Here is a 288358-nt window from a genome sequence, read left to right as displayed (position 1 = left end):
GGTCTTTTGTTTTTCCATACAAAATTGATTATTGTTCTTTCAAGGTCTGTGAAGAATTGTGCTGGGATTTTAATGGGGATTGCATTGAATCTGTAGATTGCTTTTGGCAGGATTGCCATTTTTACTACATTGATCCTACCTATCCAAGAGCATGGGAGATCTTTCCATTTTCTGAGGGCTTCTTTAATTTCTTTCTTTAAAGATTCAAAGTTCTTACAATACAGGTCTTTCACTTGTTTGGTTAGCATTACCCCAAGTTATTTTATGTTGTTCGTGGCAATTGTAAAGGGTGATGTTTCTCTGATTTCTCTTTCAGCCCTTTTATCATCTGTATATAGTAGGGCTACTGATTTTCTTGAGTTGATCTTGTAGCCTGCCACTTTGCTGAAGGTGATAATCAGGTGTAAGAGTTCCCTGGTAGAGTTCTTTGGGTCATTGATGTAAACTATCATATCGTCTGCAAACAGTGAAAGTTTGACCTCTTCCTTCCCAATTTGTATCCCCTTGATCCCCCTTTGTTGTCGTATGACAATAGCTAGAACTTCAAGTGCCATGTTGAAAAGGTATGGAGAGAGTGGACAGCCTTGTTTTGTTCCTGATTTTAGAGGAATTGTGTTGAGTTTCTGTCCATTTAGTTTGATGTTGGCTGTTGGTTTGCTGTATATAGTTTTATTATGTTTAAGTATGTCCCTGTTATCCCAGATCTCTCCAAGACCTTTATCATGAAGGGGTGTTGGATTTTGTCAAAGGCTTTTTCAGCATCTAGTGAGATGATCATGTGATTTTTGTTTTTCAGCTTGTTTATATGGTGGATTACGTTGATGGATTTTCGTATGTTGAACCATCCCTGCATTCCTGGGATGAAACCTACTTGATCGTGGTGAATGATTGTTTTGATGTGTTCTTGGATCCGATTTGCCAGTATTTTATTGAGTATTTTTGCATCAATGTTCATGAGGGATATTGGTCTGAAGTTCTCTTTCTTAGTTGTATCTTTGTGTGGCTTGGGGATCAAGGTTATTGAAGCCTCATAGAAAGAGTTTGGCAAAGACCCTTCTGCTTCTATTGTGTGGAACACTTTGAGAAGAATTGGTATAAGCTATTCTTTGAATTTCTGGTAGAATTCTGCAGTGAGGCCATCTGGACCTGGGCTTTTTTTGGTTGGGAGACTTTTGATGACAGCTTCTATTTCCATAGGGGTTATAGGTCTATTTAAATTGCTTATCTGCTCTTGATTTAATTTTGGCAATTGATAGCTGTCCAGGAAGTCATCCATTTCCTTTAAATTTTCGAATTTTGTGGAGTACAGGTTTTCAAAGTATGACCTAATGATTCTCTGGATTTCCTCAGAGTCTGTTGTTATGTCCCCCTTTTCATTTCTAATTTTGTTCAAAGTATGACCTAATGATTCTCTGGATTTCCTCAGAGTCTGTTGTTATGTCCCCCTTTTCATTTCTAATTTTGTTAATTTGCGTGTTCACTCTCTGCTGTTTGGTAAGTTTGGACAAAGGTTTGTCTATCTTGTTGATTTTCTCAAAGAACCAACTCTTCGTTGCATTGATTCTTTGTATTGTTTTCCTGGTTTCTACTTTATTGATTTCAGCCCTCAATTTGATTATTTCCTGGCGTCTACTCCTCCTGGGGGAGTGTGCTTCTTTGTGTTCTAGAGCTTTCAGCTGTGATGTTAATTCTCTGGTATAACTGTTCTCCTGTTTCTTCATGTGAGCACTTAGCGCTATGAACTTCCCCCGTAGCACTGTTTTCAAAGTGTCCCATAGGTTTGGGTATGTTGTGTCTTCATTCTCATTGAATTCAAGGAAGTCTTTAATTTCTTTTTTATTTCCTCTTTGACCCAGGGATGGTGCAGTTGAGCATTATTCAATTTCCATGAGTTTGTAGGTTTTCTACAATTTGTGTTGTTGTTGAATTCTAATTTTAAAGCATGGTGGTCTGATAAGATGCATGGAGTTATTCCAATTTTTTTGTAGCTGCTGAGGTTTGATATGTTGCCAAGTATGTGGTCGATTTTTGAGAAGGTTCCATGTGGTGGTGAGAAGAAGGTATATTCTTTTTTATGTGGATGAAATGTTCTATAGATGTCTGTTAATCCCAGTTGGGTCATTACTTCTATTAGACCTTTTGCTTCTTTGTTGAGTTTCTGTTTGGTATTCCTGTCTAGTGGTGAGAGTGGTGTGTTGAAATCTCCCACTATAACTGTGTGGGGCTTTAGATGAGATTTAAGTTCTAATAATGTTTCTTTAACGAATGTGGATGCCTTTGTATTTGGGGCATAGATGTTCAGGATAGACACTTCATCTTGGTGGGTTTCACCTGTGATGAGTATGTAATGACCTCCTTCATCTCTTTTGATTGATTTTATTTTAAAGTCTAGTTTGTTAGATATTAGGATTGCTACCCCTGCTTGTTTCTTGGGTCCATTTGATTGAAAAATTTTTTCCCAACCTTTAACTCTCAGGTAATGTCTGTCTTTAAGGGTGAGGTGTGTTTCTTGTATGCAGCAGAAGGAAGGGTTCTGTCTTCGAATCCAATCTGCCAGTCTGTGTCTTTTTATGGGTGAGTTAAGGCCATTAACATTGAGGGATATTAATGACCAATGTTTGCTCATCCTTCTTCGATTTGCAATGGTTGTTGTTGGTGGAATTATGTGTGGAATTTCACCCCTTTGTTCTTTTGGCTGTTGGTAGAGAGGGATTCTCTAATGCTTATGTTTTTCTGGTTGTAGTTAGCTTCCTTGGGTTGGAGTTTTCCTTCCAAAATTTTCTGTAGGGCTGGGTTAGTGGACACATATTGCTTGAATCTAGTTTTGTCATGGAATATCTTGTTTTCTCTGTCTATAGTGATTGAGAGCTTTGCCGGGTATAGTAGTCTGGGCTGGCATCCATGGTCTCTTAGTGTAGGTAGAATATCTATCCAGGACCTTCTGGCTTTCAGCGTTTCCATGGAGAAATCAGGTGTAATTCTGATAGGTCTGCCTTTATATGTTACTTGACCTTTTTCCTTAGCTGCTCTTAATATTCTTTCTTTATTCTGTATGTTTGGGGTCTTGATTATTATGTGGCAAGGGGATTTTTTTGTGGTCCACTCTATTTGGTGTTCTGTAGGCTTCTTGTACCTTCATTGGCATGTCTTTCTTAAGGTTGGGGAAGTTTTCTTCTATGATTTTGTTGAATATGCCTTCTGCCCCTTTGAGGTGGATTTCTTCTCCTTCTTCTATACCTATTATTCTTAGGTTTGGTCTTTTCATGGTGTCCCATATTTCCTGGATGTTTTGTGTTAAGGATTTGTTGGATTTAAGGTTTTCTTTGGTTGATAAATCCATTTCTCCTAGCGTATCTTCAACACTTGAGATTCTCTCTTCCATCTCTTCTATTCTGTTGGTAATGCTTGTATTGGTAGTGCCTGACTGTTTGTCCAGCTTTTCTATTTTCTGCCTTTCTTCAGATTGTGTTTTTTTAATGACTCTATTTCAGTTTTCAACCCTTGCAGTGTTTGCATTGCTTCTTGCAATTTTCTGTTTATCTGTTCATCCATTTGTTGCCTTTTATGAATTTTTTGGTTTGTTCTTTCTTCCATTTCTTGCATTTTTTGGTTTGCTTTTTGTTCCATTTCTCGCATTTTGTGCTTTGTTTCTTCTTCCATTTCCTGCCTTTTTTGGTTGGTTTCTTCTTCCATTTTTTTCATTTTTTGCTTTGTTTTTTCTTCCATTTCTTGCATTTTTTGCTTCATTTCTTCTTCCATTTCCTGCCTTTTTTGGTTTGTTTTTTCTTCCAATTCTTGCATTTTTTGGTTTGTTTTTTCTTCCATTTCTTGCATTTTTTGGTTTGCTTTTTCTTCCATTTCTTTGAGGGATTTTCCAATATCCTCTTTTAGGGCCTCTATCATTTTCATGAAAGTGCTTTTAAGGTCGTTCTCTTCAGCTTCGTTCGCATTGGAATGTTGGGATCTTGCTGGTGTGGAGTCTCTAGAATCTGGCGGTGTCATATTTGTTTTTCAGTTGCTGACTGTGTTTTTGTATTGTCTCTTTCCCATCTCTTCTTCTAGTGGGTGCAGAAAGAGCCCCTTACTGGTCTGGGGACCAGAGTTCCCTTTTGGTGGGTGCTAGCAAGTCCAATAATCTGGTGGTTCTTCTATTCCTTGTCCGAATGCTGGTCCCGTGGGTGGAGAAGAAGAACAGGAATCTGGGGTGCTTATCCTCTTACCTGGTCCCCTGGACCCTATGCTGGGTCCTGTTATACTTGATCCAGAACAGCTACTCCCCTGGTCTCCCTGGGTCCTCTGGTTTCCTGGTCTCGTTGGTGGGAGAGAAGACTTGGGGTCTGGGTGCTTGCCTCCCGCTGGGATTGGGAGCTCTGTGCAGGTCCCAGGCGATCTGCAGGCACTGGAGCACAGGCCGGGAAGCCGGCCTGTTTACCTGATGCTGCCCGAGGAACAGCTGCTTCCCTGGACTCCCAGCCTCCTCTCCTTTCCTGGTCTCATTGGTGGGAGCGAAGATCCGGAGTCTGGGGTGCTTGGCTCCTGCCGGGATTGGGAGCTCTGTGCAGGTCCCAGGCGATCTGCAGGCACTGGAGCACAGGCCGGGAAGCTGGCCTGTTTACCTGATGCTGCCCGAGGAACAGCTGCTTCCGTGGACTCCCAGCCTCCTCTCCTTTCCTAGTCTCGTTGGTGGGAGCGAAGATCCGGAGTCTGGGGTGCTTGGCTCCTGCCGGGATTGGGAGCTCTGTGCAGGTCCCAGGCGATCTGCAGGCACTGGAGCACAGGCCGGGAAGCCGGCCTGTTTACCTGATGCTGCCCGAGGAACAGCTGCTTCCCTGGACTCCCAGCCTCCTCTCCTTTTCCTCACACTTCTTTATAGAGCCTTTTCTTCTTCGTCTTAGCCACTTAATGTAGGCACACCTGTTAGTCCATGCCTTGGGCAACATCATTCTTTTATCTGTACCTCATCTGGTGTAAATACTTGATGATAAACTTTAACTCAAACGTCTCTCCCAAGCTCAGTTCTTATTTCTCTATCGACATGGATGAGAGCTTCACATCTCCTCCCCAAGGCTTGGATGTGCTCTTTCTGCCCATTTGACCTGAGAGTAGAGATGCGGTTTGTTTCTCAGCTTGGTAGCATCTTTCATGCTAGGCAGGAATCCGAGGGACTCTCCGATGAGGGCACATTCACATCATTCTGGCACTCCTGAAGCTTGTGCTTATTCTCAAGAAGTCAGACCATCTCTGTTTTAACAGTTTCCAACATCTTCATGTGTTCCCAATGCACATGGCAGAACCTCCTCAGCTACCTAGGGTCTGTCCCTGGTTTGCAGCATGATGTAGGTGCTTCCTTTAGAAAATGATCTGGGTGTTGACAATGTGCTCATTGCACCATTTTAAGCAGAGTCTTCCATATACCAGGAAAGATGATGCCTTAGCTGGAGTATTTCTGGGTGCTTGCTTTTTGACTTACTTCACATACACAGTCTCCAAAATATGGGTACGTATGAAGTTTCTCTTTGGCCTAGATCACCATACAAACCATGTCAAACATTAGGACAGCCCAAAACCTATGTTGATAGGTGTCGCGACCGCCTCAACCAGCAAGGAAGACGCAATGCTCGGACTCTTCTTTAAGCAGTTTATTCAGGAACCTTGAACAATCTTCTTCTTCCGGGGAGCGCCAACCCACAGCTTAAAAGCCCTTTGGGAGCCAACCCCAGTATGCCACGTGGAACATGCAGATAGGTCCACATATGCGGAAGCAAGCCTGATATCCGGCCTTGACCAAATAAGGAGTTGTTTATCACAGAGAGCACTTGCTGACGGGCTAGCAGAAGGCGGAAGCCAGTGCCATCTTAAGGGTGCAGCACTTCGCAGCTCTCTACAGATAGGGAAAAAATTCACAGGTGTGGAAGTCTGAGTTTAAAAAAAAGACCCAAATTCCCCAACTGGGGCATTTATAAAGCCACTCCAAAGCTCATGGAACATCCTGGAAGAAGGCCTGGAAAGATTGCAAAAGAATGCAGAGGAAGGAGTGGAGAGTTGTGGACCACTCTCTTCCGGGCACGACCCAGCCATTGTACTCTGGATCTCTCAGCAGCTGTTGTGTCAGGGAGAGGCCATAGAGTCACAAGAGAAGCAAGATGTGAGGCAACAAAGTCTTGAGACTCACGGTAAAATATGGAATAATAGGAAATGGGTTAATTCAATTGTGAGAGGTCGTTAGTAATATGCCCGAGCCATTGGCCAAACAATTATAATTATATTAAAGCCTCTGAGTGTTTATTCAGGAACTGGCAAGAGGGAGAGAAACCTCCATTTATGTATGGCACCCAATGCGGGCCATGAACCCATGACCCTGAGATAAAGAATCTTGTGTTCTACCATCTGATGCACACCACACACACTTGGGCTAGCACACGCATGCACACACAAACACACACACACATACAATTTTCTTTGTTGTTGTGGCCACTAGTGATTTATCAATACTCTTATAAATAACCAGGCTTCTTCGAGGAACTCTGACGAATTCATTCGTGTACATACACACAGACATACATAACACCTAAAAGCAGAATGGGGATTAGTAAAATGAAGGAGGGTCATGGGGAATTGGAAGGGACAAGAAAGGGTATACGGGAACCAATACAATCAAACTTACAAGAAGACTACTGTCCATGATACCACTGTCAAAATAAAAAGGTGCACATGTGTCCAGATGTTCTCCTGGGCTTCTAGAAGCATATCATAGAAAAGATCATGCCATCTGAATAAGATGCACAATAAACTTCCTCGTGCCTTCCCTATTGAGTTCCTCTTTATTAAAAAATGTTTACTCAACAAAGATAGTTTTTCTATCAATGACATCACCACACCTGTAATTAGCAGCTGCTCATTGTTACCCTTCTTCAGAGCCTCCTGGGAAGTAAACACTACATTTAGATTTTGCTCCTAAAGTTTACTAACTAAAGTTAAGTCAGACAGATGTCACCCACAGAAAAGACCATGCTTTGGTATACACTGTCACTCTCTTTGTTCTTTAGAGCAGTGACTAAAATGACTAGTGTCATCATGATACTGCCTCCCATGTTTTTGTGTCTAGTGATGGTGTCAATATGGCGGTCACCACAGCATTCTTTCTTGTCTCAGATGACATCTTATCCAAGTATGGACCAATGTATGTTAAAGTAAACACCACCTTTTCTATAGCTTTTTTTGTTTGTTTTAATGATTGGAATTGCATTGAAGAACCCTAGGAAAATAGGTTGAGTGTCTTGTATTTGCTTTGTCTTCATTGGCTCCACTTACCAGACTCAGAGACTATCTTCTCAGGGGACGCCAAATTCTTCTGTCTCAGGATGCTCTGTTAAGTTGTTTTGAAAGAGGAACCACCATGTCTACAATCCATTCTCCAGACTAGTCTCAGAAGTGGCAGTCAGCAAAGAATGAAGGAACCAGAGATGAGAGAGACCTGCCTGGCAGTGATACCCAGAGAGGGGAAAACCAACAAATCCTATTTTCAAAAGAAAGGCTAGCACCAGGAAATGAATGAAGACATGTGTTTGTAAATAATCAGCTTCTAACAGTGGAGAGAAAACAGTTTCCTCTCAGTTTCTAGAGCCAATATGTGGGAACACCAGACCTTGAGCAGAGACCCACTTCCCCTTCTGCCTGGGAGTAGGCAGCTGCAAGACAATGTTTAGTAAAAACATGTTTACTAAAAACGATACAATAAGTTCCTGGAAAAGGCCTTCCCATGGAAACCGCCCTGACCTCGACCTTGTCAAAAGACTAACCGCACCTTCAAACCCACACACATCCACCTCTGGTGTCAGAGCAGAACCAGCCAGGGTAGAGGAGAGAACAGAAGCTTCTTTGGTGGGAGCTTTTCTTAGGAGGTTTTCTTGAACCTTTTTGGAGCCTGTTTAAAGTTTTCTTTATATCGTTGAACGAGTCTCTGTGTTGTCAATCCCCGACACCCTCCGCACGTTCTCGGACACAGGCCGAGAAGCAGACGTGACACCGATAGACACAATATGTAACCACAGAGTCAACATTGTAGAACAATATGAAAAGATTTGAATTGTGTGTGCTTAATATAATTTTGGAAGAAAGGAGACATTTATTTACATAATAATGGGGAAATTTGGAGGAGAGCTGGAATCTCTTATTAAAAACCTCTTATCACAGCAAATATAAATTTATCTGGCACTTGACAAAACTAATATTTTGAGCACAACCAACAAGATGACTCTAGAACAATGATTCCCAACCTATGAATCACACCCTTTGGAGGTCAGATGAAGGGGGTTTCATATCAGAGAACTCATATCAGATATTCGCATCATTATTTATAATAGCAAAATTATAGTTATGAAGTAGCAATGGAAATAATTTTATGGCTGGGGGTCACCACAACAACTGCATTAAAGGGTTGCAGTGTTAGAAAGGTCGAGAACCACTGCTTGTCATCACCACAACAACTTCATTAAAGGGTTATGGCATTAGAAAGTTTGAGAATCACTGCTATAGAACCACACAGTTCTGTAGTTGTGAAATCTGCACTTGGACCTTTTTTCCCCAAGATTGTATACTAGCCTGAGTTTTCTACTAACCATAAACTTAGCATATGAAAACTTGTAAACATTTACAACATGATTTAGTGACTTGGTAATAAACCCCTCTATTAGCATAGCATGCTTGATCAAAACTGACAGTAGACAGTGATGAGATAAATATCAGGATTCAGGAGCTGGTTCAAATCCCAATTGACATAATCCCTCCCGTATTTAATTTTCCTTACGATAAAAGTTCACAGGGTATTCTAAAGTTCATTGTTTCTTAAATCAAAAGTGCTTGGGGCGGTAGCTGAAACACAGTCAAAACTACAGCGGTTTTGTTAATGAATTTGTCTACTTTTTTTTCCTACTGCAAAGCAAACTTCAATAAAATGTACTATAGTTCCATTACTATACTGCCCTTTTCTTATTTCTTGAAGTACCTTAGAGTAAAGAAAACAATTAATCAGACTCAAAACACATTAGTAACACATATTACAGAATTACCCTGTCAAAAATGTTATAGGAGCTTGCACGACCACCATTCACCAGTACAAATGGCTATTTCCTATACTCTGGTTAACTTAGAATATCATCAGATTCAATCTACAGCCAGCTTGATGCTGGAGAAATTGTGTCTCTCTGGCATTTATTTCAGGGATTTAAAGTAATGTATTTTTTTAACTTTTCAAAATCATTTTAGGAATTTGACTTTGTATGAAGTATCAATTTGTATTTTTCTTCTACTGACTTTCCATCATTACTAGCCTCATTTAAAAAGAAACTCCAGAACAATGTATATTCTAGCTCTATTCTTTGCAGTCATTGATCACTATTTTTCTTCTTAGAGCTTTAATTTTGTTATTTTTTCTGAGATAAGGTAAATTTCCTGATCTAATATTTCATCTCTTTCACATCTCCTATCTAAAACATTAAAACTTCTGTTTGTGGTTTCTACTGCAATATCCTGATTTTTTATTTATTTTAGTGGGTCCTGTATTCACTGGGTCAGCAATCAAGTATTACACAAATCCTCTCATCAGACTTCTCCCAGAAGATGAGGTAGACGTGTTATCCCCTTCCTCCCACTGAATACAACCAAACCCTTGCATGTTACACACAGGAAGCCACAAAAAGGTGTTGAAGGGTGTCGAGAATAAGGCACTCACTAAGGGACTGGGGGATGATGGACCCAAGGATGACATGCTGGTAACCTCTCTAGGTTTCCAACCCAAGGCATGGCGTGCTGGTGAGCTCTCTGGGTTTCCTTTGTGCCATAAGTAACACAGACTTGAACTTAGAGAAATCGGAAACACTGAAAGGCCAAGCACCACAAATGCCTGGAGAAATACTGCTATTTTTAGCAGAACTGTGGAAAGGGCAAGCTAGAGAGACAAAACTTTCAGACAAAAATTGCTCTTCTCAAGATAAACACACCACAGGAAAAGGTCTTACCGCCACCCACGCCAGGAAGCCCAACTGTTGGAACCCTGCACATCTCCCTCACCAGGCTGTAAAGAGGGGCTCAGACTCTCCACAGGGCGGGGCGAGCGTCAGTAAAGTTCAGAGGCGCAGGCTTCCCTCCCTCACGCCTGGGAGCTCAACGTGTGGAGAAGAAATAATCCAGGCAGCTGTATTATAAGTAGGGAAGGCTAAAGGAACCACAAAACATCGTTTCTACACACACGCACACACACACACACACACACACACACACACACACACACACACACCACCATTAACAAAGCAACACACAGAGTAAACCTATATACACTACCTATAAGTCAAAATAGAATTCTAAATGATGCTCAGGTAACCCACAGGGAGTCAGAAAAAGGAGAAAATGAAGAGAATAAACAGCAGGCAACAAAGGGCAGGTTTGAGTCCCAAATTAGCAATACTTACATTAAGTTAAATGTAGTTACATCGGAATTTCACAGGCTTGAAAGGGTGGACAGTTCATGATAAAAAGAGAACGCTGCACTTGCCTCACCGGCGAGCCAGGGCCTCACTGACTGACCATCTCAGTACATTTCTGTAAGAAGGGAAACAGATGGCCTCCTGCTAACAACACAGACAACCAAAACACAGGCGTGAGCCATACCCCTAAGAGGCTAGAGACTGCTTCCCCACCTCTGCTACCCAGGGTGCTGTCACTGGCAGTCAGGACTGCCGGTCTTACAGAAGGTGAGTTTTCTGTTGCTGGGGTCAGGGACATAGGAGTGTGCGTCTTAACTGCCATTTGCCAGTGCCAACCTTTCTTTCATCTCCTCTCTCCTTGAAACCACGTAGCAACTTTTGCTGCCGCATGTTTTGAGACAGGATGTGACTATGTGACCCAGGATGGCCTAGGACTTGAATACAGATCAACCCGTCCTAGAACTTGCAATGCCTCTATCCTCTCTCCACTCCCAAGTGCTGGGATTACGGGGATGCACCAACAGGCTTGGGCAGCTGTTAACTTTCTCTTTCTCCTCCTCCTCCTTCCTCTCTCTCTTCTCTCTTTCTCCCTTGTGGTGTTTGTGAGAGCACACGTCTATGTGTGTGTGTGCATGAGTATGCCAGAGGTTGGCATAGGGTATCTCCCTCAATCACTCTCTTCCTCATTTTTGAGATGGCATCTCTCAGTGAACCTGAAGCTCACTGACTAAGGTAATCTGGCAGATCTCCGGGGATCCACCTGCCTTCACACACCACATGCATGCACTTCAGTGGCTATCTTTTTTTTTTAACCTGGGTTCTATGGATCCAAATTCCGGTTCTCACACTTATGGAACGAGCACCTTACCACCTGAGCCATCACCTCCAGCCCAGAGCCATTAACTTTGACTCATCCTTTTGGCCAGTAGCACTGATGAGCTACTAAATGCTAGACACTGTCATGGATCCCAGGAATGCTTTAGTACAAAGATAGAAACACAAGTTGATAGTGTTTCAATTCTAAAGGAATATATATATATATATATATATATATATATATATATATACACACAGAGACATCAAGGGCCATTGCAAACAGTATATCTCACAAGTTAGTGCATATTCCATCTGCTCACACACATTTAATAATCACACTACTGCAAGATGCCATGGGCTGTCAATATTCCATCTACCTGAGAGGTGATCCACCATCAGAATCCCATCCTAAGAGGACACTAATGAGGACTGCTCCCGGGGCACCTCAGAAGCCACAGCTAAGCTGAGGATTCCTATGAAAGTAATTGAGGTGGTGCTCTGGGGACATTCATGAGAGGGAGGGAGAAGGAGCTAGGTGGCATAGGCTGTCAACTGTCCCCCTCCAGGAGCTCTAGAGTGTGGCTTGTATCCTGGAGAATAGCCTTCCCCAGATGATGGAGACAGATAGTTATACCCCTGCTTTGTTGCAGGGAGTCACCCCAGGTGGTTCAGGAAAGGCTGTGGAGGAAGGGTCATGTATTAAATATCTCCATATAAGGCTGCTCCTACCATTCCATAGGAATTTGCTGGAGAGAGGTGTTGCTGTGAAGTGTAGTAGTCCAAAAACCTAAGGTAGCCAAAGATGAACTTCTAGACCTGGGAACGCTGGAGGGAGTCCCACTACCCTCTTCAGCCATTGACATTCTGAGTTAAAGGATTCTGCAGAATTCTGCTGTGTCAATTTCCCATATGCTCTCCAGACAGCTCTCTCCTGTGTGTCCAAACCCGGATTCACCTACTATCTTGCTGAAAGATCCTCAAATCTTCTGACATCTTCATGTCACCTTCCTCTAGCTTCCATTGCTGAGACAGGTCCTCTCCTAACAGGTGCCTTGCTGTACACCCTTGGATCTTAGAACAGGGGTAAGTGGGCTGAAACCACCCACCATCTTGGATTCAAAATCTTGAGTTTCTTGATTTCCAGACTTTTCAAATTTTCCTTCTGTCTCATTTTGATAGACACAAGGTCACCTTATTAAAGAACAGTGGCACAGTGGCCGGATGTGGTGACACATGCCTGTCATCCTAACATTTCAGTGGCTGAGGCAAGATGTAATAGGAGTTTAAGACCTGCCTGGAGGATGAGGGGGTGGGAATTGTACACTGAAGACCTCCTTCTTAACATAATGCATGCGCTTGTGTAGTAAAGCTGAGTGATTTGGGGTGGCTCAGGACCCCACCTTCCCTTCTTATTAAGGAAGCGACTGAACTTCAAAAGAAATGTGCTGCTTGGAAGTGAAGCTCACTGAACAGGCAGCTAGTCTCTAGGAAAGGCTTGAGATTTTTTGACCTGGCCCTACTTGTCAACTGTCTCTGCTTTCTGACTGCTGACCCAGTGTGATCAGGCACCTCAGGGTCCGGCCACCGTGTTTTCCCCAACAGGATGGATTTTATCTACTCCAACTGTAAAACCAAGACAAACAAACCCTTGCCCCCTTTAGTTGCCTCTTGACGAGTATTTGTTCACAACTCACTAATCCAGGAAGAAGCAAAGTTTGTAAAGTTTTGGCAACAAAATGAATGGGAAATCATCTTCCCATTTTACCTTCTTTCTGTGCAACAATGGTTCTACAATGTCAATCCCATAAGTCATTACTGCAGGAAATCTATTGCTGGTCACTAGCGGTGGGACGGGTGCATGTCTCCTTGGTGTCCTGAAAGTGTCACATATGCTCTTAGCAGACAAAGGAAGAAAATGGCAGAGGACAAAGGGGGTGGGGGTGATGAGTCGAGCAATCTATCCCCTCCCATGTTTACATAATATAGGCCGGCTCTCTTGATTGCACAGTCTGGGTTCTCAGAATTGAAGAAGAAATTGATGCTTTTCACCAGCTCGGAGGAAGAACATTCCTGGAGGGTTATGTCTCTGTGTGCTGGAAATGACAAAAGGGAAGTTATCCCAGCCCCACCCCCCCACCCCACCCCGGTTTGGTGAACCATAATTCTTTCTGCTGTCAAGCACAGAACACGTTCGCTCACACTTGGGAATGTTCTCCAACCAGATCCAAGAACACTTCACAAACAAACAACAACAAAAAAACCACAAAAGGAATTGTTCAGCAAAGAAAATGCCAAACTTGGCACTAACTGCTGCCAGTGAGTCTCACTTAGTATAAAGAGTCCACTGCAGAGAACAGCACCAAGTTCAGGACCTGAGCAAAAGGGACCCTAACGTGGACTCTGGGATAAGATAAGTATCTGTGTCCTTCATGTGTTGGACAGACCTGAGGACGGAAAAGGGAATGAGAAGGACCAGAGTCCACAGCTCCGCCCTTACACATCATATTCCAGCAAAGCACACTAAAGATCACAGAGCCCGAGACATCCGTACATATCACTCTCCTCGCCATGACCAAAGAGCTGACAAGAAGCAACTTAGATGAAGAAAGATTTCTCCTAAGCAAGAATTTCACCGAGGCGGGAAACACGGGATGGTGAGTGAGGCTCTACCTGTGGTAGCAGGAGCTTGCACTATATTTTTGTTACAGCTCTGTAGATCAGGGAGCAAAGAGGGGACAGCAAGCAGATCCAGCCTCAAAGCCCGGACCTAGCAGACCATTTCCTCCAGCTGCATTTTTCCCCCTAAACTTCCCACAGTCTCCCAAACAGCACCACCAGCTGGGGACCAAGGTTAGACGTGTGAGCCTGTGTTATGCCAGGTTCTCGCATATACATATGTGTGTGTCGCTCACTCTCATATACACACATATATGTATATGTTCAGTTTTACCACAACCTTATAGGATATATACTTCTTCTAGGGAGTTAGGTGACCCACATTGAGTCCATGCAATAAGGTTCCAAAGCCCACATCATTTTACCATCCATCTATGATTTTACACATCCTTGGAGAAATCTGGAATGCACCCGAGTCTTCTGTGGAGTCAGTGTTTTAAAAATTAGCATTTGGTTGGAGAAAAGTAGCAATAAACTTGCTTAGTTGTTAACGAAGATGCTAGTGAACAGTTTATGTGCTGCAAGAACATGTAGTGAAGGGAACTCAACTCTAAGCAATGGGGGATGGGAAGGGCTTCCTGAGGCAGAGGAGCCTTCAATGAAGTCTTAAAAGGACAGGGCAGTGAAAAGAGAAGGGACATTGACCCCAGCTTCTCACAGCAGAAGAAACAAAACCAGATGGAGGCAGGACCCTGACCTGTGAGTATCTCTCCGCAGACATGGGGAAGATTCAAGGTTGAAGAAAGAGACTGTGATGTCTCTAAGCTTCTGGAGTTTATTCTAAAAAACCTCCTTAAGATGTATCTGAAGGCAACATATGCCAGCCCTCTGCAGGGTTATATATTTTTGAATATTCTAAGACAGGCTTACAGGAATGCATAATCTTACTTTATGAGCAAGAAAACTGACTATAAAAGTGACAGGATCAGCAGTTGGCAAATAAATACATGATCTCTTGACTCAAAGCAGAAATGCGTTTCTGTTCTTGGTCATGTCTTAGGCCTTTGGGGAAAGACCCCGAGAGCTTATGCATGGCAGTGTTTGGGAAGGACAGCCCAGGATTTGGCTTACTCTGGCCACCACTGACATACTGTTACTCCAATCCACGGAATCACTTAAATTGGAGAGCTCAGCCACCTTCCTATGACACACATGAGCTTTTAAATTAGTACCTAGTCTAGGAACTTGGGTACCTAAAGCCCATCTCTTGAGCATCCAGTATCCCCAGGAGTTCTTCTGTTTCAATGGGGATACCCAGAGAGCAAGCGCCTCTCACCACCCGACCCCAGAGATCTCTGTTCTCTTGTCACCCAGGAGAGTCCTCTCCAATTTCCAATGCTGTCTCAATACACAACTCCACAAGAGATATTTACCTTGCTCTCCTCTCTGCTGTGAGTGGTCACTATAATCTCTCCAATTGGCTTTCTGGATTTTTTTTCTCCATGTGGATCAGTGAATCCATCCTCTGCCCTTCAGGATGGGGCCTAGACAAGTGGCAAAAGGATCTTGTGACCTTGCAATAGCAGGGAAACGGCATCTGGGCATCCACTGGATCTCGAAGCTTATCTGGATATACCCTGGATTTTGACCACAGAGGCAGAACTGCTCATATATCGTAGGTTACTCAGCTTTAGACAGCAAAGTTTCTACATCTGTTGTAGTCAAATAATATGACAGTTCAACTTAAATCAAGCAGCTTAGCTGGAAAGAACACAAACATTGAGAAGTACTTAGGACACGGGAGCAGCCACTGTAGGATGTGACTCTGAACACCCAATGGGCTTCACACAGGCTCTTTACTTTTAAAAGGTACTGACTAGTTGAAGTTAATAATTCCAAAATAGTGCCAGTTGCTTTTTGAGATCTAGGGGCTACACACCTTTCATGATTCAGCAAACGAAATTCCAACCAGTGGTAAGCTTTCCATTATCCTGAATGTGCTAAGAGCCAACAATGACACTGTGTACAGGGTCTAGAATTGGTTTTCAATGCTCCAAACCAGGACAGAGCAAGAAACCTCCCGCCGAACCTTGAAGACAAAGGGCTAAAACAATCATTCAGTTGCCCTAAATCTTAAGCTCAGACATGGAGACAATTAATGAAGAGCTTTGGGCCTTAGGCTTTGGAGAGTTAGTGGCTGTGGACCAGCCATGTGGGGTGGGCCTTTGCCTGAAACAGTTGTGAGATCTTTAAGGCCAGACCATTCGTTTGGGAAGAGCTTACCTCCAGGACATTTCTTCTCTAGGAATGGAGTAGAAGAGAGCTTATCTTGAGAACAGGATACTGTCTGGAGATTATTTAAGATGAGACCTTTCAGAAGAACCTCCCCTTATATCTAAACATGTGTTTCCCAAAGTGATCATGGAAACAGCGGGCTACAACAGGATTAAGGGTAAGTGTAGCCATTCAATGTTAAGTCCATCGATGCTAGGAGCAATTTGCTTCTAGACTTGGTAACACTAGCAGCTGGTCCCTAATGGATTTGATGAGTGTGTACCCTTTTAAAGGAGATAATTTTAAACTGACACTCTTTTTCTTTGTTTTTTTTTTTTTTTGGTTCTTGTCATTTTACTACAAAGGAAAAAGTGAATAAGAGACTACAAGTGCAGCGGTATTGACAGTGTTAAATATAAGTGAAGTTACTTCTATTCCTGGACTTGAGGATTTCATGTTCGGTTGACTTCTTTGTGGGTGGCAGTAGCAGCGGATGGAGGGAGTAATTGTGGGGTTTTGAGTTTAAACTTTTAAATCACTTCCAGTCCAAGACAGAAAGAGGAAGAAATATTTGCGCTTATCTCCTCACGGGAGCTTCGGCTGGCCATCAATTCAGAAGATGGCAAGTGGGAGGGGTCCTGCTGGTAGATAACATAGTAGAAAATAAACAAGCAAAGGGTGTAATGTAAATGGGAGCTGTTTTTTTTTCCTGGCTGAACCTTGGGTTGAGTTCTGCCCAGACAGAAGCAGTTGAAGAATGGAAGGCAATGGTGAATCAGGGATCTCCCTCACAGCTGGCTTCTTCTAGCCAATCACTCCATTCCTGAGGCCTGGCCTGATGAGTGGCTCCAACTAATTTAACCACAGATCAGACGTAGCGTCTATTGCCTGAAATATCACATGGTTTACCTGGACCGGTCATAACTGGGCTAGTGCATACCGGTACCTGCAGGTGAAACACTCCTCATGTTGGTATTTGTCTAAGCAGTCATTGCTTTTACTGTGCGAACTAACCCCTGTCAAGTAAGTCAAGGCTGCCATCATTAGCACCCCAATTCAAGTGAGGCCATTTTGGAGGGCAAAGCTCACAGCAGCACTCGACATCGGTCAACCCAGACCTTCGCAAATGGAAGAGACCTCAACACAGAAGGTATCTGAAATGAGCCACAGCACCAAGAGGGGGCAGATAAACAGGCAGTAGCAGCAACAGTAAGAATGCATTCAAGGAAAGCAGCACTTTCTGAAGATGTGAGGTCTACAAGGCTCTAATCCTTTTTCTCTGAGAAGACTGAGAAGATAGTGTACAGAAGAGCCAAGGAAAACCTACTGTAGAAAGGGAAAGGAAGGAAAATGAGCCTTAAAAAGATTTTACTATTTTAATAAAAACAAACAATAGAAAACAGTTGAAGGGTGTGGTTGGTTGACTGCACGGATGATGCCCTTCCTCCATCCCTCACTTTGTCCAGGTCCTTTCTGTCTCACTCTATGGCACCTCTTTTCTCCGCCCCAGGTCTGTCCATGTGATTTGCTTTAGTCAGCATCACAGCAGAACCTGGGAAGGTCCCGTTCCTTCTCCTTTGCTTCGGTAGTCACCACGGAGATACACTTCTAGATAGAGGTGGAATGTAGAGAGCCAGGGGGCATCCTAATGACTTGTGGATACATTATCAGATGTGACAGACACTAGATTACCATCCAAGTCTCTGGGAAATGTCCTTCCTTTGGGACACCTCCTTAATGCCATAGCACACCCCATCTCTCTTGATCTTGTCTTCTGTCTCTTTCCCTCCCTCCTATCTGTCTGTCTGTCTATCTATCTATCTATCTGTCTGTCTCTTGTTCTCTCTCTCCATCCCATCCCTCTATCTATCTATCTATCTATCATCTCTTGTTCTCTCTCTCCCTCCCATCTATCTGTCTCTCTGTCTATATATCCATCCATCCATCTATCCATCCATCCATCCACCTGTCTATCTACATATCTATCTACATTAGCTTGTATATTGATAAGGTCTTGCTATATAGTTTACCTTAAACTTGTATTCCACCTGCCTCAGCTTCCTGAGTAGTAGTATTACCAGTATGTTCCATCATGCCTAACTCATAGCAGCCCATGATTAAAGAAATCATCTTGTTCACATTTGTTCCTGAACACTGCTAGTTCCACTAGAAGGAAATGGACCTTGACTTATTAATGAATGTGCTTCTGGCGCCTGCAACAGTGCCTTTTGTTAGGCAGTTGAGCAGTATTTGTTGATTGGATGAATATAAAAAGAGTTAATACCTTGGTTTAGGGCATGGTTGTAAATAGGATTTTAGTAGGACTGATGACCAAAATAGTAACAATTATGAAATATCAGTAAACTCTGAAGAATGTTTAAGATGCTCCACATCTTGCAGTGGCAGATATTCAACCATCATTTAACCATTATTTAAAAATAAACTAGCCTATCCAACTCATTAATGAAAGTTGCTTTCATTTTTTAATAAATGCTAAAATTAGATGCATAGCAAAGAATTGCTTTAAAGTCAATATATCAGGAAATGTTTGATGTATATGCCTATTTTATAGACCAACATACCCAAGTGGCACAAAAATTCTTTGGGCTGGGCTGGCAAGAAGGCTCAGGAAGTAAATACGCTCACCACCAAGCCTGGTGACCTGAGTTTGACCACCGGAATAAACAAGGTGGAAGGAGACACCTCCTGAAGGTTTTCTTCTTACCTCTACATGTGAGCCGTGATACACACACACACACACACACACGCACACACACACACACACACACACGCTCTAAAAAGTTATTATATAGTGAAAAGTCAAGGAGGCCTGGTCTATAACACCTGTTAGATAGCTCCCAATTGCTATTTTTGGGTCTCGGGCATTCTCAAGGCTGTGTTGGAAGAGGACTGGTCGGCTTGAGCTTCAGGCTCTCAGACACGGTTCTTTGCCTTATGGGGCTGAAGTCACCTAAGGAAAGGAGTGAGATCACTTCTACAGCTCAGAGTCGGAGGCTCTCCAAGCTCCCCACCGCTCCCACCCACATCTCTCTGAAGTCCGCCAGGCACCACTTCTGCTTGGCAGCAGAGAAGCTGCCTCTCTGGTTTCCCGATGTCCCTCCTTCTTTGCCAAGACAATCTTTCCCAGACAGGGATATTCAGGAGGAATAGAAGTCTCCAGAAATGGGGAGGTGTGTATGAGGTGGGGCGAGGGGGTGGTGGAAATCACACAGAAAAGGCCCTGGCAGCACTCAGTTGGATGACTCAGTGCTTGGCTAGAGACCAGCAGCTGAAAGGCATGTGAGAGGGTCACCAGCTTGCGAGTTGAGTAGTTGGCCCGCCACGAAACAGAAGTGGACGTTTTCAGGCTTATGGGGAAGAACTCCCCCCTTGAAAGAATAAAACAATCAATCTTTCCTACAAGAATCTGTTAACCACAACCAGCTAGTCCTCTCTTCAAAGTCACCAGTGCTGCAAAACTTCCCTCACTTGGTGAGAAAGGGAGGAAGGCTACTAGTCAGAGCTGGTCTTGAAAGAGGAGGGTGGTTTGCTCCTCTAAAGACTGTTTAAGACAAAGAGTTCTATTATCTATCAACGGTCTCCAGAAAACTTCAGTATCACTAAGAACAACCCCCCCGTGTGTGTGTGTGTGTGTGTGTGTGTGTGTGTGTGTGTAGTGTGTAGGGGGTATGTAAGAACCCCCCATGTGTGGGCGTGTGTGGTGTGTGTGGATGTGTGTGTGTGTAGTGTGTAGGGGGTATGTAAGAACCCCCCATGTGTGGGAGTGTGTGGTGTGTGTGGGTGTATGTAGTCTGTAGGGGGTATGTAAGAACCCCCCATGTGTGGGCGTGTGTGTGTGTGTGTGTGTGTGTGTGTGTGTGTGTGTGTAGTGTGTAGGGGGTATGTAAGAACCCCCCATGTGTGGGCGTGTGTGGTGTGTGTGGGTGTATGTAGTCTGTAGGGGGTATGTAAGAACCCCCCCATGTGTGGGCGTGTATGGTGTGCATGGGTGTGTGTAGTGTGTAGGGGGTACACTATATTCACACAGAGGGCAGACACAGACTCAGGCATTGTTCCTCAGGGACCACCCATCTTTTCTTCTTGAACTCTCACACTGGCCTGAACTCTCCAGCACTAAGCTGGTTAACTAGTAGCATGCTTCAGGGATCTACCCGTCCCTGCCTGCCAAGCCCTAGGATTAAAAACTGTGCAAACACACCCGGCTTTTTGAACATCGATCCTGAGTATTGAACCCACGTCTTTGCATTTGTAAGGAAAGCACTTGGCTGACTAAGCTACCTCCCAAGCCTAGAGATACTTTCTGAGTGAGGTCGCCTTCAGTGACGTCCAGCATGGTGATGAGTGGATGGTCACCACCGTATTAGCTTTAAACAGGCATTGACCACTGGGAAGGGATTTTCTGAGCAAGGGCAGCAACTCTTTCAAGAAACATCCACCTCACCAAACACCCCTTTCCCTGCCCAAAGCGGGGAGGTTTCTAAACTCTCTTCTAGCACAGCCTCCACATGTGTCTTCCCAAAACTTCTCCTAACCATTAAAATGTCATAACAGACGGAAAAACAACCTTTTCTCCATTTTATAGAGAGCAGAAATACTCCCGTAGGAGCCAGGAAAGTAGAATGTGGTGATGCTACCGTAAGGTGAAAACAAAATATATCTTGAAGACTCAGCCTGACCTCTTACAAACGGGTGCTGGCGCTAACCAGTGGCCTCATAACAACCACAGATAACGAACAATAGATCTGTGTATAGACAGTGTGGGAGGCGCCCAGGATGACTAAGCTTATTAAATGTTAAGTGCTACACCTCATTCCGCCATACAGTGTTGACTCACTGCAGTTGGAAGCCAAGAAGAAAGCTGAAGTGGGAATGCCGGCTAGCCTTCATCTGCACTGTCCTGTGATGGGGGAATGACGCCCCCAAATCCGAACGAACAGGCCGACTCCACACAAAAGGACAGTCTGTGCTTCCCATTGTCACAGTTACCCTAGATACGGGGGGGGCATAAATTGTGCAGAGAAACAATTCACAATATAAAAAAAAGTTTGGAAAGCCATTTGCCTTCCTAACAAAGCAGTTTCACATACCTTATTTTGTGATTTTATGAAAAAAATGTCAGATGTGGCCCTATTTGCAAAGTGCCGAGTAAGATCAGATACCTGGAAAAATAAGGAGAAGAGGGGAGACAGACAGACAGACAGACAGACAGACAGACAGACTATAAATACTGAGCGGAAAATGAGGAAATGCCAAAGCAAAAACTCAGGAGAACAGAACAACAAACAGCCATCAAAGGTGCCTACACAACTCAGGAGGAACTCGGGAGTGCAAAGCAGTAGAATTTGAAAGAGCAAATGCTAAATACTGGGAACCACTTATCATTCTTAACCTTAAAAGAACCACAGAAGACAAAGCAAAGTACAGATAAAAGGAGGTATCCGAGGAGCCACGAGCTCAAGAACCCTCGACACACCTCTCTTATCCTTTCCTGACACCTTTTAAGGCCCAGCACATACTCTGCCCTTAGGCTGCCTTAGTATCTCCCTTCCATCGTAGTATAAACCTCAACCGGTTTTCTTTATATGAATTCAAGTTGCCTCCTGTTACTTGTACCACAGGATGTGTATTAGCATGTCATAATATGCATAGATATGCATAGTATACAGGTGCTGCAGCATGTTGCCAGCTTGTTCTTAAGAAGGAGCGTAGCTACCTTTAGCCAAAAGTAGGAGAGCTTTTTTTTCTCTACTCTTGGAATATCGACGCTAGACATTTCCATTCCTTTGAGTCTTATAAACTCTCAGGTACCCAATGGCTGGTAGTATTGAAATGTAGCTTTCATACGCTATGGGTTAATACACACAACAAACAACAACAACAGCAGAAGGATTAAATACCAAGAAGAGATTTAGACACAGAGAACGGAGGCTCCTATGGATAAATTTTGTTTGCCTCCACTGGGAAAATGGTGAGACCAATTTGGCTAAATATGGATAAAAGATCACAGCAAGTGATCGAACCTCTGAGGGCATGAACAGAGGATGGGTGGGCATGTGGTGCACCACAGTCAAAGAGGAACAGAAGGTGGTGAACACACCTGGGTACAGAAGGATTTCCTCTTCTCAAGTTCCTACTGATAAACTCGTTGACGCAGCAAAAGGAGGCCCGGTCAACTGTTCTACAGTAATTACAACTTCAGAACTCGTGACACAGCAAGAGGAGGCCTGCTCAACTGTTCTACAGTAATTACAACTTCACTCAGCAAGATGGGTGTAACCTCAGTGGAGAAGATGCTCATTTAAAATGTTTAATTATTAGCTTTAATTTTATGTGCATAGGTGTTTTCCCTGCATATATGTCTAGGTACCACATGAGGCCAGAAGAGAGCACCAGATCCCCTGGAACTGGATCTACAGATGGTTGTGAGCCACCATGTGAGTTAATTACAAATTAAATACAAATCTTCTGGAAAATCAGCCAGTGCTCTTAACCACTGACCCCCAGAAGTGATCAGTTCACAGATTAAACTTACCCCTTTGGTAACCCAGGAGAAATTGGAAATCATAAAACTCATGAAAGCATTATGGTGTTTTACAAATAAACATGGTAAGTCCTCAATGACACTAATTGAAAGGTATCACTTGAAAAGTATAAATCTTGGAAATGGCATGCAAATCATGTGTAAAACATGTATGAAATGCAGCAAGAACAAAACCATGAATCATAATTATGGAATGATTGCTTAAATGAAGAGGTATGTTTGGAGGTGAACCAATTAATACTCATGTTATTTCCTGAGTTTTAAAACTCAACCAATGTTTACAATATTATAGCACAGGTGTTCATCTCATAGAAAAGCCCATTGGTTCTAGGAAAATTTTAGGTGAATTAATTGGGAGGATGGCATTTACCCAAACACATATTAAAAATTACCACAAAACTACAGTAGTTAAAAATGGTGTGGTATTACATGGGAATAGGAAGACATGGTGTTAGGAAGGAGAGTTCCAGGTTGGGATGGGGAGTTGACAGAGGAGAACAGGACATGAATATGATCAAAATACAGTGTGTGCATGCAAGGAATTGTCAAAAATGAATAAAAATCAATCCCAAAAGTGAAAATATTATTGTCATATCAAAAATAGAACAAATAAGAAATTGGTTTAACAGTTTTAAATATATAAGGATTTGACATGTGGTAAAAATCACATTTTAAATCAGCAGTTAGCTGATAGATCAGCTAGTAGATTTTATTTTGGAAAATTAAAGTTATTGCCATTTTGTATCTGTCACATTCAGTTACAAAACCCCAGTGTCTTTATTAGCAAGTTTAAGCAGAAAGGAATTTATTGCATGGAGCTAAGTGGCTTACAGAACCATAAGAGGGCATGGGAGCAGGGAGCAGAAGGATTACAACAGTGTCACTACTTGTGACACCCAAAGCAATGGGGCAAGTCCAGGCGAGCAGGCTTGATGCTGAATTGGTAGGCTACTCCTGTACTCAATGCCCTTGCCAGTTTCTGCTTTCATAGATGGACGCCTCTCACTTTCTGTGTCTGCTTTGCAAAACTCCCACAACATATGCTCAATCACCAAAACTGAAATAACCTCTCAATTAGGGGAGAGAGAGAGAGAGAGAGAGAGAGAGAGAGAGAGAGAGAGAGAGAGAGAGAGAGAGAGAGAGAGAGAGAGAGCGCTTTGGAAGAGGGAGAATAACCTTCCAACAATTCACACTCAAGACCTTAATGGGAGACAGCAAGATGGCTCAGCCGGTTAAGGTACCTGCTTCCAAGCCTGTTGACTTGAGTTTGATTCCAGAACAGATATGGTGGAAGGAGAGAACCAGACATTGTCCTCAGATGCAGCCAGGACCTAGATGGCACCATGGCCCCCGGGTGGCATCACCCTCAGGCCAGCATCACCCTTGCTTCTGGGTGGCTCAGCCCCCAACACTGCTCCAGGTGGGTGCTCAGATTCTGGTCACCCACATGAGCCCTGAGGGTGACAGGCACCAGGGACACAGACTCTGACCATGGTATTGGCCCCCTGTTGAGGTCCACGTCTGAGTCCATGGTCCTACGGCAGCCAAGGTCTATGTTGGTATCTGTGGCTCCTGGTGCCACCAAGGACCATGCTGATGTCAGGGGCCTGGACCATGTTGCATCTCCATGACTCAGGGCAATAACAGGATGTCTGAGGGAAGTTTAAGTGAGGGGTCCGGTGACAATGGTGTGACAGAGGCCTTGAGCCAGACCGGTGTCTCGTTGCAATGAATACTGTGTGTATGCGGATCACTGGACAAGAGGGTATACTGCATGGCACACCATTCACTAAGGTGAATGAAGAAGTGTTGGAACGACAGAGGAACGAGGTGGTTATTTTGTTTTGTTTTGAATAGATTTGAGAGGATTATTTTGGGGGGATATGCTGCAGGGGTAAGGGGAGCATATGGAAGGACTAGGGGGTGAGTGGGACTGTGGTGGTGCATTATGTGAAAGTCCCAAAGAATCAATAAAGAATTATTGCATATATATATGTATGTATACATACATACAGACAGACAGACATACAGACAGACATACAGACAGACAGATAGATAGATGCATCTACCAAAAGCTACATAACTTGCCTCACATCACATTACTAGTCAGTGTGACCTAGACAAGGCAACCCTTAAAGAATTCATCACAGCATTAAATACCATTATAGAAACTAATACAATATTTTTAATGTTGTATAGAAGTGAATTATTTGCCAAGATACCATTGGCGGCAACATACAGTGCCATCATTTATTTGAAGCAGACGGTCCAATGGGCTCTCAGCACATTTTCACAGAAGGGAACACTAGAAAATCTAAGTAAAGAAACCTGTTCCCCTCAGCCATCCTCTGTCTCCAGTTACCCTAGACCTCCTACTAGTATTTCCTTTGTGTGATCTGTCCTGCTGCAACTGCCTTTCATTGTAAGAGGTGCTCTCCCCGCCATACAGATGAGGTACAGAGAGTATGAGGGACTTGTCGGTGTTTAAGCATCTAGAAAGCAGTGAATTGGAAGCTGGGCACAAACAGCCTGTTGTTGGAACACCTTCTCTGGACAAAAATGGAGACTCACAAACACCTACGAATTATCCCAGAATGTAAAGATGGTTCAATGAAAAAAAAATTAGTAGTGTTACTTATTGTAGGTAGACTTTTCTGCCCACCAGTTCCCAAATAACTGACACAGACACTTAACATTAATTATACATGCCAGCCAATAGCTCAGGCTTGTTACTAGCTAACTCTCACAACTTAATTTAACCCATTTGTATTCATCTATAATTCTGTCACATGGTGCTACCTCTCTTTCATTTTGCACCTCCTCTTCCCTTTCTGTGTCTCCCTGGCAACTCCTTTGACTACACTCTCCTTCTTCCCAGTGTCCTTAGTCTGGTTCTCCCCCCTAACCTTATCTTGTCCAGCTATTCACCAGTCAGATTCTTTAGTAAAATTTATAATTATTTATAGAATGAATCGATGTGGCGTATTCCCTTACACCACGTGAATATATGTCGCTCTGATTGGCTAGCACCCGGTATCTACTCCTAAGAGGAAAAGAAATTGACTGAAAAAAAATCCTGCTAGTAAGTAAGAACAATAATATTCAATACTAGTAGCAATAATCCTCAGTTGTGACACAGGAGGACAGGCAAAGGTAGTTAAGAATGATGCAAATCTGCCCTCGTTATCTTGCTTGAGTTTTGATCAATGTATCAAATTAGTAAAAAAAAATGAGGTTGATATTAAAATGAAAATTCAAAATAATTGTTTCTAGGTAGCAAGTTGTATAACCAGAAAAGTCAGCTATTAATCAATTTTTTGAGAGTTCAGAAGGTCAATAATCCAAGAAATTAAACTGAAAAAAAAAACAACAACAAGATGGGGCTAGAGAAATGGCTTAGCAGACAACAGCTCTGGCTGCTCTTCCAGAGGTCCTATGTTCAAATCTCGGCACTCAATGGACGGGCTGTGCAACTCCAGTTACAGGGAATCCAACACCCTTTTCTGGCCTCCAAAGACACTACATGTACCTGATATAAGACATACACACAGGCAAAACAGTCAAACACATAAAATTAAAAATTTAAAAACAAAGGAGATGGATTTGTATATAGTCAGAAGTGGTAATATAGAGGCAGGAGGTCTGGGGGTTAAAACACAAATCTATCTTTCAGGCCGAATGGTGCCCATAAACTTGGAATCAGTAAGTCTTGTTTCATCTCCCAAGAACGCGTACCAGTTAAAATTCTTTACATTCCATTCCCCTGCCTATTATGCCTGGAAAAATACTTGAAACCACAATGCAAGATGGGGAAATTATTTTTGTGCGTCAATATGCCAGTATTTTCGCTGGAAGGGAGGGGGAGATGGTTTTCATAGGTCCGCATGTGATGGTGATTTGACAGTTTTACTTACAGGATTTATGGCTAATGCAGAAAAAGGGAAATCTTTCTGCAAAAGAAGAGCTGCTAAACTAGGCCAGTTTTATGCATTCCTCTCTTCCTTGACCTGCTAGTCAAAACTTCCTGTTTTGCGAAGTAAACAGAAAATACCCCAGAGTGCTTTGAAGTCTGTGGCTTTGAGGAAATGACAGAGTACAGAATATCCCTGTCATAGAACATCTTACGGGACACTGGAGTCGCTGGGGACCTGTTCTCGAGGGAATCTTAAGCTTTGCCCAGCTGGGAGCCCAAATGCCTCTGTTCACCTAGGGTTTATCAGCATCCCCAGAACCTGGGCCTAACACACTTACTGATCATTTGATCTGCTTGTGTGTCATCACTGGCCTCCCTCACACTGAGGCTTTCGTGGCTAAGATGTCAGCATATTGATTGATCTTTAGAACTAGACAAGCTTCTGGGGTTCCTCATAAAAATAGACTGAGAGTCAGAAACCTTGGTCTGAGCCTCCCAATTACCCACATAGGCATCAGTGTGTGATCTCGGCTGAGCCAATTACCCCGTTAAGCCTCTACAGTCAACCTCGTCCATGTTCCTCATCAGCTGCTGGTTATCAAGTCTAATGGTCTTTTCTATTACAGCCTTATTTGACTGATCTCTGCACTTTTCCTCCTTAACCTTCATTCATGATGTACCTTTGTGTTTTCCTACCACCCATCAGCAGGTTATTATGACAGCTTCATGCATCTATATAACGTATTCTGATCATGTACAACCTATTACATTTTCGCGAACCCCACCCCTCACTGAACTCTTTCCCTAAAGTTCCCCTCCCACTTTCATGGCTTTGCTTTTCTTTTGTCATCTGACCTTTAACCATATCCACTAGTCCAAATCTATAGCATTTGGTATTTGCATCGAGAACTCAAGTTATTCAGATTTAAAGTCACTTTCCCTACATAGCGTCACCCAAGGTGACACACTCAAGTCCCAGGAATTCATCCTTTGATTCAGACTACAGGCTTCATATTCCCATCCAGCAAAAGCCCAGAAATGCAAGCCCGGGCTCAAGGGCTATCACATCTTCTCACACTTCCCAGACTAGGAAATTATACTAACTTCTTGAGTAAAGCTAATGTTACTGATTTATGGTTGACGGTTTAGGTAGTAACTTTGAGAAGTGAGGATTCTTCTCGTAACTTCTAACAACGGATCAGGTCACGTGGGTTCTACCTTATTTAATTTCTTCATTCTTTATCATCCTTGTCTCCATTTCACCAATTCAAGACTGCTGAACCCTTCTTCCCTTACCCCCTACCCTCCGAACTGATCCCTTCATACCTTGCTTGATCCACAATCTTCTCTTATGCAATCCTACAGAGGCCTTTCGCCAACCAAGTCTGAGAGTCTTACATGGCTCCCCATGTCTATAAGGTTATTTAATGTCTTCTGCTGTATCCAAGACTCTTTATGACACAGCCTTGTCCTACCTCTACACTCTCATAGCCAGGCATCTTCCCACGTCTCTTACTCGCTGATTAAGTCTTTTATTTTCCCAAAACACGACACGTTGACCCATGTATCCTTCTGATGGAATGCCATTCTAAACCCCAATATGGTTTTTCCGTCTGTTCATTTGCTCATCCTCCTAGGATCAAGTTCACAGGTCCTTCTCGAAAGTCATCCCTTACCCCACTAGTGACCATATCCATTCACAGCTCTCTGTGTTTACACTTCTTTAAGATTTATTTTTAATTACGCGCATTTGTGCGGGCATGGGGCTACATGTGTAGGTGAGTACAAATGCCAGAGGGTCTTGCGCTTCAGCAGAGGCCACAAGAGGTTGTCAGAGCACCTGGAGCTAGAGCTACAGGTGCTTGTGAGATGAGCAGCGTGGGTGTTGGGAAGCAAACTCAGACCCTCTGAATGAGCCATTTTTTCCCAGCCCTTGCAATTACGTTTTCGCTGTGGCCTCACCACTACAAAGTGTACTTCCCTATACCTTCACTTTGCCATTGGCTAGTGCCTTGCTTCATTGAAACCTGGAAGCAGGGGTGATAATATACCACTTCCAAGTCCCTTTAAACAAACTGCTAACGTTGCTACAAAAAGAATGGATCCGAGTTCATGCCAGAAAAAGAAAGAGATATACCTGGACCAGAGTTTCTCCAATGAGTTGATCAATCTATTGATCTTCTGGTATGAACCATCACTTATTATATGAAATTGAGAGAGATGATTATGCAGTTTATTGTAGCCATAGCTTAGCTGATCTCTGAGTTAGGGTTTCTATTGCTGTGATGTAACACCACTACCAAAAGCAACTTAGGGAGGAAAGCGTTTATTTGACTTACTATCCTGAATCACGGTCCCTTGAGGGAAGTCAGAGCAGGAACTCAAACCCAGTGGAAAGCCAGATGCAGGAGCTGATGCAGAGGCTATGGTGGGGTGTTGCTTAGTGGCTTGCTTCTCATGGCTTTCTCAGACTGCTTTCTTCCAGAACCCAGGACTACTGACTGGTTCAGCTATGCTCCCTTCCACTAGACTGGCTCTCCCCCATCAATCACTAATTTTAAAAATGCCCATAGGCCTGCTTTACCACTGCCTTGTCTTACAGAGGCATTAAGAAAATTAAGAAAACAATGCCAGCACCTTGATCTCCTGCCATTCCTATGTAGCAATCTCCAACTGCCAGCAGTGAACTGAATTCTTCATGCTAAGGTCATTCTCTAAAGGGAAAATCTGAGGCTGGAGATAGGGCTCGAGGGAGGGAGCACTTGCAACACAGGTGTTAGCAGCTGAGTTCTAATCCTCAGCACCCACTTGCCAACCCAGTGCTGTGGCTCCTGGGGTCAGGGCTTGCTGCCTTCGAGGCAAGTTCAAGTTCAATGAGAGTCTGTTTCAAGGCAGGGCACCCAGTGCCCTCCTCTGGTCATAAGGCTGTGTATATGCCAGAGAGAGAGAGGGAAGAGAGAGACAGAGACTGAGACAGAGAGATAGAGACAGAGAGACAGACACATACACACAGAGACAGAGACAGGCAGACAAGACAAACACAGAGAGAGAGAGAGAGAGAGACAGAGACAGAGACAGAGACAGAGACAGAGAACCATCCTGCCTTGATGGGGGAAGTCCTTCTGTGTATATGTTTGTCTTATTGGTTGGTAAATAAAGCACTGTTGGCCAATAGGAAAGCAAGATAGGTGAGACTAGGAGTCAAGGAGGATTCTGGGAAATGTAGTCAAGAGCAGAGAGTCGCCATGTGATCCCAGGAAGAGAGGACACAAGAGTCAGGCATCCTCGGTTATGGAAATAAATACATTAGTGTCATGAGTTAATACTTAAGACAGAACTAGCCAATGAGAAGCCCTGGACATTGGCTGAAAGTATTGTAACTAATAGAGTCTCTGTGTGTTATTTGGGGCCGACGATCGTTACACTGCCTGACATATAATACTTTCCTCAGATACCTGGAAGCTTCAGCTCTTTCCCTTAAAGAGAAAATTCTCTAACCCAAACAGTTCTACCCTTTATGTTTTTGAGTATGATGCCTACGCATCTTTTATTTACAGATATAAAAATCATAGGAACAAACACCTGATTGTCTAACTAATTTTAACTTTGGTTAGTCACCAAGATCATCAGCCTTTTTGGATCAGGAATAACTTGAAAATGCTTTGCAAGTAAAAGTCCATTAGTTTCTCAATGCTTTTGTTCAAGTGTCTGATTACCACAAGCAAAGATTTGAAAATTACTCTATCAAAGGTTCAGTTTTCCAGAATATTATGTCTTGCAAAAGTGATGGTAGGTCAGGACTTTGTCAGTAAGAGAGGAAATCTGAAAGGCATGGTTTTGGGAAGATGCCAAAGTCAAAAGACTGTTTCACATTCCATACTCACTGCCAAACCCAAAGGAACACACAGTGGAGGAGCTTGTGGGAGTCCAGAGATGGGCAACTTGGGTAGCCAATTCTCACATTCAGGAAAAGCTTTGCTATCCTTGTTTACAGTCATCCAACCTGGAGTTCCTTTGTTTACAGTTGTCCAACCTTGAGTTCAGGTAAGGGTCAGTCATACTGGTAAGATTTAGACAATCTCTGTCATAAAACTTTTCACATTGTGATGGAAGAATTTTGTATTTAATTCCCTTGTGTTTTATAGACAAGTGGCAATCTTTGTGGTGTGACGGGGCACTAAGAGTGATGACTGTGGTCATGATAAAGCTCTCCGGGGGACATGCTTATCCTGTAATAGTCTATGACACCTCCAAATATAAACTATTTATACATTATTACCATATATTTATATAAAATACATACCCAAAGTAATTGTTATGTAAATGAAATCAACTTTTTAAAATTTTTTTCTACTTACCATAACCTTCCCAGTGCCATGATGGACTGAGTATGGCCAAGAGACCCACACACAGGCCTGTCTCCAGGCTTTGAGAAGGAAATACAGGCCCTGTTGTGGCGAGTAAATGCACGGTGTATTATGAGAGAGGAAAAGAGAGACAGAATGGTTCACTTCATGGGAACAGAGGCGTGTCTGAAGAGTTGACAGTGGTGGGGAGCAGACTGAAAAGGGTAGTTTGATTGCCAACCAGGGCCGTGACTATGTCTAGGCCTGGGCTACTGCCGGAGCCCATGGCTAGGTTCATGGTCCTGATGCAGCCACAGTCTGTGTTGATGTCCGCGTCTCCTGATACCACCAAAGGCAGAGAAGATATGGCTACAGAGTTGGCCCCACCTATCACTGGCCGCAACACTAGGGATAAATGATCCCGCCCCCATCGGCTGAAGCACTCAGGAGAGAGGGTCCTACACCTCACCCGGGGCAGCAGAATGGAGCTGACCCCGTTCACAGGGGACATGTGCAAGCGGGCCCCAAGGGCGTGAGAAGGGGAGAGCAGGTCACTACGACCCTCTCATCTGTCACATGGGGGCATGGGTGAGGGAGACGTGCCCTCCTCCCCTCACCCCTGGACACCTGCAGCTGGTGGAGGTCATAACCCAACCCTTCACCAACTACAGCACTGGGGAGAACCGGATCCCGTTCCTCACCTGGACAGCATAATAGGGCTGAACCGGTGGCAGAGGAGCAGGTCAGCTGGCCCCGAGGGTGTGAGAGTGGGATAGTTGGCCATACCCGACTCTTCTGCCGTGGGGTGATGAGGACAAGGGAAAGGTTTCCTAGCTTACACACACACACACACACACACACACACACACACACACACACACTTGACCCTGTCACCCGTGGTGGTCGAGGGAGCTCACCCTCTCCCCCTTATCAGCTGCAGCACTCTAAAAAGGAGACCCTGCACCTGGTTTGGTCTGGGGGTGCAAGTGAACCCACCACAAAAAATGTGAGCATGGAAGATATGCTCCCACTCCCCATCTGCCAAATGGTGGTGAGGGCAGGGGAGAGACGCCCCAGTCCTGCCCCTTGCCGCCTAGAGCAGGTGGGAGAACTGGCCTTGAGGTCATAGAGCAGGATAACTGCCCCTGCCCCTCATCAGCTGCAGAACTCGGGAGAGCAGAGAGCGGCTCCTACACCTCTCCTGGGCGACACAGTAGAGCTGGCCCTGAAGGTGTAGGTGTGGGAGAACTGGCCCCGCCCATGCTCATCACAGCGAGGGGTGAACTAGCCAGGGCTATACTGGAGAGCGCCCCCTGGTGATGGGGATGGGAGCGAGCTGGCGGGTTGACCAACCCTGCAACTACCGAGGCCCAGAACTAGGGTTATGTGTTGGCCCACGCAAACGTCCCCCCCATCTGTGATCTGCTGGAGCACGTTAAGGGGCCAGTTCTGCAGACCCAAAGCCGCAGGGTCCCCATGACACAGGGCAACAGAATTTCCAAGAGGCATCCCAGTGAGGACCCATCATTGACAGTGCTGCAGAAATCAGAGGCCTCGAGCCAGACCAATGACTCTTTCCCACGAACACTTACACTTATAAGCATATGGATAAAAGCGTTTTCTGCATGACTCACTGTCACAGTATGGCTTCCGTGACGAGATTTTTTTCCTGTTTTTCTTTCTATTATTTTCTCTTAAATTTGATTTAAGTTTATTTTGGCCGGGGGAAGGTTGCAAGAGCAGAGGCCAAATATGAAGGGATGGGGAAATGAATGGGATCGAGGTGTGTGATGTGAAGGACAAAGAATAAAGAAGACCAAAGTTTTTAAAAATGTAAATATGATTGCATTATTCCCCTATATCACCCCCCTCCCTTCTCTTTCCTCTCTCCAACCCTTTCCGTACACCCCTAACTCCACCTCAAATGCATGGCCTCTTTTTCTTTAGTTGTTATTATATATATATATATATATATATATATATATATATATATATATGTATATATGCATATATAAATGCATATATATTAATAAATATATAAATATAGCCTGCTGAGTCCATTTAGTATCACTTGTATTATATGATTTCAGGGCTGACCACTTGGTATTGGACAACCAATTACATTTCTATTTTTTTAGCACATGTATCATATAAAATTATAACTCTACTATAAAAACATTAACTATCTCATACAAAACAATATCCTCACATAAAAGCTGGAAATTAATAATGAATGCTTTCTCATGGAGCAATGAACCCAAACCAAACAGTGGAGAAAAACCAACCAACCAAACAAACAAACAAACAAACAGAAACCTTACCGGACACTTCCAGTGGGGAGTAACCACCCCTTCCAGGCAGTCGTGGCCTCCTCTCCAAGCTGGGTTGGAGATGAATGAATCTCTCCCTCTCTGGCTCCCGATCTCTAAACTCCATGGAGACTAGTGCCCTTCCGATGCAAGTCCGTTTAAAAGCTTGCTATTTCCTCCAGCTATATTCCAGAAATGTGTTTCCAACCTATTTCCTCAACTAAACAAGAGGGTATATATCACATGCAATCTTTTGCTGAAGAATTTGAAATACTTCGTCAGCAAATGCACCTTATTTTAACTTTGTCTTACTATTACTTTTTCATCTATGTGCCTGTGAGTCTTTGTGAGTATATATGCATCATGTATGTACAGGAGCCCACACAGGCTCACCCAGCTCCTCTGGAACTGGGGTAACAGGGTAACAGGTAGACACAAACCACCATGTGGGAGCTGGAAACCAAACACCGATCCTCAGCAACAACAGCAGCAAATAAAACCTGGTTCAAAGTCCTTGTCTTCCTCCTGAGTTGTCGTGGAGATTGACTTCATATGGACCCCTGACTCCCATTATCCCAAAACAAATGAGAAAAACAACAACAAACTTCTCTTGGGAGAGAGGCAGTTAAACATTTATATAGATTAATAAGGCTTTTTGCTAAGTTTCTCTTCTTCTCTAGTCAGAATTAAACCCCACCACACAGCAATACACACACACACACACACACACACACACACACACACACACACACACAAATCTTAGATAAGTAGGGAGCCCAGAAACTCATTCACAGTCTCATTTCCTGCTATATCGGATCTTCTATATCGGAGACTTGTTACTGCCTCTGTGGCTCTGCCTCCAGATAACTTCAAAGGAGGCAACCACAATTCCTCCTCCCCAAACTTGAGGCTGACGGATGACCAAATTCCTGAGAAACAATTTAATATTTAATAGGCTGTCACTTCAGGAGGCCTCAGATTTGGAGCACTGAAGTTGTGTTCCTAAGAGTCCTCCTGATTGCAAACTTCCACTAGATGTCCCTCTTCCCCTCAACCCTAACCATGAATGAGCCTCTATACCTCCCAGGCTCTGCCACTAACAAGGCAAGTAAACACCAGAGTGGACAGAAGCCATCCTTGAGCAATAAGCTGTTTGGATCTTAGCTGGCACATGGCAGCCTTGGAGAAGCCCACCAGTATCTTGCTGGCTTCTGAAGCATGAACATTTTCCTACGCATTCTACCCCAACATTGAGCCCATCATTTCATCAGGGCAGTAAATCCTGTAACCAGAAAGCTTTGCTAGTGGACATTTTTCCTTACTTAACTCTCTTTTTCTTCCCCCATGGACTTAGAGAATCTCCAGAGCCAACCAAATCCTGAACATAAGTCTTTCCACCTTCAATTTTTACTCAGTAGCTTTTTGGAGCATGGCCTCCACAACAAAAACAGATGCCAGATCAATATTGTAAGCGACTGTATATTAGCCTGAGACCAGTCACTTCCCATGTAGGTAGAAGGCACAGAAAAGTCTGTCACGTCTGCTTCTCGGCCTGTGTCCGAGAACGTGCTGAGGGTGTCGGGTATTGAAAACACAGAGACTCATTCAATGATATAAAGAAAACTTTAAACAGGCTCCAAAAAGGTTCAAGAAAAACTTCCTAAGAAAGGCTCCCACCAGAGAAGCTTCTGCTCTCTCCTCTACCTTGGCTGGTTCTGCTCTGACACCAGAGGTGGATGTGTGTGGGTTTCTGAAGGTGCGGTTAGTCTCTGGACAAGGTCGAGGTCAGGGCGGTTTCCGTGGGAAGGCCTTTCCCAGGAACTTATTGTATCGTTTTTAGTAAACATGTTTTTACTAAACATTGTCTTACAGCTGCCTACTCCCAGGCAGAAGGGGAAGTGGCCAGGAACTTATTGTATCGTTTTTAGTAAACGTGTTTTTACTAAACATTGTCTTACAGCTGCCTACTCCCAGGCAGAAGAGGAAGTGGGTCTCTGCTCAAGGTCTGGTGTTCCCACAATTCACCCCTTTTTATTTTCAAATGAGGCACTCCTGGCTTAGGTCAAGTAGGGTCACCCTCCCTTTCCCGTCTTTGGGGGACCTTGAACCCCTGTTTTAGGTGGGAGGGGTCTTCCCCACAGGTTGCCCGTCATCGGAGATACCCCAACCTTAAATCATCTGTAACCAACCTTTATGGCTATCGGGATTGCCATGGGCTAAGCTAAGCAATACTTGGTTACGGATCTCTTGTCTCTGGAACAAGGCACGTTTGAGCTCGGCATAAAGCCAGAATGTCTACCGCCACTGTCACCATTTCCAGGACCCCCATTGACATAGCACCTCTCCATTACCATACCCATCACCAGATCTGGGCCATAACATTCTACCAGCCTTCGTCTGTTACAAGGGTAACACGCATGTGATTTACATTTACAATTTGATAAAGTTTCCAATCGTTTCAAGATCTGCTCAGGAAAGCATTTAGAAAGTGCACTTGCACAGATACATTGGGCACAATCATTGATGTTACACATGTAGCATTATGAAAAATATGAACAATAGTTGTCACATTAGGACAAGTTGCATTTCTCCAGAAAAATACACTGGCCTAGTCGTGATTTCAGAAATAGGAACCATTAAGTTTGATATTTTAAGTGACCATGTCCTGTTCAATTACTGAAAAGAGGCTTTTGTCACTCATCATAGTCCATACCAATGTCCAAATGCTTTAAATGGGTCCTTTTTTTCTCTGTTGGCTTTACGATGAAAACTCATGGGTCTGGAAGGTTGATACAGTAGGTCTGTTGAGAAACTGGAAATCTCGAACCGACTGTTTTCTTTCTTTCTTGGGCTCTAGATTCGATGACATCAAGGGTCAAGAACACTGATTTAGGAGATCTCACTCAAACTGGCTTAGGTAGGCTCCCATGGTCTCAGGTCCAGTTTTTCTCTGCTCCATGCATCTCACTAATTGGTCTGACAGCTGCCGAAGCTTTATTCTTTTCCTACAAGAAAACACAAACATGCCATCGACCCCAAATTAGGGTCTTCTCCACTGTCTAGTTCATGGATGTCTCCATTTGACCTGAGCAATGGTTGCTCAAGTTCCATCATGCCAGAATCTGACTGAAGCTCACTGGCATTCACATTATAAAATTTTTAAATGAGGAGTGTATTATTTGATGAGTCATGTGGGGACTGGGGGCATTATTCCCCCTTTTTTATTTTCTAAAAAAAGTTTTTTGAACTGTTGAAGCTGGACCATAACAGTAGAAGGATTTGTCTACCCTCCTTGGTTGACTATCTAGGTAAATTGGGATTACTACTTAGATTATTTGTAGATGCCCATTAAAAAGGACATATCCATTAAATATTTCCCAAAAACTTCTGAAAATCACTCAAAGATTGTAAACTATACTGTGTCCAAATAACTTTTGAAAATTATTTGAAGTCTGTGAGCAGTCTTTCCCAATCTAACCTGTAGAGCTCTCACTAGCTGACAAGGACTCATTTGCATCTTAAATTGTTTTGTTAAAACATTAACAGACTGGCTGGATGTTCCTTTTGGCTATATTTAAAGCAATCTAGGTAGCTTCTTAATTATTTTTAAAGGGATTTAAGTATCCTTTTAATCATATAAGCAGTTCACACTCATGCATTCACAATCACATTTCATACATACCGGTGTGGCCACACCATACATTCAGAACATACATGCATCTTTCAGTCATCCTTTTTCCCTAGGTCATGATTAGTCTGTTGCAAAGAAGCTTCCTTAATTGAAATCTATGTAAAAGAACAACTCCAGCCAATCCTTGAACTAAAAGGGTTAAAAAGTCCTGTATGTTCTTTATCATTCCTCCATTTGAGCTACAGTCATGGGGTACAGCCGTACCTACTCCTTGTAACTCTGTAGATGCAAGGTGGAGAGGCCAGGCTTTTGGCCAAAAGTTTTTAGAGATGACTCACAAAATAGAACTTAAATGTAAAGAAAAATTTTCATTCCATATACCTTCGTCCTTTTCTTTTTCTTTACTTAATACCAGTACCTCTTTATTAACTGTTACCAATTTTCAATTTACTCACTTTTAATCCATCCTCCAACTGAGGGTGATCTCTCAGGTTCCCCTTTCTTTCCTGACCTTGGTGTCAGGCGAAGGCCTGGAGATTTAATCCAGTACCCCTAGCTTGGTACCCCTTTTTAACACATCCGCATAGCCTTACTGGCCAGCCTTTTAGATCTCTCAGTTTCCCTCAAAAATGACCAAAACCCTTCCTATCCCCTGGGGCCCTGGTCTCCAAAGGGAGGGATGCCACAGGGCAAACCTCTCCCTGTTCTAGTTTACCTAGTTCCCTCCCCGGGCTCCAGCCCCTCCCTTGCATCATCTGGGGGCCCCTGCTTTTGGACTTGGGTGCCTGGGTGGTGAGGACCACTCCCATTTCTTGCATGAGGTCCCGTCCCCAGAGGTTAATAGGGAGGCCAGGCAAAACATATGGCTGGAAAAGCCCTGTGTGGCCCTCAGAGTCTTGCCACTTTAGGATTCTGAGGCTTTTTTGGGGCACAGCCTGTCCTATTCCCTGGAGGGTCACTGTCCCTTCCTCTTTCGGCCAGGCGGGGGGCCAGAATTTATCTGAGAGGACAGAAAAATCTGACCCAGAATCTAAGACGCCCCTAAAGGACTTGCCTTCTATCTTTAATGTAAGCTGGGGGCGGTTCTCCATAGTGGCTACCCAAAATGCTGCCGGGCCGGTACTTCCAAAACCTTGGTTGCCCCTTTTCTCTTTAATTTTTCTAGCCTCACAAGGAGCTGTAGGGAGGAGGAGTATCTGAGCAATCCGTTCTCCTGCAGGGATGGCAACAACCCCACTGCCCACTGATGTCATTATTTTAATCTCCCCCTCACTATCCTGGTCTATAACACCTGGGTGTACCTGGATGCCTCGAAGAATAGTACTGGACCGTCCCAAGAGTAGTCCGACCGTGCCTGGGGGCAATGGCCCATGCACCCCAGTAGGGAGGGCCTGGATCCCCATTTCCGGTGTTAGGATTGCCCGGGCAGAGGGAGCGAGGTCCAATCCTGCACTCCCGAGGTGGCTCTAAGGAGGTCTGAGATATGAAGGGGTTGCTCTGGGGGAGAAAATGAGTCCTGCCACTGCCCAGAGCAGGGGTCATTGCCCCGTACACATTGGTTTTGGGGCCCTGGGGCGGGGCCCTCCTCCCATTTCCCTGATTATTATTAGCAGAAAGGAAATTTCCCTCCCTGTCAGTTTTAGAGTAGCAGTTATTGGCCCAATGATATCTCCTTCGACAACGGGGGCATAAACCAGGTCTCTTGAGACCCGTAGTACTATTTTGAGGGCACTCTCTACGGAAGTGTCCCTCCCTACCGCAGCTAAAACATGTTTTTCTCCCTCCCAGAGTAGGTCTTTCTTTCCCCACTTGGGGCGGAATAGCAGCAGCTAACACTTGGCCCTGGATGAAGTTCCCATCAATGTCCCTACAGATCCGGATATAGTCATTTAGATTTTTATTGCGATAGGGGCGAAGGGCTTCCTTACAATACGTATTTGCGTTTTCAAATGCCATCTGCTTGATGACTGGCATCGCAGGCCCAATGCCCCCAAATATTCTTTCTGCTACCTGACTGAGACGGTCTACGAAGTCTTGAAAAGGTTCGGAAGGTCCTTGAAGGACTTTGGACAGATGATCCCCTCCTCCCTTGGAAGGCAATGCTTTCCAAGCCCCTTGGGCCGCTGCTGCCACTTGGGCATAGACTGCGATGTCATATTGTATTTGTTGCTGAATGGTGGCGTATTGACCACTCCCGGTAAGCATCTCCACATTTCTCTGGGGCTGTCCGGCCTGTGCATTTCTTTGGGCTGTCTGGCTGCATCTTTCCTGAAACTCACCTCTCCAAATCAAATAATCTCCCCCCGACAGAGCTGCTCTGCAAAGCTGCTGCCAATCGCCAGGTGTCAAATTAAGAGACGCAAAAGATTCCATTAAGGAAAGTGTAAAGGGAGCCTGTGCTCCATAATTTAAAGTTGCCTCTTTAAGTTGTTTTATATCCTTAAAATTTAAAGGGTTATGACACCTAATGACCTGTCCAGAATTGTTCAGATCTGGAACTTCCATTACTGGGGCCACCACCGGGCAGCATTGGACCCCTCCTCTGGGTCTTCCCTCCAGGTCCGAGAAGGACTGGGTTATCTCATAGGAGAAGTCCCTTTTTTTAGAGTATGGGGAAGGATTTCTCTCCCTGTCCTGCCTTTCCTTAATTCGAATCTTTTTTAGTTCTTTTTTAAGGGCCGCGATCTCAGCAAGTAACCGTTCCTTTTCAGACTGTGACGAGTCTGAGTCTGAGCTACTTCCATTTTCTAGGTCTGATAGAGAAGGATATAACCGATTCTGACCGGAGTCCTTCTTTTTGGGTCGTGCCCGGAGATCTCTACCCATTTTTTTGTTGTTACTAAGAGACTCCCCTCATCCTCACTAACAATGGAGCCTCTAGTTTCAGTCACGGTCTCTTCCTCACTCTCTTCCCCTGAACTCAAGGAGGCTTGAGCCTCAGTCTCTTGTAACTCTAAAAAAGCCTCTTTTGTGTCCTGAACTACCTGGCGGTGACGAACCTTATCTGTCAAAAGTGCTCCCCTCACTAATCTCCATAAGGAGAATGTCGTAGGGGGCAAGGACTCAGATCCCTCTTTTCGTAAAAGTCTATGAAGATCACGGCGAACCTCCTCCCAATCTGGAATATTTAAGCTTCCCCCAGTAATGAACCATGGACTGGCTCATTCGATCGATTTTAGAAAGCCTTCTAGGGTTTTAGACTTGACTGCAGTCCCATGTTCTTTAAGTAACTTTTTTAGTTGATACTGTAATGATTCTAGCTTCCCGGAACTATTCCCCATAGTTTCTTAACCCCGTCCACTTACCTCGCTTTCACGATCTCGGTGGGACCTCCAATTGTCACGTCTGCTTCTCGGCCTGTGTCCGAAAACGTGCTGAGGGTGTCGGGTATTGAAAACACAGAGACTCGTTCAATGATATAAAGAAAACTTTAAACAGGCTCCAAAAAGGTTCAAGAAAAACTTCCTAAGAAAGGCTCCCACCAGAGAAGCTTCTGCTCTCTCCTCTACCCTGGCTGGTTCTGCTCTGACACCAGAGGTGGATGTGTGTGGGTTTCTGAAGGTGCGGTTAGTCTCTGGACAAGGTCGAGGTCAGGGCGGTTTCCGTGGGAAGGCCTTTCCCAGGAACTTATTGTATCGTTTTTAGTAAACATGTTTTTACTAAACATTGTCTTACAGCTGCCTACTCCCAGGCAGAAGGGGAAGTGGCCAGGAACTTATTGTATCGTTTTTAGTAAACATGTTTTTACTAAACATTGTCTTACAGCTGCCTACTCCCAGGCAGAAGGGGAAGTGGGTCTCTGCTCAAGGTCTGGTGTTCCCACAAAGTCAGCCATGACTGTTTCCATGGTAAATTCTACATAGAAACCCACCATATCTTCTTTACATATGACCTTGAACCTATGACCTTAGCTTTCCTTATTCATTTCTGTGGTATATGCTAACCTCAATGCTCCATCCTGTGAGGTTATTAATGGTTATACCCAAAACCGTGGTGGTGATTGGTCAGTATCAATAGATTCACAATCTGATGAATTACACACTCATGTATGAGTATCAGAGATGGGGAAGTTAAATACAACTAACTCTTCTGGACAAGGGCAGACTAAAATCTTAAACTAGCCAATGCAGGACAAAACTCAACTCACACTGGCTGAAAAAAACCCTTTCACAGAAGAAATTTTATATCCCCTCCATGTTCCAAGAATGTAAACTACCATGATTACCAAATTTAAAAGATAATGAAGATAGTAATGACAGATAGTTCCAAAAACCTTGAAGTGAAACACTCAGAAAGCCACATAGGAAAAAAAATGTAAGCATGGTTCCCTAAGACATCTCTGAGTATGACTTTCACTATCTCCTCCAACTTCAGCATAACCTGGAAATTAAGGGAGAGGACATTGTATCTCTTGGGTTTTTGGATGAATCAAGGGGGCTTATTTTGTCAGATGCAGCAAAAGAAAGCAAAGATATAAAGTTTATGTGAGAGCAGCCTAACCATGAAGAATCGGGCTGAGGACTTTCCTGTGGGTTAAAGGAAAGCGGTAGACATTCCAGATTAGTGGTGAAATCCAGTGATGGTTGGCTTGAATCGTCCTACATAGTTGAAATGGGGCACAGGGCTTTGAAGAAATGGAAGGGGTATTTTCACTGTAATTTGTTTGAGCTCACAAAGGTTTTCATCAAAAGGACTAGCTGAGTCCTCAGCAGAAATTATCCAAAGAAAATAAGTTACTAATAATTTAAAATTTTAAGGTGTTTTAATTTAAAGGGTATTCTTCTTATTTTATTTATTTTTGGTTTTTCAAGACATGGTTTCTCTGTGTAGTCCTGGCTGTCCTAGCCCTTGCTCTGTAGACCAGGCTGGCCTTGAACTCACAGAGATCCACCTGCCTCTGACTCCTGAGTGCTGGGATTAAAGGCGTGCACCACTACCAGCCGACTAAATGGTATTTTTAAATATAGTGCCGTTATTATCACTCTGTTGCTGTGCTGAAACACCATGTGTGACAGCGTAGATGTGATTGGCCCCCATAAGCTCTGTTGCTGTGCTGAAACACCATGTGTGACAGTGTGGATGTGATTGGCCCCCATGAGCTCATAGAAGTGGCGCTATTGGGAGTTGTGGCTTTGTTGGAGGAAGCGCGTCACTGTGGAGTCTCTTTTGCTTAAACTGTGCTCACGTCACAGTTGACTTCCTGTTGCCTGCGGCATGTAGGGTTCTCAGCTACTTCTCCAGTACCGTGTCTGCCACCATGCTCCCCACCATGGTGATAATGGACTGGACCTGTGAGACTGTAGGGGAGCCCCCCCCAGTTAAAGGTTTTCCTTGTAAGAGTTGCCGTGGTCGTGGTGTCTTTCCACAGCAATAGAAAACCCTAAGACACCATGGTCAAGGCAACTTTTAAAATAAAGCATTTAACTGGGGCCTTAGAGGGTTAGTCCGTGACCACCGCGGCAGGGAGGTGGGAGACAGGAAGGCATGGGGCAGCAGCTGGGAGCAGTAGCTGATCTGCACGTTGCAGGCAGAAAAGGAGTAAAATTGGACTTTTTGTGGGCTTTTGAAACATCAAAGCTCACCCTCAGTAACGCATCTTCTTCAACAAGGTCACACCTACTCCAGTAAGGCCACACTTCCTAATTCTCTCAAAGAGCTCCACTAGCAGAGGACCAAGCATTGAAACATACTGAGGACCCTTCTCATCCAAACCACCAGACAAAATCTCATCCAGGAATGGGAGCATAGGCACGAAATCCCACTCCCAGCTGAGGAATCGTTGGCAGTTAGTAGATGCTGTGAGAGGGAGAGTCCATTTTCTTTAAAAGTGTGTACCTAGCAGGAGTTTGGCCATGCTCTAGTGGATGAACACACACTCAGGACTATCTGAGCAATATAAATTTGACTTGATAGGTTTAAACAAACAAACAAAAGACAAGGACGTAAATTTGATCTGGTAGGGAAGGGAGTAACAGATCTGGGAGGAGTTGGAGGCTAGAAGAGAATAAGATTAAAATGCGTTGTATAAAATCTCAAAGAACTGCAAAGAGAAAGATAGTGACATCAAATTAAACTAACTAGAAAGAATATTTTAAACATGAGCATTCCCAATGAAATAAAATATATAATGCATAAATCCAGGAACACCCCCCCCCCGACCCCGAAGGAAACAATGCGCTGTCAAAAGCAGGAGAACTCACTCTGCCTTTCTCAGTCAATGGCAAGAAAGGCAAGAGAGCAGCTGGGATTTTAAGACATAATCAACACGGTCAACCTAACTAAAATGCAGATTTTTACACTTGACTCTGGAAGGACGCTAGCTTTATCCAACCATGTAGCTACACTGAAAAGATGGATATCAATACGGAGTCTTGGTTTCTGAAATCCAGGATAAAGCTGAAGTACGCTAAGGGGCCAGGTTACCATTCTTTATCAACCTTAACTACATAGGCTGGAAGTGACTAATCCATGTCTTAACATTTCTGAAGAAAAATACTGTGCTCATAACTACAGAAGGAAGATGACACAGGTGTCACACATCTAAACAGTCACAAAAAGTCTATTTTCTTGGGTTGGTGGTAGAGATATTTAGGGGAACCAAATAATGTTAATGATGGTGATTCTAACTAAAGATGAAAAGGAAAGAGAGAAGAAGATTTGAGTCTTTTTAAACAAACAAACAAACACAAACCATGCCCACACCACCGACCAGCAGTAAAGTTTTTTTTAGGGCTCATTGGCAGATGTTAACAAAAACCCTTCAAAGCAAAATTAAACTGGAAAATAAGGATTGGGGGATAAATTGGCAAATTATTGTAATGAATGAAGAATGCTGGAGAGAGGGGTAGGAAGGAAGTAAATTGGTGAATCAGTAGCTAATTATTGAATTCAAGAAAGGGAAACACATGGATCCACATCGACACATGTTACAATGTTTCTGAAAGTCATCTTTTAAATGTGCAAAACTTCAAAGTAACTGAACAAATAATTTCAAGATGGCAAATTAGAATGAAGAAAGGAAGGCACACATGCATAATAAGGAGAAATAAAGAGAGTCAATTAAATAACCCTAATATATATACAAAGCTTCATCAAAGGAAGGGTAAGAGAAAACAAAAATTTCTACTGTTTGTAAGACACATCCCCCATGTAACAAGAAATTAGAAATGAGCTAAGGAGTGAGCAGGAGCCTTAGAAATGATGATGTTTAAAGAAATGTGAGTTCAAGCAAATAAGCAAAAAAAAAAAAGGTTGAATAAAGACATATTCAATCATTCACAATAGCTAAGAAAGAATTAAAACGTTGATAAATAAATTCTTCAAATTAAAAAAACACAAGCAACTTATAAAAATAGACAAAGGCTACATAAAAGAAAAAGTAATTTATGAGAAATTATCAGTATTGCACATGAGCAAAATAAATTAAAATTAAGAGTGAGAAATAAGTATATGCCAACTGGGCAAAATCAAAGAATTGTTTCCTAACTGGTGCTGATGAAGAGAGTGGACTTTCTCAGAACTGGAAATCCTGGACAGCCAGAAGTAGGAAGGGCTAATGCGTGTACTGAACTGGCCGTTTGCTTCCTGAATCTTACCTGAGGGAAGCTATTATGAAGATGAGAGAATATGATGAGGCTGGACAAGCCGGCTCGGTGCTCAAGAGCCCAGAGAGCACAGACTGCTCTTCCAGAGGACGAAGTCCTCTTCCTAGCACCCACGGGGGCCAGCTCTCAACTTCTTCCAACACCAGCACCAGGGGGACCCGACGCCCTCTTCTGACCTCCCAACAGGTGATTTGGAAACTGTTTCGCAGCAACTTAGTTTATTGAACACTGCCATGGCACTTCCGCTCCAACACACTGCTATGAATTAACGCAGTAAGCCAGTGGTGTACTCTAGCGACCATTATTCCTCCCCGCCCTGCCCCCAAACTAATATCTGCTCGCTCACTTTGCCCACGCGCTTCTGTGTAGGTAAAGAAACCAAAGAACGTGAGCCACGTGAACAGAAGCAGAGGCGTCGCTGTCATTTGCAGACCTCGTGGTTCTCCACTTGAAAATTCTGAGTCGCAGACATTTGATGTTACTTTCTTGTTTCTGAATTATCACTTAGTTGTTGTTTACACAATTACCGTTTCTTCTGACACAGACTCCTATCCCTGCCGTGCCCTTCTCTGATTCCCTGCCATCCAGGCACTGTGATGTGACCTAAAACTTGTCTTAATGGAATCCAAATCTTGACCAAAAATTATGAGAACTCATTCACTTCAGCTGAGCCCCAGATGGTTTCTGTTAGGGGAGAATTCCTGTAATTCCTACTTCCGAGCCCAGTGCCTGTTGACTCCCAAACTCAATTTCTTAACAGTCTAATTAATTTTCATAAAACTCTAAATTTCTTTTCGGCTAATTTCTCCTTTAATTTTGCCAAGGTAGAATTTGCCACAACAACAGCAACAACAACAAAACCCAACAAACAAAAGCAAACAAACTAAAAGCTCTAACCAATGTTCTAAGATGACAGATTACAAAGTTTATTGAAAGGTTTTTATTTTTTAAAATTATGTGTGTGGGGGAAGGGGGGGTTGCACATAAGTGCAGTGCCAGAAAATGATAAAAGAAGATATCAGATTCCCTGGAGCTTCAGTGGTTGTGAGCTGCTGAGAACTGAATTATGGTCTTTTGTGTGCCCTTAACAACTGAGCCAGCTCTCCAACTTCTTCCTTCCTTCCTTCTTTCCTTCCTTCCTTCCTCTCTGTCTTCCTTCCTTCCTTCCTTCCTTTCCATTGTTAGTGGTCTTTCATTATAAACGGACATACAGAAATATCCATCTGGGCCGGGTTCCCCATGATCCATCCATCTCTGCTTTCTGTCCAGTTGCGGTTTTCTGTAATGGTCTCCATTTGTTCTAGAGAGAAGCTCCTTTGATGTGGGGGGTGGTAGCTACACCCCGTATTTTGTGTTACAGGAATAACATTTTGGAATTACGCTGGTCTACCAAAGTGGCAGCAGCAGATCTAAGTAGATTCTAAGATGCATGGACTTGTTAGCCCTGGATAGTTCTCAGGTTTCTAGCACCTGGCGAGAATTCCTTCCTTGGAATGGGCCATAAGTCCAGTTAGACAAATGTTAGTTGCCATCAACATATGAGTACCACTTATTGTACCTTTGCTTTATCTTGCTGGTCATTGCTGTGGTGCATAAATGTCATAGCTGGGTGGCACTACTCATTGCTTCCTTCCCACAGTAGCTGTTAATAAAATAAAAAGTCCATAGATATAAACATGTGAAAAATAGATGTCATTAAAGACCCTACAATGTAACAAGACTTAAAAGTTGTAAAGACAGAAATATTCCAAGTGTTTGGATGTTAACTCTCTTTAAAGTATTCCTCTACAGATTCTGATTCATAGATTTGCCTTTAAACTTTTTTATTCGCATAAATGTTGGCATTTCTCCAGGTATGTCCTCTACAGATGTGTCCCCATGCTGACCAATATGCATGCTTCCTTGAGCAACTGGAAACAGTCATTTTTTTCTAGAGGCATCTGTTTGCCAGTGAATTGCTGGCCAACATCTCTGACATCGCTTTCCAAGCAGTCCAAGCAGGAGCAGCATCCGATGATAAGACTGCTCTTTCTGAACATTCCAGAGGTAAATACTATCTAAATCTCCATGTGAGCGTCTGTTCTCCCCCTACTCTGAAATTTCCCATCTCAGTAAATGACCTCAGGTGGTTAAGCCAGGACAAAGTGGTTTCCTCATCCTCTCCTTTTCCTGTGTCACCCACAGCCCACTCACCGCTCTTCTTGGCTTTGTCTTACCTCTTGTATCTAAAACATGACCACACCTTGACTTCCACCCCTTCAGCACCATTGTCTAAGCCCATTTCTTCCCTCAGACATGTCAGTGGCATTCTGTCGCTAACCCTTATCCACCTCTTATCCCCATTTATGTGATGACACAGTCAGCCATCTTAGAAACTTCATAGCTCATCATTTCCTTCCCAGTCTTCAAGCCCTTCAGCAGCCTGTTCCTCAGAATGAAGAGAATTTTCTTTTGCATAAATTACAGGGTTTGTCTTAATGCAGCGCCTGACAATGACCCCAATGCTTTTCATGTTCCATGTATGTAATCTTGCAGGTTTTTTAAGTGTAAGCATTTAAATCTTACACATGATATTCCATGTGATATTCAGCTTTCCTGCATCCCCACATTCACCTACATCATTTCTGAATAGTAGTCAGCTACAACATTTAAAGTCATTTCTCAGAAAAAGCCTTGTTCACACACAAACACTCTTGGAAAAATGCCTCACACAAAAATTCCTCTGCTGACGTCTGTCTTCCATAGCTCTGTAAAGAAGGTGCTGAATGTGTTTACTTTCGTTCTCAACTATGTTCCAGGTGCTTAAAACACTCTCCACCAGCAGCCACAAAAATTGAAAAGAGACCATTCCTGCCACTGAATCCTGCAGAGAGACCTGGAGTAAGTCCAAAGCATCCGGCATCAGCCACCATTCCTGCCTTCTCCCTTCTCCTTTCACCCTCCAAGAGAGGGTGAAGGGCACCAGGGGCTCCTCCAGCCAACCTCTCCCTCTTTGAGTCCCCTGACCTGCAGAGGCTGCCAGACCGCTCTGGCCACCAAATCCTGCAGAGGGACATGGGGGCGGGTCAAAGCAGTCAGCATCACCAGCCATTACCCTTCATCCTCCAATAGAGTGAGCAAGCCTAGAGTGAGCACATCCAGGAAAGAGGAGAGGATAGACTCTTGAACCCATACCCACCAGAAGAGAGAGAGACCCCCACTATGCCCACTGAAAGAAGAGATGGGAAGACAACAGTATAAGAACACATCCAACAACAGAATGTCTTATATGACACCACCAGAGTCTAGGGACTCTACACCACCAAGACATGAACATCCCAATGCAGATGAAACAGAAGATAATGACCTTATAAACAACCTCATGAAAATGATAGAGGCCCTAAAGAGGATATGAGAAAATCCCTTAAAGAAATGGAAGAAAAAACAAACGAAAAAATGCAAGAAATAAACAAATCTCTTAAAGAAAGTCAAGAAAAAGCAAACAAATGAAGGAAACAATTCAAACAGTTTAAGATCTGAAATAGAGACAATAAAGAAAACACAAACTGAGGGAATGCTGGAAATAGATCAGAACTACAGATGCAAACATAGCCAACAGAATACAAGAGATGGAAGAGAGAATCTCAGGCCCTGAAGATAAACTAGAGAAAACAGATTCGCCAACCAAAGGAAATCTTAAATCCAACAAATCATTAACACTAAATATCCAGGAAATATGGGTCACTGTGAAAAGACCAAATCTAAGAATAATAGGTATAGAAGAAGAGGAAGAAACCCAGCTCAAAGGTACAGAAAACACAAAATCATATAAAAAAAACTTTCCCAACTTGAAGAAGGACATGCCTATGAAAGTGCAAGAATCTTCCAGAACACCAAATAGACTGGACCAAAAGAAAAAAGAAAAAAATCCCCTCACCACATAATAATCAAAATGTCAAACACACAGAATAAAGAAAGAATATTAAGAGCAGCAAAGGAAAAAGGCCAAGTAACATATAAAGGCAGACCTATAAGAATTATATCCGACTTCTCCATGGAAACCCTGAAAGTCAGAGGTCCTGGATAGATGTTCTACAAACACAAAGAGACCACGGATGCCAGCCCAGACTACTATACCCAGAAAAACTCTCAATCACTATAGATGGAAAACACAAGATATTCCATGACAAAACCATATTTACACAATACATATCCACGAATCCAGCCCTACAGAAAGTTCTGGAAGGAAAACTCCAACCCAAGGAACTCAACAACACTCAGAAAAACATAGGCAATAGATAATCTCATTTTACCAAAAGCCAGAAATGGGGAAAAACTCACACACAATACCACCACCAAAAACGAATAAAAAACAAACAAGAATCAAAAATCAATGGTCATTAATAACCCTCAATATCAATGGTCTTAACTCACCTATGAAAAGAAACAGGCTAACAGAATGGATACAAAGACAGAATCAATCCTTCTGCTGCATACAAGAAACACAGCTCACCTTCAAAAACAGACATTACCTCAAAGTCGAGGGTTGAGAAATTTTTTTCCAATCGAATGGCCCTAAGAAGCAAGCTGGCGTAGCTATCCTAATATCTAACACATTAGATTTCAAACTAAAATTAACAAAAAGAGATGAAGAAGGTCATTTCATATTCATCACAGGAAATATCCATCAGGAAGAAGTCTCAATTCTGAACATCTATGCACCAGATACAAAGACACCCATATTCGTAAAGAAAATATTACTAAAACTCAAATTACACATTAAACACCATGCACTTATAGTGGGAGACTTAAACACCCCACTCTCACCACTAGACATAAACTTAACAAAGAAACAAAGGAACTAGCAGAAGTTATAACCCAATTGGGATTAACAGACATCTATAGAACATTCCATCCAAACACAAAAGAATATACCTTCTTCTCAGCACCACATGAAACCTTCTATAAAATCAAACACATATTTAGCAACATAACAAACCTTAAAACATACAAAATCGAAATAACCCCCTGAATCCTATTCAATCACCATGGTTTAAAGTTAGAATACAACAATACAAATTGCAGAAACCCTACAAACTCATGAAAATTGAATGATGCACAATTGCACCATTCCTGGGTCAAGGAAGAAATAAAAAAAGAAATTAAAGACTTCCTAGAATTCAACCAGAGCAAAGACACAACATACCCAAACTTATGGGACACTTTGAAAGCAGTGCTAAGAGGAAAGTTCACAAGCGGAAGTCAGGTCTCTTTTTCGTAGTGCCTCCTGGGCGATCGGCTGTGTCAAGATAAAGCTGAATATATCCTTCCCCGCAACCGGCTGCCAGAAACTCATCGAAGTGGATGATGAGCACAAGCTTCGGACGTTCTACGAGAAGCGCATGGCCACAGAAGTAGCCGCCAATGCTCTGGGTGAAGAGTGGAAGGGTTATGTGGTCCGAATCAGTGGCGGGAATGACAAACAAGGTTTTCCCATGAAGCAAGGCATTTTGACCCATGGCAGAGTGCGCCTGCTGTTGAGTAAGGGGCATTCTTGCTATAGACCAAGGAGAACTGGAGAGAGGAAGCGCAAGTCTGTTCGAGGATGCATTGTGGATGCCAATCTGAGTGTGCTCAACTTGGTTATTGTAAAAAAAAAAAAAGGAGAGAAGAATATTCCTGGACTGGCAGATACTACTGTTCCTCGTCGGTTGGGACCTAAAAGAGCTAGCAGAATCCGAAAGCTTTTTTATCTCTCTAAAGAAGATGATGTCCGCCAATATGTTGTGAGAAAGCCTTTAAACAAAGAAGGTAAGAAGCCCAGGACCAAAGTGCCCAAAATTCAGCGTCTTGTTACTCCACATGTCCTGCAACATAAATGCCATCATATTGCTCTGAAGAAACAACGAACAAAGAAAAACAAGGAGGAGGCTGCAGAATATGCTAAACTTTTGGCCAAGAGAATGAAGGAAGCCAAAGAAAAGCGCCAGGAACAGATCGCCAAGAGACATAGGCTGTCCTCGCTGAGAGCTTCTACTTCTAAGTCTGAGTCCAGTCAAAAATAAGTCTTTAAGGGTAACAAATAAATAATCATACATTGAAAAAAAAAGAGGAAAGTTCACAGCAGCAGGCGCCGTCATGAAGAAACTGGAGAATAGTCACTCTAGAGAATTAACAACACAACTGAAAGCTCTAGAACAAAAAGAAGCAAACTCCCCCCGGAGGAGTAGATGCCAGGAAAAAATCAAATTGAGGGCTGAAAACAATACAAAGAATCAATGAAACACAGACTTTGTTATTTGGGAAAATCAGCAAGATAAACAAATCTTTATCCAAACTAATCAAAAGGCAGCAAGAGAGAGCATGCTAATTAACAAAATCAGACATGAAAAGAGGGACATAACAACAGACACTGAGGAAATCCAGAAAATCACCAGGTCATACTTTGAAAACCTGTACTCCATAAAATTAGAAAATTTAAAAGAAATGGACAATTTCCTGGATATATATCACTTACCAAAATTTAATAAAGAACAGATAAGCAATTTAAATAGACCTATAACCCCTCATGAAATAGAAGCAGTCATCAAAAGTCTCCCAACCAAAAAAGGCCAGAGCCAAATGGTTTCAGTGCAGAATTCTACCAGAAATTCAAAGAAGAGCTAATATCAGTATTCCTCAAACTGTTCCACACAATAGAAGCAAAAGGGTCATTGTCAAACTCTTTTTTTTTCTGAGGCTACAATTACTTTAATGTAGGGAGAGATCTTATGTACCCATAGTGCTGACCTTCCTATTTGGGCGTGGTCATGAGTACGTAGAACGTATGGAGGATAAAAGAGTTGGGGGGAAGGAGACACTCTCTTTGTGTTCCAGTTATATCCTGGAGAGCAGCATACAGACCTTTGATTCTCGACTTCCTTGGCTTCTCACGTAAGTGATTTCTCCCTCAATAAAATATCATAGGACATCCCTATTTTGTGTACCTTAATGTTTCCATATTACCTTGATACCCAAGCCACACAAAGGCACAACTAAGAAAGAGAAATATAGACCAATATCACTAGTGAACATTGATGTAAAAATACTCAATAAAATACTGACAAATTGAATCCAAGAACATATCAGAGAAATCATCTACCATGATCAAGTAGGCTTCATCCCAGGGATCCAGGGATGGTTCAACATATGAAAATCTATCAATGTAATTCACCAAATAAACAAACTGCAAAAGAAAAACCACAAGATCATCTCACTAGATGCTGAAAAAGTCTTTGACAAAATCCAACACCTCTTCATGCTAAAGGTCCTGGAGACATCAGGAATAACAGGAACATACCTGAACATAATAAAAGCAATATGCAGTAAACCAAAAGCCAACATCAAACTAAATGGAGAGAGACTCAACATGATTTCTCTAAAATCAGGAACAAGACAAGGCTGTCCACTCTCTCCATATCTCTTCAATATTGTACTTGAAGTTCTAGCTAAAGCAATAAGGCAACAAAAGATCAAGGGGATACAAATTGGAAAGGGAGAAGTCAAACTTTTACTGTTTGCAGATGATATGATAGCTTACATAAGCGACCTGAAAAACTCTACCAGGAACTCCTACAGCTGATAAACACCTTCAGCAAAGTGGCAGGATACAAGATTAACTCAAAAAAAAAATGAGTAGCCCAACTATATACAGACGATAAATGGACTGAGAAAGAAATCAGAGAAACATCACCCTTTACAATAGCCACAAACAACATAAAATATCTTGAGATAACACTAACCAAACAAGTGAAAGACCTGTATAGCAGAAACTTTGAGCCTTCAAAGAAAAATATTAAAGAAGATACCAGAAAATGAAAATATTTCCCATGCTCTTGGAGAAGTAGGATCAACATAGTAAAAATGGCAGTCTTGCCAAAAGGAATCTACAGATTCAATGCAATCCCCATCAAACTTCCGGAAAAAAATCTTCACAGACCTTGAAAGAGCAATAATAACCTTTATATGGAAAAACAAAAGACCCAGGATAGCCAAAACAACCTTGTACAATAAAGGAACTTCGAGAGGCTCACCATCCCTGGCTTCAAGCTCTATTATAGAACTATAGTCCTAAAAACAGTTTGGCTTTGGCACAAAAACATACAGGCAGGTCAATGGAATCGAATTGAAAACCTGATATTAACCCACATACCTATGAACACCTGATTTTTTACAAAGAAGCTAAAAGTACACAATGAAAAAAAAAGCATCTTCAACAATTGTTGCTGGCATAACTGGATGCTGACATGTAGAAGACTGCAGATACATCCATAACTATCACCATGTACAAAACTTAAGTCCAAATGGATCAAAGACCTAGCATAAATCCTGTCACACTGAACCTCTTAGAAGAGAAAGTGGGTGGTACCTTTGAATGAATTGGTACAGGAGACTGCTTCCTGAACATAACACCAGTAGCACATATACTGAGATCAACAATTAATTAATGGGACCTCATGAAACTGAGAAGCTTCTGTAAGGCAAAGGACACAGCCCACCAATTGGGAAAAGATATTTACCAACTCTACATCTGACAGAGGGCTGATCTCCAGAATTTACAAAAAACTCAAGAAGCTAGTCTCTAAAACACCAAATAACCCAATTAAAAAGTGTGGGGGGGTAGAACTAAATAGAGAATTCTAAATAGATGAATCTAAAATGACCAATAGACACGTAAGAAAGTGCTCTCCATCCTTAGGCATCAGGGAAATTCAAATCAAAACAACTCTGAGACACCATCTTACTCCTGTCAGAATGGCTAAAATTAAAAATACCAATGATAGTTTATGTTGGAAAGGTTGTGGAGAAAGGGGAAATACTCTTCTACTGCTGGTGAGAGTACCAACTTGTACAGTCACTTTGGAAATCAGTATGGAGATTCCTTAGGAAAATGGGAATTGGTCTACCACAAGATCTAGCAATTCCACTCTTAGGCATATTCCCAAAAGATGCACATTCATACAATAAGGACATCTGTTCAACTACGTTCATAGCAGCATTATTTGTAATACCTAGAAACTGTAAGCAACCTAGATGCCCCTCAACTGAAGAGTGGATAAAGAAAATGTGGTACATTTACACAATGGAGTCCTACTCAGCAGAAAAAAAAAATGGAATTTTGAAATTCACAGGCAAATGGATGGCACTGGAAGAAACCCAGTCTGAAGAAGACAAAAATGGTATGTACTCAATCATATATGGATTTGAGACATGGAGCAGGGCATTGCCAGCCTACAATCCACACCGCCATAGAGGCTGGTTAACAGTGAGGACCCTGAGAGAGACTGCATGCTATCTCGGAGAAGGGGAAGCGGACAGGATCTCCTGAGAGGATTGGGAGCATGGAGAGAGGGGAGAGAAAGCTGGAAGAGAGGGGAAGAAGAGGAGGGGAGAGGAGCAAATAGGGGAGCAGGAAGATTGAGTTGGGGGAAAATAGGGTGAACAGGATGAGAGATACCATAATAGAAAGAACCATTATAGGTTTGAGGAGAGATCTGGCACTAGTGAGATTTCCAGAGATCTACAAGGATGACACCAACTAACAATCTAAGAAATAGTAGTAGCCCTTCCCCTATAAACTGATGAAACCTTATATGCCATCCTAGAGTCTTCATCCTGTGGCTGATGGAAGCAGAGGCAGACACCCACAGCTAAACACTATGCTGAGCTCCTGGAACCCAGTTGCAGAGAGGGAGGACAGATGAACAAGGGGTCAAGACTGGGCTGGTGAAACCCACAGAAACAGCTAGCCTGAACAAGGGGGAGCTCATGGACCCCAGATTGATGGTTGAGAGGCCAGCATGGGACTGACCCAGACCCCTTGAGCGTGGTTGTCAGTAAGGAGGCCTCAGCAATCTATGGATCCTCGGGTAGTAGATCAGTATTTATCCCTGTCATCTGAATGGACTTTGGGAGCCCATTCCACATGGAGGGGTGCTCTCTCAGCCTGAACACATGGGGGAGGGCCTAGGGCCAGCCCCAGATGGTGTGACAGATTTTGGGGATCCCCCATTGAGGGCCTCAACCTCCCTGGGGAATGGAGAGGGGATGGGTGGGAGGCTGGGGAAGTTGGAGGGGTGAAGGTGTGGGGAGGGATAGGGAGCTGGGATTGACATGTGAGACAGGCTTGTTAAATTTAAAAGATGAAAAATTTAGAAAAGAAAGGTGTAAATTTATTTTTGAAATCGGAGTAAAAACAGATATGGTCTAACAAACGTATAAATAGAAAGGTACTCAGCTGTGATTAATGGAAGCACATAGAAGTTCTTAATCAAGCTGGGCGGTGGTGGCACTCACCTTTAATACCAGCACTTAGGAGGAAGAGGCAGGTGGAGCTCAGTGATGTCGAGATCAATCTGGTCTACAGAGCTACACAGAGAAACCCTGTCTCGAACTTGAAAAACCAAAGAAGAAAGAGGAGGAGGAGGAGGAAAGAAGAAGAAAAAGAAGTTCTTAATTGAAGAATTGGAGTGGGGGGGCGCCAGTCACTGAGGTGGAGATGAATTTATTTTTGCAGGATTTAAAAATTATTTATCATTTTTATGAGCTTTTCCCCTGCATGCAGGAGTGTACACCATGTTTGTGCAGTGCCCACAGAGACCTATGTGTTGGGTATCACCACCGAGGTCAAGATACATTTATTTCTGCAGTTTCTAAAATTTATTTATTTATTATTTTCATGTTTATGGGTGTTTTCCCTGCATGCACGAGTGTGCATTATTTATTTATGTATTATTTTATGTTTCTGAAGATGTTTTCCCTGCATGCAGGAGTGTGCACCATGCTTGCGTAGATGATGGATCTCCTGGACCTGAAGTTAAAGGTGGTGGTGAGCTACCATATGGGTGCTGGGAACTCTGGGTCCTCCGAGAAGCAACAAGTTCTCTTAACTACTCGGCCAAGAGCAACAAATTCTCTTAACTACTAGGCCATCTCTCCAGCCTCCAAGAGAGACTTCTTGAGGCACGCGGTAGTTCCTTCTCTGCCTTATCCGACTGCTGAGCTCCAGGCCACGACCTACGACCTGCATATGTGTTCAGTGACTAATAATCAAGAAGAGCTCAGCAGAGAATCCAGAAGTGCTGCAAGGAAAAACAAAAGGACGAATGACGGGCAGAGGAAGAATTGTCAGAATCTCGGAAGCTGTGGGTGACGCCCATAGCCTGAGGACAGAGACGGGGGGGGGCTCAGAGGAGAAATCGGACAACAAAGTGATGAATCATGGACCATCAGGAGAAGTGGAGAACCAAAACATCACAAAGGTCCTACTGACAACAGAATAGAGGTCCATATGAAAGCTAAGCAGCATCAGGGAAGAGACAGCACATTTCGTGGTTCATCCTTTTTACAGGAGTGGTTTGCGAAACTGAGAAAGCGAGTGCGCGGACTTCTCAGAGCCTGGCCACGTGCATGGATTCCCATACCGCTGACATCCTGAGCTTCTCATACTCAGTGAACCAGCATTGGTACCTGCCTACAGCTCACTTCTGGGAACTGCACATGCTATCAGTTTGGAGAAGTGCATCCAGTGTGTGTTCACAGCATCAAACAGTTTACCGTGATATCTTCCCCGCCAGCTGACTGGGTCCCGCCGCTGTCTCAGCCTCCAAGTAACACACGAGACCCTATATTAATTATGAAGCTCCTGGCTGTTGACTATGGCTTCTCAGTGGCTAGCTCCGACTTAATTATTAACCCGTAATTGTTAGCATGTGTATTTTTATAAGGTCTCATCTTACCTAGGATGCAGCCTCATGCGTCCTCTTTTCCCGGGTCACGTGGCGACTTCCCACTCTGGACTACATCTCCCAGGATCCTCCTCGACTCCCAGTCCCACCTATTTTGCTTCCCTATTGGCCATCAGTGCTGTATTTATCAACCAATAAGACAACATATGCGCAGAAGGGCTTCTGCCACCAACACAGACTTCCTTGAGTCAGTGTGGGTGAAAGATACTGAAAGCTGATAGTCCCAACAGCAGGCCTGCATGTGCTCCTCGCTGACTTCCCTATTCTGTCAAGGTACCCTTCTCTCCTCTCTACACCTTGGTTAGCACTGATCTTTTCACTGCCTCCACAGTCCTGCGCTTCCAGAACGTCTCATGTTTGGAATTCATCAGTATGCAGTCTTTTCAGCCCAGTCTCTTACTTAGAAGCATGACGTTGAGGCTTCTTGATGAGTCTTTCTGGACTAGTGGCTCATGTCTTCTGAATGCTAAACAGTGTTCCTAGGCCGAGCAGTGCCACGATTTATTTATACATTCACCTGCTGAAGATCGTGTTAGCTGCTCCCAAGTCTGGGCATCTGTAAATAAAACTGCCATAAGCATTCATGCGCAGGCCTTTTTTTTTTTTTTTTTTTGTGGCAATAGCATTTCAAACAGTTTGGGTAAATACCAAAGGTTGTGACATCTGGACCACATTTAGCATACTTTTATATGGGATTGCCAAACTGTCGTCCAAAGTGACGGCACCACTGTGTGTCTCTATCGGCAATGAATGAGACTTTCCCTGGCTTCACAACCTCACCAGCATTCAGTATTATCAGTATTTCGGGATTTTTGCTCCTGTCTGCTACTTCTTTATGTGAGAAACTTAATTGTCAACTTGACATAATTCAGAATCACCTAGGAAGAGCTTGCCCCTGAAGGACTGTCCAGATCAGGTTGGCCTGTGGGCATGTCTGTGGGGGGACTGTCCTCACACTGGTGTTAACTGATATGGGACAACGCAGCCGCCTAGTATGGGTGGCACCATTCCCTGCGCTTTGGTCCTGGGCTCTATGGGAATGATAAGGTGAGTCGGGCTTTGTCATGCATGCACCTACTTCCCTCTGCTCTCGACAGCAGGTGTGATGATGTAGCTAGCTCTTTAAGTTCCTGCTACCTTAACTTTCTTACTGTAACGGAGATAACCTAGGAGTGTTAGCTAAAACAAACGCTTTCCCTTCCATGTTGCTTTGTGACAGGGTATTGTTGATATGATAGAAAAGAAACCAAGATAATGACAGTCATAGTAACTAGCTATAGGAGGGGTTTTCTTTATCAGTTCCTTTAGATTTTCTATGTGGGTTACCGTACTGTATACAGATAAGTATAGTTTTGATTTTAATTTTATGCTGTTTTTACCTTTTCTTCTTGTGCCGTATTAGCTAAGACTTCCATGACCATGTCGATAAGGAGTGATGAGGGGAAATATTTTTGTCTTCTTCCAGACCCTTAAAGGAAAAGCTTGTAGCTCCTGACTTCTCACCGATGAGAGCTTTGTTAGTGAGAAGAGCAGGCTAGCAGGCTCTGTGTTCCTTTTTTTGCTGTATGGGATATTTGTTTTAAGGTCTTGTCACACCTGCAAGTGACTCAATTTTACGAAGCAACGATTTTGATCTGAGTTAATCTACTTTGAATATAAGCAAGTGCTGAGAAAGAATGGCTCTCATCTGTTTACCCAAGTAAATAAGCCCATCTGCATACCAGAGGAGGCTGATTTATTTGTGTCAGGAGATAGCACCTTGGAAGTATACCCATCATATAAGAAAGAACAACCTGAGATTATTATCACACCAGTCATATTCCCTGACCTGGGATTATAAGGGGTACTCCAAGACCCAAAATGTTGCAGGCTCTCTGACTAGCTACCCAATCACTCATCACAAACTCCATCCAGGAAAACTGGCACAATAATTGGGGGGTACTGCTTCCATCCCCAGGTATCAGCACAAACACAACTGTCTTCTGCCCGTGACAGTCAGCCCTCTTCACCCGACTCCCAGGTGGACCCCATCTGGATCTGCATCTGACAGCCCTGTGCCTGCAGAGTTCCCCACCTGTGAGCCTTAGGGCTTCTGGTCTGGCCCACTACAGTCCATATCCATTCTGTCTGAACTTCTGTGAACCACAACCATTTAAATATAGTTTCATAGCTGTTCTGTAATCTGCATGTTTGCGTATTGTGGTGTGATCTGTAAGGAATGAGATTTAGAAGAAAAAGAACCTTTGATTGCCAATGGCCAGCTCCCAAGGAAAATCAGAAACATTTGGAAAAACCGCAGTCAGAGACCAGTGTAGTCTTCAGGCTTCCTGGGTGTTGGATAGATTCTAACTCTCTGGAAAGATACAAATGTGTCCATATGTGTTTCGGGCGTAACAAGCTCATGACGGTTACCTGTAAGGTTTGTTAGAGCTGTTATTGATCATGCTGAGAAAATTCTTCCTCCATATTTTGCTGAGAGATGACATGAATGAGTGAGTGCCAGGTTGGCATTCCTGTATTGCAGGCTATTTGGTCATTCTGTATAATTTTTTAATAGATTTTTTAACTCTGTTAGTATTTTGTTGAAGATTTTTGCATCACTGATAAAAATACTGTACTTTTCTTTTTGTATAAGATATTATATTTCAGTACTGTGGCTCCAAAGGACACTGTAACGATAATCGACACAATTACTGAAAGTAAAACTAAGTATTTATTGTAGAAATTACTCACAAGATACCAAACAAGTAACCCAGATGAGCCAAGTAGTTTTCCGCTGCCGAACCGGAAGCCAAACTCCGGGGGAAAAAAGACTGAGACTTCCTGTGTGCTGTCTTTTATGCCTTCCCCCGTAACGCCCCCTAGCCATGCCAAAAGTGGGCCTGGCTAGTGACATAGTTCACCGCCTACGTACGTATACGTCTTTATTTCTGGCCGTATACGTCTTTAGTCATGCCTAAAGTGGGTGTGGTTAGTGGTGTGGTAAACCGCCCTTTTATTACCTCATCTGTATGCGCCTCTAGTAAGTCACATGGTTAATGGCGGCATACAGACTTCCTCCTACACAGTACAGAGTAATATTAGTTTCATAGGATAAAAAGTATTCACTCTCCTAATTAAAAAAATACATCATAGAGAATTGACACACAGTTTTCTATTTCTGGAAACAATGGGGGGGTTGCTATGTTTTCTGTTTTGGAAAATTATTGATTATTTTGTTCAGTGTTTTTAACAGACAGAAGCATGCCAAGACTGTCTGTTTCTTCTTATCTTGGTTTTGCGGAGTGTCTTTTGAGAAATTAAACCATTGAAACTCGGTTATCAAACTTGTGGACAAAATTGCTAATTATACTGTTATTACTCTTTTCATGCCTGTGTGATCCATAGCAATGCCTCCTTTTCCTTTCCTGATACTAACCATTTTTACCTTTATTTGCTTAGCTGGCTAGGTGTTCTTTCATTTTATTGATTCCCCCCCCCACAAAGAACCAATTTTCAGTTTAATCGATTTCCCCCATTGATGTCCTAGTATCAATTCTATTGATTTATACTTGCTTTGGATTTGTTTTTAAGTTTTCTAGTCTCTTAAGACAGACGATAAAGTGTTGACTCGTGAAAATTCAATACGTGATCTCGCTGCTGTGAGTTTCCTTCCTAGCTCTGCACTCGTAATCACACACACACACACACACACACACACACACACTTTGCTAAATGGTGTTCTGATCTCATAAAATTCTGATAAGGTTTCTTCTCTGACTTGGGTTATTTGGAAATGTGGCTGTTTGTTAGGTAATGCACGGCAATTGTGGCCTGGCTTCCATGCTGCGAGGGAGAAGTTTTACTTTATTCGGCTCTGTGTCTCTGTGCGTATAAATACACATATATCTGATTGTATGTTTGTGCAGCCTCCCTCTGGGCTACGTGTAATCTGTTGTAGAGCCTATTTGTTATTTCTACATGTTTATGACAGATCTTACATAACCTAACCCTAGGAAGGCATCAGTTCAACATGCTGAAGTCATTGCTGCACATAAGTACTGTGAGCATCTACATGAAAGCATTGTTTAAATGTAAATGAGTAATCACAGATGCTAGATGTCAGGATGGTAAGGTAGAGGGGGGTGTCACTGCAACCTGCAACAGGAGAGACTCTGTGGGACTTTTGTATCTCTGGATTACATCTCTGTCCACATTCTGATTGAAATGCCCTGTTGCGATTTGAAAGCCGACATCGTTCAAAGGAACCAAGTAGAGGGCACAGAGAATCTTTTCATATTCATTTTCTCCTTTCTTTTGTTTTTGAGGAGAGTTGAGTCAGTGTCCCACATAGCCCAAGCTGGAACTGAGTTCCTGATATCCCTGCCTCTGCCTTCTTGGATTACAGGTGTGTGCCCCAACCCTGGCCTCATATGATCTTTAAGCTGCATGTGAATCTATAAACCCTTTAAAGGAGAGATATCACATGAGAAATGATAGCAATGCTATCAGCTGTCGTATGTAAAAGGAAGGCCTCATATTATCTTTAAGCTGCATGTGAATCTATAAACCCTTTAAAGGAGAGATATCACATGAGAAATGATAGCAATGCTATCAGCTGTCGTATGTAAAAGGAAGGCCTCATATTATCTTTAAGCTGCATGTGAATCTATAAACCCTTTAAAGGAGAAATATCACATGAGAAATGATAGCAATGCTATCAGCTGTCGTATGTAAAAGGAAGGCCTCATATTATCTTTAAGCTGCATGTGAATCTATAAACCCTTTAAAGGAGAAATATCACATGAGAAATGATAGCAATGCTATCAGCTGTCGTATGTAAAAGGAAGCCATGAATCTATAGTAGTAAAACTAAATGAGTATCTGGGAGAAGAAAGACCTTTTATTCTCTCATAGAGACTTACTAAGAAATGAAGATAATTAAAACTTCATTACTTTCTAGTTGAACATTTCCAAGCCCTTTAATCATTAGAAAAACTCAGAAATTTATGGAATTTGTCGCCATGAAATTCTCAGAGTTCAACAGAACTGAGCCATTGGTAATGGCTTCATCCATGAAAATGAGTGATGAAATCAGAAAACTGAAATTCAATGAAAAGGGAGTCGGGTAAGAGACTCAGAGGGCCGGTATGAAGACCTGAGTTTGGATCCCCAGCATCCACATACAAGCTGGGCATGGTGGCATGTAGCATGAGTTCTAATTGGTCTTAATAATAAAAACCCAGGGCCAGACATTAGGGGGTGAAAGCTGAAAGATCAGAGAAGCAAAGCAGCCAGCCACTAGAGCTCTTACCTCTACAAGATCCTCAGGCTGAAAAATCGCTGAGCTCCCATCTCTACAAATTCTCACACTGAACGGGCAAAGAGATCCTGCCTCCATCTACCTTATATTCCTGTCTCCACCTCCCAAGTACTGGGATCAAAGGCGTGAGATCCCAAGAGCTGGGATTAAAGGTATGAGCCACCACTGCCCGGCCTCCGTGGTTAACTAGTGGCTAGTTCCACACAGACAAGCTTTCTTTGTCAGAGCACAAACAAAATAATGCCACAGTGGCATATGTCTGTAATACCTATTTTGTGGGTAGGAGGGTGGGAATAGATGGATACCAGAGCTTGGTGGTCAACTGATGTAGCCAATCGGTGAGCTTTGGGCTCAGTGAGAGACCTTGTCTCAAAAACTAAGGTGGATGAAGATACCCAACACCAACCCCTGGCTTCCACACGCATGTGCATACATACAAAGCAGTAACTCAGTATACTGCATAAAATGGATACACATTTTTTAAATGAAAGACAGTGTTTACATAGTCTTAACGAACCTCTCTATAGAATGCTAGTTAAGAAGAGGAAGCGGTGAATACTCTCCACAGCAAGGAAGCCTGACAGACACCACCTCAACCATAGTGTCATGGCTAACGTCATCACCGACTGTTCAAGAACCAACTGAGCATCTGCTGTTCTGTGGAGTGCAACAAGGACCATAGCAGGACCTCTGCATTGTCTTTCCAAAGATAAATAATGTGAATGTAACTTAGCTTGGCAGAAGTTTTACAAGATGACCTGTGATCGTCAAGTGCCAGACCACAGCAGGGTAGGATTCAGGAAAAGATGAAGGCGAGGTTCAAAATGGAAGGAAACTCAGGGAAGTTGGCAACTGAATATAAGCTGGGGCCCCGGAATTGATTCTTTTGCTTTGATGGACGTCCCTAGACTTGGTAAAACTCAGATTTGGCCTGCGGATTAGATGGCAGATTCTGTGTCCACATCCATTTCCTGGTGGCGATGCTTGTATTGGGATTAAGAGGCATCTATCATGACTGTAGAAATTCCAGAATATTTAGGGATGTCTGGACATAATGTTGGTAACTTACCAAGAGCTCAGAAAATCTGAACTTTTTAAAGAGTTTATAGTTACAAATTCTATATATTTGGTAAGTTTTTTTTTCTAGTCACTGGTGAGATTTCAAAATAAAAAAAATGATCTTTAATGCAAAGTTTCAACTGAAGATTGTCTATGTGGACATAGTGTGTGAAACTGGCCCATCATCTTTCAGTGAATTCTCATAGTCCATTTGGGATGGGATGACTGAAAATGGAATCTTCTGGAATTAAGTGACAGTTGTTGTTTTGTTTCATTTTCTAGGTTTCTTTTCTTTCTTTTTTAATAATTTTTTTTGTGATAGGTCTATGGTGGTTCTTCTCAACTGTCAACTCGGTGGACTCCAGAGCCACCCAAAATGTGGGCCTCTGGGTGTGCCTGTGAGGAGTTATCGTGATTAGGTGACTAGGACTGGAAAGACTTACTCACTGTGGGGACCATGCACTGGACTGGAATCTTGTGCTATGAAAAAGGAGAAAGCAATCTGAGCATAGGTCTTCATCGCTCCCTGCTTCTTGACACCCACCCAACAAAGCCAAGACCAGATAACCAGGACCCAGCATCACAATATTCCCAAACCCAGATGTGTAGGTGCCAGTGTAAAAACAAATCAAAACAGCCAGGACCATATGTCTCCACTAGAGCCCAGAAATCTTACCAAGGCAGGCCCTCAGTATTGCAACATATCTGAAACATAAGAATTTAAGGTAGCCTGTATGGCTATGGTAGTGGTCCTTTTAAAGGAAATGAATAAATCCCTTAAAGAAATCTACGAAAACACAAACAGTGGAAGGGAATGCATAAAACAGTTCTAGACCTGAAAGTGGAGCTAGAATTAGTAAAGAAATCCCAAATTGAGGGAAATCAGAAATGAAAAATTAAGGAACTTGAGCAGTTCAGAGACAAGCTTCACCATCAGAATACAAGAGACTGCGGAGAGAATCTCAGGCACAGAAGACAAGATAGAAGAAACGCATACTTCAATGAAAGAAAATGTTAAATCTTAATCTCTCCTGGTACAAAACATCCAGGAAATATGAGACATTATGAAAAGATCAAACCTAAGAATAATAGAAATAGAGGAAAGAGAAGAAGAAACCCAGGTCAAAGGCACAGAAAATATTTTCAACAAAATCATAGAAGAAAATATCCCTAACCTAAAGAAAGAGATGCCTATTAAGGCACAAGATACTTCAGAACACCAAATAGATTAAACCAGAAAAGAAAGACCACTTGGGACATAATAATCAAAACACTAAGTGTACAGAAGAAAGAATAATAAAAGCTGCAAGGGAAAAAGACCAAGTAATATATAAAGGGAGACAGAATAACACATGACTACTCAATGGACACTCTAAAAGCCAGAAGGATCTGAACAGATGTCTGTAGATCCTAAAAAATGACAGAAGCCAGCCCAGACTACTATACCCAGCAAAAGTTTCATTCACAAAATTGGTAAAGAAAATAAGACATTTCCATGATAAAACCAAATTTAAGCAGTATCTGTCTACAAATTCAGCCATGCAGAAGGCTCTAGAAGGAAAACTCAAAGATATTAACTACACCCAAGAAAAACATAAGGAATAAATAATCCCAGACCATCAAATTACAAGAGGGGAAACACACACACACACACACACACACACACACACACACACACACAATCAATCAATCATCACCAGCACCACCAGCATCACAGCAAATAACAGGAGTCAACAAACACTGCTCATTGATATCTCTCAACATCAATGGTCTCAATTTCCCCAATAAAAAGACTCAAACTAACAGGATGGATTTGAAAACAGAATCCATCTTTATGCTATGTCAAGGACCCAAGGATCCATACCTTCAAATCAAGGATGAATCACCCCAGGGTAAAAGGATAGAAAAAGAATATTCCAAACAAATGGGTCTATGAAGCAAGCTGGCATAGCTATTTTAATATCTGTCAAAATAGACTTCAAACCAAAACTAGTCAGAAGAGGTAGGGAAGGGCACTAGATACTTATCAAAGAAAAAAAAATCCACCAAGAGGACGTTACAATTCTTACCATGTATGCATCAAACACAAGGACACCTAAGCTCATAAAAGAAACATTGCAGCACTTTAAATCACATATTGACCTTCACACTCTGGGAATGGGAGACTTTAGTTCCCCACTCTTGCCAATAGGCAGGTCATCTAGACAAAAACTACACAAAGAAATGTTGGAGCTAACTGTTGTCAAAAAACAAAATGGACCAAACGTATTACAGACTATTTCATCCAAACATAAAACAATATACCTTGTTCCCTGTACCTCATGGAACTTTTTCCAAAATTGACCATGCCCAAAAGGAGTAGATGGAACGAAATAATCAAACTCGGGGTTGAAATAAATAAAATAGAAACAAGCAAACAACAACAAAAGAATACAAAAATCAATAAAATGAGCTGGTTCTTTGAGAAAAGCAATAAGATTGACAAACCTTTATCTAAATTAACTAAAAGGCAAAGAGAGAATATCCAAATTAACAAACTTAGAAATGAAAGTAGGACATAACAACAGATACCAAAGAAATCAAGCAAAGGACATTTAAAAGCCTTCACTCCATCAAATTGAAAAATGTAAAAGAAATGGATAATTTTCTTGATATATACCACTTACCAAAGTTAAATTAATATCATATAAGCAATTTTAAAAAACCTATAGCCCCTAACAAAATAGAAGTAGTAATTAAAAGTCTCCCAACTAACAAAAGACCATGGCCAGATGGTTTTATCACAGAACTTTTAAAGAAGAGTTGATGCCTATATTATTCCACAAAATGAAAACAGAAGCAACATTGTCCAATTCATTTTATGAGGCCACAGTTACCCTGACACCCAAACCACCTAAAGGCCCAATAAAGAAAGAATTACAGAACAATTTCCTTTATAAACATACATGCAAAGATTCTCAATAAAGTACTTGCAGACATAATCCAAGAACACATAAAGAAAAGATCATCTGCCATGATGGAATAGACTTCATCCCAGACATGCAGGGGTGGTTCAACAAACACATCAATAAATGTAATCCACCATATTAAAAAAAAACCCTGAAAGACAAAACCTGCATGATCACTTCATTAGATACTCAAAAGGCCTTTGACAGAATCCAACACCCCTTTGTGATAAATGGGATACAAGGACCATACCTCAGCATGCTAAAGGTAGGTTACTGCAAGCCCATGGGCAACATCAACTTAAATGGATAGAAACTCAAAGCAATTCCACTAAAATCCAGGAACAAGACAAGGTTATACACTTTACCTATCTTTTTAATGTTGTCCTTGATATCTTAGCTAGCAGAAGAAGACAAGTAAAGGAGACCATGGGGTTGCAAATTGGAAGGGAAGAAATCAAAGAATCTTTATTTGCAGATGATATGATAGTATGCATAAGAGAACCTAAGAGTTCTACTGGGAAACTCCTACAGTTGATAAATAATTTTAGCAAAGAAACTGGATACAAAATTCATTAACAAAAATCAGTAGCTCTCATATAAAAATGACAAATGGACTGAGAAAGAGATCTTGGAAATAACACCTTTCACAATAGCATCAAATAATATCAAATAGCTTAAGGTACTTCTACCAAGCAAATAAAGACTTGTATAATAAAAACTTTAACACACTTAGAGAGAGAGAGAGAGAGAGAGAGAGAGAGAGAGAGAGAGAGAGAGAGAGAGAGAGAGAGAGAGAGAGAGAGAAACTGAAAAAGATTTCAGAAAATCAAGAGAGATCTCATGCTTATGGAAAAAATGGCCATCCCACCAAAAACAGTCTACAGACTGGGTGCAGTCCCCATCAGCAATCCAACACAATTCTTCACAGATTTTGAAATGGTAGTTTTCAGCTTCATATGGAAATATAACAAGCCCAGGATCACTAAGACATTCTTGAATAATAAAAGAACTATTAGAGGTATTACCATCCCTGATTTCCAGTTGTACTTCAGAGCTATAGTTATAAAAGCAGAATGGCACTGGAACTAAAACAGAAATGTTGATCAATGAAATCAAACTGAAGACCCAGACATATATCCACACAGGTATGTACACCTGAGTTTTGATTAAAAAAAAAAAGACCAGAAATATACAGTGAAAAAAAAAGGACAACATCTTTAACAAATGGTGCCAGACAAACTTGATGTCAGCATATAGAAGAATCCAAGTAGACCCAAGCTTATCACCCTGCAAAAAACTCAACTCCAAGTGGATCAAAGACCCCAACATAAAACCAGATACACTGAGCCTGGCAGAAGAGAAAGTGTGGGAAAAGCCTTCAACTCACTGGCACAGAAGACGACTCCCTGAACAGAGCACCATTATTAGCACAGGCACTAAGATCAACCATTAATAAATGGGACCTCATGAGACTGAGGAGCTTCTGCACAGCAAAGGATACTGTCACTCAGACAAAGTGGCAGCCTAAGAAGGGGGAAAGATTTTTCAAACTGCATGTCTGATATAGGGCCAATATCGATTCAGGGAATCCTGCAGAAGAGGAGGCAGAAAGAGTGTGAGAGTCAGAAGGGATGGAAGACACCAAGAAAACAAGGCCCTCTAAATCAATACGATCAAAGCCCATATGAACTCACAGAGGCTAGAGCAGACCACACAGGACCTGCATCCCAGTATAGTGTTTGTATGGGATTCCTGCATGTGCAGACAAATGGGTCTTGGTTTCCTGTGCTTTCTCTTGGGCTCTTTTCCTCCTGGTTCATTATTTTGTCCAATTCCTCTGTGTTAGTTTTTCTTGTTTTATCTTTCCATATTGTATTTGTTTTACTAAAATAAATAAATAATGAAAATTCTCTTGAAAACACCTCGCTCTGGCTGTTGAAGTAACACATCTTTCATGAATCTCATGGAACAGGAACCAGTCTCTGGGCTGGAGGAACCATTGTTGCTTCACCTCAGGTTGTTAAGTTAAGGAAGGTCAGAGAGGGAAGATATCACAGTACAAGCTAGAAGCTTCTCAAACAACAGAAAACAGCACTGACAAGAACCACACATCACCCAACACTGATTGAGAATGATTTATTAAGGTCTAATTAGTATGCTTTTCAATTCAAATTGTCCCTTTCTCCCCCCCCCATAAAAAAACGGCATCAACAAAAGTCCAAGTTCATTTCACTCATTTCCAGTATAAATTTTCTGCATTTTTGTGTAAACTCTGAGCGAAATCTTTTTCCTGCTAACTGGCTCTCCACCTACTTTTTCTTTGGGTGTCCAATGGGTACACTTCATGTGCCTTCCTTCTGTGCAGACAAAGGCCACAGGCCACCTTCCTCCTTCCCAGAATGCCACTCTTCTCAGGACTTCCTTCTCTAGACATCCTCCTGACCTTCCCACACCTGCTTCAGGGCTGTATTTCTTTCTTGTTGCTCCTTACAGCACACCAATAGAGCCACTAGTCACCCAGACCATGTACCAGGCATCTCAACACAAGCATCTATTGGGCAATTGCTGGAGACCACACAGCAGCCAGTTGCTAACATACCCCACCCAGGCTACTTAGTACGGCAATGGTGGACTCGCTTCTAACATTTGATTTCTTTACATTTTCCTCAATTCTATATGACAGCCATGGTTGCCAAGAAGGGGATCACCATTCCCTCAAAAAAAAAAAAAAAGTGAAATTGCTAGTTACTTTAGGGCATCTTGGTTATTGAGAAACATCTTGTTAGGAAGTCATTCTCAGCTAGTGTAACCACGGTGCTTCTTTTGTAAGAAGGTAATTTTGAGGGCTTTCAGCACTGCCACCCTGCAGTTTGAAAGTAGGATGTCCCTTTTTATAAAGTGAAAATACATAAGGACGTTTCACATTTTAAAAAGTAGGTCCTTCATGGGAATAGGTCCTAAGTAAATAATCAACGATACTGGCAAAGTTTTATGTACATAATATTCTTCCAATATTATAATAATGAAAATTAAAAAAAAACTAGTCAACAATACAGGAATGGTTAAATAAACTGAGCTGCATCCATTAAATGGAATATTATATCACCACTAACACTGTTTTTGAAAAAAAATTAATGCCATAGGAAAAACCTGGCAATTCTGAAAGAAAAAGTTGCAAAACATTTTACAGTATCATCCCAATTATGTAAAAAAAAAAGAACTGTATAATAAATGTCTATAGGCATACATGCATGAGCTGGTAAAGATGGTTACTTCTGGGTGTAGTATCAGTAATCTTTCTTTTTTTAAAATTCTTTTTCACACAGTTCTGCAATTTTCAAGTTTTCTGTAGAAAATGCATATTGTTTTATAACTTGGAAAACCACAGGCTTAAAAAAAAAGTATCCGCTGATGTCCTAGCGCTAAGAATGCACGTGGGCATCTTAACGATATAGGGACGATACTGCTGAGTGTCCTCTTCTGTCGTGTTTTCAGGGTACATGCTCTTTTGGGGCGACAGACTCACACTCCCTGCCTTCCATGTATGTTTCAATACCATCGTTAAGAGGGAATGTGACGAGGATATTGCTTCCTCCATGGTCTAAATGAATACTGATTTTTTTTTTTACTAGATTCTTCTATCCCCTAGAAGATTTAAGACAGAATCCTTTTGTCCTTGAAGAAGAGCATACTGTATACACACAGCCCATGCCTGCTTTCTAAACAAACACAAAATCATTCTAGTTTACAGTTTTCCTCCAGAGTGGAAGAAATCCTCCTATGTCAATTCAACAGTCTTTTCAGTCACAAACGTGCTGACAGGAATAAGCACACTTATTAAATCAGAGGCATCCTCCACAGACTTTTGCTCTGCTCTGTTTTGTATTTTAAAGGGGAAGCCTGTATGAAGCCGTGTGCACTCTGTTTGGAAGATTTTTTTTTTCTTTTTGGCGTAGGCCAAACCACATAAAATCTTTTAAGTCCAGTTAGTGAAGGCTGCATGGTCACCCCGGAGTCTGTTCCTGAATTCCACTGCAAGACACATACTTTCTATTTCCCGAAGGAGGAGATGGGGGCTGCCACACAGGTTCATCCTCAGGCTATGTCAAGTCTCTTGGGTCTAGGGACAAATACTGCCATTGGTTAGTGTTTTAAGTACAGGAGCGTCTTCCTCTCCTCTGGCTCCCCACTTTACCCTGGCGATGGGGTGTGGGGGTTCACAGCTGCCCAGAGGCTGGCTGGCTTCCTTCTAAACCACAGAGTGGTCATTGCTGTGAACTCCAGCCAGAATGGTGTGGTTGAGGGAGGAGGCTGAGCGGTCAGAGCCTTCTGTGGGGCCGTTGGGGTTCTCATTGCGCTGGCAGCACAGGATCTGCCTGAAGGTGGCACTCATCTCTTTGTCGCGGTAGGAGTAGATGATGGGGTTCATGGCAGAGTTGAACTCAGCGAGGAGGAGGAAGAACTTCTCATAGGCCAGGACGTCGCACTGCGGGCAGCACACATCCAGCAGTAACAAGACCAGTCCAGGAGTCCAGCAGACAATGAAGGCACCTACGGCGACAGGGGAGGGATCAGGTATCAGAAGGAGAATAAGGAGCACCATTATGAAATGCACAACCAAACACGTAACATGGTATCTCAGGTCTGTGTGAAAGCCCTGAGACCAGAGCCACCAATCGTGGAGACAAACAAAATGTTTGCTTCTGAAATAGAAGAAATGATCGCCTTAATAATATGCCGTTGACTCAAGTCCTGCTTAGACCTTAGGATCATATGAGATGCTAATAATTTTTAACAGACCACAGAGTTTGATAAACAGCTGCTCCGTGAGAAAATGCACTAGGAATACTCACTACTACATAAGTTCTTAAAAAAAATAAAATCTCATAAAGGCGTGGTTGTGGGGGCAAAAGACAGACATTAAGGACACATGTTTAGCAGAGATGCAGTTTCTGTTTTCTGTTCACCAGTGCACAAATCATTGCTTTGCCTTTTGAGGAACTAGGTGGCTTAAGAAAATTGAATTTTTGTCTTATTTTTCTCATCTGAAAAACGGGCATGTTCCAGTTACCTCCTGGGGTAAATTGTAATTGTAATGTAATTGTAAATGAATGCTAAAAAAAAAAAAAAAGAACCAACCGGTGTACATTAACAACCCCAATAACAATGTTATTATTCCAGGCTTTGTGGCATGTAAATAGCAGCTCCCGGTGATGGATGTCTTAGCTTCTAATGCAGCAACCAAGGTGCTTGCATACACTTTACAAATGATGACACATCCTACCTGCACATACAGCAGGCAAACCAAAACCTCACTGTACAAGCAGACTCTGAGACCCAGCAAGTTTAAATGCCTTGCTTAAAAGACCTCCGCACTGGGAAGGGGGTGAACAGGAGGCAAACCCCAGATTTACACCCTTGGAGCCTGGCTCTGGATCCACATTCCTGAAAGCACTGCATCATCCCTCCACTGTTTGCAACTAAATATTCGTAGCCGAATTTTACGTTTCAGCTGTGCCCTACCGTAGATACATTCTCTGCTTTCTCCCCCACAACTACTCTGCATTATATTAAGATTATCCTATAATCACAAGTGGTTTGGAAATTCGGATGGGAAAAAGATATCCCATCTTATTTAGCTTCTGAGATCACTTTCCATTTGGATCTGAGAGAGAGTGTAAGTCACTAAGTGATTAATTAGCCTGGATGGCTATGTTATCTTGGCATGTGCTGGGGGTCTTCTACTGATGGGATGATAGCCATTATGGCTCAGCTAAGAGACCCCGTGTGTCGCATAAACAGTCATCTCGTGAACAGAGGGTGAGCTGGGGGAACCCTCATGTCCATTTGAATCTTTATATTCACCGATACACATGGCGGTGCTAGCCTCGGTGGATGTGAATTTAGGTTGGGTGTACTCAGCTTGGATCGGTCTCAAGGAAGGAGTTTCATAAAAAGTAAACAAATGTGATTTGGTTTCCAAACAGCCCAGCCTTGCATATGAGCTTACTTCCTTTCTTTATTTATTTCTTTCTCTCTTTCTTTCTTTCTTTCTCTCTTTCTTTCTTTCTTTCTTCCTTCCTTTCTTTCTTTCTTCCTTCCTTCCTTCCTTTCTTTCTTTCTTCCTTTCTTTCTCTCTTTCCTACCTTACCCTCTCTCCTTCTTTCTTTTTCTCTCTCTCTTTTCTCAGAGCCTTTTCAGCAGGGAAATACAAATAAAGCAAGAAGAAAAGTCCCCCATAAAGCTCTCTGCTCTGTAACACTAATGTGTATTGGTTTTAAACCGCTGTTCACTTTGAAGACCATCCAAGGTGCTTCATTTTTCTTAAATAAATACAATACTCTCGACTCTCCTCAGAGAGGGAAAATAATATTCCAAATATCAGTAGATAATAGCCAGACCACTATCTGAACCTCAATAAAAGTGCTAGCAGAGCCTTCATTCCAAGTCCTTGAATTTCCTCCTTTATTGAAAAATCACTCAGAAAGCTAAACATGAGGGCAAATCAAAGGAATGCCTCCTGGGTTTCAGAAATAATGCCTTATTCATTGAGAAGCCAGGAAAGAAATTATTCTCAGGGTGGAAAATGCTTGGATGGAAAATGCACGGTCCCATTATTCATCTCCTTGGAACACTCACACACACACACACACACACACACACACACACACACACACACACACACCCATGAATGGGAAACAGATCCTAAAAGTTCCCTTTCCCCTTTCCTTTATCAAAGCTCTAATTGAGCTCAAGTTTGGAGCTTGGCTGGCCACAAGCACAGGCAGATATAGTTTTAAATAAAACAACCTCTTTTCCCAGTTGGCAACAGAAAGGAAAAGCCCTTATTCTCATACAGTTGCTCAGTCTGCTTGACTTTGACCAGAAAAGAATCCAAGTACAGCCATGTGTTGTTTATGATTTCTTCCAATGCTAAAAGTCAGGAAGAGTGCAGTCTTTTTAGGAAAGGGATGGCTCTAAAAATGAGACTTTGCACTTCTCTTTTAGACAAAAAAAAAAAAAAAGCGCGGGGGGGTGTCAGGCGGGCAGTGGTACACACCTTTAATCTTGGGAGGCAGAGGTAGGCAGATTTCTGTGAGTTCAAGGTCAGCCTGGTCTCCAGGACAGACAAGACTGAACAGAGAGACACTGTCTTGAAAAAAAAAAAAATCCAAAAAACCCAACCAACCAAGGAAACAAACAAACAAAGCGCCCTGCTAGATTTGGCCAAGGGAAGCTGGGAAATGCCACAGCCTGACAGGAGCCAGCCTATGTGAACACGTCGTTAAGAAACTCCAAGTCTGGGCTGGAGAGATGGCTCAGAGGTTAAGAGCACTGACTGCTCTTCCAGAGGTCCTGAGTCCAATTCCCAGCAACCACATGGTGGCTCACAACCATCTGTAATGAGATCTGGTGCCCTCTGCTGGCATGTACAGACACACATGGAGGCAGGATGTTGTATTCATAATAAATAAATCTTAAAAAAAAAACAAAAAAGAAAGAAACTCCTAGTCTTCTCTCTTCTACTTCATCTGAAGGGATTGGTTTCAGAACTGTGACTGGTCCCGGCCACACTGTCTCAGAATCTTCAAGACTCAATCAAATGTCTTGATGCAAGGTTGACAACCTCAGAAATCCACATTGAAAACCAATCCCATGGACTTATCCCCTTCCTTCTCTTTCTCGGGGGTATCTTGGATCAAACCAACCCAAAGACAACAGTGTTACCATAGGAGGGGAACAGGGGTCCTAGAAAAGCCCAAGATGATTGGGGTCCTCAATCATAGTGAACGCACAGTCTGAAGTCAAACTTGTTTCGAATTTCCCTCTGAGCTTCTAAGAACAAAAGTCTCTATTTTTGATTTTAAATAAGTAGTCACCTCTAACTGAGTTGGGTCATACAACTCCATGTGTGTACGGTGGACCACATCCAGTCTGCAGAGAGTTGCACATGCACACACACACACATACACACACTAATGTTTAGAGACGTGGATGATGAGTTGAGCAAAGCCCCCATTTCATTATCCATAAGCAGAAGCAGCTCTTTCCCAAAGCCACAGGGCATGAGGAGCAATTTTCAGACACTCATGCCCCCAGTGCCATCACGAGTGTCACAGCTGAGAGGGAGCTTTGTGCACGGAGCTCTGGGGTAGGTCTTGGGCACAGAAGAGCGTGCAAGCATGAGATGTGCCATGAAGACTTGGTATCTACAGAGCTACACAGATTGCCAGACAGCACTCCCCCCAACCCCGGACTCACCGTTAGGCATGAGACGGAAACCAAGAAGGAAGAGGGCTGCGGGGGGGGAAGCATGAAGAAGCAACACGGCCTCAGGTGGCCCTGTAGGTTTCCAGCTCCACGTTTCACAAGATGGAAAACAGAAACAATACAGAATGCCAGTGGGAAGACGTTCACTTGGCGTATTTCTGAGGGCGGGGTCTCTGCAGACCAAGGCACGAAACCAAAGGATGGCATCCAACAGTATGAAAGAGAGGAAGTACAAATGGTTTGTGGTTACATAGTGTAAAGCCAGAAGTGGCAGAAGAGAGGATATCCAAGGCCAGGAAAACCTTATGTACCTCGCTAAGGCATTCGCTTTCCAGCCTAGCACTGGTTCTCCACCTAAGTCACGTGTAGTAATAATGCAGATGGATGGATCGTAAGGAATAATGACCTTCATTTTAATCTCACTGGCCTAAACTGTCAGATTTTCATTGAAGATACAGAGTAGGGATTGTGGAAGAAGAAAATGACCAAGGTAAGTAGAATATGTGTGCGCATTATATATATATATGTGTGTGTGTGTGTGTGTATACATATATATGTGTGTGTGTGTATATATATATATATATATTCAGTTATTTCTAAAACAGGAATAAGCAGAACCCGAATCAGGGCAGGAACACAGGGAAGGAAGTATAGAAGACAGGGCAAGAATTTATGAGGCTGTCCTGATGGTAAGAAAGATGGAGAAGCCTGCGATGATTTCTAGGTTTTCAACTTGAATGAAGCATAGGTCATGCCCTTTGCTGAGGGAGGAAACAGGAGATTTGTTGCTGGAGGCAGGGATCAACAGTTGACAGCCTCGGTAGTCATGTGTGTTTGGTCTGAGGTGCCTGAAGAATATCATATAGGGACACCGTTAAGCCACCCTACCAGGTTCCTGGAAAGCCGAGTCTGGGGAGCCTCGTCCCTCACTGTACAGAAAGTTTCCCCTAACTTGTCTCAGTCACAAGGAAGATGGGGCCGAAGGCTACTGCAAACATGTCTGAGGGCTGCCTTTCCTTGCACAAGCTGCAATTCTTTCTTACGCATCCATCAAAGCAATCTTGGAGGGTCAGCTGCCTACATAAACGGAAGGAGAGGTGTTGGAATGTTGGTGCAAGAGGCAGGGAGAAAGGGGGCAGCTTCGGAACGAAGGGTCATAGCTGCAGACCACGTCATATAACCACACCATCCCTCCTGCTAACCAGCCCACCAGCAGCATGATGCTCACCGACCACACAACCCATCAGCTGTACAATGCTCACCGACTACACAACCCACCAGCTGTACAATGCTCACCGACCACACAACCCTTCAGCTGTACAATGCTCACCGACTACACAACCCATCAGCTGTACAATGCTCACCGACCACACAACCCATCAGCTGTACAACGCTCACCCACTACACAACCTACCGGCAGCACCTGCTCTCCCCTTTTTTTGAGGGGGGGGAATGGCTCTTTCTTAACCAGATGATCTTTGCATCCTCTCTTTCTTAGGGAACACAAAAACCAAAGCTAAAGAAAAAATAGCCAGAGAAAACCCCCTAGGAAGAGAGCCCAAGATTTCAGATGAGCAAAGCAAACAGTATTTTCAGTCTGGGCTGGCATAATTGTGCTTTCTCAAAGAATTCAGCAGTTCCACAGATTTGGAACAAGTTAAGGCAAATCAGTTCTACACCAGCTGCACACCCAAGTTAACCTTTCCATGGCCTGGTTCTTTTTATTTCTCTAATGAGGATTTCAGAACACACACACACACACACACCCCGCAGTGCCATTGAATTTGTGTATTCCCTCAGGGCAGTTGTATCCCAGAATCCATTCAAATTTCAGTCCTTCTCTTAAGGACCATTGTGATTGTGCTGAAACAGCTCTTGTCTAACATATCTTAAAGGAATCTCAGGTAGGTAGCTGATGTGGGATATTTTGTTGGCACACTGACACTCCCAAAACTGCCAATAAAGTTTACTTTGAATCAGAGGGTGGAGCTAGCTACTAGCTGACCAAAATTAGCCCTTTGAATTGAGGAAGGAGAGAGAGAGAGGAGGTCACTGGTCACTTCTCTGCCACTTCTCAAATCAGTCAGGTTTTTACCCTGATTTGACTCCCGAGTTTTGTCTGATAAAGGATAATTAGTAAAACACTTCAGGTAGTAGCTTATTCCTCTGTCCAGTAGCTAAGGGGTCATTATGATGAAATTATAATAAGGGGTGTTTGTAGGCAGTAATGGGGACCACACCAGAACCTCAGGCATGTCAAACAAAAGCTTTACGCTGGGGTATATTCCCAATGTCTTTCAGCATTGGTAAGAGAGACTCTTACCAAGTTGCCCAGGGGGTCCTTGAACTTGCAATCTTCCTACCCCAGCCTCCCAAGCAGTTGGGACTCCTGGTTTGTGCCACCAATTCTAGTCTTTGTGATGGCCTTCGAGGTGAAAGCCTTTTTCCAGAAGAACCAAATTAACCTGGATTATCATAAATTGATTTCCCTGCCCATTGAAAAGAATTGATTTAAGGGAGAGACCTAGGTACCTGTGTCGCTGACCAAGCCGATTTCGGGCGTGGCTACAGGTGCATACGGGCATGTGGAATAAAGGGTGGGGGCATTGCTCTCTTTTTGGGGTTCTATCGGATCTCGGGGTGCGGCTGAGACTGGATTTCTCGGAGCTCCAAGCTGGCTGTCAGTTTCTCTTGCGAATGGTTTTCTTTAATAAACTGACCATCGATATTTATACCCCATGTACGGTTATATTCCTTAACAACTGATTCATATGTTTTATGTATTTTTTAGAAAGTCATTTCTTGCCTGTGTGTATGTGTCTGTGCGTGGGTCCATGTGTGTATCCGCGTGTGTCCGTGTGTGCGCATGTATATGTGTCTGTGCATGGATCCATGTGTGTATCCGTGTGTGTGTGAGCGTGCGCGTGTGTCCGTGTGTGCGCGTGTGTCCGTGTGTGTGTGTGTGAGCGTGTGCATGGATCCATGGGTGTTTCCGTGTGTGTGAGTGTGTGAGCGCGCGCGTGTGTCCGTGTGTGCGCCCGCGCGCGCGTGTGTCGTGTTCTTATGTGTGAATGTGCTTGCAGATATGCCACAGTGTGTGTGTGGAAGTCAGAGGACAATCTCGGGTGTTGGTCCCAACCTTCCACCTTGTTTGAGGCAGAGTCTCCCTTGTTTGCGTTCACACAGCTAGCTGTCACACAAGCTTGCTGTCCCCGGGGGCCACATGTCCCCTTCTTTGAGTCATGATGAACGGCATACACTTACAGCTTACAATTTCATTCATTGTGTGGCGTTTCTCCGATGTGTCCATCACTCACTCCTAAGAGCAACACTTAATGTATAGAGAGGAGCGTTAACAGCCCACTGACCTCTACAGCAGGCAGAACAGTCAGTCCATTTCTCTTTGACATTCCTGCGTCAGAGTCTCAGTCCTCCAGTTCTACCCTGACCTGGCGCTCTGTTCTGGAGAGTTCAACACCCTTCCCTCTGACAACGCTGTGTGCTCTTCCTAGCATTCAGGAGTACTTTACACACGTGTTCTCTGGACGCTACTGCGGGCTTAAGCCTTAATCCTGCAACTGTATACTGGAAAGTACACGCTAAGATGATTTGTATGCCAGTGTCCTCTGTTGTGGAAGAGAACTCTACGCTCAACAGCCAGTAGAAACCACTTCCCACTGCCAACACCCCAGCTAAGAGAGTAATGCTTCATGTAACAGACTCCTAACCACACCAATGCCTCTTCCTCCATAATCCTTCCCTACGGTTCACCTGGTACACAAAGGCCAGAATGACCTCTTAGAAACAAGACAACTCACAATGTCACTTCCCTACTTGAAATGCTCAGAGCCTTCTTACTTGAAGTCACTACTCTGGGCCTTAGCGCCTTACACATCATTGCCTCCTGCCATTCTCTCGACTTCCACTCATTTCAACTCATCTCTCGTTTCCTAGGCTCTACCCACACAGCTTGACTCTTCATGTCCCCTTAGTATTAGATGCCATTTCCCCTCTAAAAGGTTGCCCTCGGCTGTCCGAGCAGCCCATCATCTTTCAGAGAAGAACACTGATAACACATGGAACTCTGAAACAGGAGAGTCATTACGTTCCCACTGCCATGACCACATCACCCCACCTTGCTGACCTCATGTCCAAAATTATCTTATCTTTTGGCTTATGTTTCAGCAGCTGTGTGGCGGCTTATGATCATCTGTAATTCCAGTTCCAGGCAAACCAACGACCTCTTCTGGCTTCTACCAGGTATGCATGTGACACAGACATATACGCAGGCAAGCTATCACACACAACACATAAAATTACAAAAAAAAATGTGTAAGCCTTTTACAATGCTTTGTCTAGAAGCCTTTGAAGGGATGCCACAGGGCACAAGGTGGACCTCTCACGCAAACATCTTATTATAAATGCATCCATTCTCCCAGCACACACGAACCTGCCTTGACGAGTGCTGACAGGCGTATCTACAGTGTCTAAGGACAGTGTGTCAGAAGCTCAGGAAGGCACAGCCCAGCCATGCTCCTGCTGTCTGAACGGTATAATAGATGATGCTGTCCCCCAACAAGCACTCTCTAAGTTGGAACGTTGCTGTTAGTAGATGTCTAGCTGCGGAATGCTAGAGTCTAGATCTGGGCTGTCTCCCAAAGGCCCACGTGGTAAAGGCTTAGCCACCAGCCCACGGCATTAGGGAGCCTTTGTCTTCTCCCTCCCGTGTTTGCAAGAGTCTATGTGACCTTATTCTTTCTCGAAAGTTTGCATAGGCTGCAAATCGCTTTCTCTCAGAGCACTGTGCTCAAGAATGGAGGGCTGCAGATACGACGCTGTTGCGGGGTTCCCGCCTGGGTCCCCTCACCGCTTCAGCCCCCCAAAAACACACGAGACGCTATATTAATTATGAAGCCATTGGCTGTTTGCTATGGTTTCTTAATGGATGGCTCTGACTTAATTGTTAACCCATAACTACTAATATATATATTTTATAAGGTCTTCTCTTACCGAGAACACCAGACTTGCACCCTCTCCTCCCTGGATCACATGGCAGCTCTCCACTCTTGACTACATTTCCCAGAATCCTCCTCGACTCCTAGTCGCACCTATCTTGCTTCCCTATTGGCCAACAGTGCTTTATTTATCAACTAATGAGACAACATATACACAGAAGGACTTCCCCATTGTGCCACCTAATGGCACGTCCACTCCATCTGCTGATATTTGGGTCTGTTTCACTTCTGAGCCTTCACATGGCACCGACTTCCTGCCTCCTAGTGACTACTGGTGCGCCACTGCCCGCCCCACTGCCAAGTATCCTTCCCCTACCTCAATCTCACTCCCCCCCCCCCCCCGCCTGTTCTTAGCCTGTAATTTCTTTCAGGGAGCCTTCCACAAGGACGTCAAAAGCCCTCTCCTAAGTTCTCAGCACTGCGGAACCCTCAGTGGTGAAGCCATTTACTGTGATTTACAGGATCACTACAGGTTACAATCTCTCTCTGTCACTAGGCTATTTCTGCTCGCCACCGGATCCGCAATATCCGGTAAGGGTTTGCTGAATGAGTTTTGTCCTAAAATAAGTGAATGAAAGGACACACATCGTCCCACAAGGGAGTCTGTTTGACACATGCCTATGTGAAATGTCGGTGCATTTACTTTTATCCGGGAGATCACTAACGCTACTAGGGTGTATCTACTCAGACACATTGTCTTTGCTAAAAGTTGTTGATTGGCCTTTACTGGGCAGTTTTATTAAGAAGTATTCCTTTTTTTTTTATTTATTCCAGTGGCTTTCTCTCTATTCTTTTTGTTCCTTGGGGGACTACTTTTTATCATAGATATTGGATATTTTTAGAATCTACATTCAAGTGTGACTGATTCTTTAGTTTTCTTTTGTATTTTCAGTATCCTGCTTTTTACTTGGCAACAAGGAAGGCATGCCGAACTGCCTTTCCAGGTTCAACGTTGGGGCTTTAGGTGTTGTTTGTTCATCCTGATGCTGGATAATTCACGCTTTTTTGTCAGTGATGGGGAAAGGAAAGCTGGCAAACAAATTCCTTTATTTTCTATTTCCAGGGATGCTTTCTTTTTTTCCCAGTATATTTTTACAAAGCAATGCATCCTAACCTAGTGATAAAATGCTGTCCTCCATTTAAGACACTGCTAACTGGAACCCATTAGAAGCCATTAGGCTTCTTAGACTATCACGGCTTCCATGTAAGTTGTCAGGTTACCTTCAACTGTACTGGAGGGCATTGTGCTTTAGGGAGTGACTTCCCACTGGAAAAAAAAAGTCTATATGAGAGAGAGAGACAGAGAGAGAGAGTCAGATGGAAGCAGCATGACCATCTATCTTGTCAGCTCCAGGACATACAGGGCCATGCACCCTTTCAAGCATGTGCACACGACTACCACCAGCCCACCAGCAGCCAAGACACTCAGGAGTATCAGAGCACGGCATTTGGGGTCTCTCTTCTGTGGGCACACAAGACGGGAAATCATTTAATTTACCTTCGACGGAAGAGGTCTAAGCCATATTAAGAAGGGTCGCCACATGTCCCCTCTTCCCTGCATGTGCTCTCTCAAGTATATCCCCCTCTGTCTCAAAGTAAAGATGTAGTCGAGGTTGAGGCTAACTCATTTATCAGAGCCTTATTACCCACCAGTCACCAGACATCAATGACACCTCCAGCCTTAGGAAAGATTTTCTTAAGAGCCCTTAGATCTCCAGGGAAAACAATTGTTGTCACTGATAGACTGACATCAGCTAGCTTCAAAAGTGACACTAAAGTTACAGCGTGACTACAGCCCAGCTGTTACCAAGGTGACTTGAATAATATTTATCCCATTAAAGGGATAAGTGAACTCCCCCTAAATCTTTCCCTTGTAAAAAGTTCAACATGAACAGGAAGTTTATAAATTGGTTTTGCAACATACTTAATTTTTAAGCTATAAATTAAGATTCCTCCAAAATGTTGTGCATCTAAACAAGCCCTGGAATCTGGCTACAGATGCTCACAGATTATATCAAGGACAAAACGCAGCAGATTTTAGTCTCTGTACTTCACGAACTACTTGAACAGACCAACACGATATGTACTACTTGAAGGGAAATTTCAAAGGCACAGAAACATAATGGAAATTTCACTTACTCATCTTTTTACTGCCAAAGGGGGAAAAAAATCAGAATTTGGTCCAAAAGCAAATATTTTATGTGTTTTTTTTTTGCAACCTAAAAATGTTTATTACTTGTGTTCTTTTTCTAGTGTCCAAAATACTTGCAAAGAAGAAGGGCTGAAATTGTCAATGTGATTGTTGTTTTGGAGATCTGTTGAGTCTCCTCTGGCCGCCAGATGTCCTGGGTTGACCTTTCCAGCACAGATTCCTGGCAGGGTGGGAGGGAGGTACTGTCTGTTCTGCTATAATATGATAGCTGTGTGCTGAAGATATCTCCCGTTATCAAAAGCATTTAAATCCTTTTTATAAAAAAAAAAACAGGTTCAAAAATGTAAAAAGAAGGACTTGTGAAAAACAACTATTCAATTGAGAAATGGGTGAGGGGGGTGTTCGTGGTTAAGACTTCCATACCTACACTTATAAGGATTTTTTTTTTCTGCACTGAGTATCAGTTATTTTAATTACAGGTATTGGGTGAAAACCCAACAGGTCATTCTGACAAAAGCAACTTTAAGTGTAGTACAGCAAATTCTTATAGCACAGAAAACCTGAGCAACATCAATCAGTCTTTTCTAAATGCTTTAAAGACTGTAAGAGCTACAGAGGTGGCTCAGGGATTAAGAGCACGAGCTGCTCTTCCAGAGGACCAGGGTTCCATTTCTAGCACCCATATGGTGCCTCCCAAACATCTGTAACTCGAGTGCCAGGGCATCCAATAGCCTCTTCAAGGCCTCTTCCCGAACTAGGCATGAATATGGAACACAGATATACATTCAGGCAAAACATTCACACATATAAAATAAATAAGATTTACAATATAAATTGCAGCGATACCATGTCTGTGAATTTATCCTATAAATGTACCCACCCATTGTACAAATTAAGTACAATGAAGGAATTACTTGCAATACTATTTATTCAAAAAAAATAAGAATAACACACTGCCACGGGGGGGGACAAAACAGATGACACTGTACACAAAAAGTGAACTCACATTCCATTTCTAAGAGTAGGATATTCTGTCTTTACTCCAAAAAAAAATCGAATTAGTTAAAAAGAACACAATGTAAAATATGTATCATTTGCCACCAGCTATGTCTTGACACAAGCAACAACCAAGAATTGCACAACATGGACCTCAACTGAGACGAACAGTCAATTCGTTTTAGAAATGTTTAGAATGTCATAAAGATGATACATTAGACGTGCAACTCAACTTGAAAAGCAAAACTTGTAGTCATTTGCCAATCCTTTGAAACACAGCCCAGATTTTTTTTTTTTATTTGAGCTTGGATTTTTTTTTTTGACTTCCAAGAAAAAGCCATCACAACCCACTTCCAACTTGGTTCCTCCAATCAGCACTTAAGATTCTTTCTTTTCTTCTTCCTCTTTATTTTAAAATGTTTTTTATCACATTTACATTCTTATTTTGCGTGTGTTTATGTGCGTGGCCACAAACATGCCCTGATGTGCACGTGGATGTTAGAAGACAACTTACTGGTTCTCTTCCTCCACTGATGTCGGGGTCAGGAATTGAACTCAGGTCTTGGCAGCAGGAGCCTTTACCCTCTGAACTATCCCACCCACTTATTTTCGTCTTTAAGACACGGTTTTACCCTCTAACTCCAGCTGTGAGCTTGTGATCCACCCTGCCTCCTAAGGGATAAGATTGGGGGTGCGCACCTCCAAGCCTGGCTTAAAATTCTTCCAAAGAAATCTGACTGCAAAGGCCTTGCAGATAGCTTACGTTCCTCCAGTTTTTCTCCAACTATTTTCAAACTTTTCTGGTTTCAATTTGCTTTCACTGAATGTTAGGAATATATTCACCTAATTTACACACACACAAGTTTTCTTTGTTTTCATTTATTATTTATCAGGTAATATAAAATATGTAACATTATTATGGTAGTTTGGCAAAAAGTTTTAGGAACAAAAACAATTGGCTGCTGGTAACTATCAGGGGTTAAATTCCTAGCATTACAGTGATATTATATTAATTTTTCTTTTACTGTTTTTTTTAACTCATGCTAACATGAAAATTTGTTATATGTCAAGTGCTTTTCAAGGTAGTAGGGATACATCAATGAATCAAAGAGGAAAAGAAAAAAATCTCTGCCCTCACTGACTTTAGATTCTAGAAGGGATGAGAGAAGCAGCTAAGAACGTAAGCATGATGCCTTTTAGATGGGGTTGCTATTTGGAGACCCAGAGAGCAAACGGAAACATGAGGAGGAGCCCCTTGAGCAGTGATTCCAGGGGCTACCTCAGTATGATTACAAGCGACGCTGCTACCCTTGAACACGAGAAGGTGACATGACTTTCGGATGAGATTTGAGACAGAAAGAGGAGCGGATACTGAGGACGAGCTTTCAAAAGCAGATTTATCGGCAGGAAGGTCGCTGGTGGCGGCTAAGTGGCGTTAGGAGAACAGAAGTCTCCTTGGGGACAGGTTCAAGAGAGGGAAGAAATGCGCGTGAAGACAAATTGGGCGCGACCTCACTGTAGCGGGAAGAGAAATGGCTGAGGCTTTTCGAACTGTTACATTTCACAGAGTTACAGTTTTGTGTCAAGTTGGTAGAAAGGCGATTAAGAGCAAGCGTGTGGGCTGGGGATGGAGAGGGCTTGCTCAGTGTGAACAAATGCATAGGTTTAGCGCCCCAGCTGCTGCATGAACCGCGCATGATGGACACATGTAAACCAGGCACTCAGGAGGTGGTGGGTGGCAGGAGATATCATCTGTGGCTACATAGTGGGTTTGAGGCCAACCTGAGCTACATGAAACCTTGTCTTCCCTTCTTCCCCTTAAGGAAAGGGTAATAGTGTGAATAACAAGGACATGTATACCCCCCCAATACCTACAAATGCTCATACGCATGGAGGCTATTTTCAGAAAGCTACGTCAGAGATGGTTATTCCTAGGGTTGCCCTGGGAAGAACGCTTCCCCTCTATTTCTCTTTCCTGGCTTATTTATTTATTTATTTGTTTATTTATTTATTTTTTACCATAATCACTATTTAAAAAATTAACTCTGAAAATTATACAGAGCTCATCGCTGCCACCATTAGCATACTTGGTGGCGAGCTGAACATCCAGGAGTTCACTACATCTCGGGTGAAGTTGCGCTAGAATGGGTGTTTTGATAATGAAGCCGTTGCACGACCCAAGCAAGTGACTGTGATATCCAAGGCACATTTCTAAAATGTCAGTCAGCTCACGCAGGTCGAAGCTACCCACAGGCCAGCCTGGATCCTCAAGGCCTGGGCTGGCTGTGGACATACACAGGCCACAAGGCCCTGCGTGGGAGGGTGCAATTGCGTGTGACTGAGAAATGCGAGGGAAAGAGAGGCAATAAAAATGGTTCCGGATGATATGGTGTTGGGGGGATGCGGGAGAGGGGCATATATGTCAATAAAGCACTGTTGGCCAATAGGGACGCAGGATAGGCGGGACTAGGAGTCTAGGAGGATTCTGGGAGATGTAGTGAACAGACTGGCCGCCATGTGTGTGATTCCCAGGAAGAGGGGACTCAAGTCTGCGTTCTCGGAAAGATAAGTCCTTATTAAAAAAAAAAATATATATATATATATATTGGTGATTATGGGTCAATGATTAAGTCAGAGCTAGCCTATAGAAACCATATCAAGCGGCCAACAGCTTATAATTAAGATAGCGTCCTGTGTGTTATTTGGAGGAATCAGACAGCTCGTCAGGACCCAGGTGATGGGCAGGAAGAGTACACGTTACAATATTGGTAGCCTGCTTGCCACCCGGGCTATGGTGACCTCTGGACTATGGGCTGCTGCCCAGGTCCATGTCTGGGTCCGTGGCCCTATTGCGGCTAGGGTCTGTGTTGACATCCATGGCCCATGTTGCCAACAAGGGCTGCACAGATGCCCAGATCTGTGGCCATGTTGGTATCCAAGGGCCTTGCTGTTGTTGGAACCATGTTGATCTGGGTGACCTGTGCTGCCACCTGGAGTCATAGTGACACCTGTACCCGAGCCGCAGCTGAGAGCCATGTCTAGATCTACGGCCTGCTGTGGCCAGTGTCTGTGTTGCTGTCTGTGGCTCCTGTTACCATCGAAGGCCGTGTAGATGCCTGGGGTCTGGGCTGCCACCTGGGGCCATGGTGTTGTCCAGGCCCAGCGGCTGCCAAGGGTCATATCTGGGTCCATGATCCTATAGCATCCGGGGTCTGTGTTGAAGTTCATGGTTCCTGTTACCACCAGGGCCATACTGAGACCTGAGCTGCCACAGGGGTCATGGTGATGCCTGGGCCAAAGCTGTTGTCAAGGGGCCGTGGGTCTGTGGTCCTACTGTAGCTGGGGTCTGTGTTGATGTCTGCAACCCACGCTAATACAGGGGGCCTTAAGAACCATTCAAGATGAAATCCAAGGGCTGGGCTGAGTCCCTTGCTGTACAGTGCAGCATGAGATCTGGCCCCAGCCCTCATGGGAGAGCTGGTCTCCTGCATTTGGGAGAGATGGCCCCAGCCCTCACTATGGGTGTGGGAGAGCTGGTCTCCTGCATTTGGGAGAGATGGCCCCAGCCCTCACTATGGGTGTGGGAGAGCTGGTCCTCATGATGTGGGCTTAGGACATGGGGCTGACCAGCCCAACTACCACCTAGGCCCACATCCAGAGCCTTGGGTTGGCCCACCCTAGCATCTACCCCATCTGCAACATAACTGAAGCATATGAAGGGACTGATCCTGCAGAATGATACCCACAGGATCTCCATGACTTGGGTGGCTATGGGGTATCCAAAAGGAGTTCTGGTGATGATGATACAAGAAACCAGAGGCCTTGAACCAGACCAACGACTCAGTGAGATGAACATTTGCAAGTAAAGCCCATAGGACAAAAAGGTGTATTTCAGTGACACACCTCAGCTCTCAGCGCCCCTAAAAAATGAATGAAAAGGTGTTGCAGAGCCGGGAAAGATGGTGGAACAAAGTTTTTTGTGTTTTATTTTGTTTTGTTTTGTTTTTCTCTGTTTGGTTTGGCTTGGTTTTAGTTTTTCCTTTTTATTTCCTTTGTGGGGAGGGTGTTTCAAGGGTGAAGGGTGAATATGAGGGGGAAACTGGGAAATGAGAATTGGGGTGCATGAAGTGAAAAATTCCCAAGGAATCAATAAAGAAATTATGTTTGTCTAAAAGACTCAGTCAATGGGATACGGAGTGTCTAGGATAGTTCAGAAAGTCCGTAAATTAACTTCCATGATGCCATCAGGCTTGCCTTCAGAGGCTGCCATACTTTCACAAATGAGTGAAGGCAAGTGAAATGACCTGTGCATGTCCACCATAAATATACGAGAGGGCTTCTTCCGAAAGAAAAAAAGCAATTAAAATATAAATGTTGCTCAAAAAGGAATTCTTTAAAAAAAACTTGATAAAGCCAATAAAACTTGATTTTAAATGAACAGAGACAAATTTCTTTTTAAAAAATTTAAGACTTGTTTTTATTTTCACATGTGTGTGCGTGCGTGTGTGCGCATGTGTGCGCATGTGTGTGTGTGTGTGTGTGTGTGTGTGTGTGTGTGTGTGTATGAGAGCATGCCATGTGTATGTAGTACTCACAGGATCCAGAAGAGGGCTTTGGATTCCCTGGAGTGGCCCCAAAGCCTTCCTCTTTAGCAACTTGCCCATCATTTTCATGTTTTGGGTCATGTGTGGGTATCTCAAGTTGCAGAATACTTAGTGACAACACTGACTAAACATAATGTTGGTCCAAACAGTTGAAAGCAAATTCTTCAATCTATTTCCAGGAGCTGCTCTTTTGGGATAAAAGCTGGTGGTTTCTAAAATAGATGGGGGATGGTCCAGCACCCATCCAGTTTCCAGAACCAAAAAGAAAAAAATTTTTTTCACAAGCCTCCTAGGAGATGCAGAGCGCAGAGAAACTTGGGGTCCCTTCCTCTTTTGAGTTTGATGTGTTCGAGATTCCACTAACTGTCCTTCAGAAGCCGGTCTCTCCAGGTTTGAGAAGCAGGGCTTGGCGGGAAAGGAAAAGGAGAAGTGGTGGTCTGGGGACGGGAAGGCTCACTGACTCACTTCGCCGCAGCAAGGGGTGGCAAGCTGAAAATGGGCCATTCATCAGCCTGGCTTCTTCACTCCTGAAGACACGGGACCTCCGCCCAGCCGAAAGCCCACACGGTCCTGATTAATCACAGAGCACGAGAAAGAGCAAAGAGAAGAGCAAGCCAAGTCTGTGACAGTTTCGTTTTACAGAGAGCCAGGAGGGGTGGAGACTCAAAGGCTTAACGCAGGCACACCAACCTTTAGCATGGATGAATGACGCCATATGTATAAAGGGCATGCTTAAGTACCGTGCACTCCCGTCACCGGGAGAGTTCTATAGGGTTTTACATGTCACAGCCTTGTGCCGGGCGGTGTTCATAGCTATCCTTGGCCATAGTGGGAAGCAGCCCATGGGCCGTAGGTTGGACACCCCTGATAGGAGACTTTTTGAGAGAAAAAAAAGCCACTAACCAAATGTATATCTTTCTATTATGTGTAGTCTTAAGACTTTCTGACCCCTAAAGAAAAAAAGTCCCTGGCTCTAGTCTAGACCAGACAGTATAGGCTTTCTCTCTGATCCTCCCAATTACGTGTACATGCAAACCCTGGAAAGAAACACAAGAGGCAAAGAGATTTCTGGAGTACAAAGATGAAGATGAACTGGGGATCCCAGAACCAGAGGAGCACCGTAGTAACAGGGCATCTCACGACCCAGGACACACAAAAGCCCAGGCCCAGAGTTTCTGGATGCCGGCCACAGCAACAGCAGGCCATCGAGGCAGGCTCACTCCTTCCCTCCTCTCCCCCCATACCCTACAGGAATCCTACAAACAACACGAGGGAGCCAGTGCCTCAGCAAAGGGAAGTGTCATAATCCCTCTTCAGTAAGAAGACTGTGACCAGGGAAAGCAGTGTCCCCCACTCGATAGATCTAAAACTCTTTTGTCCCAGTGAGAAAAGCAGGTGACTGGCCTTAAGAGCAAAGGGCTCCATTTGAGGTGTTGCACTGGGTGGGGGAAGGGCATCAGAAGTGCTGGACTGTAGGAAATCTACTTGTCTTTCCCTTCTTACAAAGAAGGCACAAGATAGCCCTACGCAGGGCTAGGTAACACCTAGCAGGGGTCGGGGAAACCTTACTAGATTCAGATACACCTAGAGAACCAAATCAGCACAGGGTCCTAGAAAATCCCGCCATCAACGGAAGCACATCAGATTGGTTAGGAATTGCACGCCAAAACTAACAAGGATGGGAGTTTGCTAAAAGGAAACATTAAGGCCAGGCGTTGGCAACACACGCCTTTATTCCCAGCACTTGGGAGGCAGAGGCAGGCCGATCTCTGTGAGTTCGAGGCCAGCCTGGTCTACAGAGTTGCAGGACAGCCTCCAAAACAATACAGAGAAACCCTGTCTAGAAAAAGAAGAAGAAGAAGAAAGAGAAGGAGAAGGAGAAGGAGAAGGAGAAATGCTCCCGCACTTCAAAGTGATACAAACGCCAGCATTGGCTTGCCATGATGAATACCATCTGTTTGTCTATCTATCTGTAGTAACAGGAGAACAACTTGGAGCTATATAAGCAACTAAAGATTTTGCGTCGGGGGTGGGGGTTGGGGGGGACACCCTAGTCCTCAGTGGCGTAATCACATGTACATTGCTCCCAAGCAAGCTAATAAGGCCTGCCCACACTCGTGAAGATGACTGCAGTTAGATGCTGTGGGTCACAAAAATGTATTTCGAAGACCTGAAAGCAGGAAAGAACCTGGAAAGAGGGGGATTTTGTTGGGGGGCAGGGGGGATAAGAGAGGATAACTATGGGTTGACTTGATCAAAGCACAGTATGTATGTATGTATGTATGTATGTATGTATGTATGAATGTATGTATGTATGTATGAATGAATGTATGTATGTATGTATGTATGTATATGCTGGACTGTAGGAAATCTACTTGTCTTTCCCTCTTACAAAGAAGGCACCAGATATAATATGTATGTATTATACTGTGAAAAAATAAATACAAATTTAAGAGAGCAACCAATGAGAAAACTATGCAAGAAGAAGTACTGAAAACAAATTAAGGTGCAATTCTAAAAGCCCAAATGAATACTCGGGATTCTGCTCATTAGGTGGTTCAGTTTAAACAAAAGCACAAACCTGTCCAAGAGAGAGTGGGGCTCACCCTGGGGAGACAGTTCAGTCAGGAACAAGTGCTTGCCTTGCACAAAGACCTGAGTGAGATCCCTAAAACATACCTTTCAGAACAAAACAAGTATAGCAGCACAAGTTTGTAATCCCACAGACTTGTAATCCCAGCACTAACTGGGAAGGAAGCCTGTGCTACTAGGTCAGCTCTAGGCCAATAAGAGACCTTGTCTCAAAAGAAATAAAAAATAAAAAATACAAAAACAAATTAAGGTGGACCTTAAGCTAACCCCCAAGATTACTTTCTGGTGTCTACATGAGCATGCACACACAAAGGAGGGTCTAAGACTTGGGGCTATGCCACTCTGGGACAAATCCAATTCTAACTAGGAATGCAGGTTACTAGAACGTCCTGGGCTTCAGATGCTACCTTCCAAGGAGGAGCAATTGTGAAGGTAGTCCTGTCAGTTCTTCCAGACCTCTCTTGCACATCCGTCAGACGTTTTCACACATGATATGCATTCCTCTGAAAATGGACTGAAAACCACAGAATCCATCCAGTTCCTGGCGCAAAGATGCTTATATTGCAGGATACGCTCGGTGCTCTCAGGGGCCCCCAAAGAATTGAGGAGAGGTTTGGAGGAAAGTGTAACAGACTCACTGGTGCATGGACCACTTTCACCCAGAAAGATGCTCCTTCCTCACTGGCAGGGGGAAGGCAAATGAGAAGAGAGTTAACTGCCTCCTGCCATTCACTTAGCCGCGCCTTTGGATCCAGCCTGAAACCCACAAGTATAGGAACTAAAAACCAGACTGACTGTGCTACACCTATCCAACACACCTTCAGCTTTCCTTCAGCTCAACTCTTCCACCCTACCATGTCTGCAGAGGTCAAAGATCAGTCACCTTTGGGAAGTCACAGGTCATAGCAGAGCTTTCACACGTTAGACCGAAGAGAGGCATTTGAAACAAAAGCAGGTCATAACTGTGTCGTGTAAGTAAGTACGTAGACCTTGATTTGACTACGGCGTTTTAAGGCTTTTCTTTTCTTATTCACAGTATATAGCATTCAAAAGACTCTTTTTTTCCCCATCCATCTCCATTTTTTCTGTAGCGAAATGGAAGTCTATTTCCTAGATAGAAGCATATGGAGCGTCTCAGGGATGCACTCAGCTTAGCGGTTAAGCCTCAGGCTTTTGTGTCAGATGCGCCTGGGCTAGAATGACCCAGTTTGTGTAATCTATTGGCAGTGTCCTGGCTTACCGCCCTGGGCCTCAGTTTCTTCATTTATAAAAAACACATGACAATCCCCACTTTAAAGGACTGCTAGCAGAATCAAACGGACTTATACATTTAAAGTACTTGGCACGAAAGAGACATTCCACAGTAGCTGCACTAATCCAGGACATGCCTTTTGCAAGAAACCCTGTTATCAGAGGCAGCAGTAGCTTTAGATAAAATTTCAGGAAGTCAGCTCAGTGAGGATCAGGGAACCAAAAGAGGCATCAGCTCTGAAGCCCAAGTTCTCTTGTGCTTATGTTTGGGACTTGGAGGGGTAGGGGGGACTCTCAGATCAAATGCACCGCCACATTCCATGATGGGAGACTGTCAACCCCTCCCACCCATGGTATAATGTGTTCCATTAAACAGGGCAAGCTCCATTGTGTGTGTGTGTGTGTGTGTGTGTGTGTGTGTGTGTGTGTGTGTGTGTTGAAAGTGGGACACAGTTGCTTTCTTCAAAAGCTTATTTGAAGCTGTGCACTCTTTTATTCTTTTCCCAAGTAGGAAACTTCTGGGTAAAGTCATGCAACTGCTAAGAACACCAACATCACCACATTCTAGCCCATGTCGGAGACCCGAGCTTCTTTGTTCTTTGCAAACATCAACTCAACATCCGCCAACATGGCTGCCTCAAAAAATTAAAAGTACACATTCCTATCACTCTGCGGTGTGTTTTTTTTTTTTGTATATTTAAATATTTGTCTTGGACTGACTCTCACGTGAGGAAAATGAAAGCCTTCACAGCAAGCAGCTACTAGAGGAGATAACCTACCATCAAAGCCCCCTGCAAATGCTCTTTCCTCCATGTCTCCTACAGGAAAAACTCTTTGAATGAAAATGCTTTCCTGTATAAAATGTACAAATATCCTCAGAAAAAAAAAAAACCTAAATAGCAAATACGTTATGTGAAATTTGTGAATTGCAAAACAAACAAACAAAAAAACCATACCCTAAATAGCAAATACCTTATGTGAAATTTGTGAATTACATATAGTATCAAAACCCAAAGTTTTGATAGTGACTTTAGATACATTTTTAAAAGTCAACGAAGAGGGTACAGGGAATTTCTAAGGATTGTAATATAAAGGAAGCTTTCATGGATGAACAACAATTTTTTAAAATCTAGAATTAAGAATAAAATCCTATTTATGAATGCCTATGCATTTTCAGGTACTGCCATGTATCCACTTATCACAAAAGTTAATATACTTCTGGAAATGTTAAGAGTTGCACTAATCACGCAGTTTTAACATGGAGAAGGAAGAAATAATAGCTGATCTGAATAAAGCACTAAATTGTAAAGAATTCAATAGCTGATTCCACATTTTAGTTATTATGAATTCTGATGCTGTAAATGCTGGACACACACATGCATGTGCATAAAGGAATACTATCCAGCCACAGAAAAACATGAAATGCTAACAGTTGCAGCAACGTGGAAGGCATTTTGACTGAAATAAGACAGGGATCAGTGAGTCTCACACTTGATCTCACTTACAGAAAGGAAAAAGTTAATCCCGTAAAATAATGGCCTAGAGTAGGAGTCATTAAGGCCTGGGAGGAGTAGGTGCAGGGGACAAAGATTGGAAATAAGTTAAACACTTGGCAGTAACCGCAGAGAAAGGGCGTGTCCTGGTGTTGTTCCATGCACAGCAGGAAAATGCTAGACTACTGACAACAATCTGGCGTATTTCATATAGCTAGGGTATGAACTGAAATAAGTGAATTTTTGAAGATGGATTTGATTATTACATATCATGTATGTGTTGAATCATGCAAGTTACACTTCACATGTATATACAAGATGCCTTGATTTTAAATCAAGAATTTGCTTACTGGAGACAGAGAGACTAACCCAAAGCCAAACCAATAGCTGAGTTTCTCATCCCTTGTTCCTGGGACTGAGAAGTATATTTGTCATCTAAGCACATTTTTGGAACTTTTCTATTTAAACTAGGAATTGAATCACTATTAACTTAAACTATTTATTTAAATATTTGGAAATGGTAAGCTAGTTAAAATATTTTAGCTTTTATAACATTTAAAACACTGACTTAGATAAGTCTGTAAAATATTATTAATCCTTAATGGAATTTTCAATAAACTACTTTTTACATGGCTATGTTACTGAGACAGTATAAATAAACTGTATTATAGTGGTTTTTGACTTTAACTGTTAGAGTATTAAAACATAAATTCTGAGTTGAATTAATGATATCATATCTTTAAAAGAAAGCTAAACAAATTATAAAGTAGAATGATAGCTCAAAAGAATAAATGGGTTTTAGCAAATACATAGAATAAAATACTCTAATCTCTTGGAAAGAGATGCTTTAGGCAGTACAGTTAACTAGACATTATGAAGAAATGCCTTTTTCTCTGTAGACAAAAAAAAAACTCAATATGAGTACAGTTTCCCAGAAGGCCTTGCAAACTCTAAGGGGTCTGCTTCTAGGGGTGCTGGCAAAACCATCTCCAGAAAGAACCGTGCTGAAGGAAAAAGGGAAAGCATGCCTAGTACCGTTGGGTCATGACTGTTCCCGTAGACAGCAGGATGTGCTGAAGACATGTGTTGCTCCCCAGTTGGTGGACACAGTGCTTGAGAGGTGACTGGATCAAGAGGACTCTGACCTTAACTGACAGATTAGCTCACTGATTGATTTAGCTCACTGGGAACAGCAGGAAGAAGGAGGTGGGCAGCGCCTCAGAGAAGCAAGTCAGCAGGGCGTGACTTTGAGAGGTAGATCCTGCCACCGCCTGACCCAAGAGGCCTCCCGTTTCTCTCTGCTTCCTGGATGCCGTGAAGGGAGCAGCTTCTAACACACCCTTCCGTCATAATTTACTTCCTCATCACTGGCCCAGACACACTGAGCCAAACAACAAAGCACTCATTACCTCTGAAATCATTGGCTAAGTTAGACTTTCTACCCTCACGTTTTTTTGCCTCCATGTCTTGTTACAGTGCCAAACAGCTATTTAAATATGTTTAGCATCTTCTGAGAAGAGTTGGTACCCTCACACACATAACAAGGAGACTTTTTAGTTTCCACTTCAGAAAGGACAAGAGAATTACCAATCAAAGAGAGTAAAAGTTCGGATGCTCTTACAACTTCCTACATCTTCCCCCACATTCTCATTATCCTCTGCTTCTCAGTTGAGACCTGAATGAACACTCACAATACACAAAAAGGCTAGGCGTGTGCTCTAAGGAGAGTCTTGAAGACAAAAGGCAGTGGTCTACTGAAAACCTAATGGGCAGGAAGCCTCTAGTGATGAGAAAAAAAAAAAAAAAAGACCGTGGAAGGGAGAAATGAGCCCACAAGAGCAATGCAGAAACAAAGGCATAAATCTCAGCTCTTAAACATTCAATAATAGAAACTGGAAAGAACAACAGAGCTTCTTTCCACGCACACCCAACATCCGACCACCCAGAAGGCCAAGTCGCTGCACCATGACCCTTTTCAGCACAAAAGTAAGCAGAACTACCCATCACAGAACCATGCTGAATCTGGGAGCTCGGGGATTACTAGAACTTTCCGCTCCAAAAGGCTCTTCCCGGATGCAGACATCTCATCCCTGACTCGGAGATAGAACATCAAACTGCGAAAGAAACTCTTGCCTTCTAATAAACACCACACACACACACACACACACACACACACACACACACACACACACACACACACACACACTTAATATATAAAGAGATTTATTGTGGGGTAAAGGCCTTTCGCCAACTACTGAGTTCCCCTTTAATCATTTTTTTCTCTTTTTGGAAACATAAAGGAGAGTTTCCTTTCATCATAAAACCCATCCTTAGACACTGGCTATTCAGAAAGCACTGGAATCTTATAATGGAGTCAGTGTTTGGCTATTCCACCGTGTATTGGACTACAGAAGATGGCATAATCTAAACTGGAACCAACTATTAAAATGCAGCCTCATGTTTCTTAGAGAAGACAGTATCTCAACAACGGGTTTTTTCATGGCTCCACTGTGTGCAGGCAGAAGGACTCGAAGTCCCATTTTTAACGTCGCCAGGACACTCTGTCCTTCCTTGTTCACCCTCCCCCACCCATGAAAAAGTTGACTCTCAGTTCACATGATGCTAAATGGTGCCTCTCTTGGGACAGCCGGGATAGGTGAAAGACATCAGGAAAAAAAAAGAGCAAATGGGAAACCAGGGGAGGTCATATGGTCAGCCTTAGGCAGTTCAGCACAGGAAAGGAGGTAGGGAGGCTATTGGACACCGACTGTGGTTTCCATTGTCATTTACACTTCCACAAAGCAGCTGAAGACGAGACATCTATGCTGTTTCCAAGGTGAAGAATCTAAAACTGAAATACTACAATAAAGCCACTCATCTCCCTACCACGCAAGTAGAAGTCAGTTTAAATACAGAAATTCTGTTATAGTAAATATCGTCTATTTACTAAGTTCCTTCTCTCTATATATTTATCTATCTACATTGCCTGTCTATCTATCACCTATCTGCATATGTATCTATTGCAACTGTGTTACAATCTATTTATCTATCATCTGTCTGCCTATTATAGATCTATCTATCTATCCTACCTGCTAATGCATCAATAGCTCTATAATAGAAGTGCTGAACTGTGTTACAATCTATCTATCTATTTTATCTGCATACCTAACTGTGGCTCTATAATGGGAGTGTTGCGTTATGTTGGATCAAAGGAAATTTAGCATTAGATCACACTCCATGGAAAATACTGACTCTTACTAATAGACCCTGAGAATGAGGGGAGCCATGGTCCTCATCTGTGTACCCACTGATGAACCCACGAGGCTCCCGTGGATAACTTCGATCCCGTGGTCACACAGATGGCCTGGGCAAACCAAGAGGAGCACATATAAAAAGATATGTGCGTGGAAAAGAGATTAGGGAGGAGAGAAAGGAGAGAGATAAGAGGCTCTAACTGCAATCCCCAGCGCCTTCTTCCCATCTCCATGATGTCTTCAGCAATGTGTCCCCCAAGATTCTCACCCCATCCTGTTTTCCTTTTCCCCCAGATGGACAGACAGTCTTATCAAGAGTGACAGACATTGATACCTACAGGGAAAGTAATTTAGAAAGTACTTAAGAAAGGACCCCTCATCTCCTCCCACTCCCTGACTTCCTTAAGACCCAGAATTGGGGAGTGAGGGTGGGGGTGTCTTGCTGAGATGGTACTTCCTGATTTTACTTCTCCCTACAAAGAAATGTTTTGGCTGTCAGGCTAATTCCATCCTTAACAATGAAAACAGAGCCTAGCCACCTGGTTTGCCCAGGAAGTTGAGGGGCATGCAGACCCCACAAACTGAAAAAGAAAACAAAACCAAAAACAGAGCAAAGCCCAGTCTTTGGGAACGGCAAGCATGCCTTTGTTCAAGCTTGCACTGAGTTGTAATATAAAATTCATTAACTGAACAGGTTGGCTTTGGATTCAAAGAGTCCCTAAATTGCACTCTTGAACTGTGGTTATGATTTGATGCTTTTCTTTACCCTTTATGGAAAATATTAGCATAAAAATGAAATACACAAAAATGTATCTATATTACCACCTCTGGAATCTGACCTGTTAACACTTTATGTGAAATGTATACACAATATGAACACACACACATGCACATACACATACAATCACATATATCTTTAAACATATTTTTTCTTAAAACAAAATTTTAAAGGCACAAGGAACAAGGAAGTAAAAAGGATGTGAACAGTTTAAACTCTTTAGACATGTACTTTCTTTCTTTCTTTCTTTCTTTTTTTTTTTTTTTTTTTTTTTTTTTTTTTTTGGTTTTTCAATATGGAGTTTCTTTCTGTGGCTTTGGATCCTGTCCCGGAACTCGCTCTGTAGACCATGCTGGCCTGGAACTCACAGAGATCCGCCTGCCTCTGCCTCCCGAGTGCTGGGATAAAGGCGTGTGCCCCCAATGTCTGGCTATATGTGTATTTTCATTATTATTAGCAATAAAGTAACGGTAACCGACTTTGTTAAACAGGGAAATTGACGCTCGATGAAGCACGATGGCTCAGTGGGTAAGGGTGCGCGCTGTTTAGCCTGACAGTTCAGTCTCTGGGAACAGGCTCTGGCAGGCAGTGGCCCTTTTACAAACTCCGTGTACACACTGTGACGCATGGGCCACCTCCCACAACCAGGAAATAAATGTAACAAAACCTTTAAAGCAAACAAGGAGAGCGTAGCAAGCTCACCTTCTTTTGTTTTTCCCTGCTTATTTTTGAGCATCTGATGTCACAATTTAATAAGTTTTCAAATTGTCAACTTTAAAGTTATGATAAAACAGTACCAGGAGTAAACTGCAAATAGCTGTCTAGAGCAATAGGATTTTCTGATCAGAAGTCAGACTTGAGGTTTAAAATGAAGGAGACTGCCCTGGATGCATCTCTCTGTCTCTGACTCTCTGTCTCTAACACACACACACATACACACACACACACACACACACACACACACACACACACAGACACACACACACACACACACACACACACACACACACACATCCACAGAGGCCTATAGAGAATCATAGGAGACAGGACTCTACTATATAAATAAGAAAATATATATTCTTATTTCTGTATTTCTGCATTTTTAAAAAAGAAATGGCATTGTATATGATTTACTTCATAGCCAGGACTAAGTGAGAGAATAATAAGCAATTACTGCACACAGATTTTGTGACTCACCCATGAGGCCCAGAACTAGGGGACACCCATTATTATGATTTGGTGACCCTTGGCCTGCCCCAGAGTCTCCTCTCCTTTTCTTGTAGTTGAGGTATAGAAGTCCTCTAATGAGGCAGGTGTGTCTTAAGCTCCCAGAGGATTAGGGAATGCCAATTACCCACCCTCTGATTGCAGCGACTTCGAACATTTTACACATATTGAGATACAATTTGTTAAGTCTGTCCAGATCTCAAGAAAGACATTTGGAAAGTACTACTTGGAGGGAAAAAAATTGTAAACACACAAGGCAAACTCAAGATTCCATTCTTTCAAATGGGGTAAAATAAAGATGTGACTTTCTTTCTCTTTGTCATCAGGGATGTTACACACAGGAGGAACCTTCACAGAGCCATTCCTTCTCACGGATGTGCTGGGTAACAGCCTGCCCCAAGAATGTGGGTACCAGAAGAACCAGCTTTGCTTACATTGCATTAAATGCAGGGAAAGATATCACTATCTGACCCCTGTTACTGTATTATATCTATTTTTCATTTCCTTCCTTGGCAATTAAATTAACTATTTGTGTGTGTGTGCGTGTGTGTGTGTGTGTGTGTGTGTGTGTGTGTGTGCATTTCCCTGTGCAGATGCAAGGAGGCTAGATGATGATGTTGGCTACCCTCCTCTAGGAGTCTGTAGTCATTTGAGGTGGTGTCACTGTCTGAATTAGGGGTCCAATTTTTCCTGGAGATATATACATACATACATACATGCATGCATGCATACATACATACATACATATATATAATTTGACGTCCTGAACTCTTGTTATATTAGTTTAGTTTGTGTGTGTGTGTGTGTGTGTGTTTACACTTTCCTGAACTCTTTTGTTATATGAGTTTAGGTATAAACACAGGCCAATCTGTACTCTGCAAATATCTCTAAGGATGTTTATACCATGGTGCCATGTGGACACTAAAAAATCACCTACATAAATGACACCAGAGCCTCTAATACAAACTCTGAAGAGCCCACTTCTGCTCTAGCAGCTCGACTAAGATCCGCCACCCACAGCCCGTGCTGCAGACATGCAGATGACACCGTGGCCCCAGTACCGTGCCCTGCAGGCTAACCTGCATCAGGGTCGCAGCCGCATCACATAGCTTGTCTAGGCACCACCAGCGCCACCGTGCTTGCTGGTGAGGCGAGCAGCAGGCATGCACGACGGGACTTTGAACTGTCCTTGTAGCAGTGAGTGAGTCCCGGGGCTGGAGACGTGGCCTTTCAAACACACGCAAGTGGAGAGTGAAAAGGAAGCACCCGACAAGGCATGATGGGTCCGGAGCTAGGGACTGAGAGAAGCAACGCCTTGGCAGCCAAAAGAAGGGGACGTACCGTACACTGAGACGCAGAGACGCAGAGACGCGCCTTCTTTAAGGAAAGACCTGCGTTCTTGGTGCAGAACATAAAACAACAGCAACAAAGCGCCGAGCAGCACGGGAGGGAGCAGAAGTTTGGGGTGTGAAAAACATCACAGAGGACATGGGTTTAGAAAGCCGTGGTGGTGAGCGGTGCCCTGTGTTCCCAGGTCCTTAGCACCTTGCCTGGCTCGAAATGGTGCACTGATTCAGAGTGGGATGTTGTCCTCTTTGAATTCCTTAAATGAGAAGCATTCAAAGTCTATGATGTACTGGCTGAGTGGGGAAAAAAAAAACCAACAACAACAGAGCATGGATTTAAATAGGTTATATCCCATGCTTCGCCAAGTGAGACGATTCTATTTTGAAATAACACGGCTGAAAAGTTGCTCCCCCCCCCCCACCGCATTCAAACACACTGAGCATCCTAGTGTAAACATTTAAGGTGACCTCCCACCCTGCCTAGCCCCCTGAGTAGACTTTCGACATCAGGTCAGCGCGCATCTGTGGGGTGTGATGATGACAGTGAGGGTGATGATGCTTGGTTTAGTTTTTTTTTTTTTTTCTGGTGGCTTTTGGAAGCCTGGACCTATAATCTCCCACAATGCTTATAATTTACTTCCCACAAATAGAACATCTACAGGCCGTCACCCCCCTTGATTAGACTCTGCTAAGTGGCAGAGATGAAGGTGTTTTTGCAGATGATGTCGCTAAACTCACTTTAAGATGATGACCCATGGGGAGATGAATCCTGGGTCACTGGACCTAATTAGTGAGTCTGCTGGAAGGCAGGTAAAGGTCAGAAACCATAAGCATCAGAGGCGGCGATCCCGTGGCTGACCTTTAAAGACACAGCCGCCACGACCGGTACAGACACAAGGAAGTTAATTCCCCTAAGCAAACTGGAAACGGGCTTCCTGCCGGTCTCCATAAAGAGAGTGTAGCTTAGCCAGTGTGTGGAGTTAGGTTACCAGACCCTGAGTACTAAATCCAGATAGACGAGTCTTTTTTTTTTTTTTTCATTTATTTTGCATACCAACCACAGTATCCCCTCCCTCATCTCCTCCTATCCTCTCCACCATCCACTCCTCAGAAAAGAGCAGGCAGGCTGGAGGTCAGCAAAGCCTGGCACATCAAGTGGAGGCCTGGACCAAGCTTCTCCCCCTGCATCAAGGCTGGGCAAGGCAACCCAGCATGGAAAATGGGTCCCCAGAAGTCAGTTCAAGTGTCAGGGACAGGTGCTGATCCCACTGCTAGGATCCCCACAAGCAGACTAAGCTACACAACTGTCACATACATACAGGGGGTCCCATGCAGGTTCCCTGGCTGTGAGTCCAGAGTCAGTGAGCTCGGGCCACCAGCTAGACACATCTTAACTTCTAACCTATAGGAAACAATTAACAGGTGGCTGTTTTGAAAGCCTGTAGATTTGGAGTGATGTGTTAAACAGCACAGAATACCAATACAACACCTAAAAAGAATGAGGGTCAACTTGCCTAAGAATTGCCTTCTATTAACTAAGAAGGAAAAACAAAAAGCACCTGGGGCCTCAGACTCCCTTCTGGACTTCCCACATCACGCTTAAGTCAAGCTCTCCCACAAAGGGTTCCTGGCATTTAACAGACAGACGTGGCTGCCTCGGTTCCTGAGTTGCTACACTGAAAAACCAGGGTCATCCAGAGAAGATCACTGCTTGCTCATCTAAAGGCACCTGCCTCAATGAGGCAAGCAACGTTGAGCCTGGCCAGTCTGTGGCTTCCCCAGTTTTTTTAAGTCAGTCACATTTTTAGGTGGTGAGTGACTCAGCATAATAATAATCTAAAGCCGCTATTCCAGTAACTCAAGTCAAGGCCTCCCAACCGCGACTGATCTAAAGGTTGGCTCTCCCCATTAGCTCTGTTATTTGGTCATGACAATCACCAGCAGGCACACGACCAGGACCAGAAACTTCCTAACAGACCTGAGTGGAAAGAGGCACTGTTCCATTTTTAACACAGAGACCTAAACACAGTCTACGGCCAAGCTATTCAGCTGAGCCCTTGCTCCGTAATAGCATGTTCTTCTGTGCTCTGCACAAAATTACACCCTGATGATGTCTTTCCATGCGGCCATGCCCAGAAAGCGGTCAGGAAGCAGCAGCACTCGCGTGGGTGACCGATGAGGCATGAGACCATTTGGAGGAAAGGAGACATGGGGAATGGCTAGCCGATTTTTAAGAATCACTTGCCCGCCTATTGGAGATCGAGTGTAGACGTCCTTCTTTTATACTTTCCTGAACTATGAATGTAACACTTTTCATATGCAGTCCAGTTAGGGTCTGCAAAAATTGCTTGTTTCTCATAGAAAACACAGGCATTTTCTTCCAATCGCCTTAATTCTTAAACGCCAGTTAAAATCACAGTAATACTTGAAAGCACCGAACAAAACAGAATAGCAAATTTTTATAGCTTAGAAAAATTAAAGAATAAACGTCCTCTTTTGCCCTTTCTTCCAGCCTTCCTCTTATATTTTTAACTCCTGAAATAGTGAAGCCAGTAACACAGAAAGTTAAAAAGCAATCCACGCAAGCAGACAAAGGCTGAGTTAGGGTTTGTGGTCCAGTAAGTGTGAAATTATCTTTAGCAGTCCATACTGTCTCTCGGGCCCTGAGGACTTTTGCTTGCTTGCTTGTTTTATTTTTTTGTGTGTGTTGTTTAATGTACATGCATGTGCACCGTACATGTACCCTATGTGTGTACTGTCCATGAAGGCCAGAAGAGGGCATCAGTTTCCCTGGAACAGGAGTTGCAAACAGTTTGAGCCACCGTGTGAGCACTGGGAACTGAAACAGGATTCAGTAGTCAATGGGTTATAGGTAAACATGATCAAGAGATTGCCTTAGTCCCTAGTCTCTGCCTGTGTCCTTTGCACACAGTTTCCTGAGCTCTCCTAGGTTCCTTCCCTGCTTCATCTGTACCTCTTCCATAGCAGTTTCGGCAATGCTTGCCTTCCATGCTAATACCTGTCTACTCATAGCTGAAAGGAAGTACGTCCCTGGGGATGGGCTTGTCTGCACTTTCTGCCCCTTCTCTCTCCCTACTCCACTCCCCACCCCCTGCCCCTCAACCCCCCCCCCACCCCTACTGTGCTTCATGAATGCAATGGGATCCTCCAGCTTCTTCCTACCAGGCCTTTCCTGTGCAGCTTGTAGTGTCATCCCTTCTCTGCTGATAAGGATTTATCCCTCTGTAACTATAAGCCAAACCTTCCCTTCCTAAGTTGCTTTTTGTGAGGCTATTTTGTTCTGCATTAGAATAAAAAAAGCAAACAAACAAACAACAAAAACAATTCTACTGCATTCTCTATTAGAAGGGCAACAGAAACTCCAGGAAGATCAGGTGTATTACCTGTCAAAGGGTTAATGGGTCAGTATAATTGGGACTTTAAACCCAAGTACAATGTGGGTCCAGATCTCAAACTCTACACCATGTTGACCCAAGGAAAGGAAAAGGGATTCAGCCTGGGAAAGAGTAAAGTCAATGTCCCCTTCAACAAAAGTCCCCATGCAGACACACACAGCTGTTATTGGACTGATACAAAAACAGGCACTGTGTTCCGTCTCTTCTCCTGGGGGCAATAAAGAGCCTTAGAACAGCATCAGGATCAGGTCTCGTGCCTCTGTGAAATGTGCTTGGAGAGGCTGTGACTGTGTGGGCTTTTCAGTCATCAAACTGCACATGACGCATTTTCCTAGGGCGCTGTAACTAGAGTCGTCATTTCAAATACCTGGAGAACAACCATTTTCATTGATGGGAAGTTCGTCAGGAGTCAAGCATTTTATCTTTGTAGTTTTGGGCTTCATCAAACCTCTTCATTCCTTTCCTTCTCTCTCTCTCCTTACCCTCTCTCACATAAAGCAGATATGCAAACAGATCTGCCTGGGGCTGTCACAAATTCTCAGTATTTAAAATGGAACCATAAAGGTTTTCCTTTTTTTTCACCCAAGTGTGGTGGAAAAGGTGAGAAGCAGAATTTAAAGCTGGACAAAAACAAGTTAAGTAAACGCCAGGTCATTTAAACCGAAGCTGGAGACCGGCGGCACTGTCAGGCTTGGGTGACTGACATTTGGGCCTTGATGCCAACGCTAAGATTCCACTACAGTGGGTCTGGGCAGAGACCCAATACTATTTAACGAGCATCCCAGGTGACTCGCAGAGGTGGTCCTTGGACCACACTTGACAGAACACTGATGTAGTAACCCTGATGTAGGGCAGGCCATCTTGGGGTGGATAGGAGGCTGTCACTAAGGTTAAGTGGATGACCCAACATCACCCCAGCCAGCAAGCGGCTAACCTGGAGCTAGACTAGTTAGAGCTTTTCACGCTGTGGCATGTTTCCTCTCGTGGCATGCCAAACATTTGTAAAATCCTGGGTCACTGCCCTATAAATTGTAAGCTGTATATAAGCAGCTGTGAAAGCATCCACGCATGACACATGGACAGTGCTTCCTGTAAAAAGATCTTTCTTGGCCATTACGCAATGATGTTTAAGAAAGTGTTTCCTGTGTTTGGCAGATGAAGGGACAGAATTTCAAAGACATTTAACATTCTTGCTCAAAACCGGACTGCTAGTTTTGAGGGTATTTTTTTTTTATTGTTGTCTGTTTTGTGTTTTTAATGAAGACACAAAGTTGGGTTAGGTTAAGAAGGAGGTGGACCTGGGAGGAATGGGGAATGGTGAGTGATTGTAATAAAGATACACTACAGGAAATTCTCAGAGAACTAAAATGAAAAGGGCAGGGATTCTCGCTCAAAACCTTACCCACGTGCGGCAAAGCAGGACTCAATGAGCTCTGATAATTAGTGAGCACTTAATGCTGGCCATCATCATCATCATGTGTTTATAGAAACTATGATAAGACTAAAAAATGCTAATCCAGCAAAACTTAGAATTGGTCAGGGGAAAAACTAAAAATAAAACTGAAATCAGCCAAACGCTATGCAACTTAATATGATATACATTGAAAAGCTAAGTGAAAATAAAAACTCATTAATAGCAAGTGATTTGTCAGAATTTATATTTGAAATGGATAAAATTTTTAAAGCTAAGTCTTTTTGTAGCTTATCTGAAGAGATTTAACACTGAAAAAATTTCAGGTAAGTCAAAAAAGTGAAGCAAACTGAAAATATTCTAAGTATGTTTATGAGTTAAACTACTAAAAAGATGGAAGTCGACTAACAATGCACAGTTCAGAAAAAGGCCTCCTCAACAAAATTCAATTACACATGGGTTAGCATTCAAATATCCACAGTTACCGAGATAGGAGAAAAAAAAAACCCTATAATCGGAATCTAATTAAAACAATGGGTTAAATTATTGCACAACACAATTAGCCTCATAGAAACAAGACTATATGCATGGCCACAATAACAGTTATGAGTCAGGGACTGCCAAGGGATAGCTCAGCCACTCTATGACTGCGTCAAGCAGTTAGTTATACGCATGGAAATACATTTTCTGTTCCCATTTCCAACTTTAGTATGTATTGTTTCATGGACAGAAGCATCGCTTCAGAGGTGGTAAAATCCAGGTTAAACTAAACAGAACACTAGGAAATTCTACCAAGGAACTCCATGGGTCTTACTACTCTTAACGTATTGGCCCGGTAATCCACAGCACCGTGGCATTACTGACACAATGTCTCTACTGCATCTGCTCCCATTGTAAGTGACCATCATCAGTTATTAGTGGTTTTAGATACTGTGGGGTATACACATCGAGACTTAGAAAGTGTTTGCAATGAAAACCTCTCCCCTTTTGCTAAATGAGATAAAAATATGGCTTTATCTCCACAACTTTTGTTTGACCATTTAATTACTACACCACATAAACACACACACACACACACACACACACGGGGGGGGGGGGTACATACACCACACACACTCCTTGCAGGATGTCTACTATGGCTTCTCCAATTTTTGTTCAGAAACTCACTGACTGCAGCATGGTTCACAGCATAGCCTTTCCTTTGGAATCATGCCAGCGTATGTAAGCATCATGCTGCACACCACAGGGTCAGCAAAGTCAGCTGGGCAAATCACCTTTCACTACAGAATGGTGACTCATTGGCTACAGCACATTTTGTTCCTGGGTCTCTTTCATGGGTCCTTTAAGGTTAGGCTCCTTTACACCTAATTTCACTCTTCTAAGGAGAAAAAAAAAATAACCCCAGTAAATGAATTCACACTTGCCACACAGAGAAGCTCTCTGAGGCACAGAGATGCCCATTTAGAATGAACTCATGGAAACCCTACTTAAAATGCAGTGCCCTTTGTGTCAACACAAGTCTACTTAGGCAGGATAAATAGGTGAAGCCATGAGTTTCCAGTCTCCTGCTGCCAAATTAAATCCCACTTCTTCAAAAAAGACCCTGTTATTGCTGTGTCACCCTGTGAGAACTTCGTATTTGCTTTGGACCATTATGATATGTCCTCTATTGATGAAGGAGACCCGCCAGGGTTTAAGCAAAGCTGTGACCACACTCAGTCTAGACTCTATCATCTTCAAGCAAATACAGAAATGAAAAGCTTCTCAGAGGCCCCGACTGTAGCTTAGACCACAAAGAAAAAAAAATACCAAAGCTATAATAAACACAAGAAAACAAATCTTTTACTAGCCTGGCATGACAGACCACATGCAGGATCCTGACATAAGGAAGGCTGAAACAGGGGCTGTCATGAGTTCAAGGCCAACCTAGACTACATGGTGAATTCCAAGACACCTTTGAATGGTATAAGACCCTGCCTCAAAACAGTACAAAATGGGTTTTTGCCACATGACAAGGAAATGGAATTAAAATGCTTCCTTTCAAACAGCAGAACAAAGAATGCAATAGAGACGAAACAATTCCGTTTTGACACAGAGGTGTGCACAAACAGGTGCATGCGTAAATTTCTGAAAAGCAACCATACAGTTCTTTAATTAGAAAGGATCTTCTATGTATTTCCAGACAACTCTGCTGTGGAATAATCCTCTTGTACACTATAAAGATTTGCCACTGGAAATGGTTTAATAAAACTCTGATTGGCCAGTAGCCAGGCAGCAACGGCAAAGCTAAGGATGATGGGAAGGAGAAGAGCAGAGTCGAGACTCCAGCGGCCATGGGAGAAGCAAGATGTAAGGTAATAAGCAGGGAGCCTTGTGGTAAAATATATCTAGTAGAAATGGGTTAACTTAAATGTAAGAGCTAGTTAATAATAATCCTGAGCTATTAGTCAAACATTTATAAGTAATATAAGCCCCTGTGTGAAAATTGGGGAAGTGGCTGCTTGGTATTTGGGGCCTAGTGGCCCTGGGACAGGGAACCTCCAATTACACAACTCTAAATAAAAATGAGAGGTAGTAAGCAAGAGTGCTAGTTACTTTTCTGTCACTGGGATAAACCACCACGATGAAAAAGCAACTTATGGAAGAAAGGGTTTATTGTGTCTTATGGTTCCAGAGGGAGAGTCCGTAACGACAGTTGGAGAAAGGAGCCGAGAGCTCACATCCTCCACACAGACTCAACACAGAGCTCACACTCTGTGTAGAGTGAGGATGTGAAATCCGAAAGCCTGTCCCCAGTGACTTACTTTCCTCCAGCAAGATTACACCATTTCACCAAATGGCACAGTAACTAAGGGGCCAAGTGTTCAATACCTGGGCCTATAGGATACGTTTCTCACTGAAACCGCCACAATAAGTTAAGCCCTTCCTGGGCTTAAATTTATTATCAGGATAATATGGGAACACAAAGGAGAAAATGTGCTCAGGAGAATAGGTTGCCTTCTAAAATGTGTTGTTTCCCATGCAAGTCGGGCTTGCTATATAAAACACCCAATTAAATTGCATTCAATTTGACGCCCAATTGAATTTGTACAGATGAATAACAAACGTTGCCTTTTACAGGAGCCATGTGCCAACCGCAGACTTCTCAGAATGCGTCCCCATCACTAAATCACATGCTCGTTACAAGTATATCATATGCAATAATCCTGCTTACTAAATCGGATACACGCCATGTATATGAGCGTGTGTACGTCTGTGCATGCATGTGCGTATGTATCCGAGGCCCATACATATTTAGTCTGTCTGTATCAGAAAAATAAAAAATAATGCTTAGTGCCCCAAAGATCTAGAGTAAGCCTTTGAGAATAGGACTGCACGTCTGTAGACATAAGAGCTTTCCTGAAATTCTCTTGCTGTACTAGTAATAAGGGAAATCAATTACTGACGTACTGAAATCCACAGGCCCACACAGCCATAACAGCTCGTAAGGTGCCACAGTAAACTATGTTCCCATCACGCTTCAGATGTAGATGTCAAGTTTTCATATTAATGACCTTTCAGGTCATTATACACGTCACTATAAAGCCATTCCTATTTTCTGTAGAATATTAACTGGCTCATGTAGAAAGTCATCCCAGGGCTGGAGAGAGGAATCAGCAGTGGAGTACTACTCTGCGGAAAAAACAATGGAATCTTGAAATTTGCCGGCAAATGGATGGCACTAGAAGAAACCATCCTGAGTGAGGTAACCAAGTCACAAAAAGACAAGCATGGTATGTACTCGCTCATTTATAGATTTTAGACATGAATCAGGGGAGTGCCAGCCTACAATCCCACAGCTAGAGAGTGTGGGAAACAGGGAGGACCCTAAGAGAGACATGCATGGTAACCCAGAGAAGGGGAACAAGACAGAATCTTCTGAGGGGTCTGGGAGCAAAGGGGGAGAGGGGAGGAGGCTGGGAGAAAGAGGGGGTGAGGAGGAGGGGAGAGGAGGACATGGGGGCATAGGAAAGTTGAGTCGGGGGAAGAATAGAGGAGAGAAAGATGAGAGATACTATAATTGAAGGAGCCATCATAGGTTTGAGGAGAGATCTGGCACTAGTGAGATTTCCAGAGGCCTACAAGGATGATACTAACTGGAAAATCTAACCAATAGTGTGTGCCATCCTAGAGCCGCCATCCAGGGGCTGAAGGAAGCTGAGGCAGATACCCACAGCTAAACACTGAACTGAACTCCTGGAACCCAGTTGTAGGAGTGATGAGCAGAGGGGTTAAGACTTGGCAGGTAAAACCCAGAGAAACAGCTAAGCTGAACAAGGGTAAGCTCATGGACCCCAGACTGATAACTGAAAGGCCAGCATGGGACTGATCCAGACCCTCTGAACGTGTCAGTGAGGAGACCTCAGCATTTTGGGGGCGCTCAGGCAATAAATCAGCATTTAGCCCTGTCATCCAGATGGACTTTGGGAGCCCATTCCAGGTGGAGGGATGCTGTCTCCACCTGGACACATTGGGGAGGGCCTAGGCCCTGCCCCGGATCATAAGACAGACTTTCAAGATCCCCCATGAAGGGCCCTCACCCTCCTAGGAAAATGAAGTGGGGGTTGGGGGAGGGGTTGGAGGAGGGTTGAAGGAGAGCAGGAGAGGAAAGGAGGGAGAGGGAGCTGGGATTGACATGTGAAGCAAACTTGTTTCTAATTTATATTAATTATAAAAAAAAAGGAAGAAGAAGAAAAAAAAAAAGAGCACTAGCTGCTCTTGCAAAAGACCCAGATTTAGGTTCTTGAACAGAACTGGCAGCTGGAAACCATCCCCAACTCCAGTTCCAGTGGATCCAATGTCCTCTTCTGGTTTCCTTGAACATGGTATATACACATACATACAGGCAAACTCTCATACACATGACATTAAAATTTAAAACCTTGAAAAAAGAAAGCTATTTCATTTCTTCTAGACTAGTAACCATTTAAAGTCCACCCATTTCATAAATATTTGACAGTACTAACTACTTAGAGTCTAATATATATTACATACAGCACAAAATATGATGATTTCAAGATGCTTAGTATCTGTGATAGATATATAGAGAGAATACTTTACACCAGTGTAACATATAGGTAACATGAGAGTAAAGAAATATTGTTTGGCCATTATGGATGATTCAACTTACATCTCCAAGAATTTATACGGAGGTTTGTACCTCTAATAAAGATTACTGTCATATGCAAATGACAAAAATCAGTACATTTTCAGGGAAATGACTGCATTTTTTAAAAATAATATAATTCCTTTACCTACATGTGCTTGGTCAGTCTGTAATAATTCCAACTCCATTCACACCTTGAAGCCTTTGCAGACATGGCCCAGGTGCAGTGTGACATTCCTATAATCCTTGTACATGTTCACATTGTACTGCTTTATTTGCTATATTATTACTGAAATTACTGAATTGGGAGTCCGTGTCGACAGGTCCTATTTTCACTAGTTTTTGCATTCCTGCTCCTCAACAGAGAACCTAGAAGACCTTCAGTTCACTTGTAAAAAATAAGATATTATTAACTGGACCTTAGCCTAACAAATATCCATGGCAGTCAGGCTATGGAATTGTTCTACAAGAACCACCTTCTAACAAATGTCGCTTGAGTAGACAATGGAATAACACTGAGTTTCAGGCTACACAGACCCAGTTCTACAGTAATGAAACTATCTATGCAAATCCCCAGGAGGTAGGTTTGATTTTACCATCCAACAGTTATGGAGGGTTTCAAGTCACGACTTCATTTACCATGCTACCGTCATGAAATGTGCAAAGCCATTCTCAACGGAGATTACCAGGTAGCACTGGGGAGTAGAGGTGCCTAATCCTTTCCTTCCTTGTGAACAGTGACAGAAGCCACATTAAAGGTCCCGTCGGTGATCACACTATGACCTTGGGGGCAGCTGAGGACAGCATGAGGTCTCATGATCCCATCTGCAGGGCTCTGAATGAGAAAGACACCCCAGTGTCTGGGGCATTTGAACCCTTGATCCCCAGTTGGAGGGACTGTTTGGGGAGGGTTACATGCTTCAGGAGGTTTCGGTTTCCCCTTCTGGAAAAAGCCCATCACTGCCCCTGGCCTGGATACATCAACTGACTTTATGGAGCCCATTCCCTGTGGTGGGATAACTTGCTCAGCCTTGATTCAGCAGGGAGGGCCTTGGTCCTGACTCAATTTGGTATGCCAGACTTTGTTGACTCCCCAAGGGAGGCCTTACCCCCTCTGAGAAGTGGATGGGGGCTGGTGGGATGAGGGAAGGTGGAGGGGGCAGGAGAAGGGGAGAGAGGGGAACTGGGATTGGTATGTAAAATGAAAAAGTAAATTAATTAAAAACAAAGTCCTGCATTCCTCCAGTTACTCTCTCTGCTCAGCGCTTGGGATTGCTCAGCTCTCGGCTCCCTGCTCCTGCTCCACCATGACCACCATGCCTCCACTCTGCCATCACACGAGGACTCTTTCCCCTCTGTAACCATAAGCTAAAATAAACTCTCTCCTTGGGTTGTCTTGGCCACCGTGCTTTATCCAGCGCCAGAAAAGTCAGTAATATGCTGCCCATCTTTCAGTTTTCCCTTGTACTCCAGACATGATCTTTTATCACTCGTCAAGAGGAAGGAGAAAGGAGTTCGTTCTGCATGGCTTTGGGCTGCTAGCTGCACCTTTATTTATTTCAGATCCAGCTACAACAGACAAAGGCATTCAAACGGACACTGGCCAAGTGGTCTCTTCACTCCCAAACATTTCTCAATAGCCAGCCCTATTTAAACTCACCTGTGGGGAGTGAGGCAGGTCAAAACTGCCATTTCCTTTGCACGGTAAAGGCAAAGGCATTGACAATGAAATGCACAGCCTACTCTCAGAGCCAGCTGCTGAAACACAATGGTACTTTCACACTGTGTCAGAGAAATGAAACACTACCACTGTGTGACATAGTGGGTTTGGTGTGTGGGTAGTTCTGGACATGAGTCTGTCTGAAAAAAGATGGAGGGACACTTGCTTGTGTGGCTAAGACTTACTAGTCCAGGACACCTTTCTTTGCTATAGTAAGTGTTCTCCGGGAGAGACTGAACAATGTGCTTTTCATAAAGAAATCAGTTCATCTAACCCTAATTCTGAAACAGAGGTTAAGGGAAGTTAAAGTCTTTTTTTCCCCCCTCAGGTTCCAGGAATTTGTGGTGAGAAGCCAAGAATCAAACTGTCCCATCTCACTTCAAATCTAAGCTTATAAGCCCTGGCAACAAGTGATCCCCACCTTGGTCAAAATCACCAACGTAAAGGAACATGAGCACCTTTTATTCAGTATAAGGACAAGAACAAATGACCTTAGCATTCAGTGTCTCAGCTTCAGAGGCCTGAGTCACTCCTGCAGACCTAAAATAAGAAAGACCTTCATGTAGGAGCATCTGTCCACACCGCAAAAGGAGCTCTTTTAGGTGATGTGGTCTGGGGGTTTTGTTTCTGTTTGAATGTTTCTTCGGAATAAAAATATCTGAATGGAGATGGGCAACAAGGAGTACACAGAGCTGCCATAGGAGAGGTGTTTTCTCTGGGGCGTGGGGGCTCAGGGTGTGAGCAGAGAGTGTCTCTCCTGGCCACCACTCACAGGGTCAAGCCAACCCAGGGAGACAGTCAAGGCTCTCATGAATGTTCCCTCAGGCTCTTCTTCAAAGGGGCCTTCACAGGGATGCCACCAGGACCCGAGGACACTTGAGGTAGCTGTAATTCCCTTCCACAGTGCAGCATGTGTATGTAGCACAGTCACCTGCGGCCAGGGAAGAAGAGACTCTGTGTCTTTTCCCTCCTCTGACTGGCAAAACCCAACTGGGAAGCTCTCTCCACTGCCACCCAGGTCTCCGTAAGAAAGTAAAATGTCAAAACTGACTTCTCAGAGATGATTCTCAGCAAAGGGGCCACAGCCTCTAGTGGTCAACAGAGCATCTTAGTATGAATTACTGAGGAAGGAGGCATTTAGTACAGAGAGAACAAACAATCTGTGCTTTTGTTCTGATCTCCTTCCTCTGTTTTCCATTAGAAAGATCTTCAGATTGGTCATCTAATCCTTACAGCCTTGTTCATAAAATAAACAGAGCCTTTGGAAACCAAACTGGCCAACTTATCCTGTGGGCAAAGGTAGAAAGACATTCATTAACACAGAGACCACGAGAGGTGCCCATCATCACCCAGACAATCAATGCAAGCGTAAGGATCTGAGGCAACCAAACCGGTGAATTAAAGTGAGAACACACACACACCTGAATAAAACCATTAATTCCACAGTGTTACTAAGAAAGTCAACACAATTGTAATATATGTCAGAGCTACAAAATATGCAAGCAATTCAGTTTGGGATGTCATGTGTCAAAGTCTTAGGCCGAGACTACCAGCTGGTTACAATGAGACCAAATTCAAAGAGGCCCTTCCCATGGGAGCTTGCTACCTCCACAGTCACAATGTTTATAGCCAGTTCCAGCTAGCTACTCAAATACATGTTGGTGCTCAGAAAGAAGGAAATGACAGAAAGTGTGGATGGGACTGGGGTGCATAAAACATCAGCACATCTATCAGAACCCTGGGCCCTGGTTTGGGTTACAAGCCAACTCAGAAGGAAATGATTCAACGAAAGGGCTTCAGACTCTTCGTTTGAAAGATGACGGAGGTACGTGGAGTGTTTTTTAAGACCCCCAAGCTCTGAAATTCCAAATAAGGAAGACACTTATCTTTAAAAAATAATTCTTCCTATCATTTTCATGTAGTGAGATAAATTGGTGTGCACCTTTACACTTGAAAAGCGAAGAACGGGAACCCAGAAAGTATGCACATGAAAAAAAGAACCACATACCCCTCATCTCCCGAATTGCATGAGTCCGTGTCTGTGGTACCAGCATCCCAAACAACCTTATATGCCTAGTATCCTGAGGATTCACGGGTTCCTGCCTGTGATACCAGCATCCCTACCAGCCAGTGTCTGGTTTTGCTACTACAGGTATCTTTGTTTTGGATCACGTTTGTGTACTGCCCTACCTATAAGACTTGATGCCCATTTTCCTTTGTACTTTAGCATTTCCTCTCACTCACCCTGAAGCCCAGACTCCATAGCATGTTTTTGAAGGATTCCCTCACCTAGTCAACATTCTATTTAGCATCTCTACAGGACGCAAATCATACCTGGCTGCTTTTAGCTTCCCAAGGCCGATGACCATTTTGCTCTCACTACTCCTTGTCCCCCACCAGGCCCTGCCTCCACACTACAGTATGACAAACTGTAGGATCTCTGGCACTCAACGTAAAAGACCCCTGTGTGGTAAATCGCATGACTGTGTTCCCAATGCTGAAGAGGCTGAAGAGGCAGAACTCTGGGGAACCTTGGGCTTGCTGCCCCACAAGTAGAGCTCAATCATAAGCTCTGAGCTTCAGTGAGAAACCCTGTCTCAAAACATAAGGTGAGGAAGCAGTTGAGGGAGATGCATATTGTCAAACTATGGCCTGTGTGTGTACATATGTATACACAGAGAGAGAGACAGAAAGACAGAGAGACAGAGAGACTTACTACGAATCTACTCAATATTGTCTCTTCTAGGAGTCCCGTCCTCCCCTCCCCTTAAGGTCCCTGCCCCATCCCCTCCCTAAACAAGGAGCCAGCTGCTTCACAAATCCTTTCATAACTTTTTCTCCAACATAAACTCTGCAAAGGATTGCCCTGATCGGCCTGTTTACCCCTCTGCACTCATCAGATTCACTGAACTGAACTGGAAGAACTCAAGGTCAGAGCCCTGTGGCGGATGAATTCTGTTTTGCCACTTACAAAGAGAAAGACCTTCCACACGTTACTTGCCATACACAAGCCAAGGTGCTTCAATTTAAAAAATTGGGGGGAAAATGAAATTTTCCCTAATAGACGGTCTAAACAATACTCAAGAGTGGCCGTGAACGTTGACTCTGGCACACAGTACATGGATAACGACGGGTAATTTGTCCTTACTGGTGACCACTGGCCATCGGTAATGGATCAAATTGGACGACAACAACAACAAAAAGTATCCTTTCTGGCAAGAGGGATGACGCCCTTGGATTGTTCTACTTTGTGTGCCTCCCAGAGAAATGATGTCAAAGCCTCCACACCTTCCCCGGAATTCTCCTCCTTTCTGAGTTCCAGCTCTCCTCTTTTCTGATTGTCCTCAGTAGAAGTGCTACCACAAATAAGAGAGCGGGGGAGAAAGGAGAGACCTGACATCCCAAGATAGCCTGTGGTCAAATAAGGAAGAAGGTCTCCCCCCTCCACTGCCTGAGTCACTGGGGGAACCGACTCAAGGAATTCTTGGCAAAATGTCAAGCAGATGGAAGCCTGAGCTGGGGAGGGGCTCTCTAGCTTCACACTGGGTCAAGGAACGGGGAGTCACCTACACCTTGAACACAAACGTTCCCTCAGTGAGAAGCAACTGGTTTATGGATGTTGTGATACCAAACCAGGGGAAATGGTGACTACATGTGAATCCGAAGGAAGAGGAAGAACACACCTCCAAGGCTTTCTTTGCCCCTGGAAACCAAGCAGAGGTGGAGTTTGGAACTATCAAGGAGAAGTATTAGAATTGATACAAAAAGCCTCCTGGCCTGCAAACTCTCCTAGAAGACACGGGATAGTTTTTATTCTTGAGAAACAGCATGTGAAAGCAACACACACACACACACACACACAAACACATACACATCATGGAACCCAAGGCATGAGTTGCATGGAATTCCAGCTCCTACGCTTATGACCTGTGTATCTTCAGGCAAGCTACCTAGAGTCCCCAGACTTCCTTTTATCACCACTCAGGGAAAAGATAGAAAATGGATCATGGTACCCATGTTCTATAGGGTTGTTATTTCCGAATCCAAACCTCCAAGGAAGTCTGAGTGCTGGGTGAACAAATAATGCTGTTCACATTTGAGACAAAATGCTTACTAAGACCCAGCGCTCACTCAAAAGCAGCTATCTTCACGTTCCTGCTTCCCAACTGATGCTGCCATTGTAAAACACCCAAGATGTGCCTTCTCTAGGAACTCAGTTGTTGGCCAATGAATGCTCGTTCAAACATGAACACTGATCAGGTCTCAATGTCATGGACATTCTTATACAGCAAAACACAAGTGATGAACCTTAGCCAGCCCATAATAAATCAAAATAAAATTGGTTTGTTATTCACTGAACATTCACAGTAGCCAGTCATTTTCTAAGTTGTTCTTAGTCTAACAAGAAGTCATGGACTATTAGCCAGTTTTGGTGGGGCATGCCTTTCATTTAAGCATTCAGAAGGATGAGGCAGAAGAATCATGAATTCAAGGCTATCCCGGGCTACGTGGTAAGACCCTAGCTTTATCTTAAACTCCTGGAACATAACAGAAGTACAGGCAGGTGTGTCTCCCTTTACAGCTGACTCAATTGACAGCACAGTGAAATTCACTGGGGTTCTCTCTCTCTGCTCTCCCATCTTGAAAGCTCCGGAAGCTGCTTTTTCCATCACATCCACTCGTTCACTCACGATTGTTTGTTGAGTACCTGACTCGAGCCAGACAGCTGTGAAAGACTACATGGAGGAAAGAGACAAAGAAGTACTCAATACTGCCGGCCATTTCCAGGCTGAAGAATCTTCGTGGATCACAGTTTTCAGATATTACAAAAACCCACTTGTGCAAAAGCCAAAGTCAAAAATCCAAACTATCAATCAATCGGTTTACAATGAGATGGCCATCAGGCCAGTGACAGCACTGGTTTCCACAAGATGAACCCGTGTTTTCCAAACAGCCAGACCCATCACTTCCAACAGGAGAGTGAGTGGCACAAGGGACAAGTGGCATCACTGTGACATAAATCTGACTATTATGGGTTGTGAGCTTCCTATTCTGAGCTTCCCACCCTTCCCCCATACACACCCCACTCATCCCCTCACCCTTACTACTTTTCTCAAAAAAAAAAAAAATATATATATATATATATATGAGGTTGTTATTCACTTATAGAACTCTGTTCCCTAAATCACAATCAAATTCCCATTTTTTTCCCTATGCATCATTTCAACTGCAACTTTCTATGTTCTAAAATTTCTTCCACTTCACAACCACGGGATTATTATTATTGCTGTCTGTTCCAGAGAAAGGCAACTGCGTTCGATCTTTGCAGAGGCTGGCAGTTTGAGCCCCAAATGACACTACTTCCGTTACACACGCATTTGAAATTCGTGGGGTGGGTAGTGGTAGTGCTGCTTATAGTGGAGGGAAAACTACAGACGCTAATTTTACAGGAATCAATTAAGTGTAGTGCATGAGGCGGATATGCTGAATCTTATTCAAAGGTCAAGATTAAAGCAAGAACCTGATGGGTTCATAGCCCAAATGCCAGTCATTTACTGCTCCGTGAACTAAGCAGCGACATTGTAATGCAACGAACGTGTACACACACACACACACACACACACACACACACACACACACCACACCACAGTGTCCATCAACTCTTAGATGCCCAGAAAACAAATGCCTGAGTCGATATGAAAGTGAAATGCCTCAGGTTATACACTTCAGCTCTCACACACATTTTGTCCGTGGGAAACTGAAAAATGTTTTCTTCAAATCGGGTGAAGCTGTCTGGTGGCACAGAGATGCTCAAAGGCACTTCTGTAATTAAACAAGAAAGAAGCTGTTCTTGCGCTTGTTGGACTACGGATGGAATCAGACATCTCATGGGATTCAGGCCGTCTGTTGAGTCTATGGCCTAAGTCTCATTCTCACAGGTCTACAGGTCACACCCAATACAGCCATAGAGGGCCATCATGACGAGCTTGCCCTGACCGCAAAGAACAGGGTGAAGGCTTTTTCAGTTTTGGAGACGTCACATAATCCTAGGTTATTTACCCCACTGCACTTTGCAGAGAGCAGAGGCTTACCTACAGGACCTTTCCACTCAACTTCTGTAGCAAAGATGAAACTGTTTGTTTGTCTGTGTGTTTACACGGCTGGGGATCTAATATGATAATAAACCTGCTAGAAAAAGTCTGCATCTCAACACCAAATGAAAACCCTCAGTACTAGGTAGGAATGGGTTATATCTAATTGAGTTGTTAGCCCCAGGGGCCCCATGGGAACTCCCAAATGGCCTAGGATATTGCCAAGGCTACTGATTGCTCTTCACAAACTGATAGTAAGCCCTACTGCTGAGGACAACATCTACACAGGTCACTCATTGGGGAGAAGTTGAGCTGCAGCTTCCCTGGAGCCTTCATCCCTACTGATCAAAGTCCTGGGCACCATGCTACAGACCCTTCAATCTACAACGATGACCTGCCTGCAAGACACGCTGGTGTAACAGCGACACAAAATCTGTGGGAATAACCAACCACTATTTGACTGGATTTAAGGCTTACTCCATGAGATGGAACCTATGCCCAACAATGCTCAAGTGACCAAGAGAACCCTAGACCAGACAGGCCATGCACCTAGGGGAAAACGAAATACTACTGTTCTGCTAAAGAAGTGCAGCAGTAAAATGACTCCCGGTGACACTCTGATACAATCATAGATCAGCGGCTTGCTCAACCATCATGAGAGAAGCTTCCTCCCACAGTAGATGGGAACAAACAGAGACCCACAACTGAACAGTGTGCAGAGGGTGAGAGACCCTGGAGCACCGAGTCCTAAATGGGCTGTCTCCATTAAATCCCTCCCTTCAGGGAACTTTGTAGATGAGAAGGTGGGAAGGCTGAAGATGGAAGACGCCAAGGAAACAAGGCCTTCTAGACACACATGCCCACGTGAACTCGCAGAGACTATAGCAGCACGCACGGGATCTGTATGGGTCTAAGTCAGATGGGGGTCCCAGGGCTAAGAGGGGAAGTGGACGTAAGCCCCACCCGTCACCCGGAAACTATCTCCAATCGACAGCCATTCACAGAGGAAAAGTTAAAGTTTTCTCTGACAACGTCTCACTGGGCATACAAACCACACCTAAGGGGAGGCCCATGCTCGGAAGTAGACAGCCAACACAAAATTAACTCAATAGTATTTTTGGAGTGCTGTTGTCTCATAATTCTTTATCTGGGATTATTTTTTTAACCTAACAGGTCTTCTGCTTATATACTATGGTTTCCCACTTCGTGTTTTCATGGGATTTCTGTGTGTACATCTGCATCTGTATGTGTGCCTTGTGTTCTTTTTTTTTCTTTGTTTCTTTTTCCTATTCTCTTTTTTTTTTTTTTTTTTGGTTGCCCGTTTACATTCTAATGACAGAGTTAAAAGAAAGGGTGTGGATTTGGGTGGGTGGAGAGGTGGGGAGAGTCTGGGAGGAATTAGAGGAAGGCAAAACATGACCAGAATGTACTAAATGAAAAAATATATATAATTTCAATTTTTAAAAAGTAAAGGAAAAAAAGAAAAGATACTCTACAGCACAGTTATATCCCCCAGCCACTAAAAAAGCTATGGTTTGTTTTTCTTACAGGGATTTTGTTGGCAGCATTGTTTTGTTTATATGGGCATATTTCAAGAATAATAGATGTAATCAAACATTAACCTCAATACAGTCTTTAAAGATGTGATTCAACTAGGTAATTATTTAAACAAACTATCGCCAAGTGAACTTTTTAGTTACTGTATGCTCCAAAAGAAATGTTCTCCAAATGTTCTTTAGGGGTTATATTTCCAGGTGCCATGGAAGTGTCTAGAACATACTAGGCTTTCTAGAACTATTTTGTGAGTATGCAAATGTATACATATATTCACACTGATCACTACCATGAGGATTTTTTTTTAACTAGGAAAACTTAAAGTTGAAGGTAAAAGTTAAGAGTTTAAAACTGCCCTTGGTAATTCATGCCTATAGTCCCAGAACTCAGAAGACTGAAGCAGGAGCCACGAGGTAAGGTCAATCTGGGCTATATTTGGTGAGTTCAAGGTTAGCCTGTCTCAAAAAATGCTGAGAGTGAGAGAAATTGTTTTCTTCAAAGATGAGCTCCATAACTGGTCACAATATGATATATGTACAAGAAACAGTAAAGGGATTGAGCAAGTTATATTAATTAATATATTTAGACATAGATACATAGGGCCGGGCGTTGGTGGCACACGCCTTTAATCCCAGCACTCGGGAGGCAGAGGCAGGCGGATCTCTGTGAGTTCGAGGCCGGGCTGGACCGATAGCCTCCGAAACAATACAGAGAAACCCTGTCTCGAAAAAAACCAAAAAAAAAAAAAAAAAAAAAAGACATAGATACATAGATAGACAGACAGATAGATAGATAGATAGATAGATAGATAGATAGATAGATAGATAGATAGATAGACAATTGATTGACAGACAGACAGGAAGAACATGGGACAGACTGCAGAGAAAACAGGAAGGGAGAAATAATATAATTATATCTTAATTTTTTAAGTCAACAACCAAAAGATTATTTGAGTTTACAGAAGTAATAACATTACAACCTTTATCTTGAATTTGAGTTAATACCTATTAACATGAAGAGATATAGATAGATTACTGCCATAGGTTTCTATAAAGCCTTGGTCTATTTGCCTACAATCTGATAAGAATTATAGAGAGTCTGCCTAGCCTCTGCTACCAACAGGCACTCTCCATCTTGGTCAGAAAAGTTTCTTTTCCCAGTGGACAGCAGTCCACAGAGAGAGACAGAACTGGTCACAGTGCTTGAGAAGGAGATTCCGAGTGCTCGGCCCTAAACAGAACGTCTGTCTCCACCACCAAGGCTGAGGGAACATCACAGAAGAGGAAGCAGACAGAGTGTAAGAGCCGGAGGATGGAGATAGGTGCTGAGAATGCCGCTTCGGTACGTGCCAGGGCTCTCTAAATCGTGACCCCACAGCAGCAGTGGTCACCTGCACAAGGCCTTCACAAGATCAAGACAACCAAAGGATTGACAAGAGCATCCCAGCATAGATGGGTAGGCGATCATCAGGACCCACCCCATACTGAGGAGCTATTGTTCATGGAGCATTGCCAGGGAACAAAGAATCATTGTATATGGAGGTATAGTGGATACTTAGTAGGTTTCCCGTGCCCCATATCCATGCACACTGAACTTAGTGGGGCGTCAAGAAAATTAAACGAACAGCAATGAAATCGAAGACATGAAGTTGGGAGGGGCGTGTTGGGAAGATAGAGGGGGAACTGGACGAGGAGGTGGGGGTGCATATGACCCTATTTCATTGTATACATGGATCAAATTCTCAAAAACAAAATAAAATAATTACAGTATGTAGACTTGGACTAATAAATGGCTATGTAGGAAAGCATAAAGGATGTTCGTATCCTATAAAGTACCATCCATTTGAACATCTGTGAAACAAAGACCTTAGGGTAAAAGTCTTACGGTGTGGACTCTAATAAAATATTTTTAAAGCTAAATTTGAAATCAGTTATTCTGAGGTTTTTGTTTGCCTTGATTTTGGTGCTGAGGGGCCTTGAATGCTAAGGTGTTCTCAATTCTAGGGAGGGAAAATCTTCTATGCTATCTTTTACTTCATCACATACACTACAGCACCGAGGCCAGTATTTAGCTGATTCTATAACTATAAAAAGAATGGTAAGCTGTCATTGCCACAGACATTTAAAATGAAATGTCATTTCTGTTCTCTCATAATGCTGCATATATATATATACAAATATGGTAAATATTCACACTCTTTTACCATTATCATAAATTAGTGCAGTCACATGACAACATTGAGAATCTATTTTACCATTATCATAAATGAAAACACTGAGAATCTATCATGGAGACAACAGTCAAGACAGAACTCACCAAGCACAATGACCACAGTCTTCAGAAGGCTCATCATGGTGTCCCGATTCCTCCTGGGTCCAGAACTATGCCGGGACATTCTCATAGTCCTCTGGCGGACATAGCCAAAGATGTGAGCATAGAGAACCACCATGACCACAAAGGTCACCAGGTTGAAAATGGCCCAGAAGACCAAGTAGGACTCACTGTAGAGAGGTGCCATGTTGGAGCAATGATCGATATCACAGATGCAGTTCCAGCCCACGCTGGGTATGGCACCCATCATGATGGCCATAGTCCAGATGACCACAATCACCACCACCACACGCCTGTTGCTCATCCGCGTGTGGAGCTGCATGCGGAAAACCGTGATGTGCCTCTCGATGGCAATGGCCAGCAGGTTGGCCACAGAGGCCGTCAGGCTGGTGTCGATGAGTCCCTGCCGGAGGAGCCATGTGCTAACAGTCAGTCTCCGGGTATTGGGTCCCGTGTTGAACATCAGGTAGAAGTAGGCCAACCCGGCAAAGAAGTCCGCCGCGGCCAGGTTGGCCATCAAGTAGTAGATAGGAAAATGGAAGCGGCGGTTGACGTAGATGGCCACCATGACCAGTAGGTTGGCCAGCATGATGAACACACAGACGGTGATCCCCAGTCCCATCACCAGTTTGCTCACCGTGTTCCATTCTGTGGCAAGGTACTTCCCGCTCCGGTTGTAGAAGAAGGCGATAGACTCGTTGTAGAAGCACTGCGGCTCATTCATGGCTGCGAACTGAGACAGAAGATGAATTAATTAATTAATTAATGTAAGAAACCACCACAGGTCCGAGCTTAAAAAAATGGACAGACAACACAAGACTCCTATAACATTTGCAAATGAAAAAAAATAAAATAACAGCAAAGAATCTGAGAATCTGACCCAGAATAAGGTCCAACAGCCACACCGGCCACTTAGTACTCGAGATTAAAGATGGTGGGACAAATAAATGACAAGGTCTCTCTGCTTGGTAGTTCTGAGTCATTGAAGGCTTCAAGAAAAACCACATGGTGGGCGCGCGCACATACACAATCTTCCTTAAAATACCCAGTACAGCCAAAAGTCTTGCAGGACTTTGCGATTGAAGTATTTATCCTATCGAAATCTACTCTACCCTGTTATTTAGTAAACAGAGGTAGTTTCTGGATATGGCATCACTGGCCAATTAGACTGCATTTCTCGCCTCACACAGTGTTTTTGACCTACAACAGACATTTTGTAACACAGTCTCCCAGAAGGATCATCAGGCCCAGCATTTTCAAAGGTCACACTATGCATCAAAGATTCTCTAGCCAAAGTCAGCATGTACTGTTCAACATTCCTGTGGTTAGCACAACCCACCCCCAAGACTCTTGATCCCCAGAATAGCATCCATCTACCAATCTGCGGCTCTTGAGAACTTTCTTGCCCCTTGGAAGGCTTAACGTGGGCCGTGAACACCTGACACTGCTCCACAGAAGTAAAATATAATTAGTTGAGAGGACATGTGTGCCTTCCAACACAGTGACGCTGCTTTGCAAGGCATTTGTTTACGACGCTTCGTTTTCTTTTAATCAAACACCAGTTGGAATGTATTTGCATACTACTCACACTTCAGTCCAGAAAGGTTTGAGGTGGCCTAAACAGACTACAGGCCGTCAGTAAATAGCAAAGCAAAGTCAGGAAAGAAAAGATGATAAGGAGTACAATGGGGGAGGAATGAATACCAAGGAGAAAAATGAAAATAAAAAAAATCTCTCTTCCTGAGGCCTTCAGTTCATTGGAAACTTCTAGAATTAGAAATGACTCCCTGAAGACATCTCACATTCTTTTTCCTCTTCTCTTGCTGTGATTCTTTAATCACTAAACGAATATGATAGTGTGTATGTGTGTGAGTGTGCATGTGAGTGTGTGTGTGAGTGTATGAGTGTATGTGTGTGAGTGTGTGAGTGTATGTGTGTGAGTGTATGTGTGAGTGTGCATGTGAGTGAGTATGTGTGTGTGAGAGGGTGTGAGTGTACGTGTGTGAGTATGTGTGAGTGTGTGTGTGAGTGTGTGTGTGACTGTATATGTGTGTAAGTGTGTGGATTAGGGACTGGACCTGGGGCTTTTAATTGGAATCGCAGGCCTGCACAAGCAGGTCCACCTCAATCAATATTTTTAATTAATTGGTCTACTAAATACTCATAAATGTTTACAGAACACTAATCTTTTAAACAGCAATATGAAACACCCGAGTGATTAGTCTTGTGACTTGTAACAACATCTACAGTTTCTTCCCTGATCCCAACATTAAGTTTTAATTCACACTGGTGTTAATTCACACAGTGTGCTGTTTGATTATCTCTTGGTTCCTCTCTTCATTAAAGAGATCACACTTCAGGAAAAGAGTGAGGGCCTTGTCCTACAAACTCTTGGCATCTTCTGCACAGTCCACAGTGTCTCCCTCACTACAAATCAGAGAACTTGGCCCTTAGTGTTCCGGTCCACCCCAAATCTTGCCCTTATTCTAGGCAATTCATTGACGTTTCCTGCCTGTCATTTCCTTGACTTCATCTCTAGTGGCCTATTCCATTACATCCCAGTTGGCCACACCCATGATCACACCTACAAGACTATTTTCAGCCACCCAGAACTGCCTGCTTTTGGAAATACTTGAGACATTCTAATTTCTCCTTTTTCACTTCTTTTCCTGTGATGCTAGCAACTCTGCCTTTTGAAGGTATCCAATTTCTGGATCCCTCTATTTCCCTCCCCACACTGGATTACCCTCCCTATTTTCCATTTTCTCTTTCATCCAACTCAGGTTCCACAGTAATTGATTTAGTCCCTTTATTGTGAACACAGGAACATAGTCTCTTCAGGAAGACATCAAGGTCACCTGAATTTAGAATTTTCTGATTATATTAATAACACAGATGCTATGTTAAATATTTCTCTTGTTACTGTGACAAAATATGTGGCAAAAGTAAGTTGAGGATTCTCAGCTCGTGGTGTGAAGGTGTGGTCCACTCTATCAGGGAGTCCCGCCAGCAGTGTGTGAAGCATCAGCTGCATCTACACCACCTTTGTAGTCCCCTTTGTATTCCCTCCAGGACTCCAGCCTATGGAATGGTGACCCTCTAGGACTCCAGCCTATGGAATGGTGACCCTCCAGGACTCCAGCCTATGGAATGGTGACCCCCTAGGACTCCAGCCTATGGAATGGTGACCCCCAAGACTCCAACCAATGGAATGGTGCCTCCCAAGACTCAAGCCTATGGAATGTTGACTCCCTCCAGGACTCCAGCCTATGGAATGGTACCCCCCTCCAGGACTCCAGTCTATGGAATGATGGCCCCCAGGACTACAGCCTATGGAATGTTGACCAACCAGGACTCCAGTGGTATGTTAGGGCAGATCTTCCCACCTTATTAACTCAGTATAGAAACTCCATCACAGACATGCCCAGACATTTGTGACCATTTCTCAGGTACAAAGGGGTTGTGAGTAGAGAATTTTTAAGAAGCCTGAATCTAAGATCATCTCTTCATTTCAAATCTCTTAAAATCATTTCGGAAAAATTCCTTCTGCCAAGTAAGGCCACTTATTCAGAGGTCCTCTGGGATAAGGAATGGCTATCTTTGGAAACCAAGATTGTACCTATCAGACAGAACACAGTGAAAAGTAATTTCTAAATTTAAAAAAATGAAGTAGAGCTGGGCAGTGGTGATATACAACTTTAATCCCAGCACTTGGGAAGCAGAGGCAGGCAGATCTCTACAGAATGAGTTCCAGGACAACCTGGGCTACACAGAAAAGCCCTATCTAAAAACCAAAAGTCAGCTTGGAACTTCCTGGGTCTGTTCCATGTGTAGTGGACCTGCCCTGGCAGCCCAGATTATCCAGAGTCTACCTGTGTTTCAGTCTTGGGCCCCCTATGCCCTCTGCTTGAGGAGAACACCAGGACAGGCTGGACCATCCAGAGTTGCCCAAATCAAAATCTTGGCCCACTTACACTCACCTGGAAGCAAGAGGAAAGAGAGAGACCCCACCTGCACCCACTGGAAGAAAGGATGGAAAGATGACAGTACAAGAACACATTCAACAACAGAAAGACCAATAGGACACCACCAGAATCTAGGGTCTCTACACCAGCAAGACCCAAACATCTAAACATAGATGAAGCAGAAGAGAAAGACCTTGAAAACAACTTTATGAAGATGTTAGAGAACCTCAAAGAGGAAACAAGAAGAGAAAAAACAAACAAATGGAGGAAAAAACAAACAAAAAAATTCAAGAAATATACAACTCTCATAAAGAAAACAAGGAAAGCCAAGAAAAAACAAACAAGTGAAGGAAACAATTCAAACAGCTCAAGTCTTGAAAGCTGAAATAGAGACAATAAAGAAAACACAAACTGAAGAGATGCTGGAAATAGAAATGCTGGGTAAATAATCAGGAACTACAGATGCAAATATAACCAATAGAAAACAAGAGATGGAAAGGAGAATCACAGGTGTTGAAGACTCACTAGAAGAAATAGAGTCATCGACCAAAGAAAATATCAAGTCCAACAAATCCTTAACACAAAATATCCAGGAAATATGGGACACCTTGAAAAGGCCAAACCTAAGAATAATAAGTATACAAGAAGGCAAAGAAATACAGCACAAGGGTACAGAAAACATATTCAACAAAATCATAGAAGAAAACTTTCCCAACCTAAAGAAGGACATGACTATGGAAGTACAAGAAGCTTATCAAACACCAAATAGACAGGAGCACACACACAAAAAAAAAAACCCTCCCCTCGGCATATAATATTCAAATCACCAAACTTTCAGAAAAAAAGAAAAAATATTAAGAGCAGAAAATGAAAAAGGCCAAGTAGCATATAAAGGCAGGTCTATCAGAATTACACCTGACTTCTCAATGGAAACACTGAAAATCAGAGGTCCTGGATAGATGTTCTACCAACACTAAGAGACCACGAGTGCAAACCCAGACAACTATACCCAGCAAAGCTTTAAATCACTATAGATGGAGAAAACAAGATATTCCATGACAAAACCAGATTTAAAGACTATATATCCACTAATCCAGCTCTACAGAAAGTTCTGGAAGGAAAACTCCAACCCAAGGAAGTTAACTACACTCACAAAAACATGGGCAATAGATAATCCCACTTGATCAAACACCAAAAGAAAAAAGGGGGGAAAGTCACACACAATACAACCACCACCAACAAATCCAAAACAAAAAAGAATTAACAACCAATGGTCATTAATATCCTTCAATGTCAAACATCTTAACTTGTCTATAAAAAGACACAGGCTAACAGAATGGATATGAAGACAGAATACCTCAACTTCAAAAATAGAGGGTACCCTAAACTCAAGGGTTGGGAAAAGATTTTCCAATCAAATGGACCCAAGAAACAAGTAGGTGTAGCAATCCTAATATCTAACAAATTAGACTTTAAGCTCAAATCAAAAGAGATGAAGAAGGTCATTTCATATTCATCACAAAAAAGTCCATCAAGATGAAGTCTCAATTCTGAACACCTACACCCCAAATGCCAAGGCACACACGTTCATAAAAGAAACATTATTAAAACTTAAATCACACATAAAACCCCACAGACTTATAATGGGAGACTTCAACACTCCACTCTCACCACTAGACAGCACCACAAAACAGAAACTTAGCAAAGAAACAAAGGAACTAACAGAAGTTATGACCCAATTGGATTTAACAGGCATTTATAGAACATTCCATCCAAACACAAAAGAATATACCTTCTTCTCAATGCCACATGGAACCTTCTCTAAAATCAAATGCATACTCAGCAACATAACAAACCTCAACAGATACAAAAAAATTGGAATAACTCCCTGTATCCTATCGTATCACCATGGTTTAAAGTTAGAATTTAACAACACTAATGGCAGAAACCCTACAAACTCATGGAAATTGAACAATGCCCAATTGCACCATTCCTGGGTCAAGGAAGAAATAAAAAAAAAAGAAATTAAAGACTTCCTAGAATTCAATGAGAATGAAGATACAATATACCCAAACCTATAGGACACTTTGAAAGCAGTGCTAAGAGGAAAGTTCATAGCACTAACTGCTCACATGAAAAAAACTGGAGAATAGTCACACTAGAGAATTAAGAGCACACTGAAAGCTCGAGAACAAAAAGAAGCAAACTCACCCCAGAGGAGTAGATGCCAGGAAATAATCAAATTGAGGGCTGAAATCAATAAAGTAGTAACAAACAAACAAACAAAAATACAAAGAATCAATGTAACAAACACTTGGTTCTTCCAGAAAATCAACAAGCTAGACAAACCTTTATCCAAACTAACCAAAAGGCAGAGAGAATACAGACAACTAAACAAAATCAGAAATGAAAAGGGGACATAACAACAGACACTGAGGAAATTCAGAGATCTTCAGGTAATACTTTGAAAACCTGCAATCCCCAAAATTGGAAAATTTAAAGGAAATAGACAATTTTCTGGATAAGATATCACTTAACCAAAATTAAAATCAAGAACAGATAAGCAATTTAAATAGACCTATAACCCCTAATGAAATAAAAGCAGTCATTAAAAGTCTCCCAAGCAAAAAAAAAAAAAAAAAAAACAGTGCTAGATGGCTTCAGTGTAGAATTCTACCAGAAATGCAAAGAAGAGCTAATACCAATTTTCCTCAAAGTGTTACACACAATAGAAGCAGAAAGGACATTGTCAAACTCTTTTGACAAGGCTACAATTTCCTTGGTACCCAAGCCTCACAAAGACACAGCTAAGAAAGAGAATTACAAACCAATATCCCTGATGAACATAGATGCAAAAATACTCAATAAAATACTGGCAAATGGAATCCAAGACCACATCAGAACAATCATCCACCATGATCAAGTAGGCTTCATCCCAGGGATGCAGGGATGGTTCAACATATGAAAATCCATCAATGTAATCCACCATATAAACAATCTTAAAGAGAAAACCACATGATCATCTCACTAGATGCTGAAAAAGTCTTTGACAAAATCCAACACCCCTTCATGATGTCCCGGAGACATCAGGGATAGCAGGAACTTTCCATACCTAAGCATAATAAAGGCAATATACAGCAAACCAACAGCCAACATCAAACTAAATGGACAGAAACTCAATGCAATTCCTCTAAAATCAGGGACAAGACAAGGCTGTCACTATCTCCATATCTTTTCAATATCGTACTTGAAGTTCTAGCTAGAACAATAAGACAACAAAAGGAGATCAAGGGGATACAGAAAAGAAGAAGTCAAACTTTCACTATTTGCAGATGATATGATAGTTTACCTAAGTGACTCAAAAAACTCTACCAGGGAACTCCTACAGCAATGGACTGAACCAAGCCCTCTGAATGTGGGTGTCAGCTGGGAGGCCTGGGCAGTCTATGGGACCTCTGACAGTGGAACCAGTATTTATCCCTAGTGCACAAATGAACTTTGGGAGCCCATTCCCCATGGTGGGATACTATTTCAGCCCAGCTACACTGAGGAGAGTCTAGGCCCTCCCCCAAATGATGTGACAGACTTTGATGATCCCCCATGGAAGGCCTCACCATCCTTGAGGAGCCTGTGGGGGTGAGTTGGGGGCATTGGTAGGGGGCATGGGAGGATGGGAGGGTTAGGGTAGTGGGGCGGGAAGATTGATATGTAAAATTGTTGTTTCTAAATAAAAAAAGGGAAAAACAAACAAAAGCCAAAAACAAACAAGGAAGCAAAAACAGAAAGTAAGATCACCTTCCATGCTGCTGAAGAAAAACATGAGCCTTTAGTCTCCAGCTGGTTGTAACTGAAGGAAAGGGCAATAAAGTGAAGACGGAAATTCCCCCAATGCATCTACGTAAGATCGTAAGTGGTTTCCTTCTTACTCTGAGAAAAGAAACCAGTATCTGGAATAATGGGGGACAACACAAACACGTACTCAGACAAAACTCAAGAACTACTTTCAGATGAAAGCTACAGCTCTGCAGTCTAAGTCTTTACAACTAGAAACCCTTGTGGAGCAAGAAGCTGCCTAGAATGCTGCCCTGGAGAGGGAATAAATATGCAGGCCCGATAAAACGTCCCTCGGAGGGAGGCAGAAAGTCTGCATTCATGCCTTTCCCTACCACACTGTATCCCGGAAAAGGAAGCCTGGGGTGGTGGTTGGGACCTCAGTGGTTACACTGCAAAGCAGATGTTCATCTTGGAAATTTCCTCGCCCTATCTGTGATCTCCCAAGCCGTAACCACCCGCCTAGCCTCTGAACTCCAAAGGGTGATGTGATGGAGCTGTCAGAGGCCTCTTTGTCCTTCCCTCACTCGGCTCCACCTCCCCAGGCATTTATGGAATGTCAGGCGGGGATGGAGCTTAACACTATGCCTTCAAAGGGCACCAAAACGGTACACCTGAGTGCCTGCTGAGGCCACTTCCTGTCCATTTGACATGCCTTTCAGTCTCCCACAAGGCAATTATTACACACTCGTTAGCTAAGAGGGAAAAACAAACACCCGGCATAAAGGGCACAAAAAACTAATTAGACCTGTGTGGTTTAGTAGGTGATCCAATAAGAATGCAGACATGTCCTTCACTGGTGTGCTTCAAAGGCATCTTAATCTATGCTGGGGATATCACACATAGACGAAGCCAACTTGCTTTCCACGTCTGTGCATGCACACGTATGTGCATGCAGATCTGTGTGTGCCAGAGGCCAACCCTGGGTATTGTTTTCCATCCACCTTGGCTACAGAGACAGGATCTCCCAGTGGCCTGGGTGTGGCTGAACAGACTAGGCTGGCTGGCCCATATAGGCTCTGAGGAGTCACCTGTCTCCATCTCCTCGGATCACGTGGTCCCATTTCTGTTAACGCAATGGAATGTGCAGGTTTACGCACTTCTCAGGGTTGGTCTCTTCCTACTTCTAAGACACACAAGCCAGCCTGTTCAATAAGGTAGGGGATGGCTCTGAGTCCTAGTTCTCTCGTTCTGAAATGGAAGCGTAAGTGGTCTCTGTGACCTTTTCATTTCTAGTTATGAAATCTAAAACAACCAAACCATCTGCACACTTCTCCCTATTGGAAAAGAGGAAGCGTGGGATTTATGCAAATGCTACTACATTTACCACCAGGAAAATAATGCCCATCTTTCTTAGAGCCTCAAGTTACAAACAAGAAAAATGGCATGGTTTTCATCGGAACTAGAGATCACAAAATAATACCGACATAGACTACAAGACCGCTGCACTCTAGGTCCTTATGGTACTGAAAAACACGCAAAAATTCACCTAAAATAGTGTGGCTCCTCTTATAAAGCAAGGTGCAGGATAATATTATGTTTACATGTGTAAAGAACCAGTGGACAGCAGCAAACCGAGTCAGTGAGAATAAGTCACGAGTGTCTTCTCATGAAGGCTCTTCTCTGCCAGGCGAAGAAAGGGGAACTTCATCACATTGGCAGATTTCCAGAGAATTCTAAGTTGTCCCTAGAGGAGGAATGATAAAAGCCACTAAAAATACCAAAGACTTGCATGATTAAATATAGCAAGCCTTTTAGATGCTTCTCTGAGCCAACTAAGAACTGCAAACCAAAGTTAATGGGTTACACCCACAGTTGATTATCGTGGTCAATGAGGACGAGGTTTTAAGTGCTACCAAGAAGCAGAAACGGCTTTGCCTGAGACAGTGAGTTTGAACTAAAACCTACTAATAGTGCTAGAAAGTCTTAACAATCTCCATATTAGTAAAACAGTGGATCAGAAGAAAATACCAGTTCACACACAGTGCAGGTGACTTCACACTGGGAAGAACAATTAGAGGAATAAGGACTTGCCCAACCAGGAACAGTGGCGTGGACCTGTAATCCCACCACTCAGGAGGCTGAGGCGGAATACCCAAGTTCAACATTAGCACAGACATGCGTGAAAAGCCACTGGAACTGGGCAGGGACACTGACACACACATATAGCAGCTTGATAGGGTGGCGTGGTTTTACCCATCGACTATTCATTCATTTAAAAATATTTCTTTCTTTCTTTTTTTTTTTTTTTTTTTTTTTTTTTTTGGTTTTTCGAGACAGGGTTTCTCTGTGGCTTTGGAGGCTGTCCTGGAACTCGCTCTGTAGACCAGACTGGTCTCGAACTCACAGAGATCCACCTGCCTCTGCCTCCTGAGTGCTGGGATTAAAGGCGTGCGCCACCAACGCCCGGCTAAAAATATTTCTATGTTACACACAGAAACTCACTTCAGGATGTATAAACCACTATCGTACACAGAACCCCATTTGCGGGCAATATGATTATATACATTCACACATATATAATACATATTAGTTTTACTATATTATATATTATTTTACTGTATTTATTATATATATTTTATATGTACATATGTTATTTTCTCTGAAAAATTTGGAAGGAAATTTGAAAATGTATTTATAGCCTGTGAACAGCAGGAAGATCCCTCCAAATGAAACCAAAACATTGACCAAATTGAATCAAAAAAAATTTAAGAATTCAGTACTGTTAAAAATCCATCTAAAAAATGGGTGGGTGGGGAATGCGTCTATGAAGTTTGGCAATTTGTTTATGCTACGATTCTCTTGACAGTGAGGAGCAAAGATATCTTATCGATCAAAAAGAGAAAAACAAAATGACATAACAGAAAAAAAAAAAAAACACAGGAAAAGACATGGAGAGACAACTCCCAGGAGAAGACCAAGGCAGGCAACAGCCACATGGAAATCCTCCTCACGAGGAACCAGATAGGAGCAGCACCCACAGAGAGGTCCAATTGTCTCCACTGCAGAAAAATTAGCACGTCTTAAGCTGTGACAGCCGGTGAGGACAGTCACTTGACAATAGGGAATGGAAACTCAGTGCAACGGCTTTGAAAAACGGTTTCACAAAAAAAAAAAAAAAAAAAAGACTCAAATTCACATATTCAGACACTGGACTCTGAGGGGGTAATCACAAACCTGTCTAAGGAGAGTCGATATTGTATCATTTAAAATTAAGAAGCAACATAAATACTGAACCACCGGAGAAGGAATAAATTACAATTATAGCCAAGAAGTTATACTAAAAAGAAGTTAAACAAAGCCAGCTCACATACACCAACCGTGAAAGCAATCTGTTCAGGTAAACATGGGGCGCATCACTCTTACATTGAAAAAAATTACAGAAACTGATTATAAAATTATTCATATTTTCCTCACAGAGACGTATGCCCCCAAATACATGCAGAGAGAAGAATAAACATCAGTCTGTGATCTGGATGAAGAAATTAACAGCACTGGGAAAGGAGTACAAAGGACTTCAATAATCTTGCTGATTGGTATTCATTTCCTTTATCCATTGAAACACACGAAAGAGTGAGAAAACTGAATCAAAGTGTTTTTACATTTTACGAAGCACAGTAGTAGATACATCCCTTGCACATTTCACCATCGTTCAACACAGTTCATCTTAAAAAAATAAATAACCCAATCCAGGCCATTGAAAGAAAGAGGTAGGGTAGGGACATCATTGCTAAGGCTGTAACGCGCTTGCCACAGAAGCGTGGAGACCTAAGTTCAAATCCCCAGCAACCATGTAAAAAAACACCATGCAGAGTGCACCTGTAATTCCAGTGCTGGGAAGGCAGACAGAAAGAGCCCTGGGGCTTGCTGGTCAGCTACTCTAGCTGAATCTGGGGCCTCCAAGTTAAGTAATTTTTGAGACACTGTCTCAAAAAAATAAGGTGGATGGCAATTGAGGACACCTAGCATCAGTCCCTGACCTCTACCGGTATATGCATGTGTGAAGAGAAGAGAGTATAAATCCTTCATCTGACCACCGAAGAGGAAAACGTCACCTCTTTTGAGGTGGGGGGGTTGGGGACTGGCTATACAATTCTGGCTAGCCTACAACTCCTTATGCAGACTAGACTGCCCCAGCCCCACAGAGAGAGATAGATCCACCTGCCTGTGCCTCCTGAGTCCTGGGATTAAAGGCTGCACCGCCACACTCAGCCTAAACCCACTTTGCTTTAAGGCTGAGTATCAGTTACTCATTTCTATGACATCCCTTCTGCTGACACGTAAATCAAAGCCCACAGGGATTGAGACTCCGCGGACCACAGGACAATGTCTGAAATGCAGTCGTAACTGAACAGAAAGACCAAAAGTGCATACTCGCTGTGCCTTAAGCTTTCTGTGGCGTACCGTACTTACGACTTGTTCTGTTTCAGTTAAAACAAAAGCAGCAAATGCTTACTTCTTCTGGTTTTCACCATCATCGACTACTTTCTGTCATCGTTCCCTTAGTTCCTTAGTTCTGGGAAATGGCTTTTGCTATGAGTAGACTAAGCATTGCAATACAATATTCAGTAAAAGGCAGCTTTTCCTATTTTGCATATCAAGGGAAAATTTTAATAACCTTAAGAGAAAAGAACGGAAAATACTTAAGAGAATTCTGGGGCTGGTGAACTGGTTCAGCAGACAGCGGGGCCTGCAGCCAAGCCCGACCACCTGAGTTCAAGCCCTAGGTGTCACCAAGTGGATGGAGATGATAGACTGTATCAAATTGTCCTCTGACCTCCACACATGTACCATGGCATGTGCATGCATGAGTGCATACACACACACACACACACACACACACACACAGAGCACTAAATGAAGACATAAGGTGACATTTCCTAGTTGTTTCTGAGACAAGGTCTCACTGTGTAGCCCTGGTTGGCCTGAAATACTGTAACATAGACACATTGAACTGGCCTTAAACTCACAGAGATCCACCTGCCTCTGCCTCCTGAGTGCTGGGATTAAAGGCACACACCACCACTGAAGCCAAAAGTAATTTTTTTCCGACCTGGGCCGGTTCACCCCTCCTTAGGTAACCTGGCGCTCCCCCCGCTCCCGGGAGGTTACCATATTGATGCCGAACTTAGTGCGGACACCCGATCGGCATAGCGCACTACAGCCCAGAACTCCTGGACTCAAGGGATCCTCTGTCTCAGCCTCCCGAGTAGCTGGGACTACAGGCGTTTGCCACCGCGCCCGGTGCAAAAGTAATTTTTTTAAAGGAACGAAAAATTCCAACTAAGTCAGCTGTTGTAGCTTATATCATTATCCGGGCACACAAGAGGATGGGGTAAAAGCTGGGCAGTGGTGGCTCATGCCTTTAATCCCAGCACGCGTGCCCAGTGGTGTCCTGGGGCTCCAAGCTACTCATGAAAGTGTGATGCAGCAGGTGACTCCATACGGGCGTGTCTCACAGGGGTGGGACCAAGTGGCCACATAATCTCCACACAGCACAGCTTATCCCTCTGATTTATCCCTGACCTTGCCACTAAGCCACAGAGCTGCAATTCTCCTGGGTCCACGCCTCTAATTTAATTTCTGCCAGGTGACTTTATTGCCTTGACAACCATAGCAAGGGTAGTGAGGACTTAAGCAAAGTTCCGGGGCGAAGTGCTCAGAGTTGGGGCTCATGCATGAATCCAGTGAACAATCTCCAACCTGGGCCTGCACCCAGACTCCAAAATCTCCTTTTGCTGGTTGGCGCGGGCTCTTCTAAAGTTAGTGTGTCAAGATGAGCCTCCGGACGTTCTGACGGTGAAGTCACGCAGCGCTTGTTCACCTTCGGCCATGCACGCCATAGCTCTGCTATAGGCTGCTGGACCACATGGCTCTACTATAGGCTGCTGGACCACATGGCTCTACTATAGGATGCTAGACCACATAGCTCTACTATAGGCTGCTGGACCCCATAGCTCTACTATAGGCTGCTGGACCCCATAGCTCTACTATAGGCTGCTGGACCCCATGGCTCTGCTATAGGCTGCTGGACCCCATAGCTCTACTATAGGCTGCTGGACCCCATGGCTCTACTATAGGCTGCTGGACCACATGGCTCTACTATAGGCTGCTGGACCCCATGGCTCTACTATAGGCTGCTGGACCACATGGCTCTACTATAGGCTGCTGGACCCCATGGCTCTACTATAGGATGCTAGACCACATGGCTCTGCTATAGGCTGCTGGACCCCATGGCTCTGCTATAGGCTGCTGGACCACAAGGCTCTACTATAGGATGCTAGACCACATGGCTCTGCTATAGGCTGCTGGACCCCATAGCTCTGCTATAGGCTGCTGGACCCCATGGCTCTACTATAGGCTGCTGGACCACATGGCTCTACTATAGGATGCTAGACCACATGGCTCTGCTATAGGCTGCTGGACCCCATAGCTCTACTATAGGCTGCTGGACCCCATAGCTCTACTATAGGCTGCTGGACCCCATGGCTCTGCTATAGGCTGCTGGACCCCATAGCTCTGCTATAGGCTGCTGGACCCCATAGCTCTACTATAGGCTGCTGGACCACATGGCTCTACTATAGGCTGCTGGACCCCATGGCTCTACTATAGGATGCTAGACCACATGGCTCTGCTATAGGCTGCTGGACCCCATGGCTCTGCTATAGGCTGCTGGACCACAAGGCTCTACTATAGGATGCTAGACCACATGGCTCTGCTATAGGCTGCTGGACCCCATAGCTCTACTATAGGATGCTAGACCACATGGCTCTGCTATAGGCTGCTGGACCCCATAGCTCTACTATAGGCTGCTGGACCACATGGCTCTACTATAGGATGCTAGACCACATGGCTCTGCTATAGGCTGCTGGACCCCATAGCTCTACTATAGGCTGCTGGACCACATGGCTCTACTATAGGCTGCTGGACCCCATGGCTCTGCTATAGGATGCTAGACCACATGGCTCTGCTATAGGCTGCTGGACCCCATGGCTCTGCTATAGGCTGCTGAACCCCATAGCTCTGCTATAGGCTGCTGGACCCCATGGCTCTACTATAGGATGCTAGACCACATGGCTCTGCTATAGGATGCTAGACCACATGGCTCTGCTATAGGCTGCTGGACCACATGGCTCTGCTATAGGCTGCTGGACCACAAGGCTCTACTATAGGATGCTAGACCACATGGCTCTGCTATAGGCTGCTGGACCCCATAGCTCTACTATAGGCTGCTGGACCACATGGCTCTACTATAGGCTGCTGGACCCCATGGCTCTACTATAGGCTGCTGGACCCCATGGCTCTACTATAGGATGCTAGACCACATGGCTCTGCTATAGGCTGCTGGACCCCATGGCTCTACTATAGGCTGCTGGACCACATGGCTCTACTATAGGCTGCTGGACCCCATAGCTCTACTATAGGCTGCTGGACCACATGGCTCTGCTATAGGATGCTAGACCACATGGCTCTACTATAGGCTGCTGGACCCCATAGCTCTACTATAGGCTGCTGGACCACATGGCTCTGCTATAGGCTGCTGGACCACATGGCTCTGCTATAGGCTGCTGGACCACATGGCTCTGCTATAGGCTGCTGGACCCCATGGCTCTACTACAGGCTGCTGGACCCCATGGCTCTGCTATAGGCTGCTGGACCCCATGGCTCTCCAGGCTGAACACGTCCTTGAAATATGCTCCATGGCCAACCTGGGCTTCAAAAATTCATCTGCACCACAGCCCCAGCCCACACTAAGGAGCACATAGAAGAAACACACCTTTCCCTTCTCAGGCTACCAACGACTGTGATTTTACCCCGGAGCAGTATTTAAGTGACACTCTGCAACGACAGTGTGGCAGGGTCATCACCCAGAAAATTCAAGCTGGTCTCTTTAATGACAGTCTTGTTACAGCAAGGTTCAGAGCTCAAAAGATGGCAGCCCCCGGACCCTATAATTATGGTAAAAATAGGACATCCTGACACTTGGACATATATGCTGACTCTGCAACAAAAGTTCGAGTGTCAGGAGAACCTAGGAGTGTAAAACTGGCACACACCAGGGCGGGTGCGAGGGAGAAAGCCACTTGCTCTTTAAGAACAAAGAAGCAGCTTCACTAACCATCACAGACCGAACCAATTAAAAGGACGCATTAGAAAGGTAAATAAACCAACTCCATAGGTATCTTTTGTGGTTTACTCTAGGCTCCCCACCACCACCCATGTGATTTTATCTTAGGAAAGAAAAATTGAAAATGAACTCTCAGATTCCAAAATAAGATACCCTCTCAAACTTGCTGAGTTTATAAACACAGAGGGGGCACGCATGAATTTAAACGGCAATATAAGAAGAAACTCAACTTCTAATCGAAACAGGGATCGAGATGGAATATGTCAGAAGGCTCAGTGTTTATCTCCACATGCATTTATTCCTGGCATTACACAGGAGTTTTCCATGGTGTGTTTATCTAACTTGCTTTCCTCTGACGGGTCTTCTGGCGTGAGACAAATGCAGATCACATACACAAACCACACGCGGTAACCACTTTCTCCCTGTGAAGAACCTCTCACCGCCACCATGGGGGAAAGGGTGAGGGCTAACATCTGCCTGGTGTGTCTCTTCAAGACTCCACAAAGCACTCAGCAGATGTCTTCCCATTTATACTTTCAAGCACACCACACATTGTTTTAATTCTACAAAATGGAAAAATAAAGCTGAAAGAAAACCCTGTACTCAAAGGCCTCTTAGCCGTGGCATACAACAGCTCAGCCTTGCAAGATCTACGTGGCCCTAAGCCTGTGGACTCTGTCTCTTTCTCAGGCCCATGTATGTAAAGCCAGATCACACTATGCCTTCATTGTGTGGCCCAGGGGACATCACACAGCAATTAATGGTTGATACTAAAAACAGTATTTTTTTTTTTTTTGGTTTTTCGAGACAGGGTTTCTCTGTATTGCTTTGGAGGCTGTCCTGGAACTAGCTCTGGAGACCAGGGTGGCCTCGTTCCATGCTTATTCATGTTTCCGCCTAATAAAAATCATGCATGACTCCTTGGCAATCAGATGTTAAGTGCAACTATTTGTCTCAACTTCCTTACCTGGGACACTGTAGTGTGCATCTCATTTTTGTAGTCTTTGCTGGTCAAACAGTCTAGATATAATTCCCATCCTCTTCAGCAAGTGAAGAGGAGAAACGAAACCGTCTCTTTAAACTATGTAGGTTCATGGGATGGGTTAATAACGGCCTTCCGAAAGACAACACAGTTGAGCATGGGGATGAGATGTCTGCAGTTGCTTTCAGTTCTTGAGTGTGATGATGGAATTGCGGTTATGTAAACCATTTATTTCTGGCAGATGAATAGTGAGATGTGCAGACTGATAAGAGATGGAACAGCCGGGCGGTGGTGGCGCACGCCTTTAATCCCAGCACTCGGGAGGCAGAGGCAGGCAGATCTCTGTGAGTTGGAGGCCAGGCTGGACCGACAGCCTCCAAAACAATACCGGGGGGAGGGAGGGAGGGAGGGAGGGAGGGAGGGAGGGAGGGAGGGAGGGAGGGAGGGAGAGAGAGAGAGAGAGAGAGAGAGAGAGAGAGAGAGAGAGAGAGAGAACAAAGTTGGAGAGTTAGAGCGAAGGGAGTGGACCAAATGTTGGTTAACTGGTGACTCTGGGGCTGTTGTGGAAGGAGCTTATGTTCATGCACGCACACACACACACACACACACACACACACACACAGAAGGGAGAAAGCTAGGGAGGGAGGGAAGGAGAGAGGGAGGGAGGGAGGGAAGGAAGAGGAGAGATTTTTCTGAACTCAGAGTAACATATCTAATGTTGCAATGCAGAACTCAGTTGCTTTCACCCAACTCAAAGTAGAACCTTCTAAGACATAGACTTTGGAATTACAAAGGCTTTTTAAACACTTCAAAACATCAGCTGAGAGCCAGAGGGACCATCTGCTAAGACTGAAAATCAACGCAAACATTCACCTTTAATGAAAACAAACAAAATCACTTAAAGGGATCAAAATCTCTCCATGCCACTAGCATGAACACAAATGATGCCATCTCACACTTGAGAGTCAGGAGGGACCAGTGTCCACAGCACTGAAGGCAAAGGTCCCTTCCTTGCTGGAATCCCAGGGATGGCAGCCAGTCACCTTGTAAGTTCTCAGACACCCAGCTGGGGGGCTCGATCACCAGGACACATCACCAAATGACACTCTCTGGTATTGAGCTACTGACCCTTCTGTTAACCTTGAAAATAAAACTTAAATCCAAATCACCATCCGACTCCCCGGGACCTCATCAACCACAAAGAAATAAATGTTTAGCTGAGTTCTAGAAACAGAAAACAGCAATTCCCCCACTGCCTCAACATCCACAGGACAGGAACGCGTTAACCGAACCCAGTGACTCCTGTCTACAAAGACATCCCTGGGTTCCCTTGGATACGGAATCTTTTATCAACTCCGGACTAGGGTAGCTATAAATCAGTTGAGATGACTTCCTGTGGCTATCAGTCCCAAACATCCTGGCACTCACCTTAGAGATGTCAGGACTAGATGCTGGCCCAGCACAAGGAAGCCAGCCTGCATCTTGGAGACCAGGCAGTAGCAAAGCAGAGAACACAAACTTGTCTCACTTCAAAGCACAAGGTGGATGCCTGGCTGACTAAACAGAGATCCCAGCGGGAGTGACAATGAGCTCTTTCTTCCCTATTGTTATTTGAAACAATCGCAGGCTTATTTGTTCATATTAATTAGTTTATGTCTGGTGTTAGGCAGCCTTCACTTGAAAAGCATCCTTTGTTACCAGATGAATAGAAAAACAAACAAAAAAACCACAGCCTTTTCTTTTTCTTTCCAATTGTTGCCTTTGCCTTGGAAAGGGATTTCCAGGCCTCTCCCATCTGAATGTGAATTTACCTTCACACTGGATAGTCCGTTCACTTTTCAGAAAAATGTAATTTCGCTGACTGGGGAAGAGCTGCTGTGAGAGCCGCTCCCTTGTGTGCTAATAGCTAACAGTAGGGAAGACTTCAGCACAGGCTGAGACACACAGGCAAGCCTGCCTCAAAGGAAATCCTTACTGTGCAAAGCCCCAAGGAAGGCCCATCATGACCTAGAGCAGGGGGACCCAAAGGTCTCTATCTCTCCTGAAAAATAAATCAACTTCTTCTGTGATCTAATCATCCCAGCTTGCTGCTGACTCATCCCAAATGACTCAGTCCCCAAATATCAAAGATTATTACTACGGCCAGTGTGGGGTAAGAATGGAACTTTACTACTGTGTTTGGAGCTGCTATAGAATTTTCCCCCAGGACACTGTTAAATCAGGGTTCAGAATGTAGGTCTAAGACTATACACAGGCGTGGGGGGGGTGTGTGTGACTGCAGATTGAACCCAGGGCCTTCCGTAGGCTAGGCAAGCATTCCACTCCCACAGGCTTCATTATGATATTGTTCAGTTCCTTAATACGGTTTTCAAAGTCCTGAAAAAACCCCTGACTTTATACCCCAACCACTCTAATACTAAGGGCTTGCCAATTTCTGCAGTGCAAATACTACATCATGGCTGATTTCAACCTGCTCACCAAATGCTGGGTTTGACTTGAATTTTAAAGAGATTTATTTTGCACGTGCGTGCACGCGCATGTGTGTGTGTGTGTGGTATGTACGCTCGTGCGTCTGCACACGCGCGTGTTTATACACACACACATGAGTACAGATGCCCTCAGAGGCCGAAAGAGAGCATTGGGTCCTCTGAAGCTTGGATCACAGACTTGTGAGCCTCCTAGTGTGGGTGCGTAAATCAAACTCAGGTCTTCTGCAAGAACAATACAGTCCTCCCTTAACCACTGAGCTTTCTACCTCACCCCTCACGGAATTCTTCAAAAATCCAACAGTCAGACCTTAGGGTCGGGTAAAGGAGGAGCCTCTGGGGTCAGGCCCACGCCCCACTGCACTGTGCTGACTCGGAACTGACCCCAGTGCTGCTCTCTTCTCACCACGGCCCGCCAAACGCTCTTTCCCCTCCCGCCAAACGGGCTCACAGCCATACACGGGCCCCTTGTCTGGTGGTCTTCCTGGGAGAAGCCCACTTGCTGATTCCCAGAACAGCCACACTTCCTGGGTCGCAGCAGTCGGGACACGGGCATTCTAACTTGCCGGTTCCTTATCCGCACCTCCCCAACTGCGTGTCTAAACTCTGTCAAGGCAACAACCTTATTTATCCTCTCATGTATTCTTGCAGGTAGAGAGGCCTGTCCCGTTGCTGAGCGGTAACAATAACACACCACAACACTCATGGAGGGCAGGATCTGAACTCAAGCAGTGTGTGACTACAGGGCCCACGTGCACCCTACCGAAAAGCAGGGTTTTGTGACGTTTTCACTTATTTATTTTTCAGAAATGATCCTCAAGGAGGAATTTTAATTAAATTTAAACTCTCCCTAATGAAAGAAGTCAAATGCTACGAACTACACTTCGTTGGGGTAGGGTTAAGCTTTGGAGGGATTTATCATCTCCCCAGAGCCAATTTGGGCCCTCAGGGGGGCAATAGAATTCTATTGAAGATGTATGTGTTGGCTTTTCCCCTCTGCAGCTCTGTTTATGAGCCATATGTTTGTCCTTAAGAAACACATGGTCTTGTTTTATAGTCTTAATGGTCTCTTCCTGTGAGGATTATTCTATGTCTTGCTTTCTTTTCCCTTTATAAGGTGTCTTATGACAACATAGCCACGTTGAAAAACTCATGTATTAACTGGTATGTGCCATTTAAAACACATCCATATACCTGACTTTATCAATAGCCATGATTGAATATCAGGAAGGTTTGAAGTTCTTGGTGTGACTATCTTTTTACACACTTCCTTGGTCTCGTGTGTTTAGACACCAGTATGACTGCAAAAGGCACCTGGTTTTAATAAATACTGCCTTTAATTAATGCTGAAGATTAATACACAACCCCTTAAGTAGCTGTACTAATTTAACACCACAGAAAGTTTTCAAGAGTATCTGCTTTTCTTTTCAAGAGTATCAATTCCCTAGGCATTTACATTAAATAGGACCCTTTTCTCCTTTGGATAGTGCTGAACATTTTGATGAAATGAGTCACTTAAAAGCATTTATATTACTCACCAACCCATAGTAGTCTATGTAACGGGGAAGATGGTGAGTAAGTCAATATCATTGGAAACGCTGACAAAGACAATGATGAATGCTTGAAGTGCCTGGTCAGGGAATCCTGTGCTAAGTCCTAACTCACGTCACCAAAAAAAGGCCAAGCATAATCACTCTCAGGAACAGCTGCTGCCTTGGGCTTTGCTAACCTAGAGTAACACCAACTAAACCTCTCGCCAAAAAATCTACAGGGGTTAAAAAGAAGCCAGACACCCAAGTAGTCGAGTGTTGAAACTATGATGGACCAGCTAACAAAAGAGAAATGACACCACGGAGATGACACTAAGCATCAGACATCCCTGAAAACACTCCTGGAAGATTTAAAGGACAGCAAGGACTTTATTCATGGTGGGAAACCCCCAAGTTAATCAGTAGCAGCGGTCCTCAGCCTTCCTGTTGCAGAATGCTTGCTTATACTGTGAAGAGTGCCTTTGCCAAGGAGCCTTCTGGTTGGTTTAATAAAGAGCTGAATGGCCGATAGCTAGGTAGGAAGAGGTTAGGCAGGACTTCTGGGGACAGAGAGGACTCTGGGAAAGCAGAGGTGCTAATGAGACACAGGGTGAGTAGGACATACAGAATGAAAGAAGGTAAAAAGCCATATGCTAAAACGTGGATTAGTAGAAGTAGGTTAATTTAAGTGATAAGAGCTGGTGGGACAAGACTAAGCTAAGGCAGAGCTTTTATAATTGGTAATGAGGTGTGTTGTTATTTGGGGATTGGCAATCCAAAGATAGTCCTACAAGAAAGACTTGCTACACCTTCCTAATTTCGTGACGCTTTAGCACAGTTCCTCCTGTTGTGGTGACCCTAACCATAAAATTATTTTCGTTGCTACTTCATGACTGTAATTTTGCTACTGTCCTGAAACATAATGCCAATATCTGTGTTTTATGATGCTCTTAAGTGATCCCAAGGGGTCATGACCTATAGGTTGAGAACTGCTGCTCTACAGGAAATGAAGAATGACCCTTTCTTCTTTCTCCCTCTTTCTTAACTCCAAACAATAAAAAAACCAGATGTCCTTATTTTAAATATGCACAAAATACAATAGCCTTCTAAATGAGGTAGAAAGAAAGGATAAAAAAATGTTCTGCGCCATCAAGATTTAAATTCCAACCAATGTGAATGGTTCTCAGGGAACTCTTACATTATACACTGTATATGTGTGGTGTGCATGTGTGTGTATGTTTGTGTGTGTGGTGTGTGATGTGTATGTGTACGTGTGTGTGTGGGGTGTGTGTGTGTGTGTGTGTGTGTGTGTGTGTGTGGTGTGTGTGTGTGTGAGAGAGACATGGAAGTAAAAACAGAACTGCAAGGGAGGAGACAGTAGTCTTAGGAGAGGAGGGACAACAGGATTGGGTGATGGGGGAAGAAAGACAAAAGACTACAGATTCCCTCATACACAGAAGCTATGGTTAAAAAATACGCCCTTGTGGTGGTTTGAGTAGCCAATCTGGTAGCCGTGTTTGGGAGATTCGGGAGGTGCGGCCTTGCAGGAGGAAGTATGTCCCTGGAAGTGGGCAGGAAGAGTTAAAAACCTCACGTCACTTCCAGAACACTCTCTGCTTCTGCTTGTGTTTCAAGCTGTGAGCTCTGGGTTTGCTGCTCCATTGGCCATGCCTGCTGCTTCCCCATGACAATGATGGACTCTGACATCTTTGGAACCAGATGGCCCAATAAACACTCCACTCTCTATGTTGTTCACGGTGTTCAGAACAGCAACAAAAAAAGTAACAAACATAGTCCATGTACATGACACAGAAGCAGAAGGGGGTGTCTGAGTGGGCACGGTGCAGGGGAGACCAGTAAGAGGGACAGAGGCAGGCCAGAAGGGGAGACACTGCAGAAAATGAGCCAAGTACAATGATACACACCATGAAAATATCATAATGAAGCCCAGTATTTTTTGTGTACTAACTATAAGCATTTAAAATGTCTCTTGCTCAAAGGTACCTACTTTTTCCTTAAACCTTTGCCTAAAAGTGACGGTCATAAATGAGAGGCCACACTGGATAAAGAAGAGTCGCAAGACAGGGAGGGAAGTGGGAAACTACACTGGTTTTGAGTGCTTTGCATACGAGCTACTGTTTTGTCCACCTGAGTGGAGTTTGAAGCTGGGGCGGGGCAGGGAAGCATGGGTCCAAGGCACAAGGAGATGTGTGAGTCCAGGTCTGTCTCCCTACCATGGCAACACACTGCCTCCTGAGGCCAAAGGACAGCATACACACAAAGCGGCAGATTATGCCACCAATCTAAACAAAAAAGATGTCCTTGCAGGATTTCTGCTCCTCGTGTACAGCCAAAGCACTTCACAGGAACTACTGCTCAGAAGTTTCTAGAACTCCATTCTGTTTTCAGATTCCCTGGAATGGGCCAAGGCAAAAATAATAATTACAGGGGAAAGCACAATGTGACAGCCTTGGAAGGCCTGTCACAAGATTAGATCAAACTGAGAAATAATTATTTGTATCACCAGCCTCCCTGCAATAGAGAACAGAAATGAGAGCAGTGGAGTTTACTTCTGACTTTGCTTTGCAGTTTGACGGCAATAGCAATAGTTGGGCAGCCTCATCCTGAGTATGATAAACCCATCCCGCTGTGAACCAAGGACAGTTCGTTCATCCAGATGCTTCCTGAACTACACTATGCAGCCCCTCTCTCTGTGTGTCTCTCTCTGTCTCTCTCTTTCTCTGTGTCTCTGTCTCTGTCTCTCTCTGTCTCTCTCTCTCTCTCTCTGTCCCCAAAGCACCCCATCTAAGCACCCCCCCACCAAGTGACAGTGAGAGACATGTATGATTCCCCAGAGGGGAAAAAAAGGTACACTTCCTTAAAACTCAGCTTAACTTTTGCACAGAGCTAAGATTAACAAAACAACACAGACTAGGCCAAATCACTTACCTGGGGCTGTGAAATCACAGGGCTGGAAGTAGAGGCAGCTGCCATGACGGTGCTGTAGTCTGAAAAGACCCCAGCCCTGCAGTGCCAGGCACAGGAAACAACACGTGGGTTGGCTGATCAGATCTCGGTCATGCTAGGAGGAGCTGTAAGCCTGTGAAAATACAAGGAGGCCCATGATGAGTAGGAGAGGACTGACCTGGGCTAGGGAAGAGTCACCGGCTAGATGAGGCAAAGGAGTCCACTCACAAGAACCAAATACTAGCTGAATGAACCCCAGGGGGGCTGCTGGGGAAGATCTACCGTCAAGAGACATGACTCCTTCGCCATCTTCTCACACTAGATGTTCTGGGGGAGACCGCATCAAGCTGGGGACACAGGAGGACTACACCAAGAGGAGAAGCCACCTTGTCATTCAATAATGCTTTCTTTAAATCTACATTTGAGATCTGATAATCTGTATACATACGAAGGGTGAAGAGAAGAATCCACCAAGCATTAGGGAAGACTGCGGTTCAGCCTCAGCCCTGCCTACCCTTTTGCGGAAACAAAAACAAAGACAAGCCTGAGGCTTGGAGAAGGGAGAGTCTAGAGAATCCTACATTTTCGTGAAGACATAAGAAAGGGATGAGATTCCATTTCTACATCTCTTCAAAGAGCACGGTGTGTATTTTAAAGACGTAAGGCCAAGTACCCCCACCATCACGTGAGTAAGTGGCAGAAGGGATCAGGAACTCAGGGAGGTGGAGGGGGTTCCTTAAATCAGATTTCCTGCCTATAAGTAAGGGAGAGGGAATTTCTAAAACCCTTTGACATTTGATGGGAGATGTCATTCTGTAAATGTCTCTCTTATTGGTTGTTGAATAAAGCATGTTGGCCAATAGGGAAGCAAGATAGGTGGGTCTAGGAGGATTCTGGGAAATGTAGTGAAGGGAGTCGTCAAGATGGGATCCCTGGAGGAGAGGGCGTAAGTCTGGCGTTCTCGGAAAGATAAGTCCTTACAAAAACATATATTGGTGATTATGGGTCAATAATTAAGTCAGAGCTAGACAATGAGAAACAATAGCAAATGGCCAACAGCTTCATAATTAACATAATGTCTGGTGTGTTATTTGGGGGCTGTAACCATGGCAGAGCCCAGGCAACTGGCAGGGCAGACTATATGTTATATTCAAGGAGACAGTGCTAAACAACCACAAAATAAAAAACCATGCTTTTCTCTTTAGTATGTTCCCTAAGAAAATTTGAAAGAAAGCTGAAGTCCGATCAGTAAGTAAGCTAGGACTTTGATTCTGTCCAAAGATTGGCCAGGGGTGGAATCCCACCCCTTTAAGCCCAGTACTCAAGAGGCACAGGCAAGCAGATACGTGTGAGTTCAAGGCCATAACGGTCAACAAAGTGAGTTCCAGGCCAGCTAGAGTTACATACTAAGACCCTGTCTCAAAAATATGGGGGGGGGGTATTTTCCATGATCACATGAGCATAAAGGGAAAAGTTATGAACATCCCCTTCTTCTGAGCAAACGTGTTCCCAGTAGCTTTCATCTCACCTAGAAATTCCTCAAGAGATTTATCAGGGAAGGCAAGTGGCAGTCCAGCTCTCTAACATTAATACTCAGGAGGCAGAAGTAGGGGCAAGATCTGGGCTAGCCTGGGCTGTACAGTAAGGCCCCAGCGTTGAAAAGGTGAAGAGGAGAAAGAGAGACAAGAGACAGGGGAGAGGAAGAGGGAGGAGGAAGAGGAATGGGAGGAGAGGAGAAGACGAGGGCTTGAGAAGGGAAGAAGGGAGAAAAGGAAGAACTTACAGGAGGGAGGGTGGGAGAGGAGACAGGGAGAGGGGAGAAGAAAGGGCAGATGTATTTACTGAGCACCTACAGGACACTAGGAGCACGCAGGACTGAGCCAGCCCCTGCTGCAAATACACTTTCTAGCTTCACCGGGATCCCAGGAAATGCCCGAGTACCGTTCAACTCCCTTGGAGAATGACAGTTTCCTTAATAATAAAAGTCACAAACCCAAGGTCAGAAGAACTGAGCCTTGCGCGGGAGGACACAGTGGAGCTGGACAGTTAATCCCGTCCTTTGATTCCGCCTGGTGCTACCCGCCCCAGGCTGCTGAGCCTCTGTAGAAACGCCCTGGTCACAGGGCAACTCCTAATGGCCTGCAAATTTTCACTTTTTTCTTTATTCGTGCATCAGTATCACGCCTTCACACACCATACTTTGAATCACATCAGGTTGTACTCATGTTAAAGGAAGGATAGTCAACTTATGAGCATTCGCACAGCAAGCACATTTCAGAAGCTGCCTTGGCCCGGCGTCAACACGGGATCCCACAGCCATCCTGAGCCCATGTTGATGTCCTCTCCTCAGCTCTACTTTTTTTAGGAGGAGGAAAAGGGCATTGGCAGTATAAATGAAAGGCCCAGGGGCAAGGGCACTTGGCTTTCTTTACAGGGGCATCTAGAGTGTGGGTTCTACCTCGGGGAAATTATAGGAGCCCACAGTGCGCTGACCATTCTATGCTAACACGTGACCTTGTGCTCCCCCTATTTTCATTTCCTTATGCATTTATAATTCATATCGTCTTTCCATATTCACAAATGAAGACAGAGGGGGTGAGCATGATAACAGCAACCACCAAGCCAAGTAAGTGGGACTCTATTCTAGAAGACTCATGCTGCACATTCAGGTCCATTTCCTTTTAGCTCAAGATAACTTCAGTTGCCAGCAGCACGAAGACTGTCCAGAGGGGAACTCAAGCTCCTAGCCTACAACAATAAAAGGATATAGTCCACCACCCCCAGAACCAAACTGTCATACTATGTCATTGCTAACATGAGAGGAGAGAGAGAGGGGCCAGGAGTTAAGGAAAGCCTTCTGCATGCCAAGCTAAGTAGCAGTTAATTCCACACGGTCTCGGCTGGATGCTGTTACCCCATGTCACAAGGGAGACTTCTGAGACTTCAAAGGGTTACAGGACCCAATCATAGCCACAAAGCCGGGAGAGCTCTAAGACCTGAAGATGCCAGGGCCCCAGATGCTTTCTACAGGCCAATCTTCCACTGAAAGAGTACTGGAGGACTGGGCAGATAGCTCATTTAGTAAAGTGGGTTGCCTTGCAAGCATGAAGAATGAGTTTGAGCTCGAGTACCTACCGACACAAAACTCTTAGGTGTGGTAGCACATGTCTGTAGGCCCAGTCCAATCAGTGACTTCCAGATCAATGAGAGACTCTGTCTCAAAGGAGATAGACATCATTCCAAGATTATCTTCTGGTCTCACATCCATAGGCACATGTACACATACATACATACATACATACATACATACATACATGCATGCATACATACATACACAGAGAGAGAGAGAGAGAGAGAGAGAGAGAGAGAGAGAGAGAGAGAGAGAGAGAGAGAGAGAGAGAGAGAGAGAGAGAGAGAGAGAGAGAGGATTGGGGGAGAAACCCTATGACCCAAGTTCTGGGGAGGAAGAGACAGGAGGGTCCCTAGGCTCACTGTTCAGAGAGTCTAGCTAAATGATTGAGTTTCCTGTGTGAAGAAACTAGGTATTAAGCCATTGAGGAAGACAACCGGCCTCCAGAAGCCAACACAGACAGCAAGTTCCCCTCTAACTACCACATGCATGCACATACATGTGACACACATGAACACATATTCACCTATACACCACACACACACAAAAAAAAGAGTTTTTAATTTAACATAGGAGTCTGTATATAAACAGTAAGGAATGACACAAAAACTGTTTCTGATATGAGAAAGCAAAGTGGAAAACTGTATCTAGACTCTCGCCCAAAGCAAAATTACACAAATTGAAATGGAGTTTCAAGGATCATGAGCAATTAAATAATCATATTCGGGGAAAACTAAAATTTTCCAGTAAGAAATATACACAGGCTCATTCCTTGTGACAGATTGCCAGATTGGTTGATAGTGGCAGAAACACTATGAATCAGCCCTAGAAACCCAGAAACCATTGCTTAAGCGTCCAGAAACATGTTCTGGAGATAATAGGTATGGATGGTCCTCAATGAGCTAAGGCACAACACCCTTCTCGTGAGAAACTGCAAGTTCCAAGTTCATGTACAAAAAATAAGCAAATGAGAATTCAGCAGTAAGAGGGCACCAGGCCTGGGAGAACTGGGGTGCTTTTAAAACACACTTTACTCTTTCAAGAGAGCCTCTGCCTCCAGAAGCCAATAAAGCAATTCAGCACGGCTGCACTTACTCATAATGTACATGACCTACGAAGATTTTACCAGAAAACTGTGAGAAAAGAATGCCACTAGCTGGCCGCTGAGGGGGCCAGCCATGCCAAATGACAATGGCTACGCTAGTTAGCGAATGCCATACCAAATACCTAAAAGAAAATTTCTGGTTGGAAACAGGCTTCCATGTGACGGCTTGAACTGAAGCTGGCTCCCTCCCCAGGCCTCACAGGAAGATAAACCTCTAATTGGCAAATTAATCTACTACAAGCCTAACCTTTTTCCTTATACTGGATTTCGGTCAAGTAGTGACTCATACTCTTGTAGATCTGCAGCAAAGAGAGGGTATGTGTGTGTGTGGGGGGGGGGGGGGAATCCTGAGTAGACACCAATTTCTCCCTCCAAGGATAAGCAACAGAGAAAGGCTCAAATGCACCAGGCCCATGTGATGCACTATTAAGAGGTTCAAGCAAAGGGGTTTCCAGAACAGACCCCACGTTTCCTTGAGCAGGAAGTATACTTCCTAAAGGAGAAATGTCTAGCTCATGTTCGGTAAGATTGCCGAGGAAACTGTGGTGGCATCTTTGAACACAGAGCATGTCGCCATGGTAGAAAAACAAGGTCAGAAGAGTTTGCGTTAACCAAGGGGACAAAAAAAAAAAAAAAAAAAAAAAAGCCAGTCTGGGTTGCGGACATAAACAAAGGCAGTCAAGGAAATAGAGAACAGAAAATAAACAGTAGAGAAGGCAAACCAGATCTTTGAGACAGGGAAAACCTACATTTAAAGACTTTAACCCCAGCACAGGCTAGGCAAACAAAAGTTGTAGCAGAAAGGAAGCTGTAAATGATGCCACATGCATATAATCCCAAACTAGGGAGGTAGAGACTTTAGAAGTTCAAGGCCATCCTCAGCTACATGGCAAGTTTGGTATTAGCCTGGGTTACAAGAGATTCTATATAACTTTTTTTGTTTTACATAAAAGAAAGAAGTTACCACCATCAATGCTGGGATCAGGAAAATATAAAATCATGCCCCAATTTTTAGAAAACTGTTACACAGGTACACACTTGAGATGAAATAGAGGGGGAAAAAAATCCAGACTGTGTATCTGTGTATTGTTCTCCAACAAGCTTGACAGTCTGGCAGGAACTCAGTAGAAAATTTCTGGACCCAAGACCTAGAGCATCAAGGAGATGAGACACAGGCAAGCCAGCTTGTCTTTCTTAGAGTCTGTCCCCATCTGTCTCTCCACCAGAACAAGACAGCATCTGCCACCAGGCTTACCTCCCCTGAAGCAGGAGACAGAAAGGCTCGCCCCCCCCACACACACACCCCAGAATCTCCTGTCAGAGGGAAAAGACCTGATGACTGTAAGTTCCGGAAAGGAACACTGCACTCATCAGAACAAAAACAAAAAACAACAACAACAAAAAACAAACAAACAAACAAAAAAAAAAACGGGATGCTTACAAAGCAATAATTCCAACTTTAAGAGGTTTAGAATGTGAACTTAAGAAAGCTGGCCAGAATTGAAAAAAACAAACAAACAAACACAGAAGTGAGAACAGAGCAAAGGAATAGAGAACTCTAGAGAAGAAACCCCAAGCGGATAAATCAGAAAAGTAAAGGAAGAAGATATGATACAAGCGAGAGCAGCCTGGGCAGCACAAGGAGACCCTGTCTCAAGACAAAAAGAGGAGAGTAGAGGATCTATACCTCCTGGAGGACACATCAGTGTTAGAACACTTGACTAGCGCACACGTGGCCCTAGGCTCAGGAAAGAAAAAAAGGGGGAGGGGTCCCAAACAGTCCCTAGAATGGAAGGTCATTTTTATAGAGTGAAAAGGCCCACAGGAGCCCGCCCGCCTCAGTGGTTTTTCACAGGATCACATTAATCTGGAGGTTTAAAACATCCTGGGAAGGGTGAAAAGGCTGCAGCTTGGCGGTAGAGTTACCAGTACGTGCTGAGCACGTGTGCTACAGGGGCATTGGTGTCTAGCACTACGAAAGCTAACACTGCAACAGCCACAACAGCAACTTGAGTGAAAAGTCCCGAAAGACCTCAGAAAAGGCACAGGGGAACTCATAAACAAATAGGTAGGAAGCGAAGGGCCTTCAGACTCTATTGAATAAGATCCCCTAGATGCAGGGAGACAGTGGAACCATGCAATTAACAGATGGGTCCTTCTGGAAGATGTGATTCTCAAGACTGGCAGGGAACGGGAGGTGAGGACCAGGACAGTAAGTGGGAGCACAGAGAGACCCAAAGGAAGTTAACCGTGAAGAGTAATGCCTGGGTGACACACACAAGGGCTGGTAAGGTGCAGGTTTATAACACTAAGAGAGCATGGTATTAAATGAAGAGTTAATACACAGAAAACTAAGCCAGAGGGCTGGAGAGATGGCTCAGAGGTTAAGATCAGGGGCTGCTCTTCCAAAAAAGATCCTGAGTTCAATTCCCAGCAACCACATGGTGGCTCACAACCACCTGTAATGAAGTTTGATGCCCTCATCTGGCCTGTAGAGATACATGCAGGCAGAATACTGTATACATAGTAAATAAATCTTAAAGAAAAAGAAAACTAAGCCAGCATTGTAAAGGGAAGCCTTGGCCAACAGCTTCGTAATTAATATAGCCTCCTGTGTGTTTATTTGGGACTGATGCGGCTCTGGAACCAGGCTGGCGGGAAGGCTTCTCTCAAGGAAAAGGCTTCCCTTTACACAGCATTAAAGAGATGAACTTGAAACGGACCCAAAAGTTTTCACGTGGCATGGGAATGAATGATAGTAAGGAGGCCCCCATCTTGAAGAACTGAAGGAGGTTCCCATCATGAAGGACTGGAGATACAGCTGAGCCACAGAGCACTTGCCTGGCCTGTGCCAGGTCACAGGTTCGAAGCCTCAAATTCAACCCCCAACACAACAGTAGATAGACATGAATACTAACCCAACTGAGACAAAGACCTAACACACATTGGGACAACAGAGAAGTCGAAAAAAAAAAAAAAAAGAACTCAGTTTCCTTAGCAAGCTTCATGGGGCTAACACTTTACAAACATCTACAACTGATCAAATTTTTAAAAAATGAAATAAAAAAGAACATGACCCCAAATCAAAAAGTTTAGGACTATAGATAAAAGGCAAAGTGTCAATGCAGAAATCCAAGGTGACAACCTGGAAGGCCATTGTGTGTGGGGAGGGGAGGGAAGCACAAGTGTTTGCAGTAGTAGAACGTGTCACGTTTGTTAGAAATTATGGCCCAAATAGTAGAAAGTATTCAAATAAGGATAACCAGCGCACTTGAGGAAAACAACAGGACAGAGTTGATTTATCAGGGGAAGGATGGGCGGAGGAGTAGAGTGACTACTTCCTTAAAGGGCGCGTGTAGGTGGACGGAAAACAGCCAAAGCAAAACTCCCCAGCACTAACTACTAGGAAGATCCAAAGCAAAAACCTAATGAGGGGTCATGTCAAGAAGGAAGTGAGAGATTGGAACCCTTGTACATAGCAGGTAGGAATAAAAAAAAAATGCTGCAGTCGACGCAGAGGCAGTGTGGAGGAGCCTCAGAAAATTCAAAATACGCGCCAGCGATCCCACGTATGAACACACTTCCAAAATAATTAAGATGGGACCCTCAGGAGCTAATTGCACACCCATGTTCATGGAGAAGAGACAGAGTGGCCCAGAAGTAGAAGAAACCCAAGTGTTGAGTAATGGATACACACACACACACACACACACACACACACACACACACACACACACACACACACAGAGATAAACTGATTGGCACACACAGTGAGATATTATTCTGGCTTAAAAAGGAAGTGGTGCCGCCGGGCGGTGGTGACGCACACCTTTAATCCCAGCACTCGGGAGGCAGAGGCAGGTGGATCTCTGTGAGTTCAAGGCCAGGCTGGACCGACAGCCTCCAAAACAATACAGAGAAACCCTGTCTCATAAAAACCAAAAAAAAAAAAAAAAAAAAAAGGAAACGGTGCCTCGGTGACATTTTGCTAAGGGAAATAAAGCTGGCTGCATACTAGTCTTGCCAGACAATCTGAAGAAGACAATGGGCTGGGGGTAACATTTGATGAGCATGGAATTACAATTTCGTAATATGGAATGAGTTCTGGAGACTGACTGCAAGCTATGGTTTAATGTGTGACCTTTAAAAGTTTGTATGGCGCTCGCTTCAGCAGCACACATACTAAAAGTATGTTGGGGCTGGATAGGTTGCTCAGTGATTAAGAGTGTGTGTTGCTCTTGCAAAAAGGTCCCAGGCTTGGTTCCCAGCACCTATACCCACATAGAAGCTCACAACCACCCATAGCTACAGTTTCAGGGGGTCCAATACATCCTCCTAACCTTCCTGGGCACCAGGAACACGTGTGACGCATGGACATACATGCAAGTGAAACACGCATACAAATTAGACAAAATAAGTAAATCTAAAAGAATTCTTTTGAGTTTATAAATTGGAGATTCAATCCCCGTATTCACCATTCAAAACCAGTGGTTCTTGGACGTGGAGCCAGATGATGAGTTGACAGGAGTGGGGTTCCAACGATGATACTAGAATCTTAAAGAAGAGGAAGACAGACCCTTGTAACTTTGGAGGATGAAGTAGAAGGATCACAAGTTAGAGAGAGAGCAGATGACGATGATGATGATGATGATGATGATGGTGTTGCATAAGCTGGCTTACAAACTGAAGAAACACGATTAAAAAAAACTGTATTAATAAACTCATTACCTTGATTAAAAACTGAATAAATAGGCATAAAATTGTCATTCCAGACATGTTCGTGGTGGGAAGAAATGCTGTGGAATACAAAACATAATTATGAAGTGACCCCAAATCCACGGTCACTACAACAGTGAAGGATGTGCTGGCCAAGTGTATAGTCTCAGAGTCAAGCTAGTATGTTTTATCATGCTTGGGAAAATCGGAGAATCGCTGCTTTGGAAGCATTATGATGAAAGAGCCATAACTGTGAATTTCTGAGTTAAGGGAAAATGAACTCAGGTAAGTGTGGTCAGTCATGATAGGACTCAAGAACGATGGGACCTGTGTCTTGAGGACGCATGAAAGGAAAGGAAGGAAGACTGGGAAGATCTTGAAAACTAGGAAAACTAAATTTCTTCTCTGGGTAAAAGACAGATTTAACCAACGCGGTGTCTTCCCATAGTCCAAAGGCACAATGTCCAAACCCTTCAACTTAGTGAGTGTCTGTACATGGACCCAGAATAGTACAGGGAGGGACCTTTAGGGACAGGAGATTGTGGGCATGTTTCCATAGTGGACTGTTAAAAAAGAGAGCCACTGAGCAGGGGTGGTTTCAGTTCAAAGTTTTAAGAGAATGGCAAGCTCCATATGCATACCCTAGGCAAGCTCAAATTCCAACAACAGCTGATGGGTGGGTCATTCCCCCTAAGAACACACATGTACTCCTAACATCAGAGGTAGTTCTCAAATGGTCTAAATTAAGGAATATGAGTATATAAGCAGATTGGAGGAAGGGGGAGGAAGGGCCAAAAGGAAGGAGTAAGGGCAAGCTGGGGAGAGGACAAACAGCCATCATATGGAAGTCTGTGGCTGTGTCAGTGAGAGTGGTTCAGCCTCACAACCCTTTCTCAATTGGGGGGGGGGCAGTCTGTGGGCAGAAGCATTATCCATTATCCAAGATTCAAAGGAGCTGACGTTCAGTCATCTTTGGAAGAATGCATCAAAATCAATTCTGAGTGTTTAGAAAAACAATAACAAAAAACAACAGTGTTTTTTTTTTAAAGTATACTTCAACATAAGAAATTTATGCTTAAGAGGTACTTGTCTGGTGGCTTTGTGAACAATAGCCACTTAAAAATATACCTAGTACAGGTGCGATTGTTAAGGCCCTTTCTGGAATCCATTATAGACAGATGTGTATGCATGGTATAAATCAGACATGTGTATACATGGTTGAACAGTACACAATAGCCACTTTAAAATATACCTAGTGCTGATGCAATTGTTAACCCCCTTTCTGAAATCCATTATGGACAGATGTGTATGCATGGTATAGATCAGAATCCTTGGCACTATTTTGAGTCTGTATTAATTCTACAGCGTACTGGAATGAATATCACATACAAATATTTAGCTCCGAGAATGTTTAACATGAAATCATGACAGAAAAAATAAACTGAAATGATCTTAAACATCCAGTAGTATAGTATTATCAACTGTGTTATTAAAGATATGCTTACATTCAATCCAGTTGTACCTAACCAATATAATAAAACTGTGTTCAAGTATCTTTATCCTACATAGGGAAACACAGACAAATATATAATATTTAAACAGGTTTTGTTCTCCCAGGTGGTGTGTGTACTTAAATTTTCTGCTAAAAACAAATGTACTCATGGGAAGTAACGTGGACCAAATGAAAAAGCTTGTCTAATAACCAACAATAATAGTAATAATTACGGTGATTATGAATAAAAAGAGGAAGATGATGATTAAACAATACAAAGATTGGACACTAGACACGAAGGACAATGATCCCAGCCCCTTCCTGACACAAGGGTCCAAGCGATCTGGGAGAGGGGCTCGAGGGTAGCACACACAATGCCCTGAGTTCAGTCCCTACACCTTTAAAGGAATTTTAAAAGTGCCAAACTTAACATACAAAGAAAATCTAGGTGGAACACAGGGAACTTACTGATTTCAAGAATCAGTAATGACAGCCTGCCCTGACCTTGTCATTTTGTATGCATATATGCATGAGTGTGTGTGTGTGTGTGTGTGTGTGTGTGTGTGTGTCTGTGTGTGCGCGCGCGCGCGGAAGCCAAATACAGGGTGGCAAAGACAGGTAAACAAGAAAAGCCCCATGAGAAGGCAGCCGTGAATACATGCTGGGGCCTGAGGAACAAGAGATGTAGAGTCTGAACATTAATAGCCCCTCCTTGATGGTAAGGTTGATGACTACCTTATATGCCATCCTAGAACCTTCATCCAGTAACTGATGGAAGCAGAGACAGACACCCATAGCTAAACACTGAACTAAACTCCTAGAACCTAGTGACAGAGATGGAGGAGTGATGAGCAAAGGGGTCAAGACCATGATGGTGAAACCTACAAAGACAGCTGACCGGATAAGGCGGAGCTCTTGAACCCCAGACTGATGCCTGAGAGGCCAACAGGGGACTGATCCAGACTCCATGAATGTAGTCAGTGAGGAGGCCACAGAAATCTCTGGGGCCTTGGGTAGTAGTTCAGTGTTACCATGGTGTATGAATGATCGTTAGGAGCCCTTTCCAAATAGAGGGATATTCTCTCAGCCTGGACACATGGAGAAGGTCCTGCTCTGGATGAAGTGACAGACCTTGGAGATGCCCCCAAGGAGGGCCTCACCCTCCCTTGGGAATGATGTGGGGATTGGGTGGGGGGCTGGGGAGAGGCTGGTGGAGGGACAAGGGAGGAGGGGTGGGAGAGGGAGCTGGGATTGACATGTGAAGGATTCATGTTTCTAATTTAAATGAAAAAAATTTAAAAAAAAAAAAGAGGGCTGGAGGGATGGCTCAGAGGTTAAGAGCACTGACTGCTTTTCCAGGGGTCCTGAGTTCAATTCCCAGCAATCACATGGTGGCTCACAACCATCTACAATTCAATTTGGTGCCCTCTTCTGGCATGTAGGCAGAACAGTATATATGTAATAAATAAATAAATCTTAAAAATAAATAAATATACTTTTAAAAAAACTTGATTCAGCCTGACTTTGTTGGTCTGGATTAAACTTAAAAAAAAAAAATTTAAAAGAAGAGATGTAGAGTCTGGTCTTCCAGTATCACTACAAACAAGGGTAGGTGTATTAGGAGAGATAGAAGTGCTGGGGATAAAACTCAAACTCATGCTTACTAAGCAAACGCTCTCCCACTTGGGCTACACCCTCAGGGTAAGTTTAAATGCGTCCTCACAGTGAGAATGCTGGGAGAAGCCATAGGCCAACAACAACAAGCACTCTAAATACTATTCATCCCTAAATACTGTTCTCTACAGAAAAGAAGAACTGTCTTGTTGGGGGAGGGAATAAGCACATGACGCTCAGGCATCATCAACCATCAAAGAAGCCATGCATCTTCGGTCCACCAAGTCTGACTATTGCTCAAGGAGGCAGTTCGGGTGGTCCCGGCTTTGCAGTCAAGCAGAATGTAAGTGTTAGGGGTCATGGAGGTTTTCACCTTACAGAGGAAGGCCCTGAGAGGATAGATGAGATGAAGCAAGACTGAAATTACCATGCGCAGCCCATGAGCAGTCCGTATACGAGAGACTAAGCAGAGTTGGGGCAGGTATAGACACAGCGCAAGGTTATGAACTGAACCCTTCGTTGCCAAGGTTGTAGTTGCGGTGTTGTAGGGATAACAAAACAAAACAAAAAACGTGAATGGGGTGTGAAAAACCAGAAGGCAGTACAATCTTGATTGACTTGGATATCTGTTTTGTGACTGTGTAGGAGAATGTCATCACTTGTGAGAATCACATTGCAAAGCCGCTGGAAGCTCAGTGTTGGATATAAATATAGGCAGTTCACCCTCAAGCAGCTGCTGAGATCAAGATTCTTCATACCTCCGCGCTGTGCTTAGAACTTTCCTATAGGCTCCGGAAAGAAATGGAATCGAGAGTGGGAAAGAAAGACCAGGGGAGGTCCTTTTATTACAGAAACATCTGTGACCCCCCCAAAAAAATGTTTGTAAATGGAAGTATTCATATTCTGTTATACCATCCATAAGAATAGACAAGGCCAAAAAATAACTCAATTTTGCAGTTTTCGAACCGGGCAGAAGTTAACCGTTAAAAATTACATTATCGTCCCAGATGAGACACATGTGCCTGACTGGTCTTAGAGAAGACAAGAAAAGACGTCTCAGACAAACCAAAACTTAAGAGCATGCTGCCAAAACACAAATAGGACTCCCGGAAAAGGAGAAGCCTAGACTCAGAGGACAGTGCAGGCAACCCTAGACCACCGCAGTTGGCTCTGGTTTCAGAAGACACAGAAATCTTTAGTGCTAGATGCATTTATGTCTGAAACACATCAGAGAGGAGATGATCTGGCAACACGACCCTCAGGACTTCCGTTTCAAGGCCCTAGGAGAAATGTGACAAGGTGCCGTGTTCTTTGAAGACAGTAGATTACAAAATTTCTTTTTCCTACCAGAAGAATAACCTTTTCCAGATGTCGTTCAGCCCACGGTGTGCAACCCAAAAAACTTGAAAGCTGTGTTTATTCTCAAAGTTCTAGAGCCAAATGAGAAACCTAGCTTCTCTGAATAACCTCCAACCAAGCTGGAGATAAAGGTAGCCTTAAAGAACACCGGAATGCAACCTACATCTGACATACACAGACGCCAAAAGTTTAATTAAAAAAAAAAAAACAGACTAAAGCCTGGTATCTACTTCAGCACTAGAAAAATAATGAGGCACCTCATGTCATTTCATTTCCTGCTCCCAGGATGCACCACTCCACATCAGTGAACTCCCTTTACAAGTACTGAGGAGAAACTAATAAAACCCAGCTTTGTGCTGGAGGGCAATGATTCCCAGCTGGATGTAACATATACACGAATATTCCCGTTTCCTGAGGGTTCACATACATGATTTTGCCAACTTGAAGCATCAGGAATGACAGCCTGCCCTGACCTGGTCATTTTGTATGCATGTGTGTGTGTGAGTGTGGTGTGAGTGTGTGTGAGGGTATGTGAGTGTGTGTGTGAGAGAGTGTCTGTGTGTGAGTGTGTGCATGCGTGCATGTGGTGTGTGTGGTGTGAGTGAATGTGTGTGTACATGCATGTGGTGTTGTGTGTGGTGTGAGTGTGTGTGAGTGTGTGTGTGTGTGTGTGTCTGTGTGTGTGTGTGTGTGTAGGAGCACACGTATGCATGTGGAAGCTGGAGGACAACCTCAGCCATCTTTCCTCAGACACTGTCCATATTGTTTATTGAGACAGGTCCTCTCCTGGGCCTGGAATGTGTCTACTAGACTAGGCTGGCTGGTCAGCACACCTCAGAGACCTGCCCTTCTCCACATCCACAGACCTGAGCTATAAGTACACGACACACCTGGCTTCTTTATGTGGATTCCAGGCAGCCTCGAATTCAAGTATTACAAGGCAAGTGCTTTAAAGGTCTGACGTGTTTTTTTTTTCCAGACAGCAATCCTATAAACTGTGTTTCAACCACACCAATCTATCGAAGAAACAAGGGACCGGTGGCTACAAAGAAAATTAAGTGGCTCTTACATTTGCGAGAACAAATTAAAAAAAAAAAAAGTGGGGCTTAACTCACAGAATAGCACCCTATCTCCCACTGCCCTCTGAAGGATAGCTCTATCAGATCTAAAGGTGATAACTTCTAAGATAACTGTTAAAGCTCTCTATCATGAAAGCCTCAGAAAAAAATGCTAAAGAAGACCCTCCCCTCCTTTATCTAAATAAACTGTGAAGAGATTAGTTAAAAACCCCTAAGAAATCACGCCACAAGCCTCCACCCACAGCATCATCTGAAAACCAAATGGAGACCTAAACTCTGAAAGGTTTCAAACCACCTCATCCTTAGTCAGAAAGATAGCATCCTGCCTGGCCAGAAAGCCCAGGAGGCTATTGCAAACACACAGTAACCGAACCTTCTAACGGGGGGGGGGGGCATGCAGAGGGAGCTGGTGGCCTTTGGGAGAAGGGCAATTGCACTGCCACAGTAGAATGCATTTGGCTGGGGGGGAGGGGGTGCTGTTGGGGGGGCAGGGGGAGCTTCAGCTGCTCAGGGAGTGGTAAAGCCTTTGCCTAACTGCGAGGCCCTGGGGTCAATCCCTAGTTGTGTGAGGGAAGAAGGGAGAGCTGTTATCTTGGGAAGAAAAAACAACCCCAAAGGCCTTTTCTTCCTGACCAACACCTTCCTGAGGTCCCAGAAGTAAGTGGTGTGTCACATGGTGAGCATACCTGCTGCTTGAAGCCAAGTGAGGAGAGATTTAAAAAAAAAAAATGAAGCAGAAGCAAAGCTGAAAATACCTTGTATCCCAGAGTCCTCTGTTTCATAGGTACAGGTGCAGTGTGTTAGGTGTCCTGGGGCTGAGAAAGGGTGGTTTGTTTGGTTTTGTTTGTTTGCATGTTTTTGTTTTGTTTTCTTTCTTTAAAAAAAAAAAAAGGCCACCTCTTCAAAAAAGGCTCTTCAGTTTTCTTTGGGTTGGTGGTGACTAGCCTGACAAGCAAGGGTCTGTGCTCCTGCTGGGGCCTAATGATTTCTAGATGAAGCCTGCCCTTAAATCCATGATACATGAACTCCGCTCGGCTGGAGTTCGTAGCACCACGCTGGTTTCTTTTGGCTCCCAGCCCTCACTGCAGCTGTTGGTACTTACTTGAGGTATGGTTTATTTTGAAACAGAGTGAACCAGATTTTCCCCACTGCCTATGTCTTCACCTGGTGTTGGGAAACATTAACCCTTTCATAGCCAGGCCACCAGTGGGCTCTCTCTCTCTCTCTCTCTCTCTCTCTCTCTCTCTCTCTCTCTCTCTCTCTCTCTCTCTCTCTCTCTCTCTCTCTCTCTCTCTCTCACACACACACACACACACACACACACACACACACACCACAAATTAGAGGCTGGAGAGATGGCTCAGCAGTTAAGAACACTTGCTGCTCTTGAAGAGGACCAGGATTTAGCTCCCAGAACTCATTTCAGGGAGCTTACAACCATCTGAAACTCCAGCTATAGGGCATCCAATGGCCTCTTCTGGCTTCCTGCACGCATGTGGTATACATACACCCACATAGGAATGCATATACATATAATTTTTTGTAAAAAGTTAGATTTTACTCTGAGATCTCTGGGGACTAAACCAAAAGAAGAAAGTAGCTGCATATTACTAAGAAAGAGGAAAGCTCTGGAGAGGCTATTTTCTCTTATTAATTTTGGTAAGAGTCGTCCCATAATACAAATTACATAAAGATATTAACATGGTAACATCTTTTAGCAACCTTCAATAAATGCTAAAGAAAAAAAAAACATGATTTTTTCAGATGGTATACCACCTTAACAAAACTGAAACACTACACAAAGCAGATTTAGCCATAACTTAACGAGGGGTTTTAGTTTAGTAGAGCCTAGATATTCTTAGATGCCACATTTCTGAAATCTCCTTAAGTGATTCTTATGGAAACCTTAGATTATTTGTAACCTGGAACCTTTAAATATACCTAATAGGAACAAGTTGTTTTAGTACACACCAACAGCTACTCAGTATCAAATGGGATAAAGGGAGAAATGGAGTAATCTCTTCCATCAAATATAAAACATTAATGCCTGGACCCTGCCAAGTCCTCCTGACTCCCCTTCTGAGGGCAGGACCAAGAGTCCATATATTAACAAGCTCCCAAAGTAAGTTTACCCCAAAAGCCAAATGTGCATTCAACCAGTTCTCAAACCACAGGTGATCCCGAGTGTTCACCAGGAAGCTGTTCAGAGGTAGGTAACAGGCCTTAAGCCACTGAGTTTCTGACTCAGTAGGTATAGGCTGGGCCAATGAACCTGAATTTACCAACAAGTTCCCAGGCCATGTTGGTGCTAGTGGCCCTACTCACAGGGCACTACTTATGACACTGTACATTTCACAGAGCAAAACCTCCACGTGGCCCTGCACAGAACTGAAACTAGGTAACTCAAGACCGTGAGCTGAAAACAGTGGTACATGTTTTTAATACCCAGCTTAAGAGACCAAATGGGTATTTTCTCTTAAAAAACTAAAACAGCGTGGATTTTTAATCCGAGCCGAGGGCCATTTCACGTGTTCACTGATAAAGAGCGGCAAAAAAAAAATGTATCTTCTGACTCATTCAGCACAACTTTAGTTGAAATCCTGTGGACCAGAGAGGCTGCTCTGAGCATAGGTGTTGCCATTTCTTGCTCTTGGACACAAAAACACTCAGCCAAGAGCCTAAGAACATACTGCTTTTCAATAGCACTTAATCAGAAGAGCACAGCCCCACATCATCACCAGGTTGGCCTGGTGACTGCTGAGCATCTTACTGGGAGAGGCTGCTGCCTTTGGCAGCAGCTTTGGTTCAGACAGAGTCAATAGCAAGCTCTTCCTGCACTAAATGAGCTGGCCAAGAGGTCTGAGAGCTCCTAAATTCATATCCTGTTCACCAGCCTGCGATCATATCACAGCTCAACTGGAAAGGCAATTCTAATTTACACAAAGCCCCCCTCCCCTTTTTTTTCTAAGTTATTAGATTGTAATACTAAAAGAAGACAGAAGAATGCGGACATGGGCAGCTTTTTTTTTTTTTTTGTCATTTGCAGATGAAATGTGATCCATCGAAAGATAGCTTGCTATGCACCGGATTCTTCCTGGAGCGGCTGCACCTATGCTTGAGAAACATCTTTCACACCAACTCGACTCACAGATAGCTCATTAGCATCAACAGCTGCAGCTAATCAATAGGGCCTGAAAATTATCATAAGATAACTTCTGAGTAAAGACAACATCACCCCCAATTTGCCACAGGGCACACACCCAGTTTCCAGTGAAAACACAGATACCCACAAACAAAAAGACCAAAAACCTCCCGAAGGTCTTGGAGGCCAAAAGCAGAGGTTGAGAGGAACCTGGGAGGACCTCTAACTGCAACGCCACAAGAGCTGAGCTAACAGACGCGATGGGAGCGATGCTTGCTGAAAAGAAAGAAGAGCTGGAATTAGAAGGGTCAGACCTCCTCCGCTCCACCTCGCCCGGCCAGAACACAAGTCCCAAAGCGGGCCAGCACTGTGGGGTCCCACCTCCTGCAGCCACTGACAGCTAACTTCCATTTAGTGCATTCAAACTGCCCCGGCCATCCCTGTTGCCTGAGTGGCCTCCACGACAAACGTGTGTTCCTCGTTGTTCAGAGGATCCGAGGTCTGAGATCTGTGCCCCCGGCAGATCTGGGCACTGGCGAGAGACCTCCATTAGGTAAAAGACAGCCATCCTCTCACTGTAGTCTCATAAGGTGGACAAAGGGACCGCCTCTCTTTAAAGTCACCACCACTCGTGAAGGTTCTACTATCCTGCATTAATCACTCCCAAAGATCCCTACCACCACCACCTCCCTCAGGTTATTGACCCTGGGAATTAGGATCTCAACATATGAATTAAGGGGATGTGGGAGGCACAAACCTTAGCCCTTGGTACCACTACTCCCCCTTCTCCGACCATTTCAGACTGTTCATTCATAAATCACAACAAATAACCCACTGGTTGTCCCAAAGCCTCCTGAACACGGTAGGCTGTATACAGGAAGAAGTCTCTCAGTGAAGGCTTGTAACTCCAGGACAATGGGACCCACTTTGATTAGAGGCCATTTTAGGGAAACAGGATCAGGGTTCTCTCCTGGTTTAGTAGTCAGGCTACAGAGCCTGCAAGGACATCACCTTTGCCGGTGGTGCGAGCTGCTCACTATACAAGGCCACCAGCGTAAGTGTGAGAGGCAGGGTGGGCATCACTCCCATAGGGAACTCTACTGCCAGCAATGAAACACGGCTTTAGCTTCAAACTCTAAAGCAACAATGCCCACGGTGATGGCCACTCACCTCAGAAGAATGCAAAAACACTAGAAAAGTTGCCCCCCCTCAAAAATGTGAAGTGATAGAAAGCTTTGTGACTTCTCAGGGTGAAAGTGAACTTAATTCCCCCAAGAAAAGCAGTCTGGAGAGTGCTATCATTTCAGAATCAAAATCATTCCCAGCTTAAATGTATCAAAGGATAATGTGATCATAAAGCGGTTTCCTTCGGTTGGTTCATAATTAACCCTTTTGAGTGTTTTTGCTATTTTTCTAACAGTTAAAACCAAACATGTGGTCATGGACCATTCTGAATAATTCCCGTTAAAAATGAATAGATTTGTCAACAGAGGCCGTTTTGTTAATAACAAAAGAAAAACAAAACAGGAAGCCCATTATAGTACTTACAATTCAACATAGCTCTTGACAGTATAGTTGATTCGTTCAACAAGAACACAGTTGGCTTACAAGGAGTAGAAAAGTCAAACCATCCTTTGCAACCAAAATGATTACTTATATTCAAACTCTAGGAGAGTCTATGACAAATCCAGTCTGACTTTCCATGGAAATTCTCAGATTATCCATGGAGGCTGATGTCGACTGTAGACGCCACAGGATCTAGGATCACTAGGAGACACACCTCCCTGCATGTCTGAAGGAGTTTCTAGATCGGATTAAATGGAGAGGGCAATGTCATCCCAGGGGCTGAGGTCCTAGACGGAGAAAACTAGTTGACCCCCCCATTCCTCCCTTTCTGCTTCCCCACTATAGAAATGATTCAGCCAGCTCCTGTCAGCACGGTGGACAGTGGCCTCAAGTGTGACCCCAACCAAGGGAACCCTTCCCCCCTTATATCATCGGGTATTCTGACAAAGCAACCAGAAAAAGGTAACTGATTTACTATCTAAGACAAATTAAGAGAGCAGAGAGACCTGACCTGAGAGTAAACCTCTATATACAAAGCTTTGCAATAAAGATGATACGACACATGCTTAGAACTAGACACACACAAGAACATGGAGTATCCAGATGTGCATAAGGGCATAAAGAGACTAGACTAAGATGTTTCTTGGGGGGGTGTGGGGGGGTGTGTATACATCCTAGGATGGTTACTCTCTGTTGTCAACTTGACCGAACTGAGAAATGTCTAGGATTAGTGAAGACCCCGGGTGTGCCCATTGTGTATTTCCGGAAAGGACTGATATGTGGGACAGTCCCTGAGGAGGGAAGCTCTCCTGAATGCATTCTATAGCATCCATTGGGATGGGAGTATAGAAGAGAAGGAGGGGGGGCGGGGAGGAAGAAGGAGCCAGCTCATGTCATGGTGCGAGTTCCATTCCAGCTGAACAAGCCCACCTAGCTCTGCTGCCACCAGGCAAGGACATAAGACAACAGTTTCTTCCGCCTTTCACGTGCAAATGACTCTCCCGGGGAGTTTGCAAATCTTCGTCACTGGACAAGGCCTCAGAGTTTATATGCATACATACAGGATTTATATACATATACACGCATGTTCTGTTCCTCAGAGAACAGGACACAGGCAGACCCCAAGATCACATCACACGCAGAACTAACATCCCGTCGGTTGACAGCCTTCAGCACGACTGACTGACCTAGAAAAAACCCACCAAGGCCACGCTTAACATGCTCACATTTTCCTTCCCTTTAGCTTCAAAGCCTCTTTATTCTGTTCTCTCTTCTGGAGGAGAAGCAGTAATAGAGATTGAATGTAGGGCCTTGGGGCGTGTTAGACAAGCACTGTGTTACTGGACCGCCCCAGCTCTGCTTCATTCCTGAGCCCTCGTACTGCCCATCTGCGCTAAGACTCATGGGGGAGAAGCCGTAGCTTTCAGGAAATAGGACAGAGACGGAAATTTCAAAACGCAATTGCACTGGGAGGTCTTTTTGACCCTAAGAACTACTCGCTACCTCCCCTCCACACCAAGGAAAGTCATGGAAGTTCCTGTTTCAGGCAACATGTTTTTAAAAGCCCACTTAGAATCCAGCTTCAAAAATAAACTTTATAGCTTCTCAAAGCATGTATGAATAATTAAAACTCACAGGATATAAATGCCCACACGAGAATTCATAAGGACACCATTAGCGGTAGAGTAAGATTTAATATTTTATGCATGTTCATCCTGTCTCAAAATTAAATATCTTACATGGAAATAACTGGGTTTTTTTTCTATCTTAGAATATCCTTTATTCTAGGTTAGCAGCCGTCTTTACTGATATCATATTGTTATTTCAGCTGACTAAAAACAGCAACAAACCACTGTAAGGGCACTCACTTAGAGCCCTTTAACTGAAGTTGACAATAAAGTGGCGGCTATTCCAATAAAGCTCTTTGCTTTCTTATTTTAAAAGTAACCTGGTTTTAACTTCATACTAATCTCCCTCCTTGCAAAATTATCTTCTATGAGAAACCAATTGGATCCACACCTTAATCTGTCTGCTAACTGAATCACAGCAACACATCTACATGGGGAACAAAATAATCATTTTATTTTACCAAACATTACTCATGACATGCCAAGTTCATCTCAAAAACCCAGAAGTATGACCTGATATGGCAAAAAAAAAAAAAAAACTTATGAAAGAACTTTTTGGAAATGGGGACTGTCCCACAGTGTAACTAACAGAGAGAATGAGCACGCAACAGTTTCCATTGCTTTTTGAGAGCAGACGGAGGGTCTAAATCTTGAGTGAAGTTAAGATAAACCAGGAACCTAATATCACAAGTAGAGATAGGATTTTTCCTGCTAAGACTAATAGAACAAAGCAATGTAATTTTTCCATAAATAGATGCAATTTCCTGAAAGAAGTGTTCACCCAAAGTCTAAAGCACTATAGTGTGACTTCTCTTGAAAATAAGAAATGCTGGATACCAGAGACCTAATTTGCATACTCGGATGAGTCGCTCTGTGAATCAGGGCAGAACATAGCATTCCATGCAAAATGGCAACCTCTGTCTTGGAGGGTCAATTGGAAAGTCAACCACAGAGATTGAGGCTTAGTAAAGCAAAGATTATGACTAATCCAATCCCTGGAGCTTAGTAGACAAACCAGAACTTCCCAATATAAGAACCCAGCACAGTTCACGGACGCACATACCCATCTCACACAAAGGGTGGCAGGAGAATAATCCTAGAACCCACCGCCTGGGAATATGCCATGTAATTCACCAACAGAAGGAACCACAAGCCAAAAGAGAAAGGGCTGTCTGATGCTAATCGATCTATAAACACACAAGTGTCTCTGAGGATGCCTCCGGAGTTTTGCTAGCTGAAAAGAAAAATCTCCTTCCTTTAGGAAGAAAAGCGGGATGTGGTGGCTTGGAAGAGACACGTCCCTAATAGTCCCATGGATTGGAACACTAGTCCCAGGTGTGTGGGACTAGGGAGGTGATGGCACCTTAGAAGATGCAGCCCTATTGAAGGAAGTTACGTCACTGGGGGCAAGCTTTGAGGGTTTATAGCCTCATCCCTACTTTGTATAGTTTGCATATGCTCCCTCCATCCCCCGTCCCCCTCCCCCTTCCCATGTCTGAGGAAAAAATATGACCCGCCAGTTTCCTGCTCTAACCACCTCCTGCCATGCCTCCCCCCCCCCCAATTAGGTCTCTTCCCTCTGTAGAACTCGCAGGCAACATTGTTTCATATTGTTTCCGTCACAGCGTTTTAAACCAGCACCAGAAAAGGAACCAATTACAGAGGGTAAGTAAAAGTTAACCAACCTTTTTTTTTTTGGATTCAGAGACTGAAAACGGTGGCAGCCACAGAATGGGCCATGTGACCCAAGGTCCGATGCAGTGCAGTTTTGGTAGGGCTTCCCTTCCCTAGCTCAAAGACACAAAATGTGAGGGAAACAAGGACCACGCTTAGAAGTGACACTGCGACAGTAGCACCTTCTTTACATTAATTCTGACCATTGTTCCAAGTGATGTGCAGTTGTCATATAGTGTTAGGACTGGGGTCACTTTAATTAATTTATTGATGTGGTCCTAGCAATTCAGACTTGGGAGGACACATCCAACAAGCTGTTCCACAGAGATGGCGTCAAGGCCCTAGCATCCACACCAGGCAGACAGCAGCCGTTGCTCCCTACGTCATAAACAACTGTTAAATGCTTGCCTCACAAACCCAGACAGACCTTCCCAGGACAGAGTCACCGCTTTTGGCCAACATTGACTTCACAAGATGCTTTTCCCATCGATCCTTGCTTCCAGTTACCCATGTTTCTATTTCGTCTTATTTCATGTCATTCTCTCTTGTGACTTCAAACCTTATTTTCTCCTCAGCCCAGAACACAAACACGCCAAAAAAAAAATTCTATTAAAAAAGGAAAGAAAAGAAAAAAAATGCTCTCTTGGCCTCAACTTCTTTGTCTTCCCCTCTTCCAACCCTCTCCCCAACCCCCATTTCGAAGCCACTAAAGAAACTGGATTTGTTGCTTGTGTGTCCCTGCATATGCACTGTAGTATACCCCACCCCCACCCCCAAAACCTTTGCGAAAAGACCACTGGCTTTTTAAAAAAAGGACATTTTCCTGTCTCTATCTTGTTTGACCCTTTGATAACACTGTGCACTGTTAATCATTCTCCTTTCAAACCTGCCCTCCTCGTAACACCGTGTTCCCTTGGTCCATCCCTATCCAGCTCTCAGATGCTCTCTCAGCGTCTTTGCAAGGACCAGAAAAACTGGGCCATTCCTAGTTTCTTACTTACCTTTCCCTAGACTCTTTCTATCCACTCTCTCTCTGTCCATCCTATGTATACCAATGAATTCCACTTCTAGACAAGTTTAGGATGATGACTCTTAAATATGCATGCCCATGCCAGGACAGTCTCTACTTTTTTTTTTTTTTTTTGGTTTTTCGAGACAGGGTTTCTCTGTGGCTTTGGAGGCTGTCCTGGAACTCGCTCTGTAGACCAGGCTGGCCTCGAACTCACAGAGACCTGCCTGCCTCTGCCTCCCGAGTGCTGGGATTAAAGGCGTGCCTCACCAACGCCTGACTCAGTCTCTACTATTTCAACTGACCTCTCACTTAAAATATTCAAATATAAAAATTCTTCAAATCTAACTTGGTGTTTTCTAGTACCAATTGCATCATTTGACCTTGTCATTCCTATTCCTCCGTAGATTTAAATCCTGCCCCCTTTCTCCTTTGTAGCATTCACTTTCACTTAATCCAAGTCATCTTACTTTGCTTCTCTGCCCCTCTCTAGTTTAGCTCCCATGATCTCATGTAAAGTCATGGAAATCTTTTCTATTGTCAAGGATCTGAAGGGAGGAGGCCAGCAAGATGCTCCCTGATTTGGACTCTGCCTCATCCGCTGGTCAGTCTTCCGTTGTTGACCAACAAAACTAGGGTTTCTAGAAAATGCCAGGCTAGTTCATGCCTTTTCCTGTCCTGTTTTCTCTGATGAGAATAGCCCTTTCCATTTCCTAGCCACAAAGTGAACTCTTTTTATCTCCCTGTCTTCCATTGCTGGCCAAAGTCTCACAAGTCTCCTCCTCCTTCCTCATTCCCACACACGCCCATCACCCTTGGGCATTGAGTTGGTCGTACCCTACTGTCGGACATCACCTCTGCACCTTGTACATAACAGTGGTAATCACACTAACCTCTATCATCCAGGTATCAACACTTGGACCTTGAACATCTTAAAGATGGAGAGATTACCATAATTAACCTTTTTGTTCAGACACGGTGGCTAACTAAGAAGAGTACCTAGGCAAGCAACTTAAAACCTGCAATGTCAGGTAAACCTGTAACATCACATAAACAAATGTTCCATACACTAGAGCTAGATACGTTTTTTTTTAAAAGAGTCTTAAATGATCTAAACAAAAATCAAATGTTTATAACATCTTAGAATGGGAGGAGTGTATGTTACCATAATACAAAACCTTTAAAAAGAAAAGGTAATAAAGGAAACCACACAGCCAGATGAAGCTACTTTCTATCTAAAGGGAATGATGGAGGGAAAGGAACACATGACTGGGAACATGCTTTCTATCTTAGGCAAATTCCTAATATTTTGGAAGTTGTGAAAACAAGAGCTGTATTATTAAATATACAAGCTAAACAAAAACAAACTGTAAAAGATAATCCTAATGGAAAAATTGATAGGGAATGATGGAGGGAAAGGAACACATGACTGGGAACATGCTTTCTATCTTAGGCAAACTCCTAATATTTTGGAAGTTGTGAAAACAAGAGCTGTATTATTAAATATACAAGCTAGAGGCAGGCGGATCTCTGTGAGTTCGAGGCCAGCCTGGTCTACAAGAGCTAGTTCTAGGACAGCCTCCAAAGCCATAGAGAAACCCTGTCTCAAAAAAAAAAAAAAAACAAGCTAAACAAAAACAAACTGTAAAAGATAATCCTAGTAGAAAAATTGATAAGCACAAACAAGAAATACATAAATGTGTGGAGTACAAAATGGTCAATAAAACCAGAAAAAAATGTGCTTTTTGATTGATCAACAGAATATAAATCTAAATCTGAAGTGCAATGTCTCCCAACTGATCGATTTTTTTTAATGAATTCATCCAATAATGTGAGGACAGTTTCCGTGAGGTGTGGCTCTTTCATTCCTTCAGGCTAATTCTGACACTGTCTACCAGGAGTCAGCCCGGCACACCCTTTGACCCTCCAATTCTGCTTCAGGACATTTGCTATGGGGAGGTAATCAGCAGTCTACACTGGCGTATCTATATTAAGGGCATCATTGCGAAACCGACAGTGAAACCAAAAGCCACATGACAGTCCAAAGAGTAGGATTATTTGGTAAATAAAAATATATTCCAGGCACTAGAGAGACAACTCAGTAGTTACACATACTCACTGCTCCTATATAGGACCTAGATTCGGTTCCCAGCACCCACATGGAGTTTCAAAACTATAACTCCAGTCCCAGGGGATCTGATACCCTCTTCTGACCTGCAAGGCTCCTGTACGCACACAATGAGTATAAACTCACGCAGCCATCATCAGCACACATAAAAATAAATAGAACTTTATATAAACACAGCGGACAAAATATGTCTCCGTTATTCTAAGAAAGTTACACTGTAGATGTCTTTCCAGGAGTACTAAGAGCCAAGTACCCTGAAAATCCTTCTAGCACTGAAGCATCTGAACTTGCTGTGTGCATATATGACTACAAAAACCCACAAGCACCTACCTGGGCAGTTTTCAGCCAAGTTGGCAAAAGCAGCATGTCCCCGAGGAAGCGGAAATATGTCAACAAAACAGCTGAAGTAAAAGAAGGCTGAAGGTGGCCAACGTTAAGACCCAGATCCCAGTTAACTGTTAGTTCTGGTGTTTACAGGCAGACACCAGGGCGGCAGAATCAAATCAAAGATCCCTGCAGCAAGCCGGATGTCAACAGGTGAAGCAGAGACATGAACACAGATGTGTGTCACAAGGGATGGGACCCAGAAGTGTGACTGCCTCGGGACTTAGGCGAAAGTTGCAAAGGACTCTCTGAGAACTTAAAGCCAGTCATCTGCAATTAATTAATTGGAGACTGAAATTAATCCCATTCGTCTGGCCAGCAAAAAAAACTCAAAGTGAAAATTGAAACTGTAGTGCCCATGGGTTGAAGCGAAAGCAAAGGCATAGTCTTTCCAAACTGATTTTAACTTAAGTTCTCAATTGCCCAGAGTGGGGGAAAAAAAACACATAAGCTTATATACAGGCATGGGATGGTGTCAGAGGCAGGAGGAAGGGGTTCGGGCTAGAGTAGTACAAGACATTTGGAAACAAGCCAGCACATACTGAAGTCATCAAAGTCAATAAATGCAAAGTCTATACGTACTGGAGCTGTCAAAAAGTGGTTTATAAAAGGATAATGTAAAATACGGTAATGTTTTAATAATCACTAATAAAATGGTAGGTTTTAAATTATTCCGTTTGAAAACGGGGCCATCAAGATGGCTCCGAGACATAAAGGTGCTCGCTTAGCCTGGCGATGTGAGTTTGATCACCTGAGCCAACTTGGCGGAAGGAGAGAGCCAACTCCAGACTCCAGCATGTTGTCCTCTGACCTCCAAAAGCATGTGTGGCCATCCCTCTCACACAAATAAGTCAATAAATGTTAGAAAATTGAAAATGAGTCAGAGTTCCCAAATACGGAAGATATTCATATTTGTGTGAAGAAACTCAATTAGAGAATTATACGTACAACCAAGAGCAGGTGAAGAGAGAATTAGCACTCTGGAGTTTTTTTGAGAAGAAATTATACAGAGCAGCGAACAGTGGCAGAGGAAAAAATCTGAAGGTGTGATTTAGAGGCAGGAAGTATCCGCCACCTCAGAAACACCTAAGCAGAGACCCAACCTACAGAAGCAACAAGAGCAAAGAAGTTAATTTTTAAAAAATACCAGAGAGCATGCATGGATCATGCCTGTAATCCCAGCACTAGGGAGGCTGAAGCAGAAAGATTTCCATGAGTTTGAGGCCGGTCAGGAATACACAGAGGTCAAGGCTAGCCTGGGATACAAGATGAGATGTGTCATAAATAATCAAATAAATAAACAAATCCCAGAATTGGAAAAAGACATATGTCCTCAGAACCAGAAAATACAAACACTAAAATAGTGCTGGAAAACCCCCAGAATTTTCTAGACCACTGGTTAACACAGTACATCTGCTATGCTGGTCTGTGAGTGTGAACACTGTCAATCCCAGAACAACATGCTTGCAGGTCTCACAGATGGCCTGCTGCCATTGTTAACCGTGGCTGTCTCTGGCGTCTGAGAGTCCTTCTTGCATTGGTATCTGGGGAGCGGGAAGGGGATTGGGAGAACAAGAAAGCCACTTTGGGATTCTTAATGTTGACACACATCTGGCATCAATTTTGACTCTTGGAAACCCAAGCAGAGGAAGTACAGAGACCGGAAAACGAGGTAGGAGTTGAGACCACCTGTCCTGCAGCACATTCAAATTTATAATTCCCAGCAATCATAGAGGCAAAGTCAACGTTTTCCAAAGCCTTTCAAGACAGGGCAGAAGAACGAGAAAAGGGCAGAGCCGAGAACATTTGCCTGCCGGTTCTCTTTTTAATGACATCAAAACTGCATCAGATATAAAACTGTTTGCTGTGATATCCTTGAACTTTCTGGAGGCCACGGATCTTAATCTCCCATTTAGTCAGGAGTAAAAACACAGACCACAGGGAGTGCACTTTCATGTGACCTTCAATACATATGATTATCTAATGATAGAAAGCCTCTCTGCCTACTTGAGCTCACACAAAATATCATGACTTCCCTCTCTTCTTCTAGAAGCAGACCTCTGAAGGTTGATTCCCAGCCAAAGAACAAGAACACCAAAATTCAGAAGAAAAGTTAAATGTTTTCTATCCAGCCTTTGTCTGGTCTTTAAAGGAGTGACTTTGGGGTTCTGTTCAAATTGAAGAGGGCATAAGAGGAAACGGCCAGGTCATCAGAGACAGTTGGAAAGCACTTCATTCCTAGAAACACTACAACCTGGCAAATTGTAAACTTCAAAGGCAATACAGAGCTCTCCTGGAATTTGTCATGAGGGCATAAGTGGATGATGGGTGTGTCTGTTTGCTTTTAACGATCAATCCACAGACTGGAGTAAACTAGTCTTACTTTCAGCTTAAGTTTCTCACAGAGTGTTCTCAGTGTAGTGTGTGCATGGTGTTTGCTATAATATTTAATGTGTCATCTCTCACAACTGGAAAGAAACTTCTAGAGTTCTTTAGCTCCACCTCTCACCCAGCGTTTTAACTGAACAGAAGTATCTGCTGTGGCGCCTCTGCTGAACTCTTCAGTTACAAGGAGATCACTGCCTTCCAAGGCCAGCAGGGAAATCACTGGGCAAGCCACACAGTACAAATTCTCTCCTGAGCATAGTTCAAGCCATGGTGCCTTAAAAAAAACCCATCAAGATGGAGAGGGGATGTAGCTCAGTGGTATGGTACTTGCCTATAATATACTACAAGGCTCTGGGTTCAATCCCCACTACCACAAAAATATAACAAATACTGATGGGGGAAGTCCTTCTGTGTATATGTTGTCTTATTGGTTGATAAATAAAGCACTGTTGGCCAATAGGAAAACAAGGAAGGTGGGACTAGGAGTCGAGGAGGATTCTGGGAAAGGTAGTCAAGAGTAGAAGGTCGCCATGTGATCCTGGCATTCTCAGTAAGACAAGACCTTATAAAAATATATATTAGTAATTATGGGTTAATAATTAAGTCAGAGCTAGCCACTAAGAAGCCATAGCAAACGACTATAGCTTTATAATTAATACAGTGTCCTGTGTATTCATTTGAAACTGATGTGGCTCTGGAACCAGGCTGACAGAAAGAATATATTAAAAGCCCACCAGAGGCAGCTAGCTACTTTCCAAACTGGATCCATCAAACACTCCAGGCTTATCAAGTGATGAAATCAAAGATGATCTCCTCGCCTCTTACAGTCCCTCCTGCTGCTTTACAGATGTTTTCCAACTCCTTCCCACTGTCACGGCATATAAAATTATTTCTTCAACAAGTATCCGTATCTGTGTACTCCAACACACAGCCTCCTAAGCCCACAAAAGCCGACATAAAGTGACCGGGAGTGTCCTGTGGTTGTAGCTGATTGGATGACTGAGAACAGAATGGAGCCCTCATCAATCTCCCTTCCAGTCCAAAGCTGTCATCTAAAACAGAGTTCCTAAGCTTTTCCACTTGTGATCCCAGAGACACAGGTGCATAACGCAAGTATACAAATCAAATGCTTCACGAATAACAAACCATAAAGAATATAGTTGTCAACATGAGAGTGCCTTTTTAAACAAAGACATAGTACAAAACATAAATGCATTGTTTAGGGTCATTTCAGAAATTACAGGAGAGTCTGTCTTGGTTTCAAACCAAAATTCACTGGGTCATTTTGGAAGGCATTCAAGTTAGCAATTCAAACAGTAGCTTTAAAAATCCAACACTCTGAAACAACAGGATCCAAAGACATATTAACAATAGTTACAGGCTGGGGATTGACATGCGGAAAACTCTTAAGGTTTACTCTTCATGAATAAGCCACTATGATTCCACAAAAGAAAAGAAAAAAAGCCTACTGCCATCCATAACATACCATAGTCTCAAATCCGAGTTGAGGTGTTTAGGGCAGCTTTGGTGGCCCAGGCACTGCAAGTCGTGTGTTTATAGAGCCATGGCTGCAGTGGAGACTGTGATGCCTTCAATTATCTGATCCCATGGAGGGTGGTGACCCACTGTCTTAAAAGTTGGGTAAAGAAGACAGTATCTGATAGGAGGAAGGATGGGGGCAGGTTGGCGAATTCCACGGGGCCGAATTCCTAGGAATAAAACCACCTAACATGAGTATTCTCTCACGCTTGATCATCTCACTCTGTGACTAAAAACACAAGCACGAAGAACTCTTTCAAGAGAGAGAGAAAGAAAGGAAAGAGAGGGCAGGGAAAAAAAGACAGGAAACTCCAACCACAGAACAAGGGATTCCTCCCACTGCACCAGACGGCCAGTAGATTTGGCCTGCAGCCTTTATGAGGTCTAGAATGTCATCATTTCAAGCTCAGCGTCACAATGTTTCCTGTTTCAGCTTCGTGTGGTTAACTACAGCAATCTTCCCAAATAAGCGAGCTCAGACTCAAAGTAGTTGATGGTTGCAACAACAACAACAATAATAATAATAATAAATCCTAAGCCAGGCGTTGGTGGTGCACGCCTTTAATCCCAGCACTCGGGAGGCAGAGGCAGGCGGATCCTGGTCTACAGAGCGAGTTCCAGGACAGCCTCCAGAACAATACAGAGAAACCCTGTCTCGAAAAACCAAAAAAAAAAAAAAATCCTAAAAGGTCATTTTTCTATGTCCCAGGATGAGTACTAGATTCCCTTCTTCAAATATCAACACAGTACTCAAATATCAAATACAGAATGCATTTATATAATCTTTTCTGTTACTTGGGGTCCTACTTTTCAAACCTACACCCTACTTGAGCTCCAAATGCAGACAGAGAAACTTCGGACAAAACATCCAACCACAGAACTCATTCCGAAAACGTTCAGGCACATCTACTCCACAAGCAAGAGGTGAAATGCCAAACCTCACAACATCAAATGTAATAACCATGGCCCTGGCCATGTGGTAAAAGATGGATTCAATTCATGTTACCTTAAAAATAACTTGGGCGACTCTTTGCTTTCCGGTCCTAATCGCCCATAATGGGACATCAGAAGCCAGCCTGTGGCGGGAAACAGAGAAAACAACAACACTTTCTGACCACTGAACTCCTTGACCTTGGGTGAACCCAGTGAAACCTGCATTAATGAAACCTAAGGCCTTTACAGAGGCCATAATCTGTCAAACATTTACAATTACAAGGGGATCAATAAAAATGGGATTGCCAAACAGTTCTTTCCCAGTTTGCTCAGGTTTTGCGATTTTAAAAAAGTATTTAAGGGAGGGGAAAGCAGTGGCCTCCAATAAATGAAATTCAATGAAAAAAAATTCTAAGACTGCAAGGGACATTTCAGTGTTGTCCTTCTCTTCTCCAGATATGTCAGTCATCGGGGGCACTGTCAAGGGCAACTTCAACAAAGCCAACACCTCCTCACAACTTCCTTGAGTGACCGACTATAGAGCTCAGTCCCTTGTCACCAGGAATGTCCCCATTTCTAACTGGACCTGGCCATCTAACAGCTGCGTGCACCCAAATGCACTGCCTCTGCCCTTGGAACACCAGACTTACCCAGCTCCCTGATCCCTCTACGGTCCTCACCTTTGTCCAGCCTCAGATCTCCCCCTGTCCAGGCTAGAAGCGTGCTCGGCCCTTGAGCTCCCTACGGAGAGCCTGCTACCTCCCACAGTCCTTTCAGCCAATCTGCCCTGTGATGCTACCAGCCCGGCTAAAATCCACACTGCTGCTCTGTTCTCATTCACAATCACCAGAGACCTCGTGGAGCAAACCAGAGATAAGATAAGGCTGTCGCTATGAATCAACGCACTCTAATCCAAGTTGAGCCCTAAAGCGGTCATTTCCCTCTGCTGCTCTCCATTCCTTGCACAGCCTCCTCCCTCAGAGAAAGCCCACAGTCCGCAGGTCCATCATGGAGGAAGGCAGTGGATATTACTCAAGACGCCGCACCGCGACTCTGCTCTCACCCCTCCCTCTCCCTGCTACCTCCCACCTCATGAACGGTGCAGGCTGTTCTAGCTTTCCGTGCCACACTCGCCCTCGCCCCCTTAGACACACAGCACTGCCTCAGCCTCTATCCCGCCAAGCGGTCTGAAATGAGGATCTCATACACGTTATTTTTCCGAAGCTTCGCCACCGTGTGATGTACAAAGTGACGGATAGTTGGCTACCACTGGCCGGGGACAGCCGTACCGCTCCTATAACGTGATCCTCCTGCCTCTGACTCTTCCGCATACCCTACCGTGGTCACAGGCTGACCATCACTGACAACGTCCTCAGTGGAATCCATGCTGGAAGCGCACAGATCCACACAGAACCTGACTACCAGGAAAGGGTGCAGCGTTGGATTGGGTAAGCTTGAGCTTGCTTACATTCAGCAACTATCAAACGTATGATTTTTTTTTTTGTGCAAAGCAGTTTTCATAAGCAATATCCTGAAAGCTGCCAGCCCATCATTCCACAAGGAATGCGGAATATGCAGCATCTCCCTCGGAGGAAGGCAGCAGAGCTACTTGTCTGAACTGTTTCCCTTTGGCTCACAATTGCTTTCCTAAGATAAGCGCTGGCACTATGCCACAGACCTGTATTAAATGCGGCTTTTTCAAAACTGTACTGTTGGACTCACTGTAAAGACAGTGTTTGGGGCTGGGCCGTGGTGTCGCATGCCTTTATTCCCAGCACTCGGGAGGCAGAGGCAGGCGGATCTCTGTGAGTTCGAGGCGGGGCTGGACCGACAGCCTCCAAAACAAGAATTAGTGGCAAGTGCCTGTAATCTCAGTGCTAGGGAGGCAGAGGTACAAGCGGGCAGATCCCTGGGGCTCACAGTCAAGCCTAACCTGATTGGTGAGCTCCTGGCCAGTGTGAGACCCTGTCTCAAAATAAAGGTGTGAGGTACCTAAGAAACAAGACCCAAGGTTCTGGCACTGGCCTCCACATATGTACGCATGAACACACCACACGTGCACACACACACACACACACACACACACACACACACACAGGAAGCCACCTGAAAAATAGAAAAAAAAATCGCATATTTAAGTGTTCCCTGCAGGAATGAACATTCACCGGGTCGAAGTAAGGTCCCTTCTGCTCAGGGGATGGAAAACATGCCTAGAAAAGATTTGAACCAGAGAAACATTAGAAGAAAGCATCCCATAAACTTGACAACGGCTGTCTTTCAATACAAAGGATTATGGCTTCCTTTTTCTCGTTATAGTTTTTATGTTTATACAGTGGGTTAAAAAAAAGTTCAAGGATATGTTTGTCTGTCCTTGAAAGCCAAATACTATGGTTCTCAAATTGGTGACTCCAGTTGTATATAGCGTAAGGAAATTGCTCGAAAAGCTTCAGGGGAAACTTTTTTTTTAAGATGGTAAAGAAACGGAAAAAAAAAATACAACTCTTTTCCAAAAGTAAGAAAATGGCTGTCTGAGGGTCACTGTTGCTGGGATGAGACACCATGGCCAAAGCAACTTGGGGAGGAAAGGGTTTCTTCGACTTAGGCGTCCACATCACAGTGCATCATCAGAGGAAGAAGCCAGGCCAGAAACTCAAAACCGCCAGGACCCTGAAGGCAGGAGCTGACGCAGAGGCCGTGGAGGAGAGCTGCTTTCTGACTTGCTCCCCATGGCTTGCTCAGTCTGCTTTCTTACAGATATCAGGACTTCCTGGCACCAACGATGAGCTGGCCCTCCCATATCAGTCACCAATTAGGAAAATGCCCTACAGGCTTGCCTACAGCCTGATCTTACGGAGACACTTTCTTGACTGAGGCTCCACCCTCTCCGATGACTCTAGCTTGTGTTGAGTTGACACAAAACTAGACAGCACAATGTTTAAATGAATTATTGAACAACTTGATGGCATATTATCAAGCTATTGGATTTCGACTCCAAATGTGTGGTACAGAGGTTTAAAAACATGGCCTGTTAGGAGCCAAAAAACACACTCACTACTTTTAAAAAGAAGCAGATCTTAAAATAAGTCATAATGGGAAAAGGTCGTAGGAGAAAAAGAAAGGATTAAATGATAATTCTACTCATTATGAAACTGCAGATAATGATTGGGTTTGTTATTTATATATAATTTTTTTGTTTTGGTTTTGGTTTTTCAAGACAGGGTGTCTCTGTATTGTTTTGGAGGCTGTCCTGGAACTCACTTTGTAGACCAGGCTGGCCTCGAACTCACGGAGATCCGCCTGCCTCTGCCTCCCGAGTGCTGGGATTAAAGGCATGAGCCACCAATGCCCGGCTATATATTGTTTTATAGCTTCAAAATGTTTTCGTATTTTGAGCAGTATTTCATGCAGAAACAATTTTGAAGGAGAGGCAATGTTTTTACATATTTGACATGTGTTTAGTGAAAAATTTTACCCGCTGGGTTATTTTGTCGTTAAAATTGGATGAAAAGAAGAGAAAAGGAGAGGCAGAGAAGCAATGTGCATTCTTTGTGTGTGAGAACAAACTCAAGCCAGCCACCAGCATCCACCAGGACAACTACTGGACAGAATTAATAACTTCTTCCCAGTCAAAATCAATGGAGGATATGTCAGTCAGCTTGGCCTGCTGTTGCAGAATATCTGTGTACCCTGTAAAGATGTATCTATACCTAAAGTGCCTTCTGGTTGGTTTAATAAGGAACTGAGTGGCCTATAGCTAGGCAGGAGAGGATAGGTAGATTTCTGGGTAGAGGAGGAAGAGGAAGAGGAAGAGGAATCCAGGTGTGTGATTTTGCCAGCAGACTGGGAGCGAGACAGATGTACTACACCAGGCCACATGGCAGAATGTAGATTTAAATAAACCAAAATGGGCTAATTAAGTTAGAAGAACTAGTTGAGAAAAAGTCTAAGCTAAGGCCAAACTCTCATAAGTAACAAAGTCTCCGGGTCATCGTTGATGAGTCCAAAGACAGCCCAACAAGAAAGCTTGCTACAGCCTGCCGTAGCATATTGTCACTGATTCTGGGGCTTGAGGGGCAGACGGAGATCTAGTGCCTGGAAGTTGGAGATGAGAGTGGAGCATGGCTGACTGTGCTGCTGGCTGTCATGTGGGCTTGGACGGCACCTTCTTGCACACACGGTCTCTCCTCCGTGCACCTGCACATAGAGAGCGCCCTCCTCTTAAAAGCCTGCCGATTCCATCAGTTTGAAGCTCCCCTCATACGACCTCTCTTCATGCCAGCTAGCCCCTAAAGGTCTATCCCCAAACATCGGTATGTCGGGGGTTCGAGCGCCAATCCTACTGGTGGAGGAGGGGGCTCTGCCCATACCAAAGATTGAATACATTTTACTATGCATGTCTCTTGCAGTAGTAAATGCGTTGAAGCATGAAAGCACCAATTCCCCATTCCTGAGAAACGTTACTCACTCAGATGAGGATTTGAGGTCCGTGGCCCTCTCCTTGGAAACAGCCAACTGCTTAAGTAGCGGGCACTTCCTTAAGTATCCATTGCCTAGCATGTGCCTCCACAAGGCATTCACCTGTTGCTTTCGGATTCTAAAAATGACTTTTTTTTGTTACAAGGAAGCTTTAGTCTGCCGTCTATAATGTTTTCCTCCCAGGCCGCCACAGTAGGTCTTCCTAGGAGTCTTCACAGTACCTGGGAGTGCTTTGTACTCTTCCTGGCTCTGCCGTAAGTCTGAACTAACCACATGACTATCCCTTCCTGGACCAACCTATCTCTGGTATTAGCCTGAGGCATCACCCATGCCTATTACCTGCCTGGACCAACGCCTCCTCTGATCCCAAACACTGTCTGTACCTGTGCTTCAGGATCGAGAGCCTAGAGACCCGTCTGGTTTCCATGTCTCAACCACACTAAGCAGAAGGAACTCAACAGCAAACGGGAATGTAAGCAGATGAATCAGCCCCCAAACACCCGCATTAGAGAGCCTCAGTTGCCTGGACTGCCAGGATAAATATTGATTATACATGAAGAATTAGGTAGAGTTTAATAACAAAAGGTTTGTGCCTTATTTCCTCCCTCAATTTCTAAACAACGAAAGAGAACTATAATAAAATAGCCATATCTAAATATGTGAATATGGAAACTGAATGGTTTGAATGACAAAAATGATGCTTAGACATATTTGAAATCATTTGATTTAATACATGTTAGGAAAAGTGGGGAGGATGGGAAAATGGTGGCCAGGAGCTACCAAGTATTGGCTGTGAGATGGCTAAGTTCTGCAGGCATAATGGGCAACATAGTGACCGTAGCTAATACTATCTTATAAGTGGGCATGGTATTCAGCACTTGGGAGGTACAGACAGGAAAATCAGGAGTTCAATGTCCTCCTCACCTGAATAGTGAGCTCAAGACTAGCCTGGGCTGTATATGAGACCCTGCCTCAAAATAATAAAAATAATATAGTCTTAAATACTTCAAATTTGCTAAAAAGTGGGCCATAGGTGTTTTAACCCCTCCCCCCACAAAAGAAATATGCATATTAATGAGCAGGTAAATGTTGGATATGTTAACTAGCTTGACAGATTGGAGTGATGTGACCATTCCACATCAAGCTATCAAGTGGTACTCTTTAAACATGATGATTGATACTACAATATAGTTGTCAATTTCAACACCATAAAGCTGATTAGGGAAAAGGAAAAAACCAATTTGTCAGACACCTTTTATCTGCCTCTAAACATCGTTCATCCCTCTGAAACATTACTAAAACTTGGGCTAGCGCCAGGCGGTGGTGGCGCACGCCTTTAATCCCAGCACTCGGGAGGCAGAGGCAGGTGGATCTCTGTGAGTTCGAGGCCAGACTGGACCGGCAGCCTCCAAAACAATACAGAGAAACCCTGTCTCGTAAAAACAAAAACAAAACAAAAAAAAAAAAAACCTTGGGCTAGCCATTAAACCTGGAAGCACTCCTCCCAATGCCTTAGCTTTCATGCTTCTCTAGGAAGTGACGCCACCCACTCTTTGATGGGCTTTACAGAATGTCAATAATTCACCGTTTATATACTTTATATTTTTCTAAAGCAAGCATCAACAGATAAAGCCAAGATAATCATTCTTTTCCATCCTTGCTGAACCTCAGCATTTAAAAGAAAACAGCTTTTTTAATTCAGTGACCAAGCTAAAGTCACTGGAGAATTAACCTTCCCAAACACAGAAGGATAAAAATATACAGAAGTCTCTCCCAACTTTAGACAGAGCTTCTTGGATGAGATTACCTAAATGGTACAGAGCCAAGTCTTTAAAATTTAGTCATAAGAACAAAATAAAATCGCAGAGTCAACAAACAATAAACCTGAGGGATGGATTCGTTCAAATGAGAGTAGCATCCTCTGTTTAAGTTGAGATGGACAAGGCCTTGAAAGGCTGGAGCACGGCTGTGTGGGCAGCAGTGGAACCTGGAACGTGGGTCTTGATTTCCCATCTCTCGGTTCCAAATTTTCTCTCTAATATATAACATTTTAATTCTTGACACAGCTTTTTTTTTTAGTAGTAAAAATCTGACCATGGCAAAACAATGCAAATACAAAACGGACAGCCTAGCAGAACAATAATTCTTGGCACAATGGAAATCACTGAGAAGCTATACAATGGCCAACTATCTGGTCTTCCCTAAGCAAAACGTTCACTTGGTGTTCTAATTTCTTACAGACTATGGAAAATTATTAAATTGGTAACTACTCTACCCAGCAGTGTTTTTTAGCCCAGGATTACTTTGTACCACATGGCTATGCCAAGCTTTGTCCAGATGGCTATTGGTTAGCAGTATGCTAAAGGGCCATCATGCAAAAACTGCTTCAACAAACAGTTACATGCATCTCTGATGGGGGATGTCCTTCCATATGCTATGAATGCATGTTTGTCTTATTGGTTGATGAATAAAGCTGTTTTGGCCAATGGACAGGCAGGATTTAGCCAGGTGGGAAATCCAGAGATAGAGAAAGGTAGTAGGCATAGTCAAAGGCACGACACATAGCTGCCAGGGAAGCGAGAGACGCAAGCACCACTGCTAAACCAAGACCAAGTGGAAACTCACAGATTAGTAGAAAGGAGTTAATAATTAAGAGAAAGCTAGCCAATGAGAAGCCTGAGCCATCAGCCAAACAGTTTATAAGTGATATAAGCCTCTGTGTGTTTATTTGGGACTAAATGGCTTTGGGACTAGGCAGGACAGAAACTTCTGTCTACACATCTAAAAAAAAAACCAAACAAACAAACAAAAAAAGTCATTCCTATTCCTATTCGAAATTTTCTAAGGGAGAGAGGGAGAGTTACAAACAGGAATTTCACCAATTAGCACCAAAATAAAATAAAATAAAACAAAGGACAACTCATCAAGCAAAAGACTGCCTTTCCCCCGTCACTAACTCCCGTTTTCCTTCCCTCGTTCTTCTCTTCCATGCCTGGGCGATCCCATGCACATGAAGCTGCTTTGCACTTTGCAGAGTCAACCCATCTCGTTCTGCAGACATTGCACATCCCCCCAGGAACTCCCTAACCACTCTCCTGTCAAATAGGTCCCCCATGCAACCTCTTCTGTGCTTGTCATCACGGCACTGACGGCATCTTCACCCATGCATTGTGGGCAGGTGGCCGACACTCTTCTTCCCGCCGGACTCTAGGCTTCATGACTCCAGGGAGAATGACCTCTTTCCTCAACACCCCCGCCACAACCAATGACGGGGATACACACAAAACTGCTGTACACCATGACAAAACGGAATAAGGAAACCTCATGTTCACCTAGGCAGCTCACCAATCATGACCAAAAAAAAAAAAAAAAAAACCACTCAGGGAGGAACAGAAGACTCTCAAATGAATATGTACAAACATTTTTTCTTCCTTATTAGTGCTGTCAAAGCAATGCAATATATCAAGTATTTTATACGGAATTGATTTATATAGACTACCGGGTCATTTAAGAAGTCTAAGGTTGGTTTAAAGTATGCAGCGAGATGAACCTGGGTTAGTATGTCAGGACCACACCATTTTACATAAGAAACTTGAACACTCTTGCATTTTAGCATCCTACAAGGAGGAGGAGGCTCCTGGGACTCCTATTCCCAATACAAAAGCATGGCCAAACTTAAAACTCATGGCAACATGAAGCCCAATAAAAATCTTCTTTGGAAAAAGTAACAAGAACAAGCAAGCAAACAAACAAACAGGAGTTATAAAGTGAAAATGTAAATAAAAGAAGAATGGAAATAGAAGAAGAGGAGGAGGAGGAGGAGGAGGAGGAGGAAGAAGAAGAAGAAGAAGAAGAAGAAGAAGAAGAAGAAGAAGAAGAAGAAGAAGAAGAAGAAGAAGAAGAAGAAGAAGAGAGGAAAACTATTGAACTATTGAAACTTACTATTTGAACACTTGGAAACAGAAACTTATGGGCCTATTTGTTAAACAGGCAGTAACCAGCAAAACTCAAGACTAGATGCATCCACCTCACCGGTGCTGCAGACGTACAGAACAAAACATGGGGAAATACAGAAACAAAAGGAAGGAAAGGCCAATAAAAACATTAAGAGAAACCATATGAAACTGCCTTTTTTACAGGTTAAGATCAAGCACAGGCCATTTTATGTGATCTAACCCATGGATAATGGCAACCGTAATGGTGACTAACACTCTAAAAGGTCAATTCCTTTATTTGGCCACTTCCTTATGTCTAACTCATCCCTGAGGCTGATCACCAAGGTCCAACTGTCAAAACACCAACGTCCAACAATCAAAATTCATTATTTGGTTACAATGGCTAACGTGTCCAATCAAGACTTTACCAACTCATACCTAACAAAGACTTCACCCTTTCCCCTTAAAAACCACTCCTGCAGAGAGACACCTGCTGCTGTCTTTGTCACATCCAGAAGCAGTCCCCACCCCCATTGTCCCCTTTGTGCTGAGAAACTTGGTGTCTGAGTGTGTTCTGTGCCAACTCCGAGGCCCCTTCATCCATTATAACAATAAACATAAAGGTAGTGTTCCCTTATTAAGTGGTATCTCAGAACAAAATCCAGTTCTGTCTTGGTTACGGGCAAACATTTGAAAAAATAGCATGCAAAGTTTATAATTGGAGCTGTAAATGAAGCCATTTCAGATACAAACAACAAAAAGAATTAGCGACATTAACTTGAGCAAACAGAAAGCTAACACAGAGGGTTGCTTGATGCTATATCTCACATTATATATTTAACACAGAAATTGTCAGAAAGTAGTTGACATTAGAGAGAGAGAGAGAGAGAGAGAGAGAGAGAGAGAGAGAGAGAGAGAGAGAGACAGGGAGCCACTTGTAGAGACATGCTAAGGGGGCACTGTTAGTCTGTAACAGCTCAAGTAGGCTAACAGAATCTAGAGTTTATGAATATTAGTACTGTGGCTGATCTAATAAACGCATATTGTACTTATCACCCAGGGAAAACAAGGTTCCTTTTTAAGTATTCTGGAAACAGAGACCCTAATCCACAAGAAATAAGAACTATAAAATCCACATTCACTGACAAAAATCAACAGAACTGCTCACGGGGAAATCCACACACATGCATCATCATCTACAATAAAGCAATCTTCAGATGCATCCTGCTGATGAGCTGGAGACAAGGCTCAGTGGCTAAGATGCATCCTGCTGGGTCTCCCAAAAGAATCTCTATGAAGACAAGTGCCAAGGAGAACATTCCTCCTCTCGGTACTGTTTTCCATTTTACAGGAAATAGCATTAAGCATAGAACGAAGAGTTTAGGCTTAGAGTCCACAGAGCAATCGCCAACCAGACATATCATGTAAGCCGCTTCCATGGGCTTAAATGGAAAACCCTACTCCCTCAAGAACGAGCAGAAGTTTTAAACAAGAATACTGCTGATGAGGTCAGAGTCTTCAGAGGGAGCTCTGCCCATCAAAAACACTCATACTTGTGACAAATGCCTGCCCTTTCATGATGTCATCATTTAAAAACAAATGACCTCGTTTCAACTCGGGACACAAAAACCTGAGTCCCGTTTTCTTCTCCAGGTACCAACTTTTCCTTGTCTTCGCCAACCTATCCCACGCCCACAATCTCACCTCAGTTCATTTAGCTCACCCTTCAAGTCGCAGACGCGCTTCCCTCCACCTCAGAAACAATCTCAGAAACAATGTCAGCCTTGCCCCTTCCGCTAGTCTCCTAGAGCTGTGCAGCTCTCCCCAAAGGCCATCTCCGCCCTCACTGGATTGTAAACGTCGCGAAGCAGAGACTACATCGCATTCATTCTAGCACGCTCAACAACCACAAATGCATGCCTTTGCTTACTCAGCCATCTATCGTAATGAAACTCATTCATTCAGTATTTTTTATTAAAAAAAAAATGTCTCTGCCGTGTGCCGTGTATTGTACTAAGCACTGAGGAAACCCTTTTAAAAAATGAGAATTTTTTTAAGTGTTTTTCCTCATCTAAGAAGTCAGAGATACAATAAAGAAGGACTATGGGGCTGGACACACAGGAAAAGATCACTCAGTTTTACAGGCAGGAGCTAGAGGGGGCCTCTCGATGACCTTTGAGTGAAGACTTGGGGAGAGCAAGCATTTAGATACCTGGGGAGAAGAACTAGGGAGAAAACAGTCAGCAGAAATCCCTGGAAGTCACAGTCCTTGTGCAGGTAAGCTCAGGCCTAGATTGTTTAAGAGGAGGGATAAGGAAGTCATTATCCTGTAACAATAGGCCGAGAAGCCCAACTGCTGGAGAGACTGGAAAAAGGCAAAAGGAGATAAGAGGTGATAATTAAACATAGAGTGTATCACCCGCAGTGACTATTACCCCTCCCCCCCGGGTCAGTAGAAACTGAATATGAAATATTGTAGTGGACCTCACAGACAGTGTAGCTACAAAGCCAAAATGCTATGAAATATTCAATAGGCCCTAGTAGTTTAAGAACTACAGGAAGTTATTCCAAAGTGCAACCGAGGAGTTTGGTTCTTGATTTGGGTGTTGAAGACGGGGTCTCATTCAGCCAGACTGGGCTCAGATTTGCTATACAGCTGCAGATGACCTTGAGCTCCTGAGGCCCCTGCCTCCGCCTCTCACACGTCAGGACTACAGGGGTGAGCCTATGTCCAGCCAGCATCAGGAAGGCATTACTGAGGGGTGAGACCACAGATGAATCTCCCGTCCGACCCGAATACTCCAAAGCATACGTACCCTTTTCACTACAAAGCGAGATGAGCATGGCCTTAAAGGATCATAGCACCTTATAAAAAACAAACGAGAATTCATCTCAGCCCCTCTATCAAGTATCGTAGAAGACGTGACAAAGCAATCTTCTAAAGTAGAAATAGAATCTTAATCGGGAAAAGTTGTTTTTTGTTGTTGTTGTTTTTTAATCCAGGTTAAGAAATACAACTGGCCCAAGTCCTACTGTTTACCTCAATCAAGCAATTCACTAAATTTTCCTAGCCCCTCCATACTTGCCTGCTGGAGTTTCTCAGAATGCTCTTTAGGCTCCTGGAATTTCCAAGTTCCTCTGAGGATTCAGTTTGCCCCTTATTAGTCATGATAACAATGTGAGTCCCACAGCAAGTTCTACTGCTAATTAAAACTGTCTTTGTTTCCTCCTCTGGTCCCCCAAATCACCCCTAATCTCCCCCACAATTTTAAGAATTGTTTTTTTCAGACAACCCTAACTGGAAAGAACTGTTGGGGGTGGAGTGGGGGTTCTGTTCACCACAGAGTATCATGCCCAAATCCACACCATTTCCTGTTTGGGGTTTGGTTTTGGTTGGTTTGGGCGGCGCCTAGGAAAGGACTGACATTAGAGAGAGTCTCGCACGGCAAGCTACACCCTGGTCCTCTTTTACCTTTTTTCTTTTTTTTGTTTTTGTTTTTGTTTTTGTTTTTGTTTTTGTTTTTCCGAGACAGGGTTTCTCTGTACTATTTTGGAGGCTGTCCTGGAACTCGCTCTGTAGACCAGGCTGTCCTGGAACTCACAGAGATCCATCTGCCTCTGCCTCCCGAGTGCTGGGATTAAAGGCGTGCGCCACCAAGTCTCTGTCGTAGATGCCTAGGCTAGCTTTGAACTCACTCCACTATTTGAACTTTATTCCATCACTAGAAATTTAATGTGAAACATTTTATTTTCAGGGCCTAGGCAGGCCCTGGACTTGTGATCCTCCTGCTTCAGCCTCCCAAGCAGCTGGGATTACAAGCCTACGCCACCAACCCAGAACCAGACCATCAAGAGAGAAGCCATAATGGATTCTCAAGGAATGCCTGGTGGAGTCCAGTTCTCTGCTAGAGGGAAAAACACTAAAGACCAAAGTCTTGTCCCTGTTAAATCACTACTGTAGATTTGCTTTTTCCAGACAGAAACTCATGTAGGCAAGGCTGACCTTGAACTCTCAGGAATTCTCCTGCATCTATCTACATTACACACACACCACCCCACACTTAAGTTTGTGCATCGGCAGGGATCAAACCCAGGGTTTCATGTGTGCTAAGCAAGCATTTTACCAGCTGGGGCAAATCCCAGGTTTGAATATATCCTTTAACTCTGAAAGTCCTCACTAGCTTTCCACATACATTTCAATGGCGTTTACATACAGTGATGTTCTATGTGTTGTGAGTATCCCTAAACACTGCAAGTTCTGTCTTCTAAACTAAGCTTTGAACTCACACTTACAGCTACCGGGAGAACACCTCTGCCTCTATACTCTGAGGCATGTCTAGAACTAAAAAGCCTCACTGCCACCCTCTCCTACCCTGGTCCTCATCTGGTAATGGCATCATAGCAACTATTTTAGTTCAGTGACCTCTATAACCTTCAAGACAGGCCCCAATGCACACTAGCACTATTTGCCAGAAGCTATATATTCCAGGCATCCTCCCCAAGCCTGTCACTCACATGCATTCCTTCTGGGCCTTCCTTCTTATTCTTAGGCATGGAATAAACTTAGCCAGGGGCCTGACTGACACCAGCACCCAGCTGCCATGCCAATCACGCATCTACTCCAAGGCAAAGGGAGTTCTCCCTCCACCCTCAGGAGTGTGCAGAGAACTCTGTTTAAACTTTGGTCTGCAGTATTTATCTGAGTCATCTCTTGCTGAGTCTTTCCATGTTTATAATCTAATTGCGAGCAAGGCACGTGCTTTTTTTTTTTTTTTTTTTTTTTTTGCCTGCTGCTGAATTTTTCTTTCTAAGTGTTCTCAGTCATGCAAGAGGATCCCTAAAATCCTCTGAGCTATCAGGTGCATGGAAGTTAACTGACAGGATCTCAGATTTAAAAAAAAAAAAAAAAAAAACGACCAGGAAGCAGATGTTGCTGAATCTGGGAACATCAGTCGGACTGCACTGGCCTTTCAACCTTTCTGTCTGGGTCTACTCAGCAAGGAGGGCAAGGGCTTCCCAGTGGAGCTACAATGAACAGTGGGTTCGGAATGAATGCTTCGTTTTTCTTGACGTGACAATAATCCTCTCCCCCAACAAATCACAGTCCGATTTGTTAAGGCGAGCAACCCCTTAACAAAGGGCAATTCTGCTTCTTCAGCTGTGCTGTGCCCCCCCCTCCCGTTCTGAGAACACACCACCCTTATCGCCCCCTGATTAGACTTCTAAAGAGCTGAGGAGGGAGGGAGTCTTTGTTAGGGCTCCCACAGTGGAACCTGCCTATAATGAATAACTCCACCTGTCTCTTCTGTTCCACAAGCGGTTCCTGGCCTTCCCCTGGCACTTCATCTTCTACCTAACAAAAGGCTCACAGATGCCCCCTGAGCACATGCTCCCAAATGCCCCTCCTCCCCTCGCTTGAGACCCAGGGGCAGCAGAGCCCTGGTGGAAAGAACACGCCCTGCAATGGCATTATTCATCTTGAGTGTCACACAGCTGCAAATGGCTCTCTGCTTCCCCCTTCATAACAGTCACTGGAATCCCTGACAGGAACTCCACTGAATGAAGTCAGGCTATAGTCAAGTAGAGTCCATGAAGGCTCTTCGGGCTTCTGCTTGCCACCTTTGATGGCAACCTCCGGTACGGTCTCTCTTAAGACCAGGGGGAACAGAGACAAATGGGAAGCGTGCTGGCATGGCTACGCACAAATGTGTAAAAGTGTATGCATGCTTGCAAACAACCATATACAGTGACCTAGGCGTGGGCAACCAAAGGCCAAGAAGAGAAGGGTTTAGGGCAAATCAACGATGAAGCAGCTACCTTAGATAGACAGCTGACGTGACAGAGATCACATCTTCAGACACGTGTGTAAGGTTCGGAGCACTACAAAACCCGACTACATTTACAACCTGAATACAGTGCCTCTCCTCTGGTTGGACACTTTCTGTAATACATGTATCCTTAAGGGTTCTCAACAAGCCCATCGAGTTCAAACACCAGACTCGGAATTTTCTAGGAAGACAGTCATAAACTAAGCATAGAAACTCAAACACAAGTTGGATCAAAAGTAGGACTGTCCAGGAAGGAAATGGAAGCAAGACAAGGCTACAGCCACCACACAGCTTGTCCGGCTCCGCATTGTTACAACCCAAAGGTAAATCCCGGTGAACTTTTTTTTAAGTTTATAGAACGGAGGCCTGGATACCAGACTCCGACTCCTTCACCCAGGGGAGAGAGACACTGAGAGGGACTTTGAAGAGGCTGCTGAGATGGGAGGATCACTCAAAAGTCACACCTGCGCGTCTGAAGGGCATTTCAGAAGAACTTCAGCGGGTCACGTGACATGACAGAAAGAACGAGGCGTGGCATGGGTGATCCTGACCACAGACAGTGCTTAGGAAGTAGAGACGGAAAACCTGCAGGTTGAAAGGCCAGCCTGAGCTACACAGTGAGATACAAGATCCTGATATGAGTGTGTGTGTGTGTGTGTGAGTGTGTGAGTGTGTGTGTGTGTGTGTGTGTGTGAGAGAGAGAGAGAGAGAGAATGATGGAGTGACATCCCCACAGCAGAAGAAGAGGTCTTACCCTGCTTGTTCCCACCCGTCCCCCCAAGTGTAGACAGAGATTTAAGAAACACCCGCTGAACATGGAATGACTCAATGAGCCATCTGTGGGATTAAACGCAAGGCCCGTGAGAATGGAAGACTAGACTTGGGAAGCAGATAACATCAGTACGTGTTCCTAGTTCACAGAAAAAGAGAAGCCCTTTGACTTACCCAGATGGATGCAGCAGAGCTCCTTCTAGATGGCTCCTAACTCCTTCTAGCTTGATCTCTTTTGTTCTCCCCCAGGCTTGGTTTATCTCCCAGGGTCCTTCCAGATTCTAATCTTCCGTGATTCCCTCCCCCTGTCTTCAGCATCTCAGAGAGTCCACTGCCTTGACCCTTGACTCAGAAGGCCAGGTGTCCCCTGCCCCTTTGCCTTTGATGTTCCCAGAGCACCAGGAACCCATCCCTGGAAACCCTCACTAGATTCTTGGTTGCTGAGAGGGAGGGGGGGCTGCATTGTTCATTTCTGCCCATCCTCGGTTCTTAGCACAAGGCCTATTCGCAACCAGCAGTCAGTTTACAACACAACTCTGGGCTTGAGCAGATCTTACCGCCTTTGCCCCCCCCCATCCACCTTGCTCCAATAAAGCCAGGACTATACTTTACTGGGGGGGGGGGCAGAAATTCAACCAAGAGTCAGGAGAATCGCTGGGACACAGGGAGAGAAACCTGAGACTTACAGGAAGACTAATCTAGTACATTGTTTCAGATTTAGATAATGGGGGGGGGGTAGAAAAAAAGGAAATTCAGGTGTGGCAGTTGGTGTGTTCACACTCGGGGCGCTGTTGAGGCAGGCTGGATTTCACAGAGCTCGGGCTAGCCTGGGCTACAGATAAGACCCTGTCACAAAAGCAAGGAGGGGGGGAGCTTGAGTAAGTGAATGGGGGAGGCAGCAGACTTGCTGGAGAGAATAGTTCACAGAAGCCCCTTCCCCATCCCTGGCAAAATGCCCTTTGAGTGACAGTTTCAAACTAAGCAGAGAGCCAAAGCTACATGTCACTAGCCAAGCTTCCTTTCCCCCCTTTAGAGGAAGGGACTGGCTTTTTGAAAGCATTTTCCTTTGTTTCTTCTATGCTACCACAAGCACCTACCGGACCTACCCCCAACCCAGGCTCCTACATGTCTGTTTTAGCACCGGACCAAAGTTAAGAGTCTAACCCTGTCATTATGTCACTTTAAAAAAAAAACAGTACCACAAAAAAGAAAAGAAAAAGAAAAGAAATTATAACCTAAACCCATGGATGCATGAAAATAGTTGCCTTTTCATTTTCAGAAGGGGGGTGGGGGGAAAGCCCTGACTTTTACGTGAACTTCAGGGTTAAGGTTTGCACGTCAGTGGTAGGGTGGTGGGAGAGAATGTCCAGGCATGAATACAACTCCCTTGGCCCTGTGCCAGCAGGCAGGCAGGTAGTGTAAGAATAAATGCTACACTGAAGTCACAGGAACTTACTAAAACAAAGAGCCAAGAAATTTCAATGCAATCCTCCACTCACTAAAAAAAGTGACCCTTTGAGAACCCTTAAAGTATGTCGGCCTCATTGAGAACCCTTAAAATAAAGTATGTCAGCCTCAGCGTTATTAATCCACTATTTGATTTTTTTAAACCATGCCAAACCTAAGTCCCCACACCTTGCAGAAGATTTTTTTTAAAAATAATAAATTAATTAGAAACTACTAAGAGGATCATCCATTCAAATTGTATCCGGAAGACAACAACAACAAAAAAAGGCTACCCTAATCTTTTCTAATGACCTGTCTCCTTCGCAGCCTAGCATTCTTGACTCAAGGGTCATTCAGAGTCTTTACCCAAATCAGCTTGACCGTGCAACTGAAAACTCATCCGGTTGTTCTCACAGAGGGCAGGAGGGCCGGCGGTCCTGCACTCTCCTGAAGGGATTCCACTAAGATTCCCCCGAGACATAACTAGCTAACTGCTTCAGAGATGGAGAGAAAAAAAAATCATGAAATCTGTACAAATTGCCCTACAAGACCGAGCAGGGCGCTTCTGTTGGAGTATTGGAAATTAAACTCTGCAAAGAATTCTTAGGGTTCCGCCCGCCCGCCCCGCCCCGCCCCCCACCCCAGCCAGATCTTTAAAAGAGGCATTAACTCTATTTCTGCACTAGCACTAATCCTCCTGTCCGTCCTTACTACACATATTCCACACTGTGGTTAAGACACTATGTATAATATAAACAGGGTCAAGAAAGCCAGCGTGGAGAAGAGTCGTGTTTAAATTAGCATTAGCCCAGCAAGCTGTTCCCCAAACAGAAAAAGGAAAGCGCCGCCCATGCTCGGCCACTCAGCTTTGTGTCTGCAGAGGGGCTTCATAACACATGTGCTCAGAAGGCCCCACAAGGGCCTGGGCGACCCAGGAGCCTCATCCATTTTGACCAAGCTAAGTTTCCCAAAAGGAAGCTATCATTTGCAGGGGGTAGAAGGGGGAAGAAACGGCATGCAGTCTGCCCCGGATGCTTTAAGTAATAACCCCAAACAAAACGGCAAGGGTGCCACGGGGCTTTACTGCCCACCAATTTGCAGTGGAACACAGACAGAGAGCACACATTCAGCCCTCATACGACGTTCCACCTCTCTCCACTTTGCAGCTAAGCAGTGTGACTCCAGGGATCTTCAATGCATCCTCGAGGGCTAAACAATGCCTTGGCGCGTGCATGGCTCCTTCAAGTAACACCCAGGCCTCCTTCACCACCAAGGACCCTGACAACCACCACTGAGGGCCTCACTCTCCCCACTGACCTCTTAAGGCACAGGCATCCTTCCAGCTGTCTGTCCCCCCTCTGCAGTTAGAATTTCAGGCTCTGCACCCCGCCCACCCCCACCCCCAGCCTGCCAAGGTTCTTAAGACTTCTCCATGACCACACAGGGGAGCAATGTGACACACTGTACACGCCTCACTATTCACACCACCCCTGTCTACATCCCCCCCCTCTGCACTTCAGCTCCTTCTGGAACTTGCTCCTCACCCCCCACCCCCACCCCCTACCCCCTACCCCCTCCCACATCTTCCCTGTACCTGTCACAACAAGAACACCCAATGGATGCTTGCTAGATTAAAGTGTTCTCTCCTTCCCTCCCAAGCAGCCTAATGCACCCATAACAGACTCTTAAATGCTAACACCAACACTTGGAATTATCCTGCTTTGCAAAAGGTAAGAAACCAGACAGGGAAGTAAGCATGCTGACTTAGCCAGCAAAGCCATACCTCACCTTCAGAGTAAATCACATGTGTAGGCATGGTGATACCAAGGAAGGAGGAGAGGAAGAAAGGAGGGAGGAAGGAATGGGAGGGGAGGGGAGGGGAGAGGAGGGAAGAAGGAAGGGGCACTAAGTCAGGTTGGAGGCAGGGAGAGAGAAAGGAGGGGGAAAGAAAGCAAGGAGAGAGTTGGCAGGATGCCCCTAGGGAGGGAAGGAGAGAGGGAGGAAGGGAGGGAGGGAAGGAGACAGGAGGGCAGGTGGCCACATATTAAGCACAGACATTAAAATTGTGACTTAAACTTGTAAAGGCATTATGAGTTGAATACTTGTAGCTCCCCCAGTGAAGTCAGCACGGTGCATTCTGTCCAGAGTACAGGGTTTGTTTTTTGTTTTGTTTTGTTTTTTTATACCGAGCATCTGAAGTAGTCCTTTCCCCCTAAAAAAATCACAAATGTCAGGCTGTTATTGTGTGCAAAGACTTGGCCACTTAGGGTTTACCCTTCCCTTGAGTGTCCCTTTAGGTCAAACAGAGCAGATTCCATGAAAACCCTGAGGTCTGTGACACAATCTGAAAAACAAAATCAAATTGCATTCTGGAAGACACTGGCTTCCAGTGAAAGCCGAGGGTTTTTTGTTTGTTTGTTTGTTTGCTTGCTTGCTTGCTTGTTTTTAAGCAGCTGCCACTTAAATTTCCACTTCTGTAGCTTCTTGCCCATCACTTTCTGGGATGCTGAGCTCTGGATGGCCAGAGCAGCTGGGGATGCAGGTGATGGATGCCTAGTAGGGGTCAGACCACGAGGATCGCTTAGATCTGGCGTCAGTTTTAAGCAGCCTCACCGGGCTGTAATAATAAGAAAGTATTGCTAGTTCCCTCATGGGCAAAGAAAGGAAAAACTAGAGGAAAAACCAACTCCCTGCTTAAGTTCCTTACCTCCAAGCACCCCTCTTCCTGGTGGGTTCTCACCCCCCATTTTCTTTCTGTTGGTTTCCCATTTCCCCACTAGATGAATTCTTTCCCATTCCCCTTCCTCAGCTCAACTATTCTATCGTGGAGAAGTCACCCACCACCAGCTCCCGGTTTTTTGGAAAGATAGACGGAGCAGCAGAGATCCATCCCACCCGTTCATTTTCCCTGAGAGGACACCAAAACCAGGAGCTCAGAACAGGCTCGGGTTGCACCGCTAGGGGACGCTGTGTGCAAGGGGGCCCCCTTACGATGAGGCCCAGTTCTGCAGCGGCAGCACTTCTCAACCCTTCTGCCCCAAGCTGCTTGTGCCTCTCTTTCCGCATTTTTCCCCTCAAGTGAACACTCAAGACCAAAGAAAGGGAGAATAAAAGGAAAAAGGAAAAAAAAAAAACGACTTTCATATACTTGGAGCCCTGGTGATTATTATTCAAGGATGTTGCATCTGGAGAAACCGAGATGCAGAAACTCGGTGCGATTCCAGCTGTGTGTTCCTGGGGTTCAGCATGCTGCCTTAAGCCTAACTGGCTCCCCTTTTTCGGTATCCATTCTGTCTGACCAGAGAATACGTTCCTTCCGTTTTCTCAGACTTTGAAACTCGGGCCTCTGGCTTCACAGTCGTGTTAGGTGAGCAAAAGACAGAAAAGGACAAACGCACAGCACTGCCGGGAAGAATGGAGAGGACTCTGCGGGCGATGATCTAGCTACCGTCTCCTAGCTGCAGTTAGCAGTAGGCATCTCGATGGGTATAGCGTAAGAGGGAAACTTTCACAAGCCAGTACGCGCTGGAAACACACACACACACACACACACACACACACACACACACACACACACGGAAGAAATCTCTGTAGACTCAGCTAAAAAGAAAAAGGAGGAAAAAAGTCAAGAGGAAGGGAGAGAGAAAGGAAAACGGAGGAGAGGAAGAAAAGAGGTAGGAGAAAAGGGACGGTCCAGGGCCCCAGCCTGGAAGCAGCAACAAGTCCAGGACGCCTCCCATCAAAGGCCAAATGGCAGCAAAGAAAAAGGCAGCCTAAAGTTTAAAGCCATCCACGGTAAACTCTCCCTCCAGGAGCAAACACAGCGCGGATCAACCCATTCAGGCGAAGCCAGGTCCCTCCCCTGCCTTGCATTTCCCAGGTACAGTCTAAGCCTCGGGCGGCTCCACGGAAAAAGTTTAAATCCCTTAGACTTAAGGGACGACAAAGTCACCAGGGAGCAGTGAGCTGACCGAGCGCGGGGCGCTGGGACACCCGGGCCATCCAAGTCCTCCGGGACGCGGCACCCAGGAACTTGGAGAGCCCCTCGCCAGCCCCCTTGCGCCCCCAACCCGATCCAGGTAACCAACCGGAGGCCACCTACGTGTCACTCGGACCGACCCTGGGGCGCACTGACCTGGCCAAAGGGCAGGAGAGCCGCTGGGGCGGCTGCGGCGACTTCCCTCCCGGGCTGGGTTCCACTGGCTGGTGCGGGAGGCCGGGGCAGCCTCGCCTCCTGCAGGCGGCCTCACACACACACACACGCGCGCACACCCACCCACTCCGGGCCCGCGGGCGCGCACACTCGCAGGCGCTCGCGCGCACTGCCTGCGAAGCCGCGGGTGGTGGGGACAGTGCGAGCCGATCGCGCCGATGGGAGGCGGGGCCGTCGCCACCCGCGCCGGGGGGACACCCGGCCGCCCTTGCCTTTACCTGCTACGTCCAGCTCCGCAGTCCCTGCAGCCCCGGGGCCAGCCCAGCCCAAGCCTCACCCGGAGCACGGCCGTGAGTCTACGAGGGTAGCGAGGCGCACGGGAACAAGGCTCACGGGGCGTCACTACGGCCCAGTCCCGACTTTCCGGGCTCTGCGAGCAGGCGGGCGGCTGGGAAAGAAGAAGCCTGGGTGCCAGGCTCCTTTCCTCTTCCTCCCTCCTGGCGCTTTCTGCCCCATCCACGTTGCACAAATCAGCAGCTCCCCGCACCACCCCCAGGCGCCTTTGCCCAGCAGCTCCGCTTACCTGCGTGACACCCCCGGCGCCCTGACTCCCGTGGTCCCCTCCCCCAGTCATTCGCTGCAACTTCCAGGGCTGATCCGGGGTGGCGGGTAAGTGGAGCCTAAACTTCCCATTCAGTACCTTCCTGGCGCTCTTCCCCCCCCCCCAACCCTCCACATCAGACACACCCACCCGGGTCACCCCTGCCCCCTTCCTGTGCTCACCCCAGCGCCTGGCTTCTCGCAGAGATTTTGGTTGACTCCCCGCATCGTGCATTTTTGTCTTGTGGATTTTCCCTCCTCATTTGAAAGGACCTGGAAAACATCGCGCGGTGCCTGGAAAAAAAAAAAAAAAAAAAAAAAAAAAAAAAAGACTTGGTGTAGGGCCTCCTCCTGGTTGAGCTTCTAAACTTTTCAGACAGTGCTGCTAAGTTTGTTGGGAAGTTTCAACCAGCGCGGCCCTGGACTGACTGCAGGCCAGAAAGAAAGGGGAGGCTTTCCTTCTAACGAAAAAAAAAAAAAAAAAAAAAAAGGTGTATGCTTCTCTGTGTCTTTACAACTGCAAATCAAAGTGACTGTGGCTTTGCGCCTCTGGCTCTATGATTATGAATTTCTCTTCCGCTCTCCGAGTGTAACTGCAAGGGCAAACTATGATTTTCATGAAGTAATTAAGGGCGGGGAAAGCACACCTGGAGGTGTGGGCGGGAGCAGAGCCCAAGAATCTCGTTCTGGAGAGTACCAGCGCCTATAGCCCTTCCCATCACCCAGTAGATAGATCCATGCCACCCCGCCCACACTCCAGGCCCCCTAGGGTTTCCAGAGTCATCAGAATTCTCTGCCTTTCTCTATCCATAGCTCAGTCCCCTCCACCGGGAATCGAAAGCAGATGCCTGGGAGAGAAGGCCCAACCATCTCTAGCCTGAGGGGCATCTAGGGTTGTCAGAACACAGAAAAGTAGGAGTAGGACCGGCTGACTGGGACTGTAGCTGATAGGGAATGAGAGACACTGAGGGGAGGGATTGCCAATCCTGTCGCTTTGTAGAAAGGGGTCACTGACAAGGCGATTGGGCACTCACTGCAGGTAGGACGGTGACTTGATGGGACTGTGGCCATTTCCTTTCCGTGGTTTTTCCACGGTGCTCAAGGCTGAATTGTAAAGCTGGCCATTCACTATCCAGAGCTGTTCACTTTTTAAAAACTATTGCTGGGGCTACCCAGGCACGGTGGGTGACACCCACCTGTAATCTCAGGCCAGGGGAGCTTGAGACAGGAAGAAGAGTTTCAGGCCAGCCAGGGCTATATATAGCAAGACCCCTTATCTAAAAACAAAACAAAACAAAAAACCAAGGGGGAAAACTGTTCAGGTCTCCTTTTAAAAAAGTCTGCTTTCCAAACTCCTTTCATATCAATGTACGACTTATTTTATAATTATCTACTTAAAATACAGAATGTACTCCCAAGTATTGCTTAATATAGTCATACCCAGGACTAAACTCTGACATGAATCCAGCAGGGTAGCAGGTGTTAGGCTTGAGGTACAGTATTTGCCTAGCAAGTACAAAGACCTGAGCTTGAGCCCCAGCACCACAAAAATAAATAATAAATAAACCTATAAATATAAACCACTCCCTATCACAAATAAAGATGGCTGATCTTAAGCTATTAGGAACTCGGGATGAATAGGAAGCCATCAAGTATTATACAAATGCTGTGTGCATGTGTATAACATATATATGTGTGTATGTGAGTATATATATGTATATATATATGAAAATAAGAATACATTGAAAGTGGTTATCACCTAACTATAGCACTACTAAATTCAGAATAATCCTATTTATTGCTTAATTTTCTTTCTCTTTCTACTCACTCTGCCTGTTTCTGTTTCTCAGCATCAATACTTCCATATTCAATGAAAGGAATGTTTTAAGGGGATTGCCATGCTTAGCCATTCCTCGATAGTTAAAGGCTCCAGGTGAATGGGCTTCTCTGAGCTTGCACTCATGTTGATTAGTTTTAATATGTTGGTTTCACCTCTTGCCTTCTTGAGGAATGTAGTTGCTTCTATCCCAAGTATGTGTTAACTACTTAAACTACCTTGTGGTCCTCCCCAATCTCAAACAGGGCTGCCTGTCCTCATTAAACTCATGTATTCACCAGCACACTGGGGTGAAAAGAGGCACCTCAGGAGTAATGGCTAGCCTAGCATGCCCATGCACACGCGTATGTTTGCATACAAATATTCATGCCCATATGCACACACCTACATGCATACATAGACACACGCACACACATAAACACACCACACACACCACACACACACACACACACACACACACACACACACACGGAGTTACTTGTTTTATCTCTTCCTTATTCCATCTACCACAGCAAATGAAATAAACAAGAGGTCTGCCTGGACAGACCTGTCTTGCCGACAAGCAAAGGCCTGTCTAATTGAGACGGCTCTGCCCCTAGCTTTAGGTCAACAACCAGAAGTAGGTTAGGTGTCCAGCACACAGAGACAATGAGATACACTACAACAGTAGTGTCAGAACTAGACGAAACCATCAAAACCAGTTCCAAATGGCGTCCGAGTCTGTAAGACAGGATGGCCACTGTACACTGTATGCCACAGAATTTTAAGTTGTCTCCTTCAGGTTTCACATGTTGTTTAGATGCCTGGTCTTACAACTTTGTCCAGGTTGTCCTGGAATGCACTATGTAATCAAAGCTGGCTGGTCTCAAACTCTCAGCAATCCCCTGGTGCTGGTGTCACAGGCATGAGTCACGCTCTGAGCTGCATTTGAGTGAGTTCCTTAAAAATCCTGGCACCGCCAGTGCTCGGAAGGCAGAATCGGGCAGATCTCTGTGAGTCTGAGGCCAGTCTGGTCTCCAAGGTGAGTTCCAGGTCAGCCAGGACTACTACACAGAGAAATCCTGTCTCGAATAAACAAAACAAAACAAAGAAAAATCCTAGCATCTGTGATGTTGTCTTGATGAGGACGGATGAGAGTGACTAGACACACTTTATTTAGTGTCTGTCTGGAGCCTCCCGGTCCCTCCACTTAGTCTCCCCCGACCTTTTTTTTTTTTTTTTTTTTTTTTGGTATGGTCACCCTAGTGCTCTCTGTTCTACTAAACAGCGTGTCCCTGAATGTGCTTCTGCAGCTGACTTCAGCAGAGGCAAAAAACAGCCAATCTGCTGGCAGGCATGAGGAAAAACATTCGCAGCAACCTGGGAGGATGGCTGGGACTTGCAAGTTCAGTGAAAGATCAGGATTTGAGGGCAATAGAGCAGGGAGCCTGATGTCATGGGGCCTCCACATGCATGGGTGTCTGTGCCTACACCATACACAAACACATGCACACAAGACATCTTATTTATTTATTTGTTTGTTTTTTACTTATTTATTTATTTTTGGTATTTCAAGACAAGGTTTCTCTGTATTATCTTGGAGGATGTCGTGGAACTGGAACTAGCTCTTGTAGACCAGGCTGGCCTCGAACTCACAGAGATCCGCCTGCCTCCGCCTCCCGAGTGCTGGGATTAAAGGCGTGCGCCACCAACGCCCGGCCCACACAAGACATCTTAAAGTACACAGATTATCTAGTGGGCCGAAACTTGTAAACAGAGCACTGGGGTTTGAAAAGCCATCCTTCATTTCCTTTGACGCTGTCTTTTGTTCAGACGGGTTTCCCAGAGTTCCCTTCCCTCTCGGGGAAGGGCGGGGGACACCATCAGCTCAAAGACCTGCTGGAACTTTCCCTTCCCTCTTTAATGGAGAAATTGAATCGAGAACACAGTTGGGGAAATGGCTTCCTTTGAGGCGTCAGCCTGCTTGACACAGGGACTCTTCTCCGAGTATTCAGCCTCTCTCTAGGGTTTCTCCCTGGGAATGGGGCTTATCCTCAAAGACACTTTCTATTTTAAAAGGCTAGAGGCAAAGGTGGGTGTCGAAATCCAACTTACTTGAAAGGAAAAAAGAAAGAAAGGAGAGAGAGAAAGAAAGGGGAGGGAGAGAGGGAAAGATGGAGAGAGGGATAGACAGGGAGGAAGGGAGGAAAAGTAACTCTCTTTGGAAAAGAAATGGCCTAAGGACACTCCAGGAAGGGGCCCTAGAAGCTGAACCAAGTGTGTAGCTTCCTGGTGCGCACTAGGGCAGCAAGGAAATTAGAACTTGAAGCCGAGCGAGCACGCATTTGCCTGCATCTTATCACATATCTCTGCATGAATAACTCAAGTAACACTGGAAGCCTAGCAAGAGCTGACAACCCCTTCTCCGTGCCTAGCTCAAACAACAGAGATGTGTAAGTAAGCAGGGAAGGCAAAGCAAGTGAGAATACAGGTTCATGTGTTGTGCATTCCATTTCAGAGCTAAAAATCAGACATAACTACAAAGAAATGACCAGGAAGGTGGACAAAACAAACCTTATTGCACAAAACAGCGGGAGGGTAGGATGCTTCTGGTAAAACAGACTCAAAAGGAAGAAGAAATGACTAGGAATATGAAGAGTCCAATTACAGTTTTAGTAGATATTTTTTTTAAAAAACTAAAAGTAGGGCGATGGTGATAGTGGCGTGTGCCTTTAATCCCAGCACTCTGGAGGCAGAGGCAGGCGGATCTCTGTTGAGTTTGAGGCCAGTTTGACCTACAGAGCAAGTTCCGGGACAGCCAGGGATACAGAGAGACCCTGTCTCTAAAAACAAAACAAAAGCAAGCAAACAAACAAAAAACACACAAACAAGAAAATAAAACCAAAAATTAAAAATAGGAATATTTGTAATTAACTATTAAGTAATTTGAATTATTATTTTAGATTTTTACCCATATAGAAGATCAGCATTTTTTGGTAGCTACGATTGACCAAATATTTGCATACAGATAGCCTCAAAGGATTTCAAAGAGCTAAGCTTGGTGGTGCATGCCTGCTACCCCAGCACTCGGGAACCTCAGTCAGCAAGATCACAAGTTCAAGGCCAGCCTAGACTATGTCTTAAGAGAATTGAAAAATAGTTTCAAAGAACAGAAAAAAGAAGAGCATCTCAATAATTTTACAAGCTAATAAATCCTATTGCTAAAGTTAGACAGCTGTAAAAATAGGTCAATGCCATAAAGAATGCAACTAAACTCTGCACACAATGCTATCAAAGCAAGTGTTACGAGAAGCTTTTCCTTGTGAGAAACCATTCCGCCAGCCTGGTTCTAGAGCCGCATCAGTCCCAAATAAACACACAGGAGGCTATATTAATTATGAAGCTGTTGACCTTGCTTGTTTCTAACTGGCTAGCTTTGACTTAAGTAATTACCCCATAATTGTTAATCTAAGTATTTCTCTTACCAGAGAATAGTTCCGGGATTCCTACCCCATATCTCGAACTCTCTGTGTTTCTCCTTCCCAGAATCCTCCTGGATTCCTAGCCCCACCTATCTATATTCCTATTGGCCAGACAGTGCTTTATTAGCATAAGACTTCCCCAACAAGCAAGTTCAGAAACGGGTTTCAGCATAAACATATGAGGTTAGCACCACAAATGTAAAGCTGGTTGGTTGGTTGGTTGGTTGGTTGGTTAGTAGGTTGGTTGGTTTTTGTATTGAGGGGGAATCAAGCCTAAAGGCTTGGTGCATACTAGGCCAGTACTTTACCTCTGAACTACCACCCCCATTTGTGAGAGTGCTTTAATATTAGAAAATGTAGAATAATTCACCATTCATTCTTGAAAATGTTCCCAAACAAAAACAGGGGAGAATTTCCCAAGCAAAATAAAACAAACATTGCTACCGACAAGCTGGTCTAGAGGCATTACTCCTTGTGATATTTCAATAGAAATCTTCCTATAGCCAGGAGTTGGTGGTGCACGCCTTTAATCCCAGCACTTGGGAGGCAGAGGCAGGCGGATCTCTGTGAGTTCGAGGCCAGCCTGGTCTACAGAGCAAGTTCCAGGACAGCCTCCAAAGCCACAGAGAAACCCTGTCTCGAAAAACCAAAAAAAAAAAAAAAAGAAAAAAAAAGAAAGAAATCTTCCTATTAAGATTAGTAACAAAGATAGCTTTTATCACATACACTCAACAGTGAAGTCCTGCCCCTTACCAACAAAGGAAGGCAAGCAAAAGAAATTAGATGATGTAAAGGTTTAAAAAAAAGGGCCATCATTTATGGATAACATAATGAGTTTAAACAGTCTCATTCACAATTGCAACAGGTCTTTAGGACAACATTGATTAAAGCTAATATAAAACATTTATAGGACTAATATCATAAATTTTGTGCCCAAGTTGCAAAGATTCCTAGAGACTACCAGGAAGACAGACCCACTAAACTGTAAAAGCAAGGTTTTATTTCTTTTTTTTTTAATTTTTATTGTGTATGCATATAGTGTTCTATGTTTAGATACCAGAAGAGGGCACCAGATCTCATTACAGATGGTTGTGAGCTACCATGTGGGTGCTGGGAATTGAACTCAGGTCCTCTAGAAGAGCAGGCAGTGCTCTTAACCTCTGATCCATCTCTCCAGCCCCAAAGCAAGGTTTTAGTTGTATTGATTGTTCATCCAACCATGGCAGGGACCCCGTCTCTTAAGCTGACACAGCAGCCTCCAGAGGGAGTGAAGTTCCCTGTCTACTGCTAGGTTTTAAAGGCAAAAGTTACAGGATTACATCAGTAGGTACGGGTTGGTTTCTTATTGGTTGACATTTGGGAACAATCAGGAGAATTTCTCAAAGTCATATTATTCTCATTGGTCACTGCTGAGAGGGAACATTCTGTGGTTTCTTTTTTTTTTTTTTTTTTTTTTTTTTTGGTTTTTCGAGACAGGGTTTCTCTGTGGCTTTGGGGGCTGTCCTGGAACTAGCTCTTGTAGACCAGGCTGGTCTCGAACTCACAGAGATCCACCTGCCTCTGCCTCCCGAGTGCTGGGATTAAAGGCGCGCGCCACCAACGCCCGGCCGTTCTGTGGTTTCTATGGCATTGTCTTGATACTTGCAATTGGCCTGTTGTACATAGGTACCAAAAGTTTTCAGAACTATATCCTGGAGACGACAGGGGAGGTTTTAGTCCCCCCCCGGAGTTTCTTTTGTAGCCTAACAGTTCCCAGGAAACAAGCATCTAGGAGGCTAGAAGGATCTGGGTTTTCTTTGTGCTCAGTTTTGGCCCTAGGCTCTGGGAGGCCAGAGGATCTGGAGTTTCCTTGTGTCTGAGGCCTATGTGTCTTTTCTGTAGCCTGTCATGGCTGCTAAAGCAGGGGGCTGAGTGAGAGATCTGGTCCTTTTGTTTCTAAATTATTAGAAGTGAAGCTGTTGAGTTTAGTTTACCCCTTTCAATAAAGCACCCTTAAAATAATTTTCACAGGCCTTGACAAATTGATTATGGTGGTTTGAAAGAAAATGGTCCCCATAGGAAGTGGCACTGTTAGGAGGCGTGACTTTGTTGGAGTAGGTGTGGCCTTGTTGGAGGAAGTGTGTCACTGGGTGGAGGGGGGAAAGGCAGACTTTAAGGTCTCCTATGTTCAAGCTACCCTCAGTGAGATGCATAGTTGCTTCTGCTGCCTGTGGATCAAGATGTAGAACTCTCAGCTCCTCCCCCGACACCACGATTGCCTGCATGTTTCACGTCCTGCCTTGATGGATGATAATGCACTAAAACTCCGAAACTGTAAGCTATCCTCAATTAAATGATTTCCTTCGTAAGAATTGCTGCGGTCCAAGAAAACCCCCAGTATCAACTTAACCTGGGCTCATAGGGGCTCACGGAGACTGAACCAACAGCTGGGGAGCTTGCATGTTACTGACCTAGGCCCTCTGCATACGTGTTATGATTGTGTGGCTTGGTTTTTGTCTTGTGGGGCTCCTAACATTGGGAATAGAGGCTGCCTCTGAGTCTTTTGCTGGCTTTTGGGATCCTAGTCCTCATACTAGGTTGCCTCATCCAGTGCTTGTCCAGAGGGGAGGTGCTTAGTCTTACGGCAAACTCGATGCCCATGTTTTCTTGATATCCATGACAGGGCTGACCTTTTCTGAACAGAAATGGAGGAGGTGTGGGGGCGGGTGGGCAGAGAGAGGTGGGGGGGAGGAACAAGGAGGGTGGGGATGTAAAAAAGGAAGAGAGAAAGAATGGAAGGAAGGAAGGGAAGAGAAGAGGGGGGCTGATAGACAAAGATTCATATTTAAAAAAAAAAGAGTTGCTGTCTCTTCACAGCAATAGAAACCCTAAGACAGATGTTGGTACCAGGGACTGGATTATTGCTGTTATAGCCTGGACCATGTTTTTGTTTGAAGGGATATGGCCTTTGGGACTGTGGATTAAGAAAGCAGGGCTCAATGGGCATCCCTGTAGGAGCATGAAGGACAGTGGTGCCGAGGGTGATTTGATCCGTGGTGCCTGGCTCAAGAGGTTTCAGAGGAGAAGAGTGTTAGTACGTGGCCTAGAAACTCGTCTCGTGACACTTTGGTGAAGAAAGTGACTGTCTTTTTGCCCTTGTCCAAAGAGTCTGCCTGAGGCTAAAGCGAAGAGTTTGGATTAATTCCCTTGGCAGAGGAAATCTCAAAACCGTCTGGTATAGACACTGCCGTGTGGTTGCTAGTGTTAACTCTAATGAAGGTTTGTAACAAAAAGGAGCAAGCCGAGCAAGGAAAAAAAATATAAAATGGAAAGATTGAGAAAGGGGAGCACCAGGAAGTGGAATGGAGCTAAATCCTGTGTCCAAGGAGATAAACTGACTAAGAATACAGGGAGTGTGACCGCAGGGCAAGATCCCACCCAGATGAATTTAGAGTCAGGTGCTGTGGCACACACCTTTAATCCCAACGCTTCAGAGGCTGAGGCGGGCAGATCTCTGTGAGTTCCAGACCAGCCTGGTCTACAGAGAGAGTTCCAGTGCAGCCAGACTTAGGCAGTGAAGGGAACCATCGAAAACAGACAGCTGGTGAAAATGTAGTTGAATGAGGGGGCCACGCTCCAGCCCCAGAAAGCAGCAGAACTTGGCAGCCTCGGCCACAGGTTCTGGCTTTAGAGTCAATGACCAAAGAAAGGGGAATCTTCGTCTTCAACTGAGGAAAGCTGCTGAGGCCAGGCGTGTGTGTCAAGGGGTGTCCCTGCATGGAGGCCTAGAGAGGCCATTGCGTGAGACTGAAGGTAAAGCCTGGGTTGCCTTGGAGACCCCGAGATGGTTGTTAGAGATGCCCGAGCTGTGGGATAGACACCTGCCAGGGAGAGCTGACAACAGGGAGTGGAATCGGTCCAAGAGAAAGGAGTGTGTTGCAGTCAACAAAGCTGAAAGGAGTTGGATATCTGAGGAGTGTTTTGGCATCAGGCATGGAAGACATGGAGTTTGGAGTTTGTCCAGCTGGTTTTAATCTTGCTTTGGTCTAGTATTTCCTCACTTTGCTCCCTTCCCTATGTTTTGGAATGGTAATATATGTATGTCGTGTGTCATTATATGTTGGAAGTATGTGACCTGCTTTTTTATTTTGATTTTACAGGGGTTACAGTTAAGAGATAGCCGTAAGTCTCTGAAGAGCCTCGGGCCTTTGACTTTTTAAAACAGGATCGAAACTGTTAAAGACTATGGGGACTTTTGAAGTTTTGCATTGTGATTTGGCTACAAGCTTATGGTGGGGGGGGTCAGGGAGTGGAATGTGGTAGTTTGAATAAAAATGACTCCCATAGACTCATAGGGAGTGGCATTATTAGGAGGTGTGGCCTTGTTGGAGTAGGTTGTGACCTTGATGGAGGACCTATGTCACTGGGACATGGGCTTTGAGGTTTCAGAAGCTCAGGCCCAACCCAGCAGCTCACTCTCTTTTCCTGTTGCCTGTAGGACTCTCAGCTACCTCCAGCACCATGTCTGCCTGCGTGCTAGATAATTCGAGGAACCTCCAAAGCTTTGAGAACCTAATCAAAGCTGTGAGACGTCTGCACCCATAGGCACACTCATTTTGTTTTGTGAGAGCCATTTTAGCTATAATCTGTTCTTGGGAACCCAGCCAACCTAGACTCTCAAACTCTCTAGCAGCTAGTTAACATTATTGCATTAGGAAGCTTGTATCTCTGTGGCTAAAATATTAGAAAGAAGCAACCTAGGGAGGAAAGGGCTGTTTTGGCTCGTGTATCAGGATTTCTGTCCGCCCTTTAGGCAAAGCATAGTGGAGTGGCCTGGTTAACAGCATCAGGGCATGTGGCACAGGCAGTTCAAAACTCAGTGACTGGTCAGGAAGCAGAGTACCAAGCCACCATGATAGACTGAGCTACAGTGTTCAAAGGCCCATATCCCTAGTAACCCGCGTCACGCCCAAAGGTTTGGCAGCCTTCCCATGTACCTCCACAACCTGATGGAGAAGCACCAAAAATGAAGCTGGTGGCAAACATTGAAGATTCAAACTGTAGCGGCTGTGTACCCTCATTTCTCTCCAGCAGAACACAACGCGAATGGCTTCTTTGAACTGTAGGTCTGTAAAAAAACAAAACAAAAAAAACAAAACTGTAAAATCCTCCAACGTGTGCTGCTTCAAACCTTTTGTCCATTGCGGCTCTCTGACGTGGAAACAACTACACCAACTCTTTAGAGACGATTGGCAACCATAGTCCCGACAACGTAAGTGACCACGTGGAAAAAAGCCACTTGTTTCGTCTTTTCTTCTTTTCTTATATTATATTCAATTTTATTTTGAGACAGCATCTCACTATGTAGCCCTGGCTTGTTGGTAACTCACCAGTTAGACCGGGCTGGCCTCCAACTGACAGATCTGCCTGCCTTTGCCATCCCAGTTCCATGGTCTGGGGCACTATACCGAGCCTCAAGATCCCGTTTCTGCTGACACAAACACCCTGCTTGGATTTTCATTTTACAAAATCATAAATCCTATTCTCTGTGACATCAGCTTTGGGGAATCTACCTGTTGCCTTAGCTTAACTTGAGCTAGGAGTGGATAAGTCAGAGAAAATGAAAGACTCTGGTCTATTGCCCTCAGACTGAATCTCACTAAAAGAGAGCAAGATAGAGAGATGTTACACCTTCGTACAAACACCACCTGATTAAGCACTGAGGAAGGCTAGCTGACTGACTCTGCCCACCCTCTGCATTTCTCAGAGGCTGACCCACAGTCTGCCAAAGACAAAGGCAGAAGACACGCCAGAGTTAGGATACAGACACATACGTACATACATACACACACAGACGTGCACACACACAAGCGCACACACACACACACACACACACACACACACGACAAGTAGGCAACACTAGGAACGAACTATTGACATACCCCAAATGGGTAAAACTATGCTGAAGGCAGCATGATGACTTGGTGGGTAAGGACTTGTCACAAGGTCTGACAAGGTCGATCCCCAGCATCTACATGGGAGAAAAGGGGACTTTCTGACCTTCACATGCACCCCTCACAACACACAACACACCCACACCCACAAATAAATACATAAATGTAGGACAATGCCGAGCAAAGGACAGGCACGAAACACTGCATGCTATATGATTGTGTGAGGTTTTAAAATGGGCGAAACGAATCAGTTATAACAGAAACAAGACCTTGGTTGTCTAAGGAATGGAGGCATACTCAAAGGCACACAAGAAAAGTGTCTATGGCTAGAAAAATGTGTATTTTTTTTTAGTGTGGTAGTTGCTGAGTATATATAATTGTCCTAATCCATTAAACCGAATACCTAATGATTGATAACTAATAAGACGAGTTGTTTGTAAATCTCACCTCAATTATTCATTAATTCATGCTGTTTGAGAAAGGGCTACGTAGCCCAGACTATCCTCAAAATCACGGTTCTCCTGTCTCCACCTCCAGACTGCTGGGATTCCAAGCATGTGTCACCACACCTGGCTCAATAATACTTTTGCAAATGAAAATGAAATTATGTGCCCCCACTGCAAACAAATTAGTGGTGTAATAATGTTAAACCATAAGATCTTTTGGGGGGGGGGTGATTGTTCTTATTGATACCTAACCTTAAAACACACCTAAGAACAGAAAACAATCATTGTAACTGGTAAAAACAAACCCGGCATGATCACACCCTAAGACAAGTTAGCTTTATAAGAAATACATTTAGTTTCTTTCTATGCAAAGCTATGACTTCCCCGTTGCCAACACCCTAGTTCCAAACAGATATAAAATATGCTTCTGCGGACAGTGGTATACTGTATGTTCTGGGTTTGGTAGGGCATAACAGTTCTGAGACAGGCCTTTATTTTGAGAGCTTCATTCCCCATTGTCTTCTTCCCCAGATTTGTCACTCGGACACGCATGTGACAAGGCAGAGAGCAGAGGAGCCAAAAATATTTACAGAAAGACGGAGAGGTCATTCACAGAAAAATGTGACTAGACCTGACAGGAAAACGTGTTTAGCGGTGTTACAGTAAGAGGGCGAGGTCTGTGTGTTCTGAAACCAGAGGGCCTCTGCTTCCTGGAAGTGGTGTTGGAGGACAGAAAGACCTCAGAGGAGAGCACACTGCAAAGGTTGCATAGAGAGAAGGGTCCAGGTAGCAAAGCTACCCTCTAGGGACCAGGTTCCAACTCCGCCTACAGGAAAGGATGACAAAGGAGCTACGGATGCAGGCTTAGCAAGATCAGAAAGTCAAGGTTGTCCTTGGCTGCATGGTGAGTTCAAAGCCATCAGGGACCACGTGAGACCCTGCCTCAAGACAGCAATAAAATGAAAATGAAATGTATAATCTAAGAAGGGAAGCTATAACAGCTGAGCCTTGACAGACTTCCATGACGATGTTAATTGAGTTCCCATGCCCATGAAAACACCCAGAAAAGGAATATGGTCACCCTGATAGTCCTTTCTGGGACTTGAAGTTTCTGAAAGACTGACATTAAAAACAACCAGACTTCTTCTCCAAGAGAGATCTGCACTGTGTGTAGAAAATTAAAGATGGACTTGACCCTATAGTGACAAATGAAACGATCATAATCAACTCCAGTGTGAGCTAGAGTGGACATAAACCTCCCATAATCCTCACTGTAAAGACGAGGTCAAAAAGTGCAATGCCTGCTCATTCCCACACACAGGGCGGCTGAGCCAGGTGAGTGTGTTGGGCCATCAAAGGAGAGATGGAGAATGCATGTAGATTTGGCATTGTAGGCTCTGTCTTGGTTACTGTTCCCACTACGGTAACAAAACAACCAATGAAAGCATCCTAAGGAAGGACGCTATGTCGGCACACAGTTTGAGGGAACAATCTATCAAGACAATGAAGGAACAGTAGAGAAAGCTGCTTTGGCTATGGCAGGAGTGTGAAGGACCTGGCCACACTGTGTCCATGGTCAGAAGACAGAGGAGTGAATGTTAGTGCTCAGCTTGTTTTTGTTTTTGTTTCTTTTTTCATTTTTTACTCAGTCTAGGACCCCAGCCTATGGGCTAATGCCACCTATATTCGGGGTTACTCTTCCCTCCACAGTTCAGCCTCTTTGGGAATTCCAAAGGCAACACAACATACACTTGTCTCTCTCTCTCTCTCTCTCTCTCTCTCTCTCTCTCTCTCTCACACACACACACACACACAGCTAGTCATCATCGCACTCCTCAGGGATGTATCTCCTAGGTGAGTCCAAATCCAAGGCAAGCTGAGAGAGAAGATTACTCAGCGTAGTCTCCTGCCTACCAAATCCAGTCTACCTACCAAATGCTGATTCTGAGTACGCAAGCTGTCAGATATAGACACCAACACTCAATCCCTAGAATGTATTATTACTGGAGGAGACCAGTTTGGCTACATGCTGCAAGATGGTTAGATTAGGCTTCTTCCTATTCCAGATACATCATTGTATTTCCTGTCCTTGGAGCCCCATCCCGATGCATTTCAAAGGATACGGCTAGCAGGTGTTTAGTACCTGGGCAATTGTGCCTTTTGAGACAGAACTTGGTTTTTCTCAGCATATTCTTTCAGCCAATGATTAGCAAAGTGGTGATAGCCAAGATGATTCTCTTCTCAGGGTGGACCACGGCCAGTGAGTACGGAAGATTAGGCCTAGCCATTTCTGTGTAAAGGGAGACATCTCTGATTGCCATCTTGGCTCCCAAGGCCCAAATTGGGCTAGCAAAGGTCTTGCAGGGGAGGGGCAAGGCTGCATCATGGCTTGGTGGCATCCTCCTCCCTACACTGTGTATCCACCTCTTCCTTCCACAGATGTAGCTCTCTAACAGATGCACTTCTTTTCTGTTTGCTGTTTTTCCACACAGGGTTTCCCTATGTGACCCTGGCTGTCCTGGCGCTCGCTCTGTAGACCAGGCTGGCCTCGAACCCACAGAGATCCACCCGCCTCTGCCCTCCAAGTGCTGGGTTAAAGGTATGCTTAGAAGGTACCCGTTACAGGTAGAGCTTCCTAGAAATCAGCTACTGAGTATCTATTAGCAGTGTATCTATTAATGGAAGCGTTGCTTGTAACCGGTACCTTCTACAAGTGACCCGGCTGTCTTACTATGTATCTTTAAATAGATTTCACACAATTGTCTTTCAGTTGATTGTTTTCTAATTTCCTGACTGGAAACTACTATGTATCCTTACTATATCTTAGCCTTTTGTTTATGTTAACATTGTAGATTCAGCAGCTTTTTAATCATTTGCATTGCTAAAGGTTGCTCCAGGCTTACAAAGGCTGAGCTAGCTGCTCCCTGATTGCTATGTATCTCATCAGATACTCTGTCTATAGTCAAACAAACCCTCCATACTGACAAGGTTCCCTTGTCATTCTCTTTAGTTTCTAGTACTAAACTGCTGTGGAATGTTAGTTTAAGACGTGTTACATTCATTCATGCTGTGGAGTGTTTGTTTAATGATGCAAAGATGTGTTTCATCCTTTTTTTTTTTGTTTTTTGAGACAGGGTTTCTCTGTGGCTTTGGAGGCTGTCCTGGAACTCGCTCTGTAGACCAGGCTGGTCTCGAACTCACAGAGATCCGCCTGCCTCTGTCTCCTGAGTGCTGGGGTTAAAGGCGTGAGCCACCAACGCCCGGCGTGTTTCATCCTTTTATGCTGCATTTGTTCAGCTCTGTAAAGCTGTGTTATTTTGTGTGTCTAAAACGTCTGATTGGTCTGACAAAGAGCTGAATGGCCAATAGCTAAATAGGAGAGAGAAGCAGGCAAAGCAAATAGAGAGAGGAAGGAGGAGAAAGAGTGAGAAAAAGGAGTAGGAGAGAGGACACTAGGGCCTAGCCACCCCGGTGTACAATTAGCCATGGAGTAAGAAGGAAAGAAAGGAGTGCACAATAGAAAAAGGTAAAAGCCCAGAGACAAAAGGTAGATGGGATAATTTAAACTAAGAAAAGATTTGCTAGAAATAAGCCAAGCTAAGGCCAAGATTCAAAAGTAAGAATAAGTCTCAATATATTTTATTTGAGAACCAGGTGGCAGGCCCCCAAAGAGAAAAACAACAACAACAACACTAAATACTCAGTTTATTTTATTCTTTGTTGTGAAATAATCTTTTTTTACACTTTGAAGATGTCTCTCTGCCAAGGTGCCTTCTGATTGCTTTAATAAAGTTCTGAGTGGCCAATAGCCAGGCAGGAGGTATAGGCGGGTCTTCCGGACAGAGAGAGCTCTGGGAAGAAGAAAGGCAGAGTTTCCATCTGGGCTGAGGGAGCAACAGGAGGAAAGGTAAAAGCCACAAGTCACGTGGCAAGTGTAGATGAATAGAAATGAGTTAATTTAAGTTGTAGGAGCTGGTGGGACAAGCCCAAGCTAAGGCCGAGCTTTCATAATTAGTAATAAGTCTCCGTGTCACTTTTTTTTGGGGGGGGAGCGGGCAGCCCAAAGGAAAAAAATCTGTCTGCAAGCCTTCCCTTTTAATGACTTTTTTTAAAGTGCTATGAAATCCACATACAACTTTATACTTTTTTTAAAGGGCTTTGTGGCTGATTTCCAGGCTCTGTGTGTGTGTGTGTGTGTGTGTGTGTGTGTGTGTGTGTGTGTGTGTGTGTGTGTATTTGTCTCTCCCACACTGGTATCGTTGAACCCTGATGATGAGGGTGACGCCATAGAGAGGAAGAGGCATCAGAGGTGATCAGATGGTGATCTCTCTGACTGTGAGGAAGAAGGGTGAGCTTATGGATAAGAGGCCCTGGGAAATGTCTTTTACCTGTGCTGCCATTCGAGCACAACAAGGGAAAGACATTGACAACAAAAGAAATGAGCCCTCAGCAGACACAAAATCTGCCAGTGTCTTGACCTCCAGCATTCTACCCTTAGGACTGTGACCCTCGAGTTTCCTCTGTTTAAATGTGCCCACCCCCTGTGACAGGCACAATTATTGTATTTGTCAGCCTGTCTTCTTTCGCAGGTGCCAGGGGTTGGACCTAGGCCCCTTGTACATACCGAGCAAGTCCTGTACCGCTTAGCTACACCCCAAATGGAAAATAAAATGGACTCGCCTGTTTAATGTGCTTCCTCAAGGTGATATTAAATAGTCCACATCATCATTGGTGTATGCTTCAATCCCTCCGCCTGTTAGGCTTTTTCTGTCCTTTTCGGAAGTAAGAAAGGGGAGGAGGGAGGGAGGGACGGAGGGACGGAGGGACGGAGGGAGGGAGGGAGGGAGGGACAGAGATGGGGGGAGGACTGAGTACTCATCAAAGTGTTCAAAGCTAGGTACCACTCCTGTCCCCACGCCTGTACTGTGTACCGGAACCTAGGGCCTCGTGTGTGCTGGGCAATCCACTCTAACCACTGAGCTACACCTATCCCAAGGCAAAAAAAAACAAAAACAAAAACAAAACAGGTCTTCTACGTGGGTTTATAAACATTAACAAAACAAGCTTGGAGAAACGTCTATCCATGTAATTGGTGCTACTGCCTCATAAGCCCTGCCTCCTTTGGGGTCTGCTCTCCCCTGCACTGACTCCTATGTCCCCGTCCTGCAGCATTTAGCTAAAATATTGTCCTTTTTTTCACTCCGTTGTCTTTCCCAATTGTTTTAGTCCCTGTCCTACTGATGTGAAGAGACACCAGGATCATGGAAACTCTTTAAAGAAAGTGTTTAACTGGGGGGTGGGGTGGGGGGAGGGCTTGCTTAGTTTTGGAGAGTTAGTCCATAGTCACCACTGTGGGAAGCTAACGGGCAGGTCGCCGGAGCGGTGACTGAGAGCTCACATCTGACCCACAAGTTACAGGCAAAGAAGAAAGAGGCACTGGGCCTGATGTGGGCTTTTGTTTTGCAGGGTGGGGTTTTTTGTTTTGTTTTTGTACCTTGCCTTTTTTTTTTCAACATAATATTTTTATCGATTCTTTGGTAATTTCACGTCACACGCCTGGATCACACTTACTTCCCAGTCCTTCCGTGTTCCCCTCCCCCCCCAACCATTGTGACATACCCACACCCAACAAAATAAAAAATGGAAAGAAAAAAGTCCAATTTGTGTTATCTACATACCCACTAGAGCATGGTCAAACTCTTGATAACGGGGTTTTGAAACCTCAAAGCCCACTCTTGGCGGCACGCCTCCTCCGGCAAGGCCATACCTCCTGGCCCTTCTCAAGTAGCTCCACTGAGGATCGAGCATCCAAACAAATGAGTCTGTGGTTCCTCTCACTCAAACCACCCAAATCCCAGGACAGTGTGAGGACTGTGAAACCTCTGAGGTTTTCTTTTTAATCTCACCAGTGTGTGTGTGTGTGTGTGTGTGTTTCACATTTCATTCAAACTGTCTCTCGTGTCTCTCTTCTGTTTTCCAGCCTCATTTTCATCTTTTCCTGGTTTAAAAGAAAAGATTCCATCATACGGTTAACATTTTATAGCAATATTGCCTTCTCGTAACACAACTGTCCCAATATTTTTAAACCACTCCTCATAGTCCACTAACTAAGTGGCCTTAACTTAGTACCCAGCACTAGCAGCTCAGCAAATACTTGTTAGATTAATTATTTTAGAAGAACAAATGCGCCTTTAATAATTGTATGTCAAGTTCCACACTACAGGGAAAAAGATAAAGTGCTAACAAAACTGACAGTTTAGACCAAAGAAATAAGAAATATCAAGTGTCTGTGTTCCAAGTTTTATCCCAAATCAGTTTTAACTTGATTCAAGACTATCAGTGCTTAATTTAGATCCATTTAGGAGAGACAACTGTCATTGAAACTGTGTTCAGCTTGCATAATAGGGCGGGCCCTTTGCTTCTTAAAAATTGCCTTAAAGAACACAAATTTATGTATGAAATATTAAAACCTCACTGACTTGAACTCCACAGATGCATCTGCAGTCCCTCTCTGTGTGCTCTTGAAGATCTGAATTTAAAACGTTAACAAGGGAAGTGGGGGAGAGGAGGAGGCTTCTTCTGGTAATACCAACCAGCCACAAGTGACCAGAGAAAACTTCCTGCACGAAAGCCACTTGCCGAGAGGTGGGGTTGGGTCATCACTTGCCTGTATGGTCACCACCCCCCCAAGACAACATATGAACGCCAGATGGTTGGCTCGGTTCCACTGAGAAACTGGTGTTTTCATTGTTTGGAACCTGGTTTTGTAGCTTTCCCCCTCCGTGCAGTGACCTGATTGCAGCGTTAGAAAGTTGGGCAGTGTTCCGGTAAATGATTCCACCCTTCCAGTGTGGAGCTGGAGGAGGCTTATTAGCCTGTTTTTCCATTGGCATGTCATCCCCACTTTCTTACTCAGAGGTGGATAATCCAGACAAGGTTCGTAAAAAGAAAATGTGGTGCCTTGTGCTTTGCAAATTTTTCCCCACTTTGGGGAACTTGCTGCCGAACAATACTTGCCCCCCCTTTGCTCGTGGAGTGTTTACACACGGATTTTCATGGAAAAATCACAATACTAACAAAGTTATTACTACGTAGTAACATGACCCTTGTGTGTTACTTTCTTAGACCTTAGGTCACTTTAAACATTATATATGTATATATTAATATCCACTCATCTCAACACTGCATCAGCGCTGTGAGGAAAGCACTGTTATTTCTATCTTGAGAAACTAAGACATAGTGAGGTCAGGTTACCTACCCAAGCCTAGGTAGGTGGCAAAATGGGGAAACTGATTTTTGCCTAGACTCTGTGTTATTAACCACCTCACCATACACTAGACTGTTCTAAATGCCAAGCAATCTATCCCACTGTAAGGGTATAATAGGGACAGTCAGTTCTCTGCTACCTCTCTCTCTCTCTCTCTCTCTCTCTCTCTCTCTCTCTCTCTCTCTCTCTCTCTCTGTGTGTGTGTGTGTGTGTGTGTGTGTGTCTCCCCCACCCCTCTCGTTTTTTTGAGACAGGGTCTCATGCAGCTCAGGTTGGCCTCATATTAACTATGTAGCTGAGGGTGACCTTGAACTTTAAATTAAATCCTCCTGCCAAATCCTAGTATTACAAGCAGGTACCACCATGCTCAGCTTCCTGGTCCGCATCGATGTGAATGGTCTTGCTGTTATTGTGGTAACCTCCCTTGTCTACTGCAAGCCTGAGATAATGTCCCAGGGTATCTAACCACCTGTCAATAAAAACTAATATTTGCCAAATCATGGAAAAAAATACATCGGCGTATTCAAGCAATAAAGGTTTGATTTCCTGCAGTCTGACTAAGGATGCTCTACCCTTGATAGCCTCCATTATATTAGAGCACATGAGAGGGAGGAAGTGCATGAAACAAAAACAAAAACAAAAAACCAATATAAAGTCAAAGTTTTGAAAAGCTACAGCTGGGAAGTTGCAAATAGTGTGATGTAACCCACTGGAGTCCACAGGATCAGTAGGTCTCAGGGGTGTCAACGTATGCCTGTCCTCAGGTGAAAGGACATAGAGATACGGTCACTGCAAACAAGCATTTGAAGTACGACACTGCCAGAGGACTTCTTAGGCAAGTGAGCAGCTAGAGGCTTTAGGGAATGACCTTATGACCTTAGTCAAAGGCTGGTGAGATAGCTCGGCGGATGAAGGTGCTGCCCAACAAGCTTAACAGCCTGAGTTGTATCCCAGGGACCAGCATCCCCCAAGACCCACGCAGTGAGAAAAAGAGAACCGGCCTACACAAGTCATGCTCCGATTCCCACATGCACCATGGGGAAGCTGGGCACGCATGCCCAATCCATATCCACACATTCAAGACACGATTTTAAAAATAAAAATAAGAAGGTAACTATTTTAAGTCACTACTAAGCGACTTCAGACGCTTCAGCTTCGCAAGCAAATGAACCAGTAGAGCCTTATTGCCCCATCACCCGGCTCACGTGGGCTCACAGCAATATGCCTCTCCATTCTATTGTTTAGTGTTTGCCAGCTTTCGCCCTTGGCGTAGGATTGTGATGCGTTCCTAACCACGCAGAGCACCGAGCCCCTCATCACGGTTGATTAATTAAAGGAGCCAGGAATCTGGTGTCAGAGTCAAGCCTGGAGTAACAGTCCTGGGACTTCTGCAGGAACCCATGAAAAGGGAAGTACTGGATGTATTTCCTCTGGAAGTGAAGCTGTGAGTCTGGAAGCTTACAATGTTGGAGACCACCATGAATGAGGACTTGGGCATGGGGTAAGTCAGCATTCAGATATTTATCTTCAGGATATATATCAACACCTGTATCAAGCTGTGCGTACACACACACACACACACACACACACACACACACACACACACACACTCCATCCCCGAGTCAACAGATGCCAATATTTATTTCAGTTTTTTTTTTATAGTCTCCCTTTCTATCCAAAGAGCTATAAAAGGAGAGAACCATTTAAGAAGAGCTTGTGAGAGAAAACATTGGGGCATTTGAAGACGGTTCTGGAAAGAATAAGACAGGTTTTCAGAATAGCCCTGAGACAGAATAATCTTTCCGGGCCTCAGCATAGAGGACCCATGCTGCTCCTCTAAGAAAAAGGAAAATATTCTGAACCTTAACGCAGGATCCTTGAGGTGGGTAGGAAATGACTCCAACAAATGACTCCAGCAATTAGAAAGCAGTGAGGTTTTATGGTGGTAGCTAAGAGGTTCCGCTTGTGACGCCTTGTGACTTCAGAGGTTGGCCTTTTGGCCCATGAGCCACAGATGGCTTTGAGTGCTTTGGAAAAGGAGGCTGACCTGGATTTCCACACTCCTCAAGAGAACAGAATGCAAGCGGTCGCCAGAAACACTGTCTTCTCTTCTTCCCAGGCAGTGGGAGTTTAGCTGGGCCTCTGGACGCTCAGCTGGAGTTTCCATTTTGTCAGGCTACTTTGTAGCAGATACAGTCCCCGGAGCCGCACTCATCCGGCAGAAAGGAAGAGGCTGGGCTGCTTTCTGCACCATAAGGAAACTGATTGAACTCCGTCTCTGTGTCTTCTCCTTCTAGCTGGATCCGTTTTCAACCAATTGAAGAAACTCCCTAGGAACTGAAGACATAAGATCAAACAACGTCCCTGAATGACTAACTGAAGGCAGGAAAGCTATCCCAGGAACCCAGACTACTTAATAGGAGATTGTTGCTTGGAACAGGAAAGAAAAAATATATCTATAATTACTTAAACACCTGTATTTGGGGGCTCTTTTTTTCAGCAGCCCAACACGTGTTCTAATACCTTTATTTTCAGCCTTAACCACCTTCTCCTAGCAGATCATTTCCTTAAACTATAGTTTTAGTTGTGCAGAGCTTAATGAACAAGGACTCAGTTATCCCCAGACCCAGAGTTGGAGAGTGCAATTATCCAGTCCTCAAACTAACTGCTGACCCTGCTGCCAGCCCTGAGTGAGCCCATGGAGAATCAGCCTGACTTTCTGAGGGCCGGAGGTAAGCCACGTTCGCTCAAGCACACCTGTGACTCAGTTCATACCGTAGTTTCTATTGACTCTGTTCCTGCTGCCGGTGGGATCCATCCAGCTTGATTATAAGTCTTTTACTCAAATGACACACTCTCTTCTCCACATGAGCTTGCTTGGGGTCCTCCAAGAACTCAAGACTCCTCTCTATGCGTTCTTCATTCTTTCCTGCTTTTCTTGCCTCTCTCTCTCTCTCTCTCTCTCTCTCTCTCTCTCTCTCTCTCTCTCTCTCTCCCCCCCCGTCCTCACTCTTGATCTTGCTCTTCTTTTCTGTCTCTCTCCTCCCTCCCCATCTCTGTCTGTCTGTCTGTCTGTCTGTCTGTCTGTCTGTCTGTCTGTCTCTCTCTCTCTCTCTCTCTCTCTGTTTCTGTGTGTGTGTGTCTGTCTGTCTGTCTCTGTGTGTCTCTATCTCTCTCTCCATTCCATTATCTTAGCTCTTGAGAGCGAGCATCTGGTTGGCCAAGCTTAGTCAGCTTTATAAAACTTTCTTTTTCCATGTTTCCTCGTGAGATAGGACCGCCTTTGGTCACAGACTCCTCCATTCCCTGCTGCCTCCAATGTGTGAAAGAGGGCTCTGCTACAGAGCTCTAGGGCAGATCAAGGAGAACATTTCTTAAACATGATTATAAAGGAAAGAAACCTGATGGTCAACTCTTACACATTTGTTCTCCCTTATTCACACTTTTTTTTACTGTTGTTTTGTTGGGGGAACACTGTTTTTTTTTTTTACTGAAGTTATTGGTTTTGCAATGCTAGAGATTGAAGGCAGGGCCTCATGAATACTAGGCAAGTGCTCTACCGCTGAACCGTATTGCCAATCTACGGTTTTACCATTTACAATTTAAGGTGCCTCTGGGCTATTATTAAATAATTAATAATATTGATTATTTGGATATATATCTGGGTAATATTATGCTGTTTAGATGTCAATTATTCAAAATAATAATTTATAATTGTCTATTATGGCTATTTACTTTATTATTTTATTTACTTATATTATTTACTTTATTATTTACCTCTTAGAGTACCTACTTTATCAATTAAACCTACCACAGTTGTGCATACATAGGAGAAAACTCTATATAGGGTTTGGCACTATCAGACCATTGGGGGTCTTGAAATATGTCCCCTGTAGATGAGGGCGATAGCCATATTAGTATAATGAATATGCAATCCATGAAACTCATGTTTTACTTATTTTCATGTTTGCTTTCATGGTTCATTTGGTAAGCATGGCTTAGATAAACACAATGGATGGCCTCTAAAGTTAATGCTGAATTCCAAAATCCCACGACATGGAATTTTCCACCATAAACCACCATAAGGAAAACTGTCCAAGTTAAGGATGGAAGCCCACTCATGCTTAGTCACCATGGCAATTCCTTCCTGCCTCTAAGTGGCAACTGCATTTCCAACCAGGTGCCAGAATTCCAAGATTTGCAGTGAGCAAAGGGCGTGTGTGAATGGGCAGGTTGAAAATTGTTTAGTCACCCCAAGACCGGATACTAAAAGCCACTGGTACAACGTACCAAGGGGCTGGCACATCACTCAGCCACAGCTTCACTTTAACCGAGTGGGGGCTCAGTTCTCAAAGACTGGCCAAAAGGAGTTGCAGGAAAACCACTACGCAGCTCTGGCTGTAGTCTGAACATCTTTTTCTTTTACTTTTAATTATAGCTATCTGTCTGTCTGTCTGTCTGTCTGTCTATCTATTCATGTTGGGGAGTATTACTTGCCACTTGGTGTTTTTGTGTGTCTGACTGCGTGTGTGTGTGTGTGTGTGTGTGTGTGTGTGTGTGTGTCTGTCTATCTATCAATCTATTCATGTTGGGGAGTATTACTCACCACTCTGTGTTTGTGTGTGTGTGTGTGTGTGTGTCTGTCTGTCTATCTATCAATCTATTCATGTTGGGGAGTATTACTCACCACTCTGTGTTTGTGTGTGTGTGTGTGTGTGTGTGTGTGTGTCTGTCTGTCTGTCTGTCTATCTATCTATTCATGTTGGGGAGTATTACTTGCCACTCTGTGTTTTTGTGTCTGACTGTGTGTGTGTCTGTGTGTCTGTGTGTCCATCTGTCTCTCTGTGTGTATCATTCTGGGGACCCACGGGCTTGAACTCAGGTAGTCAGGTTTGGTGGCATAGTGCCTTTACCTGCTGAGCCATCTGGCATCAGTCTGTGGTTTGTTTGGTTTTTTTTCTTATTATTTATGGCTTTCATTATACAGATACATTTGTGTGTGTGTGTGTGTGTGCACCTTGATCATATACTCGTCTAAATACAGATTCTTCACAGGAGAATAACATGTTTCCCTTTCTGTTCCCCGTCACCCTCTCTGGTTCCCCACCCCCTTTAGGACCCCCTTCTACCCAACTCATAGTCCTCCCTCAGCTTTCATGTTCTTCCCCGTCTCTCTAGGTTCCACGTGTGAGTTTACCTCATTTCCCTGAAAATAACATCCCTTCCATCCTCTTTCCAGCTCACAGAACTCCACCGTATGCTCACACACTTTTCACTCACTCACCTGTGGGTGTGTGTCGAGGCTGTTCCATATTTTGAATCAATACACATGAATGCACCTCTACATCATCCAAAGAAGTAACGCTCCTTCCCTAGCCCAAATGGTGTTCCTTTCCCGGGGACATGATAGATGCTTTTGTCTACCTGGGACATGATAGATGCTTCTGTCTACCTGCTCTACACACAGACAAGGCAAGGGATGTGTCTCCCTGGTTTTTTTTTTTTCTGTCACTGCAACAGAATTCCACAGCATGGATAACTTCAAAGCAATCGACATCTACTTGGCTCACCGCCCCAAAGGCTAGGATGTCCGAGTTGGGAGCCCTGGCTTGTTCTGCCTTGTAATGCAGCAAAGAAGTGAGACACAGGGATAGAAAGATTGGAACTCGCCAGGCGGTGGTGGTGCACGCCTTTAGTCCCAGCACTGGGGAGACAGAGGCAGGCGGATCTCTGTGAGTTCGAGGCTGGGCTGGTCCGACAGCCTCCAAAACAATACAGAGAACCCTGTCTCGTAAAACCAAAAAAAAAAAAAAAAAAAAAAAAAAAAAGAAAAGAAAAGAAAAAGAAAGAAAGATTGGAACTCAGCCTTTTACCTGGCCTCTGGCATCACATAGCCAAAGCCATTTGGCTAAAGTTGCACAACTCCGCTAGGGAGGGCGGAGCCCTCTTCATAACGGTCCCACCTCTTTAATACTGTCATAACTAACCAAAAGGCACCATGAGGGGAGGGCAAGGCAGGTAAGAAGCCTACCAAAGGACCCAGCAAGATCCTGAAGGAAGCCCAAGCCAGCTGCCGATGCTGGCCCTTCTCTCCCTTCCTTTACGAGTTTGCAGACAGGGAAACTCACGAGAAGAATCCCAGGCCACCCAGAAGGGCTCTGCACATTGAGTGGAAACATGACAGAGAAATAAAACTGGACTCAGCAGAAGAATGCCATGGAGAAAACCAAGTAGCACTTGGAAAACATTCCAAAGAGTGTTTCCCAGGAGGTTTAAAAGATAATTAGAAGTTACAATGAAAAAACACGTTTCCATTAGAATGTATTAGCAAGTAGGAAATGGATAGTAATGATGAATTCTCATAGATTTGAAATATTATTGCTAAAAAAACAAATGAAAACAAAACCGATAAGTAGCAAAATGAACCCTGCAGGAAACCAAACTAATAGGCTTCAAGCATTACTTCATGTCTCTGACAGAGTGTAACCAGGGCTTGTGATGGGATTGTAGCCAGGGCATTAGATAACCTGGGTTGAAATCATAGCCCACTTCTCCTTGACTACCAAGCTTTTATTACATCAGGCAGTTCTTCCAGAGGCCCATGCTAGTAGGCCAATGATTTCCTCATTGATAACCTGAGTGAGCCTTGCCTCTTTTATTGGATTGCCATGTGTATTAAATGCCGCTTTAAGCATTTGCAAAATTCTGAGCGTCTGACTTAAAATCCTCACATTCGTAGTTTTAGGGCAAAGGGCAGTGAAAAGATCTAGAAAAGGTGTTGGGGAAACAGCACCCTGGAGTTTCTGTACAGCTTTCCTAGACCTAGAAGTCAGGGCTAGACATGCTCAGAGTCATGTCCCAGTGAAGCCACAGACCTGTGAGGCAGCTCGGACACACCAGAGTGGCTAGGTAGATAGAAGCCCTACTGCCACCTCTTGGGTATGCCACACAAGAGAATCAGTTGTTCCCATGTGCCTTTTCAGGGGTGCTAAGTAGACTGGCAGTAAACACCCAGTGTTGAAAAGAAGTAACTGCCAAGGCAAAGATGTCTCACCTTGTTCCATTCAAGTGGTAGGATGTGCAACATTCAAGGTTCTACCAGTCAATTAATCCACTCCAGAGGTTCACGGTCATTTGCCAGTCTCCTTTAAGACTCATCTTTTGTTTTGGCATGCTGCAGTTTGGTACATATTTTAGGGAGGTATTGTGTGAGTCTGCTTCGTGGAGACTTGCTGTAGGCAGGTAGCCTGGTTATCAGCATCTAACAAAAATAAAAAAGTGAAGATGGGATTAGCTACCCAGACACTTCCCACAATCCCCCCCTCACTCTGTGTTTCCTGCCTCGTCAGCTGCTCAGCCTGTGTCCGAGAATGTGCGGAGGGTGTCGGGGATTGACAACACAGAGACTCGTTCAAGGGTGTAAAGAAAACTTTAAGCAGGCCCCAAAAAAACTCAAGAAAACTTCCCAAGAAAGGCCTCCCTCCAGAAAAACTTCTGCTCTCTCTCTACCCCTGGCTGGTTCTGCTCTGACCCCAGAAACTGATTTGGGTGTGTCAGAAGAGGTGGTTAGTCTTTGGACAAGGTCGAGGTCAGGGCGGTTCCCGTGGGCCAGCCCTTTTCAGGAACTTATTGCCCTGGGCATTGTATTGTTTTTAGTAAACATTGTCTTACAGCCGCCTATTCCCAGGCTGATGGGGAAGTGGGTCTCTGCTCAAGGTCTGGTGTTCCCACAGTTTCCACCATTCATTTCTCTATTATCATACAGTAGGTTTTGTTCATTCAGCCAGCCATGCTAAGTGAGGACTGACTGAGCCCAGGGCACGGCACATATGAGGTGTTCTAGTACTGATCTTCTCTACAGACTACATCTCTATGTTGGGAAGCAGGGCTGACTAAGAGGCTCGAACACTTACATACAACTTTTGGCTGCCTTAATCAATGCCTAACCTGCAACTTGATGGTCTCTTATTTCTTCTTTTGCCCTGTCTTCTATTTGGCTTCCTTGGGCAAGCCTGCATGATGAAGCTCTGACGGACCTCTGTCAGTCCTCACCTCCTTCCCTCATCCCTTTTTATTGTCACTTGGCTTTTGCTGTTTGGGCATTTTTCTTTACATGTCTCCCTCTCTGCCCTAGTTTCCCTCTGAAGCCCAGATCCGAGATTCTATGCTATGCTATGCTATGCTATGCTATGCTATGCTGCATCTGCAGACAGCCTCTCTTAGCAGGCAAACCTGCTTTTCAACTTTGGAAGTCTCTCTTGTTAAAATGCAGACTCCCAGGCCTCACAGTAGCCCCAGCAAATCAGAAGTTGTGGTAGGTCCTGAGAGTCAGTGTTTGAAGGGCCTTCTGGAAGACTTCAAAGCACATTTACTTGTAAGGCAGTCTATGGGGCCTCTGGAAGTGGATCAGTATTTCTCCCTAGTATACAAATGGACTTTGGGAGCCCATTCCACATAGAGGGATGCTCTCTCAGCCTAGACATACAGGGGGAGAGCCTAGTCTCTGCTCCAAATGATGTGACAGACTTTGAAGATTCCCCCATGGAAGGCCTCACCCTCCCTGGGGAGCAGAAAGTGGATGGAATAGAGGGTTGGTGGGAAGCAAAGCCTGTCTCGAAAAACCAAAAAAAAAAGAAAAAAGAAAAAAGAAAAAAGAAAAAAGAAAACATGCACATAACATGTAAGCCAACTAATAAATAAGTATCACAGTTTATTAAAAAACCATGGCAAGTGAATTTTAAAAATGCTAGTTTGAGCTGGGTGGTGGTGGCGCACACCTTTGTTCCCAGCACTTGGTAGTCAGAGGCAGGTGGATCTTTGTGAGTTTGGGGCCATTTTGGGTCTATATAGTGAGTTCCAGGACAGGCAGGGCTACACAGAGAAACCCTGTCTCGACCCCCCACCTATAAAAAAAAATAGATGAAAAGAAAAAGAAAAAAATGCTAGTGTGTTCTAGAATCTTCTCTGATCCTTAGGCTTTGTGTGTGACCCAGGAAGGGGTACTCATTTCACTTGCAAGAAACATAGCGCAGGGCAGCGGTGACACACACCTTTAATCCCAGCACTCAGGAGGCAGAGGCAGGCGGATCTCTGAGAGTTCCAGGCCAGCCTCTACAAGAGCCAGTTCCAGGACAGCCTCCAAAGCTGCAGAGAAACCCTGTCTTGAAAAAAAAAAAAAAAAAAAAAAAAAGAAACATAGCTTCACCAGCAGCTTTTTGGAAAACAAACTCCACTCCATTTTATTTGAAGTGTTCCTAGAGACATTCTTGGTGTGCTGAACTTAAACGATTCATAGACTGATAGCATTCCTAGATATGGGGTGGGAGAAAATGTGGGGGGACCCCCTGAGAACCACCTTCCAGGGACCGCCTCGAAGTCTGCACTTCTCATCAAGGCCTAGCAAACAGAAGGCGCTGAAACCATCAGGCAACGGCTTCGTGGAAGGAATGTCTGACTCCTCGTTCTTCTTATTCTCCCTCGCTTCCAGAACAACTCCTCGATAGACGCCCACACCCCCTTCATCTGTACAAAACTGTGTTAAGAAACACAGTGGGTAGGGAATGGTAGTGTGTGTGTGTGGGGGGGGTTGTGGCTGTTATAAGAAAGAAGAGCCAAGGAGAGAGAGAGAAGAGGTCCAACTGCAAAACAGCTTCAATAAGCCGGTGGTTCCAAGTCTGATAAACATCTCTTTCATATTAAACGCTGGCTGGAAGTACTTTTACATAAGGGAAAGAGAAGTCCCTTCTATGCTTCAGAAAGGTGCGCTAAAGATCAAAGAGGCCAGGAAGGGATGTTCCTTCCTTGACTGGAATCCTACCAATGCATGTGGGAAGCTCATTTTAAAATAAAAATAAAAATGAATATACTCACAAACAAAAAAATAAGACTCTGGGTTTCAAGACTTCTGGTCTGCGTTAGACAAAGCGTCGGGGGCCAATTAAATTGCTCTCCCCTTAAATGATACATCTTTTCCCCTCTCTGATTAGACCAGCACTAAATCCGTTGTGGCAGGGGTCTGTTCTTTCACTTGGTGTAGAACCCTTTCTCCGTAGCACAGGAGTTGGAAAAACATTGAAAATCTGTGCAGTGTCACATTTAGGAAAAAACCAGCTACATATCCATCTTCTGTGGATAATATTTTCTTTTGCCCCCTCCCAAAAGACACTGGCTGTTGGTTGAGTGTCTGGGTCCACCATGTCTGTGAGCCAAGGTACTCAGCCACGCACAATGAGTTCCTTTTGCATGCATTGAGGTTTTTCATCCCCTCCTGGGCGTACAACGGCATGTATTCTTCATGTTATGCTTCCAGTTTACTTTCTGAAGGCTCATGCCCATGGGTCAGCTCTGAAAGGATGAAAACTAGGCTTAGAGCCTCATTGTGAAATGTGAACTGTAAAATGACATCAGTCCTTCCCATTGCTAATTGAGAGCACAACTCAGCTTGTCTGTTAACCATCTGCCCGTTGGGGAACATCCACCCAGTGACGGGCTCTGTGTCTGCACATCAGCAAACCTACACGTCTGTCCCTGGGGTGTCGTCCCAAGAGCAGGGTGAACTTTACACACTGGAAAGTTCGTAAAAAAAAAAAAAAAAAAAACAACAAAAAGGCCATGTGGCTATTGACTTGTACAACGCATGTAATCATTCTTGTACCTGTCATGGGATGTTTGTGGGGGGGAGGCTTTGCCCAAGTGTCCTCTTACATCTGTCCAGCGTGACTAAGGCAACCCCTGGGTCTCACAGCGTCTAGACAAGCATATAGTCCTAACACAACAGTGTCTGTGAAGCTTCAGCTCCACCAATAACTCCCAACAGTGAACTCTAAGATCCTTCACTGCCTTGTGAACGTCCAGCTGGTCATCTCCGGCAATGACATAATGCTATCTCAAAGGTGAGAAACAATTTTTTAGCCCACATCCACGATAAGCCAGAGGCTCGGTTCTGATGCGCTCCATGCCCGCTGTTTTACTGCTGCATGCTAATGAACAGATCTTTACTGTGAGGCTCAACCATTAGATCACAGGCCACAGCTGTAGTGGGTGGGTCATCTGCCTTGGTAGCTACACTCCATGGATGCTTAACACTAGTTTCCAGGAGACAGAAGAAAGGAACTCTTGCCTTCATAGGACCAGCCCAGTTGCTTAGAATTGCCAGGTGTATCCACGTTTGCCTACTAGAGGCTGTTCGTATTTGAGGGGCTGTAGAGGGTTGAAGACGAAATATGGCCAACTTCTAGTTCAAAGTCATCCTCAACTATGTAGCAAGTTTGAGGCAACCTTGAGCTACATGAGTCCAGAGAGGGAGAGAGAGAGAGGGAGGGAGGGAGACTAATTTGTAAACTATAATGCTCTATTAAAGGGACAACATAATTTTTCTCTTTTATTGAAAATAGATTTTTTTGCATGCAATATGTTCTGACTATGGTTCCCCTCCCCCAGCTCTTCCAAGACCCCTCCCACCATGCCTCTCATCCAAATCCACACCCTTTCTTTCTCTCTCTCCTTTGAAAACAGGCATCTAAAAAATAATAATAAAATAGGACAAAAATAAATAAACCAGACTAGAACAAAACAGACAGAAGAAAAAGAGGCAAAGAAGAAGCACAAGAAACTCACGCAGATGCAGAGGCACACACATTTGCACGCACAGAAATCCCTTAAAGGCACAGAACAGGAAGCCATAATGTGCATGCAAAAGACTTGTACAGATTTTTTAAAATCCCAGACAAAGCATTTTGAGACCACCATTAAGAGCCAGAGTGACTTAGAGGTACAGTTTCACATTCATTCATGCAAAGTCCTTGGGAAGGAGGGCTTTCTCTGTGTGTGTGTGTGTCTCAAACACAGGGCAATAGGAACTCAAACGGCCCGTTGGCCGGAGTTGCAGAGCAGAGCGGTGACAAAGCCAGGATTTGAACTCCTGACTTCAAAACCAGTGCCTCCCTCGACCAGAAATGTGTAAAAGGATCATGCTTGGCAATGAGTTCTCGGCTCATTTTTCCCACCCCCAAAGTTCCTTCCAGCCTGAAAATGAGCCCTATGATGAGCAAGTGTCCTGCTTATTGATCAAATCATGTGTGCACATCTGGCAAAAATCTGCTGAATTACCCACCTTCGACTTTCACCACGCCCCCCACCCCCGCCTCCCAGCACATACAGCATCTTTCCATCTTCCAAGCTAGATTCCTTGCTGTCCTCTTACTCCAGCCATCCTACATTCAGTCCCGTCTTTGACTGTGGTGAGGGTGTGTCCTCTGCACAGCACTTCCTGTGTCCTAAGCCATGTCTTGTGCACGTAAGGGCTGTTGAGACTTTAGCTTTCCTTGGGGGCCTTTTCAGAGACAGTTAGAATAAGGATGACTATCCCACCCAAAATATTATTCTCCATAATTATCCTCTGTAATTATTATTCTACATGGGTGTGTGTTTTCATTGTGATATAGCTTGCATTTGTACAAGATACATGTATGCTGGATGAGCTGCCTTCTGTTTGCAATGTGTCTATGGTGCTGCTGTCTTCCGAAGCTGATGGTTCATGAATGTTTGTAATTTTAAATTGTGGTAGTTTGAATGAGGATGTCTTCCCCGCCCCTCTATGCATTTGAATGTTTGATCCTCAGTTGGTGGGACTGTTTTGGGGGGAGGATTGGAGTTGTGACCTTGTTGAAGTGGGTGTGTCACTGGGGGTGGGCAAACCCACACCATTCCTAGTTAGCTCTCTGCTATAAGATCTCAGCCATTGCTCCAGCACCACATAATGTCTGCCTGCCTGACACCATGTACCCCACCATGATGATCATGGAGTCTCATCTTTGGAATAATGAGCCCCAAGCTTTCTCTTCTAAGCTGCCTCGGTCATGGTGTTTCTGTCATGGCAACAGAAAAGTATCTAAGACAGTTGCTATTGCCAAAACTGAAATAAACTTCAACTTGGACGTATTTTCTTAGCACGTAAAACTATACTTTTTTGTGTGTGCAATAACGAAAAGGTTATCAATTTTGTATTATAGAAGTTAACTTTTGGTTAATGTATCAAATAATATTTTGACAAACAAAATAACCAAGCCTGGACTGGTGGTGAAAGTCTGTAGATCCAGGCACTCGGGAGGGATGAGGCAGGGGACTCACAGTTTCAGGCCAGCCTGGGATACAGAGTGAGTTCAAGGCCAACCTGGGCAATTTAGTGAGCTCTTGTCTCAAATAAAAGGTAAGGGGGGGGGGAGCCTAGGGTGTAACTGAGTGGTTGACTGTTTCCCCAGTGTGTGCCAGGCCCTGGGTTCAGATCACCAACTACTGCTAAAAACCAATGGTTCTCAAACTAGCTGCACATGAAAATTCCATGAGACACCTTAAAGTAATGCCAGTTCTTAGATCCTTACCACAGAAATACAGACTACATTTTTTTCTAGGTAGGATTTGAACTTTTTTTTTCAAGTGATCCCCATGCTCAGTGAAGGTTGAGCTCACAAACAAAGGCAAGGAGGAGAGCATGCCCAGTCCCACATACTCACATCATAACAGCAAGCCAAGAGTGTCTTCAGAAACTTATTTGGTCCCAGTAAAAATCTAAAGCCGGGATTTTCATCTAATAAAAAGAGAAGGGAAGACTTTCCCGGCTAAGACACATTCTCCATCAGAGAGGTAATTGGCCCCCATAATTGGCCCCCTGACAGTATCTGAATGTACAAATTGAAACCTCAGACCCAAATGCAGGGCCATTTCCATAAAATTCCACTGAAGCTAAATCCCATTTACCATCAAATTTCAACAATCCGTCTATTAGCTCCATTTTACTGGTTTCTACTTCTAAGTGTCTTCCTGAACTAAGGAACCACAGCACGTCTCTGCAAAGAGCCTTTGCTAGTTCTTGGCCAAGGGCGGTTGCGCTATCAAGCGTCAGCCATCTTGGCTGTGCAGCTACTCTTAAGTAGGTTACACCCAGATCGTACATAATAACCACCCTGCCACTGCTGTCACCCAACACACCAAGCTTCAGCCGGGACCCTGAGCACAACCACCACTGGACACCAAGAACAGTGCAGTCACTCACGTTCGTGGGTACGGAGGGTTTCTGCCTTTATCCGCATCATCTCCTAGGAAAGGTTCTCTTCTGGTCCTCCTGCTTGAGTTACTAGCTCAAAATTCGAAGAATGGGGGAGGTGTTCCTGGGTTGGCTGAGACTAAGTTGTATGTCCGTTTCTTCGATTTAAGGGAATCTGGAAAATCCAAGGAATATCCAGAAGCTTTACCTTCCATAGCAGGAATCAGGCCTAGTAGCCCTCTTCCACGACTCAGATATAATGTTATTTCCCAAATAATGATTATGTTCATATTGGGCAGCCCAGCCTTACAAGCATGTCCTATAAAACTGCTTAAAATTATTATTGAAAGAAGAAGGAAGGGGGAACATTAAAAGAGTCATTGTCATATCTAGTAAAAAGAAAAAAAACTGATTTCTAGAATTCAGATTCAATTTCAGGGAGGCCCACGATTGTGTAACAAGACACCGACACTGTGAATTAGTTTAATTTTTTAATTTCAATATCAAACAGCTAGGGAGTTCTTTTTCTCATGTAACAGAACACTAGTTATTTGATACTGGAATTGAAAAATCAAATTTCTTTCTCAAGAAAAGCTGTCTGGTGTGGGAATATCTCCAAAGTCTGGGTTATCCAGCTTGGAAGAACATCAGGAATTCCTAAGAATGCTCTTTGTCAGAAAATGACTCCTCCAGTGTCTGGAAAATAACTGCATTTTCTGATACCATGCGCTTCCTCCAGTGCCCAGTGGACAATCGTGAAAACACACTGAACATACAGACTCATACGCATACACACACACACACACACACACACACACACACACACCTTAGCAAGAAGAAGAGACAATTTAAAGTTTGTTATCTAAATTTCTGAATCTAGAAAGGCAACATCTCTTAGAGTATGCAAGGTCTGTGACTCTATAATAAGGGTGACCTTTTGCAGGAATGGCAGAGACTTTATACTTTAGAAACCACACTCTTCTCCAGTCCAGTATTTGAGTCTTTATGATGGTTCTTTGCCCATCAGAAATGTTTGCTGCCAACACACACACACACACACACACACACACACACACACACACACAGACAGAGACACAGAGAGAGACAGAGAGGAAGAGAGACAGAGGGAGAGAGAGACAGAGGGAGAGAGAGACAGAGAGACATATGGAGGGATACACACACATAAATATACACACAGAAAGAAACAAACATGCACATACACATACAACTGCTGGAAGTTTTGAACTAACAATGCTTAAATCCGGAATCAAGGCTGCCCCTCCCCTTAGCATCCTTTCTTGAGAACTAGCATTTGCTGAGCTCTTAGCCTGGGAAGGGAAGCCAAAGCCTTAGATGACGTCATGGATGATTCCTCTTCCTTAGGTAATGATCTTGTGACCTTTCTTCCCTGCTAATGCTATTCTTGCAACACAACATCCATCCCTCCACTCTCTCCCAGATCCAAACAATGCGTAAGACAGATAACTCTCTCAAATTTGCCTTTAGCTATGTTATTATGCTGTTTTCATGTTTGTGTTTGGGCTTATCAATCACTAGGATTTGGTTTGGAAGAATTGGCAGGTGCAAACAAAAACAGGAAAAAATGTTTTTCATGCTCCAGGAGGATGGAAAAGAAGACTATGTCTAGAAATCTCACAAATTGACAGTCTCCCAACAAGGTTAACTTGAGGTTATCTTCAGTCGTTGGTTTTTGTTGTTGTTGAAGGATTCCATCTCTATGGCCCTAAAGAAAATAAGAGTTTAGAGACTTTTTAAAAACTAATATTATTTCCTCCTACCCTTAGATGAAGGGGAAAAGGAAAAGTCCTGAACCTGTCTCTATTTCCCTGACCTCATCAGTTTTTTTTCTTGTTTCTTTTTTTTTTTTTTTTAACCCACTTCCTCTTTGGCCAAAAGCTCCAAAGGGGCTGGTCTCTGACTGAGGGAGTCCAGCTCTGTGCCAGCACACTCATAGTCACGGTGCTGCTGTGTCACACAATTTTGTTTTATTTTCAATTTTCTTTTGGTGTTTTGCGAATGTTAACTAAGCCCCGTGGTCTCCTGTTCATCTTCCCTCGGCCCTAATTAAAACTTCGGGGGGTGGGGGGTTGGCTGGCAGTGATACTCTCCTTATTGTAAGAACTGCATCCATTTACTGAAACACAGACGAAAATGAACACACTGAGCATGAACCCCACCCTGAATAAGCCTCACCTTCCACCAAGTTCCCTGTTGACTAAGATCCCAACTGTCTCATCTTGAGTCTTATTTTTCTAGAACCAGACAACAGGAAAATATTAAAGATCTTTGCTCTAGGATAGGGTGCCGGGATGCCCTGTGAGAGGCTCTAGAAGCAGCTAACTATTGATGTGTCTCAGCTTTTGATGAGCTGGGCTATCAGTTAAAGAGTTATTCAACTAATTTCACTCACATACTCATCCTTACTCTCACAGTAAGTGTAGTTCTCACCCCTCATTGAAGACGTTTCTTTTTGCAGTAGATGGAGGCCATTATCAAAAGCTAGAGCTGCTCAAAAGGCAGAGAACAACTGACTATGGGTTGCCCAGCCCCAAAAAATATATATACAACTCCTGCACCTAACAGTCAAGAAACATCACAGAAAAGCAGGTGGAAAGATTGTAAGGGCCAGAGGACCAGCAAGTCTGCTGAGATCAAGAAACATCACAGAAAAACAGGTGGAAAGATTGTAAGAGCCAGAGGACCAGTAATTCTGCTTGTGAGATTGTACCTTCTAGCTGTGACAAGGAAGTGACACCCATGCAATCTCAACACAGCTCCCTAATCAAGACATGAATGATTCCCACACCAAATAACAAACACCTAACATAGATGGGAGGAATCCTACCGGGCCCCACCCACAGATGAAGAGATCCAAGAAATTAATAGCTTGAGAGAGAGAGAGAGAGAAAGAGAGAGAGAGAGAGAGAGAGAGAGAGAGAGAGAGAGAGAGAAAATTAGTGTTCCCCAGGGATGTGTCCTCTGATTGATCATCAGACACTGAGTAGCTAGCCCAAGTGGTTAGTAAGCAATACTGACTGGACCCAGTAGGCTATAACTGATTATTTGTTTGTTTACATGCGTACATAACAACACTGATAAAGAAGAGGAGATTGTAAATTTGGGAGAGAGGAGAGGTAGATATGGGAGGGGTAGGAGGGAGAAGGAAGGGGAGGTGATACAATTATAATTTCATTCATTTTTTTCTCAAATTAAAAAAAAAAGAATGTGACTCCAATGATATCCCAATGGAAAGGACTATTCATCTATGCACTCCACTCTGGCCTAGGGTGGGATATTATTATAATTGATACTGTTGTCTAAGAAAGAAATGGGAAGGGCCTCAAAGAGGCCCCAAGCTCTCCATAATAGGAAAACTATGTGGAACTAGCCGGTAGAGAGACCATGACTGAGAAAGGTTCTGCCCATACTGAAATCAATGGTGTAGCTGCGGAAACTTGTCCCCAAAGGGAAATTTTGAAAGGGCTGTGAGTTACCTTTTGGCTGTACCATTTTGGAGAACACTTGGGGGAAAAAAATAAAGAAACATCTAATTGAATTAGTGTTGAGACTACAGAGCCAAACAAAGGCAAGTTCTAGAGACACGGCTGTCATGATCTCGGTTGTCGGGGCAGAAACTCAGATGACACATTGCCTGTGGAATCCATAAAACAGCCAGAGTTGAGCTGATTCTTAACAACTACGAGATCAGATGGGAAAAGACTGTCCTGTGGGTCTCCAGGGTCTGCAGACGGCTCTGTGTGACCTCTTTTGAGAAGGTGACAAAGAGTGATGACTTAGAGGACTGGATGCTGCTAATGGGTAGACACTCGGCTGGCCTCCGGCCAAGTCTGAGGTCACTTTGCCATACTAGTCATCGTTTCTAGAAGGATCCAGTTGGAAAGAAGCCTATAAGGACAGCGGAATCTCCCCATCCCCGTTTCCTGGAGCGTGTGGAGGTAGTGAAGCTGAACGCCTTGGGACCCACTCTCACTTGGCAGTGTTTATCGAGGTAAGAGCCGATGCCAGAGCGGGCCAACCATCTGGACAAATTTGTTTTAAGCAGGTAAATATCCTACGGCCTGCCTCTGTTCCAGCGGAGACCTAACGCAAAGGCTGCCGTATGCGTGATCAGTAGGAACTCATTGGGGTTTGGTGAAAGAGTTTGGGCAAGCGCTCTTTGAGCCATATGCCACCTGAAAGGTCTAGGGAGACTCCTTTGGCCCAGATTTCTCATGATCTAGATAAGACTGTGTGCTGCCTGGTTTCTATGTCAACTTGACGTGAACTGGAACCAGCTGGGAAGAAGGAGTCTTAACTGTGGAAATGCCTCCAAAGGATTGGCCCATAGGCAAAGTCTGTGAAATGTTTTAGAGATTGATGATTGATGTGGGAGGACTCAGGTCACCATGGGTGGTGCCTTTCCTGGGGAAGTGGTCCAAGATGGTATAAGAAAGCAGGCTGAGAAAACTATGAGGAGAAAGCACTCCTCCATGGCTTCTAATTCACTTTCTGCCTCAAGGTTACTGTACTGACTCGTCCTTCGACAATAGATTCTGGCATGGAAGCATAAATGAAATAAACCCTGTGGTGATGTTTTGTCTATGATCCAGCAAATAAAGCTTGCCTGAGGATCAGAGCGCAGAGCTAGCCACCCTAGTCAGCTATACAGGCCATGCAGTGGTAGCACACACCCTTAATCCCAGCACTCGGGAGACAGAGGCAGATGTATCTCTGTGAGTTCAAGGCCACCCTAGGATACATGAGCTTGAATCTGTCTAAAAGAGAAACAGAGCTCACACAAAGGTGACTCCCTAGCACTTGGTATCACGAGCCTTTAATCCCAGTACTAGGGAGGTGAAGACAGGGGTGATATGGCTGGGCAGAGAGAAGAATATTAAGACAGGAGGAGACAGGAGCTCATTGCAGTCTGAGGTGGCAATCCGAGGCAGTAGTCTGAAGCAGGCGGTTTGAGGAAGCAGTTTTAGGAGCAGTGCAGTCTGGGGATGCAGTCTGAGGACAGGATCACCCCTTTAGTCTGAGCGTTGATCGAGGTAAGAACTCATAGCGGCCGGCAAATTTGCTTCTCTGATCTTTCAGCTTCATCCCCTGAGAGCTGACTCTTGAGTTTTTATTATTAAGGCTAACAATAATTATTATTATAATAATAATTACTAGTAATTATTAGAACTCGTGCAACAAAACCCTTTCCTTCCCAGGCTGCTTTTGGTCACAGAGTTTTATCGCAGCAATAGAAACCCTAAGTCAGACAAGTTGTGATCGCTGTCGTGGTATAGAAGGGACACATTCTATAGGAAAAAGATCATTTTATCCCTGTGGTCTTCGTTTGATTCAACAACTTAGTTTGTATCAAGGTTGGCATTTACAGTGCACGGAATCCTAGCTTCACAATAACTGTGCATGAGCGTGCCCTAGCCTTCTTTGTCAGTGGTACTTATTCACTTGGCTACACTGTTGTCTAGCAAAGAAACGGCTACATAACTTTCTTATGGACTCATTTTCAGCAACGGATGTATTTCACAGGTTCCTTCAAAAGCAAATTATCTATGGCAAAAAAAAAAAAAACGAATGAAGTAAGAATGAGGACGTCTAACACTGACTTCTCTATGAGCTTGGGAAACGTCAGCTATCCGAAATGTCTTTCTATTGATTCAAAGCAGAGTCTACTTTATTACTACCAAATCGTTGTGAGAAAACTTTCAGCGTGCCGTTTAAGGCATTTTGGTTAATACAAAAGTGATTTAATAACAGCACTTGACCAATGGTGCTGCTCTCAGCGTTAAGTGAGGTGGTACTACATGTGTCAGAGAAGAGCTGCCCAGTGCAGTGTATTTCTGGAAGCTCTGAAAGGTAAACCCTTTGGGACTTTTCTGTTCCCCTTCTGGTCCTCTTGTTGGACTGTCACTAGCAGAGTTTATTATGTGGCCCCCTAAAGTTCCTATACTCCTCTATCATCAGACCTAGACATATGCCACGGTTCCCCAAAACCCTTGCTACCTTCACAGTTTCTCCAAACAGTTGTCATGTACCACGGTGAACACCATTTCCACACAGGCTGCTCCTGGATCCCATCCTACACCCTTCTTGTCTTCTCTGCTGGTAGCATATCCCAGGTCGGAACCTTTCTTTCCCTCCTATGGGCGAGTCTTTGTCCAGTGCCCAGAGTCAGCCTGCCTTGAGTAAATAGCATCTCCCACTGCCCTGACCTACCACAACGTCAATCAATGGTTTCTCTGTAGTTCAGCTTCCAGAGTACAAGACAGGGATGGAGGGAGGAAGCGAGGGGCTTGTTAGGAGGGAGATAGGGTTAAAGGGGGGGGGAGAGGAAGACAGGGTGTGTGTGTTTGTGCGAGACAGAGATAGAGCAACAGAGAGAGAGAGAGAGAGAGAGAGAGAGAGAGAGAGAGAGAGAGAGAGAGACTAACAAAGAGAGACAGATAAACAGACAGGAAGAAAGACACAAAGAAAAGGAGAGACGGAGAAGAAGATAGTCTCCTAGTTCTTAAGAGCCTGAAGAGGTGAAGAGGCTGGGGAGTTTTTTTACGTGGGTTGGAGCTCTATGAGGACTACTTGACTTCTAATCACCGGCACCCACAAAACACACGAAAAGTGGAGCACAGTGATCAGGCCCACGATGAAGCCTTCAAAGCCATGAATCACAGCAGAAAGGGTTCCACTCACAGAGCTCTCAGAACCAGGCCTGTCACAAGCGATGGTCTTCTCCAGAAAGGCCTTGCATGTGTGAGAAAATGAACATCTACCCCAGTCACCCTCCTGAATTATCAGAAAGAAAAAATTTCTACTCAACCAAGAAAAAATTAACTTTTCCACACTGAGGGATATCTGTTGTAGATCTGTCACTCCAACTAGGCAAAGACGTGCTGCATTTGTTTGTGCTGTAGGGGATGGCTTTAACTGCGTAGAAACGTGTTACATTTGTTTACGTTGCATCTGTTTAACACAGGAGGATGCACGTTTGATTATGTAACAATGTGTTGCATTTGTTTCACCTTGCCTGCCTAATGTCTAATGAAAAGGTGGTGGTGCACGCCTTTAATCCCAGCACTCGGGAGGCAGAGGCAGGAGGATCTCTGTGAGTCGGAGACCAGCCTGGTCTACAAGAGCAAGTTCCAGGACAGCCTCCAAAGCCACAGAGAAACCCTGCCTGGAAAAACAAAACAATAGATGAACTTCCAGTAGCTAGGCAGGCGAGGGGATAGGTGAGCTGGCAGGCAGGGGGAGAGAATAAATAGGAAAGAAAGCAAGAAGAAGGGAACGAGGAAGAAAGAATGGGAAATGCCTGGGGCCACAAACCAGGCAGCCCCAGCCAGCCAGACACCAGCCACCCTGACACTGGAGACAGCAGGGAAGTAAGATATACAGAAAGAACGAAAGGTAAAAAGCCCCGAGGCAAAGCACAGATACAGAGAAATAGATTAAAATGAGAGCTAAGCTAAGGCTGGGCATTCAAAACTAATAGTAAGTCCCCATGCCATCATGATTTGAGAGCTGGTTGGTGGCCTAAAAGGAAAAGTCTGGTAACAAATATCTGAACGTCTTTTGTTCTATGAAGTTACAAGTGGAACTCAAGGCACTGCCTCGGGTTCATTCTTCCAATTCTTCCAAGTGCAAAACTGCCTCCCCCGGATGTTCTGACGGGCAATGACGAGACAGTGGGTCTTGAGGGTATTCGTAACAATCCGTTACAAAATTAGCTGATGGGCGAGCTGCACTTGAGGGTAGCATATGAGCTGGGCTTGCTGCAATACGGGGTGCTGTGCAGGAAACACACAGTTTTTTGGAGTTGTCTCTGCTACAGTCTGGTATACACAGCATGAAAGTGCTCTCCCTCCCCCCCACCCCACATACACACAAGCTGAGTGTAGTCACACAAACTTGTAAGCCTAGTGCTCGGAGGCAGGGGAAAGACGGGAGAATCACTGGACCTAGAACACCAGCCTAGATCCCGGGTCAGGAGAGATCTTGCTTGCAGGGGATTAAGTCAGAGAGTGAAAGAGCAGGCCAGGTGGCCTCCCCTGACCTCTGCACAGCCACGGGTATGCAAACCTGCACCGTGATCCATATACCACACAGCTCCCGCACACACGCTCCAAACGAATAAAATTAAGAAACGAAGAGCTGGGCGTGGTAGCACACGTCTGTAGTCCCACCACTAGGCAAGGAGGATTAAGTTCCAGGTCCAGCCTTGGCTCCACGTCTCAAATAAAACAAGAGAGGGGGAGAAGTGTAGTGGGGGAGGGGGGGAAGAGAATGAGAATATAATTAAAATGGAAGAGCAACTAATAGATACTCGTCGTGGCTGGGAGTTAAGGCAGAGTCCAAGGAGACCCAGGAAAGTTTGTTCGCCCCCCACTCACTCCAGGCCCCTCCCCATTTGGCCAAGACAAAGCAGCATGTTTTGACTTCTATGTTTCATTTTAGCTTAATCTTAAATGAGCAAAATCATCATCGTCTTCATGTCACAGACATTGAAAATGAAACTTAAATGCTCAGAACTAGAGAGTGTCTCAGATGGCCTAGCCACAGGACCCATGCCCTTGACCACTGAGGACCAACCACGGTAGCTTTCAGCCCAAAGGGAGTAGACGTCCACCCTACTGAGTTCCTCCTGAGACTTACACACCAGTTCTCTTGCTGAGGCATTTTAAGGAGCAAAGGAATGAGGAGGGACAAGGATCTGACTAAATTCCTGTTCGCATGTTTTCTCCACACACCAGCATCCTCCATAATCCTGATAAGGGATAAATAATAGCAACTCTTGCTTTTGAAAAACTCCCCTTGTATCACTGCATTTAGTTTGTAAAACAATTCTTTTAAGCGGTCGGGATGATCTCCATCTTATAATGGAGATCAAAATGGCCAAGTAACTAAGTCACTTGGGTGGGATTTAACTCAGATCTCAGAGGTTTCCCTGAAGCTCTTATTGTACGCTCAGTACTGTCTTCTAACTGGTTTGTTTTGTTGTTCTGACTTGGTGTTTGTTTTGTTTTGTTTTTGTTTCAGTTTATTATGCTTTTGTTTTTGTTTTTTAGAAAAGCATGTATTACAACTCTCTTGCCTGTGACCCACGACTTATGGCCTTCTTTAATTCTGTGTGCAAAGATTAAAATGATAAAGGGATTAAAACCATTCAAGCCGTCAATTCCTGATTATCTCAAATTGCCAAGTAAAAGCTAGCTGATCCCACAAGCCAAGACCTTTCACCAAGAGAAGGAATAAAACAAACACATTATTTTAATCTTTCGTTATGTGGTTTTGGAGTCCCAGAGAAAGGAACTCAGCTGTAAAATTGAAAAACAAAAACCAAATGGTTTGCAAAGAAGTTCTGACATCCATGTTTCTTAACAGGTAAGGGAAAGTAAAAAAGATGATATTGGCCTGACTGCAAGAAAATATGAATGATCGAATTCCATAGAGAGAACTCGGGGCTTGAGTTCTAATCTTGGATCTCTCAAGCAAGTGCCCTTGGTTGGGAAGGGGCATAAGGGAGGAGGGGGAGAGAGAGAACAGAAAGGGGTGAAAAGGAGAGGGGTCCCAGAGGATGGTAGGAAAGAATTGACTTGACTTATACAAGGAGTCTGACCTCCAAAGTACACCATGGCAGACAGACATGCTCAAACACACACACACACACACACACACACACACACACACACACACACACGCGCGCGCGCGCACACACACACACTAAAAAAATACTAAAATCTTTTAAGAACCCCATCTCAAAAAAACACAAGCCACTAACCTCAGAAGAACTAAGGGGGCGGCATAAATCCTAACGATGTTAAAAAGAAAAAGATATTAGGAGCTGTGTCTGTAACTTTGACAACTTAAGTGAAATAAATTCCTGGTCAGTTCCTGAAACTGACACAAGCAAAACACCCTGAAAGTCTAAATAGCTTTTATACCTATAAATTACATTCTTAGATAAAAAACCCTAGTGGTGGCTGTCAATTAGACCTGCTAGAGCCCAAGATCTATTAAGATAACACGTAACATGTATTTTTTTTTACATGTGCACATATTCACACACCCCTGTGGCACACTGTGACATCCCTCTCAGAAGCTATCTTTGGCAGTCTGACCCCACCCCCCAACCCCCCGCAGATGAGACCCGTCCACTCCCCTGTTGTACTCTTTTACATGTGGGTGCTGTCTTAGTGTTTCTGTTGCTTTGAGAAAACACCATGACCGAAAAGCAAGTTGGAGGAAAAGGGTTTATTAGGCTTACACTTCAGCATTGTTGTTCGTCACTGAAGGAAGTCAGGACAGGAACTCAAATAGGGCAGCATCCCCAGCAGGTAGGAGCTGATGCAGAGGCCATGGAGGGGAGCTGTTTACTGGTTTGTTTCCCCTGGATTGTTCAACCTGCCTTCTCATAGAACCCAGGACAGGCAGCCCAGGATGACATCAGGTCTGGGTCTCCCCCATTAATCACTGATTGAGAAAATGCCTTACAGCTGGATCTCATCGAGGCATTTCCTCAGCTGAGGCTCCTTCCTCCAATGACTCTACCTTGTGTCAAGTTGACACACAAAACCAGCCATGACAGGTGCTTTCTCTCTATCTCAGAGATTATTTGTACTTGAGATCAAGAATTTGTTCTTGCTTCCACCTTTCTCTTAGCCTAGGAAAAGGCTACCACATGATAGGCACCTAACAAAAGCTTAATGGTTACAGAGAGAGAAAAAATAACAACAACAACAACAAAAAACTGTGTCAGTAGATGGAGTTAAGAAGCATGCTGTTCTAAGCTCTGTGAATTTTCTGCAACCTATTCTCAAAGATAAAAAGGAGCAACTGCCATTTTACACTTTCATGGAAGAATTCATATACCTTCTACTTTAACATCGGTCTCCAAAATAAGTGTGAGAGACTCCTCTGCCAGAATTGAATATATTCATGGCCCATGGAGATACAAAGGGCAGGATCCTGTCCTGAAGGACTCTGCTTTGCTGTTCTAGACCATGCCAGAGCGTCTCAATGCCTGGTGTACTGGGTCAGGGTGGAAGGCTACCCCTGCCCTCAATTACATTCCATCACAATCACTATTAAGATTCAGCATGAGCGTGTCCACTCTAACACGAGTGCCAAAATTTAACAGCCATTCCAATGATATAAAGAACGGCTGCTGTAAGAAGTAGTTAAGCCAGATGTGACGGCTCATGACTGAGATCCCAGCACACAGAAAACTGAGGCGGGAGAATTGGCGTGAGTTCAAGGCCAGCCTAGGCTACACAGTGAGTAGCAGGCCAGCTGCGGCTATAAAAATCAAAGCCTATCTCCAAATGAAAGAAGAAATAATTGGGCCACTGGGGCACCAACTTCATGAATGGATTTTTTAATGTTTTAATTTTTCCTTTTTACAATGTATCCTGGTTACAGTTTTTCCCTCCCTTTATTCCTCTCAATTCCTCCCTACCTCTCTTCTCATTTGGATCCACTACCTTTCCGTCTCATTAAAAAAAGAGCAGGCTTCTAAGAAATGACAACAAAACACAGCAAAATAAAATATAAGATAAAACCCAGCACACTGAAATTGGACAAGGCAAACCAACAGAAAGAAAAGGACCCAAGAGAAGGCACTAGAATCAGAGGTCCACTCATTCGTACACACTTGGGAGTCTCATAAAAATATTAAACTGAAAGTTATAATATATATGCAGATGGCCTGGCACAAACCCCCTGTAGAACTTGTGAAGACGGAAGACGAGCCATGCCAAGGATACGGGGAAGGGGGCGCCGTATGATACTTCATTAGACAGAGAGAAGTCACTTACCTGAGAAGCCGAGAACCCAGCTCAGCCCTCTGTTGGTCTCTGACCTCAATCGCAGCCCAAGAGAGAACAAGCAAGCCCCTTCCTTTTCCTCTTATCTCTCCTATCCCCACGTACCTGTGACCATGCCCAAACAGGCGTGGTCAGCGTTGCGGATAGGTGAAATCTCTCCCTACAGCCCTATATGCCTGCTGTTTCAGTCTCTGAGTGCGTATGACTTTGCTCAGTTGACTTAGAGGGCCTTGTTCTCCTAGGGTCCTTTATTCCCTCTGGCTCTTACTCTTCCCACCTCCTCCTACACAGGGCTCCCTGAACTCTGAGGTGAGGGAGTTGATGGAGACATCTCTCATTTAGAGCTGTGTGTTCCAAGTTCTGTCTCATTCTATGCAAAATGTCTGCCTATGGGTCTCTGTGTTTGTTCCCATCTGCTGCAGGAGGAAGCTGCTTTGAGGACGGCTGAGCAAGTCACTGATCTGTGAGTATAGCAGGATATCACGAAGAGTCATTTTATCACCTCTCTCTCTCTCTCTCTCTCTCTCTCTCTCTCTCTCTCAAGACAAGTAGTATTCTGTTTCAAGGCTATCTAGTCTCAGGTTCTTGGTTACCCAAGCAGTGTCAGTTGTGGGTTCCAGCTCATGGAGTGGGTCTCAAATCAAATCAGAAACTGGTTGGTTACTCACACAAGTTTTGTGCTACCATTGCCCTAGCTTATTTTGCAGGCAGGACACACTGTATATCAAAAGGTTTGTGGCTAGGTTGGTGTTTAAATTTCTCTTTTGATAGCCCAAAGGTACCTTCCTGTACCACAGATACTAACCTGTAGGGGTATAGGTTCTATACGGGCACCAGCTTGACCTTTCCATGTTCAATGAGTTGTGTAGGTGTGGTCTTTAGCAATGGGGCCTTGCTGTCAGGTTGTGGATAGTACTGTGTTAGCCTGGTGACAGCCTGGGTTGTTTGGGGATTTCCATGAAACCCCTCTGGCCAACAACTCAATTGCCTATTGTAGGAGGAAGTCTGATGCCGCCATTAAACATGTGACTTACTAAGTCTATGCCGCCATTAAACATGTGACTTACTAGAGGCGCATACAGATGAGGTAATAAAAGGGCGGTTTACCACACCGCTAACCACACCCACTTTAGGCAGGACTAAAGACGTATACGGCTGGACGCAAAGACGTATACGTACGTAGGCGGAACTACGTCACTAGCCAGGCCCACTTTTGGGCATGGCTAGGGGCGTTACAGGGGAAGGCATAAAAGACAGCGCACAGGAAGTCTCGCTCTCTTTTCCTGGAGTTCGGCTTCCGGTCCAGTTGCTAGCTGAGATCTGCTGGGCTTCTCTGGGTTTGGTAACTTGTGAGTAATTTTCTACATAAAATACTTAGCGTTACTTTCAGTAATTGTGTGTCGCGTATCGTTACAGCGTCCGTTGAAGCCAACACCTATAATCCATTCCTGGTACTGGAAGCTTCATTTGGTGACAAGAAATGGTCAACTGGGACTCTGTCTTCCCCATTATTCAGAGACTTCACTAGGATTGCCTTCCTGTATTTTAGGAAGTTTCCACTGCACTAGGTTTCCATGCTACCCTACCCCCCAATGCCCCTCAATACTAGCTGTCTTCCCCCAAATTCCCTCTCTCTACCTGATCCCTCATTCCATCTTCTCTGCCCCCAGTTTATCCATTAAATTTATTCTACTGCCCCCTCCCAAGACGATCCATGTGCCCCCCCATCCCTTCCTCTGTGGGTCTAAAGTTTTTAGCTTGGTTATCATTTACTTAACAGTTAATAGGATGGATTGAATTTTTAATGTTTTTATTGTATTACTTGGTTAGTTATCATGAGATGGATGTTTTAGTTATCATGAGATAGATTTTATTGTAAAAAACAGAGCCCTCAGATACTTTACTTTCTTTTCTTCCCATGCCGCGTGTGTGTGTGTGTGTGTGTGTGTGTGTGTGTGTATCTGTCTTACTTTTTCAATTGCTGTGATAAAATATCATGACCAAGGAAACAAAAAAGTAAGAGTTTAATTTGAGGCTCAAAATTCCAGAGGGTTGGTGTCCATGGAGAGCATGACAATAGTCAGCATGGTGCTGGTGCAGGAGCTGAGAGCTTATACCTTAAAACCTGAAAGCCTATCCCCAGTGACACACCTCCTGCAACAAGGCCACACCTTCCTAAATTTTCCCAAACACAGTCTAACTAACTTGGAACCAAGCATTCAGATATATGAATGTATGAAGGCCACACTCACTCAAACCACTACAACACCTATGCATGTGCATTTGTCTATGTATATCCTCCACTGTTAGGATGCAGCTAGGTGCCAGTGCTATATTCTACACTTCCTAGCTTATTTGTTTATTTATTTGACATGGGATATCGCTATGTAGCCCCAGGTGGTCTAGAACTAGCTTTCCATTTAGACTTGAACTCACAGAGAGTCACCTGCGTCTGCCTCCAGTATGCTGGGATTAAAGGGGGTGGGATACAACATTTAGTCTTTCTAGGCTCTGGAACTATCAGAAATACTTCCTTTATGAATTAGTATTTTTGTTGCAGAAGTAGAAAGTGCACTAATTTCAGTTAAAGCCTCTCCTCTATCCTCAGTATTACCTCTCCCTGAAGTTTCAGCACTCAGTGTCCCCCAGAGGCCTATGTGTTAAACGCTTTGGTCAGCCTACGCTTGGCCCAGCTTGTGGTGCTGCCAGCCACTGGGTGAAACCTTTGGGATGGAGGGAGGGAGGGAGGGAGGGAGGGAGGAAGGAAGGGAGGGCCTTATGGAAGCAAGCTGGTTAGTTGGAGTCATGCCCTTCCAGAGTACACTGAGACCCTGGCTCTTTCCTAAATTTTATCTTTGCTTCTTTTCCACCATAATGTGAGTAACCGCTAGCACGAGTCCCCGCCATGGTGTGCCAAGGTGCCGCAGGCTCAAAGCCACCAAGGCTAAGTCCCAAGGAACTGACACCCGAGACAAAAACCACAACCTTTCTTCCTGATGAGCTGATGATCTCAGGTATTTTGCCGCAGTGACGGAAAGGCAACCGACACAGATTCTCAGTGCGGAATACCTCCAGAGTGCCTCTCCGTCTCCTTTAAAAGGGAGAGACATTCTGAGTTCTCGAGAACAAGGAACCAAGTCTCCAGAGAACTAGGAGTGGCCAAAAGAAGGATGGTGAGCCAGAAGGATCCAGGAGCGGAGGTGCTGATGGGGTCCTGCCTGTGCAAGTCAGCATGGCTTCGAAAACTGGACCATTGAAAATAGACCATCTAGAACCGGGTGTTGGTGGCGCACGCCTTTAATCCCAGCACTCGGGAGGCAGAGGCAGGCGGATCTCTGTGAGTTCGAGACCAGCCTAGACTACCAAGCGAGTTCCAGGACAGGCTCCAAAGCCACAGAGAAACCCTGTCTCAAAAAACCAAAAAAAAAAAAAAAAAAAAGAAAGAAAAAAAAAGAAAAGAAAATAGACCATCTAATGACGGGACTACGGCCAAGTGCTCTCAGTGTCTTAGAAGGAAGAGTGTGTGTGTGTGTGTTTTTAAGGCGACCCAAGCCCAACTATTTGAATTTACAGGTGCCTTCTCTGACTACAGGTTTCCGGGATGGTACCACTGTGTCCTCAGTGAGCAGGGCATGTGCTGCCTGTGTCCATCTCCTCCCAGAGGACACCCCTTCATCAGCTTGCTTCTGAAAAGATCATGTCTACAGTGTTAGGACCTATCCCAAGACAAAACAAGAAGACACAGACAGGCAAGGAAGTGAGGGAGTGTGTGTGTCATGTCCTATAGGAACCCGCCCTCCTCCCCCCAAAAATAAATAAATCAAGTAAGAGCTGTCTGATTGATTACTGGGTTTTCTGGGACCACATTAGAAAAAAAAAAAACAATAGGTTCAGTTAAAGGGCTAAGGCGATATACCCTGAGTCTGGCACGTTCTGGAACCTCAGTGTGGAGCCTTGGTCTTCAATGCAGCAAGACTCAGAGGCGGGACTCCAGGGAAGCAGATGGGTTATGGAAGCTGTGACTTCATGACTTGGTAGTCTGTTGGGGTTGGGGTGATAGAAATTTAGGCAGTGGGACCCAATTAGCGCTGTGCCTGTCTTATTCTGGGCCCCATTCTCTCTGCTTCCCAGACCTCACAAGGTGAGCAGCCCCCTGCAACATGCTCCTGCCGTGATGCTTTGCCTCATCAACAGAGTCCGCTGGCTACGGGCCGAAATCTTTAAATCTAAGAGCCAAAATAGAGTGTCCTTCCTTGGAGTTGATGTCCTCAAACATGCGATCACAGCAAAGTAAAGCTTACTAACGTGGTAAGCAACACTTCCTCACAAACTGGGAAAATGTGGAGGCCAGATGACATAGTCGCGCTGATATGGACTTATTTTTAGGCCTCCTATAAAAAAAGGAGTATCCTCTGTTAGATCATAGGGTAGCTGTCCCTGTGGAGTCGAGCACAAAGTGGGACCTGAAACCCCCCCACCTAACTTAAGCCCTGTCATGTCACACCCCAGGGTGCATACTGCCAGTTTGGATGCTTCCAGAAGCAGATGACCTTAGAGCAATTTGTAAAAACAGAGGACCCTTCCTTCCAGAAAAACAGCTTTGTTGGACAATATTGTTAACTTGTTTCTATGGGCACCAAGTTGTTTGTTTTAAACAGATTTCATGTGTTCTTAAATTCTCCAGGCTTCACATCTTAGTTAGAAAATCAGCATAGGCCTTGTCTGGGCAAAGCAATGGAATAGGACAGGAGAAGCAACCACAAAACTCACCTCAGCCATGCTGGGAACCAGGAAGCCACACGATCACCCTAAGGGTGTAACTGTGTGTGTGTGTGTGTGTGTGTGTTTGTGTGTTTGTGTGTGTTGCTGTTGTTGTCATCGTTGTTAGGTGGATATGGAGGCTTAAGGAAAAATATAATTCCCCATTAGTCAAATAAAACAAAAATTTGAAAACTTTGCGCCAATGACATCAGTTTGCCATCATCGGTTAAGGGATCAAACTCTCTGCTCTTTGAGGTTCAATGTGTTTGAATTCCCGTCTTCTTTAAGATTTATTATGAATTCACTGTCCTCTTCTGCAGCTGTTTACAGCCTATGCTATATGTCTTATTTGCCTGGAAAGTTTAAAAACAAACACAAAGCCTACTCATGTCTAACTCCACTCATAGAGATGATTGTTTTTTAATTGGTCCTACAGTGCAGCCTAAGGTAATGTGAAGTCCATTGGTTGATTCTCGCAGGTAGCAAAATTTGGGAAGGAGGAACCTCATACCTTAGTACTCAGGGTGTAGTCCAGGACCTGTCTGTTTGTTTACAAATACGAAACCCCACAGAGCATGGTGGCAACAAACCAACACAAAAACAAACCCCTGTGCACATCCAAGTCAAGGGGTCACCCGCCTGAGTTTGTTTGTGTGTAGGTTTGTTTGGTAGGTTGGTTTTGTTCCGATTTGAAACAAGGCCTCAAGATGCAACCCAGGCTTTCCAGTCCTAGAGCTTTCTCATCGGTAAGTGAAGCGATTGGCGATCACATGCGAATGAGACCTTACAGTTAAAACCTGCCTTGTAAAGACCAGATGATTGATGGATAGACCTCTTGGAGACCAGAAGGGGCACCTGTAGCTCCTCCAAATGCTGGAGGGAGGGTTGGGGGGAGGATCTGGGTCTCCTGCCTCACTCATTCTAAGCTCTCAGAGGTGTCTGTTAGCAAATCATTAACAAATTGTAGCTTTTCTTGACAAATTCTTACCTGGGAGCTCCTTTTATATAGGTGTAAATCTCATTAAGACCCTAAAGATGATCCCTGATGTGGGCAGGTTAGAGACAGACAACCCCCCCCATCTAAAGCAGAACTGTAACATTCTGTAAATCCCCTTTCCTGACTTTTCACCCAATTTTGCTCAGCATCGAAATGGGCAACGACAAGTCTTCCTAAGGGGGCACCAAGGCATGCTAACAGGGGCACATCAGCACAGGAAACCACCTCAGATCCCAAGAAGAAAGGTTCCTTTCTGTAATCAAGCTCCACCAGGTGGAACAGTAAGTGCAGCTCATTCATGAGCTTAAAGCCTCTAAATTCACAAGACCCCCTCACAGACACACACCATTGACTCTTCATTCAGGGAGTAATTGTTTTTAATGAAAGCGTAACATGTGGAGGTTGGTCACGGTAACTTTTGAACTGGGGGCCTCAGCTAGGAGTCTGTGTGCCGGTTTTACCCACTTGAACTTACACGGGACCTTGTCTTTCTCTCCAGCCTTGCACAGTGTACTTCTTGGCAACGCCAGTCCATAGACTTTGCCCCAAAGCTGCTGCTATCAGGGGGCACACAGGGCAGCTGTTCTATCCCTAATCTTCACTCTGATGATCTCATTGGTCCCACAGACACCTCCTCTTCTCCCCATGCCCTCCATCCCTGCAAGACACCAGGAGGCCAATGATGGGGGAAGTCCTTCTGCGTATATGTTGTCTTATTGTTTGATTAAATAAAGCACTGTTGGCCAATAGGGAAGCAAGATAGGTGGGGCTAGGAGTCGAGGAGAGTTCTGGGAAAGAGAGGCACAGTTAGTCACGATGTAGGACGCCGGAGAAGTACGAGGTCCGGACCCTTTTCTCCTGTAAGAGGAGAACATACTCAGATTAGCAGTTATGGGTTAATAATTAAGTCAGAGCTAACCAATAGGAAACTAAGCAAATGGCCAACATCTTTGTAATTAACATAGCGTCTTGTGTGTTATTTGGAGACTGAGACAGCTCGGGACCCAGGCGATTGGCGAGAAGACTACACGTTACAGGGCAATATCATGGCTTCCATGACACCCAGACACTCTTGCTTGGCGTTTCTAGGCTCCACACGCTTGCGTGCCTGCTTTCTGACGTTACGAAACACTACCCTCTGGTCTGTGCTCTGTTCACATCTCTCGCACGGCCACCAACCACAGAACAGGACACTCTCTCTGCACTGTCAGCCGATTGCGCTGTATTTTCCCAAGGTCAGGTCCCAGACTTGAGAAAAGGGGCCTCATCCCACTTGCTGTCCCAAGCAGGTCTTCTCAAAGGCAATGGGCTGACACTTGGTGGGGATCTGCAGTGACGGTTAGGACCACAGCGACTTAACATGGGTAGAGGCTGGTAAACCGGTCTATAATCATTTGGAGCTCCTAAGGAAATGAAATCCCAGCAGGCTTCTGGTTCCCCCTTTAATTTAGCTTTCCCCACTCCCTTAGGCGTTTCCTCCCTTATAGCTCCTTCCCTATAAACTTTGTCTGGACTTATAGTTGTTGAGTAAATACCTGTGATAGATTTGGGGAGCTCTTGGAACCCATAGAAACAGGGGCCTGGTTGCCCCTGCCAATCTGAACTCTGGTGGCCATGCTGCGCTTTGTAAGTTTGACGTGACTTCACCAGCAGACCTCTGCCTGCTGTTCCAGGGCACAGAGAGTTTCTATCTATAAATGTGTAATTTTTTTCCTACCAAGTATAGGAGGGGCAAGCATTTGTTTATTGTACATGTTTTACTTTTTGTCTCATGAGCTCAAGGTGTTCTGAAACGAAGGCCAAAGGACAAACCTAACAAGCTAATGAACAGATACTAATCCTGGTTTTGACAATTTAAATTCCCCCATCAAGTGGAGTCAAAGTTAATACCATAGGAAGTATACTCTCACCACTGGGTTAAAGCTGAACTCCACATAATCAGAAAACTGTCCACAAATCTGCTGACCCACAAGGGTGTCTCTGTTTCTACCCCCACAGCTCTTCCCTCCCCAGACCCTCAGTGATTCTAAGGCTCTATCAGACCTGATCTCTGTATTCATTTTTCAAAAGAAGAAAATCAAGGAAGTTAGTAGTTCAGAGACCTGGCCTAGAAGGGGAATCATTTTACTTCTATATTAGGAAAGGAGAGTCTTTCCTTCTGCCGCTGAATTATGTGAATTACGCCCTGCTCACCAGATTTCTGCTGGATAGTGTAATCTAGAGTGCTACAGCAGCACAGATGTTTATCTTTGTGTCCCTCAAGGTGGAAGAGGCTAGGAAATCCCTCATCCACTCATTTATTGAGTCATCCATGATGTGTGAGGGTTAAGATGGACGTACATTTTATTGCCTAAGCAGGGGCAATTTATATGCTGAAAGGGGGCTTTGTTGATTACACCAAGAGAATAAATGCATACCAGGACTGCTCTGAACATAATGGAAGTCTGGCTATGCTCATCACAGTGTGTTATATTCTCTATGCTAGGAATCACGCAGTCTTGTGTAAAGATGAACTTCGAATGGATGGGGAGGGGAGGACTTCTTTCTAGGTACAAAATCAGTGCTCTCACCTGCTCTCACCACACCAAAAGGATCTGTTTGCTAGCCCACAGGATCATGTGGGGGACACAAAAACATACATTGACTCATTCAGCCACTCGTTTCCAGACCGACACCATTTTCATTATGTATGTACGGTCCAGTTTTTTTGTCTAGATTTGAGAATCGGTTGGATTTTTTTTTGAGAGATAATTCTATATTCGGTGTCACTAGTTAATGAGGAATTGGTCACCGAGACTGTATCTCGCTTTTAACAGTGCTCTCTTTGAAAACAGTTGCTCTGTTCTGGGTTCATTTCTGGTCCTGTGATAAAACATCCTGATGCAAAGCAATCTGGGGAAGAATGGGATCATTTTCACCCATAGTTTCAAATCTGTGGGAATTCAAGGTAGCTGGAACTTAAAACAACATCACAGCCTTAGCCAAGAGCAGGGAATAATAAAAACACGCGTGATCGTTTGCTTTCTTACTGATGTGTGGCTTTATCTCTCTGCCTTTATACAGCTCAGAACCTGCCTAGGGAATGGTGTTGCCCATAGTTGACTGTGTCTTCACATACCAATCACCTAAATTACGACAGTCCCCTAGAGACCTGCCCACTGAGTGGGTCTTTCCAAGTGATTCTAGGTCGGGTCCATTTGACAATGAAAGCTAACTATCATATACTCTTTCACTCACTCACTGAAATAGTTTAGAGGTTGGATAGAGATAAACTAGATAAAGGACAGAAAAAATGTGTGTGTGTATTTAATTACACACACACACACACACACACACACACACACACGGGGTGGGGGGAGGCTGTGGGAATGGCTTAGTGGGTTAAACATGTACTGCCCAGGCTGAACACCAGAGTTTGGTCTCCAGGATCCATGTGAAAGTGTTGAAAGCCAGCCTGTTATTCCAAGATACTAGAGGGAGAGACCAGGGATCCTTGCTGCAAGCTGGCTCACTGAACTACCTGAACCTGTGAGCTCTGGATGCAAGTGAGACACCTGTCTCCATACATAAAGATGGGCCATGGTTAAGGAAGCTACTCAACCTCTGACCTCCATGTACACATGAACCCACACACATGTAAATGCACACGCATGCATATGCACATACACACATTATGTACGCACACATTTTGCTTTTTAGAGAATCTACGCATGTTCCCAAGGAATTTCCCCTCTAACCAATGAGACAGAGCTCCGACTTTCCCTTCAAGCTTCAGCCCACACCCTTCCCCCTAGAGCACATTTCACTCAGCCTTTCCACGTTCCCGAGTCTAAACAAACAAGAGTTTCACCTCCCAGCCACCCATGTTCCTTCCCATCCCTTTCAATATCAGACATAGATGTCCCCATGGCCATCAACAGAGCCAAGGAATGACTGAAACCTCTTCTATTTAGCTCTGGGAAACAAGCCACACAAGAAGGAGGGAGGGAACTTCCCCAAGTGCCCCACATGAAGTCACTTTTGGCTCTGCTCTGATTCTGTGAATGGCCTGAATAACTGGAACTCCTCGTCTCCACAAACAGCTTGGGGACAGCCTGAGTTCAGTTCTGAACCCTGTGACCTTGGAGAAGGGCTGTGAGCTGATCCAGTCTTCCAGCGGTCAATTCAGTTGGACTTGAGTCTTGAGGGTGGACTCCAATCCACTTGAAGAGATGATTTGGATGAAAAACAAGCGTGGCTGCGAAGGAAGACCATGTCGGGACGTAGTGAGAGGACAGCGACGTAGAAGCCAAGAAGCAAGACGCCGGAGGACACGAAACCTGCTGACACCTTGACCTGACTTCTGGCCTTCACAATGGTAGAAAAACAAATAAATCCCTTTGGTTTAGTAGCTAGGCTATACGATTCCTTGTTACGACGAGCCTGACAAAGCAGTTCAGGAAGTGCTTTATTTAATTTGACATAAGGTATGCACCAGGGTGTTCCCAGATGAAGTTAGGTGGAGAAGAGAACATGTATGACTTGCTTGGCAGTTAGGACGCTGATACGCAGAATTGTGAAGTGTGGAAGGCACTTCTCTGCTTACAAGGTGTCTAGCAGCCAAGCCGCCCAGAAGAAAAGTTAAATGCGCGGCTGCTTGAGTATTCTGTCTCCCTAGAGAGATGGAGAGAGATCCATGAAATGGCATTTATTTGGTGGGTCAGATGAAACCTGGCCCTTTTCTGCCACAGCTAAAGGCTTAGACTCACTTTGGCCTGATCATAATGAGTTAAACGCACAACATTCTTGACGTTAGAAGCACAAGTTTCTAAGTACCACAGGACATTTCAAAAGCAGAAAGAAAAAAAATGCATGAGTAACATCTACGCCTGTGTCCCTCTTAACTCCCCCTTTCCTTCCAGCCAGTTTGTCACCTGTCTTACCGATGACACTTTTGCTTCAGTTTCCCCTGCCACTGCTGTTATTCAAACCCACTTAACTCTGGCCCACGTTATCATCGATCTAATGAGATCTTGGGCTGGGGTAGAATAACTGTCAAGGAGCACAGCTGCTTGGGTCAGAGTCCCAGCTCTGCCTCTTAATAGTTGGACACCCACACCCAAACAGAAGCCTCCAAACCTGCGCACACACACACACACACACACACACACACACACACACACACACACACACAGAGTTCATGGCAATGCCCCAGAGTGCTGTTGGAGAGGAAGTGGAATTCAGGGCAGTACACGCTGAGACCGGCAGAAATGCTACTCGTTCTACCAAACTCTTAAAGCCCATCACTGTACAATGTTCTCCATGCTCCCTGGTGCATAACTGTGCTAGCCACAATTTCATCCACTTTCCTTGTAATTTATACTGTAAAACATGCTGCCTTTTCTTCTTCAACTCTCATGCCTAAGACCTTGAGGTGGTCAATATGGAAGTTAAATGTTCTTCACATGAAGCTCCCAACGCCTGTCTTGTCCACTTCTCGTTGTTGTAATAAAGGACCCGGCGCGGTCAGCCTCTGAAAAGAAAAGATTCACTTCGGCTCGTAGTTTGGATGCAGCAGTCAGTGACCAGTGGGTTCTGTTGCTTTTGGGTCTGTGCTGAGGCTGCACATCACGGGATGCATGGCTGAGAGAAACTACTCCCCTCAAGAGCCAGGGAGCTACGAGAAAGCAAGAGCTAGGGGTACCACAAACCCCTAAAGAGGACACCCCACTGGACACTCATCATATCTCTCAAAGGTTCCCCACCGCCCACCAGTGCCACAGCTTGGGACCCAAGACTTGAACACGTGAATGAGCTCTGGGGACACAGCCAATACCCGTGCTACGGCAGTTTGACATTTCACCAGCTCTCCCCGTAATGATCCACTCCTCCTACTGTCCTGTAATGAGATTCTTCCCGCCAGCCTGGTCCCAGAGCTGCGTCAGTCCCAAATGAACACACAGGACGATACTATATTAATTATGAAGCCGCTGGCCATTTGCTATGGTTTCTTAATGGCTCTGGCTTAATTATTAACCCATAACGACTAACATATATTTTTATAAGGTCTTATCTTACTGAGGACACAGCCTCATGTGCCCTCTCTTCCCGGGAATTACATGGCGACTCTCCACTCTTGACTACATTTCCCAGAATCCCCCTTCACTCCTAGTCCCACCTATCTCGCTTCCCTATTGGCCAACAGTGCTTTATGTATCAACCAATAAGACAACACATACACAGAAGGACCTCCCCCGTCACTGTCCCATGCCCTGAGATCTTTCTTTGAAGCATGGAACTCAGCTTTGCGATCCTTCAGAGTCTATTGGGATTTATGAGGCAGGCATTTTAGGTTGCCTTTGTCAAGCGGACCTACTCCGGACTGAGACCTGCACAGAGTGAGCAAACAAACACCATCCATAGAAAAGTAAGCCTGAAAAACCTGTGCTGCTCATAGACTTAAGTGTCCTCCATTAGCACCGGCCTGGACTACCCATGGCCATGATGGTTGAGGACCAGAAACTCATTCTCACAGCGGAAGCCCAGGAATCCAAACCAAAGTTGTTCAGAGCCAAACACTCCTCAAAAGTCCTCCACCAGCTCCATCTTTACTCCTCCCGGGCTCTGGTCATCTCCAGCTCGGCTTCTGTCTTCAGCTGGCCTTCTTCCCGTGTTACCTGTGTCCTCTGTCACTCACAGGGCACTTCCTACTTTCTTACAAAAGGACACCGTCCGTCTGACTTAGGAGGCACCCAAGGCCAAGATGCTTTTACTGAGATCCTTAGTGTACCTATACCTGCAGTATCTGGTTCCAACAGAGCTACAGTTAACAGAAACCTAGGCTTCAAATTTGGACATATCTTTTTTTTTTTTTTTAGGAGGGTAGATTCAAGACAGGGTTTCCCTGTGTGGCTTTGGAGGCTGTCCTGGAACTAGCTCTTGTAGAGCAGGCTGGTCTCGAACTCACAGAAATCCGCCTGCCTCTGCCTCCCGATTGCTGGGATTAAAGGCATATGCCACCAGAGTAAGAGATCAGAACACAGAAACCCTGACCATGATTGGAAAGGAAACGAGTTTATTCATTTGTTTTGGTTTTGCAGAGGCTACATGGGTCATTCAGTCAGGGCTTTTCTCTGCTGGTCTGGGATTTATTATACAGCACAAGCTGGCCTTGAACCCCTGCCTCGGCCTACAGAGTGCTAGGGTTTATTGTGACTGTCGATGGAGGAGTTTCCACTTGCTTTCTGCCTCTCATAATATAAAATCAGTTGAATTAAGATTCTCCTTTTCAAATACTTGATCACAATGTTTGTTAAATTTAACTTTTTTGTTTTACAAGAGCATGCCTGCACATAGCTGAAAACATATAAGGCTTATTATAAAATAAAAGGGATGGTAAGTCACAAAATAAAAAGCACAGTCCACAACCCATTACACCATAGGTCCTTCTCATTTCCTGCTTTGGGATGACGGTGCCCTTTAATCTGCAGCTGACTCTCTCTGCATCTCCTTCCACATATCCCGTAGTGAGTGTGTAGCCAGGTTTCATGATTTATCAGTTTGGTGTGGCCCGTTGTCTCCTACACCTGCATGACCTCTTTGTCTCTCCTGCAGGTCCACTGTCTTCACACACACACACATACACACACACACACACACACACACACACTTCATATATTCACACATATGTCGAGTCATTTCACAGGCGTGCAAACGTTACCTATGCCACATACACATTTGTATAACCACACACATCACAGTCATTCACACATGCACATTTGCACACTCATAGATGCATCATGCACATCTATCCTGTTTCCTTTCACCCCCAAGATGAGCAAAAACACCTTAGAGGCACACACGAAGTTCTCAAATAATATAAATACTAATTCGGTTTCTTATTTGTTCAAATCAGTTGTAGTTTCATGAAAATAACCGAGCCAGCAGTCTTGCTATAATCATTTCTTTTCCATTGTCACACGAATTTTGCTTTTGGCGATGTTAGGGATTTCAATGTTTGGTTTTTGCTTGTTTGTTTGTTTACATTCAATGCGCCTTCTGTCCTTCCTGTCCCTGGAATCTCTTTGGCACCATTCCATTCTGTTGCTCTCTTCTTGCAGCTTGCTGGCTTGTTTTGGGTGCTCCCGCTAAGCAGCTGCCAACCTCTGGGCCCTCACGCTGAGGATTCCTTCTCGTTCAGTCTTGCGTGGGGCTCTCCAGTCTCCAGGGCCATGGCTTCCTCTTGCCGCAAATGGATGTTTGAATGGCACAGTCTTAGAGATCCCGATCTCTGATAATGTCATTGGTCTACTTCGTGCAAAACTGATGTCCCAACTGGGAATCAGATTCTAGGCTGAAAATATCTTTTACTTGATATTTGCAAGACACTGACTCATTGATTTCTAGTTTCCTCCATCGCTGTCGAGAAATCTAAAATCAGTCTCTGTCCACGCCTCTCCCAACCTGCCAACTCTACTTTCACACTTCACAGGGTTTTCTCTTTGTCCCCAAGGTTTTGGAACTCCACAAAATTTTGTCAGCTGGAGCCATTACTGGAAGCCATTCGAGTCTATAAGATTTTTTTTTTTGAGTCAAAATCTCATATATTCCCAGGCTGTCTTAGAACTCACAATACTGGGCTGAAGAGATGGCTCAGAGGTTAAGAGCACTGACTGCTCTTCCAGAGGTCTTGAGTTCAATTCCCAGCAACCACATGGTGGCTCACAACCATCTACAATTCAATCTGGTGTATATATAATAAATAAATAAATCTTTAAAAAAAAAAAGAACTCACAATCCTTTTGTCTCCGTCTCCCAAATGCTAGGATTATGGACATACATGACCATGGCCTGGCTATCTGACAGAATTACCTTCAAAGAAAATTATTTTTCCTTATTCTTGAGAATTTTAAATACATGTACAACGAAATATGATGATGCCCGTTCCCTGCTTCCCTCTCCAACTCCCTCTTTCCAGCTTCATTGTCTCTTCCTTCTCCTGCTGCTCTTCATTCCCCTCCTTCCTCCTCCTCCTCCTCCTCCTCCTCCTCCTCCTCCTCCTCCTCCTTTTTATAGTCCTCTTAGTGCTGCCCATATGTGCGCAGGTTTAGATCCCTCCACTGAAGCATGGGAAACCAACTAGTGACCACATCCTAGAAAAGGATAATTCTCTCTCTGTCTCTCTCTCTGTCTGTCTCTCTCTCTGTCTCTCTCTCTCTCTCTCCCTCTTCCCCCAATTAAATTCTTGAAGACGTTTTAATGGAGGACCTGTTTACAAAGATCCCGATGAAAGGGACCCAGGGACAAGGATGCACTCTGTGTCTATCAGGTATAGGGAGCTAGTGGCTCCTGAGACCTCACAGGACAGTGGAAAGGAAGACCTGCATCAGATGGGGTAGGGTTTGGGAGCTGTAGTAGGACCAGCAGCAGGAGCATTAGTCACTGCGAGGACTGTATGGGTCTTATCATAGCCTTTACTATCTGGTTGTGGTGAGCCTGAAACCATATTTATGTCCTCACTCACTCACTCACTCACTCACTCACTCACTCACTCACTCACTCACTCTTCCCCTATGGATGCTTGGGCTTTTTTTGTTTTGGCTGTTTTGGTCCCTGGTTTTTTATCATACTCTCTTCCCTATATTCTCGTAGTGAACGTGTTCCTCTGTTCTGAGGCAAGACAGTGATACAGGAAGGAGACTTGACTATCAGAAGAACTCAGTTGCTGGTATTTAGCTGTGCGCAGGGGATGACCCAGCAGTCCTAGCCCGAAGGAGCTGCGGCTTCTGGCCTGCTCCTCCAGGGGCCCTGTGCAGGTTCCAGGTTGACAGGAAATAAACAGAGAAGCAGATTAGTATCTGGATGACTTGTAGGGTTAACCCTTCCAAGGAGACACAAATGAGCAGTCAGTGAAGGCAGCGGGACCCATGGGAAGCCGGGGACAAGATGGGTCCTGACAGGGCACCCGCTGGCCTCGCAGTAACAATTTCACAAGAGCGAGGAACGCAGGTATCTCGCCAAGAAAGCAAAAGACGCTTACTGCAGGCAGACCCAGACCTGAGGGAATGTGGCCTCACCAGCAGGGCAGGGCTGAGTGGAACCATCTCCCCTCATTCCCTGGGCCAGACATCTTGGTCAAATGGACAGGCTTTACAAGCAGGTAAAGCACCTCGGGTCCTCATTTAGAAAATAAATACAACAAAACTTCAGGTAATGCCTGTCTCCCAAGCATCACGGCCCTCAGAAACAGGGGTCTATAGTCCTGATCCTAGTGGAGTAACTTAGCCCCTATGAGTTTTTGAAGCTACGAACAGAAAACCAAATGGTAGCCTGTAGGGGAGACCCCACGTACCTCTGACCACGCCCAACAGGGGAATTGTAGGGGAGATCTCACGTACCTGCAGCACTGACCACACCCCGTTTGGGCGTGGTCACAGGTACATGGGAGAGGCCAGAGAAATGAGAGGAAGGCAGGTGAGCTCTCTCTTGGATTCCCGTCTAGGTTCGGAGACCAGAGCGTGGAGCTCAGTTCTCTGCTTCTCATGTACATGACCTCTTTCTTTCTAATAAAGTATCTTTTGACTCCCCCCACCTTCTTGGTATCTTCAGTGTGGCTCGTTTACCACCTACCGTAGCCAACTTAGCAAACACAAGAATTGTGAATGACAAGCCAGCCGCAGGGAAAACCAAGATGTCTGAATTATGAGATGCCTCAATGCCCCTGTGCAGCTGACACAGCCGCCACCGCATCTCCTTTTTATTCTGAGTCAAGTTTTATTTAACATAACCGGGGCCAAGAAAAGCCTGGTAGCAACCTGGATGGCACTGCTCTGCCCCCGCCCCCATTAGAGATCCTAACCAGAAGTCCACACCACATTTAACTCCTCTGACACATCGAGCGCAGGCAGAATGAAGGAAGATTGTTTTGCAGAGAGGGTGGCTAGGAATATGGGCTTCTTAGATCCCAGAGGGGGGCTGTGTGAAAGTGTGAAATCTGAAATAGAAGACTACCAAGGCAAAGCGGCCCCCAGCACCTTTTCTGACCCAATCCTCAGAGCTGGAATGCATGTGATCGCTTTTATTTTCATAAACATTTTCAAGTTTCGTGCGTGTGTGTGTGTGTGTGTGTGTGTGTGTGTGTGTGTGTGTGTGTGTGATTTCAAAGCTTGGGTTCTGTTCCTATTGCTGAAAGTCCCCGCAGTGGGGGAGGGAGGACTGCTGGAGAGATGGCTCCAAGGTTACGTGTCCTGGATGCTCTTTCAGAAGACCCGGGTTCATGGTCCCAGCACTCACATGGTGGCTCACAACTGTCTCTCACTTCAGTTCCAAGGGATCTGATGCCCTCTTCTGGCCTCTGTAGGAATGTCGTGCAAGCAGTGCATGGATATACATGCCAACAAAACACCCATACACGTAAAATAACTATATATATGTGTGTGTGTGTGTGTGTGTGTGTGTGTGTGTGTCTGTGTGTGTCTGTGTATCTTACTAATAGTACAGAAAAAATATTTTTACAATTCTCCTTTAGTGGTTCAGTACAATTTTAAGAAGAAAGAACAATTTAAAAAATTCTAAAATATTTTATCAGCAGTAACTTTAAAGACCTGTTGCATACATCCCAATTTGACCATTAGTTTCCATTTTGTCTAAACACTATGAAACCATTGTAAGATTGCTCTGAATTATTTAAGTCCCAATGAGGTATTTGAAAATCAGTGCCTTGTGGCTTCTGTAGAGTCAGATAGCTCTAGTCTAAGTTGTATGGATTATTTTAATTAATAATCAAGATGTCTTCAAACTTCGAGTTGTAAGCCCCTGCAGTTGCAGTGACAGCTCCCACAGTGCCTCAGAAGAAAGATACAAGAAGCTAAAGAGAACAGCGGAAGTCAGGGCCAGGGCATTCAGAGACAGTGCAGGTGTTTTGGAAACCCACCCAGCTTCAGACTTTGAACAACCTAGAGATGCCTATACTGAGACAGGACCTGCTGGGGTCCTGTAACATGAAAAAAATCCCACAGACAGATATTGGGGTTCAAACTTCAAGCTGAAGATCAGAAAAGTAAGGAAGCCAGCCACTAGCTCTTACCTCTGCCTCAGACTGAAAGGGTGATCCTGTCTCCACAAATCCTCAGAGTGCAATCCCACACTGCTGCCTCTCCTCAGTGAGGCTGGAGGCTAATTCTCTCATGAGACCCTTGGCTTCTCTTTGTTACACCTCTCAAATCCTGGGATTAAAGTCATGTGATCCCAAGTGCTGAGACCACCTTTGTGTGAGCTATTTCTCTTTTAGACTGGATCAGTTTCATGTAGCTCAGTGTGGCCTTGAACTAACAGAGATCTATCTGTCTTTGTCTCTGGAGTCCTGGGATTAAAGGTGTGCACCACCACCACCTAGCTCTATGACTAGCTAGTATGGCTGCTGGGATTAAAGGTGTGTATCACCGCTGCCTGACCTTTATGGCTTGTGGCTAGCTTTGCTTTCTGTACCCTCAGGCAAGCTTTAATGAATCATAAATAATACATAACCACAGGGTTCCATCATTACCTTTCCCGTCTTTGAGAGATTGTAACTCAGAGGCTACATTCCACAGAAGAATCTTGAACTGCCTGCAGTGAAATTATCTGAAATGCTATACATGTAGCATAAAGCTGAGACCACTGAAGACATACAGGAATTGCAGGTGTGCCTAAACAGTATTTCCTCTCCTTGATTTTTTTGGGGGGTCCCACCTATAGTAAAACTGCAATGATGAACTAGAGTTCAACAAAATATAGACAGAGTAAGTGGGAAGTTTACCAATGAGACTAGAAATACTCAGGACAAGATGGACATTTCCCAGATGTTCTGCACCAGAGGTTAATATCTGGAACCTTCAACTGCCTAGGAAGCACTTTGAAAGGATATCTTCAGGTATAATTCAAATTTCATGACTCAGGAAGCCTAATTAGACAAAGGAGAAATGCCTTGCTAATTGGTTTCATCAGCAGTTTCTCCAATTATCAACTCATAAATTAATTCAGCAGGAAATCTCACAAAGCACAAGACTTAATGTGCAAAGAACCTTCTTGGTTTTATTATGGTTGCTGTTGTTATTGTTATTATTATTATTTCATTTCTTTCTTCAGTATCTGTTTTTCCATACTTGAATAACTTCAAGAAATATTTCAAATATGAAGTAAATGTATTATCAAAGCAACCTTTTGCTTTTTATTGTATAATTTGAATTTTTCTTTGGTTGAATTTTTCTCATTCTAGAACATCTGCTTTAAAGTCAACGTTCTTGATATATTTTTCCCAAGATTTTTGTTAAGTAATACATGTCCATTGGTTCCTCTTCAATTCCATATGAGGCCTGTGATCCTTTTAAATACATATACGTAGAAATCACAAAACTGTTTCTATTTAGAATGCTGTGTTTGGGGGAAGAGTTTTGTCATCAGAGACTTGAGATGTGTGTGAGGACTTCAAGACCCTGGACTAGCTCCTCCAGATAAGAGAAGAGATGGCTACAGTTGTTTGAGTCATATATTATGTCATATCAAAAGGAAATATTTGAAGGAAATTAAATCTGGTGTAGGTCACATACACCATTCGCAACCACCAAAAGAAGATCCACAGAGCCTGGGAAATGCAAAGGCATAAAACACAGAAGAGTAGTCGGGCGTTGGTGGTGCATGCCTTTAATCCTAGCACTCGGGAAGCAGAGGCAGGCAGATCCCTGGGAGTTCGAGGCCAGCCTGGTCTACAGAGCTAGTTCCAGGACAGCCTCCAAAATAATACAGAGAAATCCTGTCTTGGAAAAAAAAGAAAGAAAGAAAAAGAAAAAAAACCACAGAAGAAAAAAATGTCATAAGGCAGAAGGCATCATGACACAATAGGCAAAGAGTGGGCTTTGGTGCTGAGGATGTAGCTCAGTTGGTTGCTTATTGAGCATACATGAAAGCCTGGGTGAGAGATGATCCCCAGTACCACATAAGTCAGGCATTATGACATACATCTGTAAATGCAGCACTTGGGATATAGAGGCAGGGAGGCTGAGGCTAGCCTGAGCTACATGAGAACCTGACTCAAAAGATGTATATGGGGGGTTAATTTCAAATCTCAGCCATGTCATTTTCTAGACCCAAGCTAGAATAAGCTATTGAATCCTATAAGACATTTACTCAATTGATAAAAGGATTTTAATAATACTTATTTTGCAGGATATAAAGAATATTATCTAACTATGCATGTAGGATATAAAACTATTGTCTGGCCCTTACATAACCTAGTAGAGTGATGAACAACTTATCAGTACATAAAGAAACACTTATAATTTACTTCTAAGTTGATTTCTAATCTAGTAAAATAAGATGCATTGCTTCACATGTGTTCAGTGGTAGAGCATATGCTTAGACTACATTTGACTCTGGGTTTGATTCTCCAGAACTAAATAAATACAAAGCAGTCAGTATGAAAAAAAAAAGTGTGTGTGTGTGTGTGTGTGTGTGTGTGTGTACAAAGACTCTATTAAAGAACATGAAAATTGAAAAAAAATTACACTGAAAGGGTGTATCTGGGAAGGCCTTCCCTTAAAATATGTGATATTTTGTGGGTGAAATAAAATATTGTGGGAAAAAATTAAGTTACATTTTACATACATAGTTAGAAAACAGGCTTCATATACTGCAAAGCAAGAATTACTGAAATCATTTTGTCAAGAGAAGCACGGAAAACCTCCCTTTAAGATGTCTCATTTATGAAAAAAAGTAAGTTAGAATAATTCTATGCAATCCTCGGGCTGTCGGAGGAGAGAGAACGTCCATGATTGTCTTCACTATGTTCTTGCTGACGCTCAGGATTCCCCCCAAGGTTAGGAGAACTAAACTCCCAAGCGAGGCTCCATCCTAGACATCCATCCTGCCCATGCTTCTCCGTCGTTCGTCATAAGCATGCCTTCTCTGGACCCGATGCTGACTTTATATTCCTCGAAGGTCACTCCGCCAATAGTCACTTTAGGTCTTTCTTCTCCCAATTGCCCAACACTCAGTGTGGAATTAAAAAAAAAAAGCCATGCTCTCTTTCACAAAACAAAGCAAGCAATAACCTGGAATCCACAAGTAGCAATTTCCCCCACTGCTCCCATCATCAGCTAAGGGGCACCCTACCCTCATCCTGAATGTTTATCCTAAGAAATTCCAGGACACTCCTCCTGGCCAAAGACTTTGTGTGTGTGTGTGTGTGTGTGTGTGTGTGTGTGTGTGTGTGTGTGTGTGTGTGTGTGTGTGTGTGTGTGCTGCCCCTGTGCCCTCACCTTCCACAGCATTTGCATTTCAGAGGAGAGGAAGCAGGTTGATTGAGGAAGGGGGCCATGCCCCTACCTGTGCAGCCACCTTGGTCCCCGGGTGCTGAGATAACAGGACACAGCACATTCCATAGCTTCTGTAACTGGATGCCTCAGAACTTTGGTGCCTTTCCTAAGCAGGACTCCAGCAGGGTTCCCAAGGGATTCGTGTCACCTCCTGGTTAGATCAGAGGCTTTCAAACTTCAAAGCATTTTCTTATTACAATGTTATGGTAACAATGAGGCACAAACTCTCCACCCACCAGGGTCACCTTCTCCAGGCTCGCTTGCTCAGGAGATGAGGCAGCCCAGAGGGCTGGGATGCAGTTCTGCCTGCATGCTTGCTGGGTAGGAAGATGGCCGGTTTTAGTTGTCTGTGTTGTACTATCGGTGGAACACCACAGATTGGGTACTTTCAAAGACTTATTTATTGATTTTACTTTTTGAGACGGGGTGTGTCACTGCATTGCTCAGTCTGATCTCAAACTCACCGGAGAACCACAGCTGGCGCCGGACTCCCGATGGTGCTGCCTCAGTCTCCCCAGAGACGGAAAGGCAGCTGTGCAGCACCACCCCCAGCTCCAGGCTGGAGGGTTAATACTGAACGGGAATGCACGAGGCTCACAGAGCTAGAAGAAAGGCGTCCGGGGTCACGGGGATCAGTCTCCAGCAACAGTCTTCTTGGTGTGACTTTCTACTTCAGAAGACAGAGGGCAGGAGAAGGCGCTGTAAGTAGGAAAGAGGAGAGAAGGAAGGAGGGAGGGAGGGAAGGAGGGAGGGAAGGAAGGAGGGAGGGGGAAAGATGAGGGCAGGAGAAACAGAATGGGGGCAAACACCTTGACTTTTGTAGGGGTATCGAGACAGAACCTCAAGCCACCTAGGCTAGCCACGAACTTGCTATGTAACCAAGGCTGCCCTTGAACCACTGCTCTTCCTGATTCTGCTTCCCCATGTGTGTGGAGACCAGAGGTTGACTTCAGGTGTCTCCCTTGACTGCCTTGCCGTGTTGCTTTTGAGATGGGAATCTTTCGTGGACTCGTAGATTTGGTTAAACTAGCTGGCCATCAAGCCCCAGGGATCCTCCCATCTCTGCCCCCCCAACACTGGGATTACAGGCACTTAACGCCATCCCTGGCTCTTTGCATCATTGCTGAGGATCCACTCTCAGGTCCTCACACGTGAGCAGCAAGCATGTTACCAACTGAGAGGTTTCCCAGACCCCACATGTATCCCTTTGACATGGAATCTGCCTATGCAATAATGGCAATCATCTCTCATGGCCTCCATGACCCAAACCTTCTATTAGGCCTCAACCCCAAACAACGTTGCATCAGGTACCAAGACTCTAACGCAGGAACGTTGGCAGACACATTTAAATCATGGCAGGGGTTAGCCCTCAGGATCCCTGAAGATGATTGGCAACTACACCAGACTCCCAGGTCATCAGGATTCCCCTTTGATGGATACTTTGAATCCTCAAAGTTCAGGGGACACGACTATTCCTTGGGAAACTCTATCTCAAGGCCCTGTGAGCATCAAGTCTTTAAAGCCACTGGCCTATGCCTACCATGTCAAGATGTACACAGAGTCCTTATGGCTCTTGTGTGGCTGCTCCCGCTGGTAGAAATGACTGGTTCTGTCCTATGCAGGCAGCACCTCTCCCTTTGATTGGCACCTTTTGCGTTCTGCAGAACACACCTGTTGTGTCTGTTGCTTCGCTAGAGTTCTTTTCCATTACGAGTCTCCCCGTTTTAGTCACTGCTCTATGGCTGTGAAGAGACACCATGACCAAGACAACTATTCTAAGAGAAGACATTTAACTGGGGCCTTGCTTACAGTTTCAGAGGTTTAGTCCACTATCATCAAAGCAGGAAGCATGATGGCATTTAGATAGACACCAGAGCAGTAGCTGGGAACTACATCCAGATCTGTAGGCGGGGAGAGAGAGAGAGAGAGAGAGAGAGAGAGAGAGAGAGAGAGAGAGAGAGAGAGAGAGAGAGAGAGTTGGGCGTGGCATGGGCTTTCGAAACCTCAAAGCTCAACCCTCATGACGTATTTCCTCAAACAAAGCCACACCTCCTAATCCTTCTAATCCTTTCAAATAATACCACTCTCTGGTGACAAAGCATTCAAATACATGAGCTTATAGGGGTCATTCTCATTCAGACTACCACATTTCCTCTTTTCTCCATGTTCTTAGGCCTTACAGCCATTATGTATGTCATATGAGGACTCAGTAGATGCTCGTCACCCACTAAAATGTCACCAATTAACGATTTCAATCAGATAATTACAGCCAAATGTGTATTAGAAGGAAAATCAAGAGCTTCACACTCAACTTCTAAGACTATAAAGGCTTTAAAAAAATGTATCATCCACAGGTGCTTTCTGGGAAAAAAAATTAGATTTGTATTTCTGTATTTTTTTAATACAAAAGCTGATGTGAGGCAGTAAAAAAGCCAAATAATGGGTGAGGGTGCACCCTGTCTCAGCACATCCCACTTTCTGACAATCAGACAAACTGAAGTTGGAGGGAGATTTCAAAAAAAATCTAAACAATCATACAAAGTTTCAAACCACAATGGCTATGGATCAAAGGTTATACAGCCTACAGAGAAAAGACAGAAGAGGAAGGAAAATACAGTGTGGAAAATTTCCAGAAAAAAAATAAATGAATCCAGTCACCACCACCTCTAGTGAACAAAAACTTTCCCTGGAGTATCAGAAAGCAGAGTCCAGCTATATGCCATTTCTACAAAACTCATAATGAAAAACTACAAGATACTCTGAAAAGATAAGCCAAATGGATCTCAGCACGGGGCTGCACAGCAAGGCTATGTTACCACATAGTTTTTAGGTTTTTGTTTTTTTTGTGTGTGTTTTTTGTTTTGTTTTGTTTTTGAATGGGGAGGGAGATTGGGTAAAGGTGCTCACCACACAAGCTTAACAAGCTGGATTCAGATCCTCAGAGCCCTCACAAAAGATCCATGCTCATGGGCTAGCCTGACCTACACAATAGCAAAGAGACCCTGACTCCAACAAGGTGGGAGAGCGTGGACCCACACTAACCTAACCTGCACCCACATATGAATACATGTACACACTCTGATATGTTCACATGTCCCATACACATGCACACACACATGCACATATACATGCATGCAAACACACACACACATGTACACACACCCATACATGCACACATGCGTACTCACACATCCATACATGCTCACACACATGCAGACATGCGCACACACACACATTTTAAAAAATATACAGTCAAAGATATCACAGCAATACCAGCAAAATGAAAACATGATCACAATGCCAGTACCAGATGAATATGAATTAAAACAAAAAACATAAATTGGGCCTAATACGACAATTCACATTAATGAAAGATATTTCAAACCTAATGAATAATATTCATGAATGTATATCCATTTTAATGACACAAAGAAGAAAAGCAGACACCGCTGTTAGCCGCGCACTGAAAAGTGTTTGCATTGCTTTGATCAAGCAACTGAGAACCTCTAGCAAGATGCTGCTGTTTATTCTGACAAGTTTACAGTAATGGAAGTACTTTAGCTACAAGGTCTTTGTATCTGCACGAATGGGAGTTGCTGAAAAATGATCAAGCCAGCTAAAGGGGTGGCCTGGGACAAGCCAGATCTGAGAGTTGGGAGAGAAATAGAGACCAGATGTTTTAAAGCCTAAAGAATCATGTGATGTAATAAATATCTGTGTTGATCTGAAGCATATGCAACATCCTGCAGAGTAACATCCAAGTGGATGTTACGCCCAGCTCCTTCAACAGGCTGCCCCCCCCCACTTGAAGAGATGAAGTACACAGTTACATCAGTGGATTTCTGGGGCATGGACTCTCTAGTATATTTCTTTCATGGCTCCTTGTCTAGAAGAAATGTGCAAGCTGGCATTACAAAAGACAGGGAAGCATATAAAATCAGGGAATAGTGTTGTTATGGCAGGGCACCGCTGTGTGAGAAATGTGTATGTGTTTCCCTGAGGACAAAACATTGCCTCCTATCTGATGGTGATGGCAGTTCCCCTTGGAGAATTCTGCCATAGTAGAGACTTCAAGTTGGCATGGCTTGTTAGTAGGGTAAACAAGTAGCTTGACTGACAGACAAATTAGCCTGAGGAAATCCATACTGCTGTGACAACGCATAACTTTCATTGGTAACAACATGGCCACTTTGGGGATAAGACCATAAAAAATAAATGCGCCAATCAAAAAACAGTAAAAAAAGAAAAAGACATCTGACATCCACAAGATAGGTCATATTGCCAACCTGACTGTTGGACCTTCCTCTACCATTGGTACATCTAATGGAACACAGGGGTTTCTGTTTGTTTGTTTGCCTGTTTGTGTTTTTTTGTATTCTTGGGTCATTCTCTAAGGTTCATCCACACAGCTCATATCACCAATTCTGTGTTTTTCATTTCCCAGACCTGCTGGCTAGATGGTTTGTTTCCCATCATTTGATAGGCGCATGTCCTACTAAAACCTGAAGGGAACTTTTTTAAACCACTAGATTAATTAACATAGTTTCCTACACATAGGAAACCAGTGTCATGCCTTTGGCATATCAAGATAGTCAAGGAGTCCCTCAGGCTGTGTAGTCAAAAGGGCTGTGATTGAGTGCCGGTCTCCCTACCAGGTGGATATAAACGGCTATTAATTGTGTTTACTAGTGAGAAGCTAGCAAAATAAAACATGCTTTAGATTGATAATCTTATGTCAAGCATCGGGGGATATTTCGCTCCAGTAAGAAATATTCCATTTTGAACAATAGCTGTAGCCAGAGATGTCTCTGGTTTGTTAGTCATCATGGTGCTACCGCATACCATTGCAGCCTATTGACACCTCAGCCAAGAGATCATTTTCATTAAATCGCCGGGAAATTTTGTCCAAAAATTCTCATCTTCTTCAGAGTTCAGTCCGAGAGCTGCCCTTGTTACCAAGCACGAGTCTCAATCCAGCAGAACTTCAAGAAAAGACTTGCTCACAAAGAGTGTGAGTAGTTGTTTTGGGGACCTAGGGAGTGTCACTAACAAGATCTCCTAAGGTCTGTGAACATGAGGGATGTGGGGAGAAGATAGTCATTGTACGGCCGCTTTTATGTCAGCTTGATAAAAGCTAGAGTCGTCACAGAGGAGCGTAGGCGGAAGTTTCTGTCCCGAAAGCCCCTCCCAAGTAATCGCACAGAGGCTTAATATTAATTATAAATTCTCCGCCAATAGCTCAGGCTTGTTGCTAGCCAACTCTTACATTTTTAATTAACCCGTATTCCTTATCTATGTTTTGCCACGTAGCTTGGTAACTTTTCTCAGTAAGTATGCCCACCTTGCTTCTCTCTGCCTCTGCTCATGACTTCTGACTCCTCCCTTCTTCTTCCCAGCATCCTCCCACGCAAGCTCTTCCTGCCCAGCTATAGGCCAGTCAGTTACTTCTTAACCAATGGGAGCAACACATACCCACACTGTACAGAAAGATTATCCCACAGCAGAGGAGAGAGCCTCAATTGAGCAGATGCCTCCATAACGTCAGGATGCAGGTAGTCTTGTAGCACATTTTCTTAATTTTTGATTGATGGGGGAGGGCCCACTGTGGGAAAGGACAACTCCGGGCTGGTGGGTCTGGGTTCTATAAGAAAGCAGGCTGAGCAAGCCCTGGGGAGCAAGCCAAGTAAGCAGCACCCCTCCATGGCTTCTGCATCAGTACCTGTCTCCAGGTTCCTGCCCGGTTTAATTTCCTGTCCTTGACTTCCTTCGTTGATGAGCAGCAATGTGATAGTGTAATTCACATAAACCTTTTCCTCCCCAAGTTGTTTTTGGTAATGATGTCTCATCCCAATAATAGAAACCCTAACTAGGACAGTTACTGTAGTGCCCAGGGTCACTAATAAGGGAACTACATTTGCATATTAATTGTTGTGTCCAGAGATGCTTTATTGGAGCAAGGAGGTAAAAAGCAAATATTGTGCATGCTCTCAATCTCTCTCTTCCTCTCTCTCTCTCTCTCACATACACACATGCATGCACTCACACACAACACCATACCTCATCCCCAATAATTAAACACACTGGTATCTAGGTAGTAAGGAAACCTCAGTGACCCGTGGGAAGCACCTAGGTTCCCAGGCTAAACAACAACAGAGAGAAGGACAGTATAGCATACTGGACAGCAAGGAGGTAAGAAAAATAATCAGCACATAAATGCATGAAGAATAAGACTGCATCATTTTATTCAGATGACAGGATTAAGCTGGATGGACCACTTAAAATACGTAGTGTTGGGGAAGTCCTGTTATTTGCCTGTGCATTTGTCAATAAAGTACTGTCTGGCCAATAGGGAATCTAGATAGGAGGGACTAGGAGTCCAGGAGGACTCTGGGTAGGAGAAACACAAGAGAGTCGAGATGTAATGCCATTGGGGTAGGAGCCTAGAACTATTCTCCGGTAAGAGACATACTTAGATTAACAATTATGGGGTAATTACTTAAAGCAGAGCTAGCCAGTAAGAGACAAGCAAGGCCAACAGCTTCATAATTAATACAGCGTCTTGTGTGTTTATTTGGGGACTACAATGCGGCAGAGCCCAGGCGGCTGGCGGGGGATAAACCAAAGCGGCTAGCAAGAAAAAGCTTCTCTTAACAACATAGCACTGGACTTGGCAAGATGGCTCAGTGAATAAAGGTGCCTACGTGCAAGCCTAATGACTTAAGTTTAATTCCCGGAACCCACATGGTGAAAAGAGAGGACCAGCTGACTCCCAGAAGCTATCCTTTCACATCTACAGATGCACTGTGACATGAGAACATGTATGTGTGGCATGCACACACACACACACACACACACACACACAACATGCAGCTTTCATTGAAGATATTTCTACAAATGATTTGCAATGATCTATAGGGATGGCTACTGTCTGTACAACTCAACTTAAAGCTCTTTGTGTAGGGTGGTGGTAAGAGGATCCTACCCTCTTCATCAGCCACTCTGTGTGGAGTAACATGATACATAAGCCAGTAACCAGCCTGGGTGTGGGGAAGGAGGAATCCTCATGTACTGCTAGTGTGAGTATAGGCTTGATTCCCACTTTGGAAGTTACGTTCCTCATGGAAACTAGAAGTTAATATCCCATATAACAAAGCTGTACCACTCTTGGGCATACATCCTAAGGGCTCCAAATCCTATAGCAAAGACACATACACATCCACCTTCTTCGCAACTCTATTCACAAAACCTAGGAAATGGACTCAGTCCAGATGACCACCGAATGAGGCACAGGCATAAAATGGAGTACTACTCCGCTGTAAAGACAAAAATGTGATTTGCAGGAAAAGGAATGGAGTTAGAAAATAGTATAGTGAGTGAGGTAACCCAGGCCTAGAAAGACAAATGCTGTGTGCTTTTGTCACGTATGGATTTGAAGATTGCACAGCAAATGCAAGGGGCAGTGAAAACTGAACTGAACCCAGGCTAGAAGATTGCTCTCCGCTGGATGGCTCTCGGGGTACTGAATGGAGCTGTGCAGGCTGCTATGAGGTAACTGCATCAAAGCACAGCTATGAGCTCTACAGACTACAATGCCTACTTGCCAGAAAGATGCGCCCAATGGTGCAATGGTGCATGACCTGATGAGAGTAACCAACTGCTCACGAATTGGATTTGTGGCTTGTTACACAAGAGGGAATGAACGTTTACTATGATTAACCTGGTCCAAAGCTTGTGGCTGAAGACATCTTACACTCTGGGGCGTAGCTTAAGGCGGCTGCTTAGTCAAGTTGTCGTAGCACCAGGCTACCCCCTAAATATGAGTGATTGTACTCAACAGACAAAGGCTGCCCTCAGCCTTAAACAGAGAAGCTTCTCATTGGAGTGAGTAGAGCCTGCGGATACCCAAGGTGCTGGACAGGACATTTGCACCACCCTCCGTAAGGACTCGGGAACGGTGTGGAGGTAGAGGCAGGAAGAATCTAAGAGCCAGATGATGACGAGAGGAACTATGAAACATGGTCTTCTAAACACACATGGCCATGGCCATCATGAGCTCACGGGAGCTGTGCCTGCTCAGGCTGGATCTACAGAACCTGAGCCCTTCTAACAGCCAACCATGGAAAGGAAGAAACTCACTCATGGAGTCCCGGGAAACAAGGAGGCATAGTAACTATTTGTATAGTCACTGGTGAGCCCCGCCTTGCTCTGGTGGTTAGTTTCAAACCTGGATCACACACACAGGCAGCCCCAACCAAACTCTCTGGGACACTAAACTAAAATCAAAACTGATATATAGGAGGGAAAGATATGTAGGAAGAAGGGGGTGCTGCTAAAAGGTAGGAGGGAATAGGAAATAGGAGAGAGTTGGGGAGACGGTAGATACATACAAAATTGGGGTGACGGAATAAACACACAGTGAAAACATGGTTGAAAATGAAGAACGTGTGCTGTCTCGGTCTGCCATGAGATAGTATTCTGTTGCCTTGAATATTGCGGTGTTGACGGGAATCTCTCAGACTAACCCGCCTGTTTCTCATAGGGTTGAATTATAGTTTTGCTTCCTGCTACTTAAAATGCTAACAAACCATCATTATACACGTGTGATTAAACTCTGCACAGCTTGCAATACCCATGCCAGTTCAAACTTGTGTCAATGTGCCCTGAATTTTAGGTGAATATTTTTGGAAGCAAAGTGTGTGTGTGTGTGTGTGTGTGTGTGTGTGTGTGTGTGTGTGTGTGCATGTGCACATTTATATATAATGATGAGGGCCAGAGGAAAAAGGTTGGAGTTGGTGGGCATGGGCAGTTTTGTACTACAAAAAAACAAAAAACAAAAAAAACAGGAAAACCATTGCATCTCTATAAGCAGTTCTAGAAATGAACATGATGACATAAACATGGAATTGCATGTCCAGGAGATGACCTGTTATAGTTTTTTTAACAGAGCTGTTAGACTCCCATTCAACTTGATCTCATCTTGATAATGACATACATTCTAGAAAATGGCAGAGGCCTCTTACCTTCTCAAGCTCTGTGATAACCACTGGCTCTAAAGCCCTAAATATTCACCACTGGGTCAGAAACAAAATGGATACTTTTAAGAAAAGGAGAATAAAAGAAAGGTTTTTCAAAGGAGTTTGAATTCATAAACTACGTTACCTAGAATTCTAATCTCAGATTTCTAATACCAAGATCCTAGCTTAAAACACTTACTGACTAGAAATTACCCACAAGGAAATAACATCATTTCAAGGTTCTTTCCCAAATCCAAATTTATATTAAGCAAATAATTTAATTTAACTTAGGAATTATAGCTAGGAGGGGCTGGAGAAATAGAGCAGCCAGCAAAGTGCTTACAATACAGGCATGAGGACCTGAGTTCAGATTCCCAGTACCCACATGAAAAGACAATTATGGTAGTGTGCACCTGTAATTCTAGTGCCAAGAGGCAGATATGGGGTGTCCCTGGAGTTTGTGCCAGATAGTCTAACTAAATTGATGAGCTCCAGGTTTGATGAAAGAAACTGCCTCAATTATGATAATAACAATGTGGAAAACAATAGAATTACTCTGATATTTAACATCAACCCATCACTCCCACATGCATGTATGTACACACAGGTGCACATATACAAACATGTATGCACACATTTGTGAGCACACATACTCTGTGCAAATAATTAGCTATAGGATCTCAGTGTGTGTGTGTGTGTGTGTGTGTGTGTGTATGCGAAGAAATACACTTATTACATTATGGTCCTGCTATGTGAAAGGAGGCTTTTCTTGGATGGTTGTGTTTCATTAGTAGGGAAGTGTTTGTTTTCCCTCCTTGTTGCTACCATCAAACATGTCAATCACTGTTACCTTTTGGCTTTACTGTTTATATCGGAGAGACATTGCAACACTGGAAAAGAAGTCACTATGGTAGAGGGAAATCATCTGGGCCGTGAACAGCTATTTACACACAAAGCTTACTTACTCATCTTCGTTTTGTTTATGTTGCCAGTTGTCAGAGCTAAATTAATCTCCGTTTAGACGTCGCTGAAGCCCCAAGTATCTCACAGGCAAACTTTGAATACCAAAAGATTTATTTTCACTAAACAACACAGCAAATATCTAGCCTACTTTCCAAATGGTTACATTGTGATGCTTGCTCTCGTGTTTCTGTAATCTCACGGAATCAACACTACAAATAAGGACACATTGAATGCAAGGGAGCAAATTCTGGGTATTTCCTGTGCATGGCCTTTTGATATGGGGTATAATAATGAATACAGTTACTCGGTATGTAGAGATAAAAGGAAGCCGAGGGATCTACAAGGGTTGACTTGTACTGATCAGAAAGTCAAGATAATGCCTAAAAGCAAAAGACTCGCATGCCATTAAAATAAAGGCTCAAATAGTAAGTTAAGGGTTATATGCCAGAAAGCAGCCAAATTGCTTCCCATAATTTTGCTTCTTAATCTTTAGAACAATCTCTTGATGTAGGCCCTTTGATTCACAGTTTAACAATTAAATAACTGAATTTCAAGAAGTTTAAATGACTTGCCTAGAGTCACATGGTCTGGTGAACAGGGTCCACCTTGTAACAAGTTGAAGGAATTGACTAGAAACAAATGAAGAGGAGCATTGTCTTGATCACTTTCCTGCTGCCAAGACTGTTGAGGGAAGTCCTGTGTATTTGTCAATAAAGCACTGTTGGCCAATAGCTAACCAAGATAGGTGGGACTAGGAGTCCAGAAGGACTCTGGGAAGGAGAAACACAGAGAGTCAAGATGTAACGCCATGGGGTAGGAAGCCCGGAAACCTCTCCGGTAAGAGAAATACTTATATTAGCAATTATGGGATAAATACTTAAGTCAGAGCTAGCCAGTAAGAAACAAGCAAGGCCAACAGCTTCATAATTAATATAGCCTCCTGTGTGTTTATTTGGGACTGATGCAGCTCTAGAACCAGGCTGGCGGGAAGGCTTCTCTCAAGGAAAAGGCTTCTCTTCACACAAGACAAAATATCATGGCCAAGGAAAAGATATTTAATTTAGGGCTCACGGTTGCAGAGGGTTTGCCCATGACCATCACTGTGAGGAACATGACTGCAGGTAGGCAGTCATGGTACTGGAGCAGCAGCTGAAAGCTTGAATCTGATTCACAACTGAGAGAGGGGAGGGACAAAGGAGCTAACTGGGAATGGCAGGGGCTTTGGAGAGCTCAAAGCCCATGCCCAGTGACACACCTCCAACAAGGCCATGCCTCCTAATTCTCCCAACACAATTCCACCAACTGATGACCAAGTATTGAAATACATGAGCCTATGAGGACCATTCTCGCTCAAGCCACCACAAGCCTGCCATGTGGACTTAATGTCTACGAATTTGCAATGACACAGATTCACAGGACTTCGCCCCTGTGTTCCAGCAAGGTTTAGCACACTTAAGCAAAGAATGAAGATCTGGGTGTGGTGACACACGTGCCTTTAATCCCAGCTCTCGGGAGGCAGAGGCAGGTGGTTTTCTATGACACTGATATCAGCATGGTCTACAAAGGACAGCCAGTACTACCTAGTGAGACCTCATCTCTTGAAAAAAAAAAGAATGGAGAAAATAATTACTGAAGTTACCCAGAATTGATTGAAGACTGGCCCCAGTAAGTTTTGGCTACAACGTAATGGTGGCAAATTTTTGAACAGGCTAACAAGTGCCAAATGTGAGATATGAGGGAGATGCTAGGGTCAGGTAGGTTGCAAAATTTAAGTGCCATTGACAGAGAAGAGTCAATAAAGACAGAAGAAAGGTTGGAAAGAGGTTTTAAAAAGATTGAACAAGAGCAAGCGCAGTCAGAATTAGAAATCTAAATGATGTTTTAAATGAATGTGGAAATCAAGATGGAAGACCCCCTCAACTTCCAACCCATCATAAATGATTAAAAAGGATCACCGCACTGCTAATCCCAATCTCACTTGTCAAGGAAGGGTTGGTTTAATATTTGACTCACGAGCTAGCATGGGCCTTGTAAGAGAAAGTCTGCTGGGAAACATTTCATTACTATAGAAGAAGGCAAAGTCAGCCCGTCTTCTTCCTTCAGATCTTGTGGTGTCCCACCTCGTTCCCAGTTTAAGGACAAATCCAGTCCAAGGAGAAGACAGCTACAGGGGACTTCAGGGAGCACCGCCAGAGCCATACGGTGTGGCCATATGAAATGCTCTCTGAATTTCACGTCAGTTACAAACTTCATTATTTTTTTTGACAACACATTAAACAGCTTTCTGTTATTTCCTACCAAAAATCATCCAAAAGTTATTTCAAGACGGGTCAGGGGTGACCATTTACATTCTCAACTGTGAGTATCCAACACGGAGAGACATCTGAAGATGAAAACAGGGCGTGGAAATAAATAGGCTGACGCTAAACGCATGAATCCTGAGGAAAGCAGAGAAGACAAATGGCCTAAGGACAGCAGTGGAGTGGCATGCTAGATGTCGTTGTGACTCATGTCACAATAAAACAATGCATTCGTGTAGTTCAGAACTGCTGAACTGTGAGTCATGACACCATGCAGGGTCCAATAACTCAATGTGGGGGCATTCAGAAAACGTGAGCGAGAGTAAAAGTGTGCACGAGGACCCAAATGTGACACAAAATCAAACGTGCCATTAATCTGAGGTGCCGGCAGCGGTTACATTGTGCAACCTCTAAATGTACAGAGGCCTCTACACTGAGCATTCAGTCAGGCAACTTAACACCATCAAACACCACCCTAAACACCCCGACTTCCATCCAGGACTGCTGTGTGCTATGAACGTCAATATTTTCACTTGCATGTAGAGTTTTCTGGAGAAACATGATGGTTGACTGAAGGAAACAAGCCCTTTTACTGCCATCGTTCTACACAATATGTCTTTGGAACAGATTGAGTTTACACCAACAAACACATCTATGTCAGTATTATGCAGAGTTACACTGGTCTTTATATTTCTGGTTGCGAGCCTAGCCTTTAACGGCTGAGTCATCTCCCCAGCCCAGCATTGGTCTTTAATAAGTGACAGAATTATAAGTAATCCAAGGAGTTGTTTACAAACTCATTTCCCTTTGATTTTCCATAAACGTGTTTGATTCACACAGTTGTTTTATATGCCTAAACTCATGGCCCCCACAAGAACTTCTTCAGCAAAAGGTGGGAAAAGTTTAAGAAGCCCTTTAACTGCTGGGCAGTGGTGGCACATGCCCTTCACCACAGCATTCAGAGGCAGAGGCAGGCAGATCTCCGGGAGTTCTGAGGCCAGCCTGGTCTACAGTGAGAGTTCCAGGACAGCCAAGACTATTACACAGAAAAACTCTGACTCAAAAAATGTCTCTTAAATAAGTGTTAAATGCCTTTTTAAAATGCTAAAATTGTGCCTTATGAGCAAAAGCAGACATGGTCAATGTCCCAGTAACACATTTGGTCCAGTGAATACCATAAGCATTAATTGAATAAACATATAGCTGGTGGAGGTTCCCATTTCAAGGTAGAAATGGGAAATGCCCACCCTGCAAATCACTTGCCTTCATTTCAGACACTTGGAGCTGTGATTTTAGCGCCTTGCAATGAAGGGTGCTGAAACTGTAAGAACTAGTTTACTGTGTCAGCAATGGGTCTAACCATGAGAAACTAGCCGTGTGCTGTTCGCATCCAAATTGGCACTTCTGTGAACAGACACCAGACACTTGCAGCTGGCTTTGAGTCAGAAACCTCTGTGTGTGTGTGCCCTTCACATCACACAGGACACAGATGTGTCTGTCTGGCTCCCCCTGAAGAAAGGATGGAGAGCAGAGGTCAGGGTTACCTGTGGACAGTGAAAAATCCCAACTTCACGCTGAACTCCTCAGCCTGCTGCGTGTACTTCCTCCAATGCTGCTGCCTGGTGCAGGCACATGTGCGGGGAACCTAAGTGAATTCACCGAGGATCAGGGCTTTGGGAGACCCAGATAATGAGCAAAGCAGAGGCGCTGGAATGTTTGACGCAGGAAAGAATGTTTTTTAAATCCTGAGTGCTGGACTGGAAGCTGGAGGAAATGAAGAAAAAAGATGTCCAAAGAGTTATTAGATTAAGTGTTATGAAGAAGTCGGAGAAAACCCTGGTCAGAGTGCCGAACCAGCAGCACCTGTGAGTTCCGGGACCGTGCTCGCAAACCACTCGGTGTGTGACTTAGTGATTTTATTTTTTTGTCCGTGGGTCAGCTGGAAGTGCCAGTGATTAGGATGGGGTGCATGAGGAAGAGGAGATCGCTGACCGATTGGAAGGTTTTTTTTTTATACGATGATAAAGGAAGGAGGTGGCAATGAAGAGATTTAAGAGGATATGACCAAAGATGACCACAATAGAAAATCTAAAGCGGACTGGGAAAGCCCAGGAGACCCCAACCCTACACAGAGAGCTACAGGCACCTAAAGTTTGCTGAAAACCGGGAGAGCGCACCAACTGATTATCCAACACCAAATAACACTGAAAACATATGCATATGAGTAATCGTATATATGCAGACTAAGCAGGTTATATTTCCATATCCAGGAATATATGTACAAATATATATGTGTATGTATATATCATCAATTCATGAAAGGAAAGAGGCCATGAATTTGAAGGCGAGGAGAAGGGTGTCTTAATTAGCGTTTTATTGCTATGAAGAGACACCATGACCGTGGCAACTCTTATAAAGGAAAACACTTAATTGGGGCTGGCTTACAATTCAGAGGTTTAGCCTTTTATCATCATGGCAGGGAGCATAGAGGCATGCGGGTAGACATGGTCCTGGAGGAGAAGCTAAGGGTTCTACATTTGGATCAGCGGGCAGCAGGACATGGGTGCTATACTAGGCCTACCTTAGCATCTGAGACCTCAAAGCCCACCCCCACAGCGACACACTTCCTCCAACAAGGTGACACACTTCCTCCAATTAGCACCACTTCCTGTGGGCCAAGAATTCAAATCCTATTCAAAACAATACAGAGGAGTATATGGGAAGATTTGGAAGAAGGAAAAGGAAGGGAGAAATGATGTAATTGTATCATAACCTCAAAAAAGTCACAAGCCCCACCCTCAGGCAATGAAGGAGATGGGAGTTACCAAGGTAAAATGCCATGGCTTTTTATGAAGGTTCTGGCATTTTCAGAGAAGAGGAAGATATTGTTAAAGATGAAGAACCAGAAGGAACACTTCAAACACAATAGGTTAGCAAGATGGGGCTATGGGTCTCTGACTAGGGAGCTTGAGTTCCAGAGAGAACAGTTAAAGAGTGTCAGCTGAGGGGAAAACGTGGAGGCTAGGTCACCTGCAAGGAACCAGCAGGCATGGTGGGTTTCACATGCATATTGGGAATGAGTCAGATGGAAGATTTGGAGCCGCAGTTGTTTCAAGAAGGTTGTCTATTGGTCCCAGTTGGGAAAAGACTTAACCTACATCCCCAAATGATGGTAGATATAAACACTATAAACAAAATTGTTATTGGACACGCTTCCATTTGTTGTATGAACATTATGTGGTTAAATACTATTTGAACTTCTTTTATTAAATCTCATAGTGATTTCATTGGTTCAGTAGTGTCATTCCACTCTACAGAAGGGAAGCCTGAAACTAAGGTTGACAAGCCAGAATCTAAAATTTAGCAGGAGTAGCTGTGACCAGTGATAGAATGTTTGCCTGGTATGCCTAGGCGCCATCCCCAGCAAAGAAAAATAAAGCTAAAATTTAATAGAGTTGCCACTGGTAAATGAACAGTAATGTTCATGAATGTTTCATCTGGTCTAGACGGTTCCAAAAGAAATACCTATCCCTTGATGCTAAGAGAGTTTTCACCTAGACCTCTCTGGATGGATTTACTTGTTAGTACATGATTTCCTTTGGGTTTCTATCTATACTATCATGCAAATAGAAATGTCTTGGCTCTTACTATTCAAGCTCTAAGTAAACATTCAATAATGAAAGTTCTTATTGGGTTCTACTTTTGGTCACCACAGTTAGTGCACCTTGACACTCTGAAACTAGATAAACTACATGAAACAATAAGTACTGGACTGCAAGCAATGAAAGATTGTGGGCACAAAGCGTAGGAAAGGCTGAGATTCACATTTTCCCAGGATCATTACCTGGAATGATTTCCAGCCAGAGAAGAGCGTAGAGCGGTGTTACCGGGCTGCTGAGATGCAAGAGGTCTGTGAGAGATCCTGCAGAAGCTAGAACTTGCACAGAGCAGTTTAAAGAAACGGAGAGGTCCAGAAGTCTTCATGGGTCATCAAGAGGTTCCTGGATAAAGTGTTAGTTAATAAACCAGCGGGTTAATTAATTAGTTAATTGATTAATACAAGGTGAGTTTCCAAAGAGTCTAGCCAAGAGTAGCTGCCTGGAGATGAGAGAGGTCAAGCAGGGAAGAAGGAGATTTGCAGTCCACCGAGTCATGAGAGGCCTGTTGAGCATCCCAGACAATGAGACTTCAGAAATGCCCTGTTTTAGAAACTAGGAACATCACAACAGGTAAAGATTGAGTCCTAAGAATAAAGTATGCAACAATAACAACGTGTGTGTGTGTGTGTGTGTGTGTGTGTGTGTAAAATGCTGTATGGGTAAAAATTCCTAAAACTGTTACTAAACAAAAATTAACAGATCCAAGAAGACAAGAGACACTCAAGTAAAAAAAAAAAAAAAAAAAAAAACAAGAGGCAAGCCTAGGTATATCAGTTTGCCCACCAGGAAAAATTTAAAGTAATAATAGGGGAGAAAAAGATATTAAATGTGGCCGGGCGTTGGTGGTGCATGCCTTTAATCCCAGCACTTGGGAGGCAGAGGCAGGCAGATCTCTGTGAGTTCGAGGCCAGCCTGGTCTACAAGAGCCAGTTCCAGGACAGCCTCCAAAGCCACAGAGAAACCTTGTCTCGAAAAACCAAAAAAAAAAAAAAAAAAAAAAAAAAAAAAAAAGATATTAAATGTGAGGGAACAAGAATACAAATGACGGCTGATTTTTCTTCACAGACATTGAAAGAAGACAAAAGAATATCACCTTTAAATGCTTTAAGAATTCGTGATTTCAGTTTCATTTCTTTAACAACAGGTATGAGTATACTCCCTAAAGGTGACAACTGTATAAACATGTTTTCAGATTTTAAAATGTTAAAATGATTCTGAGGTGTGGTATGCATGTGTCCTTGTTTGTGTATGTATGCACATGTGTGTGCTGACATGTGGAGACCAGAAGTCAATGTTGGGCATCTTTCTCCATCTGTCATTCATTCTCTATGTTATTTTTGAGACAAGGTCTCTCGCTGACCCTGGAGCTCACTTATTCAGGAAGATGAATTCAGGCCAACAAACTCCAGGATCCTCCTGCCTCTACTTCTGTAGTGATGAGGTTATGGGCGTGTGTCACTATGTCCAGGTTTTTACTTGGGTACTGGGGATTGAACTCGGCTCCACGAGCTTGCAGGCGCCATACTGACTAAACCATCTATCAGATCCTGAAATATTCTAATACAGCGAACCAGAGCTACACAAGTGCTTAAAGAAGTTCTTTAGGATCAAGCAAATTATAGAGGAAGAAAAGTTATGTTGGCCCCAAAGGAGTAAGTGGAAATGCTCAGTGTTTGGGAAGGTATAAAGGACTGGGTATTGCTTTTTAAAATGTTTAACTTCAATGAAAAGAAACTGATAACGTCTTCCCTCCCTCTCTCTGGAACACTGAACCAAGCTGATTTTCAAGTTCAGGTGGAAATTCAGAGAAACCCAAAGAGCCAAAACAACCCTGGCGCGTCCAAATTGCAAAACTAGGTACAAAGGCTCACAAGAGTGTAAGCTGGTAGGAGGGTGTAACATCTGCCATCCCAGTGAGCACTCGGGAGGCTGAATCCGGAGGCTGGCACACCAGGTCAGTCTTGGCTGGAATGAAAGAGCCTGCCTCAGAAAGTTACAAAGAAAAAGGCAGAGAGTGTTCACAATACTGAAACCCAAGTAGCACGTGAAGACGAATGGAACAGAACTGAAAGCCTAGAAATAAGTCCATGTGTTAGGTCAGTTGATGTTTTGTCAAGAATGCTCAATGGCTGAAGTATGAAAGAATGGACCCTTTAGTGCCGATGAGACAATTAGGCGTTCACAGACTAAAGGATGCAGTTAGGTCAGTCCTCCACAGCACATTCAAAATTAACTCAACATCAATCAAAGGCATAAACACTTACGGCTCAGATTAGGCAATGGTTTCTTGGATATGACATCAAAAGCCCAAACGACAAAAGAAAAATAAAGATAGATTGGATTTCTAAATTAAAAGTATGTGTATTTTGGAGGATACCATCAAGAAAGTGAAAAGACAATCCACAGAATAGAAGAAAATATTTCCAAATTATATGGTTCATGAAATATTTGTTGTCTATGACATGTAAAGAAGTCAATATACACACAGACAGACAGACAGACAGACAGACACACACACACACACATACACACACACGTTAACCAACAACCCAACCAAACAATGGGCAAAGAATTTGGACACGCTCAAAAATAAAAAGAAAAGCAACATACAAAAGCAAAACCAACAGCACATAAATGTACCACTAAGCACCTGAAAATACAGTGAACATCACAGCTATTGGAACATAGAACCACAATGAGATACTACTTTACAACCAACAGATGAAATTTATTTTTGCTTATGTTATTGCATGTGTATCTGTGCACCATGCATGTCTGGTACAGGCATGGCCAGAAGGGATCATCAGAGTCCCCTTGAACTTGAGTTACAGACAATTGTGAGATGCTATGCAGGTGCTGGGAATTGAACCTGGGTTCTCTGGGAAACACAGTCAGTGCTCTTCATCTTTGAACCATCTCTCTAGACCCTCCCTGGATATGCTTTTTTTTCCTTAACTTTTCAGATAGCATATAACTGAGTTTTACTCTGAATTATCAAAATCCCAATCAAGCCAGTGACATGATCTCTGTGAAAGCAGTGAAATGTTTCTATGCAGTTATATGCAAATGTAAACCACATGTCTCTTACTGAATCAATGACATCAGCATATGCTTTTACTTAGATTCCTACATCTAAATGATATGTAAGTAGTCAATCTATTTCTAGGGATGGAAAGATGGCTTGGTAGTTAAGAACACTGGTTGCTCTTCCAGAGGATCCAGATTTGGTTCCCTGCACCCATATAGGGTGGCATACAACTGCTTATAACTCTAGTTCCAGAGGCCACACCCCCTTGTGGCCTCTGTGGTCACTGCACACACATGGTACACAGACACATGTACAGGCAAAAAAACATAAATAAATATACTTCTGAAATCAGTGTTCCAACAAGAAGATGGCTTGCTGTGCTGGGGATTCACAAGAACTCCTTCAAATGGAGGATGTTTAATGACTCCAAGAGGGTTCCCCAAGACTCTGTAAAACTGGACTTGTAGCTATGACTTATTATAGGGAAATTATCAGAGAGTGGGGGAAATCATGCTCAAGCTTCCAATCATCTTCCAGTGGAGTCATTCAGAATGTACTTAATTCATCAACAGGCTAGGACACACGTGTGCCATGGAGTCTACCACAGAAGCTCTTTGGAGACTCTGAGCAAAAGACGTTTTATTGGAGGCACCCTCTCTCTGGCATGTTCCAAAACTCCCAGAAGGAAAACAAGTTTGATACAAACCACAGTTGCTTATACAAACTTTATAGGCACAGCAAGCCACTCTTTCCAATTCTTGGGATGCTGGGAACCTTCTAGGAATCACATTTCCCAGAGAGACAGTCAGGTGTCTCTTTGCAAGGAGGTCCTTCTAAAGACATCAGCCTCGTACCTGCTATAACTCTTTTTCTGAAAACACATCTTTAATCAAGATACAAAATAAGAGTTGATAATATGGTTCAGGGGGTAAAGGTTCCTGCTACACAAGTCTAAGGACCTGAGTTCAATTCCTGGGATCTACATTTTAGAAGCAAGTTGTCTTTGAACTCCATGTGTGCACCATGGAAAACACCTGCACACATATGTGTGTACACACACAGACAGACAAACACACAAAATATAATAAAAATTTTAATTAAAAAGACATAAATTAGTAGGTATGGGAATCATACACATAAATGAGTTAGACTCATCCATGCTCAAATAACATTAAACAGAGAAAAAACAAATAATTTTACCCTAAAGCAAAAAAAAGAGCTACCACCCGAAACATAATCACCAAGTAAAACATTACAACTTCCTAGAATTGCATCATTAATATTTATTTCAGAAAAAAATGAGGCAAACCTAGAAAAATGTCAAAGAAATTGGACTCCTTAAAACCCTAATATTACGATATCACTGGTAAGTTTTTCTATCCACGTGGATTAAATAATACATGTCTACACAATCAATAACACACTTAATGTGAAATCTCAATTTAGTTACCCGTGTTTTTCCTTGTCATTAATAACTATAAACATGAAAAACATTGTTAAAAATTCTAAAGTCTCTCCTCCCCATTCTGATGGATATAAAGGTTGTTTTGTTTCTCAAACCTGGCAGACACGCCCCCCCCAGCAGCGTCCAATTGCTCTAACAACAAAGTCAAAAAACCCCACATGATCCAGGGCCTGGATCCTTCCATTGTCCAATTCATCTTCCTCGTGACGTTACTGTGACATTCTTTGAGCTCTCCAGCTCTGTCACTATGTCTCACTTCATGAGTTTCACCTGTGTAGACAGACCCTACATCCTGTCTTACAATTACCCCGTGTTTATTGGTCCCTGTATTACAAAAACACAAAATTTTAAATACTCATAGCCCTAGATAGATGACAGTTTCCCCAAACAGAGGCTGTAGTTATCTACCCCACTCAAGGATACAGCCGTAGTAGTCAGTGTTGTCTCTCCCATAGGAGCAAGGATTTTAAGAGTAAAGCCCATAAATAATCTGCTTTCATGTGAACTGTTAAATCATTTAGTGTATTTGACCCTTTTACCCATTGGATTCCTGCATTTCTGAGGTTATCACTTAAGTACCTTCTCTTTTATAAAACTGGTGTTATTGTATCTCCTAATAATTTCTTATGACTAATAAAAAAATCACTCGACGACACACACTTTAATTTGGCACTCCTACTCATTTTACTAATTTCTTAACTTTTACATTTATGACTTGGAGATTTTCTTTTAGCCAGGTCTCTTTGTGTGCACCAAGCTGGCCACCAACTCATAATGCCCCTGCCTGAACCTCCACAGTGCTGGGATTTAGGTCTTCACCACCAGCTGTAGTTTTCTTATTGCCAAACTGCAACTGTGAACACAACGCTGGCTGGCGTTCTTATCGTGTGTGACTTTGTAATGTTCAGTCGTTGCATTCCGATGTTGAGCCACACATGATACGATTCCTCTGAACTGATGCTGTCTCCTGTTTTTAGGACCTTCCCACACTCAGCTTGTATTAAATACTGACGCTACCTTTTTGTGTCTGCTATTTTATGGAGGTTTCCTCAAAATCGAGGTACTCACATGCATAGTTTTGCTTATCGCTAGATAATCCACTGGAGAAAACCTCAGCGAGGGGGAATGACCTTCCTTGCACCGGTGTGATTGTTAGTGCTGACAACAGAATTGAGATTCACCTTAGAGACCAATCCTTGGGCTTGTCCCTGAGGGATTTTCCAAACGAAGCCAAGTGATGTGGGAAGGCCCAGGCTAACTACCAGACCGAATAAAAAGGAGCAACAAGCCGAGAGCTTGCTCATTCATCTCTTGGCTTCCTTATTACAGGGGTCATGTGACCAACTGCGGCCACCATGCCTTTCTTGTCCTCAAACGGCGAGCCAAACACGCACCGTTCCCTCCTCAATTTGCTTCTGTCAAACGCATGCTTGATGTCGTTGGCTTGTGAGGGAACTGATGGCCCTGGACTTTGTGTAGGGCACAAAAACAAAGGCTGGCTAACTGGGAAATGTAAATAGATTTCTGAAACCTGATGACAAGGTATGAGCAGCATTGTAGATGCCTGGAGGATGCTGTGGAGGGGGAATCATTTGGGATTTAAAAGCTTGGGAACACTCCTGTCTTAATATCCAAGGCTTTCTTTCACCGGCTGAATCTGGTTGTCTGCTATTGCTAGTGGGTTTTAGTTCTTTATTGCAGATGGATCTTAGTTGAGCTCTGGGGTGGTCTTTCACAGGAGTGTGAGCGAATTTGGAATGAGACTCTGTCAGTCTGAAGAAGGCAGTCAAGAAATAACGCATTGCCAGGCGTTGGTGGCGCACGCCTTTTATCCCATCTCTCAGGAGGCAGAGGCAGGTGGGATCTCTGTGAGTTTGAGGCCAGCCTGGTCTACAGAGCGAGTTCCAGGACAGCCTCCAAAACAATACAGAGAAACCCTGCCCCCCCCCCAAATAACGTATCAGCCAGGTGGTAATGGCTCACACCTTTAGTCACAGCACTCAGGAGGCAGGCAGATCTCTCTGAGCTCAAGAGCAGCCAGGTCTATAGACTGAGTTTCAGGACAGCCAGGACTGTTACACAGAGAAACCCTGTCTCAAAAAAAAAAAAAAAAAAACCCAAGAAAGAAGGAAAGGAAGGAAGGATATCTTTAGACCTGAGGTAAGTTTCATTGGATAAGAGTACTGATTTTGCAATCCCATTATCTACACACACACACACACACACACACACACACACACACACACACACACACACACACACACAGAAAGCTGAGCAGGGCTGAACATGCTTGTGGCATGGACAGGGAGATCTCAAGTATGTTCAAACACCACACACACTTAAAAACCAACCACATTTTAATCAAAGATCATAGACACAGGCCGAGAAAGACTGCCAGTCCAGACACACAGCAAACACAAAGTCCAAAAGCCCTAGTCTGGGGAATATAAGAGTCTTCTAAAGGGAGTCCCTGAGACCTCTGTGGGCTGCCGGGAGAAGGATCCTAGTAAAAGGCTCGTCAGCCTACAGCCAGACATAATGAGGACTCAGATCCTCTCCTTCAGACTCCAGGGGAGCCCCTGCCTGTGACAACTGTCAAGGTCAGTCACCTCTGGGTTACAAACCAATAAATCCACCTAACATCGCTCAGTTAGACAGGGTCTGCTTTACCAGATGTCACGACTTCCTGCCCGCAAGGTCACGTGACTACTACTCTGTGGCTCTCTTGCAAAATAGGTGATATTAATAACTTCGCTCTAAAATCTACTGAACATAGGTGCATCAAATGTGGCGTCTTAAGACCTGAAAATATGTATAAAGAGCCTCGGAATATTTGTGTCACTAAGCCTTGAAATTCTACATAATAAGAACCTTTTTAAATGATCAGAAAGGTTCAGCATGTGAAGGAATTTGCCACCAAACCCGATGACCTGAGTTCATTTCCCACGGCCCATGCGGTAAACCCAGAGGACTCTGACTCTGCAAAGCTGTCCTCTGATCAACATACATGTGCTATGACACACATGTGATCCCGACATATACACAAAATAAATACATGTAATTAAAAATTGAGAGGTGTGCAAAAAGGTACTAAAGGTTTTGCTGTTAATTGTTTTTTCCCGAGACAGGATTTTTTTCTGTGTAGCCCGGGCTGTCCTGGAAGTCTTTCTGTATACCAGTCCAGAGTGCTAGGATTAAATTTACATCAATAAAATGCCATTAAAAATGCCATCAAAATCTGGAATGAAAACCAAAAAAAAAAATGTGTTCATTAACTCAAAGCCCAGAGACACTAATTAATAGTGGCAAGGAGGAAAAGGTGCATTAATTGAACTGTTAATGTAGCTTAAAAGTTTTGAAATTCTACATAATAAAAGAGCAATAGGAGTATTAAAACAAGAAGCAATTTTTTTATTTGGTTTTTCGAGACAAGGTGTCTCTGTATTGTTTTGGAGGCTGTCCTGGAACTCGCTCTGTAGACCAGGCTGGCCTCAAACTCACAGAGATCCCACCTGCCTCTGCCTCCCGGGTGCTGGAATCAAAAGACATGCGCCACCAACGCCCGGCCCCGGGAAGCAATATTTTAAGCAATTGAGAGATTTAATGGCTTAAGACACTGAGCTGTAAAAGAAAACCTGCATATTCTCCACAAAACGGAGCTCTGCAGCAATGGAACTCCTGGCACAATGTAAAAACGTCCCAACAGGACATCCGTCCTTGTTTTCTCTTTTTTACTTATGTTGAGCCTAGAAATGATTCTTCCTCAGTAAGCAGTAATAGATCTTAGTAGCCACCACTTCTCTTCATACTTGCACATAAGCACCGACATGGAAACATATGAGCAAAAATACAGGAAAAAAAAAACATTGTTTATCACCATTATTTACACTAACAAAAATGAAGTCGACCTGAAATGTTCATGAGCGGGAAGGTGAAGACACATTCCACTCCGTCACCTTTAAGGTGACAATGATTTCAAAAGTACAACCTGCAAGCAAATTTTACAAGTGGCTTGCAGAAAAAAAAAAGCAACGTGAATTTATATAGGTGTCGTGAACACGTGGCATATTTATGAAGAAATGATGAGAGTCCATCGTCACAAAACATTTCTAGTAATTGTCGCAGTCACAGAGGTTCTTTCTTCTCTAGTATTCATTTGTTTTAATTGGGTTTGTTGATGTTGCTGCAGAGATGTTTTGTTGTTTTAGTGTTCCTAAAACTTTTTTTTTGCCAGAATGAAATTTTCTTTTTCTTTCTTTTCATTATTTTTGTGGTTGTTGTTGTTGTCAATAATGATGATGATGATGAAACAGGATCTCACCGTGTAGCCTGGGATGGCCTCTGACTTGTCATGCCTCTCCTGAGTGTTGGTATTAGAGGCATACAAAACACATTTGATTTCTTTGATTTTTTTCCTTTTGAGACAGAGTCTTGCTGTGTTGTTCGGTTAGACCCAAACTGTACTGGGGAGAGATTTAGTCATAGCTTCTAAGTGTCTGGGACTATGGGCATGCACCACCATTGCCTGATTATGAAGTAACACGTAAGAAAAATTATATGTGAATATATGTATATACATATATATGTATATATATGAATTCTCTTGTTTATATCCATAATTTGAGGGTCTATGACCCCAAATCCTCAAGGCAAAGGGCTATGGAGCATCTGTTAGATCCCCATTTGCAGAAATCTCCTGACTTAGATGCCATCTCAACACAGCCATGTTAAAGGCTCCTAGGAAGCCATAACTAAAAAGTCATTTAGCGGCGAAAGTGACTGCTAAGCTTCCAGAAGGAAAAGAGTGGTGCTCTAATGTGGGACAGTAACAAATAGGTTTCACAGGGTAACGACACCCTTTGAGAGAACTAAGTAATCTGCCCGTCCTTAGGCAGGAAAACCTAAAGGACAGAAATTTGCTTAGTGGCCAAGCCACCCCTGTCTATGGAGGAGGAAAGTAGACAGAGAGCACCAAGTCCTGGGGTTCCGCTGACTCATGCTAATCACAGACCTTCATATGGAGACTTTGGGAAGACGGTACCTCCATCCTCTAAGCTGCCCAGACTCTACTGCCTGAATTGGAAGTCTTGCCCTCTCTCTCTGCCTCATTTCCAATTTCCTCAGCCAAGTACCTGGTAGCAAATGGGCAAGAAAAGACTTAATCCGTCTTTCCTTGTCAATGGTTATAAAGCTAATATGTGTCATATTGTGTCAATATGCCCTTCATTTATCTACCAAAGACATCTGGGGACCATGATAAGCTAATAACTTGAGACTATAGATGCCATTGTCACATGCCTGCAAATAGATTTGATTAGGGATGTACACAGCAGCTACTTGAGACGGTAGGGGGAGGCCTGGGAGGCTGGGGAGATGGTTTGGTGGATAATGCACATGCCTTGAAAGCATAAGGACCAGAGTTCGGATCCCTAGCACCGACATAAAAACTGGGCAGATCTGACAGCCTCCCTGTAATGCCAGCATCTGGGAGTCTGAGACAGGGGATCCCCGGGTGTTGGGAGATGTCATTCTGTAAATATGTGTCTGACTGGTTTGAATAAAGCACTGTTGGCCAATAGGGAAGCAAGATAGGTGGGACTAGGAGTCGAGGAGGATTCTGGGAAAGAGAGACACAGATAGACACGATGTAGGCCGCCAGAGTAAGAGGTCCGGAACTTTTCTCCAATAAAAGAAATACTTAGATTAACAATTATGGGTTAAATACTTAAGTCAGAGCTAGCCAGTAAGAA

The 288358-nt window shown here is 44.0% G+C and overlaps 2 protein-coding genes across 10 annotated transcripts; one reads left to right on the top strand and one right to left on the bottom strand.

Moving 5' to 3' along the window:
• The first annotated feature begins 13865 nt into the window (after positions 1-13865).
• Positions 13866-50633, top strand: LOC101824912 (40S ribosomal protein S6). The gene is made up of 2 exons (XM_013124451.2): positions 13866-13951; positions 49813-50633. Exons 1-2 carry the CDS (start codon positions 13866-13868, stop codon positions 50594-50596), a joined length of 870 nt encoding a protein of 289 aa, XP_012979905.2. The 3' UTR covers positions 50597-50633.
• Positions 50634-67748: 17115 nt separating this feature from the next.
• Positions 67749-196555, bottom strand: Lpar1 (lysophosphatidic acid receptor 1). Of its 9 annotated transcripts, XM_040737604.1 has the most exons (6): positions 195641-195817; positions 152874-152952; positions 147299-147376; positions 144146-144296; positions 120261-121008; positions 67749-70177 (listed from the first exon to the last, which is right to left on the bottom strand). In XM_040737604.1, the coding sequence occupies exons 4-6, from the start codon at positions 144188-144190 to the stop codon at positions 69876-69878; spliced, it is 1095 nt and encodes a 364-aa protein (XP_040593538.1). In that variant the 5' UTR covers positions 144191-144296; positions 147299-147376; positions 152874-152952; positions 195641-195817; the 3' UTR covers positions 67749-69875.
• Positions 196556-288358: the final 91803 nt, after the last annotated feature.

Source organism: Mesocricetus auratus, unplaced genomic scaffold, assembly GCF_017639785.1.
Source record: "Mesocricetus auratus isolate SY011 unplaced genomic scaffold, BCM_Maur_2.0 Super-Scaffold_6730, whole genome shotgun sequence".
NCBI classification, from domain to species: domain Eukaryota; kingdom Metazoa; phylum Chordata; class Mammalia; order Rodentia; family Cricetidae; genus Mesocricetus; species Mesocricetus auratus.
This window is presented reverse-complemented; position numbering and strand designations above follow the sequence as displayed.

Bases quoted from the DNA above. Each gene is read 5' to 3' on its own strand.
- LOC101824912 (XM_013124451.2), top strand. From the start codon at position 13,866: ATGACCAAAGAGCTGACAAGAAGCAACTTAGATGAAGAAAGATTTCTC. The intron at 13,952-49,812 runs GTGAGTGAGGCT...TCTTTTTCGTAG, and splicing joins GAGGCGGGAAACACGGGATG to TGCCTCCTGGGCGATCGGCT.
- Lpar1 (XM_021235925.2), bottom strand. From the start codon at position 144,190: ATGGCAGCTGCCTCTACTTCCAGCCCTGTGATTTCACAGCCCCAG. The intron at 121,009-144,145 runs GTAAGTGATTTG...CTTCTGTCTCAG, and splicing joins CTGTGATTTCACAGCCCCAG to TTCGCAGCCATGAATGAGCC. The intron at 70,178-120,260 runs GTGAGTTCTGTC...CTGTCGCCGTAG, and splicing joins GACTGTGGTCATTGTGCTTG to GTGCCTTCATTGTCTGCTGG.